This window comes from Diceros bicornis, chromosome 37 (genome assembly GCF_020826845.1).
Source record: "Diceros bicornis minor isolate mBicDic1 chromosome 37, mDicBic1.mat.cur, whole genome shotgun sequence".
Classification (NCBI taxonomy): Eukaryota; Metazoa; Chordata; class Mammalia; order Perissodactyla; family Rhinocerotidae; genus Diceros; species Diceros bicornis.
Genome location: NC_080776.1, coordinates 25,092,887 through 25,381,244, shown reverse-complemented (window position 1 = coordinate 25,381,244; position 288,358 = coordinate 25,092,887). Strand labels below are relative to the sequence as shown.

At 45.6% G+C, this 288,358-nt stretch overlaps 3 protein-coding genes across 9 annotated transcripts; all 3 read right to left on the bottom strand.

The window, feature by feature from the left end:
- Positions 1-11,653: 11,653 nt before the first annotated feature.
- On the bottom strand, positions 11,654-42,956 carry RAMP1 (receptor activity modifying protein 1). The gene is made up of 2 exons (XM_058533492.1): positions 42,814-42,956; positions 11,654-11,909 (listed from the first exon to the last, which is right to left on the bottom strand). Exons 1-2 carry the CDS (start codon positions 42,936-42,938, stop codon positions 11,654-11,656), a joined length of 381 nt encoding a protein of 126 aa, XP_058389475.1. The 5' UTR covers positions 42,939-42,956.
- A 26,754-nt stretch (positions 42,957-69,710) lies between these two features.
- On the bottom strand, positions 69,711-107,061 carry RBM44 (RNA binding motif protein 44). 2 transcript variants are annotated; one of them, XM_058533489.1, is made up of 16 exons: positions 107,008-107,061; positions 92,369-92,459; positions 88,214-89,817; positions 87,868-87,926; positions 86,498-86,674; positions 85,566-85,749; positions 85,448-85,470; positions 85,229-85,313; positions 83,190-83,304; positions 82,269-82,397; positions 81,435-81,514; positions 81,254-81,327; positions 79,261-79,549; positions 73,999-74,144; positions 73,721-73,865; positions 69,711-69,871 (listed from the first exon to the last, which is right to left on the bottom strand). In XM_058533489.1, the coding sequence occupies exons 2-15, from the start codon at positions 92,439-92,441 to the stop codon at positions 73,742-73,744; spliced, it is 3,162 nt and encodes a 1,053-aa protein (XP_058389472.1). In that variant the 5' UTR covers positions 92,442-92,459; positions 107,008-107,061; the 3' UTR covers positions 69,711-69,871; positions 73,721-73,741. The 2 variants fall into 2 exon arrangements, with proteins under 2 accessions (XP_058389472.1, XP_058389474.1); XM_058533491.1 differs by lacking the exon at positions 82,269-82,397.
- Positions 107,062-117,460: 10,399 nt separating this feature from the next.
- Positions 117,461-263,823, bottom strand: LRRFIP1 (LRR binding FLII interacting protein 1). Of its 6 annotated transcripts, XM_058533288.1 has the most exons (22): positions 263,728-263,823; positions 188,127-188,213; positions 175,512-175,556; positions 174,847-174,897; positions 172,080-172,118; positions 167,880-167,939; positions 161,333-161,374; positions 160,106-160,174; positions 155,926-156,003; positions 146,751-146,786; positions 146,179-146,304; positions 144,553-144,624; positions 142,635-142,805; positions 139,422-139,514; positions 138,390-138,482; positions 137,126-137,218; positions 135,660-135,801; positions 124,321-124,370; positions 122,645-122,762; positions 121,901-121,980; positions 119,950-120,054; positions 117,461-118,342 (listed from the first exon to the last, which is right to left on the bottom strand). In XM_058533288.1, the coding sequence occupies exons 1-22, from the start codon at positions 263,821-263,823 to the stop codon at positions 118,232-118,234; spliced, it is 1,857 nt and encodes a 618-aa protein (XP_058389271.1). In that variant the 3' UTR covers positions 117,461-118,231. The 6 variants fall into 6 exon arrangements, with proteins under 6 accessions (XP_058389271.1, XP_058389270.1, XP_058389266.1 ...); XM_058533287.1 differs by lacking the exons at positions 137,126-137,218; positions 138,390-138,482; positions 144,553-144,624; ... (6 more) ...; positions 175,512-175,556; positions 263,728-263,823 and adding an exon at positions 203,304-203,574; XM_058533283.1 differs by lacking the exons at positions 117,461-118,342; positions 119,950-120,054; positions 121,901-121,980; ... (8 more) ...; positions 174,847-174,897; positions 175,512-175,556 and adding an exon at positions 129,434-132,487.
- Positions 263,824-288,358: the final 24,535 nt, after the last annotated feature.

The following is a 288,358-nucleotide window of genomic DNA, read 5'->3' as shown; positions in this document are numbered from 1 at the left end:
CTTTTGGGGCCAGCCACTGTGAATGTGAGAGCCTGCCAGGGTACAAACTCTGCAAGACTTCCCTGATCCTGGTGGTGTGGGACCCCACAACTCTTCCCCACAGGCCCTGCCAGTGGCAGTTCCAAAATCTCATAGTGGGACATGGCAGACAGACCCTAGTGTGACCCCAAGTTCATGCTTTGTAATATATAATCCCCTCTCTTTGAGTGTGGGTGGGACCTGTGACTTGCTTATAAGACACAGAATACATCAAAGGTGATGGGATGTGACTTCCCTTACTACATTATGATATGTAGTACGTATAAAGCTCCATATTACTAGCACACACTAGAGATTCTCCTTGCTGGCTTGAGGGAGTAAGGAGCCATGTTGTGGAAGTTCACCTAGCAAGGGACTGCTAGTTCACCTAGAAAGGAACCTAGCAAGGACCTGAGCGGGCCCTCCAGTTGACAGCCAGAAAAATACAGTGCTCAGTGACTCAGCTGAAAGAAGACGAATTCTGCCAACAACCCGAATGAGCTTGGAAGCAGGTCCTTCCCCAGTTGGGTCTCCAGGTGAGACTGCAGCCTGGCCGGCACCTGGATTGCAGCCTGTGAGGCCCTGCAGTCTTAGAGGACCCAGCAAGGCCATGCCTGGACTTCTGACCAGATACGAAATGTGTGTTGTTTTAAACTGCTGAGTTCGTGGTATTTGTTACACAGCAATAAATAACTAATACAGAGGGTCTTGGGAGCACAGTTCACTTGAAAGAGGAAAACAGGGGAAAGAAATAGGGAAGAGATTTGTCTTCAGGTGGTGAACGTGCTATTTTGTGTTCAGCTATGTGTTTATTTGGGGTGACTTGGGGGTGCTGATGGAATTATGATAGGTAAAGTCTCTATGGGCCACCCTGGGACTCAGTAACTGGACCCAGGAGCCTGGAGGAGGAGGAGGCAGGGCTGGAACCTGGCTCACGGAAGAGGATATTTGCTTGGAACATTCTAGTACAATGTGTTGTTGTTGTTAGTAACATCGAGTCGATCTGACTTCCAGGGACCCTGTGTACAGCAGAATGGAACCCTGTCCGGTCTTTCTGCACCATCCTCTCACCTTCTGGCGCTGTATTGGACAATGCTCCACTGCTATTCATAGGGTTTTCATGGCCAATTTTTTTGGAAGTGGGTGGCCAGTTCTTTCTTCCTAGTCTGTCCTAGTCTGGAAGCTCCGCTGAAACCTGTCCACCATGGGTGACCCTGCTGGTACTTGAAATACCGGTGGCACAGCTTTCAGCATCACAGCAACATGCAGCCGCTACAGTATGACAACCCACAGATGGGTGGTGTGGTTCCCTGATCCAGAAAGGAACCCGGGCTGAGGCGGGGAGAGCACGAATTTTAACCACTAGACCACCACGGCTGGCTGTCATCTATGTACCTAAGAATAAATTAAAGTTTGGAAGACTATATGCCAAAGTGTATGTTGAAAATTACCTGAATGGTAAGAATTAAGACTTTTTTTTTTTTTTGGTTGATTTTGTTTTGTTTACCTATATTTTCTACAATGAAAGAAGTTATTTTTAAACAGCATTTGGCATGACAATAAGAAATAAGGGGAAACTGCTAACACATTAAATGCCTAACAATAGAGGATTGGCTGATCAAGCTGTAGTTCACTGAGTTATGGATTACAATGAATTAATTCAGTGAACACTTTTTGAGTACCTACCATGTGCTGGGCACTGTTTTAAGCGCGAGGAAGTTCTTTGGCCATTCTGCGCTGCGCATGTGAAGATGCCTTTAGAGAAAAAGAGAGTGGGGTGAGAGAGAAGTAAGGACGGGCCCTGGGCTGGGCAGGTGGCAGGGCTGTAACGCGAGCAGATGGGGTCGCCTCCTGCCTTGGGTCCCTCCGCAGCCTCTGACTCACGTGCGCCCCTAGCGGACAGCCGAGCGCCTGGCGCAGGGTTTCTTCGATGCCCGCCAGCCGGGGAACTGTGCGCGGCACTGGCCGAGCTGCACTCCAGTCGTCTTTCCAGAGACCCCTGCCCTCCAGCCAGCCAAGTCGGGACCCAGCCGGTGGCAGCCGGTGTCCTCCAGGGCAACGAGGGGGCAGGAAGGGCGCCCCAGGCACAAGGAGCAGCCTGGGTGGGTAGCTGTCCAGCCTGTTTCCTGACCCATAAAATCATTTCCAGCTGTGCGGACCTTCTGTGGGGCCAGGACTTGAAAAGCAGAAAGCACTTATTTTTTTAAAATCACAAGGAAGGAAACTATGAACTAAGAAAGTCCCCTTTCCAAACGTATCAACAGGAATTCACTGTTCTATTGGTACTAGTTTTGGAAAATTTTTTTTTTTATTGAAAATTGGGGGATTGGGAAGAAAGAAAGGCGATGAAAAGGACGGTTCTTCCAGTTTCTTCTCCCAGCAAGACATAGAGCCGTCCTTGAAGCTGATCCGCCGTGGAGAGCCAGAGCACCTCCTGGGGCTGCAGGGGCCTGGGTGGAGGAGACCTGAGTTGGTCTCTATCCTGTGGTTTCCCGAAGAGATCTGTCATGAGGCTGCTGTGTTGGGGCACCACCAGGGGGCGGAGGTGGCCCTTGAGGGCTTGGGCTGGAAAGGGCACAAGTCCCGTAGAGGGAAGCCCACTTGGACTTGTGACACCTGGAGGTGCAAACACCCAGTTGTGACCCTGAATGCACACAGCTGGAGGCGACCGCCTCTCCCTGTCCTCACCCTCCTGGAACCCCCAGTTCCTGTCTGTTCTCCACTCTCCTGCACTATGGGAGGCAGTGCAGGTGAGTGAGAGAACTGGGGCTCAGGGAGTTCTTCAAACCCTGGCTCCAGCACCCATACTCAGGGACGCCTGGGCATGTATTGTTGCCTTTCTGTGCCTCAGTCTCCTTATCTGCAAAATGGACATAACCTGCTAGGCTGGTGACAGCTAGGAGAAGAGACATAAGTAAAGTGAGCATCCCTTCGTAGCAGCTTGATACACTTGGTTCTTTCATTGCTTCCTCCCAAGCCTGGCCTGCTGCAGGTGGCTGGCTGGCATCTCTTGCCCTCAGGAAGTGGGTCCAGGCTGCCCTCCCTCACCCTCCTTTCCCACTGCACCTAGCAGGCTGATTCTGCAGGCATCTGTCGTTAACATTCTCTAACATTCTTCCTCTTTTTTTTCTTTGTGAGGAAGATCAGCCCTGAGCTAACATCCATGCCAATCCTCCTCTTTTTGCTGAGGAAGACTGGCCCTGAGGTAACATCTATTGCCAATCCTCCTTTTTTTTCCCTTTTTCTCCCCAAAGCCCCAGTAGATAGCTGTATGTCATAGTTGCACATCCTTCTGGTTGCTGTATGTGGGACGCCACCACAGCATGGCTGGACAAGCGGTGCATCGGTGCGCACCCGGGATCCGAACCCAGGCCGCCAGTAGCAGTGCGTGTGCACCTAACCGCTAAGCCACGGGGCCAGCCCCAACATTCTTCCTCTTTTTGCTGCTCTCCTGATGGATGACCCGGTTAACTCAAGAAAAATGTGTTTCTCTTCTTCTTCCTCTTTCCTTAGCCCTTCATTTCTTTGTTCCATTTCTGGACCAAAAAAAAGGAGAGAAAAAGAAAAATCATTGTGCAGGGAACTCCGGCACCAGGGAACAGAACTGTCCATTTTTCAAAAAAACAGACAAATGGAAAGTCTATGCTGCCAGCTGCCGATGCCCTTGAATGCACCGGCACTGGGACCCTCTTAGGAACTGCCACTGAGATCTCCCACCAGGAATATGCCATGCATCTTAAAGCAGGTTTTTATTTAATCTTGTGATGTTTCTGTAGCAACAGCCTTGCTACGATGCTGTTTTCTACTAATTTTTATGGTGAATTACAACCCTTTAGTTCCAGTACAGCTGAGATGGGCTGCTGTGAGCCAGGTGGAAAAGCCGACTGCCACCTGAGTGGCAGTTCGAGGGTTGGGGGAGGTGGGCTCTTAGGGCTGAGTTGTGTGTCCCCCCATTCGTATGTTGAAGTCCTAACCCCCAGTTCCTCAGAACGTGACTGTATTAGGAAATGGGGTCTTTAAAGAGGTGATTAAGGTGAAATGAAGTCATTGGGGTGGGCCTTAATCCCACGTGACTGGTGTCTTTATAAGAAGAGGAGATTAGGACACAGACATGCACAGAGGGATGACCACGTGAGGCCACATGGTTCTTGTCTCTTCGACTCACCTCCTGCCCTCCGTGCAATGGAGCTGGGGACCACACAGAGAAATAGATACCCAAGCATGTGCATTCATGCATACCCGCAGCCATCAGGGTCCCAGATCCTTTGTGAAGATGCACCACCATGGCCAAATTAAAGAGCATTTATGGTGTGTCGGGCATAGTACCAAGGGCTTTCTTCATGACTCCCTGAAGTACCTACGGCTATCCCTTTACAGGTGGGGAGTTGAGTAGCTTGCCTCACCATTTTTAATGGGTGGAGCTAGGATTCAATTCTGTCCCAGGCAGTGTGGTGCTGTAGCCTCTATGCTAAAACTTCTTTTTCTTTTTTAACGTGGAACCGTTTCTTGTAAGGAGAGGGTGCCAGGGTGAGAGTCTGAGTGACCTCCTTGTGTGACCTCAGGCAGTCTGGGCAGCGCTGGGATGTAGATGCCATCATGATGGCTGCATGAGGATGAAAAGCAGTTGCCGCTTGTTATCACCACTGACCTCCAGGCACCCGCCAGCCTCCCGCCCCGGAAAACAGTCACGAGCAAAGTGTCCCTGCCTGTTGGGAGCATGTCTGTTGGGAAGGGGACTCAGTTGAGGGAGAGGGCGCCTGGAGGGCTGTTCCCAGCCCAGGAATTGTGGCTGAGGTGGGATTAGCAAAGAGGAATGTCTCCAAGGGCCATACAGCAAACTGTCTTTCAAGTGCCCTCAATCTGGTGTTCTTTCTCCCCATGGCACATTTATGTAACCCGTGTAAAGACGGGCAATCTCATGGCCCATCTCAGCACTGTCCCATGAAGAAGAAACCGAAGTCAGATCCAAGTTCACCTCCAAAAATAGCCTTGAAAAGTACTGTAGGTCTTTCCTAAATTTGTTTTACGAGGAACCAAAGGGCAGGTATGTTCACAAAAGAGAAAAGTGTCTTAAAACCTCTTCCTTATTACTCTCTCAAAGCCCCCAGACTACTGCATGATCTCCTCCCAGATCCCATCTCCACCCCAAACCCTCAAACATATGGATCTTCTGGCAAGTAGCCTGCTCTTTGGAGCTTAAACACCATCCTTGGCATGGGGCAGATGACCAACACGAGGCCATCCTTTCCAAGCACATACAATTATCAGAGAGACAAAGAAGCTGCTTAAAGTCACACAGCTGGAAAAGGGTCCAGTCAGATCCCAGCAAGCGTGAGTCTAGCACTGGGACTCCTCAGCAGGGTACTGAACGGCCTCCCTTTACTGGGAAGTGATATGCCAGCAATACGACAGCTAGATCCAAACTGTGGTGTGTTGTTACTATTTCTATGAGTCATATCATATGATCTTCCCTACATGGCCTGGGGAATGTGTTTACACACACACTTACACACACACACACACACACATACACACACTCACCCCTTCCCCCAATTAAGATCATTTCACTTTCCTACTTTGTAATCTGCCTTTTCCAATTAACTCTATACTGTGAGAAAAATTTCCCATGTACTTAATTTTAAGAAACTTTTCCCCACATCATCTGGATTTCATCTGATCTAATCTAATTTGCTTCCTCTAATGTGGGCACTAGGGATGTTTCCACTCGTTCACTCGGATAAATAACTCTGAGTGAAGATCATTCCTTTTGTGCATCTCTAATTATGTCCTTGGGATAAATTCCTAGGAGGGAAATGGCTGGGAATAAACATTTTAAGACTTTGGGTACATATTTCTAGTTTGTCCTCTGTGAAGACTATACTGATTTTCGTTTTTGATGAACAGAGGAAATTCATCTCCAGGGGACTCGGGGTTTTCTCCAGCAGGAATGCCACATGCCCCATCTCAGGCTCACTCGCCGCTCTGCTGGATCCCAGCTCTCTCACCTCCAGGCCGCTGTGCCCTCGCGGCTGCGTCTCCACCAGGCGTGTCCTTTCCGTGAAGCTGTCGCGATTCGGAGCTGCTGCTCCGCTTGCGGGAAGCCCCGTCTCCAGAGCAGTTTTGCGCCGGGGGGCTCATTAATATGAGCTGCTTTGGGAACAGTCCATACTTGGCCAACTCTGCTCCCCAGTCCTTTTCCTTTGTATTTTTGGTTCTTTGACTTCCAACCAATTTGTTTTTCTGTAGATTTCCATGACAAAGCTCCGGAGAAGGAGTCATTTCTCCAGCTCAGGACGCAAACAAAGCTAGTCGGGCGTATTTTCAAATTAAAACTGTCGTCAGCTTCCCCAGCCGGCTTAGCGGAAATCCCAGACTCTGCCTGCGGGCCTCCCAGTCCCTGCACGGTCCGAGAGGCCGAAGCATGGCTGCTTCCCTCCAGCCCCCAGGCTGCCCCCTGCTGGGCTGGGCTCTCTCAGGGGGAAAATAGGGGGGGCGCTCGTTTGTGGCGGGCGTGCAATCCACCATTGCCCTCTTTTACTTTCCAGGTAGCCCCAGGGAAAGACTCATGAGAAAAGGGCCTGCAGCCCCCGCCCTCTCCCCCACTGCACCCCATGGTGGAGACAGGGCAGGCCTGAGGAGCTCCACAGCCCCTTGCCGACCGTGGCCTGCGCTGTCTGAGGCGGCCCCCGGGCCTCTGGCATCGTTCCGTGTGACCCTGGCAGGTGCGCATTCTGCGACAGCACCTGATCAGACACCTCATGCCTCTCGTGCTCCCTGCCTGCACCTCTTCAGAGGACGGGCTTCTCAGAGGAGAAGTTCCGGGAACAGTTCTCAAGGCATCTTAGAAACTCATTTTCCTTTCAAAGTCCACTGTCTCCTCAATAACCCTCAGTGAGATAAGCGGGGAGAGGCCCACTCAGCCCGGGGCTGCAGGATGGACGTGGCCGAGAGCAGCTGCTGCCCAGGCTGAGGACCAGGGCCTTCCTGGCCTCAGAGGACAAGGGCTGGGGTCTGGGACAGGGACGCCAGAGGCCCCCACTTACCACTCACACGCACGTGCACACACACGCAGACACACACACACACACATGCAGACCCCATCCTTGGCTTTAAAAGGTGAACCAGAAACTGCTGTAAGAGGCGGTCTGCTTGTGGGAACGATGGCCCACACCCTACCATTGGGGACAAGGCACTTTTCTCAGGAGCCCCTGGGACACCTGGCTTTGTTCTGTCACCTGATTGGTTGGGCTTTGGGAACAGCTTTTGTGGCAGGTTGTTAGCAGATCCCGAAGTTGTCCCCTCTCACAGCCCATGCAAAGTGGAGAACTGAGATGCCCAGCTCTTGAGTTTGCTGAGTGTCCTGGATTGAACAGTGTCCCCCCAAATTCACGTTCACTGGGAATCTCAGAATGTGCCCTAAATGGAAATAGGGTCTTTGTAGATGTAATTAGTTCAGTTAAAGTGAGGTCACCCTGGATTAGGGTGGCCCAATCCAATATGACTGTATCCTTATAAGAAGAGAAGCTACAAAGACAGGGAGAAGGTGGCCGAGACTGGCCTGACGCAGCTATGAGCCCAGGAATGCCGACAAAGACCGAGGCTGGAAGAGGCAGGCAGGAGAGAGCATGGCCCTGCCAGTACCTTGATCTCAGGACTTCTAGCCTCCAGGAAACTGGGAGAGAATAAGTTCTGTTGTTTTAAGCCATCTGGTTTGTGGTAATATGTTAAAGGCAGCCCTAGGAAACCAATATGAAAGTCATTTATTTTTATAAATGTTTGTTTATAATAAAGTCTCACTCATATTAAGAATACCAAAATTCTGCTTTGATTTCTTCATTTTCATTAAGCACCTTATTTTCTGGCCTTCAGTTCTTTGCCCTCAGCCTTGTGACTTGCAAATACTTGACCACCAACCCAGACTGGACAGAAAAGCACCCGGGTCGGGGCTGAGCTTTGCCTCCACTGTCCCAGCTGAGACTGGCTTCCTCTCCTGGCCTCAGCCGCTGCCCAGAGCGAGGAAGAGGGAAACCTGAATGCTCCCTGGCTCCTCCTAAACCTCCACAGCAGAACTATTTCACTTGAAGGAAACTTCCAGACCAGGTGCACAAATACTCAAATATACTTACAAGCACATATCCCAAAGTCAAATCTAAATGTTTAAAAATTACCCGCAATAGCCAAGATGTGCAAACAACCTAAATGTCCATGACAGATGAAGAGATAAGCAAAGTGTGGTGTATCCATACAGGGGAATAGTATTCAGCCTTAAAAAAGAAGGAAATCTTGCAATATGTGACAACATGGATGAACCTTGAAGACATTATGCTCAACAAAAAAAAATACTTCAAAATGATCAATCACTCTCACCTTGGATAATTTTAAAGTCATAACATTATTCAGTGTTTGCACTGTCTATAAAGCATTTTAATAATCACAACTACTTTTGAGCGCACAGTGTGCGTCAGGCTCCATGCTCTGTTGGGATGGTTCCATGAGGCTGCGCCTCACGGAACTTCAACCACGGGGAGCAGAGCTGCTCCAGGGCCCCAGCTGCTGGCTCTGAAAGCCATCGTGGCTTTATCACAGGGGCTGCTCCCCCCAGGTCCCGGTCAGCTGGCTTTGGCACAGGGGACCCCCCACGGCTTTGCCGAACCTTCTGAGAGTACCCGGGGGCCTAGGACCTTCCCCACCAGGCTTCCCTCCCACGGGCCTCAGCTCACAGGCGGTTCCTTTAACAACCATCGTTACCTAGAATCCCATCTTGGCGTCTTGGAAAACCTGGACTAAGATGTTTTACTTAATTAACCCAATACTCTTCAGGCAGACACCATTATCGCCCCCACCTTCTGGATGAGGAGATGGAGGCGCAGAGTGGTGGGGCTGGTGGGAGCACAGTGGGGCAGGCTGGTTTCACTTCCTGAGGCCGAGCTTGGTCTTTTCCATCAGGTTTTATCATGGTTATTTCTTCACAGGCTATGATGACAGGAAACACTTTTAAAGGTTTTAAAACAGGCACACATTCATTTTTCTAGAACACCTAACATTCTGAACTTTGTGAAATTTGGTGAGATCTTTCAGATTAGATCTTTCAGATTAGCGTTCTCTGAAAACATTCTTCCACATAAAACTATCCTCTGGCTTGTAGTGACCGATTCCCCTTGGTCTGCTTCCTTTTAATGTGACCATGGTGGTAAGGGGCTACATGCTGAGATGTGAAGAACAAGTGGCCTGCTGTCCTGCAAAAGGCTATTTTCCTTGATCAAAACTGGAGAATCTTATTAACCTGTGGTCAGTGGCACAGCAGAAGTGAGCAGCCACTTAGAAAAGATGTGAGGAGGCAGGAGGCGCATTCCCGGCAAGTGCGACTCATCCCACGCCGACCACAGCCACGCTGAAACACGGTTAACCCACAAAACCGCGTCGGACTATCCGATCAGGTGACGTAAAACTGGAGGGACGATTCCTATTTGAATGTTGCTGGGTTTGTGTGCGCGCGCGCGCACACACACAGCATCCACCCACCACACACACACACCCCCACCTCACACCACCCATACCTCACACACACCACAGACACACATGCACACCCCCCACGTACCTCAGGCTGGCAAAGCACGTAGGAAGACGAGGGGCTTGTCCTTGAAGATGCCGCAGCCCTACAACTGATTCTCAAAGGATTCCTTGCTCAGCCCTGCGTGGGGCTCTGGGGTCCTGCAGACCCACGTGGGCCCTGACCACCTGTGGGGCTGGGGGCGATGGGGCTGCCCTGGGAGTCGGGGGCCTGGATTCCTGCCACTAGAGGGGTGACCCTGGGCAGGAGGGTCATTGAAAATTCCCCCGGAGCAGCACTGAAGGGAGCAGGACCCACAGGTTCACGAAGCAGGTGCCTTCAGCAAAGGCATGTGTGCTGAATTCCAGGAGTAATTACCAACGAGGTCAGGCTGGGGGCTGTCCTCTTACCTGTGGATCCCTGTCACCTGTGCTGTCAGATAACGTCCTCTAGCCCACAGCACTTGCTCCCTGCCACCTCCTGCTCCTGAAATCTCACTCGTCCCCGAGACCCATGGACACCTGGGGCCTCTGTCAGAAGCTCTCCCTCCACCTGGTTCCTTTCCTAGAGCCTGAATCCTAACCCCCATATTATGGGCTTCCTCGGGGAGAAGGAGATGTGAACGGAGACAATCGCCCCTTTCCTCCCAGCTCTCACGGCCGGGTTTACGCGTGAAGGCAGAGGAAGCTGGGACCCAGCACAGCAGCTGGCCAGCCCCTCCCCGAGGTCTGAGCTGTGGACACGGGAATCCCCGTCATTCCCTGAGGCAATCACCCCTCCCTTAGCACACCCTGGTTCTTTCCGTAAAGCACGGCCACACCATAGCAAGGAGGCCCACGGTTCAGTGTGCAGGGCGCACCCTTGCAGGGACGGCGGGTGCCCAGGAGGAGGCTGCGGGAGCCCTGTCCCCGTCTCACCCGGCGCAGGCCGCCTGGGGTCTGGCCTGCTTAGCTGAGCGGGGCAGGGGGTGACCCCATGTGGCTGTGGTCTGCTAATGCTGACTAGTCCAGAAGGTAATGGCGTTGGGCCCCTGTCCTACAGGGCAGAGGAAGAGGCCGACGCCGAGGGTGATGGGCAGTAACACCCCATCACTCATCCTGAGAAGGGGCAGGTCCTGGGCCGGGAGGCCCTGGAGGGTTGAGCAGGCTGGGGGCTGCAGGGACCTCAGAGAAGAGGTCTGAGATCAGAGAACATCTGGGAGGGACAGTGCAAGAGCTCCCTTTGGGGATCCAGAACCTCCTGGAAGTCCAGCTATAAGTGAGGGCTTGGGAAGAATCGTGAATGGGGGAGTAGCAACAGCCTGCAGGGGTGCACTGATGTGCAGAGGAAATAGCCAGTGAAACCCAGGGAGACAGAATGGAGGTGGGTGCCTGGACCTGAGGGCTGGCGAGGCATCTTCGGGGAGGGGCCTCAGTAAAACCCATGCAAACCTGGTCTTGTCACGTCTGTGAATCACAGTCCTCTGAGCCAGTGGTTCTAGACACTGTGGAGGGGTGGAGGTGTGGGGATAGGAATCCCACAGGAGCACCTTCTATGCACACACAGGGCCTCACTGCCTCGTGGGGCCTCCCCACCATCGTCCCCCATCATAGGTCCCTGCGATGGCACCTCCTGTCAGAGAAAGATGGATCTGAAGGGGCTGGTGTTTCACCCACCCTTTTACTCCCAATGATCCAGACCCAGAAATAACGACAGTTCCCAACTCCAAAGACATTCTTTTAATCACAGACTACTTATCCACGGTCTGGCCAGAGGTGGGAACAAAGCCGCTGGTGGTTTATGAACACACTGGGAGACAGAGCTCGGAACACTCCCTAGAAATGATGACAGTCACGTCCCTGCTCCCCCCTAGCTCCTGGGCCCCCCTTCCCATGGCCGCTTCCAGCTCCAGCCAGGGGGCTTCCAGGTTAACGCCTGCGCCACGACCACTCCAAAATCCTGTTAGCTCCTCTCGGTAGAAGAAGAGGGGTTTGGGGCCTGCTCTGTGTTAGGGACCAGGATGCTGTCGCCAGGCTAGGCCTGTGGCTCCCCACTCCCCACCCTCCCCGCCTGCCCCGCAGCCTCAGTGCAGGGGCAGCCCCCGGCCTACACGATGCCCTCGGGGCGCTTGCTCCTGCAGACCACCAGCACCGTCACGAGCAGGGTCACCAGGATGGGCACCACGATGAAGGGGCAGAGGACACTGCCGGGCGGGTCCTGCACAGCCCTGCCAGAGATGGAGCAGTTTCTGAAGTAGCGCTGGTGGACGGCGACGAAGAGCTTGTCCACCACCGCGCTGGGCCAGAAGCAGTGCACTTTTCCTGCCACGTCGCTAGTGCACTCCGTGAGCTCTTGGTAGCTCCTGTAGACGGAAAAGCAGGTCATCAGTCCCTGGGTGGGCAGAGGACCAAGGCGGGACAGAGCCAGGGGCTCTCCACTGCATTCCCCACTGTGGTGAGCATGCCCCAGAAGCCCAGGCCCCGTGGCAGTGACCCTGGCTCTAGGAGATGAAGTTCCTGGACGGCTCCCCAGATGTCCTGCATGTGCCCAGACCCCAGAAGGCAAGCTGGGGCTAAGGAACATCCCTCCCTGCATCTGAGATTCCAGGGGCTGGGATGCCACACCAAGGGCAGACTAGAAGGTGCATCAGCCAAGTGTCTTCAGAGGGCAGCCTGGGGCAACAAGCCCTCGGGGGTGGGCAAACCAGCAGCCTCTCGAGCCCCTTGCTGACTCATCACCCCACGCACGCCCCCTCAGCCTGGAAGCTCCCCCAGGTGTCCACAGGCCTCTCTGTGAGGCCCCCACCCCCACCCCCATCTTCCCACCCTCCTGGAGTTTCCTGGTAGCACCATTGGCCGTCATTGTTCCGGGTTACGTCTTGATTTTGTTTATCGAGGGTGAGCAACACGAGGACAGGGTTTTGTCTGTTTCGTTCACCTTTGTAATCCCAGTGCCTAGAAGAATACTAGGCACATGGCAAGCACCAGTAAAGTGTGTTTTTTATTGTGGTCAAATAGAAATAACATAAAATTTACTATTTTGACCATTTTTAAGTGTACAGTTCAGTGGCATTAAGTCCATTCACATTGTTGTGCAACCATCACCACTATCCATCTCCAGAACTTTCTCATCTTCCCAAACTAAAACTCTGTCCTCGTTAAACAGTAACCCCCCCATTCTCCCCTTCTCTTAGCCCCTGGCAGCCACAATCCTACTTTCTGTGTCTATGAATCTGACCACTCTAGAAGTGGGATCACAGAGTATTTGTCCTTTTGTGTCTGGCTTATTTCACTCAGCATACTGTCTTTTAGGTTCATCCATGTTGTAGCATGTGTCAGAATTTCCTTCTTTTTTAAGGCTGAATAATATCCCCTTGTTTGTACATACTTCATTTTGTTTCTCCATTCGTTGATGGACACTTGGGTTGCTTCCATGTTTTAGCTGTTGTGACCAATGCTGCCGCTATGAACATGGGTGTGCAAATATCTGTTTGAGTCTCTGCTTTCAATTCTTTGGGGTATACACCCAGCAGTGGAATTGCTGGATTATATAGTAATTCTATGTTTAAACTGAGTAAATTATTTTTTAATAAATGGAGATTCAACATTGGGCAAAATTAAAATATAGTTTCAAGAAGGTGAGTCACTTCTGCTTCTGCTGAGGATGGAGAAAGCTGCATAGTGTTGCTCCCACATGAACAACAAAAAAAGCTGAAGAAACTACAAAATCATACATTTTCTTGAGTCCATCAGAGAGCCGAGACTGCAAGGCAACAAAGTGACTTGAGTTTCAAGGAGGAGCAACACAGGGACTGTCTCACCTGGGGCAGAGCATGGGAACAGGACGCAGCCGCCATACCAGAGGTGAGAAGAAATCAGCTAAATAATAAACTGCCAAAGGCCAAGTGTGGGCTAGAGGGTCAGTGTGGAACTGCTGGGGCCCCAGATGTACGGCAGCTCCGTGACTCGCCGCTCCTTCCCATGAGGCTCCAGTGGGTGCTCGTGGGAGAGACCATGGGAGGCAGGGGATCAGCCAGGAAACACCACACATTTCCCAAGTCCTTCTCAAGTGAGAAGTGACAGCCTTGGGCCCCTGGAGGATGAGCAGTGGCTGCAGCTGAACAGGCCGAAGTCCTTCCCACTTCCCCAGACCCTCTCTCCTGGGAAGCAAAGTCTTAAGCTGCTGAGGGTGGGACAGTACAGCCTGTCAGCCCCAGGCCACAAGAAAGACCCACTATGGCTGGGAGAAGGATGGTAAAAAGACTTTTCCTTAGGGAGAGCAGCAGGAAACCATCCTGGGCCTAGGATTCTGCACAAGACCAAACAGAGGTCTCCTGCCACTGGGGGGCAGGGGGGCAGGAATCTCCCACTCAAGACCCCATACATACAGGGCAGAGTTTGGCTGCCACAGGGAGGAGGAACAGGAATGCTGAGGCTGACAGCACGGGCCTAAGCTGAGGCTGGACCAGGGCACGGGGAACCCTTCCCTCTGCCCCCAATATGAACGTGGCATAGAATAACAAGCAACAGCAGTCTCCTGCTGGGAGAGGTGGAGAGAGATCCAATCCTTGCACAGGTGTTCATGGTGGCTCACCACACTGAGGAAAATCCTCTAGCTCCCACCCTGAGCACAAGGCAACAGCAGCCCATTGCTGGAGATATCTGAGGCCTGTGGTGCTCTGAAGGCAACCATAGCAACAACAAATCCCCAACCCAGCTCAGCTCCTGACAAGATTGACTCAAATTCCACACTAACAGCCTGAGAGAAGAGGCTTGCCCACTTCTGGATGGAAATACTATTTACCTCAGTCTCTTCTACTCTACACATGCATGTTCAGCATTTAATAAAAAAATTATGAATTTTTCATTCAAATGCAACAACAACGACAACAACAACAAAAACAAACTTCCAAGATTGTCAAGAGATAAAGCAATCAACAGAATCAGACTCAGAGATGACCCAGATACTGTAACTATCATACAGGGACTTTAAAAAGATTAATATGAGAAAAGGACTAGTTGAGAAGGCAGACAATATGCATGAACAGACAGAGAATTTCAACAGAGAGATGGAAAGTGTAAGAAAGTCAAAGAGAAATGCTAGAAAAAAACCCACCACGGTATTAGAGAGAATTCCTTTGATGGGCTCATCGGCAGACTTGACATCTGAGGAAAGAATTAGTGAACTTGAAGACAGGTCAGGAGAAATTACTGAAACTGAAACATAAAGAGAAAAAACACAGAACATCCAAGAGCTGTGGTAAATTAACAACACTATCAAAGATACAAACTCCAACTTGTAATTTGAGTTCCAGAAGAAGGAGAGGGAATGGAGCAGAAGAAATATTTGAAGAGATAACTGCTGAGAATTTTCCAAAAATAATGAGACATCAAATCACAAATCTAAGAAGGTCAGAGAACCCCAAAGAGGATGAAAAACAAAGAAACAGCGACAACAAACAACCACAAAGACACATCAAAATTGAACTGCTGAAAACCAAAGATAAAGAAAAAGAATCCAAGAAACCAATCTTGGAGTCATTCACAGAAAAAAGACACCTACAGAGGAACGAGGTACAGCAGACTTCTTACCGGAGACCATGCAAGCCAGAAGACAATGGAGTGACAAAGTCTTGGTGGTGGTGGTGGAGGAACACCTGTCTGCCCAGAATTCTATGCCCAGCAAAAATATCTTTCAAATATGAGGTTAAAATAAAGACCTTTTCAGAAAAGAAAGAAGCCGAGAGTATGCAGTGCCAGCAGACCTGTGCCACAAGAAATGTTCAAGTTCTTCAGTCAAAAGAACATAACAGAAAGAATTTGGGACCCACACAAAGAAATTAAGAGCTCTATAAACAGGAAAAATGAAGATATTTAACAGATACTTTTCCTTATTTTTAATCTAGAAAGTGAGGAAATGGAGCAGAGGCTATAAATCAACATCAAGGAGACACCAGAGGAGGCTTTAAAAGGCTGTATGGGAAAGGTTAGGGCCTCTCCAGCACCCAAGAGCCCCTCCACTGCAGCCCCATCATATGCTCTCAAAATCCCAGGTCACTGTTCTTTCTGCCCTAGCTGCCCTCTGGGTCATTATCCAGGTCGCAGGGGGCCTCCCTCAGTCCATGTGAGTGGGCCAAGTGGATAAGGCCCAAGGAGGGAGGGAGTGGGCAGAGGCAGCAGAGGGCATGTGGGACCTGCCCACCAAGGTGCCCGGTTTTCCCGAGTGAACGAGGACTCATGTGTCAAGTAGAAAACAGAAGTGGAAAAGGCCACAGGAAGCATGACAGGCTGGGTGTCATTGTGAGAAAAAGTGAATCCTGCATATCACGTGCTTGGCACGCAGTAAGTGCTAAATGCATCTGGTATTGTTAAAAACCAGACTTTTGAGCTGGTTGTTGAGCAACTACAGGGCACATGTTGCAAACACTGGTTTGAATGATTGTCTTCTCCCCCGTCTTAGACCCACCAAATCCACGGTAGTTTCTGGCATTCTGCAGACCCAGTGGACAGTTGCTCCTAAGTGCTGTCCCCAGCCTCCGTGCCTGAGTTGTGGAGCTGGGATATCCTTAGAAGGAGGTGTTGGGGAGAAGGGGAGTGACTGCTTAATGGGTGCAGGGTTTCTTTCTGGGGTGATGAAAATGTTCTAGAACTGCAGAGTGGTGCACTACACTGTGAATGTACCTCATGTCACCCATGGTAAATTTTATGTTATGCGTATTCTATCGCAATAAAAAACTATATAAAAGAAAAAAAAAAAAGAAGGAGGTGTTGCCATCTCTGGGCTGGCCAACCATGGGATGGTGGATGGGAAGGAGCCCCGGACCCAGAAACTGTGACGCTGCAGGCCCCACACTGAGGCTACGCCAAGGCTGAGCCCATACCAGGCTATTCTGGGATCAGGCATGCTCTCCTTGAAATGTTATCCTTCCCGTCTGCAAAGCCACCCCCGTCTAAAAATATCTCGAATGTGCAGTCGGCTGCCCACTTCATCCTGTTTATTTATACAGAAGTGACAGCTGAAATTTTCAATAAATATTGTGAGCTCTGTCGGCAAGGATGTGATAACAGAATTCCCCTCAGAGAACAGACATTCTTCTGTTCAAAAGAACGCAGGACTGACTGAAGAGCCCAAAATAATCACGAAAAAATATTCTTGCTTTAACCCTCTATTTTCAGTTCTCATGTAACTGAATAATTATCCTTTTTAGGCTAGGACGTTCTACTCTGGGTGAACTTTGCTTGGAATGTTCCTGAACACCATAGTGGGAGTTTCCAATATATCTGAGTCCCAAGTCAAGGCTCCTGGCATATGATTAATGGTCGTTTTCTTGTTGACAGGAAGGTGCCCACTGATGCCCACAGGTGAGTCATCTGCTCTGGGGACACCTGTGGCTGCTGTTGTCCCTAAACGAGCCCTGATTGGCCCTTATGTGGAGTATCTGAGCCTGGGCCCTGGCACCCTACAGACCTGGGTTCAAACTCCAGCTCCACCTCTAATGATCCTGGGGGCCTCACCTAACCTATCCGAGCCTTGGTCTCACATTCAAATGAAGAGACAGGTGCCCACCTGACACAGTTACCGGGAGATCAAGTTAAAGGAGGTCAAGGGCCCAGCATATAGCAGGTGCCCAATAAATGACACCTCCTCCCCCACAACTGGTGTGTGGCTCACAACGTATACATTTCTTGTCCTATAAACTCGCGCAAAAGTTGACCAGGAGATGTGTGTCCAAGCCCTCTAAAGCCTGAGGAGGAACCACTTTTGGATTTCTGTTTGCTTTCTCTGCACCAGTATTTGCCTCCATCTACCTGGGACAATTCACAACCTGGTGGCTTCCAGTAGCTTTCAATGCCTGCTGGGAGAGGAGAGATCCTGGGAGATCCAGGCACCACCTGGGATCCTGGCAGTCAGAGCAGGAGAAGGTGGAGGTGACCCATCTGAGGGTGGTTTGAGGAGCATGCCAAAGAGCCACACTGACAGGGGTGGGGCAGCTCAGATACATGGGGAGGTGTGCGGTGTGTGCAAAACACAGAGTGGGCTACCCATGATGCTTTTGGCTAAATAGTTCTTCTGGAAACACAGATAACTAATAAGCATCTGAAAAAATGTTTACCCTTACTATTAAGGAAAAAAATCCCAAACATCCAAATAGAACCCATTTTAAAAATGAGAATACTCAGGGGCCGGCCCGGTGGCGCAAGCGGTTAAGTGTGCGCGCTCCGCTGCAGCGGCCCCGGGTTCACCGGTTGGGATCCCGGGCGCGCACTGACGCACTGCTTGTTAGGCCATGCTGTGGCGGCATCCCATATAAAGTAGAGGAAGATGGGCACAGACGTTAGCCCAGGGCCAGTCTTCCTCAGCAGAAAAAAAAAAAAGAGAGAGACTACTCAGAGCTGCTGAAGGTATAGTTAAATGAGGCAGGCACTCATATGACTACTAATAGAAGATAAACTGGTAAAATTTTCTGAAAAGCAGTTTGGCAATATGTATCAATAACCTCAAAATCATGGGTACACTGTGACCCAGTAATTCTATTTCTTGGAATTATCTTAAGTTAATAATATGAAATGTAGACAGAAGTAATGTAAGAAGATGTTCATTGCAAATTTATAATTATGAAAAACAGCAAACAATAGGACAGTAATGAAAGAAATTGGTTATAAGAACCCCTGTTAGGGAGCTATTAAAATGATACTTAGGAAGAAATTCTTAAGATGTAGGAAAATATTTATGTTACGACGTTGAACAAAAGAAGCAGCAGATGAGACCAAATGATATCAACAGTGCAGTTTCAGCATAAAAGGGTCCATGCAGGAGGGGAATGCACCAGAATGTGAAGAGGGCTTATCACCACCAGAGGGCAGTGATAAGAAGGACTTTTATTCTCTTCTCTCTACTTTTTTGGGGATTTTCCAAGTTTTCTACAGTGAGCATACACTATTTTTATAATTATATTTTTAAAAAGTTTGTTTGGGAAAAAACCCTGCAGAAAACTGGACGTTTATGTCACCGCATTTGCAGCCACTGGCGCTCATTTCTTCGTTTCAGTGACGGCAGGAGGCCTTCTGTCCAGGGGACTCTGCTGTGCTATTCTGAACCATCCCAAGCAGGTGGGAGGCCTGTTGGGGGCGAGCAGTCCCTGCAGCCTGGCAGGCCATACCTTGCCGGGGGCCGTGGCCCCTCCGTCTGGCCCACCCCCAGGGCTCAGAGGGCTGCGCTGGCCCCAGCCCTGCCTCCCGTACCCGGGCCCAGTCCCTGCAGACCCTGCCCCTCTCGGAGCGTGCAGCCAGCAGGCCGCATTTCTTCCTTCTGCTCGACTTACCTCTGTCCTGAGCTGGGCGGGGTAAATCCTGTCCCAGTGGCAGGGCAGTGTCCCCCACCACGGGGACACCCCCCTCCCACCCCCTGCTTCCAAGCATAGCATGTTCTCCCCTGGCCATGCTAGGCGTAGGAAGGAACTCTGGGATCCCCCTCCCAGGAACTGGGGGCACTTGGCTGGCAGCCCTGCTCCAGGTGGCAATGCTGGGGACTGGGACCCTCCAACCGATGTCAGGAGTGCAGTAGCACACCTCGCAACCCAGTGTCCGCACGCCTGGAAGGTGGGCAGGGACCAGGAGGTCTAGGCCACCCACCCTGGTCCTGCTTCCTAGACGCCCCCAGGGCCTGCGCGGGCCGGCAGCTTCCCTCCACCACTCACGGCTGGAGCTGCGGAGGGGGCGGCCTCTCCTGTCTCCATTGCCTCCCGCGTAGGATGGGCATTACCGTGGTCCCTGCACGGATGCTGCGAGGATTAGATGCCCAGTTCCCGAGAGGCGCTGAGACCAGGCGGGGGGGGGGGGGGGGGGGCTAAGGGTGGGTGGGGGGCAGGGGTGGGCTCCGAGGGCAGGACCACCTCTGCCGCCAGTTCCAGCCAGTCCCCCGGCTCCCACTCGCGGCCCGTGGCCTCCTTGCAGGAATGGTGAGGCCACAGATGGCGCCCCCTCCCCGGGGACCTCCTCTCGTTGGTCTCCTCTCCTAGGCCCCTTCTCCTCCGCACCCAGCTCGTCCCTCGCAGTCAGCCCCCCAGGACCTCCCTCGGGGTTCCCGAGACTTCTCCCTCCCTCCATCAGCAGCCATGCGCGACCTCACCCACCGAGGCTCCCGGACCCTCCCCGCCCCCGCCGCAGGAGGGGCCTCCGCACTCTGCAGTGCTCCTTCCCTCCCCCGCCAGCGACTGCGACTTGACATCTGTGACATCCCCACTCGCATCTGAAGCTTGGCCCTGTCCACATCCGGCTGTCAGCACACCTGACTCCCAAGCTGCCCCATCCCCCACGCCTGGGAAGCCTCGCCCAACCTGTGAATTGTCATGGACTCCCCCCAATTCCGGGAAGGTTCCCCTCCCCTCCCCTCCTGCGGCCCTGTCACTGTGACCAGGAGTAGGCAGAAGTGACTGGGCTTGGTGGGTTATTACAACCCACATTTCTAATACCAGATTCTGCCTTTCTGCACTGAATACGGGCCAGGGGCCTTGGCATCTCTGCACCCCTTCTCCTTTCCCCATCCAGCTTAGTCAGGGGCCACCATCCAACCCCTCCCCAGCTTTCCTGTCCTCTGCACCCAGGGCCCAGCCCACCGTTGGCTCTCCCAGCCACAGCCCTCCCCCACCCCCAGCCCACTGTCCACATCTTTGCACCCTTGCTTCATACCTTCAATGCTACCCTGTGCTGGATTCAAAAGCCCTCATGAGGCCCCAACTCTCTACTCTATCCCCTCCCTCTGACAGGCCACACTCTAGCCACACTCGCCAATGTTTCTGCCTCGGGATCTTTGCACATGCTGCTCTTTCTACTCGGAAGGCTCTTAACCCCATCTTCACAAGGCCAATATATGCTCATCCTTCAAAGTTTACTTCCTCAAAAAGGCCTTTTTTGACGCTTCAGCCTCATTTGGCTCCCTGGTAAAGTGGGGTTTTCCTTCATAGATGTGTCTTACTGTGTACCTGCACTGTAATTCACGGGATTATGCCCTCATTGCTGGTCTCAACAACTAGACTGCAAACACCATGAGGGCAGGGACACTGTAAGGAGAAAACAAAATCCCACTTCCCCTGTTCACAGAGGTCACCTCGAAGGCCAAGTGAGACAAAAGGAGGGACGCACACAGGAGAACAGGGGTGGCCATCTTAGCAGACACCGCACAGTCCAGTGCAACAGACAGTCAGTGGGACAAAGAGGGACATCTCACCCTGAGAAGGTGTAAGGAGAGCTCCATGGTACATAGAGTGCCTACAGCTGTGAGCAACACCATCTTCACGTGGAGACCTGAACACACCTCTCAAGGTTAAGTAGGTAAAAATATAGCAAAAAATATAGCATAAAAAAAATAGCATAAAAATGAAAAATAAAATTAATAAGCCTGATTCAGTGACTATATGACCAAGTTTCTATTCCACAGAGAATCAACGATCTTCTCAAAAGTGGATCCTATTTAGGCAGCAAAGAAAAACTTGACAAATTTTAAGTCAATATTCTCTGACTACGATATTAAAAACTAGAAATTAGTAAGAAAAGGATAAATTTTTAAAAAATCGAATCCCTGAAAGATCACTTATATAATTTGGGGCTCAAACAAGAATTTAAAAATTTAATTACAGGCTATTAAGAAATCGATAATGGCAATACTACATGTAAAAATTAACAGAATAGAGCCAAAACAGAATTCTGAGAAAAATCCACTGTTGTAAATTATCTTATGACTAAACGAAAATAAATGAAATAAGTAACCCAATCAAAACACTTTTAGGGGCTGGCCGGGTGGTGCAAGTGGTTAAGTGCGCGTGCTCCGCTGCGGCGGCCCGGGGTTCGCAGGTTCAGATCCCGGTCACGCACTGACGCACTGCTTGTCAAGCCATGCTGTGCCGACGTCCCATATAAAGTAGAGGAAGATGGGCATGGATGTTAGCTCAGAGCCAATCTTCCTCAAGAAAAAAGGGGAGGATTGGCGTCGGATGTTAGCTCAGGGCTAGTCCTCCTCACAAAAAACAAAACAAAACATTTTTTAAAAGAACAACAAAATAAATCTCTTCAAAGGGTAAATAATTTAAATGCGTTAATACTTATTAAAAACTAACATTTATTGATATTTTTAAAAACAGGAAAATGAGTAAGTAAATTCAATAGCTGATTCTTTAGAAAAATAGCTACAATGAAATAGACACATTTCCCTACAGTCTAACCTAGCAAAAAGAGCAGAGAAAACACCAATATACAAAACCACAGATAGGAGAAGATTATAAAAAGTATGAGATTAACATGCAAAAAAGTCTGTTAAAAATTGGAAAATCCTTGATGAATTGGGGTGCTTTTTGGGAAACTATAAACTATCAAATATTGACTTAAAAAGTAGAAAATCTGAGAAGAAAACCAGAAAATGTTATTAAAGAATTACTTTCACAAAAGATGCCAGACCCAGGCAGTTCTTTCAAATTCTTAAAATCATAGAAAAAGATGTCCAACTTTCCAGTTCTTTTTAAAAAGCTAACAAAACCTTGATCCCAAACCTCTTAAGATGGTATGCCCACGAGCCTTGGAGCATTCATGCACACGGCACCAGATGTCTCTGACTTTCACTTATAAATAGACACAAAGTCCTTTGCAAAACACTAGCAAATGTAACCTAGCTGTGCAGAACACTTCAAAGTGGGTTTCTTTCAGGAATGCTTTCAACCTGTTATTATAAGATCACACTTCAATATGTCAAAGGAAAATAACATAAGATCATTTCAATACATGTTGAGAAGGCATTTGATAAAATTCAACACTCACTTCTGATTAAAAAAAAAAAAACCCAACCTTGTAAACCACTAAGAGGTTCTTTTCTTAACGCGATAAAAATCTCTCTCTCAAATCAATAGCAAACATCACATTTATTATTGGAACCCTAGAGGCATTTTCATTACAGTCAGGAATCCGTCTATTTAATTTTTAGGTGGTCAGATCCGTCTTCTCCCTTGTGGTTTCTGTCTTTGCTGTCAGGGCTCCCACCCAGGACTTCCTAAGTAGTCACAGCGGAACCTTTCCAAAACAGGGAGGGGTTGGCCACTCACCGGACTACTTCCTCTGTGGTGACAGAAAGCTGCGCGGTCCTGGCCCAGCCTGCGTCAGGCTCGGAGTGAGCGTGCCAGGCCAGCTCATTTCTACGAAGGGCCTCCGACCCACAGGAGGGGCCGAGCGGCCCTCACTGCGGATAACTAAGCGCATGGGGTTTACTCTTCCCCCAGACCACAGACCCACGCCCACGTGAGCTAGGACGGCCGCCCTCCTGCCCGGAGGCAGCGCAGGACAGGGCAGCTTTTGTTTTCCTTGACCCTGCGGGGAACGTATAAGGAAGTCTCGTTCATCGTTTGATTAAAAACATTTCAGCTCATTACACTACCATTGGCCTGTGAATGTGTGCTGGGTGGAGGGACCCGAGCCAGCTCTGTACCTGGAACTCACTCGCGCGGCAGCTTCGCATCCCCGGACTTGCAGCGGGAGTGGCAGGAAGATGGACATTGTACAATCAAACCCTCTCTAAATCAGGCAGGTCACAGAGATACAATCAAACCGGGGCAGTCTGCTGAGAAAGAGCAGTGGAAGTTGTTATGCATCTCTGCTGGCTCAGGGCTGACCCACTGGAGTGTTTAGACAGGGTAATGTGAGCATTACATGCAAAAGCATACTTTAATGCAAATGCAAATACAAAAGGATGAATTTTTCCAAGGTTACCACTACAGTTTACCTCCTTAAGCTGTAGAACAGGGACTTCTGACATCTCGGCACACCCGTTTTCCCAGGGAGCACTGGGAACTGCCAGCTCCATCCCTGTCCAAGGAATTAGAGCATACGTGTGCACGCGCTATGAGGTTTCCACTAATGAATAACCCGAACAACACGACAGGCTTCATATAAACCCGGCTGAATGGCAGAGGCAAATTCCATCTCAGGTCTTCGTTACCAGCTCCCCGGCTAAGCTGTACCTGCCCGGCCACTGGACACTTACTGAGTGAGGTGGATGAACAGCATTCTCTTAGAAAATGAAGAACATGAATAAGGTAGAGATAAAAGAACCTGGGAGAGTTAAGTAAGAAGAGGAAGACCAATCGAAATGGGCGGATCTTTTTCACTGCTGGACAGGAGGCAATGCTTAATCAGGTAACACCTGCAGCCCATCGGGGAGACGCATCAGCTGATAACAGAAACGAGGGGTCAGGGAAGACCCAGGAACCCGCCACTCGTGGACTACGGGAGACAGACACGGGACACATCCTCTGCAGCCCCATTCCCGCCATGCCTCCCCCTCCCCAACCCGCTGGGCCTTTGGCTTCAACCCCCACCCCTCGTGTCTCTCTTGTCCTGGCCCAAAGCCAGCCCGGCTCTCCCATCCCTTGAGACATTCCACAAAGGAAAATAGTAAGATAGGGTTCTGGGGTCAATGGAGCTTGGGAGACGCTGCACAGAGAGGCATTCCCCACTCAGACAGCATAGACAAGGCCCTGAGGGGGCCTCAGAAACCCAGTGCTCCCAAGGGCCCTTCACTGGAGTCCTCGCTTCCCCCAGAATCCATCCGCCCCCTGCCCCATAGTGTCCTCCAGACATGGGGGAGACTCGGCCTTGGGAGTCTTATTCTGTCTCCTCTCACACTTTCTTGTTTCCATCTGCCTCTCAAGACCCACCTAGGAAGGACCTGCTCTGTGGCCTCTCGGGCCAGGAATGGATTTCGGGGTTCCTCTTCTGGAGAGAAGCAGCTTCTATAGTGGGGTGGTGGAGAGGCCCCTGGCTCTCTTCTTGAAATCCTCCTAGTCTGCTGCCCACAACCCCCCGCCTGTGGGCACCTGCTTCCTCCAACTCAGTACTCAGGCCTGGCACTTTTGGGATACATCCCCTGGCTGCGTCCTCTGGGCCTCGTGGTGCCCCCACCCTGTACCCACCCCACCCCATCCCTCTTTACTCTATTGCAGCTGCCCATTTTCTCTCTGTCTTCTTCCCTGGACTGTGACCTTGGGGAGGGCAGGGCACACCCGCTTGGTTCCTTGCTGTACCCTGGGTCCCTGTACAGATGCACAGTAGGACTCAGGGCACAATGATGAAGGAATGATGAGGCCAATGTGTCTGTGACTCCAGGGCCCACCAGAGAGTGCCACTCGGAGCCTTTGTTCCCCAAGCCTGGGGTGGGAACAGGTGCGGTGGTGGAGGTCACTGCCCCTTCCAGCCCGGGCTGCCTTGGAGTCCCTGTGAACAGAGAAGCCCTGGGGTTCCTGTCTGGATACAGGGTCTGCAGGGGGGAGTCCCAAGGCCCCCAGTGCACACACCCTCAGAAACACAGGTCCGCAGTCTACACATTCGGAGCTGTAAGTGTCCCTGTGCCAGGCCCCACGACCCGCCCCCTGGATCCCGTAACGTGGAGGCGCACTTTCTGGGAGCAGTGGGGGACACCGTGAGCAGATTCTTCAGCTCTGCACCCAGACTGGTCAGGACCACCTGGAAGCCATGTGAGGACCACGTGGAACATGTGGAGGCCACGTGGGGTCCGGGCTGTGCAGGGGGCCATGCGGGGCCCTGTGGAATGGGGAAGGGCACCCCTTCCTCCAGGCAAGGAATGTGGCTTGGCCAGCAGAGCACTAGCTAGATTTCAGCCTCCACCTTGGCCAGCTGCCCTGCGAGGACTCAACCTGCCAAGCTGCTGTGTGTCCTTGGGCAAGAGACTCAGCATCTCTGAGCTGTGGTATCTCCATCTGGGAAGACCACCCCAAGGCTCAGATGGAGACCAGGGAGCCAACGCACATGAGGGGATGGTCGCTACTCCACCACCCCCATAGGGAGAAGCACCCAACTAAGGCGACTGCTATCAATTGAGGGGACACTAGTGTTTTCCTGTGTTTCTAGAAGATTTAAACAGAATTTTTTGGACCACACAGAGCTCTGCCAGCACACAGGCCAGCTCCTCGCCAGCCCCTAGGCTTCCTTGGCTGGGCCCAGCTTGCAGACAAACACTCACGGCAGAGGAGCAGGAAGGCCCAGGTGGGGGCCAGGGGGCTAGGGGTGCCGCATGGGGAGATCATACTCCAGGGACCCAAGGCTGCAGAGGTGCGGAGGGAGGCGGGCGCCGCGATGGGGCAGGCAGAGCTCACAGTGGGAGCTGGCTGCCGCTGAGGCCAGTCAGTCTGTCCACAAGAGGTTCTGGGCTCCTGCCGGGAGCATGCGATGCTGCACCCTGGGGGCAGGCCAGGCCCAGTCTCGGCCCCCCTGGGCGAGGGACACCCGGTCACTAAGAGGGCCACCCAGGGGCCATTCAGGGAGCTGTGGGCATGCAGAACGGGGACCCGCTTAGGCTGGGGTAGACGCCCACGTGCCCCCTGCAGCCGGCTGTGTCCTCCGAGGGCAACACCCCACACCCGCACGACAGTTAAAGGCCTGGCCATCTGCCATTCAAAGGACAGGACACACTAAGACCTTTGTACACGATACGGTTACTCCTCACAACAGCTCAAGAGTTGGTGTTCCTATCACTTCCTTACAGACGAGGGAGCTGGAGAGGCGACCAGTGACCTGTGCCAGTGACTCGAGATGGCAGGGAGGTGGGTGGCCCAGGGGTCCGACTCAGGGTCTGCTTGGCTCCTCCATGTAGGTCACTGCTTCCTCTGCTCCCCTCCGGAAGCCCCTCTTGGGCAGGGGGTGTCCAGGCCGCCTCGTCCTCCTCCTGGGGCCGGGCTCCTTTGCCTCCTTCCACTGCTCCTGTTCTTTTGGCTACGCTCTGGGCGGGAGGGAATCTGGGCACCTCTGCCCAAGGAGGAAGTGAGGTTTCTAAACCCATTCCTGGCTCCATGTGCAGCCCTGGCACCAGACAGACCCGGCAGCTGCCAAGCCAGGCTCTCCATGGAGAGGGCCTACCGGGCAGGTGGCAACATAATGCCTCCTCCGAGAACCGGCCCGGGCAGAAACCAGGCTCCTGGGGTCCGCAGCTCACAGCGATGAAGTCGTAGTTTTAAAATTCAGTGGGTGTCTTCCGAGGGCCCAGAAAGTTAGGGGTATCTGCACCTGAAGTGATCTCAGCTCCCGGGGGCTGAGAACTCAGGGACACGTGGCTGATCCCCGACCTGTGTCCACTGTGGCCTCGCTGAAACACCCAGGAGTATCTCTTGGGAACCTCTGGCCAACACCCAGGTCTGGGGAAGCGAAGTCGCCCGCCGGCCACACCGAGGCCTGTCTGGGCCCCGGGGCTCCCACCCTCACTGGGACACAGGCGTGCACACATCTGAGTCCCAGGATTAGACAGGACAGCCAGGGTCTATATTTGGAACTAACACCCTGGGGACGTCATCCCTGTGAAGCAACGCTGGTGGTTGTAAGGAAGGGCTTCTCCCCCCAGTCCACCCTTGGTCCCACTTTCAGGCCTGCCCAGAGCACTGCCAGAGAAACCCTTTGCCTCCCTGATGCCACTGGATTTCGAAGGGACCCCCAAGGGCCTTGAAGGATCCATCCCTGCCCTCCCCCCACAAGGGCCCCCTGCACCGGGCTCACCTCACCCACATGTCCCACCAACTCCTGCTTCCGTCCAGGCAGCCCCCTTCCATCCGTGACCCTCCCGCCCTAGTCCTACCCGGTGTGGAACTCAGGGCAACACTGGATGTGGGAGGAAGGGCGGGGCCATGGAACATTCTACGCCATGGAACACTGACTAGCGGTGGGACTTTGAGCACTGAGCTTCTGTGCTTTCACCTTTAAAATGGGTATAGTGGTCTCTGGCTCACAGCAAGGGGGTATGAGTCCTCCCACAGAGGAGGCAGTCACAGCAAGGCTGAGAAACCCCCCACGAGGTGCCCACTACCTCCCTCACACGGGCACCTCATTGCTGACCTCGCAGCCGTGGGGGAGCCTCCACCCTGGCCTGAGAGCCCCACCAGGGCAGCACCATTTCTCAGTCTCCCCGGAACCCAGCCAGGAGTAGGTGTGGCTGAGGGAAAGAACAAACGTTCAGCCTCCCGTCTCCCTCCCAACTCGATGGAGCCACTGAGACCTGCCAGGAGGTGAGACACTGACATGCAGAACTCAGCACGGGCCTGGCCCAGAGCGGGCTGTCAGGATATGCTGGAAACGGCCCCAGGTATATCCTGAGACGTGCAGCCTCGCTGGCTGGTGGGAGAGGAACACAAAGAATGAACCCAGCCCAGGAGCTGAGCACCCCCACCACCCCAAGGTGGGGACGTGGAGGAGGAGCCGCCAAGGGACCTGAAGTGACAACCAGGAAACTGAGGCAGACACCCCGCTGGTGTCCACTGTCCCCGCAGGAGCCCTGCCCTCGGGCCTGGGTGACAGGACCATTCCCAGAGAGGCCCCTCTCTCCCTGGGAAAGGCAGGAGTGACTCAAGGTTATAGCCCAGGTCTCCTCTCCAGCGGGCAGAGAGGCCTGCCTCCAGCTCTGGCTCAACTCTCTGCGCTGTGCACGATGGTCTCGGCAGGGTCAAAGTGTGGGCTCTAGAGCTGCCGGCTGGCCTGGGTTCAGGCCCCTCCTCTGCCCTCCTCGTCAGTTTCCTGGCCCGTGAGGACACTCTCTAGGTGCCTTGGGGTGAATGGTGGTATCAGAGTGGGCCAGGTTCCCAGGGGGCGGCCCTGACACCCGGTGGAGGGTTGGAGCTGGGGGTCAATCCCCACCTACTGTTGGGGCTCCCCCCTAGGGAGTGTGAGGGGGTCCCCAGCAGCCACACCATTGGCCCAGTACCTCCTAAGTCCTCAGCAAACAGCTGCTGAGCTGACTAAATATCTGGTTCTGAACCTCTTCATGGTACCAAGGTGCCCTCATCTAACTTTTTAAAGGAGAAGAAACATTCTTAAGATAGAGGCAGGAACAGGCCACCCCCGGCCCCAGGCCTGGTAACTGTTTGTCTCTCTTTCCTGTGAACACGTGCCCAATCAGGAGGAGAATCCGCCACCACCCCCAGCAAGGGAAAAGCTTCCTGCCATCTGCAGGGGCTTCTCCATGATTCAAAACCATCCTGGGACACAAGCCTGGACCATGGAGCAGCCCCAGTGCACCAGGAGGATGAGGACACAGAGAAGTAAGTTTCAGGGGTCCCGCAGAGCCTCAGACCCACCTGGCTTCTGATAGGGGTCTTGTACCCTTTCCCCTACCTGCCCCCAGGCCAACTGGAAAAGAGTCACACACTGGTGCTACCATCGCCCACGTCCCCAGTGGCTCCAGCTGCCAAAGAACTGAGGATGTGTGTCTTGAGAGCTGCCCAAAGGGTCCCCCCACAGGCAGCTCCCATGCAGTCACAGGGGCTTCGGGCTACGTCCTGCCTGCCCCGAGCCTTCACCATCCCCTCCTGGTCCCCTGGTTCTAGCAACCTGCAAGCAACCACACAGGAAAGAGGGAGTTTACACTTAAAAAATAGATCAAAACCACTTCTGCCTTCTCTGATGACAATACAAACCCAGAGACAATGGAACAACAGCTACGGGAACTTCAGAAAACATGGTTGCTTGGTGTAGACTCATCACCCTGCCACGCTGTCACTCAGGTACAAAGGCAGCCACAGGCTCCTTAGAAATTTCTGAATTCTGAGAACGCGTGAATCACACGGCTTATTTCCAGGATCTTCTTCGAATAGTCGCCTGGATTGAAAAGATCCATGTAAAAGGGAATGATGATGTTAAAAATAATAAGACACACTTGAGTGAACAGCCTATTTGCAAAGATAGGTAACCGAGAGCCCTTTCAGACCAAGGGTTACTGATACAAGTCAGAACAGCGCAGTGGAAAAAATAAAACCCAACAGAGGACAGAAAGGAAGAAGTAGATTTTAGAGCACTAATTAAAATCAATGAGGAAATGGAGGGAAAGGAGGGAAGGAAGAAAGGATGGAGAAAGGGAGGGAAGGAGGGGGCAGGAGAGAGAGAGAGACAGAGACTCCTGTTCTTTCATTGAGGGGAGGCGGAAGTCCGTGGTTTGACAAGGTAAGAAAAGCAATACAGGAATAAGAACATCTGTGTTTCACATTTCATGGCTGGTTGAGTGAAAAATAGCTCCCCAATATTTTGACCTCATTTAAAAGATAATACTGTGTTTCAACAATGGAGAGAAAAGAAAAAAAATCAGTGTAGCAAGATGAAAATCAAGACAAAAAATGGAGTGCCTGAAAATAGAGCAAAAGGACAAATATATAATTTCCTTGGTTATGAGGCTTGTCCCTCTCCAGATGAAAAGATAAAATCCAGCAGTAAGCTCTTGGGAAGAGGGAGAATTAAGACAGCACTATATCGGAAGACTAAAGAGTTATGAGTAGGCTTCAAGTTATTGAAATACTTCATGTGAGGCAAAGAATAATTTAAAGCAAAAACTATTAAATGGGTTAAGAAGCGAAACAATGATATTTGGTGGTTGATAATGGCAGCATAATAACATGGAATCTAAATGCTAGAAAAACAGAGCAAATATATATAGGTAAAAACCTGCTAGAAAAATAAGATAGGAACAGTAACAATATAATCAGAATTGAAGAATCTAGTACTCCATTATCAAGTACACAAAAAATTCAGAAACACAGAAAGGAGCTGAATAACACAACAATGCAGAATTAATGGTTATTTTGGTGGGAATTAAGTAGAATAAACAGAACAAGCTTCATTTTCAAGTATTCATGGTATGTTAACAGAAGGTCATCCAACACTAGATCTCAAAGAAAACCTCAACAAAAATACTACCAAAGCAGACATTATTCACTCTATGTTCTCTCACTATGACAAGAGAAGAAGAGACTAAGAATCAAAGAGAAATAAAACATAGGAGAATTAACATATTCTTGTTTAATGAAAAAACTGTCTGAAGAAGAAAGTCATGAAGACAGTACCTGTCTATTAAGATAAAATGAAAAAACAGACATATCAAAATCTACAGAAAGTGATGAAGAAGGTCCTTACGGAGAAACATCAGAGCTTTAAATGCCTTTATTATGTTAAAAAAAAAAAGATGAGAAAAAATGATGAACTAAGTCTCTAAATTATATCTTAGGAAAGAAGTAAATATTTTTTAAAAAAGGGAAAAGTGAATGATAAAAGTTAAAGCCAAAATTTTGAAAAAGACATTGCAGTGTAAAACCCAGCGTATTCTCTAAAGACTATAAAAATGGGCACAATTATTGAAAAAGTGGCCTCCTCATTTCCCTTTGATGAATGAGGTGGCATCTAAAAGAAAAAAAGGAAGAGAAAAACATACAGAGAAAACAAAACTTGAATAGATAGGATATTAAACACGTAAGGGAGTACAATGCAGCATTATGTTTTAGTGAGAAATCTGAAGGATATAGACCAAATAAACATGGCTGAAATACACACATTAAACAAGAAATAGAAAGCCAAAATGAATCAATAGCAGAGGAAAAAACTGGAGAAAGAAATCTCCCAAACCACCAGGTTTTGGTGATGAATTCATTTAAACCTGCAAAGAACAAATATTTCTCACGTCACATAAATTATTTCCCACCCTTGACTCCAACGGTCATTGAGCGCATATATTCCACTAGGCAAATGTGATCCTAATCCTAAAACCTGATAAAGGAAACTCATACAGAGGAAAATCAGGAACTGTCAATGAAGCAAATCCTATTAAATTCATCTTCCTGGGGAGGAAACAGAGGCACACAGAGTTTACGTAGTGACGGAATCAGCAGGATTCGAGCCCAGGCGGGTCCCACTCGGAGCCCCATGCATGGTTCACTCGGTCCATGACGGATTTTGTCCTAATTGTTACAAGACAGCACCCAAAAGCACTGCCCAAGTTTGACTGATTGATGATCGGTCATCTCAATTAGAATCTCGATATGACTTTATGGAATTCGGCAAAAATGGTTCTTAAGTTCTCTTGGAAAAATAGGCAGAAGATACATCAAAGTAAGCAAAACATAATGTGAATTATAATGAAAATAAACACACTAAGAAGGATGAGGTCTTCTATATTGTGGAAAATATTATGAAACCATGGTAATTTGCATGGTGTGGTGTGGCCCCCAAACATAAGTAAAAATTAATTGAAATAGACTCTAATGCATACAAGAATGTATTATGTGTTAAACTAAGCATAGCCAAACAATGGAGGTAGGAAATATTATTATTATTATTATTATTATTTTTTGTGAAGAAGATCAGCCCTGAGCTAACATCCATGCTAATCCTCCTCTTTTTGCTGAGGAAGACCGGCTCTGAGGTAACATCTATTGCCAATCCTCCTCCTTTTTTTTTTTTCCCCCCAAAGCCCCAGTAGATAGTTGTATGTCATAGCTGTACATCCTTCTAGTTGCTGTATGTGGGACGCGGCCTCAGCATGGCAGGAGAAGCGGTGCGTCGGTGCACGCCCGGGATCCGAACCCGGGCCCCAAGTAGCGGAGCGTGCGCACTTAACCGCTAAGCCACGGGGCCAGCCCAGGAAATATTATTTAACAAATTATATTAAGATAATCGAGGTAGGAAGGACATAAATTTTAATTTGTGTCTCAGTGTAACTACCCACTGTGTTAAGAAGATAAATGTTATTTCAAAACAGAACAACTAAATAGAAACAGAACACAGTATTGTGGCCATATGACTCTCTTGAGATTTCAACAATTGAATTTATGGAACAGATAAGAGCATGCCAAAGTCACAGACCCCTGAGGAGTGAGTTGGGGCATGTGTGTTAACTGAATAAACTAATTAACTAAAACATAGAAAACAAACATCACTTAAATAAACACAAACGAGATATGAAGAGAAAATATTTAGAACCAAATGACAGATAGCTAATCTCTACCATGTTCAAGAGTTTGTAAAAGAAGATTAAAAATCCCTGCCATGACTCAAAAGATAAGTAGCAAAGCATGTGGTCAGATAATATGCACTTGAGAAAAAACAAGTTGCAAACAACTATAGAACAGCTTCCTAATAGCCAAAGAGGGCAAGTGGAAAAAAAAAGAGGAAATCTCATTGAAATCTGCAAAAAAAAAAATCTCTACAAACTCAATACTCACGAACCTATGAGGAAATAAATATTTTCGTATGTTGTTGGTAATATAAATAAATTAATGAAATTCTTTAAAAGGGCGACTGGGCAAAACCTATCAAGAACCACAGAATGTTCGTAGTACATGAGGTCATAAGCCTATTTGCAAGAATTCTTAACAAAGAAATCAGCCAAAAAAAGAAGTAAGGCTATATGTACAAAAGTGCTTATTGCAGCACCATTTATAATAGCGAAAACCTGGACGTGGCTCAACATAAGCAGGATTGAGAAAATCAGGACATGTTAATTTGGCCTTCCTGCCATTGAGCTCGCCTGCCTCCACCTGGCCCTGGCCCTGAGGGTAAACTCACCCTTCCTTGCTTTTCAAAAGGAGTGTATTTTTAAGCAAGTGGGTTCTCTGTTTTTCGATTGAGAGGAGAAGCTGGAAGAAGAAGGAATGAAGACCTAAAACCCACCTGTCCCCGAGTGTGTCCCACAGGGCACCCTGTGCATGTGTCCAGGGCTTCAGTCCTGTAAGACACTTGAGGAGAAAGGTGTCCTCATAAAACGCCCAATGCTGTGCTCTGCCGAAGCTCCCTGAGGCCCTCCCACAGTGGACCCAGTGTCCCTGGCCTCGAGCATGCTTGGGAGATGTCCACCAGTTGAATCCTGGATGGACGGATGGATCCTGGGAGATCCCGTAAGGGGGCTTTTGGGGGCTGTGGGGGCAGGATGAGTGCTGGGGTGAAGGTCGGCATCAGGAAGGAACATCTGCTATGCTCCCCCACCTGGGAGCCCCCCGTGCACACCAACCACAACACACCAGGGCACATCTTCATCATCATCGTCACGTCTCCTACCACGTGCTGCCTGCCTCCTTCAGTGTCGACGGCCCCAGGAGGCCGCCTGCGACGGCTCAGTGAAGCCCCGTGTGAGCAAGACTGGCCCGTCTCCCCAGACAGCAAACTCCCATCTGCACAGCTTGGATGGTTCCAGGGCTTTCTGGGCCATGGGGGAGGGGGGTCTCAGCAGTGTGTCCAAGGGGGAGGTGGGGGCGGGAGGTGCGTTGCAGTGAGCCTCCATCATCAGGATGAGTTCCACCTGCCTGCCCTTCTGCTCAGCCGGGATCTGCTCAGTGTCACTGCACTTCTAACCTTTACATTCTGACACACAGGCCTGATTTCATCCCCAAAACTGAGGACATTGCAAAACAGGACAGTTTATCACTTGATGGAAAAAGACAGCACAGCAGGCCCGGCACCGTGGCCCAGTGCTTGGTTACTGCCCTGTCTAGGGGAGCATCTCTGCCGGGGCCAGAAAGACAAGGAGCACTGGAGATAACCGGAAGCTGAGGACGATGCAGCGGCCCCTGAGCATGGGGAGTGAGGGCCAGGGGTCCTTCTCCCTGCTTCCTGGTCCCCCCACCACAAGGGATTCCTCAGCTAGGGGCCTCTGCAGACACATTTCTCTGGAAGCTTTCCGAGACAGGAAATGGGGTTCCTCCTCCCCATCCCCCAAGCTCCCCCAGCCCAAGAGGCGGGCATCAACAGACCCTCTGGGGATCAGCGTCAGAACCCTGCATGGAGCAGGCATGCCAAGTCCATGCCGCCCTCGACTGAAGTGCTGCTGCTGCCCGTCAGGGCCTCCTACAAATGAAGACAGCTCCTCTGGCTGGTGGGACACAGCAAGAAGGGTGCCTTCTGGTGGGGTGACGATGTAGCTGGGATGGGGTGGGGCTGTGAGTCACCAGGTGAGGATCTCAGAGTGTCCCTATGCCTCCTCTTCTCCCACATCTGTCCGCTGCAGGGCTGGCTCTGGGCACATGGTGGAGGAAAGTGGATTTCCAGACCCTTCCCTCTCATCCCCCTGTCTCCTGTGAGCACAGATCTGGGTGCACAGAGCCCCAAACGGCACCTTCCTTCCTTCACCAGCATGCCCTGCCCCACGTCATGGTCCCATTGCCCCAGCCCTCCATCTGCTCCCCCAGGTCAGCTGTGGCTGAGCTCCTGAGCCAGGGCAGAGGGGCCTGGAAGGCCTTTGCCTCGCTGCCCTCGTAGAGACCCCCACTCACAGATGGCCCCTGTTGTTGGTGCCACAGGGTCGTGGTGGTGCATGCAGTAGACTTCTCCACCGGCTCTGTGAGATGCCAGCTAGATGGGGACATCAGGAAGTGGTCTTTGAGAGGGTGGGGGAAAAGGGTACCCCTTTCCTCTGCCCACTCAGCGAACTCTGGGTCCCATGATGCCACCCTGTCACAGCCTAGCCTAACAAATTCCAGGGGAGGCTGCTGAGAGCTCCTGGCTCAGCTCAGGTTTTCCTTCCCCTGCTGACAACCAGCAACAGAACAACCTCGGGCCCTCCACAGTCCCACACACCCAGAAGACTTGAGTGGAGAGTGACATGAGGCAGTGGAGAGGCAGGCTCTGGAAAGGAGCAGGCCAGATGTCCTCACCCACCCACACCCACCCTCGCCACTGCTACTGAAAGGCTGTGTCTACACCTTCCCTGCAGGGCCGGAGCACCTCAGCTGAGGCCTGGGCCGGGGAGCAGGAGTGGTGTCCTCAGCGGAACCAGCCTGGCTTCACAGGTGAGCTGGACAGTTTTCCTGGCATGGCCCCTCCTGGAAGGCCCTGAGAGGTCAAGGGTTGGCCACCAGATTTCTGTGCACTTGGGCCTGAGGGTGTGAGGGTGGGCTCTGAGACATCTGAAGGAGTCCCCCAACCTGGGCGGGCAGAGGGGTGAGGGAGTGGGCGTCTATGCCAGGTCCTCCAGACAAGAATGCAGCCCAAGCACTCGTGGGCAGGGGGCAAGTCCCAGGGCAGACCCGATGAGCAGGTCTCGATGAGCAAACCCATGTGGGTATGGGAGCCAGCTCTGAGAGCACAGGTGGGCGGGCCTCCCGTGCCAGGTATCCCGGCCAGGCAGGGGGCCACCCCGGGCATGGCCCATCCTGAGACCTAGGTGAAGTGGGCTGAGCACAGCAGGAACCCCAGGGAGGATGTGGCCCGCTGCCCCAGAGAGAACTCCATGAGTTAAGAAGGAGGCCTCCTCTCAGTTCCTGTTGGAATTCAAAACAAAAGCAGCTGTTGCAACGTGATGCTGAGTTCTGAAGAATTGCCTGACTTGACTCTTCTAACGGGAACACACAAGGGCGGCTCTTTGTTGCTCCAGCAGAGCGGGAATTGCAGTGGCCCTGGAAAGACCCTGCAGGGGCTCAACGTGCCCCGCCTAAGTCGGCAGTCATGGGGACTGGAGCACTGGGCCTGGCGCTCGGGACTGAAGTCACCCACCACAGCAGGCACTGAACATTCCTTTTGTGTCCTTCACTTAACACGCTGGGCCACAGCCCCTCCCTGGGCTGGAGACCCCTCCTCATATTCGGGCTGTGTAACCGAAGGTGCTGTGAGCTGAGGCGGACACAGCCAGCATCTACAGATCTGCAAGCTTTGGGGCAAAGAGGAGGGCGCCTTGTCTGATAGGAAGGTGAGGTTGGGTTCTCTGGGGGCCGCTGGACTCTGATGCCTGGGCCACCTCGGACATCTCTCCCTCTGCCCAAAGTGATGCCTCGGACCCTGCAGTGAGGGGAGGAGCAGAGGTGCCCCCTGATCTCCTAAATCCACCTAACATTTCCTGTCTTGGAGAGAAAATCCAATATTTGGTCACTTTAAAACCAACCGTTTTCTGAGGCTGGCCCCATGGCTTAGTGGTTAAGAGTGCGCACTCCGCTGCTGGCAGCCCGGGTTCAGATCCAGGTGCGCACTGACGCACCGCTTGTCCCGCCATGCTGAGGCTGCGTCCCACATACAGCAACTAGCAGGATGCAGCTATGACACACAACTATCTACTGGGGCTTTAGTGAGAAAAAGGGGGAAAAAAAAAAACGAGGAGGATTGGCAATAGATGTTAGCTCAGGGCCGGTCTTCCTCAGCAAAAAGAGGAGGAATGACATGGATGTTAGCTCAGGGCTGATCTTCCTCACAAAAAAAAAAAGAAACCCAACTGTTTTCTAGTTGAGTTCTGCATGTTCCAGATTCTTCTTTTCTTTTCTGTTCTGCTCTTTCTCTCCCTCCCCAAGACACACAAAGTTCTCTGGAAATGAGAGTTTCTAATGACACATTTTCCCATGTCCTCTATAGCTCCCCAAATTAGATTATATTCCCAGTTAAACTAAATTACGGTAAATTTCCATTAGCCAACCAAGGCTGCTGTTTAATGAGCTAACCCCTGGGACGTGTTGGACTCGGTCTGGTGCACAGAGGAGAACCTGCCCTGCAGGGGCCTGGTGCAGGGACGGGTCAGACCCCTGAGGAATCTGAGGCACCCCAAGCATTCTCAAACGAGAAAGGACTCAGGAGTAACCCCCGAGCCATTCTCCCGAGGGAGGAGCAGGGGTTACCGTCCAGGACTGTTAAACGCAGAACCACGCTGGGCAGCTACGGTCCCGGGGTAAGCTCTAACTATTACAAGCCTTGAAACGCAAAACCAAAGCAGGCCCACAGTCCCACAGCAGGTCACTCAAGAATGGCCACTGTCCTCTTGTTGGAACGTGGCCTGAATGCTCTTGTCAGCCCTTTGCTTTCACTTGAGAAATTTCTATCTCTGAGCAACCATGCACAGTGCGCTGAAAAATATTTGGAAATAACCCAATATTTCCGTTCAATGTCCTAAGTGAAGCACGGCTGACACAGGCCCTCCTCTCTGTCTGGTTTGACGTAGGAGGTAGAACTGGCAGCCCGGGAACCAGAGAGTTGGAGGCACGAGCAGACCCCTACGCACCCCGTGTTGGATTTTCTCCCCATCTATTTCTGAGTATGCATCCGACAGAAGCCTGGCTGGCTCATGTTTGTCCGTGTCACTTAGTGGGAAGGTGAGTCTCCTCTGATGTGCAACTGCTTTAAACTGGAGTCTTCTCTGATTTCAGAGGAGAGTCCAGAAGCTTCCCTGTTCCATATGTCCCAGCCCCTGGGATAGCCATGACCCCAGGCAGCAGGCACTGGGCAGCTCTGGCCACAGGTGCTCTGGCCTTTGGAGCTCCCTGCCCTCAGCCTCAGCTTGGTCCTGGACCCCAGACCCCAACAACTGCCCAGGTCTGCTCGCTGGGCTGCTCTCTTCGCCCCACCGACAAGCCTTAGCTGTACTTGGCTTGGGGAGGGTCTTTCCCAGTGCCTGAGCCCTTTGTCAGACACCTGCCTGGCTCACAGTCCTCCAGTCCCAGCCAGAAGAATTCCCTGAGCCAGCCAGCTGTCTGGCTTTCTGTCCATCTTCCACATCAGGGGCCTGCTCCCCGTGGGACACTGTGCTCCGTCATGGTGACAGCCCTTCTACCCACACATGCCTGGCTCCTCTAAGCCTCAATGTGCCTTCTGGGTCCTTCTTCTCTTCTCCTTCCTAGTCATTTGGCCCAGCCTGTTCACTCCAAGACCCCCCAGACCTTCATTGCTGCAGGAGACTCTGGACAGTCTGCCCTTGGCTTGAGTACCAAGCTTGGTATCTCAATGCAGATGGTGTGGAAGTGCAGATGGCCACTGGAAGCCATCAGAGGAGACTCACCTTCCCACTAAGTGACACGGACACCAGGCCCGTTGGACACTGGCAGGGGCTGAGATGGCCACTGGAAGCCAGCATCCCCCTCCCAGAGAACCACACTTATCTCAAGACAGGACGCCCCCACACCTCCCCTGTGAATCAGGAGGGAGCCATCGCGTGCCTTCAGGGAGTGCCAAGAGCTGGGATTTTGGACTCAAACAGGCCTTATTAGCTGTGAGCCTGCACAGATAGAGTGGGGGTTACAATAGTTCTCCCTCCTCCTGACATTGCTGCTTACTTAAATGAGATGATGTATGTTTCGTGCTTAGCACAATGCCCAGCACACAGTAAGTGCTCAATAAATGCAGCTATAATAATAAACTCTTCTTGGAATGATGTCAGTGATAATTAGGTAAACATTCAGTAGGTGGTGAGGACCCACTGATGGTTCTGGAGGAGAAGTTAATGTTGTAGATGCAGGTAATATGAAGAAGGTTTGAAAAAGGGACGATTTTATAAAGGCATGGGCAAAGTGCACAGGGAAACTTAGGATAGGATGAAGGGGTCATCTCAAATCACTGAGGGCAAAGATGACTCATTAATAGACGGGACAACTGGACAGCTCCTCTGGAAAAAGGTGAAGTTTGCTCCTAGCTTACACCACACAGCAGAATACACTCCAGATGGATGGGGATTTCGATGTGGCCACAGAAACCAGACCAGCTCAAGAAGAAGACATGGGGGGCTCCTCTCGAACCTCTGTGCAGAGCAAGGCTTTCCAACTATGACTCAGGTCCAGAGGTGATAACAGATGGATGCACGTGGCTACATAAAAAAAAAAATTATGTGGCAGCAAAAACATGAAAACAAAGTCCAAGACAACTGAGAAGCTGGGAGAAAGTCCCTAACATACATCACAGGCAAAGGCCTCATGTCTCCTCTACCACAGAAGGAACTCGAAAAAGGACCCGAAACCTGAGAGAAAATGGGAAAAGACACCAATAAACAGTTCTCCAAAAAGACATAAGAATGGTCCTTAAACATACAAAAGACGTTCAGCTTCACTCTTAACTAGAGAAATGCATGTGAACACACCACTGGGACACCGTTTCTCATTTTTCAGACGGGGAAAATTCCAGCCTCTAACAACATGGTCTGTGGGCGAGGCTGTGGGGACAGGGGCTCCCCCACACCCTGCTGGTGGGGATGCAAACAGGTGCCCTTCTGGGGGAAAGTGGCAGTGCTTCACAAAATGACCTCTACTCTTACCTTGATCCAGCAATCCCACTTCTATCTACCCTGAAGATACAGCTCCAACAATATGAAAATGCTTATGCACAAGGTCATTCACCTAACACTATCTGAAATTGGAAAATACTGGAAAAACCTAAATGCCTCTTCATAGGAAAGAGGTCAAAAAACTATGCACAGAGGAGTATTACCCAGCTGTGAAGCCGAATGAGAAGGCTGTCGATGCACTGGTAGGGACTGATTTCCAGGATATAGTGCTACCTGGAAAAAAAAACCCCAAAGTACAAAAAGAATATCTACAGTATCCTGCCCTTAGTGTAAGAAAGAAGAAGATACAAAAAAGAAAATGCACACACTTGCTCATTTGTGCAAAAGAAATACAAGAGGGAAAAACCAGAAACCAATGAGATCGGTTACCCACCGGGGGTGGGTGGGATGGGGTGAAAAGAATGGGGGGAATGGGATGGGGTGGCGGGGATGAGGGAAAGGACGCCTCTCCGGGAGTGTAGCGCTGACTCTCAGGACCACAGCGTCACGGTCAGTTTTCCGCGTCCACCTGCCAGGCTAGAGTCCCCAGTTATTCACCCAAACACTAACTCGGGTGTCGCTGTGGGGTATTTTGGAGACCTGGTTCCCACCTACGCTCCCTTGGTTTTCAGTAGAGGAGATGATCCTTGATAATGTGGGTGGGGCCTCATCCAGTCAGTAGAAAGGCCTTAACGGTAAGTTCAGAAATCCTGCCTCAAGGCTGCAGCATCAGCTCCGCCCTGGAGTTTCCAGCCTGCTGGCCTGCCCTACAGACTTTGGACTTGCCAGACCCCACCATCATGTGAGCCAATTCCTTAAAATAAGTATCATTAGACATAGCCCTTCCCGACGCCAAAGCTAAAGAGGAATTCACCCACATTTTCTTCTGCGCTTGCATGGCCTCATTGGTTATGTCTAAATCCCTGGTATAAATACATGTGTGTGTACACACAGTCATGTGCAGCATAATGATGTTTCTGTCCACCACGGACCGCATGTACGATGGTGGTGCCATAAGATCAGTACCACGTAGCCCAGGTCACACCATCTGGGTTTGTGTAAGTGCACTCTATGATGTTCACACAACGACAAAATCACCTACCGATGCATTTCTCAGAACGTGTTCCCGTCCTTAAGCAATGCATGACTGTACACATATCCTGGCTTCTAAATACCATTCTTCAATAAAAGGAACCAGGGCTCCTTGGTGAAATGGCTGATTCCAGGGCTGGGGCCAAAAATGTACAAGATGAGCCCGGAACATCTCCTGGTACCAGAAAGTAAGGAAGTGCTCAAAGAAGGATGGGGGCAGGTCAAAAGGACACAAAAGCCAGCTGGAAGGTGTTCTAATGGCCAAAGCGGGGACAATTTAAGGCCCCTTGTGATTATGTTGGACTCACTCTGATAATCCGGGATAATGTCCTCATCTCAAGGTCACCTGAGCAACTTTAGTTCCACCTGCAATTTACTTCCCCTTTGCCATGCCACGTAACATATTCCCAGGATCCAGGATCAGGATGTGGCCGTATCTAGGAGCCGTGATTCTGCTGACCACAGACCCCGGGGCTGGCAGGCCCAGCTGACCTGCTGAGATGCTGTTATGATGAGGACTTTTGCTTCTTCCTCCCTCAATTATCTCGATTTTCTTTCTTTTTTTTTTTTTTATGAGGAAGATCGGCCCTGAGCTAACATCTGCCAATCCTCCTCTTTTTGCTGAGGAAGACTGGCCCGGGGCTAACATCTGTGCCCATCTTCCTCTACTTTATATGGGACGCTGCCACAGCATGGCTTGACAAGCGGTGCGTTGGTGTGTGCCGGGGATCTGAACCGGTGAGCCCCGGGCTGCCGCAGCGGAGTGCGAGCACTTAACCACTGTCGCCACCGGGCTGGCCCCTCGATTTTCTTTTTAAATAAAAGAAATTTCCTAGCAACCTCACCCCCCGCCCCCTGCTTCTATTTCCAGCTGTGTCACCAGGCGGCCCTGACAACGGTAAACTGTGGCAAACCCTCAGTGGCAGGAGTGGTAGTTACTTCCGTGTGCACTCTAGGCACTGTCGGAAACCGGCTGCAGTGGCTTCCATTCCTAGTAACGTGTTACCACTGCTTCTTTCAGAACATCACATGGCATTACCCTGCCATCTTCTGCGAGGCCACCAGTTTGGAATCCACCTACACAAGTCCATGATGGCTTACACAGAGCATGGGAGAGAGTGCTTTTCTCCAGGGACCCCCACTGTGTCTTCCCTGGATTGTAATAACATGAAATCTTTCATTTAAGCACAAATCACTCAGCTGAGTGATTTGAGCCCAGAGAACAGGCTGTTCTGATTTTTAACAACCTGTCCCCACTCGATTTCTTACTCATGATTAATTTCTCAGCCTAGAAAATGAGACCCTGATGGCTTGGAAGCGGCAGAGAACGGATGAGGATCAGGAGACCTGCCTCTCCTCTTTCCCGCCCTGCCTTTCCTCTTTCCTGCCCCAGGCCCTGGAGGAAAGTGCCCTCTCTGGGTGGACGCCAGGAGAGGGAAGCAAGCAGCACCACCGTGCCCCGCTCCTGTGTGTGGTAAACCGAGGCGCAGGTCTTTGCAGGAAGGATATCATAGCGCCCGTGGTAACCGCGCACGCTGAGGATCCCGTGTGCATGGCAGGGTCAGCCGCCAGCCTGTGATCTCAGCGTTTTGGGGTATTTCTTGTTTCCTTTACTTGCCCACTGGAGCTCCCGGATGCCCCCATGCCCTGCACACTGAAGCAGAAACACAGACTAGAACATCGATGGCAAACATGCCAAGTTCTGATCCCTGCTCCAGAAGCCCGGGGTGCCTGGGGCCTGAGAGGCTGAGGGAGGCAGCTGGTGAACCCCGGGGGGTGGGAAGAAGGGCATTTTGGCAGAAGGACTGAGTCACAAAGGCGAAGGGGCTCAGCACCAGCTGTTGTCCATGGGGAGCCTCGGGCCACCCCTCCGGTGACAGCCTGCCCCATGGTTCCAGGAAGCTCTGAGCCCGGAACAGGGTGGGAAGGATAGCCTTGGCCTGACCACAGGGACCGAGGGAACAAGCAGGACATCGTTGCAAGCTGGGGCTCCTGTTACAGAGACTTGGCCGCTCAGCCGCCCCTGGGCACCAGACTCTGCCCTCCCTTGTCCCCCAGACACCTGCCCATGGGCCACAGGCATCTCAGACTGGACACGGCCCAGATGGGACCCTCTCTCTCCTGCCCCCTCATGGATCCCTGAGTCCACCTTGGCCCCAGGCCATCATGGACATGGCCTCCTCCCACCCCCTCACTGTCCACACCCAACTGTCACCGGCACCTCCCTTTGTCCTCAGTCTGTCCCCTGTCATGGCTACATCCCGTCACCCCGGACTGCAGTGAAGAACCCCTCACCGTGGCCTCCAATGGAATCCTCTCACCAGGCCCTGTGGCCCCAAGGCTCCCCCACAGCCACGTCCCTCCCATCAGGGGACACTCACTTGATGGTCTTGCCCCAGTCACACCACAGCGTCTTCCCGATGGCCTCCATGTCCACCTTGAACCGGGCGAGGCAGAACTCCTGGAGGAGGGTGCCGTAGTCTGCGTGCTGGCAGGCCATGGCCATGAAGAGCTGATGCACTGCAATGACAGCGCCCAGGGACTGTCACCCTCCGCCCTTGCTGGGGCCCCCGCCCAACCCTCCCCTGCCTTCCCTGTGGGCTGGGGGCTCCCATCCCAGGGCCCTTGTGAAGGCCCATATCCACTGTGTCTGAATATTTACCAGTTATCAACTCAGGTGACAAACCGTGACATGGAATGTGTTCCACCCTCCCACCTTCATAAATATATGAGGTAAAAATTATTGGTCAAGCAATGCATTGCACACTCAAAATTCACTCATTTCCCCCAAGCCCACGACTGGCTCTAGTGGAGGCTGGGCAGGCAGGGAAGCTTCTCCCATGGTCCCCTACCCACTAGGCCGCCTCTTCTTCAGGCTGAACATCCACTTTCTTCACCTCTCTATGGGTAGGGTGCAGGGGGTGTGGTCCTTTGCATTCTCTGTTCAGAGTCTGGCTGCTGGCCCACCTACTGCCCCCCAGGCTATGCTGGGTCCTCTGCCCAGCCCCACCCCTACCAGCAGGGCCCTTCCAAATTCCTGGAAGGAGCCTGGAGCTGGGAAGCCAGGGCTGTGCTGGGAATTCTTGGACTCCTCGTTGGGCGTCATGGACACGTGGGGACACCCAGTGCCCCTTACAGCCCTCAGGCCAGGGGAGACCACAGGGCAGTGGGTGAAATGGACACCCAGGGATAGGCCAGCCGCCCTCAGGGCAGGAAGATAGGGAGGGGGGTTCTGGGGTCTTTGTCTCTGAAACATAGCCTAGAGAGGGGTGTGCACTCATGTGGGCACACCCTTGGCGCCAAGAACTCTTGCCCCCTCTGCCTCTGTCTCCTGTAAAATGCAGAGGAATTGGTATTCCAGTCCCTGTGATGTACGGGCACTGCCCGAGGCTCTTCACCACACATGGCTACCTTGGAGGTGGGTCCTACCTATTATGATCATCAACTTATAGATAGGGAAACTGAGGCTTTGAGGCTCAGAAATGGGCCTGAGGTCCCAGCACCAGAAGAGATGTAGGCTAGACTGAAGCTGCCTCACCTCCCTTGGCCCTGAACCCAGCCAGCTCCCGGTCCTGTGAGGCTCAGGACCAGGTGGGAAGCTGGGAAGTGCAGCAGAGGGCACACCTGAGCAAGGGGGCATGTCAGGAAGGGCTAGGGGAGGGGTGAGGTGTCACAGAGTAGGGTGATGACAAGGAGCCGTGAAGCACCATTCCAGAGTGCAACTCCAGGGGGCTCAATGACTAATTACTGGATATGTGGGTGGGTGGATGGGTGGGTGGGTAGATGGATCAATGGATGGGTGGGTGTATGGAAGCATGGGTGAGTGAGTGAGTGGATGGATGGATGGATGGGTGGGTGGGTAGATGGATGGATGGGTAGGTAGATGGATGGATGCATGGGTGGGTAGATGGATGGATGAATGGGTGGGTAGGTGAGTGGATGGTTAGGGTGGTGGATGGGTGGGTGTATGGAAGCATGGGTGAGTGAGTGAGTGGATGGATGGATGGATGGGTGGGTGGGTAGATGGATGGATGGGTAGGTAGATGGATGGATGCATGGGTGGGTAGATGGATGGATGAATGGGTGGGTAGGTGAGTGGATGGTTAGGGTGGTGGATGGGTGGGTGGATGGATGAATTCCACACACTGCACACCAGGGCTCTGACCTGGCTCTGCCAGAACAGAGTACTGATGGGAAGCTGAAGCCCCGGACAGCGCAGAGGTGACGACTGGCTCACAGAGTGAGGTATGTCGCATTGGGAGGGGAACAGGTAAAGAGTGGCCTTGGTTACAGGTAACCAAGCCGACTGGCTGCCTTAAACAAAAGTGAAAGACAGATAGACACTGGGGACCTGCAGGCATCCATGGAGGGCCAGGAGTGTGGGTCGGGCACAAAGGCCACCTGCAGCAAGCCAGGAACATGGGCAGTGTGGCCCTGAAGTCGCCCCCAGGTACACTCTCCCTGTGCCCCTCCATGGTTCCCAGGAGAGGGAGCTGGTGTGAGACTGCCCACCTCTGCCAGGGCCTGTGTTTCCGAGACCCGTGGGTTCCACTAGAATGTGAGATGGGCGCGGGTGGGCTAACAAGTTCATTTGACTGATTTAAGTGACAGGCTCCAGGCTGCACACATCTTGACAAGATTGGCCAAAGCAAGGAAAGCGACATTCATAGCAATGGAACACACCTCTGTGTTCAATTAAAAACAAAAACACAAACAAGACACACAATGAACAGAGGTGAGGCCTGGCAGCAGAAGTTTGAAGAAAGCCTCGGACTGTGACCTGACTGCAGGTGAGCTGCAGCCATCCTGTGCCCACTGCCCTGCATGGTGCCCTGCAGGCAAGGCTGTCCACTAGGGCAGGGCACCTTACTGCCGGGTGAGGCAGCAAGGACTCCTGGGGTTTTTAGCCCAAGAGGCTGGGGAGTAATGGTGGGTGGGGGACAGGCAGAGATGAAAGGGTCCTCTTCCTGAGGAGAGGAGCAGGCAAGACTGTCCCTGCCCAGACGCCCTGGGAAGGAGCCCCCCTACTGGAGTATGGGGCCATGGGGGGGCCGCTGGTCCCTTATCTCTGGGCTACACCTGCCCCTGGGAGAGCTCGGAGGGCAGAGCACATCCCTCTGGCCCTCAGGGGGGTGCTCAGGAGGCTGGGGAGTGAGATCTGGTCCCTGCCCCCAGGAGCCTCCGCACCCACCTTGGTTCATGCCACTTCCCAACAGCCCAGGTGTGTCCCCTGCAGGGTCCACACAGGCACAGTGAGTGCACCCGTAGGACCAGCTGTGGGAGACTCTCTACCCTGGAGGCTTCTTCTGCCCACTGTCAGGCAGGCCCAGGGAATGGGCTACTCCTGACACCTGCCCCATCAGGACGCCCCTAAGAAAGCCCACCTGCCAGACAGGTGAAGCGCCAGGGGCTCACGGGTAGTTCAGGAAGGCTCAGATACCGGCTCCCGCAAGGGATTCCAAGCTGCCCGTCCAGCCTCATTTCGAGGGTCGTCCCTCCGTTTGTCCCCACTCCCTCACTGCTCCAGCACCCGTCCTGCCTCCCCATTGGGAATGCCTTCCCCCAGCAAACCCCACGCCCAAATGCGCCTGTCCTCCTCCATTGTCGCCTCCTCCTCCTCTGAGGCCCCAGCTGCCCCCCGCCCACCTCCTCAGCGCCTTGGGTAGGGCAGGTAGGAGGTTTCTTTCTTTTCTGGGAACAGTCTTGGTTGCCCTCTCATCTCCCACTCCTTTCTGACTCATGTGCACATCCTCCCCGGCACCCAGCCCTCTGTGCATCAGTATTTGTCAAATGAATGAACGAACGAACGAGACGGCGCCCCCCAGCCTTATCAGTGGACATACTGTGTGGGAACGAAGCTAGAATGCCTTGGACTGTCCCAGAGAGGGTCAGGAAGCACGGTGGGGCCCCTCCTCTTCTGGAAGGGTTGGTTTTAGGGCAAACGAAGACGCATGTGCACCTCAGCGAGGGCTCTTGGCTGCCCGCAACAGAAACCCACCCGGGCTGACCTAAGCACTGCAGGAACCTGTTACAAGGACGCTGGGTGGCTCCCAAGTCCGCTGAGGGCCAGGGAAGTGGGGGCTGCATAACTGTCCAGCAGAGCCAGATGTTGCCTCCTCTGGTGGGGTCCCCAAGAGGGGAAGTGCTGGTGCGGGGGGCCAGAAGGAGTGCCACCAGGCCCTCCATCTGGTTGGAATGAGCTCTGAGGGGGAAGGCCCCAGACCATAATTCCTCCTATTAAGGTGTCCCTCCCTGGTGTATTCAGGTCAACCTCCTGCTGTCCTCTGGGCTATGGAAGACAGCCGCCTGCCCCCACCCTGCTGCCTTGGGCCCTCAGTGGCCACCATGTCCTGTAGCCTCAGAGATCACGCTGGAACAAGGCTGGCTCTAGCTCCCACTGTCTGTGCAACTCCTGCCCTGGGCTGGCTGCAGGGCCTACCCCCTGGCCTTGACCCTGGCCTGGCTCTGGGCTGCATCTCTCACCTCTCTCTGAACCACCCTCTGCCTCCCAAGGGTGAGACCTGTGGTGGCCAGTCCCACCGACCCCCTGTCCATTCTTTCCTGCCCTGGGAGAGCCCAGAGCCACGGCCGTTCTCTCTGCCAGTTCCTACAACTGGGACGAGGCCCGGCAAGCTGTTCGGGTGGATCTGGAAACCAGCTTCCTTTTTCAGGTACAGGAGAACAACACTGACATTTTCCTTAAACGAGCCTGATGTGGTTTCTTTCACTGGAAACAGAGGCAACATTACAGTTTCAAAAACTGAATGAAATTGCCCCAAATTTTAACACCAGCTGTTTGGGGCCACATGGGTTCCATTTCCGCGTGACTGCAAATGTAATCATTCACAGCTTGTGTCTTTCAAAGGCTGCATGCGGAGGCTGCGAGCAGACGGCACTCCTTCCTCGGCGTGCTGGGACAGGAACCGTCCCTGGCGCGGTGCATCACTTAGGAATTCCATGTTCCTTTGGGGGGAACCGGCTCCCCTCTCTCCACAGCAGGAAGACACCCCCGACATGAGCATACATGGTGGCCACACAAAGGCAGAAAGGAGCCCTCAGGCAAAGAGACCCGGACCAGACAGGGCAGCAGGGCTCCCCACGGGTCCCCTGTGCTCTGCCACTAGGGCCGCAGGGCAGCTGCCTTGAGGCCCTTGGTATTTGGGTTTTCTAACGAGATGAGGGTCTGGAGAGATGAGGGCCCAGAGTGTGAACCTCAGGGTCTCCTTTTATGCCGCCCTTGCTCTGTGCCTGCATGTCTGGCATGAAGAGCCCAGCCTGCTGCGGCTGCTTTCTTGTTTGAGAGAGAGAAGCGCAGACCCCACATGGTCCTCCCGGAGCTGCAGTGGGGGCGGCTGGGGTGGTGGGTGTGAGGGGAGCCAGAGGAGGGGCAGCCCTGGGAAGGACAGGGCTGGGGGTTAAAAATAGAGCCCCCCTGCGGTGCCATGAACTGGAGGAGGAGCAGCCCGTGAACCTCCAGGGACCCCACAACAGAGGAGGCCTCGTGGGTCTTAGGCGGGCCTCTTCACCTCTAGGCCACAGTTTATTTATCTGAGAAATGGGAACCTCCCTCGCCAAGTGGGCTAAGAGGACTGGTTTCCAGAGGATGTGTTCACAGAAGCGATCCCACCTCAAAACAAGCAGCACGTCTAGCAGGGCTTCCAATGTGAGTCGCCCTTAGTAACTCACGGCACACTCAGGGCCTCACCCTGGGGGCCAGCAGGGGTGATGGGGAGGGCTGTGGGGAGGGGGCAGGAGGGGGCGACAGAGGGCTCAGGACACTTCTGGAGGTGATGGGTACATATGCCCACTGTCTTGAGTCCACATGGCTGTATATGTGTGTCCGAACCTTTCAAACTGCACACTTGAAACATATTCAGTTGTTCTATGTCAATTATACCTCAATAAAGCTGTTCAAAAATAATAAATGGGGTGAGCCAGCCCTGATGGCCTAGCAGTTAAAGTTCGGGGTGCTCCGCTTCGGGGGCCCGGGTTTGGTTCCTGGGTGTGGAACCACACCACTCGTCTATCAGTAGCCACGCTGTGGTGGCGGCTCACATAGAAGAACTAGAAGGACTTACAACTAGAATACACAACTATATACTGAGACTTTGAGGAGGAAAGAAAAAAAAAAGAGGAAGATTGGCAACAGATGTTAGCTCAGGGGGACTCTTTCCCAGCAAAAAAAAAAAAAAAAAAAGTGGGAAGGAAATGTCCAGAGAGGGCTGTCTCTGTGTGGAGAGATTTGGATGATCTTTATTTTCTGCCTTCTGCTCTTCTATAGTTTCTACAGTTTAGAAAAAAGCCCACATCACTTACAAACTATCATCTCTGTATTCCGTCCAGATCTTCTCCTAAGAGCCATTGGAAAAATCCTTGCTCTGCAGGTTCTTGCTGCAGCCGTGAATCACGTCCTGCTCACCCAGCCGGGGCCAGCAGGGTGAAAACCACCCACCTCCAGGACTCCCCTGGTTACAGCCACTTGGGAGCCAAATCCCCAGGAAGCTACATGCCTGGCCCATCACAGAGTGCCCCAGAGAATGACGTAAACACAACTTGGTTTGAACATGTTGCCCTCAGCCTTCCTCAGCCTATTCTGAAAAAAGAAAACAAAACCCAGAACAACAACAAATAGAAAAAACAAACACTATGTGTGTCTAGTCAAAACTCCTGCTCAACCCTCAAAGCCCAGTAAACCATCACCTCCTCCACCCAGCACAGCACATAGCTCTCTCTGACCATGTGTGTTGTGCCATGTTGTGACTACCAGGAGGAACCCTGCACGTAGCAGACCTCGGGATCTCCAAGTCCGCGCCATGTCCATGCACAGCACCTGCCCTCAGCACTCGCTCCTGCCACCCTCAAGTCTGGTTCTCTGGAACCAGGCCCTTCCGTCACCACTCCATCCTCAGTGGGCTGGAGGGCCCCTGTGCCAGTCTCTGCTTGGGCTGCTGTGGTCTGTTCCGGCATCCCCCACGTGGCTCCCGGGGCATCTCCCACTGCTATGCTTCCCTCTGGGTCACACTGAGTCATCTGGAGTGAAAGCCCCTTGGCTTCCCCTGAGCTCTTCCCTTTCCCTGTCTCTGTTCTGTCTAAAGCCCCCTCTCCTCAGGAGGCCAGCTGGTCCTGCCTGCCCCCCAGAAGCTCTCCATACATGGCAAGAGGAACTCCCACCCACCGCCACGCTCCGGGCAGCCAGTCAAGGCTGGGAGAGAAGAGGAAAGTCCTCGTGGGCCTGTGAGTCCTTTTGTGTCCCACTCAAACAGCAGCTTGCTCCAACAAAAGCTTCACCAAGCAGATTCTGACTGTCACCTGAATCTGATCCTTCTGGTCAGCCTGCAGTTCCAGCCCACTCTCCCCTCGCTCTGGCCTAGAGATGATGCTCCTTCCCTCCCCTCCTTGAAGTGCACGCTCTGTGCTGGATGTGGCGGGGCCTGTCAATGTGTCCCCTGAATTCACAAGAAAATGGGATGCTAAATCAGGTAGAAAATTAAGTGACACAGAATAACATCCAAAAGTGGAAAGTGGAGTCAGGCACATGTAAGACTGAAAAATGATAAACCACAATATTATCCCTGATGAAGCTAACTGCTGTCTGAAAAATGAAGAATGGTGCTTCACACCCACCAGGATGGCTACCACCAAAACACCCAGAAAATAACAAGTGTTGGCAAGGATGTGGGAAAACTGGAACCCTTCTTGTGCACTGTTGGTGGGAACGTAAGATGGAGCAGCTGCTGTGGAAAACAGTATGGCGGGTCCTCAAAACGTTAAACAGAATTATCATATGTTCCAGCAATTCCACTGCTGGGGGCATACCCAAAAAAACTGAAAGCAGGGTCTCAAAGAGATATTTGCACACTCACCTTCATAGCAGCATCATTCACAGTACCCAAAAGGTGGAAACAACCCACAGGTCCATCGACAGATGAATGGTTAAACAGAATGTGGTCTATCCATACAAAGGAATATTATTCAACTTTAAAAAAGAAAGAAATCCTGTCACATGCCACAACATGGATGAACCTTGAAGACTAAGCTAAGTGAAATAAGCCAGTCACAAAAAGACAAATACTGTATAATTTCACTCATATGAGGTACTTAGAGTAGTCAAAATCATAGAGACAGAAAGCAGAATGGTGGATGCCAGGGGCTGGGGGAGGTGAAATGGGGAGTTAGTGTTTAATGGGTAGAGTTTCAGTTTGGGAAGATGAGAAAGTTCTGGACTTGGATGGTGGCGATGGTTGCACAACAATGAGAATGTACTTAGCGCCACAGAACTGTATATTTAAAAATAGTTAAGATGGTTTTATGTTATGTGTATTTTGCCACAATAAAAATAAAATAAAAAAGCAATGAATGTGACAAAGAAGGTTGGGCTACAAGAACTCACCGTGTGAATGTGACGGGCACGGATTATGTGTGTGAATTCCCTGTTGTTGCTCCCGGCACAGAGACGACAAGAACTCCACCACAGAAAAGTGACAGATTCACAGAAGCAGAGCAGGGTTTTAACACAGGGCTCACAGCCCCCGACAGAGCTGGAGGCTAAAGTAAATGAGGATATAGAGGACCTGGCAGCATAGTTTGATATGATGACTAGAATCGACACACAAAAACTTCACTCTTCCCATGGGTTTAAGGGCCATTTACAAAAGGCAAATTTGGCAAGCCCAAGAAGGAAGCCTTAACACACACTCAGTCACGGTGGTGGTCCCTGACCTGTTCCCTGACCACGGTGCAAAAAACCAGCAGCGAGTGTTGGGGGAGAAACCAAGAAGGCTGAGCCTTTGGGATTTTTTCAAACTTGCTTCCAAATAATTCAGGTGTTAAAGAGGAAATAAGAACCACAAACATAGAAAATCCAGAAAATATCACATGTGGTCACGAGGCAGAAAAAACTCAGGAGACGCAGTCAAGATGCCAAGCAGAGGATTGACTGAGCAAGTTTCATTCCTAAACAAGAAAGAACAGAAACAAATGGATTAGGCATTCAAGGAGAAAGAACTGGTTCTTTGACTGGAGGGGAGAAGACTAACCACATAGATAAACCACTGTCTAGTTCTGATCAGGAAATAACATGAAAATACCACTTCACCAGAGAAAGGGCAGACGACCAGAGACACAGAGGGGCTTAGAAAAACAAGATAATTCTGTTATATGTTGGGTAAAATGGACACGTTCATAGGAAGATATGAAACATCATCATTGCTATAAGAAATAGAAAACCCGAGAGGACTGACAGCCATGACAGACACTGAAAAGGTCCTCAGTTCTCTTCACTGCCTGAGGGGCCCCACCCAGATGGTTTTGCAGAAAAGGAAGATCCTTCAGCTCTTGGAGGAACTGATTCTTCACACCATCTCAACTGCCCTGGAACAGACGGAAAGAAAGTTCACACACCTCTTTTGGGAAGAAAAGTGCCCAAGGCTGCTTATAAAACCCACCGAAGAAAGTGCAGAACAATCTCACTTAGGAATAAAGAAGTGAAACTCAAAATAAACAGCAGTCAGCAGCCTCCTGAGTCTCCTTGGGGACCTAAGGAGCACTCCATTCATCGAGGACATGCAGAGAGATTCACAAACCTCCTCTCGACTGCGTCACCATCTCACCAGTGCCAGCAGCTGCCAGCCACAGAGGGAATTCACAACTATATGGGACACTAGATGATTCTTCCTTAACATCATAAAAACATATTTCACATACGGAAAGAAGACTCCTCTCTCCCTCTCCCACCCCCAGCAAAAATAAAATAAAACAGCATCTTGCCCCAAGGAGAGAGCCTGAAGGTTTAAGGCGATGTTGCCCTCAGCCGGAAGCAAAAGGAGGCGGCTGCTGCCCCTCCCCTGCTCAGCAGCGAGTCCCCTCCAGCTGGCTGGAGCAGGGAACAAAAGGAGGAGTCCAAACGGGGTGGGGGTGGGGGGTGGGAAGATCACCCTTCCTTACAGACGGTCTAACGATCTACCTGAAAAAGCCACGCGGGAGGAGAAGGAAGACAAAGCAAGCAGCAAACAGTGCTGGAAACAGTACAGGAGACAGCCCATCACCCACATGCACGAACAAGGAGCTCCCTTCTATTCCAGCAACGATCAGGTAGAAACTGGGGGAAGCATCCTATTCAGAGTAGCAGCCAAAACCTCCCAAGATTCCTAGAAATTGAACAAAATATCTGCAGGGGGAACAGAACCCCTGTCAGAGGGGTGGAGCGTCACACTGCTGTTTCTTGAACAGGTGGTCTTGATATTCATCCTCCTCCATCAAGCAATAAATCAGAGCAATTACCATTCAAATCCCAACAGATATTTAGCGAGAAAATCAGGATACATCCAGATGAATCAAAGACCTACCTGCCTATTTAAAAGCATGGCACACCTGAGAAAGCCCCGGGGGCACGCTCTCTGGTGGACCCCTCTGCATCCCTTCTCAGGGAGCACCAGCTCACGTTCTCCGGGGCGCATTTGCTGCCGCCTCCTCCACACGTGACCCCACCATCTGCCTTCCCTCCCCACCAGCCCACGGACGCTGCCACCATCAGAGTGCCCAGTGGCGCCCAGCGGCCATGTCTCCATCTCGGTGTCTCTGGGGCCTTGGCCTCCTCTCCTGGCCTCTGTTGAGAGCCTGCGCCCTGGCTCCACCCACAGCCAGCCCCTCCTTCCAAGGCGCCCACACTGTTGGACACCGATACCACCCCAAACAACACTGATGCCACCCCAGACGTCTCTCCTGGCCATAATTCTCCTCTGTGCCCTGGACTTAGATGGACACCTGCCTACCTGCCATCATCCCTGAGTGTCCAAGGGGACATCTAACCCAATGTGGCTGCTGTGGATGGGCCTGCCAGATTTAGCAAATAAAAGTACAGAACACCTAGTTAAATTAGAGTGTCAGATAAACATTTTTTTTTTTTTTTTTTTTAGTATAAGCATGTCCCAAATATTGCATGGGACATATGCTAAAACAATTTGTTGTTTATCTGAAATTTGAAGTGTTTTTACCTGGAAGCCCTAGCTGTGGAGCGCCGGCTCCCGGGACATGGCTCTGCAGGGCCCTGGCTGTGCCAGTCTCCTCCCTGCTCCCTCACTTCCCACTCCCAAGCCCCCGTGTCCTCCATTTTCACCTCTGGAACTCTCTGGAGTCTCTGCACTCCCCCCATCTCACTCCTCTGCCCTCACCCACGCCCCCATCCCTCGCCTGCTCTCCTGTCTCCCCCTCTGCGCCTCCAGCCCGAGCTCTGCGCAGGAGCCCAGGGCTCTTTTAGAATGAAATCTGAACTGCTTACCTCGGCCCAGAGGATCCGGTCCTCCTCCAGCACCAGCCTTGGCTCGAAACCCTCTTTCCCCTCATGCTTCAGTCACAAAAGCTTCCAGAAAGTTCCAAGAATCAGGGTCTTTGCATAGCTGTCCTCGTGCTCTGGAGTGCTCTTGCCATATTCCTTGGGGCTCAGGACCAGGGCCCCCACCTCCAGCTCTGCTCCCATGGCTTATTTCCTTCCACATAAATAGCACCATTTCTATATGTTGTTTACACGGAGCAGGGCTTCTCAGCCTCAGCACCACGGGTGTTTTGTGCTGGACCGTTCTTCACGTGTGGGGCTTTCCCCGCAAAACCCAGCAGCGGGCTGCTCAGCAGCACACTCGACCTCTACCCACTAGACCCCCCTCCAGTCACGCTGCTATATGACCCACCTGTGTCATGTGGCAGGTAGAAGTTACCAGGAGAGACAGTTTAGTGCTTTCCCCAACACTCCCTCATCTGTCCAGCTACCCAGCTGGTAGCCAGCTTTCCTCTCACAAATGGACCTGTGGAATCTTCTAGCGGCAATAAAGGCACATGGTTGTTAGTGTCACCAGGTTTCTGTTTGAGTGACTATGCTTTCTAGACCTCTTCCCCGTGACGTGGGGTTTTGCTGTGTGATACAGAGACTGCTTTTATCCCAGTGGATAACCGGCCAGAGTATGTGACAGTATTGGCAGGCAGTATGATCCAGTTATTTGCTCAGGTGCCCTCCCAGGTGATGTCTGGCTTAGGAGAATCCTTCTTGGTAAGCCTTTTGGGTGTGGGGTGCAAAGCCCTGGGGAGCATGGGTGGGTGTTGCCCAGGTTGGCTGCACCCCAGTCCATGGGCCGGCTCACTCTGTTTCCCCGCCCCCTTGGTTTCCAGCAAACTCACATAACTCAGGAGCTGCTGACAGGAGGGACCCAGAGGCGGGCTGACCTGGGGGTCCAAGCACGACACACGTTGCGGGGCAATGCCAATGTGGTGTCACGAGAGCTCTGACGGGGATGTGCAGGGGGCACAGCAGAGCGTCACCCACTCCAGTGGTGGTGGGGGGGAGGTGACCAGGCAAGGCTTCCCAGAGGCCGGGCAGTCATCTGGGGGAGGGGTGAGGTGCTGGCCCGGCGGGACCTGTGGGACTGGAGGGCAGGGAGCAGAAGGCAGAGTGGACACGGGCCAGGTAGAGACAAGGACAGGTGGGTTTCTGGGCCCACAGAATCCACTGTGGGAACCGCACATGGAAGGGAGGGAGCGACCACGGAGGAAAATAAAGGAGACACTGTGAGGCCTCACGAGGAATAAAGAAAGGCTCGGCTGTGATGCTCAGGCCCACAGGTCCCCAGCTCCCCCGCCAAGTCTGGGCTGTTGTGTCTCTGTGGACCCTGCTCCCACAAAGCTGCTTAGAATTCGTGTTTTTTTTTTTTTAATATATTTTATTATTATTTTTTTTATTTTTGTGAGGAAGATCAGCCCTGAGCTAACATCCATGCCAATCCTCCTCTTTTTGCTGAGGAAGACTGGCCCTGGGCTAACATCCATGCCCATCTTTCTCTACTTTATATGGGACACCGCCACAGCATGGCCTGACAAGCGGTGCATCGGTGCGCGCCCGGGATCCGAACCCAGGCCACCAGCAGCGGAGCGCGCACTTAACCGCTACGCCATGGGGCCGGCCCCTAGAATCCGTGTTTTAAACGATGATTGAAGTGATGTCTTTCGACGTCAAAGAAAATAAAATAGAACAATCTTAGGGAAAAAAATCTTTTCCACGGACAACAATAACTTCATTATGTTAACATGAATAAGGTCTTGTTGAGGATGGGAGCCCTCCTATGGCTGCTGTGTTGACATAACCCTCCTCACTAAGAACAATCGAGTTCTCTAGAAACTTACTTAGCCCCAAGGTCATCCCGTCCTGGAGGGAGGGAGGGCTGGTGACAAAGACATCCCTCTAGGGGCTCCTTTTGTGTGTGTGTGTGTGTGTGTGTGTGTGTGTGTGTGTGTATGGGCGGGGTTGGAAGCCCAAGGATGCCACTGGTGTAGTGGGCTGGGGACAGGGCAGAGCTGATGCATCTTCATTTGCCAGGAAGAACCTGCGGTGCAGAGGCAGGCAGGCCGAGGGCCCAGGGGAGGTGCTCAAGATGCAGCCCCAGCCCCCTTCTTCCCCTTCCCAGAGCCTGCTCGCTCTTCTCAGCTGCAGCATCTCCTCCTTCAGGAGGCCTTCCCTGAGCCCCTAGTGGAACAAGAGGTTCTTGGGCAGGGTTCCCATAGCGCCCTAGGTATGCTCTCCTAGAGCCCACTGAGTGTCGGCCACCCACCAGGCACAGTCCTGCAAGGGACACACCCAGCTTAAATGTGACAAGTTCACAGGGTTGAAAAGTCCACCCTACTAGCTCGATCTAGGGGCTTGAAAGGTGTCAGGAGAGCTCTGTCTGTCTGTCTGTGTTGTCATGGACAGATGCCCCCCACCTGCTGTGGCTCACAGGATGGGATCTTGCAGCCCAACGCCCAGATCCAGCCAAAGGAAAGAGACAGTTTCCCCTCACAGCTCCAGCAGAAAATGGATTGTTCAGCCTGTGTCTCATGCCCTCCCTGGGACAATCCTGGTGGGCAGGCCTGGCTCAGGGCCTCTGAGGGGAGAGCCCACCATGCCAGGTGGACCTCGGGAAAGACAGGCTTGCGCCCAAAGGAGGGGACACAGGGAACCAAACCCACGTGGCTCCACTCTCGGGGACTCAGCATTTTCACTGGAATTTACACCACATGTGGCACCCACATCACACACACTGCCAGATGCCAGTTTTAACTGAGTAGAAGCTGTGGAATTGGCTCATTCTGGGGGGAAAAAAGTCAGGAGGAACAGACTTTCCCAACTAGCTATTTGTCTTAGGCAAGTATTCCGCCTAAAACATTTCCTTGACACGTCCACCACTTCCAATGTGGACATAAACGTTTCTCAACAGCCCTGGCCTGGGACTGACGATACGTACACTGACTGGCACATGCTGATGAAAGGGAGACAAAAATCCAGAAATTTTTCCCTGCAGCTAAATACACAAGGAGAGTAAACAAACACACTGAGTTGATTAGCAAATAAGACTCCTTCGGATTTGGACTTCAGGATTAGAACAGCCTTCAGATTTAAAACAGCAAGACAGTCTGAAGTGGTCAGGTATATTGCATTTCCTGTGATGCCTCAGTTGGTTCCAAACAGTTACATTTACATTTATATAAAGTCATATATTTCAATAAATATAGGAGCCTTGCAAGAAAACCCTCAAACACCAGGGAAGGCACGTGTTTCCCAGGACCGATGACAGATGAGTTCATACAAGTCAGCATTAGCCAGCACTCCTGAGTGAAGGTGGGTTCATAAAAATAGGAGCTTACAACGCAGTCATCATAGAACAACCCTGGGTCCCCTGGTGCCCCCTTCTTTTCTGATTGATGAAAAACCTTTCAGTGGCTATAGACAAAACTTTTAAAAGGCACGTGGTCCTATCAGCGTCTTCTGTGAACAGAAGACTATACGTGAAGCCTGGAGCAAAAAGAAATCACATGAATAGTGAGATTTTAATAACTGCGCACAGAAAGCAAGCAGATTGAACAAGAAAAATAGTTTGATTGTAAAACTACTACAGATGACTTCTTGAACCTACGGACTAGCATACATAAAAAAAAAAAAAAAAAGAAATTCCACATTGCCATTTTGGCTAGCAAAATCTTCACCACCAAGCAGATGTGGCTAATGCTACAACTTGGGAAGAAAACGCTGTTTGCTCTGTATTCTACTAATTACTGCTGGGCTCCAGTGACATTAGTTTACTGATAACTTCATAAAATTGTGTTCATTTTTCCAATATATAACATTAGCTAGACCACTCAGAATAATGTTAAGATTACAGGACTTTGGACTTCCAGTAGAATATGTATCACTTTCTTGGTAAACAAGGAAGGTCTTTACATGGGATCATGACATAGTGTTTTATTTACACAAGCTTTAGAGGGTGCAGCTTCTGGATACCAGTAAAAGAGCCTTTATTCGTTTATTTGTGTTAAAAACAATGACACAACCCAGCTCTTTCTCTCTGTCTTGCTAACAGAGAAAAGCTCATTTCTTAGAAAACTAAAACAGTAAGTTCCATGTCAAGCCAAATGGATCCAAACACAAAAGAAGAGAATAATATTATAAGATTTGGCTTTTCACATAACTTCAGCCAAAACACTTAAGCAGCAAGATCAGTTTTCAGATTATACTATACTGAAGCAGATGCTAAGTGTTTTATGCAGATCTGACACTCCTTGGAGAGGTTTAGGAACAGGGAGATCTGGAATTGCACGGCTCCTGTGCAGTCCTCGGCCTCCCTCCTCCCAGGGTCTGGGCGATCTCCAGGACAAGCCTCAATGCCCCAAGCTGCTTCCCCAGCAACAAAAACAGTGCAGTGGTCACTCCTTCACCAGGAAGAGGACCGAGGCAGGCCTGGACAGCAGGTGCCTCTGACCAACATCACTTGTTCTGGGGAAAGGCCACAAGTACCAGTAATAACTGTGGGGTCGTTCCAGAGCCACTGGATTCTTCCACTCAAGCACCCTATTTAGTTTTTATTAAAAGGTTACTAATCCACGAAGTGAATCCAATAGCTAAAACAGTTTAGAGAGGTTTCCTAGCATTTTATTGTGGACAGGGAAGTGAAGACAATTTTTTTTGCTAAATTTTTCTAAGTCTTGTTTACGTTCCTGTCACCTCTGGGTTTAAATTTATAATGTTTCTCAAAACAGAAAGCCGAGCACGTTCCGCCACCTCACCACCAGTCCCTCTTTGAATTTCTATCAGCCAGAAGTGCCAAGTTAACAAACAAACAAAAAAGGCTGTGGGAATGTCCCCGCGGCTGGGCTCATTTTTGCAAAGGACATCCTAGGGAGATTTATTTGCAAATAAGCAACTGCTGTGACAAAGAGTCAGATTTCCACTTTTAATTAATTTCTAGATAAGGTGGGCTGTGGTTCTGATTCCCAAATACTAAATCTGCAAGGTGCCCGCTCCCACACTTGGCTAACACACGAGAGCCTAAAGAAGCCTGCGTGGGCGGCAACCGCAGCTCCCAGCCCGAGAGCACAGATGTGCGGGGAAGGGGGAAGCCGACGCGTCCTATTTTTCCTCCTGAAAACGAGTGAGTTCCCGGGTGTGCGGGGGAAAGTTGCTCCGTGCCTTTCAGAACTACCTGGCCTCCGCGATGTCCCCAAAGCTGCCCCTTTCCCCCAGAGAGGGGCGCAGCCCTGCGCGGACCCCTGCCCGCGCCCCGGTCCTCCCTGCGCCCCGGGGCCTCCAGGCCAGCGAGGGCTGAGGCGCCCGGGCGCTCCGACTGCCCCACCGGCCGACCGAGGGGACGCCGCGCTGGACAGGCGCCCGCTCGCGTTCAAGGGCAGCGGCCCGGTGCCCTCGCGGCGCCCGCCTCCCCCGAGGACGCCAGGCCGGCGGGTGGCCGCGGCGGGGAGTCGGGGTGGCTGGAACCCCGGCCCTACTCACCCAGGAGCAGCCAGAGGCCGCGCCGCGGGAGGCCCCGCAGGCCCGGGGCCATGTCGCGCGCGCTACCGAGCCGAGTCCGCCCGCGGCGCGCCCCGCCGAGGGCTCAGCCCGCCGCGGCGCCGGGGGCGGGAGCGGGCGGGAGGCGGCGGCCCCGCGGCCCGGCCCACCGCAGCCCAAGAGGGGGTGCGGGGGGGGGGGACGCGGGGGCGCCGGGACCGGGCAGCGAGGGTGGGCAGCAGGGAGCTGGGCGGGCCAGCACCTGCAGGCCGGGGCGCCGGGGGGCGGCTGAACCAGCCGAGGGCGACCCGACCCTCCCGCAAGTAGCCCGGACAGCGGGGAGCGAGCGCGAAGCCGGGACCGGGAAGGGCTGCGCCCGAGGGAGAGCGGCGCGCGGCGTCGGCACGGGCGCTCCTGAAATGTTAGCAGAACAAACGGACGGTTTAAAACTAGGCATGTTCTCCTTGACGACGCACCTCGGTCTCAAACCGAGTACCATCCCCCCTCCTCTCCCTAGATTCTGGCCACTCCTGCCTGGGGTGGGGTGGGGGTGTCTGTTTTGCAACAGGCAAAAAGCACCTTCCGCACCTACCGTTCCCTCAAGGTGCGCGCACTGGGGCTCCCGCGGGGACAAAACCAGCCCTGGCGCTTGGGGAGACTCATAGTAACCCAAAAAGGGCACACAGGTACGGTGAGGAACTGGAGTCAATGCCGAGTCCTACAGGATGCGGAATGGCTTGGGCGCGGGCGAGGAGGGAATCGGGAGGCACGCACAAAGGTCCTGCGCGCTGGAGGGAACAGGGCTCTTTGGGGTACTGAAAGGTGGCCCCGATGGACTTGCTGCCAGGGATGGGTGGTGAGAGGCAGGGAGGCTGGCAGGAGGCTGCGAGGGCCTCAGATAGAATTCTGACCTGAACGTACGCAGAGAGATGACAGCGTTAGACCTGCCTTGGGAGGTGGTCACTCCAGAGTCTGCCTGGAGAACTGATGGGGGGAGGAGACAATAAGCTTGGGTATATTCGTTTGTAAAGTGATCAGAGAAAGGCTCCGGTGGGTGACACGAGCGCCCTGGGGAAGGACCAGACTTCCCTATGCATAGGTCTGACGGGGAGAAAAGGTGGGAGGCCCAGAGCAGCTGAGCTGTCCTGAGCTCTCAAAGCTCTACTGGCTGCTGGATTTCACCTTGCAGTGGTTCCTTCTTGTAACATCCCATACCAAGGAGAACTCTGAGCAATTGAGTGATTTATGCTCCTGCTAATGAACCAACCACTGCCGTTGAGAGGAAGAACCACTACCCTGAGTGCAATGGTCACATCTCCTTTGTGGCTGAAAAGGTTGTGCCTAGCGCACAACCTGTGGTCAATCCATCTGGACTGAATGAACATTTCTCTGTACTAGAGGAAAGGCAACAGAGCCACCTGCTGTCAGTTTAGAGAACAGGAGGCAGCTGACAGCCAGGTTATCACCCATCCATTCTTCTGAACACAGGCTGGGAGGGATGGCACAGCTCTCGATCAGCCCCTTTTCCAGAACCTTAGGAATATACACCCCATTGGGTGGCCTGGCCTCTTACTTTATTGATTTAACAGTCATTTGAGTGCCTACTATGTGCAAGACTGTGCTAGGTAAACAGTGCAGGTCCTGCCCTTCAGTTGGTGAAACTAGTGGGGCAAACTCCAAAGATCTCAATGATAACACAAATGCCAGAAAAAAGGAACCATACATATGGGGCGTGGTATACCTGCCTCAGCTGTAGTATAAGCAGTCTTGAGGCCTGGGTGGGAGAGGAGTGCTCAAGGGAACTGCAGGCCAGAGCAAAGGGCCAGTGGCCAGGGACCATGCCACGTGGGAATGGCACGGTTAGGGAAGATGAGTGGGGCCCCAGCCCAGCCCTGGGGCAGGTCCACTGCAAATCCTGTACTAGGTGACAGCCAGTCACCAGTGAGGAAGAGCATGCATCTCTGCTGCTCTCAGATTCGCCCTCCACTCACAGACTGAGCCACTCTTTTCACTCTTGGCTTGTGGACCTCTCTGCATCTTCTTATAGTTGGGCCCTTTCTTCATCACCCAAAGCACCTGGGACTCCTGTACTTTCAGTATCCAGCTTAGCAGGAGCCATTCTTTGCAACCTTTTCTCTTTGAAGCTCAACTGCGGCAGAAGGCAAGGCTGGGGTAGGGGAAGCCCTTTGCCATTTCTCCTTCCCATTTTCTCACACACAGTCCCCTAAGACACATGTATCTAATAAGACAAAGTGTAGTTCTCAAGTTCATGTGCTTTGGAAGTCCATAATTTGGGGGCGGGGGGCAAAGTGGGGGGTAGACACATTGGTGTTTTCTCTCCTAATGGTTTTCATATCTGCACCTTGAGTCTGGGTAAGAGATGCCCTAGTAATCTTCTGCAAAGATAGGAAAGTGGGGCAAATCTTTAACACTTGCCCCTACAGCTACGACACATATCACAAGAGTTGACAACTTAGCTGTTGCTAGATTCTGTCCGCTGTGTCTGTATTTCTAACTGGTATTAGGTAGCAGGGAAAATCATTCCTCTCCCCAGGCCCCTCCATCTAAACATTAGGTTAAGCGATGGATGAGGTGAGAAAATGGCAGATGCTTTACTGCACGCACAGCAGGGTTAAAGACACAATCTAGATAGGTCAACGCTACTAAAAATTCAGAATTAACAGAAAATGACTTCTGCTTCCAGCCATGATCAAGTTACAGGGACTGTATTTACCCTCCCCCCTTAAACTAAAAAACTGGACAAAACAGATGAAACAACAGTTTCACACTGGCCCACAGGCAGTGCAGGACAGGGACCCCTGAGAGCAGGGAAACAAGTGAGGTGAGCCCTCTGCCTGCTCTCTGCCTGCAGTTTCCAGACCACAGGGTAGGTAGGGGAACCCAGAGGGCCAGGATCTCCTGGAGTTGAGGAGAAAGAGCTGGGAGTCCAGGGAAGGCAAGGCAGCTCGAGTTGGCAGGGCTCCAGAGAACTGGAGAGGAAAGAGCTGCACAGAGAAGATCTGCAGAGTTCCCCTGAGTCTCAGCCTGATACTGATCAGCACACCCACACAAGGACACCAGCCAAGGCAGGGAAACGAGCCACCAGAAAGGAGCAGGTTGGAACAATCCCTAAGAGCTCACACAGGGCCAGGTACAGCTCCAGTTTCCACCACCCGTACTGGAAAAACTTTGAGATAAGCAGAACATCAGAGAGAGTAATTAGAAGGGTACTACATTTGTAGCTGGGAAAAGTTATAAAGGCTGCCCTGAGGCTGCCGAACAAAGCTGCAAAGCAAGAACTGACAAGATCAAATGATTTCCAAGTAACTACTACATCCCAGAACAAAGACTTAAAACAATAAAGGAACAAAGTATCAGAGAGCTATCAGACAACTTCAAGTGGCCTAATCGATGTGTAATTGGAGTCCTGTCAGACAGAAATATGTGAACTACGATGTAAAAATTGTTCTATAAACCTATAAACTCCAGAATATCAATAAACCCCAAGCACAGGAATCATAAAGGAAAAAAAGACCAAGGCACATCAAAATCAAATTGCTTAAAACCAGAACAGAAAGAGAAAATCTTAAAAGCAGCCAGAGAAAAAACACGTTATGTACAGAGGAACAAAGATAAAGGTGACAGAACCCTTCTCAGACAACGATGGAGCAACATCTTTAAGGACTGAAAGAAAAAAACATCACATGTTCTACAGACAGTTTTTCAATAATTTGCTGATACAAAGGGGAAGATTTGCTGGTGTCCTCACCACCAGGCTGGCAATTTAGAGGTTAAACTAGTCATTATTGATGATGAATTAGTGGTTCCAAAGATAACATGTTTATAAGCAGTAACAACTCAGTTGTGTGATTTGTTTGCATAGTACAATTGTTAGATAAACATTTAACAAAAATGACAGTATCTCAGGAGCACTCAGCTTCAGGAAGCTTCAGTCTGTCAAATCCCCCAAGGGAGTCCTGCTATTCAAACCAAAACACTCAGTACTTGGCAGTGGCTAAGGAGAACATTGGTTGCATATCTTCCTATTTCCCAAAATGCCCTCTCCAAAATCAAATAAACAAACAAAAAACAAGAAGTGAAAAGTAAATTCTAGGGCCGGCCCCGTGGCTTAGTGGTTAAGTGCATGCGCTCCGCTGCTGGCGGCCCGGGTTCAGATCCTGGGTGCGTACCAACGCACCGCTTCTCCGGCCATGCTGAGGCCGCGTCCCACATACAGCAACTAGAAGGATGTGCAGCTATGACATACAACTATCTACTGGGGCTTTGGGGGAAAATAAATAAATAAATAAGATTATAAAAAAAAAAAAGTAAATTCTTACACAAAACTATGCCGTCAGCATCACTTGGAGAATTTTGACTGCAAAATAACTGAGTAAAAGAAAAAAATCACCAAATGCCAGCACATGATCACTCACACTCTGCCGCACCTGCAGCCAGCCCACCTTAGTGGTGAGCAAAGGCAGACTGGGAAAAACTGTGGGACCGATGACGGAGGCTGGTGAAGGGGCCGAAGGGTGATGTGGAACAATCACCAGAAAGATTAAATCTTAACATCCTAGGTATGAAAATAATTTTTAAACTATCCCAATACCATAACAATTAATAAGAGAAAAGTCTAACCAGAGCTACTGCAGAACAGCAGGAGATGAGATATCACATGTGTGAACTGAAGAACCTTCCATCCTCCGAGAGACTCTGTTATAAATGCATAACATAACCACACTGGAGGGTCAAGGATAAAAGACACCCTAAGTAAGTTTAGAAACTAATATTCTGACTGCATACTGTAAGGCTAAAGACAAAAGGAACTGTCTACGAATGCTGTCCTCCAGTTAGTAAATCTGTCTCTCACTGGGGGATGGGTTAGCAATGCTGTAATGACCCTATGTGTATACCAAGATGGAACAAATAAACAAATGTATGTGTATCTGAATGCATGGATTAATTGAAATATTTCCTAGCTCTGCCTGCTAGATGGCCTATGACCAACTCCAACAGCAATGAGCACATCTACCGACCAGATCTTGGTTTCTAAATAGTATTCTCCAACAAGAGGAAACAGAGCTTGGTGAAGAAGTGGTTGATTCCAGGGCTGGGGCAGGGAATGTGCAAGATGAGGCTAAAAAATCCTGCTTATTATCAAGAAAATAAGTAACTTGAAAAAGGATGAAGTTTTCAAAAAGACACAGAATCCAACCTGAAGAAGTTCCTAATGGCTAAAGCTGGAATAATCTGCGAAATGAAATAAGCAACGATAGTCTTGTATTATAACTCACAGAACAAAATAAACATCGATGAGTCTATACTGATATAAATAATTGAATAAAAAAAGAAGGGACAGCTTTTCCTTACAGGAAAATTCTAAGTAATAAATGTAGAAGGGAATGAAGAGACATACAAAATCATCATTAGAAAAACACCACGAGAATACTTGTTTCAGGCAAGATTTGCTGCTGGATGCTAAAACCAGTGAGCAAAAGTTTTAGGAGAAACAGATATTTGCATACTATGAAAGATCTCCCTCAGTTACAAAGGAAAACAGAAACTTTACAGTGGAGAAACCCGGCAGAGGCCACCTTAACCAAGTGATGAAGGAGAACATCACCCGTGAGGCATATATCACACACTCCAGATACAATGTGCTGAGGACACATCACTTCTGTGATACTCTTATCAAAAAATGTGTATCCTCAATATAATCAGGAGAAAACAGCTGATACACTGAAATCAAGATGAATTCTACAAAACAGCATAAAAAATGTCAAGGTCATGAAAGACAAGAAAATACTTAGGAACTGTCACAGACTGGAGGGGATGAAGAAAACACAGTAACTAATGCAACATGGGCACTGGATTGGATCCTGGAGAAAGAACATTGGGGGGGAAACTGGTGAAACTTGAATAAGATCTGTGATTAGTAGTATTGCACCAATGTTAATTTTCTGGTTTTAATAATTTTACTATGGTTATGTTAATTGTTAACACTAGAGGAAGCTGAATGTAGGGCACACATGAACTCTCTATACTATTTTTGCAACTTTTCTGTAAATCTAAAATTATTGCTAAATAAAAAACGGCTGTATACTAATCTTTTCTTTTTTTTTGAGGAAGATTGACCCTGAGCCAAGATCTCTTGCCAATCTTCCTCTTTTTCTTTTTTCTCCCCAAAGCCCCAGTACATAGTTGTATATCACAGTTGTAGAGTTGTGGCTCTTCTATAATGGGACGCCGCCTCAGCATGGCTTGGTGAACCGTGAGTAGGTCCATGCCCGGGATCCGAACTGGTGAACCCCGGGTTGCCGATGCAAAATGCGCGAACTTAACCGTTATGCCACCGGGCTGGCCCCCCAAACACTTAATCTGAACATTGCCTGTGTGCCTAATTCCCAGAAGTTTGTAGTGAACACTGTAACCACTCTTAATTATTCAGGATAGTGTGTGTGTGTGTATGAGAGAGAGAGAAGAAAGCAGAAGCCTCTTGATCCAGCTATACTTGAATTCACTTCTGGAGTTGTCAATTATGTAAGTTAATTTTCGCTTTTTTTGCTTCGGCTAATTTGAGTTGTGTTTCTATCATCTGTAATCAAGTGTCCCCTAACATACTAATTCACAGCTTGCTTCATTCTAAGAAATATTGAAGCAGGTTACAGACTTTCATAGAAGAGAAAAACAAATAAATCAAAAAAGTAGAATGAAAGTAAGACCGCAGGCTACTCCAACAGAGTCAGGGTGAAGTTACCACACAGAAAGATGCATCCCTGCACACCGCTTGATGACAGCACTGGCAGCAGCTGCAAACTTTGACTGGACGTTCTTAGATTCTAACAAGTACTGAGGGAAATGCTTTATATTTTACTCCCTGCTTATGAGGGCAGATACTTCTCATCTCCATTTTGCACAGCAGACAACTGAGGCACAAGGAAATTACATAACTTGTCCACAGCTAAACAAGCTAACAAAGTTGGAGCAGGAATTTGAACCCAGAAAATCTGGCTTCAGAGCATGCCTTCTTAAACAGTACACTATTAGAAATGAACCACAAGTTTGGCTCTCAGCTTGCTGGCAGTAAAAGCAAAGTCATTTATAGCAATCAATGTCCATAATATAAATAATAATGACATTCCCTGATCTGTCAGGAGAATATTACTATCAGCCTTAACTATCATGATGTTATTAAGATATAAGTTCTATGTAAATACTAGTAGCTGGGGGTTTCTATAACACTTATAGCTCATACATAACTGTTTTTTTCCCCAAAAGTCAAAATTCAGGCGAAGATACACAAAACCTGTAAACAATCTTATATTGTTCCTGACACTTTTCTAGAGATAACAATTATAGCTGTATTAGTTTTCTATTGCTGATGTAACACATTACCACAAACTTGGTGGCTTAAACAAATTTATTATCTTACACTTCTGAAAGTCAGAAGTCTGACACAGGTTTCACTAAACTAAAATCAAGATGTCGGTGGTGCTGCATTCATTCTGGTAGCTCTAGGGGACAATCTGTTTCCTTGCCTTTTCCAGATTCTAGAGGCCACCCACAGTCCTCGGCTCCTTGCCCCTTCCTCCATCTTCAAAGCCAGCAACAGCGGTTGGAGTCCTCCCCGAAATGTGATTTCTCTGTTCTCTCTTCTGACCACCCAGATAATGCAAGCTCATTTTACCATCTCAAGGTCAGCTGATTTAGCAACCTTGCTTCTGCAACCGTAATTCCCTTTGCCAGGTGACACATTCACAGGTTCAGGGGATGAGGACAAGACAGTTTGGAGGGCCATTATTCTGGCAACCACAAGAGCTAAAACTTATTAAACATTTTACTATGTGCCAGGTAGATATTTCATAATAAGTAACAATTATCAATAGTGAAAAAGCAGCAAAGTCAATATATACGAACACTGGCTGGAGAACTATTTCCTTTTTTTTTTTTTCGCTGAGGAAGACTCGCCCTGAGCTAATATCTGTTGCCAATCTTCCTCTTTTTTTGTTTGAGGAAGATTAGCCCTGAGCTAACATCTGTGCCAGTCTTCCTCTATTTTGTATGTGGGTCACCGCCACAGCATGGCTGATGAGTGGTATAGGTCCACACCCGGGGTTCTGAACCTGCAAACCTGGGCCTCCGAAGAGGAGCGTGCAGTACTTGAACCACTCAGCCATGGGGCCAGCCCCCTGGAGAACTATTTCTTTAAAAAGAAACTAACCTGTTATATTGAGCTTCTCAGTTATATATGTTATCTCCTTTGACCAGAATTAACATTGGCATCGGCAGACCCAATTGGGAATTTTTAGTCCCACTTTTTTTGTGATAGTCTTAGGGTATTTACAACATTCCAGGTCTCTGGTTATTGCCAAATATAATTATCTGTATATTCTAGGTGATATAGCTAAAGTGCTCTTTGGTGTCCCAATAATACTGTATGACAGAAAAACAATTTTGAGCAATAATGTGAGTACATTAAAATTATTTGAAACTTTGCTAGTTGAAGATATTTGGAAACTTGGAATAATTTTATTAGTCTTTTAAAGTTCTATGAGAATTTTATATAATTAACTAATGTCAAATTAGAGATTTTAGAGTAGGATAAATATTGATTTTTTACCTGCAGTTCCAAAAGATTCACAAATTACTCCAGCTTCCATATTTACCTTGGGAAGCTTAATAACAGTGATCAATTTTACTGGTCATGGCTGAAAGCCTTTTGATCTAGAAAAGTTGCTTGATCTTTACCTTTAGTTTTTGAAGAGGACACCTTTATTTCAAAAAACCTGAAAGTTATAATTTCAAATGACCTTTTCTATATTTCCCCCAAATTGAATGCAGTAATTTTTGGTCTCTATGTATTCTACAAGGGAATTCCATTTCATCAAATCCTTTTAGAAACAAATGACTAGAGATATGGTTCTTATTGCTGCTAGTATGTTGAAAATAACGTCTAGTCCATGTTTCAACTTTATTCAATGCTAACTCTGACTGTAGCCTTTAATATAAATAACCACATGATTTAGCATGTAGGAAGAAATCTCCATAATTCTAGGATTCTACTAATTTGATATATGGCCAAAACCAATGATTCTCAAGTTTCATTTAATAGAGTTCTTTTAAATTATTTTTTTACATTCTGGAACCCAATTCCTGGTAGATACTTGGGATGGATCTGGTAATAAGTGGAGACAAATTAATATATAAAATAAAAACAAAAATCCTATAAAAGGAAAATTTTGAAATCCAGTAGTTTGATGTACAGCCTTACCATCCATGTGTATTCCACATAAACACTGGTAGGTTAATTAACACTTGGAAAATGCCATCAAACCTGCAGAAAGTATTAAATTTACAGTGGTACTATAGATTCTGCCTTTATTAAATATAAATACATCAAATATAAATGTTAAACGGGAAACTTTTAATCAAGTGATACCAACTAAATATTGAATGCTCTAAACATTTTAAACACTTGAAGAAGAAAACACATATTTAATTTTTTTTTTTTTTTGTGAGGAAGATCAGCTCTGAGCTAATATCCATGCTAATCCTCCTCTTTTTGCTGAGGAAGACCAGCTCTGAGCTAACATCCACTGCCAATCCTCCTCCTTTTATTTTCCCCCAAAGCCCCAGTAGATAGTTGCATGTCATAGTTGCGTATCCTTCTAGTTGCTGTATGTGGGACGTGGCCTCAGCATGGCCGGAGAAGCGGTGCATCGGTGCGTGCCCGGGATCCGAACCCGGGCCTCCAGTAGCAGAGAGCGTGCACTTAACCGCTAAGCTACGGGGCGGCCCAGAAAACGCATATTTAAATGTTCATCTTACTATTAGTAAAATTGCAACTTTAAACAGTATGTTACTTTTAAAAAGTAAGCAATTAAAGAAATTTATATGTTATCAGATAAGGCATAAAATTGGGCTGTGAAAATTAATCCAATTTACACTCTAATGCAATATAACAGAACTTATTACAAAACAAACATAAGCAATATGGTGACCACTTAAATTTAAGTACTTTACCAAAGCATGCATGGGTTCACTCTTCCTAGGGAAAATACATCTAAATGTTTTATAATGAAGTCATAAAAATGCATTCAATATATCACAGCAGTAATTTAATTATCTTGGAAGCTTAAAAATATACATGCCCCAAAATATTGCGTATCTATAGATTCAGTTTGTGTGTTATCCTATGTTTCCTATGGAACTGGAACTAAGACAAGAACTTCAGGTAAATTACATTTTTCATGTATGGAAATCATTTAATGAACTCTGAAACAATAATAAACCTTTTTTGGTCAGTATTTTAAAAAACTGATTTAACAAAGCTTTTTTAAATGGACATGACCATTTATTCTGATCCAAAATATGTAGCTTGAAGTCTCTAAGTAACAAGTTTGAAATACAAAGTTTATAAACATTAAAATTATCTTTTAATTTTATATAGAGAAGATTGTAATATTATAGAAACAACAGTTGCTAGATTTTAAAGGAGGACTGTAAAGTAGAATATTATAAACAGCTAAATCCATTTATTGAGCCTATTTAATTACAATCATCTTGCTATTACCACAACTTTTTCGTACGTGCTGCAGAACATTCTCTATAGGAGGGAACTCAAGTTTTCCAAGGAAATTCTATAGGTCAAGAAAAGAAGGGAGAAATCAACAATAAAATGTGTTGATTATGCTAAATCCAATATTCCAGAAAAGTATATAGTTATCAGTATACTCTACTACTAAACCAATTGTTATCCTTAAACTCATTTATCACATATATGAGTATCACATATTCTCATTTAACATTAAATTCTGTGCCTTGACTAAGCATATCACTCAATTCTATGACTAGATCAATAATAGAAATAGGCCCCCAGGTATTATACATACCGAAAACTATTCAGATTCTGTTTTAACAGAGAAAACTGGATTGTCATCATGGTAAAAATGTGGCAGTGTCTTGAACAGAAAATCACTTAAGTGAGATGTTAGAGTGACTTCATTCACTATAAGGCACCTAAGCTAGGATCATAAAGATGAATTCACAAATACTGGTTTACTAATGAATATCTATTATATGAAAATTATTATTATTATTTTTTTTGCTGAGAAAGATTCCCCCTGAGCTAACATCTGTTGCCAATCTTCCTCTCTCTCTCTTTTTTTGTTTCCTCCCCAAAGCCCCAGTACATAGTTGTATATTCTAGTTGTAAGTCCTTCTAGTTCTTCTATGTGAGCCGCCACCACAGCATGGCTACTGACAGATGAGTGGTGTGGTTCTGCGCCCAGGAACCGAACTTGGGCCATGAAAGCAGAGTGTGCTGAACTTTAACTACTAGGTCATCAGGGCTGGCTTGAAAATTATTATTTTTAAGACAAATATGACCATGGGAAATAAATCTGAAAAGGAAATTCTAATAAGCATCCTTGAGGAAGTTTTATATTCATGTAAAATCCTCCTGACAAAAGCTGCCTCAGTTTAAGTACAGCTAGCTCCTCTCCCAGTTTTCTACTAGCCCATTGCTCTGCTTTATTTTCATTGCTGAATTTGTCACTATTTGAAATTACCTTGTCGATTTATTTCCTTCTCCTCTTTAGAATGTAAGTACCTTGAGGGCAGGAATTTTATCTTTTCATTGCTGAATTCTGAGCACCTAAAGGTTACCTCTGTGGTTAGGGGAATGTACGGGTGTGTGAGAAGGGACACAAATAAAGTTTCTGAGGTACTGGAAACCTTATGTTCTTTGACCTGGTATATAGCTCTAGGCATAGATATGTAAAAATTCACTGGGCTGTACAGTTTGGTTTAGGAGGATAAATAATGAGGAAATCACTTAGCTGATTATTTGGGAACTAACTTGGAAATTATCAAGATTAGGCTGAATAGAGTACTGGGGGTAGAAACAAGATGACAGGAAAATGGTTGTTAAGAAAGTAAACATAATGCAGTATATTTCAATGTGTGGCTGCAAAGAGAAATAAAAGAAGAAAGTAGGAAATGGTATTTTGAGATGACAATCTGGATGCTAGCCACACTCAATGTCATTGGATTGTCACTGTTTCTAAGTATTTTCAGTGGGTAGAGCTAAAAATATGTTTTGTTTTTTTTTTTTTTGAGGAAGATCAGCCCTGAGCTAACATCCATGCCAGTCCTCCTCATTTTGCTGAGGAAGGCTGGCCCTGAGCTATCATCTGTGCCGATCTTCTTCCACTTTGTGTGGGACACCGCCACAGCATGGCCTGACAAGCGGTGCATCGATGCGCGCCCAGGAACCGAACCCGGGGTGCCAGCAGCGGAGCGCGCGCCCTTAACCTCTATGCCACCAGGCCGGCCCCTAAAAATATGTATTTTTGAAGAACAGAATCATGAATTTATATTATTTCCAATTAAAATGTAATATACAGGACTTTTAAATTCAACCATTTATTTTAAACCTGTATCTTTTTTCTTATACACCAAAGATCTTGGTTCCTAACATTACCATAATTATCCTCTCTATAAACAAATATCAATATAATAATATTTATATTACTGTTAGACAATTAATAATTATACAGTTTATGATATCTTTGCAGCTCTAGTTGTTCTCAGAATATATGATACTAAGATGTATACTGAAAATGCTGTATTAATGTAGTTGAAATAATTCTTTACTCTTAGGTAGTTACATGACCAATTTAAAATATAATTAGTTTCATTAATTTTACTTTGTTTTCATTTTTTGACTTATTTCTCTTTACTTTTTGATTTAATTTTATATTTACATATGCAAAGCATTTATGTTTCCAAAGCCAAAACTAAGTCAATTATATTCAGAGAACTTTCCCTTCCATCCCTATCCCCACCCTCTCCACATAATCATTTTATCAGCTTTTCCTTCCAGATTTTCTTCTCACAGATATAAGCAAACACATGTGTATATTAATATTTTTTCCTTTCTTACACAAAGATAGCAGATTATATATATTATCTCCTTTCTTTTAGTCACTTAACAATATCTACTAAAGATTGCTCTATCAGGGTAGAGATTTTTCTTATTGTTTTACGACTGCATAATAGCCAATATGTAGATATTTCCAATCTTTTGCAATTACACACAATCCCACAAAAATAAACTTGTGCCTAAGTCATTTTATATTTTCCAGTGTATCTCTGACATAGACTGGTGAAGCGAGATTTCTGGGTCAAAGAGTGAATGCATATACAATTTTTATAGACATTGATGAATTTCATTTGCATTGGTTGTACCAACAGCAATGTATCAGAATGCCTGGCAATGTGATAGTGAGAATTTCTTTTCATGTGAATATATAATTAACCCAGCATCATTTACAGAAAAGACTGTTCTATTCTCTACTGCTTTGCAATGACACTTTTGTTCTAATGACGTGAATACTTATTCCTAAGACTGTTTCTGCATTCTCTTTTTGATTCTGTTGATCTATTTGTCTATCCTTGTGCCAATACCATACTATCTTACTGTCACTTTATACATATCTTAATATGTGATAAAGTCATTCTACCTTATTTTTCTTCAAAATGGACTTGGCTATTGTTGACCTTTTGTATTTCCATATAACTTTGAGAATCTGCTTGCCAAGTTCCACAAAAATATCCTTTTGGGATTTTATTAAGATGGCACTGAATGCACTGGATAGGATGGGGAGAAAAGACATCTTTACACTATTGAGTCTTTTAATCTATACAGAGGCTATCTTCCTCAAATTTCGAATTAGAATCCCTCATTATTTAGAATTTCTTTAATTTCTCTCAATGTTTTATAGTTTTCAGATAGAATTCTTAAATATCTTTTGTTAGACATATTCCTAAGATTTGATTTTTTTTTTTTGTGAGGATGATTAGCCCTGAGCTAACATGTGTTGCCAATCCTCTTTTTTGCAGAGGAAGATTGGCCCTGAGCTAACATCTGTGCCCATCTTCCTCTACTTTATATGGGACACCACCACAGCATGGCTTGACAAGTGGTGCATCGGTCCGAACCTGGGATCCAAACCTGCGAACCCCAGGCCGCTGAAGCAGAGAGTCCGAACCTAATTGCTACGACACCAGGCTGGCCCAAGTGTTTGATATTTTTTTAATGCTACTACAAATATCTTCTTAAAAAATTCATTTTTCTAACATTATGGATAGCATGTAGAAGAGCAATTGATTTTTGTGTACTGTCTTTGTATAAGCAACCCTTTTTAATTCTAATAGTTTATATATAGAATCTTCAGAATTTTTTATGTATAAAATTAGATTACCTAGAGATAGAGTTGTATTTCTTATTTATTTCATTTCTTTTATTTTATATTTATTTATTTCATTATTAATGAGATAAATACAGAATTTTTGTTTTTTAATTTATATTATTTTTATTATTTAAAAATTAATATTATTCTTTTTATTTATTTATAAAATAAAATGAAATCTATAGCTTAAAAATTTTAAGCAATGTTTAAATACAAAAGATAAGACTGACTTACCTCTTATTGCTTCTTTTATTCCTAACTGGATGCAGACTTTTTCAAAACAGATGAAGTCATTTCCACAATAGTGTTAATAGATAAGCCATTCAGAAAACCTTTATGATTTATTCTTACTTCCTGAAGAGCATCTATAATATGGTCTCTATGCAAAAGAAAAACATACGTGAGCATTTGTCCTTTCCAAAGTAATGCATTTCAAATATGGCTAAGTTATTGAATTGAATATTTTTACATAAAAATTTTACAACCAGTTAAAATATAATTGTAGTCATTACCTGCTAACTTCTGGATGTAGTTCAGCCAGTCTCTTCATGATCTTGGTAAAGCTACTCAGGTTCAATGTATTTGGAGGTATGAACTGACTAGGCATATCAGGTAATAATTTAGTAGATTCAATCTGTTTACAATTCTTCTTGACACCCTAAACAAGCATTTTAAATGTATTCTTAAAATCAGTAACCATTACATAGAGACAATCCAGCTTATTAAAATAAAATTTAAAATTACAAATAGTAAAATAAAAATTCCTAAGAAATTAACTTTTATTTGGGATTATTTATATCAAGTGGATTTACTTGAGCTGTGTTCAGGGCCATGTATTAAAAAAATGACAAACACGTTTTCTTATAGTAGTGATAAAGTATATGAGGCTATGTCTAAATCAGCCTCTCTCAACTGGGATTCTTCATCCGAACCACAGAACACAGAAAATGATGTTAACTATTTTCTCAATTTCCCCAAAGACAGGACATAACTAGTTTCATTCTAGATGCACAGGAGAGAGGTTAATTCATTACACACAATAAATCTCTCTGGCTTAGGGCAAGAAGGCTTATTTCTCTTACCCAACCTGACAAAGAAAGGCCTGGTCTACACAGTAATTATAAATATTCTACTTCTTATTTACTAAATATGTAATGAACACAAACTATATGCCCAGAACTGTACCACATGCTGTGGGGGGAAAACTAGTGATATAAAATAGAACTCCCTCCACTTATGAACATTATAATCCAACTGACGAGACAAATTAAAAGGATCAATTAACCAGGAACATTACTATTAACCAGGAAAGTAGGCTATAAATTGTATGAAACCACTGTAAATCCCACAGAAGTTCAACAAAGGAAGAGCTGAGACTTTAGAGCCTAGATGAAAAATCAAGACATTAAATTTAAAATATTAGATGTCACATCAGAATATTATGTATTTTCTTCATTTGCCTATTGCCTTTTCTCCTTCACTAGATTTAAACTCTACAAGAACACAGATTTTTGTCTTGTTTTGTTCATTGCTGCTTTCCCAGTGTCTAGAATATAGTGTGTGCAGTTGGTAGGTAATAACTGTTTGTTGAATAAATGAAAGTTTGGGGGGCCGGTCCAGCGGTGTAGTGGTTAAGTTTGTGTGCTCTGCTTCAGTGGCCCAGGTTTGTGAGTTCAGATGCTGGGCACGGACCTACACCACTCATCAAGCCATGCTGTGGTAGTGTCCTCCATACAAAATAGAGGAAGATTGGCACAGATGGTAGCTCAGGGCCAATCTTCCTCAAGCAGAAAGAGGAAGACTGGCAACAGATGTTAGCTCAGGGCAAATCTTCCTCACCAAAAAAAAAAAGTTTGGGATACAATAGTTTAAGTGATAGTTGAAACCACAGAGAGGATGAGATTTCAAGAAAGAGCCAAATTACTGTTAAACAACAACAATAATAGCTACTATTTATTGAGTACATTTGCTGTACCAGGCACTGTCCTAAGAATTTTTCTGTAGTAAATACATTTAAACCTTAAATTTGTGAGGTTGGAACTCTTATTCTCATTTTAAGATAAGGAAGCTCAGACACAGAGGTTAGGTAACTTGCCCCAGCACATGATGAGTAGGTGGCAGAGCCAGGTTATGAATGTGTTGTTCTTAATCATCACTAATCTGCCTCTCATTGTAGACTATAAATATTTTCTAAATGAATGAATATAATGAATAAATGTTGAGAATCTGAGAAAAAGAAACATGACAGGAAATTGCTGGAAAGGTAAGAGAACTTGAGAGTATAGTTTAGCAAAGATGGTAAAAGGAGCCTCCCTAACCACACACACTAAGATAACAAACTCCTACCTAGCCCACAGTGCCTGTTTATACCATACAACCTTCCCTCTGCCAACTCCACGGCCCACTGCCCCAGCTGACTGGACCAAGAGTGCTGTCACCTGAACTAATGAACACCAAAATCATAGGCTGGATCAGTCAGATTCTATGTCTAAAGAAAAGGAATTGGAACATGGAGAAAATGAGTTAGTCAAATGATGAGAGGAACATGAACTGAAAAACACTGTAGGGTTAGAATTAAGCAAAATAAAGCCAAATAGAGGAAGAGACAAGCCATGAGCAGACAAAGTCAGTGTGCAAAGAGAAGCAGAATAGAGCATACAGGGTTGCAGAGGCAAGAAACCATATGTACCACATGAAAGGGGAGGGGAGCAGCCACAGTCACTAAGTCTCCAGTTCAGGCCTCCATGTAGCCCAACTGTACTTTGTTTACTTCCTTCCTACTCTGAGAGGCTATGTACCAAAAAAACCACCCTAAACACGAAGTGTCACTGAGATGAAAGGAAAAGAGTTTCAAGAAAGGGATGACCATGGGCCAGCCCCGGTGGCCTAGTGGTCTAGTTCGGCATGCTCTGCATCTGCAGCCTCGGTTTGGTTCCCCAGCGCGGACCTACACCACTTGTCTGTCAGTGGCCCATGCTGTGGTGGCAGCTCACGTTAAAAAAAAAGAGGAAGATTGGCAACAGATATTAGCTTAGGGTGAATCTTCCTCTGCAAAAAAAAAAAAAAAAAAGGGATGACCAGCTTCAAATAGGCTAAGTGGTCAAAAAGAAGGTAGATGGGAAAGACCAATAAAAACGTCACTAGTGACAACAGAAAGAGCAGTTCAAGTAAAATTTTAGAGACTGAAGTCATATTATTAGGATGAAGGGAAAACAATCAAAGAAATCAGGAGACTGGATATAAACTACTTGTTTGGGAAGTTTGGCAGTAAAAACACAGAACAAATAAGGATGGTAACTTCAAAAGAATGAAAAGTCAAGCGAAAATCTTGTCAGAATTAGGAAAAGTTGTGCATGACTGTGAGTAGAGAGAAAGGTCTGTGAGTGGAAATGCAGTCACTAATGGTACTCAAGAGGAATGGGATAACTCCAGGAATTAGGAAAGGATGGGATAAAAGACACAGTTAGAAGAGACACCTTTATCTTATTCAACAAATATTTATTCTTTCATCCATTTATTAAAAAGGGATTTGCTCTTATCTGTAGACTCAAAAAAATCCCAGTAAAAATCCAAGTAGGATTTTTTTGTAGATACTGACAAGTTGAATTATAAAATTTACATAGAAAGGCAAAGAGACTAGAATAGCCAAAACAATTTTGAAGAGTAAAGTTGGAGGACTCATTCTACCTGATTTCGAGACTTACTATAAAGCCACAATAATTAAGATAGTGTAGTATTGGTGGAAAGACAAACAGATCAATGGAAGAGAATAGACCCACACAAATATGGTCGATTGATTTTTTTGTGTGTAGTGAGGAAGATTAGCCCTGAGCTACTATCTGTTGCCAATCCTCCTCTTTTTGCTGAGAAAGATTGGCCCTGGGCTAACATCTATGCCCATCTTCCTCTATTTTATATGTGGGATGCCTGCCACACCATGGCTTGATGAGCCGTGGTGCATAGGTCTGCGCCCAGGATCCAAGCCTGCGAACCCCGGGCCGCCAAAGCAGAGCCTGTGAACTTAACCACTATGCCACTGGGCCAGCCCCACAAATATGGTCGATTGATTTTTCATAAAGGTGCAAAGATAACTCAATGGAGATAGGATAGTCTTTTCAATGATGCTGGAACAATTCCATATGCAAAATAAAAAGAAACAAAACCATTTCAATTCATACCTCACACATTATATAAAAATTAACTCAAAATTTTTGTGACCATGAGTTATGCAAAGATTTCTTAGATACAACACTAAAAGCACAAGATAAAAAAAAACTGATAAATTGTACTTGATCAAAATAAAAAATTCCTGCTTTGAGAAACACACTATTAAAAGAATGAAAAGAAAAAGTACAGGCTAGAAAAAAGTATTTGCAAATCACATATCTATCTGATAAAAGGATTTCTATTCAGAATACAGTTATCTGTCACATAACAAGGTTTTGCTCAATGACGGACCACATATATGATGGTGCTCCCATAAGATTAGTACCATATAGCCTATGTATGTAGTAGGCTATACCATATAGCTTTGTGTTAGCACACTCTCTGATGTTCGCACAACGATGAAATCACTTAACACGTTTCTCAGAACACATCCATATCATTAAGTGACGCATGACAGTATTAAAAACTCAAATAATAATTATAATTATTAATATAATAAGAAAATAACCCAATAAAAATGGTCAAAATATGAACAGGAATGAACTGCTGATATATACAGTAACATGGATCAATCTCAAATGCATTAAGGTAAGTGAAAGAAACCAGACTAATAAGGCTGCATACTATTCCATTTATATGACATTCTGCAAAAGGTAAAATTATAAGAATAGGAAACAGAGCAGAGCACAAGAGAATGTTTTAAAAGGAATGATGGAATTGTTTCGTATCGATTGTGGTGGTGGTTACATGACTATATGCATTTTTCTAAACTCAAAGACAGCAAAAAGAGGGGCCGGCCTGGTGGCGCAAGCGGTTAAGTGCGCGCGCTCCGCTGCGGCGGCCCGGGGTTCGCTGGTTCGGATCCCGGGCGCGCACCGAAGTACTGCTTGGTAAGCCATGCTGTGGCGGCGTCCCATATAAAGTGGAGGAAGATGGGCACCGATGTTAGCCCAGGGCCGTCTTCCTCAGCAAAAAAAGAGGAGGATTGGCGGATGTTAGCTCAGGGCTGATCTCCTCACAAAAAAAAAAAAAAAAAAAAAAAAAGACAGCAAAAAGAGTGAATTTTACTATACATAAATTTTTAAAAATCTGTGGAACACCTATAGGATGTCATGCATTTTGCTGAGCAGTGGAGAGATAAGAGTGAACAAGCCAACTTCATCACTTTCCACATGGTGTTTAAGACACCAATGAGGTAAAGATCATGGCATATATAATAAAATGACTACATTTTATAGTTTTAATAATTATGAGATAAAGTTAGCTGTGAAAAAATAGAATGATGAAAGTGTAATTAGCTACTTATAGAGTAGTACTATCCAAAAATAAAGAGACAAAAAGACTCCAAAGCTTTGGCAAAGAGGCTTGTTAAAGACAAATGAGTTTCTCTGTAGCTAGGTCTACAAAGATCTACATTGTCCCCCAGGAGCAACTAGAGTTGTACAAAAGCAGGTTAGGGTGGATCCAAAGTTAAAAACAATTCTGATCAACATTCTTATTCCCACTTCAGGATTGCTGATTCTAGAGTTATTTGTTCCACAAACAAATAACTTATTGCAATATGGCATATACAAAGACTATTTAAGGGATCAATCAAGAAAACTAACCTTTTGGTCAAAAGGGAAAAACTCACTGTCTTGCTCAGATCCCAGCTGCCTTGGCCTAGTTCTGGGCAATCTAGAAATAGAGGAGGCTGAGGTGATTTCTTTGCTAGTGCTTTTCTCCAAATTATTCAAACTAACTCTATTTCCATTTTTGGAGGACAGTGGTGATGTATATTCTCCAGGAGTTTTAACAAGCCGCACATTGACTGATTTTCCATTTATTTCTATCCCATTCATTTCTTTCACAGCCATCTTTGCATCACTGTTTTTTTTTAAAGCAAGAGATGCATATCTAAAATATAAAAACAGAAAACCAAAAGGTTCTTTGTTAATGACTTTAAATTGCCTCCAACTTCATTTTGTAACTACTGGCTGAAATATATCTTTCACAAGAATAACTGCTCTTAAAAATAAAAAGTTATTATACTTACCTTGGGATTAGGAGGAATATTTATTTAAGATAACTAAATAAAAAACAAATCAAAGATGGGAAATAAAAGATAATAAGCATTTCTTATTAATTATGTCCTATTAATTTTATATTAAAACAATGTAAAACATTTGCAAAGCTGATATATGACAGAGTTGCACACATTAGTGGTCTTGGGACAAATAGTTATGCATACTAAAAAAATTAAAATTAATCCCTATACACAATTATAACCTCCAGATGGATCAAAGGCTTAAATGTGAGAGGCAAAATTTAAAAACATTTAGCAGCATATATAAGAGAATGTCCTTATGACCTTGTAGTGGAAAAATATGTAGACCAAAAAAAGTGTTTGAAAATCTGACCAGAATTTTAACCATATAACTGAGAAAGTTGGGCAAAAGCTGGCCTCTGAAAGCACCAGCCCTATCCTAAAAAGGATATATGTATACCAAATCTGAAGAGCAGCTGTTTTCAAAAGATGGGACAACAGATAAACTTTTATAACCTCCTTGTATTTTTGTATTTAATAGAATGTATAAGACTTCAAGTAATAAAAAAACACAAAGTTTTTTTTTTTAAAGGATTCAACAAGATACTAAAAGAGTCTTTCACATCAAGAAATACTGTTATGATTACAACACTACTTCAATATAATGAAATTTATTAACAACATATCAATAGGTCAAATATTTTTTAAAAAGCATATGATCTTAAGTGACTCCACTTAAGGCAAAATTAAACACTTACTTTTAATAAGTTTCAACCCCAATTACAAATAAGATCCTTTCTTAATTGATAAAGATTTTCAAATCTGAAATAAACAGCTATCATTTTTAGTGATAAGACAGTAAAGGCATTTCCATAAGCTATCACCATTATTATTTGATACTTTTGAAAGTTCTGACAATGTCACAAAACAGAAAGTAGTTACATATTGGAAATGACTATATGTAGATGATGTAGCTATCTATCTAAAAAATACGAAATCATCAACTAAAGAGTAATTAAAATAAAAAATAACAAAATTAAATACAATTTTCTGAGCCCTACTACGTGCCAGGCTTTATTCCTTTTGCTTTACTTATTTAACTAATAATAGTTCCATAGCAATGCTATGAAGAGTACTACTATTATTATCCTCACTTCATGATGAAGAGCCTGAGGTACAGAAAGGTTAAGTAACTTGTCCAAATTTATTCATCAGGTTACTGAGAGAGCTGGGAATCAAACCCACGCCATAGCTATAGAACCCATCCTCTTAACTAATGTACTCTACTGCTTCTATGAAATGGTATGAAACGAGATAAAGCGCACAAAAATCAGTAACTCTCCTATATACCATTAATAACAAGTTAAAAAGTATAATGAAGGAAAGATCTGATTAAGAACAGCACGGATGAATGATTGCAGCTATTTGTCGACGTGTGTCCCTCTCCGAGGCTGGAAAACCCCTGTGGGTATGGCCCCTGACTCTATCACCACTGTGGCTGATGTCTAGTACAGAACCTCTGGCACACAGCAGACACCCACTAAATACACATTTATTGAATTTTGGAAACATACCTGTAATTAGTAGAAGAATCATAAATTGATATTTCAGAAACTTGGTATTTCTGGAAATGAGACCTTAAATCAGCCTAAAAGGAGAAATAAAAGTTTGTGAAAGATAGAAAAAACAACAAAGAATCAAAATATGAAATTTAATAGATTTGAAAATGAAGCTCAAAAATAAATCCTGGCATACCTCAGACACTGAAGGACAGAGACCACCAACATGTATCAAATAACCTTTATCTCTTCGTAAGGGTTCAACATTCTTCATTTCTGCTTGTGGAGAAATGTAATATACAACAGAAGATGGCCATTTTTTTATAGATATTTTTAAGATAAAATGTTAAAATTGTTAAATATTTCATTCTTTTATTATCACAAAGCTTTTTATAACATTATTAGCAAATATCAGCATGAGACTGAAGATCAAGATTTCTGGGCCTTCATCATATATCTTAAAAATAAAGAGGTTGGATTGGTTGTTATTAGGTCTCTTGTAGCTCAAAAACCGATGAACAACATCTAAACAGAGTAATCAATTACATCATAACTAAGAAAAGTGTCTTCCATTTATCTCTGGTTCAGAGAAGTGCTATCTAAGATGCTGGATGCACACAGGATCCTAACCCCTGCCTGTTAATGCTGGCTAGGGGTCTCTCTACATCCTTTCCTTCTCTGGGGAAACATGACACCGAGAAAACCTTTACATCAGACAAATATCAATAGCAGGTATATAGTTTGTGGTAATAGTAATGGCACATAAGAAAAAAAGTAGGGGACAAATATCTTGATTTAGACAGTACTATTTTGGAAACCATATTAAGATTATAGATATATTTTTTCTTTATTTACTCTTTAAAAAATTGACCTCCAAATGGCTCATTTTCTCATTTTTTATATTTATGAAGAAAAGCCACAAACAGGAATAAAATATTAACTCAGTTCTCCAAAATAGTGCAGAAGATGGTAAGCAATATTTTACAAATGAGCTAGGTTAGGATTTCTTAGTAAACTGTTAAGAACCAACCTAGCATTAACTTTGAATCTCCTCTTTCTTGTTCTATTTGATTTTCTTGTATGCCTGAGAAGTCAACTCCCGTCAGGTTCTCTTTAGCATCAAACCAGTCTTCACTTATTTCTCGATAATTTTTGCAGTCTGAGAAATTGAACACAAGTTGCTATGAATTATGTATAATGTTAACCCTCTGAGAAATTATCTAAAAAGCTTCTCAGAATGAATCAGCATGATGATGATTACTAGTTTATACATAAATATAAAAATAAATATTAGCAAAATCAGAGAACTAAGCATAAAGATTCTCTGAGAAGGGATTTTCAGCAGTCCCTGAAAAGAATTCCTTTTCAGTTGGAGTGTGGTCTGCTTCCCAGTTTTCCTTTAATTAACACTGCCTCCTGGCTTATTAAAAGCCATACTTTTCTGATTTTTAAATTATACTCTATTGAAGGAGAGACATATTACTTTTATACACAGACTAACAGTAAATATCTTTAAAAAGGGATTAAGCAGTGCTGCAGCTCTTTATTTCATTAAAAATTGAATTAATGATTCAGAATCAGGAGACATACATTCTCCCCATCACCAAATGGGTAGATTATATGGATTTGGAATGATTATAGTCTCTTTTCACAGAGGACAAAACAAAACAAAATTACACACAATTTATAGAGATACAAACTGGACAGAAGAAAGAATTTCCAGATTGGAAAACATGAACCACAAGAATAAAAGTCTGCATTATTTGGCATTATCAGATATATTAGTAGGTATGTCAGTAGGTATAATAAAAACATACTTAACATTCATAATCAGAATGATGCCGGTCAATTAAAAATATTTATTTTTATTTAATGAATGGGAACGAGGAATATTTAAACCGTATTATTTGTTTTCTAGCAATGACACAAGACAATACATTTTTATGCTGACCTTTATCATCAAGTTTCAATTGACTAAAGTCTACATCTATATCGCCATTTTTTAAACCATCTTCTCTGGGTGATGTATCTTGTTTAGGATGACTACTGTCAGATAATAAAGACATCTGAGGATTCAAATAATAAAAACAACAACAATCAGGACTAACAGATAATGCACTCTGATTATGTGATGGGCTCTCTTTACTGGCATTATTTAGACCTCACAACAATGAAGGCTATTAGAGCAAAATCATTACCAACTCGAATTTACAGGTGAGCAAACAATCTAAGTAACTTGTTGCTTTATGTCTGTCACACAGTTAACAAGAATTAGGACATGAAGCCAGCCTATGTATATTTGACTATATGCTAACACTACCATTATTTAGCGAAGTGTGGCATACACACACTAGAAGTACTTGAGATGATTTCTGGAGGTATACATATAAATATTTAATTTAACAGGTGCTTATGTATACCTTTTATTTATGGGAAGTAATATTTCTTTCCCACATATAATAGTAAGTTACTCTTTACATGCAAATTTATTTAAAAAGGAGAATCATTTAAAGAAAAATACAAAGCAAATAACACAGGTAATATATGGCTATGGAAAACTGTGAAGATGGTACATAAGTAGCTGAAATTTAGATACACTACACTATACTGGCTTTCACGCATAACCTGCTAATTTAATAAGCTAGGTATTAAAATGTAACCCCAACTTAAAATAGACAGTGTTTTAGAGCCAAAACTAAGATTATAAAAATTATTTTATATCTGCATCTTGTACTTTAAAAAATAATCTATTGTTCTTCCCAAATAAGCAGGTTTGGGGCCGGCCCGGTGGTATAGTGGTTGTTTGTGTGCTCCACTTCGGTGGCCCAGGGTTCACAGGTTCAGATCCCAGGCATGGACCTATGCACTGCTTATCAAGCAATGCTGTGGCAGGCATCCCAGATAGAATAGAGGAAGATGGGCACAGATGTTAGCTCAGGGCCAATCTTCCCCAGCAAAAAGAGGAGGATTGGCAACAGATGTTAGCTCAGGACTAATCTTCCTCACCAGAAAAAAAAAAAAAAAGGAAAAGAAAAGCAGGTAATACCTTGCTACAATTATAATGATGGAAAAAAAAAACTCTCCAGAACATTATATATCATTAAATGGACAAGTTGTTTAAGCAAACTATGTAAGAAATTTGAGGATATAAAAATCTAGTTTTAGATCTGTTAATTTTTTGTGGATAATTGAGTTTTTTTTAAGGAGTAGAACAATGGAATAAATAAATTGCTAAAGTAATTTACTTTTAATCATTTACGTTAATAGAAAGGAATATAAATCAATCAAGTATTTCACTTTTGGCTTTGGAAGGCATCTTATTATTTAACACTACCCAAATAACATAACCTCAGGGTTAAGAACAAAGTCAGAAAGTAGAAATAAACTTCGCCTTTCCTACTCCATTGCCTCACTTGATAATGGAATGTAATTTATGTTTCTATATCAGTTCACAATCTGCAGAGTGCTCTTACACAGACTGTCATCTGACAAGCATTTCCTTGAGGGAACAAGAGATCAAGAAAACCTATAAAACGCATTTAAAAACTATTTTCATCAGTTCAATAAAGGAGGAATTAAAACTTTGTGCTGTCTAAAACGAATGGGATTACTACTTTACTCTACCTTATGAGATGAAGATAGTTTTAACCACACTGGGTCAACATGATGGTGGCCATAAGTCATGGTTTGCCTGAGACATTTGGGTTTATACCTACTGTCATGGTGAATTATTAACATCACTACCTTTCATTCTCCTGGTTTGATGGTAAATTATATGGTTACCCTACTCAACATACTGACATCTGTCTGATCAGGAAATTATGTTCCTTCTAATCAGTTATATCCCTCAAATAGCAGTACACAAAATAAGCCAGTTGAGTGAAAAGAAGGATGTGAGACCTTCTGAAAATTATAGTTTACTTCGCTTAAGCCATAAAATCAAAGATTTACAAAGATTTACACTGATGAACTACTTTTAAAAAATCTCACTTGAGAGAGTGTCTTTTTTAGGCTCGAAGAAATGTCAACATCATGTGTACTTTGATTATCCAGTTCAGAATCTGCTCCTGAAAGACTAAACAGATAAACATTTCACTAAAGAATTTATCAATGTTCTGAATAAGAACCAAAACAGAAAACTTAAAGTTAACTGAATTAAGCAATTTTTAATATCTAATGAATTCTAAATTAGATAAAACCATAACTTACACATGTGGTTCTTCTTTCATTAGCTGGAAAGAGAGAGAAGCAAAGAAAAATCTTTTAGTTTAAAATGTTTTCTGTCTAAATGAAGTAAAAATTTTATTCATAAAACATAAATACGTACCCTGAAAGTAAAAGTAGAGAAGGTAGATAATAATTTTGATTCTAATGACAGTGGGGGTAGCTCTTCCAGTGGTACACCCTTGTTTAGTTGTTCTTTCAAACTCATGTATCTAACTTTTAAGTCTCCCCAAACAGACAGTAGTGCTGATCCTAATTCCTTCTTAGTAGAATTACTTGATAAATTCCTGTTCCAAAGTGAAGTTCACAAAACTAAATTATTTAGGCCCAAGTCATCCATTTAACATTAACACTATATTATATTCTTAGTTCTAACTCTACCAGATCTTTAAAGTTTTTCTTTCAAATGTTTAGTAAAAGAAAATGAACCACAGAAGATGTGTTCTTCTAGGGGCAATACAAGCAACCCTCAATATATAAGCCAGAGAGAAATACAAAACCCTCCAACTGACTTCATCCGTACTTGGACTTTATAAGAAACATCAAATCCATCTTTTACCTGGATTCATCATCCCAACATGCACTACTGCCTCTCCATGAAATTCAAACACACTACTTTTTAAAGTCCATTACCCCTAGGGCAGCTAACAAACCCAGTTACAATCTACCCCTCATTTTGCCCTTGAAAAATGAAAATTAAAGAAATTTTCTAGAATACATTTAAAGCTAGTGATAAATTTCTTTTTTTTTTTTGAGGAAGATTAGCCCTGAGCTAACATCTGTTGCCAATCCTCCACTTTTTGCTGAGGAACATTGGCCCTGGGCTAACATCTGTGCCCATCTTCCTCTACTTTATATGGGACACTGCCACAGCATGGCTTGACAAGCAGTGCATAGGTCTGTGCCCAGGATCCGAACCTGCAAACTCAAGGCTGCCAAAGCGGAGCGTGCGAACTTAATCACTACGCCACCAGGCCAGCCCCTAAAGCTAGTGATAAATATCTAAGAAGATACAGATTTAAAATTAACAATCACCTATTTAATCCTTCCCTGTTTTCCATTACAAGTTTGTAAATATCACTGCAATGACGATGACACATCTGATAGTGAACATTTAAAAGGTGTAACTCTGCTTTGATGGCTCTTTGCATTATTCTCTGACAGCACTTTGATGGCAAATTCTTCTCCATTTCTTTAGAAAGTTGAAGTTCCCTTTAAAATAAAAATCTGCATTAGGTAAGATTCCAAATATTTTTCTGTGTCAATGACATGCCTCTAGAAACTGATTTTAAATTTCTTACATTTCTCTGTCAAGTTTAAGTCAATTTCTACTAAAGATGGAAAGGCTGTAGGAACACATTACAGCTGGAGAAAATAAGGATGTCAAGATCAAAGCTAAATATATTCTTTCTAGAAGTCAAGGAAGTAAACAATTCTCAAATTCACTCTTTCTTTTACCAAAAAAGGATTCCAAAGTAAAGTACTGACTTTATTTATCCAGAATCAATAGATTTTCAACCTAAATCAAGCTTTAGGCAATATTTTTTCAAGCTATAAGCATTCTGGATGGAAACTGTTCTTAAATGTGTTATCTTTTAACTAAACAAGAGACATACTTTACATTTTTCTTAGTAATTAAGGGTCATTATTATAAGCAACTATTTTGATGTGTTATTATATCAAAAAGCCCCAAATCACTATGTTTTGTGAATGTTAATAGTTCTTGGTTAATAGTTAGTTCTTCCCTTGCTACTAGCTGCCACTTCCAGTTGTTTTCAACACTTCTGTCTCTGGAAACCAACCTTCTACTTAATTTTATAGGATTGGGTACCGTATTAAACTCATTAGAAGAATGAAGAATGAATGAAGGAAAAAGTAAATGACCTCAGAGCATGAAAACTAATTTTCATGCTTCTCAGAGACTTCCTCTTTTCTCTCCCTTCCCCCACTTCCTGGTTCTCCATTGGGTTCTGAATTATAAAGGTATCTAACAAATGCAAAGTAAATTATACAACTAATTAAAATCAAGATTAAAATACCCCAGTGAAAGTAGGTATTTACTTCCTCAAATATATGACGTTTTCCAAAGGTGCTATTTTGTTTTAGTCTACAGGGGATCAAATGAAAGAAACTGGAGTAATTAAATCAGTGTGGATTTGGGTTGGATAAATAAAGATAAGATGCCATGAGTTTCTGAAGGAATTATTGAGACTGAAATCTCAATAAGTGGAAAGCTTTAATATTCTATATTATCCTAATATTTATTTGTCTGAAGGCAAACGGCTGAGGCAGACGATTTCTTAAAAGTACCTTTTAGCTATTATTCCATTTGCTCCTACAAAAAAGCAAATTACTATTTTGATGTTTTCCCCCTGTGTATCTGCAAACTTATACATCTGACTTACCTCTCAGGATGTTTCTTTAAGTCCATGGTATCAAATGTTTTTCTTAATTCCAGAGAATCCTGAAAACATGATTTAAAATCAGATTAGAAATACATGATAGACAACACATTGTATCTGCAGTTCCAAACTAGCAAAATGTAAAACCCAATTTCTAATTGACTTTGTGGCAACAGCTGGAGGATAGAGCTGATAGTAATCTATTCACCTGTTCCCTTTCATCTAGCATTTCCTCACAAAAGCCTCAAGAACCCCTGCTATAAGTCAATGAAGCAAAACATTTACATTAGTGTACACTGCCTCTTTCTAAATTCAAATAAAATTTTATTCTTAATCATATTGGTTTTACCTTATTTATGAAATTTCCATTAGGTTTTAAACTGTCAACTGAGAGAGATTTTCCCAATGGTCCTTTTGTCATTGCCATCTGTGTATCTTCATGATCTTGACTGTACGACCAATCTGTATTACAAGCCACACTTCTTTGTTTCTCACTTTGCCATTCACCAGGCCGTTTCTTATTCATCATTGTTATCTCTGTGTTGCTTGATGTAGATACTACAGAAGATCTTGCACTTGTCGCCCTGCTGGTTGTGAAACAAGCCCTAAAATCAGTGCTAACATCCACTGTCTGATTAACTGTGACTGCACAACTTGCTGCAACTGACTCAGGACATGGTCCTTCCGTATTGTGAAAGCATGTTTTATTTGTGGTACTGTCATTAGCAACTTTTAAGGGGCTAGCTGCTTCTGTTGCCTGATTATCTTTGACTGCAATGCTTGGTAGAGTAACAGAACAATCTAAAGCTGGGTTAGGAGTGTTTTGTAGGCTTTTATAATGTGAACATCCACAGGCAGAAATTACTGAATCATCAAAAACAGAGGTCCAGGAAGTCTGACAGTTTTTACAGGGTTGGAGTAATGTCTCAAAAGCTTTGTCCTGTGGTAATGTGCTAGGATTTTCAAGATGTTGTAACATTTTGTTCTCAGCAATTGCATTTACACAAAAATCTTTACTTTCAGTTATTTGAGATTTCATTTTGCCAGTATAAATTTTAGTTTTTAATGCTTTTTGAGGATTCAAGAAACCACTCTTGGATTCAGATTCCTGGTTTTCAAGAGGACTACTCCTTAGTGCAGTTTCATCAAATACTGAGTGGTACATTAAACTAGTCTCTTGTTCCTTCCACTTTTCATGCTTTGGTTTATGATATTCTCTTAACATAACAGAATTTTGAAATTTGGAGACATGAGGTGAATCTTCTTGTCCATAAACATCAGCTGAATCTAAAGAGATGCTAGAACTACTTTCTAACTTAACATGATTATCTTTTAGATTGCTAGCACTTTTAACTTCATAACCTGAATTTCTTAATCCAACAACTTCAAGATTAGATATGTTTAATGTTTTTGTTCGGCCAAAAGATAAATTGTTACTTATATATTCTTGTTCTTCTGCACTGTGATACTCCTGCTGTGAGTCTTCATCTATATCATACTTTTGCACATCTTCAGAGGTTTCTTTAAAATCATCATCTGAAATCTTGTAGATTCTTTCCAAGCCAATAATCTTATTACCTTGGTATTCCAAAATATCAAAAAACACCTCCTCTCCTTTTTGCATTTCAGAATCTAATTCTGAATTTAAATGAATAAGATATTCATTCTTTAGTTTTGACTCTGAATAATGTATAGAGTATGTTTCATTCAAGAAAGCATAGTCAGTACTGTCTTCAAACTCACTTGACTGAGAGTGAATACTCTCTACGTTAGTATCTGGACTCACAGTAAAAGATGGCTCCAATAAATCTATTTTGTCAATATAGTTGATTTCTTTGTCATTAGCTCTTTGTTCTAGTGCCAAGGAATCCCAGTTATCAAGAAAAGTCAATTTGGCTTCATTACCATTGGAAGATAGTAACAAATTTTCTTTTTTAGGATTAGAAGGCTCATCTGATAAAAAAAATAAGGATAAAATGTTAACAGCAGCAACATCACAGAATTTAAATACTAGAAAAGACCTTAGATGTGATCTGGTCCAAGTTCTTCCCAGTGTAGGAATACTTTGTACATTATCCATGACAAATATCCCTATGGTTGCTGCTATGGACTGAATTGTGTCCCCTCCTCAAAACTTGTAAGTTGAAGCCCTAACCCCCAATGTGATGGTAATTAGAGGTGGGGCCTTTGGGAGGTAATCAGGGATAGATGAGGTCATGAGGGTGAGGCCCTTAAGATGGGAGAAGTGCCAAAGAGCTTGCTCTCTCTTTCTCTCCACTATGTGAGGATAGTGTAAGAAGACGGCCATTTATAAGCCAGGAAGAGAGCCCTTAACAGAACCCAACCATGCTGGTACCCTAATTTGGACTTCTAGCCTCCAGAACTGTGAAAGAATAAATATCTGTTCTTTAAGCTATGGTATTTCGTTATAGTAGCCCCAGCAGACTAAGACAGTAGCCAAGATGCTTTTTGAACTCTTTCAATGGCAAGGAGTTTACTATTTATAAGGCAGCCACTCCATTTGTAGTCTTTGGGTACCTCCTATGCCAGCCTTAGGCACTGTAGAAACAAAGGAAAGACGACATGGGTGCCGCACCCAAATACTTATGGCTTTCATAAGGGTCACAGATTGGAAAAGCACACATAAATATGATATAGTTAAAGCGTGCTGACAGAGTTGTGTTGATGAGTAGGCAAATGCTACAAAGTGTTACAAAGATAACATACAGTTATCTTAGGCAAATCAAACAGCATGTACAAAGTTAGCTGTGTGAAAGATGATGGCACTTTCAGGAAATTATAAACCAGCTTGTAGAATGAAATAGCTCTATGTGGATGACAAGAGCTGTGAACAGAAAAGAGGTCTTTTATGATGTGCTAAGGCTCTTACTCTAAGGCAACAGAGGACTATGGAAAGCTTCTTAAAAGGGTAGTCATGTGAATGAAATTGAGTTTAGACACCTCTGGCAACAGTAAGAATGAAGCAAGAATGCAGACAGACCAAGATAGACCAAGAGTGCAGAAGTGGGATTGGAGAAGAGATTAGTGTAAAAGTTCCACAACCGACAAAACCTGGCGGTCAATTAGGAATGGTACATGAGGGAGAGAGAGATTAGTGGCTTTCAAATATTTTTTTGACTAAGAACACGTTTTATATCAAGATCTAGTACACACATACATATATAAGTGTGTGTATAAGTGAAACAAAAATTTTACAAAACAGTAACTACTCCAACTATGTTCAGTGTATTCTAGTGTTTTCTAGTCTATTTTATTTTATTAAAAAACAAAGCTGATCACAATCAGCTAAACTGATTTCATGACTCACCAATTGGCCACCATCTTCTTAAACATCACTAAGATAATGCTAAGGTTTACAACTTGGTATTACAATTGAATGGGAATATTTGGAGCTAGAGAGATAGGGACTTTATGAAGAGAGTTGATTTAGAAGATGAAGAGAGAGTTTGAGCTTAGTGATAAAACATCCAGATTCGAATGTCTAATAAGCTGTTATAAAGATGGGACTGCAGCTAAGGAGAGCAGTATTAGTTTCAATTAGAAACTCATTTTTCTGACTGTGTTTTTCTTAGAGATTTGTATAAGAGCTCATTATATATTCTAGATACTAATTCTTTGTTTTTCATATTTATAATATAAGTGACTTTTTCCTAATTTGTTGCTTATCTTTTAACTTTTTATAATATCTTGTCATACCACGCTTATTAAGATTTAGTTAAATGGATCAGTCTTTTCTTCTCTGACTTCCGAGTTTTGTCTCTCTGGCCTTCCCTACCACATGATTATAAAAGTATTCTTCTATAATGTATTCTAATTCTATGAATGTGTGTAATACTTAGCCTTTTTACACTATGTAGAATTAATTTTTCTCTCTAGCATGAGGTAGGAATCTAATTTTTTTTTCCAAAATGGATGGTCAATTGTCCTAATACCATTTGCTGAATAATCCACTGTTTCCCTTCTGACTTGAAATAGCATTTTTTATCATATTCTAAAGTCTTCTTAATAGTTAAAACCACATATATTCATAAGCACATAAAGTTTAGTCAACTTGCTTTATATGCTCTTGTTATTTCTTATTTTTTCTTCTATAATTACCACAGAAAAATAAATCTCAGATTTGTGTTAAGACGAAACATATACAATTTGGTTAGCAGAGGTCAACCTGTCCACTTTCCACTTATTACCCTGAAGGCAACTGTACCCGTCAGCAGTTCCTGAAAGCCTGGCTGGACAGAAACCCTCTCTTCCGGTTCACCTTCTCATCCCTAAATCTTTCCTTTGCCTGAGAGGTCCTGTGTAGGCTAACCATATTCACCAAAAATCACCGGAGTGAGTCTGCCAAGTTAAAAACATGCTGAATCTTTCAACCTTACTGGGAGGAAGGCTTAAAAAGTAGCAACACTGGAGGGGAACTATCTAGCCCAATTACATTTAGTATCTCTGTTCGCCCAGAATAAAAGCAACTGGTCTGGCTCCTCACCTTTCTGGATGTTTCCTCCATTATTGTGGTAGCGTTTACCAGAAGCTGTCTCCACCACTGCAGTGGTCTGCATCTCTCAAAGATATGTATTCTAGAAGAGGTGTAAATATTGAACTATTATTATACTCAGCATTATATTTAAAAAACTAGCAGAAAACAAGAATTTGACAAAGTGGCAATTATAGTCAAAGATTCTAATATAAGAGGGCTAATAAACAGAACTGATAGAACATTTAAATAACTTTTTTAAAAGCATGAATTGACAGCTACATAGAAGACAGTACTATTTAAACAGGCAAGACATATTCTTCTAAAATTTCCAAGAAACATTAAAAAAAATAAAACACCAATGTATTAGGACTCCAAAAAAGTCTTAATCCAAAAAAAATAGAGTACTAAAGGCTACAATGTGACTCTATTTATGTCAAACCTGAATCAAAAATATTTCCAAAACAAACTGCAGACTTATTAAAAACCAAGGACAGGATATATCCATACAATGGAATATCTTTCAGCAACAGAAAGGAACAAACTACTGACACGTAACCTTGTGGATTAATCTCAAAAACATCATGCTGAATGAAAGAAGCCAGATAAGAGATCACATATTGTATGATTCCATTTAAATGAAATATACAGAAAAAGCAAATTTATAGAGACAGATAGTAGATAAGTGGCTGCCTGGGGTGGGGGATGGGAAGAGGGGTTAACTGTAAATGGGCATAAGGGATCTTACTGGAGAGATTAAAATGTTCTAAAACTGTTTTGTGGTGATATGGTTGCACCACTTGATAAAGTTACTAAAATTACTGAATTGTACATTTGAAATGAGCAAAATATACCTCAATAAAGCTGTTTAAAAAAACTTAATGACAATGGCTCTTTCCACCCAGCTGTCACACGAGAAAGCCCAAGCTAGTCACTTGTAGGAAAACCAAGGTACCTCAATGGACACATGAGTGACCCCAGAGGAAACCAGCAGAAGAAATGTCCAGCCAACCCACAAAATCATTTTGAACCTTATGGCCCCTAGTTATCTTCACTGTCTACACCCCTAAAAACCTAGGTATCTTCAATGGAATTCTGGTGACCAGGTATTACAAACGTTCCTGATGAGTTTCGGAAAAAAGAACTGATTTTGTTACAATTCCTAATGAACTATTCCAATCAATGATCCTGAACAAATCATCTAAGTTCACTCTCCCTGTTCTACAATGAGAAAACGTTATAAAGCAGAAATAAGAGCTCACTCCATGGAGACAGCCTGTCTAGCTTTTGAATCCTGACTTAGACACTTAATAAACAGTGTGAACTTCGACAATTGAAAAAAAATTAATGACAGTGAGAACGCAGACTTTCAAAATATATGGGACCTGGGCAAATTTATAACCAAAAGAAGTCATAGCTTTAGATGCTTATTATTAAGTAAAACTAAAATAAATGAATTAATAAGCAGTCAACTGAAGAATCTAGAAAAGAACTAAAGTCTTTAAACCAAAAAAGTTAAGGACTGGGGCTGGCCCGGCGGCACAAGCGGTTAAATGCGCGCGCTCTGCTACGGCAGCCTGGGGTTCACCGGTTCGGATCCCGGGCGCACACCGATGCACCGCTTGTCAAGCCATGCTGTGGCGGCGTCCCATATAAAGTAGAGGAAGATGGGCATGGATCTTCCTCAGCAAAAAAAGAGGAGGACTGGCAGATGTTAGCTCAGGGCAGATTTTCCTCACCAAAAAAAAAAAAAAAAAAGTTGGGGATAGAATTAGTTAAGACAAAAGCAGAAGTGACCAATTTATTTTATTTATTTTTTGTGTGTGTGAGGAAGATCAGCCTTGAGCTAACACCCATGCTAATCCTCTTCTTTTTGCTGAGGAAGACCGGCTTTGAGCTAACATCTATTGCCAATCCTCCTCCTTTTTTTTTTCCCCAAAGCCCCAGTAGATAGTTGTATGTCATAGTTGCACATGCTTCTAGTTGCTGTATGTGGGATGCGGCCTCAGCATGGCCAGAGATGCGGTGTGTCAGTGTGCGCCCGGGATCCGAGCCTGGGCCGCCAGTAGCGGAGCGCGTGCACTTAACCACTAAGCCACGGGGCCAGCCCAGAAGTGACAAATTTAAAAACAGTAAAAATGATAACTAAAACCAAGATCTAGCCTCTGAAAAAATTAAAGTAGATAAATACCAGACAAATCTCACTAAGAAAGAGGACTGAAACAAAAGTTAGTAATGATAAAAGGAGCATTTTAACAAGAGATAAAAAGGTACTTAAAAAATTTAGATTGCTATATACACCTCTGATGGATAATTTGAAAATTTAACCAAAATAGGCAATTTTCAAGGAAAATAGTTTTTAAAAAAGACTTATAGAAAAAGCTGAACAGAAAACCAAACATAGAAAAAACTGAAAAGGCCATCAAAGATCTATCCTATATGAGTTTCTATTAAGCCTACTAAATTCTTATTTGATCTATAAAAGCAGAAAAGTTATAGGTCAAGTGAACAAAACTCTACGCTGAATCATAAAAAGAGTCATGGCCCCTTAATCAACTCCCAGATTTGCGTTGTACCAGTTTACAGACCCAGACCCCTTGAATGAAGGGGAGGCTGGGTCCTCTTGAGGAAGGACTTCAAATATACTAATAAAAATTTATGTTACTCTTTCTCCTAGCCTTCCCCAAAGGGACTTACAGCCTTTTACCAAGGTAACTGTACACTGGGGAAAAGGAAATAATCAGAACTATCAGAGACTACTGTACACTGACTCTGAACTAACACTGATTTTAGGAGACCTAAAACATGACTGTGGCCCTCCAGTCAGAATAGGGGCTTATGGAGGTCAGGTGATAAATGGAATTTTAGCTCAGATCCATCTCACAGTGGGTCCAGTGGGTCCCTAAACCCATCTTGTGGTTATCTCCCTAGTTCCAGAATGCGTAACTGGAAAAGACATACTTAGCAGGTGGCAGAATCCCCACACTGGTTCCCCGACCTGTTGAGTAAGGGCTATTATGGTGGGAAAGGCCAAGTGGGAGCCATTAGAATTGCCTCTACCTAGAAAAATAGTAAATGAAAAGCAATATCATATCCCTGGCGGGACTGCAGAGATTGGTGCCACCATCAAGGACTTGAAAGGTGCAGGGGTGGTGATTCCCACCACATCCCCATTCAACTCTCCTATTAGGCCTGTGCAGAAGACAGATGGATCTTGGAGAATGACAATGGATTATCATAAGCTTAACTAGGTGGTGACTCCAATTGCAGCTGCTGTACCAGATGTGGTTTTACTGCTTGAGCAAATTAACACATCCCCTGGTAGCTGGTATGCAGCTTTTGATCTGGCAAATGCCCTTTTCTCCATACCTGTCCATAAGGCCCACCAGAAGCAGAGTGCTTTCAGCTGGCAAGGCCAGCAATACACCTTCACTGTCGTACCTCAGGGATATATCAACTCTCCAGTCCTATGTCATAATTTAGTTTGCAGGGATCTTGATTACCTTTTCCTTCCATAAGATATCACACTGGTCCATTACATTGATGACATTATGCTGATTGGACCTAGTGAGTGAGAAGCAGCAACTACTCTAGACTTATTGGTAAGACATTTGTGTGTCAGAGGGTAGGAAATAAATCTGACTAAAATTCGGGTGCCTTCTATCTCAGTGAAATTTCTAGGAGTCCAGTGGCGTGGAGCAGGTTGAGATATCCTTTCTAAGGTAAAAAATAAGTTGTTGAATCTGGCCCCTCCCACAACCAAGAAACAGGCCACAATGCCTAGTGGGCCTCTTTGGATTTTAGAGGCAACATACTCTTCATTTGGTTGTGTTACTCTGGTCCATTTACTGAGTAACCCAAAAAGCTGCTAGTTTAGAATGGGGCCCAGAACAAGAGAAGGCTCTGCAACATGTCTGGGCTGCTATGTAAGCTGCTCTGCCACTTGGTCCATATGATCCAGCATATCCAATAGTGTTTGAAGGGTCCGTGGCAGATGGGGATGCTGTCTGGAGTCTTTGGCAGGCCCTGATAGGTGAATGGCAGTGCAGGCCTTTAGGACTGTGGCACAAAGCCCTGCCATCATCTGAAGATAACTACTCTCCTTTTGAGAAACAGCTCTTGGCCTGCTAGTGGGCCTTAGTAGAGACTGAACGCTTGACCATGGGCCAGCAAGTTATTATGCAACCGGAGCTGCCCATTATGGTGTGTGCCCATAACTGGGTGTTATCTGACTCATAAAGCCATAAAATTGGGCATGCACAGCAACATTCCATCATCAAATGGATCTGGTATGTATGTGATCGGGCCCAACCAGGCCCTGAAGGAACAAATAAGTTACATGAAGAAGTGGCCCAAGTGCCCACGGTCCCCATTTCTGCTACACTGCGTTCTTTCTCCCAGGCTGCATCTCTGGACTCATGGGGAGTTCCTTATGATCAGTTGACAGAGGAGGAAAAGTCTCCGGCCTGGTTTACAGATGGTTCTGCATGATACGCAGACACTACCCACAAGTGGGCAGCTGCAGCACTACCTGCCCCTCTCTGGGACATCCCTAAAGGACAGTGGTGAAGGGAAATCCTCCACTGGGCAGAACTTTGGGCAGTGCACCTGGTTGTTCACTTTGCTTGGAAGAAGAAATGGTCAGATGTGTGATTATATACCGATACATGGGCTGTGGCCAGTGGTTTGGCCGGATGGTTAGGAACTTGGAAGGAACATGATTGGAAAATTGGTAACAAAGAAATCTGGGAAAGAAATATGTGGGTAGACCTCTCTGAATGGGCATAAGATGTGAAAATATCTGTGTCTTATGTGAATGTTCACCAAAGGGTATCAGCAGAGAAGGATTTTAATAATCAAGTGGATAGGATGATCCATTCTATTGATACCAGTCAGCCTCTTTCCCCAGCCACCCTGTCATCACCCAATGGGCTCATGAACAAAGGGGCTATGGTGGCAGGCATGGAGGTTATGCATATACTCAGCAGCATGGACTTCCAAGCACCAAGGCCAGTTTGGAAAATTGCCAGCAGCAGAGACCAACACTGAGCCCCTGATATGACACCATTCCCCAGGGTAATCAGACAGTTACCTGGCAGGTTGATTACACTGTACTGCTTCTATCATGGAAGGGACAGTGTTTTGTCCTCACTGGAATAGATGCTTACTCTGGATACACATTTGCCTTCATTGCACGCAATGCTTCTGCCCAAACCACTATCTGTGGACTTATAGAATGCTTTATCCACTGTCATAGTATTCAACACAGTGTTATTTCTGATGAAGGAACTCGCTTCACAGCAAAAAAAAGTGGGGCAATGGGCCCATGCTCAACGAATTCATTGTCTTACCATGTTCCCCACCATCCTGAAGCAGTTGGCTTGATAGAACAGTAGATGCCCTTTTGAAGACTCAGTTACAATGCCAGCAAAGTGACAATACCTTGCAGGGCTGGGGCAAGGTTCTCCAAAAGGCTGCATATGCTCTAAATCAGCATCCAATATATAGCGCTGTTCCTCTGATAGCCAAACTTCATGGGTCCAGGAATTAAAGGGTATAAATGGGAGTGTCACCACTCAATATTACCCCTAGTAATCTACTAGCAAAATTTTTGCTCCCTGTTCCCACAACATTGTGCTCTGCTGGCCTCAAGGTCTTAGTTCCTGAGGGAGAAATGCTTCCACCAGGAGAAATGACTTTGTTGAACTAGAAGTTCAGACTGCCACCTGGTCACTTTGGGCTCCTCATGTCTCTGAATCAACAGGCAAGGAAGGGGGTTACAGTGTTGGCTGGGGTTATTTCCCCTTGGGACTACCAAGGGGAAATTGGACTACTACTCCACAAAGGGGGTAAGCAAAAGTATCTTTGGAATACAGGCGATTCCTTAGGGAGTCTGTTAGTATTACCATGCCCTGTGATTTAGGAAAATGAGAAACTACCAAAACCCAATCCAGTCAGCACTACACTAATGGCCCAGACCCTTCAGGAATAAAGGTTTGGGTCACTCCACCAGGTAAAGAGCCATTACCAGCTGAAGTGCTTACTGAAGACCAAGGGAATATACAATAGGTAGTAGAAGAAGGTAGTTATAAATATCAGCTAAATGTAATGAAATGTAATGTAATAAATGTAACAAAAGATGTATAAGACTTTTATATAGAAAACTGCAAAACACTGCTAAGAGAAATTAAAGAGAAACTAAATAAAAGGAGAGATATACTACATTCATGTATTGAGAGGCTTAATACTGTTAAGATCTGTTCTCTACAAATTGAGCTATAGATTCAACACAATTTCAATCAAAACTTCAGAAGAATTTTTTGGTAGAAGTTGACAAGCTGATTATAACATATAGAAATGCAATGAACCTAGAATAGCCAAAATAATCTAGAAGAAGAAAGTTGGATGATATATACTTCAAGACTTATTATAAAGCTACAGTATTGGCAGTTTAGTACGTTAGACTAATACATTAAGGAACAGATTCTGAGTGTCCAGAAAGAGAGTCATTTGATTTTAGACAAAGGCACTAATTCCATTCAATATGGAAAGGAAGGTCTAAGGCATATTCAATAAATGGTGCTAGCACCACTAGATTTTTACAACGGGGAAAAAAGCCTGGAGCCCTACCTCACATCATATACAATAACAAAAGTGAGATGGTTCATATTTCTGAATGTGAAAACCAAACTTGTAAGTTTCTCAAAGAAAACAAAGGAGAATATATTCACGACATTGGTGTAGGCAAAGATTTCTTAAATAGAATACAAAAGGTGTTAATAAAAACGTTGTTAATTTGAACTTCAGCAAAATGTTAGAACTTCTGCTCATCAAAAGACTACTAAAAAAGTGAAAAGACAAGCTACTGAATAACCATTGGATAAATGAATAAATCAAAGGAGAAATTAAAAAATACCTGGAGACAAACGAAAATGAAAATACAACATACCAACCCGTATGGGATACAGCAAAAGCAGTCACAAGAGGGAAATTGATAGCAATACAGGCCCACCTCAACAAATAAGAAAAATCTCAAATAAGTAACCTTAAACTGCACCTAACAGAATTATAAAAAGAAGAACAAACAAAGCCCAAAGGCAGCCAAGGAGGGAAATAATAAAAATCAGAGCAGAAATAAATGAAATAGAGGCTAAAAAAACAGTAGAAAGGATTAATGAAACCAAGAGCTGGTTATTTGAGAAGATAAACAAAATTGACAAACCCTTGGCCAGACTCACCAAGAAAAAAAGAGAGAAGGCTCAAATAAACAAAATTAGAAATGAAAGAGGAAAAATTACAACAGATTCTGCAGAAATACAAAGGATTATAAAAGAATACTATGAAAAACTATATGCCAACAAATTAGATAATCTAGAAGAAACAGATAAATTCTTAGACTCATACAACCTCCCAAAACTGAATCAAGAAGAAATAGGGAATCTGAATAGACCAATCACAAGTAAAGAGATTGAAACAGTAATCAAAAACCTCCCAAACAAGTGTCCAGGACCAAAAAGCAAGTGTCCAGGACCAGATGGCTTCTCTGGAGAATTTTACCAAACATTCAAAGAAGATTTAATACCTATTCTTCTCAAACTATTCCAAAAAATCAAAGAAGACGGAACGCTTCCTAACTCATTCTTTGAGGCCAACATTACCCTGATTCCCAAAGCAGACAAGGACAACACAAAGAAGGAAAATTACAGGCCAATATTGCTAATGAACAGAGATACAAAAATTCTCAACAAAATACTGGCAAACCAAATATAGCAATTCATTAAAAGGATCATACACCATGATCAAGTGGGATTTACTCCAGGGGTGCAGGGATGGTTCAACATCTGCAAATCAATCAATGTGACACCACATTAACAAAATGAAGAATAAGAACCACATGATCATCTCAATAGATGCAGAGAAAGCATTTGACAAGATCCAACATCCATTTATGATAAAAACTCTCAACAAAATGGGTATAGAAGGAAAGTACCTCACCATAATAAAGGCCCTATATGACAAACTCACAGCCAACATCATTCATATGGTGAAAAACTGAAAGCCATCCCTCTGAGAACAGGAACAAGAAAAGGGTGCCCACTCTCACCACTCCTATTCAACACAGTACTGGAGGATGTGGCCAGAGCAATTAGGCAAGAAAAAGAAATAAAAGGAATCCAAATTAGAAAGGAAGAAGTGAAACTCTCACTGTTTGCAGATGACATGATCCTAGATGTAGAAAACCCTAAAGAATCATCAGAAAACTATTAGAAATAATCAACAACTACAGGAAAGTTGCAGCGTACAAAATCAACTTACAAAAATCAGTTGCATTTCTATACACTAATAATAAACTAACAGAAAGAGAACTCAAGAGTACAATCCCATTTACAATCCCAACAAACAGAATAAAGTATTTAGGAATAAACATAAGCAAAGAGGTGAAAGACCTATACACTGAACTATAAGACATTACTGAAAGAAACTGAAGAATACACAAAGAAATGGAAAAATATTCCATGCTCACGGGTTGGAAGAATCAACATAGTAAAAATGTCCATACTACCTAAAGCATCTACAGATTCAAGGCAATCCAAATCAGAATCCCAATGATATTTTCATGGAAATTGAACAAAGAATTCTAAAATTTATATAGAACAACAAAAGACCCCGAATAGCCAAAGCAATCCTGAGAAAAAAGAACAAAGCTGGAGGCATCACCATCCTTGACTTCAAAATATACTACAAAGCTATAGTAATCAAAACAGCATGGTACTGGCACAAAAACAGACACAGAAATCAACGGAACAGAATTGAAAGCCCAGAAATAAAATCACAAATCTATGGACAGTTAATCTTTGACAAACGAGCCAAGAACATACAATGGAGCCAAGAACATACAATGGAGAAAGGAAAGTCTCTTCAATAAATGGTGCTAGGAAAACTAGACAGCCACATGCAAAAGAATGACAGTAGACTATTATCTTACACCATACACAAAAATTAACTCAAAATGGATTAAAGACTTGAATGTAAGACCTGCAACTATAAAACTCCTAGAAGAAAATATAGGCAGTACATTATTTGACATTGATCTTAGCAGCATCTTTTCAAGTAACATGTCTGACTGGGCAAGGGAAACAAAAGAAAAAGTTAACAAATGGGACTACATCAGACTAAAAAGCTTCTGCAAAGCAAAGGAAACCATGAACAAAACAAAAAGACAACCCACCGACTGGGAGAAAATATTTGCAAATCACCTATCTGACAAGGGGTTGATCTCCAAAATATATAAAGAACTCATTCAACTCAACAACAAAAAAACAAACAACCCAATCAAAAAATGGGAAGAGGATATTAACAGACATTTTTCTAAAGAAGCTATACAGACGGCCAATCGGCACACGAAAAGATGTTCAACATCACTAATTATTAGGGAAATGCAAATCAAAACAACAATGAGATATCACCTTACACCAGTCAGAATGGCTATAATTAACAAGACAAAAAACAACAAATGTTGGAGAGGATATGGAGAAAAGGGAACCCTCATGCACTGCTGGTGGGAATGTGAACTGGTGCAGCCACTATGGAAAACAGCATGGAGATTTATCAAAAAATTAAAAATAGAAATACCATATGATCCAGCTATCCCACTACTGGGCATTTATCCAAAGAACTTGAAATCAATGATCCAAAGAGATCTATGCACCCCTATGTTCACTGCAGCATTATTCACAATAGTCAAGACATGGAAGTAACCCGTGCCCATCAACTGACGACTGGATAAAGATGTGGTATATATATACAATGGAATAGTACTCAGCATTAAAAAAAGACGACATTGTCCCATTTGCAACAATATGGATGAAACTTGAGAGTACGATGTTAGGTGAAATAAACCAGACAGAGAAAGACAAATACTGCATGATTTCACTCATATGTGGAATATAACAAATACACAGATAAAGAGAACAGATTAGTGGTTACCAGAGGGGAAGGGGGGTGGGGGGTGGGTGAAAGGGGTAAAGGGACACATATGTGTGGTGATGGACAATAATTAGACTACTCGGGATGACCACGATGAAGTCTACTCAGAAAATGAAAAACAATAATGTACACCCAAATTTTCACAATGTTAAAAAAACCAAACATTCTTTCTTATTGTGGGGGGAAAAAAAGTGAAAAGACAAGCCAGACACTAGGGGAAAATATTCACAATTTGTATATCTAACAGAGGACTGTTATCTAGATTATGTAAAGAACGCATACATATAGAATTTTTTTAAAGATAACCTAAAAAAAGGAAAAAAATACTTGGACATTTACTTCACATACACATAACACAAGGCATATGAATTGATGAATTGCTCTTAAGTGTATGAGAAAGTGTTCAACATCATTAGTCATCAGGGAAATGCAAATTTAAACCACCAAGACATCACTTCACACTCACTAGAATGCCCTCCCTGCCCAAGACTGATAATACCAAATATTGGCGAGGATATGGTCAAACTGGAAGCCATATGTTGCCAGAGAGAACATAAATTGTTAAAACCATTTTGGGAAATTGGCAGTTTCTTATGATGTTAAACATATACCTACTCTATTACCAAGAAATTACATTCCACTTTCAGGAAAGAATACCTTACTCTAGAAAAACATTCTTTAGTACATTATTCAATAATGACTGAACCTCTATTTGCTAAGTCATATGCTAAGTGTTCGGGACACAGAGCTGAACAAAGACACACAACAAATAAGCAATTTCCAAAAGTGGGGTGGGAGGATGATGAGGGAACACATAAATCTTATTATGGAGTACTTTTTCTCAAACTTGCCTGATGTGAGTCACTTGGGACACTTCTTAAAAATACAGATTCCACAGCCTAATTTGGGGCCCAGAAACAACACCCTGGGAAATTTCCATAATTTAGAGATTTGGGGAAATACAAGGTGCTATGGGAAATATGAAAAGACCTGACCTAATCTACGGGTTAGGGAAGGCCTTCCTGAAGAAGTGTCATTTAACCTGAGATCTGAAAGATGAGCAAGTAGGAGTTAGCTACACTATTATTAAATCAATTTAGCATTGATTTTGACATAAAGGATATAATGTCACACATACAAAATGCATTTGGAGTTTTTAAAACTGAGAGTTGTATTTAAAAAGCAATTAAAAACTAAAATTCTGAGTAAGAAAAACGTAACCTACCTCTACTTTGAATTTCACAGACAATTAAGTAGACAACAACATAGCACAGTTGCACTGACAAAGGTCAGGGAAAGCTTAAAAAAGTGACACCTAGGGGCTGGCCCAGTGGCGTGGTGGTTAAGTTCCTGTGCTCTGCTTCCCCGGCCCAGGGTTCGCAGGTTCGGATCCCGGGTTCAGACTTAATGCATGGCTCATCAAGCCATGCTTGGCGGCGTCCCATATATAAAGTGGAGGAAGATGGGTACAGTTGTTAGCTCAGGGTCAATCTTCCTCAGCAAAAAGAGGAAGATCGGCAACAGGTGTTAGCTCATGGCAAATCTCCCTCACCAAAAAAAAAAAAAAAAAAAAACATAGCTAAATCATAAGGTCACATAGGGGCTAACCAGACTAATGAGCAGGGAAGGGAACAGAGCATCTCAAGTTAAGAGGACAAATATGGGATGGCCACCAAGTAAGAGAATGGTAAGGAGAGGAGACAGAATAACTAGACTTACTATGTATAAAAGCAAACTCATGGGGCCGGCCCAGTGGTGCAAGCGGTTAAGTGCACGCGCTCTGCTGCGGCGGCCCGGGGTTCACCAGTTCGGATCCTGGGCATGCACAGACGCACCGCTTGGCAAGCCATGCTGTGGCGGCGTCCCATGTAAGAAAAATGGAGGAAGATGGGCACGGATGTTAGCCCAGGGCCAGTCTTCCTCAGCAAAAAAAACAGGAGGGTTGGCAGATGTTAGCATAGGGCTGATCTTCCTCACACACACACACACACACACACAAAAGTGAACTCATTATCACTGATGGTACGCTCACTGAACTAGGAATCTAGGAGGAGGAATACTCTTCTGTGTTTTATATTATTTTGCTTTTGCGTGGGGAGCAATGGAGATGATGAGTTCATTTTTATACATAAGTTCTAAGTGCCTAGAACACATAGAAATTGAAATAGATATATAGATGTGGAGCTTAGAAATTTTCTAGACTGGAAGTATTCAACCTCCAATTTCACGTTTCACAAATTCTTTCTAACTAATAACAGAAAAAAATTGGCCAAATACCAAGAGCTTGATAGCCTTTTAATATTTTTACTGCCATAAGATTGGCTAGTAGTTGTTAACCTTTGGGGTTATGGACTTGCTGAAGATTTGATAAAAGTCATACACTCACTTCCCTGAGAAAATGCACATAAACACACATATAATTTAAAGGATTTATGGACTTCTTTACCACATTAAAAACTGTAACGTAGTAACACCTGGCTTAAGGGATTTTATTTAAGTCAGTAAAGATCCTACTCTAGGAATAACAGGTAAATATTTAAAATAAAGAGTAAAATGAAAAGAAAGCTAGTTTATCAAAATAATTGACATTAGAATAGATGAGTGGTTTTCTTTCTTTCTTTTTTGGTGAGGAAGACTGGCCCTGAGCTAACATCTGTTGCAAATCCTGTTTTTGCTTGAGGAAGACTGTTACTGAGCTAATATCTGTGCCAATCTTCCTCTATTTTGTATGTGGGTTGCCGCCACAGCATGGCTGATGAGTGGTATGTAGGTCCTCACCCAGGATCCAAACCCGCAAACCCCAGGCCATGGAAGTAGAGCATGCTGAAGTTAACTACACTATGCCACCAGGCTGGCCCCAGATCAGTGGTTTTCTTACTTTTTGGACTCAGGAACTCTTCACATTCTTAAAAAATATTGAGAACCACAAGGTGTATTTATGTGGGTGCCATCTATTAAGACCTATCATATTAAAAATTAAAACAGAAAATCTTAAAATATTTATTAATTTATTCATAAACAATAATAAACCCATTACTTAACATAATATTTTAAATTAAAAAAATGTATATTTTCAAAAAAATTAGTAAGAAGAACATTTGTATTCTGCAAATCTCTTTAATATCTGGCTTAACAAGCTGGATTCTCATTCACATGTGATTCTGCATTCAAATCTGCATTCAGTGTGTTGCAAGCTTCATTCTTAAATATGAACAGACTCCCAAAGTCAAAGACTTAGACAAAAGGAAAAATTTTAGTATAACAAAAATACTTGCAAATCATATACCTGACAAAGGTCTATTATCCAGACTATATAAAGAACTCTTACAACTCAACCATAAAAGACAAACAACCCAATTTTAAAAATGAGCAAAGGACTTGAATAAACATTTCTCCAAAGATACACAAATGCCCAATAAACACATGAAAATATTCTTAATGCAGCATTATTCAGTAGGGAAATGCGATCAATACCACAAGTAGATACCACTTTACACCCAGTAGGATGGCTATAAAAAAACCAACACGGAAAATAAGCGTTGGCAAGGATACGGAGAGATTGGAACCCTCATACATTGCTGATGGGAACGGTACAGCCTGGCAGTTCCTCAAAAAGTTAAACAAAGAATGACCATGTGATCCAGCAATTCCACTCCTAGGTATATACCCATTGTTATTCTGTTCTCCCAGTTCTCATTTACCAAACTATTCCCTCCCGGATTTTCAATCCCGGAACCAAGCTGGAAACCACAGGACTCTCCCATGACTCTCCCTCATCCCCATGGTCCAGGTCTTCTCCATTTTAACCCCTGACACATCTTAGTCCAGAGTCCGCTGACTCCCACACACATTACAGCAATAACGTCCTATCTGGCCACAGTAATCTTTCCGAAATGCAAATCTGATCAGTTCACCTATTGCTTTAAACTCATTATTCTCTGGATAAAGATTAAAACCTCAGTACGGCCTGTAAGACCCTCCACGGGCCCGGGCTCTGCGTTAGCCTTGGCACTGTGTGTGTTCCAGATCAAACGAGTGGGGCCACATGCGTTCTCCCCGCCCCACCCCCAACCACCTTTAATTCCTGCCTGACCCGCAAGTCTCACCCCAAATATCCGTTTTTCAGGGAAACCTCCCTGGCCCTTCACACTAGATCAGGAACCTCTGTCAGTCCGGAAACCATCCCACACTTCTGCCACCGTCACACGTTTGGGTCACCGACTAATGTCCACTGTCCGTTTCGTGCTCCAGTGTCCCGGTGGCCACTGGATCCCGCGCCCGCCCGCTGTAGTGGCCCCACAAACACTCGTACAACAACAAACACACGAGTGAATGAATGTCCACTTAGCTCCAGACGACCTTTTGGGGTGTAAGTCCACCTCACCGCCCGCGAACCGAACGTCAAGGTACCAAATCGGGGGGTTCTGGAAGGCCAAGGCCACCTGACGAGCGCGCAAGCCCGGGGCTGCGGCGGCCCTACCGACCCCCAGACCCCGCTCGCCTCCTCCCCGAGGCCGGCCCGAGGAGCCCTCGACAGCCTCCTCCACCCGCGGCCCTCCGGGACGGGCCTCGCCGCCGGGACCCGCCATAACTGGGCTTCGTTGCCGCATCCCGCCTCAACCCCCGGCCTCCGCCCTGCCGGCCCGCGTCCACGCCCATCGCACCTCGGAGTCGCACCGTCGCCGCCACCACGCGTGAGGCGTCTAGTCGTGACCGCCGCCTCAGAGCCAGTGGTGCTCCGCGTGCAGCCGCGGGGCCTGTCGGGTAACGGCTGCCGGGGGCCCGCCCAGGGCTCGCCGGGGCGCTCCCATTGGTTGGCGCCAACAGGGGCGACGCCGTGATTGGCCCAGCATTCGGGCGCGAAAGCGGGAACGAGGTCATCCGCGGCGATTTGCACAGGCCGGGGGCGGGAGAAGAGTTCCGGGCGGGGGCCTGGTGGGCAGCGCCGCCCCGGAAAGCTTCTCCCGACGGCGGGGCGGAGCCGCCCCTGCGGGCAGAGACCAAACTGCTCGCTGGTCTGGGCGCAGCGGCCGGAAAGCTGCTCCTAGCTCTTGTCCTGGGCAATCAGTTTCCACCGACAGTGTCCCTTCTTCGTGTCTGCCACGACGTGTCCTCCCTCGGACAGTCCTTTAACATATCGTTAGCAGCGCTGGGGCCTGGGTGAGAGAGTGAGGCATTTATTTGCCTCGGGTGCAAAATTTAAGGGAGCACCAAAAACTCAGTCATCAAGAGAAATCATATTTTCATGCAGTCGTTTGAGAACATCAAAGGTAACGAAAAATCCAAAATGAACAAAATACCCAAATCAGTACTCCTTATTTTTCCTTTTGCTTCAGGCTCTCAAATGGCTCCATGAGGCACTGTTATCCTGTCTTTAAAATGTGCGTGTTCTTTTCACTATGATTTTTTTTTTGCATTAATTTTGATGTTTTAAGTCATTTTGTTTAAAAAATTTCTGTTTAAGATTGCATTAAAATCTTAGTTTTTTGACACCGTCTCCAGACCTGGGGCAGTGGGATCCTTGCTTCTCCTGGTCGAGGTTCACTGTGTGTATCCTTTCTCTGCCTGGCAGCTCTACCATGTCTGGACTTCATTGATTTGGGGCTTAGGCTGTTTTGATGTGAAGTTTTACATTTTTATGAAATCTGTCAATCTCTTTGTGATTTATTGCCTTGATTTTACCCCATTCCCGAGTTCAGAATAGCGGTATTTACACAATAGTTTTTACTTGCCTTTTATGATTTGATTCCTTTACATTTAATTTGTTGCTTCGGACTTTTAAATATTTTAACATTATTAAAGTTACATGTGTTTGATGTAAAAAGTTCAGAAAAATGCAAAGAATAGAAATCCTCTATAATCCTGCTTCTTCTCCAAGAACTTACAGTTTAGCTGATATTTGGGTAATTAATTAACATCCTCATTAGGGGCTGAAATGTGTGGAACAGACTGAGGTTGGGGGGAGGGGGCACATTTGTAGAGCAGCGTGGATGGCATGGAAGCCACACCCTACGGGATCCTCAGAAAGCAGTGGGAAGATATGGCAGAGCAAAGGGGCAGGCGTCCTCGTGAGGGAGGCGGCCCATCCCCTCACAGGGACCTGTCTGTCCCTGTGTGTCCAGTGTTTTTGCCATAAGCATCTTTGCTGCAAGCGTTTTTGCTGCATACTTGGCTGAAAGGCAGTTTTTCTGTAAAAGATAAAAAGATAACTGGTTGACTATTTTGGTTTTATTTCTCCATTGATAACGATCTCGCAGTTACTCCCATTTTTTTAAAAAGCAGTTTCTAAGTTTTCTTCTTCTTCTTCTTTTTTTTTTTTTGCTGGGAAAGATTCACCCTGAGCTAACATCTGTTGCCAAACTTCCTCTCTCTCTTTTTTCCCTCCCCATAGCCGCAATACATAGTTGTGTATTCTAGTTGTAAGTCCTTCTAGTTCTTCTGTGTGAGCTGCCACCACAGCATGGCTACTGATAGATGAGTGATGTGGTTCTGTGCCTGGGAACCAAACCCCAGCTGCCGAAGCAGAGCACGCCAAACTTTAACCGCTAGACTATAAGGCTGGCTCTACTCTCGTTTTTATATACTATAAGTCTTAGCTAGCCCTCATAATGGTCTACACAGTGAGGAGTGGTGGTGGTCTTAAAATAGAGTATTTCTTCCGGTTAGCAACATTTCATTGATGGCTCTATCAAGCTGACAGATGCCCATGATTTGCCCCAAGAGTTGGTTTCTTATTTTGAAACACACTACATTGGAAGAGAAAAAGAAGGCCCAGGGCCTCTTGTTTGAGGGTGCAGAGTTGAACCCACATTTACCATAGAAGGAAGACAAGTGCTTAGTTAAGTACACTTCACCCAAAAAAAATAAAATCAGTAATGTGTGCAGTATTGCCATGAATCTACATACACACATTTTAAATATGTTCAAATATTTTGTATTTCACAACAGTCTTTTTAAATTTGTGATTCACTTTTTCATGTTTCACTATGCCCTTTTAAATTAATGCCGCTCTTTTATTTTTTGTGATTTTATCTTTTATGGCAAAATTGCCTTATGGCCAATTAGTTGTGCAGCAAAAATGTTTATAGTGAAGATCTCTACAGTAAACACACTTGCTGAGAAGGTACCTAGAACCCTGTCCTTGTACCTTTGTAATATTCGTAACGCCTGGCAGAGGCTACCCACTGCCCCACACCGTCTTTTATCAAAATTATCTAGGCTAGTTGTAATTTTTTTTTAACTTCTAGATGACTATTAGAATAATTTTGTGAGATTACCCCCCAAAAAACTCAAAGTGACTTTCATAAGAAATGTTTTAAATATATAAATTTGGGAGAAAGTTACATCTTTATGATATGTATTCTTACTATACATCTGTATAGTTTTCATGTCTTATATCTCTTGGCAGAATGTAGAGATTCCCTAATACAGGTTTTTATATTTCTTAGGGTTATTATTATTGTTTTGTTTTGGGGGGAGATTTTTCACTATTCTGAATGAGATTCCCCCATGATGTTATCTAGGTCTAACTGTTCAGTGTTGATATATAGGAAAGTTATCGATTTCTGTACATTGATAACATATCCTAATATTTTAAGGAACTCATACTCTCATTAAATTCTATAGTTTTGCAATTGAGTACAAATAATACTTATTTTGCCTCTTTTCCAATATTTATGACTCGTTACTATTCCATGTTTTATTGTCTAAACAGTGCTAACTAGGCATCTTTGTTTTCTTCCTGATTTAAGTGAAAATGCTTATTTTTGCTATTTTAGGATAAAATGTGATCTTAACTGTTTGAGATAGTATGTTTAATGATGTTGAGGAATTATCCTTCTACTCCTCAGTCTAAGAGTTTTATCTTTAGGAAATCTTCTCAGGAGCTAATGAAATGATCAAATGGCTTTTCTTAATTGATCTATTAATAGCTTTTCTAATACTAAGCTGTTTACAAGCCCTACATTATTGTGTTGAATTAGTCTTTGACTATGGTGTAGAATCTGACTTTTTAATTTTATTTGTAATTTTCCAACTGTATTGATAAATAAGATTGAGCTTCAGCAGATAGTAGACCATGAAAACTGTCTATATTCTCCACTCTGCCCCTGCTCTCATAAACACTTTAATGAGTTTGGTCAAAAACATCCTGAAGGCTGTGATCAAAGTCAGTAACATAACAGGTATATTATTTTCATTTATGAAAGATTGAGGATCAGTCCTGTTACTCTCCTTTTGAAAATAGGGAAAATTATCTATCATCATAAGTTTGGATAACCAGCCACTGAGAGGGTAGAATATAGGGCTCCGAAAGAAAGGAAAATGGTGGAACAGGGAAATTTTGTTGAAGAAGAGGGTGAGGAGAGAGCAGTTCAATGAATTAAGCTGTGGTTTTGCTAATGGGCTTGTAATGTGGTGACCACACCTGAAGAACACCTGAAGACCCTCCTGGGTCTGTCCTCTCAAGCAGAGTTGAGCCTTGAACACCCAAATCTGCAACTTCCAGAGCCTTCTATAGTGGGAGAAGAATGGAATTTCTCTCTCTAGACTGTGAGGGTCAAGATATTGTAAAGCATTGTGGGGAAGGATGCTGGGGTGCATCTGGTGGCAGGTTTGGGAGCAGGAGACTCAGGCTAGGAACCCACATGCTGTGCCTGGCATGGTGGCTAGAACAGTATTTCCTAAATTGTGCTCTGCAGAGCCCTAATGCCAGAAGGCTCTGTGAAAAAACAGACTTCATGATCAAACAGTTTGGGAAATGGTACCTAGTCCTTTTCCCTCTTAAGAAATCCCAATGACCTTCACATGTAAATGCTCCTCAACAAGCAAACCCACTGACGGTTTAGCTGAGTGTTACCAAAGAATATACGTTTATAGAATGAATTCTTTTTACTCAGAGTCCTCACTAACATTCCTAGGAATTAGTGGTTCATGAAAACACACTTTAGGACTCGTAGTAATAGCAGTAATCACAATAACAAAGAAGCATCATGAGCTACCATTTCTTGAGTGCCATACAGCAGACACTGTTCGAAGCTTCGGGCACCTGGTGCTGAACCAGGCAGATCTGCCCCCTGACCTCACAGCAGAGCAGAGTGGTTATGAGTAGAGCTGGAATCATGTTGCTCTGTTTCTAGTAGAGGGCCCTCCATTCCATAGTTGTGTCCCTTCAGGCAAGTTGCCTAATTTTTCTGTGCCTGTTTCCTTACTTATTAAACGGAGGTAGTAAGACAACCTACCTCAATGAAGGTGGGATTATTGCAAAGATTAAATATGATTATGGATGTGGAGGAGGTAGCAATTTAAAAAATCAGATTTAAAAAAAAGTTTAATCTAATAGATTAGAGGAGTGAAGAAGACTGGAACAGAGGAGACCAGGGAAGGGTAGGTTGCCAGTGATGACGGGCTGGTCCACAGTAATAGTGATGGTGGTGGGGAAAAGGATGAACTTGTGAGATCTTTCATAAGTAGAATTGATAGAGCTGTGTGCCTGACATGTGTTGTGGAGGAGGGTGAGGGAGAGGAAGGGGTCAAAAATAATACCTGGGCTTCTGACTAGGGTGGTGGCATGGATGACAGTGCATTTGCAGGGGTGAGGATCTGAGGAAGAGGAGCAGGCAGGTGGGAGGATGACAAGGAGTTCAGTTTACATAAGAAACCTTGGCTTTGTAAGCTGAACTGGATTTTATATTTTTATACTCTATTTATTGCCTTTTGTCATCTCTCAGTAAGTAACCCTTTGCTGATCCTCCTCAGTGCCCTTTGCTGGCCCCTCATCCTCTAGCCAACCCTGTTGGGCTGTTCTTGGCTCTTCCTCTGCCCTCTAATTATTTACACTCTCCCTCTAGGCAAGTCTAGTCCCAGGATTTGAAAATCTCATCTTTGCTGACGATTCCTAAATCTACATCTCCAACCTGGATTTCTTCCAAGTAAATTTTATGAAATTTAAACATAGATCAAGTACTTACAATGAAAACTTATCGTCAGAACTGAAATGTGCTGTAAATATAAAACATATAGTGGATTTGAAGATTTACTATGAAAAAAGAATGTAAAATACCTCATTAATAATTTCAAAATATCTATACGTGGTGAAATAATATTTGGATATATTGGGTTAAATAAAATATTACAATAAATTTCAGTTGTTTATTTTTTAAATGTAGCCACTAGAAAATTTTAAATTATATGTGTCTCACATTATGTTTCAGTTGGACAGTGCTTCTCTAGATATTCAAATGGTCAGGACTTTTTCATCTTTCAGGTTTCAGTTTAAATGTCACCGACTCCATGAAGTCTTCCGTGACCACCCAGTTCAAGCTGCAACCTCCCCACCCCTACACACTCCTAACCACATCCACACTCACTCACTCTCTGTCCCATAACTTGGTTCCATCTTTTTCACAGCACGTTTCATTATCTGAAATGTGATTTACTTATTCTTTACAGATTTATTGTCTGCACTCCCCACTGGAATACAATTGTTGCTTCTCTAGTGCTTGAATAAGTACCTGATCAATATTTACTGAATTATAATAAACACCAGAGAGGTCATCTTCCAGAAAATTTGGAAAGTTATTCTTGGTAAAAATCATGGAAATAGCACACACACACAGAGATAGGGTTTAGGGTAAAAACAAAAATATTAAATATATTTTTAAAATCACAAGACAAGCCATCTGCTTCTCACACAGAAGAGATTCCTAGGTATTCAAAACGTGTTCTGGCAATTATGTCTTGCCCTGAGTCAGCTTTGTGAGTTGTTAATGCTGCGGCAGCTACCTTTTCTGAGATGAGAGTTAGCAGATTTAGCAAATCTAAATCAGATTTTCCCACATATTTCGTTTTCACACTTGCCCTTACTGCTGTAATATTAATGTCTTTACACTTTGTTTTCCTGTGTTTTACTTTGCTAAATCTCAAATATACAAAATCTTGGTACTTATGGCAATTTTTTCTGAGTCTGATCTTTATTTTATATTGGGTATAAAAGCCAGACATCTTCTCTTTTAACATGACATTTACTCTTTTTACATGATTCCCTAGACTCCTAAATGGTCCATGGGAGGAGGAAGCAATAACTGTTTCGTTCTTTTGTGGCACCAGAATCAAATTAGACCTAGATCTTTAAGATAGTGAATTAAAAATTTTTGATATGGAAATATTAAACCACATTATCTTAAAACCAAATTTAGTAAAATAGTAAAGAACTATTGCTCTTGGTAGCTACAAAATTCCAGCCTGGCTGAGGCAGGCTAAGAAAATCCGAGGAGGAAGACCCAAGCAGGCCAGAGCGGTGAAGCAAGGGCGGCCTTGAGGCTGTCCCAGTGGCATAGTGGTTAAGTTTGCGCACTCTGCTTCGGAGGCCCGGGGTTCGCAGGTTTGGATCCTGGGCACGGACCTACGCACCGCTTGTTAAGCCACGCTATGGCGGCCACACGCCCGTAGTTGGTGGTGACCACATGAAAGAAGCTCAAGGTGTGGAAAGTCTCAGTGCATCTGAGTTGGGGGTGGGGCTACGATTCATGCAAAGCCGCCAAGAGCCAGACATGGGTGCTGTCTGCAGAAGGCAGAGCCCAGTGGGCCTCCACGAGTGCCCGTGGTGGCGGAGGTGGGCCCAGAGGCTAGTGGAGAGGGATAAACACAAACACAAAGAACCTTCCTCCTTTATTATCCTCTCTGCCCACATCCCAACACGGGAGAGGAACCACTGGGGATTTAGGGAGTGTTAATATAAAACTTCAACTGTTTCTAGTTCAGGACTCTTTCCCCATGTCTGTGGTGGTCTTGTTACTATGCCACCCAAGGGGAGGGGCAATTGCATAGGGAGACAAACCCAGCCATGGTCAGTGCCACTCCACTCAGGATGAGTGGAACCTGCTTAGCATTCAGCATGCTTGGGGACCGGGTAGGAGCCATCTGGCAAGTGGTGATAGGAGCTATATATTCTGGCAGAGAGGGGAAAGGAGCAAGCAAGGGGAGGAGGGGACTGGCCATGCACAGAGATATACACCAGCCTTTGGACAGAAGTGGCATCTAGGGGTGTGGTGGCAAGTGTGGGGCTGGAGCTTGGGACAACTGTCTAGTTCCTGAGAGACTGGGAGCTGGGTGGGAATTGAGTCCTGGAGGCTCTTGGGCACAGGGCAGAGCCCCCGACCACTGAGCTGCGGTCCTCTAGATCCCCAAGTATCCTCCACGCCACGGGGAATCAGGTGTTCCCTACCTGTGGCTGCAGGTGCAGGAAGCCGGGCAGGTCAGTAGACAGCAGCTCTGTCACCTTCAAACATCCAGATAGACAAGTGCACACATGTGCCACCTCCCGTCTAGGCTACTTGGAGAAACATCCCCAATGCTTGTGCCCCAGTTTGTAAATTTGAGACTAGCCAGCTCCACCCAGCGCTTCTCCACCCTCTGTTCTGTGCTGCCTTCTTCTGTGGCTTGAGTGTGTGGTCTTTCTCTTCCTTAGGACCACAGCCTCCTTAAGGCAGGCATTCATTTGATATTCCCCAAGAGCTCAGTGCTGCACAAAGCAGAAATCCACACTTACTAAATAATAACATAAATTTAAAAACACATGAACAGTAACTTTCAATCCTTTAGTTTACATTTTGGACTATTAAAATAGGAATTCAAAACACAATGGAAAATAATATCTCCTTACAATTCCAAACTGCATTTGATTTGTTATCTATTTATATTATCCACTTATGATGTCTTTTGAGTGGGTTGCTCTGTGTCCTAAATGCTATTTCATTTCTAAAAATGAAAACAATTTGTGGGGAACGTACACTAGCCATCCTGGTCCAGGTTCTCAACCACCTCTTTTCTTCTCCCAATCTTCTGATTCAGGTTAGAGCAGTGGTTCTCAGCGGGGATGGGGTATGGTGGGCACTTTTGCACTCCCCCAACCCACCCCCATGGACACTTGGCTATGTCTGGAGGCATTTTTGGTTGTCACGACTCGGTGTGGGGTCTACTGGCATCTAGTGGGTAGAGGCCAGGGATGCTGCTCAATGATGCACAGGACAGCCACCTAGCAACCAAGAATGATTGGCCCAGGACGTCCGTAGTTTGAGGTTGAGCAATGTTGGGATACAGGGATGAAAAAAGCCTGCAACAAATTCCAACAGCTAGATCTGCAGGAAAAGTTTTATTCCATGAAACAAATTAAAAAATCGTGTTCGATCTTCCTCTGGATTAGTATGTGTGTGTAACATGGATTTGCTGTGTCTGTAAGGATTGGTGTGAGAGGCAGAGACCAAAGGTTTGACTTCCTCCGAGCCACGGATTTGGGAAACGCCATCTTCCCAGGGCTGGTGAGACAAGTGTTAGTTGTTACGTGGCAGCCTCTGCTCAGCAGCTGCGAGACTCATGGCCAGTTATCTTCCCTGGGCTCTGGTTTCCTCATCTATAACCTCATAGGATTTTTGAGAAAATCAAATGAGTGAAATATGTAAAAGCATCTAACTACCAGGCATGTCTAGGTGTCATATAAATGTTTATTATTAGTAGTATGATTTGGGAGCTATATGGATGTTTCACTGGTTAAACATGTTTGTATTAAGACGCCGTGGAAGGACCGGCACGGTGGCACAAGCGGTTAAGTGCGCGCGCTCTGCTGCAGCAGCCCGGGGTTCGCTGGTTCGGATCCCGGGCATGCACCGATGCACTGCTTGGCAAGCCATGCTGTGGCAGCGTCCCATATAAAGTGGAGGAAGATGGGCACGGATGTTAGCCCAGGGCCAGTCTTCCTCAGCAAAAAAAAGAGGAGGATTGGCAGATGTTAGCACTGGGCTGATCTCCTCACACACACACACAAAACAGACGTCGTGGAAGAAACCTGAAGGATAAGACAATGAAGTTAACATCTCTCCTTTGCCGGCTGGCCCAATATGGTCAGAAGAGGGTGCTGGTTCCCTTGGCTACGCTTCCTTCCTCCTGGTTCACACAGTGCATTGCGGGTCACCCATTGGTGCCCACCCTCCAGCAAAGTTTGCTCCAGGTCCCAGCCCATGTTTCCTGCCTGCTGGTGTCAGTCCCTGTACCCCGTAACTTGTCTGCCCCACAGTGGGCGGTGGCCCCAAGCCCTCCAGTGAGGTCCCTTCCTTGGGTACTCTCTCCAGCTCTAGGACATTCTTTAGAGTTTTCTTTCATTCTTTCTTAGTAGTTAATCCCCTGCTACAGGTTACTCATTCTGTCTGAAATTTTCTCTGTGCAAACTACTGGGTGGTTTCTGTTTTTGGACCGGACCCTGACTGATACATTGCATTCTTAAAAGAACTTGGAATGCTTAACGCTCATTAAGTAGAATCTTTTGAAACCAATCATCCTACAAATCTTAGGTAACTATAAAAACCACACTGCTGCGGAGAGTTGGAGCTTTCATGGGCTCAGTGCAGAGTAGGTTTCTGTATAAAAACATTGGTCTTGAATATGCAGCAGCTATTGCAGGTCTGTGGGCACTGACATGTGAATTGGTGATGGATGATTTTATCTGTGGAGCACTCAAGCAGATCTGAACTACAAACTGTCCTCGGCACAAGGAGACATGAGCTGCTCTCCTACCTAATGAAACATAGCCTTGTGTATCCCAGATCCCAACAGTGCTGGGGGATGGACCCTCGTGACCTCTGCACTATGTTGGGAGTGCTTCTTAATTCTATACATCCAACTCACGTTCCTTACACCACCATTCCCCAAGTGTCAGCAGTAGGTATAGTTTTGGATGATACTGTCTCAGTTTGCACTTGCTAATATTCTGAAAAGCTGGCCTGCTTAACCAGCCTTAATAGAGATACAACATATACAAAGAGTAACTAAAAATCAGCAAGTAGCTAAACTTTCTCTACTTTTGTCCTTGAAGATCTCATAGTTTTCTCTGCTCTGGTCTATAACTTCTTCAGTTTACTTTTTATTCTACGAGGCTGATTCTTGTAAGTGCACTATTCTTATCCACTGTGAATGACCCTTTTTTTTTTTAAAACAGGGAAAGAAAAATGAATTTATTTGATGTGCTTAAAAAATAAAAAGATGACCCAAAATATACAGAGCAATTAATATGAAATCAGGTAAATAAAGACCTTCTTTCTCAGTGGGAAAAAATAAAAACCACATTGCTTAAGTCTTAACATTTCATTTTTTTAATTTTTCTAATAGTACAGTCTTTAAAAGAAGTTAACAACTTCAATTCCAAATATAATGATTAAATAATGCAAATGAAAAGCTGTCATTTTCAGTAAAGCTATTGCCTAATTATCCTGGAAAAAGGTATTCTTATGATTGAACGGATGCAAAAATCCCTTAGAAAAGCTTCATTTGTTGCCTGTAAAGAGTCTTCTTAAGGTCACTTTTACTTCTAGACCACCCCCTTGTTTCTACTGAAAGAGTTTTGCTTGGTAATGGCTTGTGGTTCCACAGTGTTGTGTGTATGAAAAGCGTAGACTAAGAGATACTACTGAAGTCGCTCAAAATGTAGATTCTGCCAGGAAAGGAAGTCCCAACACTAACATTTCCCCTTAATTTTCAGCAAGACACATGAAAAGAAAACTCAAGTCCCACTTTAATCTTTACTTGGATAACCATTTTAAATGGTATTGAGAGGCTGCTGTGCCATCGGAAACAGAGCTCCCACGGGCCCAGTGTGCTTATCAAATGACCTGCAGGTTTAGAGTGGTGGCCCCAGCCCGGGGTCGGGGTCTGCAGACAGAGGCATCTGGTGGCTGCTGGGGCTCCCGCAGATGCGCCAGCTCGGGAGCACGCAGGAGCCTAGGGCTCCCCGGGTTGTTCTTGCAGAAGCAGGGGAAGCAGCAGCTCCCAGAACAGTAACAGAGAAAAGCCTATGAAACAATGCTCCCCATTCACCGGTCAGGTTCTGCTCAGAGCTGGTGTTTACTGCTGGGACATGAGCGCACTCCTGTTTGCTTTCATCTTTTCCAGGCGCTTCACTAAGTGGCCGTTGCTCACCTCAAGCTCTTCTGTTTTGTCCAGTGCAGAGCGAAGCTGGAAACAAAGAGGAAAGGCAGCTTTGAGGAAGTTGTTTCCTCCGAATGTAACAGAATTGCCAAGATTCCAGTGCTACCGAAAATTGCGATTATAACCTGGATCCACTGAGATCCTAAGAGTATATACATATATTACTTAATTTAAAAAGTAACACAAGGCACAAGATTCCAGCCTCATGAATAACAAGGGAACCTTCCTCCTCTGAAACAACTAGACCTCGGACACGGCGCAGTCTTGGGGATCCTGATGGTCTCACAAAAGGTACGTGAGACAAACAAACAAACAAATAAGAGCTGAGCCCAGACCAGCCGCAGGAGGTGGTTCCCACAGCCCTGGGCAGCTGGGAGCAAGGTTTCTGCAGCCAGAAACCAAAGCAGGAATGCCTGAGGCCAAGATGGTCACACAAGGGCCACAGAGCCTGTGAGTCAGGGCAGAAGCCACATCAGCAGGGAGCTGCCTGGACCAGTAGGCAGCAAGGCAGAGTGTAGGTGCCCTGAGGGTGGGTACAACAGCCACGTGGTTGCAGAGACATGCTTCATTAGAAGAGAGTCTGCGGCTCTGCTTCTGATCCAAAACCCTCAAGGAGGGTGGTTGGGGTCCTGGGACTGGTTAACCCCCCCAGCCCAGCCCCTCACCAGCAGAGGCAGAAGCAAAAGAAAACCCTCTTTGCAGGAACTCTCCCCAAGTCAGGCCTGGAGTATTCCTACAAATTAAAATCAGGTATAACCTCACAAAACACCAAACACATGTAGGGACAAACCATTTGAGTCAAGGGAAGCAACAAACAACAGAATTAGACCCCCAAAGACTGAACATGTTTCAGTTGTCAGATGTGGAAAACAGAACAGCAGTGTATGCAATCTTTAAAGAAATAAGGATACAATTAACAAAGAAGCATACAGGACCACACAACAAAAAACTATCAGGAAGGAACATACTTTAAAAAAACAAAAGGTGGTAAACTGGAAGATCTATGCAAAAACTATACATTATGCAACAAAGAGAGTTAAGGAGATGGGAAACAGAAAAGACAGATGGTTAGGAATGTGGACGCTGCAAGGAGAAAGTCTGACATCCTCTGATTAGAGTCCCACAGGGAAAGTGGAGACACTTGGAAGAGGAATTACCTAAGGAGATCATGGTTGAAAATTTTCCAAAACTGATTTAGAAAAAAGACCTCCCAGATCCAAGAAACACAACACATCCCAAGCAGAATAAACAGCAATAAAGCCACATATAACACATTGGAGTGAAACCAGGCAAAATCAAAGACAAAAAGAACTTGAGAGAAGCTGGAGAGGAAAAAAAAGATCACCACAAAGGGCCCACGGTTAGAGTGACAGACTTCTCGGCAGAAGCCAGAAAATGGTGGCATAATCGCTACAATCACCGAGAGAAATGACCAACAGTGATTGCAGTCCTAAGCTCTTAATTAGTGAAACTATGATGTCCTCTGTGATGTGAGCATATCCCTTCAGAGTGGTTTGAGACCATCTCACAATGAATAATCCAGGGCAGATTTCCCCACGGTAAATCCTCCCTTTACTATCCCAACTAGAATATCATTACCCATTCTTCTCCTAGAAATAGCCTAGAATATTTACCTCTCTTTGGAGTTTCCGTTTTTCAGCCTTAAGTTCATCTTCTATTTTTTCGGCATTTTCAGCAGCCGATTTATAACGGGATACTTGACTCTCTAACCTTATTACCTAAAAGGAAGGGAAAACCATATGTGTAAACGGATAGGCCTGTTTTCTTTCTCCAATTCCTTTATCATATTTGAGATCAAAGGGTATGATTTAGTAAAATGGAAGAATACACCATGCAAACAATTATGACCTAGCATTTTTGACTATTATATCGGGGCTAGCCAAGCAAGCTATTTGTTCAATATCTTTGAGCAACCCAGTACTGACACCTAGTGGGGACTTATTTCCTCTCGGACTCCAAAAGAGTGGTTCCCACGGGGCTGACATCCCTGACGCCATCTTTCCCCTTTGGGGGACTATTCTGCTAGAAAGGGGGTAGGTCGAAGCAGAACGATGCTGGTAAGGCAAAGTTTCCACCAGGACCTCAGCTCCAGTCTAATCTCTCCCCGGGGGTGGTGGGGTGGGGAGAGGGAGCAGGAGAGAGGGGGAAAGGCAAGGAACTCATAGAGAGGAGTGCAGGAAGGAGGCTTTGGGACGCATCCACAGCCAGGGCCTGTGGTGAAGGACAGGAGCAGCCAAGGCCTGCCTGAGACTGGCACTCTGCTGTGATCAATACTCGTCACTTTCTAGGCGTGTGGTTCTCATTTCTGTTTCTATAAAAACGCCAAAAAGTTCCAGCCACATATACCCACAACTGAAGGGGAAAGAGTACCTGTTTTTCTCTCTCCCTTTGGTTAGGACACAATTTGCCCCAAATTTGCCCAGCTTGCTAGAGGCATGAGCACCCCAAATCTAGGAAGCAGAGAGAACTGGCCTGGCTGGAAGAGAAAGGGGGAAAATCCAGGCGAGAGGGACGTCCCCGCACGAAGCTTTTTTTTTTTGAGGAAAATTGGCCCTGAGCTAACATCCATTGCCTATCTTCCTCTTTTTTCTTGAGGAAGATTGGCCCTGAGCTAACATCTGTGCCAACTTTCCTCTATTTTGTAGTGGGCACTGCCACAGCATGGCTTGATGAGCGGTGTGTAGGTCCACACCCGGGATCCAAACCTGCGAACCCCAGGCCTCCAATGTGGAGCGTACAAACTTAACCACTACATCACCAGGCCGGCCCCTGATGCATTTTTTTTTTTGTGAGGAGATCAGCCCTGTACTAACATCTGCCAATCTTCCTCTTTTTGCTGAGGAAGACTGGCCCTGGGCTAACATCCATGCCCATCTTCCTCCACTTTATATGGGACGCGGCCACAGCACGGCTCGACAAGCAGTTCATTGGTGCACGCCCGGGATCCGAACCTGTGAACCCCAGGCCGGCGCAGTGGAGCGCGTGCACTTAACCGCTTGCACTACTGGGCCGGCCCCTGAAGCGTTTTTTAATTAACTAAATTATTATTTTTAAAATTATTATTATTTTTATAATTTTATTTATTTATTTATTTTTTCCCCAAAGCCCCAGTAGATAGTTGTATGTCATAGTTGCACATCCTTCTAGTTGCTGTATGTGGGACGCGGCCTCAGCATGGCCAGAGAAACGGTGTGTCGGTGCGCGCCCGGGATCCAAACCCGGGCCGCCAGCAGCGGAGTGTGCGCACTTAACCACTAACCCATGGGGCCAGCCCTAAAATTATTTTTAAGAAACAAAATTTTTAAAGACTGCCTACTTTTTAGCTACTTCCTATAATGAATCTGTTTATAAAGGATTAGTATCGATGATAACAGCCCTCAAATCCTAATAATGACCTTTCCTTCCTTATTTTCTCTCTTTGTAGGACACACATTGAGGACCTTTTTTGGTTCTAAAAATCTCTGCTGTTTTTGTCCTTGGCCTTTCAGGGGCGAGTTCTAGCAAATAAAACTTCAGTTAATCATCAGTTCAGCTGCCCATTGTTACTTAAAAGAGTGCACGTACATTTTGTTCTAATGCAGTTATCTCTTGCTCAGATTTTGCAAGTTTAAATTTGAGGTCGCTGATCTGTCTGTTGGCATCCCCTGAAGGTTGAAAGAGAAGGAAAATTTGTTAAGCTCTTGGGCTTTTAAAATGTTAAAACAATAGTTCCTGGGAACCAAGCCCTTACTTTGTAATCGTTTTGCAAATCTGTAGGTCCTGGCCTGTGGCCCCACAACTCGCCTGGGCTGAGATAGGAGAAGGCGCTCTCTCTGCACGTATCCAGGCTGGGAAAGCGCCCAGGCGAGAGAGCGCCTATGAGCAGAGAAGACAAAGAAGTGGTGGGGGTAGGCGGAAGGGGGGAGAGAGACTGGGCATAGTTTTATCTCCCTAAACCTCTTTCTAGTGTACTGGTATAGAAAAATACCTTCCAATTTTTCCATGCAATCAGCAGATCAAAAGATGGCTATATCCCGCATAAGAGATGTGGTTTCTCACAGGGTGTCTGTCACGTGGTGGTATCTTGGTGCACATTTTTGGGCACCTGTTCTGTTTCTTAGGCTCAAGAAACATCCTTCCTCTGCCCACCTGCCCATCCTTGTTCTATCCCACAAAGAAACATCTTTGCGCTTTTGTACTCAAGGGCTTTTGGGGGGATGTGGGGAAAACCGGGCATTTTTTGCCATGATCGTTTTTCTCCTCCCGCACAAGTACAATAAAAACAGCACATGTCAAGGAGTTTACTCATGCACAAAGATTGACATTTACTCTGTAGATCCATCACATGTGTGTCCGTTCCATTTTCTAAGACACCAACTTCGGGGCGTGGATGGTCCAGCTTGTCATTCTTCTGCCTCTCTTCCAGCTGCCTTTTGAGTTTCTTAATCTGAAAACACCCACGGATAAAGTGTGTTAATTTCTCTGTTCTAAACGAGGTTGAAAAGCTGAGTTTAGAGCCTATCAGAAAGGGAGCAGCATGTAAAGGAAAAAACAACACCCTGTAATTACAATGGGACGTTGCTTGCAATTATTTCATGTGTCTCTAGGGTGCAAGAGACACGGGTTATATAATTAAGCATGAGAGAAATGTAGTAAAAGGTTACAATCCACCCTGTAATCCACCAGGAAGATGGGGGAGTCTCCCTTTTAATAAAGAAACCCACCCAAATAAATAAATGAAAAACCTTCTGCCAGTGAGTACTCTTCTCTGAAAGTAACAATATACTGGATGAAAATGGAATTGTATTTACCATATCAGGCATGAATTATTTTGTAACTCTGGGTGAAAAGTTATTTCTAAAGTTGAATTCAGGAGGAGATCCTACATAAAATAGTTTGAATGTTTATCTAAGAGTTAGCAAGCCAGTGTGTGATTAGCCTTGCTTTATTCACTAAGGAGCCAGAAAGGCCACCTGGAGCCTTCCAGGCACAAAAGTACTGTAATGGAGTCCCCAGCAGAGCCATGTGCTTCCTCACAGAACCCGATTGAGTCACAGGTTTGCCACCTGCAGCGAGCTGGCCTCTACACAGCTTTCCTTGCTCTATGAGAGGCACACGTGTAGTTGGAACTGCAGTTAACAGCCATGACTGTAGAATTTTCTGGTGTGTAATGGGGAGTCTCCCAGCCCTTTCCCTGTTACCCTCCAATCTCTGCGGACTTGCTGGAGTCCCGACACACTGACACAAGCAGAGCAGACCCCCAAGCACATGCAAACCATCGGTGCACGCTGCTTTAAGAAAATAAGTACAGAATTACCATGGATATATGTTTTTAAAAGGTCACAGGAACTTCAAAAGAATCCTCCCACCCTATTTGGTGCTTTCCCCCATTTTGCGAGAAATCTTCAACGGAATTGTAAAAAGTAAGGCAAATACCTTTGATTAGGATTGTGAAGGAAAATGAGAATTGAGTTTCCTTAGAAAGTGACTATGGAATGATTAAATAACTATCCTGTGTACAAGAAAGACCAAATAGGACAATTGTTTAGTATTTCTTGAGGTAGAAAAGAGTGATGAACGTAATCCACAGTTAAAACAAAAAAATATCTACCAGAAAGGGGTGCTGATCACTGAGAGATTACAAAACTGACTTTTACCGGCCAATAGAAGTAAGGGAAGTGATGTCTGGAATGACGCAGTAATGCCCTTGCCTCCCAACGGTTAATCTAGGCCTTCTACATAAATATTTATTTTAAGCAGCAATTCATGTAGAGTGCAGCAAATTCAGTTCCACGGCCTTGAGTCTCTGAGACATCCTTTCTAAACCTCATGTAACTTCTGATGCTCCACTTGGATAAAAATATTAAAAGCACCAGTTGGCTTGATAATTATTTACAGGTATGATGTCTTAGGGGTGTCTTGATGAAGCAGGAAGTAAGGATGGGAAAGTTCAGGATTTCAGGTGCCCCGTTCAAGAACTTACAAAGTAATAAAAAGATTGTTACCTGTTCCAATAAGCATTCCCGTTCATCAACAAGCTTTTTCAACCTAATATCTAAAGAAATCAGAGAGATACAGGTTGAGGTGAATCCATGGACCGCACCTCTCAGCAAATTGCTTAACTGAAGAATGAGCATTCAGGTTAGTGAAACTAAAGATGGAGTATTATACACGTACCACAGCGAATGAGGCCACATACAGGACTGGGGAGGAGTTCAGCCAAGGGAGGTTGAGTTGGGTCAACCTCCACAACATGCTTGTCTCGTCAGGGGCAGCATCCGGCTGCATGCAAACAGGCTAATCTTCTACTTTGGGTTAGCATGCAAGAGTTCTAGGGCCAAACCACACTGCAACACAAGATCTCACAGGCTTCATGGTTTAACATCATTAGCAAGGTACAGACACACTGAGAATGGTGATTAAATATCACCAGCATTTGCTTTAGCCTTGACTTCCCAAGTTCACATCCCAGAAGTATTTATCTTTCTCGTTTCTCTCCTAGACTCGCCAATGTCAGAGTTTTGAATATATGTTTACAAATCATAAGTCTGCTAACAACACATTGCTAACTCGTTATTCTTTTGAGGAAGAATGAGGTTTCTGTCATTCCTTCCATCCCAGATATATAAGTTTGCACCCCTTCTCTCTGAAAGGGTGTTGAGTAATATAATCTTCAGAGTACAGAGAGGGTCTAGGGGTTTGGGCAAAACCCTACACCAGTTTCAAGCAAAATCCAGATGACGTGATGATGACAGAGATGCTAATGTGTACTGCACCCTCACTCTGTGCCAGGCACTGTTCTAGCAGCTTACACGAAGCCCCTAGCTTCTAGCCCCCTTCTAGCACCCCTCTTCTACAGATGCGGACCCGAGGCCCAACACAATTAAGGAACTTTCCTAAGGCCTCACAGCCCGGCCTCAGGGCTGCACCCCTAGCCACTGCACCCACTGCCTTTCCAGATCTAAACTCAGACCTCTGAGTCGGACCCGGACTCCTGGCCCGAGGCTCTTATTCCTGAGGGGACAATGCTCTCATAGTGCCCAGCTTTTGATTAGCCATGGGAACTAGAAATAATTCATATAAAATGCACCTTTGTTTTCATTTAAAAAATCATCTCTCCACATTCTAATCCAAGTTACGTGGTTTCTCTAATTGTTTTTCCAAACACCCTAAGTTGTTATTTTGAAAAGCACAATAACAAAATAAATGAAACCAGAAAATGTTAAGCTTAATAAAAGATAAATTTATGATACTTTTGAGTTCCTTTTTTTTTTTGTGAGGAAGATGAGCCCTGGGCTAATATCTGTGCCCATCTTCCTCTACTTTATATGGGACGCCGCCACAGCATGGCTTGACAAGCAGTGCGTTGGTCCGTGCCCAGGGTTCCAAACCTGCGAACCCTGGGCCACCGAAGCGGAGCATGCGAACCTAACCGCTACACCACTGGGCTGGCCCCACTTTTGAGTTCCATTTTAATTTACATACAAATTGCTTTGAAGATGCTTTATTCTTTCTCTTCCATAAACCCAGCCAACACTGAAACAAAAATCTTTTGCAGTTATAAACCCAGCTCTTTTACTCAATATCACTTTTCATTTTATCTTATGTATTTTCTATTCCTATGTACAAAAACCACAGACATCATGAGAAATACTGAATTTATCAGAAAGTGATCTTGAAGCTCATATATCTGTTTCATAATTTTATTATATTTTTTCTATTAGAAGACTTCAAATAGTCTAGATAGTAAGTAAAAATTAAATGTTAAAGTGTAACAATAGGGCTAACAAAAAATAAGGGTAACTTGACCTTTAGGATTAGGTGAGAACATGAAAAATAGAGAGAGAGAAGTAGAACTTTTAAGGAAGAGAAATTTTAAAGCAGAATTGGCAAAGAAGATTAAAACTAACTAGTTTTAAGAAAATGGAAAAAAGAAAGAAGCAAATTTATTTGATATGAAGAAAATGAGTATTGCTTTTTCAAAGCTTTAAAAATCAACAAGTCTCGGGGCCGGCCCAGTGGTATAGTGGTTAAGTTTGCCTGCTCTGCTTCAACAGCCTGGGGTTTTTGGGCTTGGATCCTGGGCTTGGACCTATGCACTGCTCATCAAGCCATGCTGTGGTGGCGTCCCATATACAAAGTGGAGGAAGATGGGCACAGATATTAGCTCAGCGCCAATCTTCCTCAGCAATAAAGAGGAAGATTGGCAACGGATGTTAGCTCAGGGCCAATCTTCCTCGCCAAAAAAAAAAAAAAAAATCAAGTGAATAGTGATGAAGTGATTAAGTGTTAAGTGAATAGTGATACATCATTGATATACTTATTAAAATACTTAAGAGTATTGTAAAGCTATGTTTACTAAGTAGCATTGCTCCTGATTGGTCTATAACACCCAATTTATAAATAGACACAAACTATTCATTTAAAGACCATGATTGCAGTTTTTAGAAACAAGGCATCAAAGAAAACGAAGCCGCAATGTCTCAAATTTAGAGTTTTCTTTCATACTAGAAAGTTAAAATGAGTCGGCGATTAAAGTTATTTTAGTAATATTGTTAAAGAATTACATTTTTAAAAATCTAGTTTTTCTAAATTAAATTCCAACAAATTTTCTGGTATGCATTTTAGAGACCTGTGAAACGAGAAGAAAGAGGTAAGGCCGTACAGACAGTCCCTGGAGCAGCAGTGGAAAAGGTAACGGAACTCTCTGAGCCCCTGTCCTACTGGTCTGCACATTGTCACCTCGTCTGCCCAGGGTGCAGTGACATCAGCCACCACCAACCACCACAGTCACTAAGCACTTATTCTTTTTAGTGCTTTACCTGGATCTGATCCTCACCACAACTCTAAAAGGCAGGTTCTAACCCCATTTTCAGCGAGCAAAATGAGGCACACAATAATAAACTATCAAGAGTATAATGTTCATTCTGTGGGTTAATTTCAGCCATCGTGGGCCTCCGGTCTACTCTCCCCATCGCAGGGGAAAGTCATCTTCCCTCCGTATTCGCAAAAATAAGGAAGGGGAGACTGCAGTCTCTTACTAAGTACAATTCTTTCTCCACTGCCTCCTCGAACTGACTAAGTCTGATTATAATTCATGTGGACAGTTCCCAGCCTCCCTGGGACCAGCCTCCCAAGCCAGGATAGCACCTCCGTCCTGCAAAAGGCAGAATAGGGACAGGTTGCTAAAGATGATTCTTTTTTCTCCTGTTTACAGGGCCAAGAGGTCTGTACAGATGGGAACTATTTCCCTATGTAAGTTGCCGCTGGCTTCAGTTCAGCTGAACCCCTGAAGCCATTCACATCTCGAAAAATATGTGAGTCTCTGATGTAAGAGGGGCAGTGGATAGGGTGTAAGTGAAAGAGTGAAAGGGGTTTTCTCCTGAAAGACAAAGTTTTCTCTATATGATCATCACACCAAATAAGCACATATTCTGAACATAACACACACACAAACACCCCTTCCTCTCCTCTTGGAGCCTGGACATTTGGAACAAATCTTACTGTTGTTTTGATGGCCATGGTGGCATGCTGTACAACGTGGTCTCCTGGGAAAGGAGTCTATTAATAGAAAACAGCAAACCCAAACTGTGTAAACCCACAGAAGGAGCATTCCAGTCTCCTAGTGACAGTGGAAATTTAAATATTCAGGTCATTAGGTTTTCCATTAACTGGAAATACTAAACATAGAAAGTAGTCAATGCAATGCGTCTCATTCTTAAAAACTCTTTATAAAACTTAACTGCCTCCCAACCTTTGTATGTTTATAAAATAACAACCTATCGTTCAAAATTCTAACTTTCCCTATTTTCTACATACACTCATAATTATACTTCATTATACTTTTGAAGGAAGATTTAAGTTTTACATCCAGTAGGCCATATTCTGGTTTGGGGCTGAAAACATCCCAGCTTTCTGATTTAAGGTGTCAGTGATCAATGTTTCTCTCTGTTCTATATTACGGTAAAACCTCAGTGGTTCAGGTTCCCCTGGGGATGTGGTTGACAGGTAACCTTTCGGTTCTGAGTCTGAATCTTTTGACATTGAACTTTCCAAAGTTCTACTTCCATGCCTTCTTCAACTGAATATGCCTAAGGCAACCATTTCTTGATACTTTAAGGGCCTTCATGTGAACAGCAATTACTGTGCTGAGCCATGTCATTTCGCCCTTGAAGCAGAGTAACTGATGTTCCCAATGAAGGCTCTTAGATTATCAACAAATGGTTTGGCACTTCAGAATCCTTATTTTCTTCTTTTTTACTCACTTCCTGATTCTCAGCTGTCCACTCCAACTAGAAGCTGGCTCCTACCTGCCTGTTCACTGGTACAGTGCCTTCCATATACAAAGTGATCAAAAATGTTTATTAATTACACGAGTGAGTGAATAATTGAGACTGCTGGATGGCTGACTTTAGGGATGTGAAGTAGATCATAATGTCCTTAAATGTGCTGTTGAATAACATGGGAAAGAAAGGAAAGAACTTAAAATGGTTCGATGATCTCACCAGTTAATGAGTTTGGTTGTTGAATCACTTCCCCAGAGGCCTTTAAAAGTAGGAAAGAGGGCTCCTTCCATATGTGCATTCCTGTGTGAATGCAGCTTTGCTCAAGTTAGAGACGTCAACTAAAACCTTTGGAAGTTCTCTGCAGCCCTTGAACTTGAACCTCTAGCAAGCCTCGTATTTTTCTATTTACATGGCACAAATGGAGAGGATTCGTCAGTCCCATTATCCTCTATTTCAGGACACTTATGCAGAAATAGTCAATGTTTATTTGCCATTTTCATGATATTTTCCAAAACATTGTAAGTATGGCACAAGCAGAGCAACAGTGTGGAGATCTTTCTCAATGGGGGCTCCTCATTAGAACCACAGATCACAGGAGATGCTATGAGGGAAGATCTTCTCAATTCTCTCAAGGGTGGTCCAACACTAGCCCCAGTCTAGACGCCAGGAGAGAAGTTCATTCATTACTGACAAAGGGCATTAGGCAAGAGTCTTTCACAGAACCCCAACGGGGAATGAGCAACCCAGAAAAAGATATTACTTTAAAGATGATATTAGGTATAACAGTAGCCACAGTCAGAATTCAAGTAGCCCAAAGAGTGGAATCACAGGCTTGTAAAATTATAAAATGTTTTTATTTCAATTACATAATAACACTTATGTTTGCCTCAAGTTTTACCGAGGTTTTGGTCTTTTTTGCATTCAATTATATCTTGTAACAGTAATATGAATTCACCTAATCTCATAAAGTGTCAACAGTATTCATACATTCTTTTGTGATTTTAATATTTTACAATTTTTTTATTTAACTTTACAATTTTTTTTAAATGCTTCTTTATATAGAAAATATATATTTCCTTCAGGAAGATCAAAACAAGAACTTTCCAATAAGAACATACAGAGAAACAACCAACAAAAATATTTATACCAAAATACCAAAAGTGATTCAACTATTTAAAATATCCTGTTATAGTCTAATTATCAGTTTGCACAAGAACATGACCTTTTTGAATTGCTCTTTTGAATAATGATTAGACAAATAAAGAAGTAATTTTAAGGTTAAAAAAATGAATTTTAGAAATGATTCTTCCTGCCCAAATATTGCAGTAGGAAATGCAATTTCAACGTACGTCTCTTCCAGAAAAAAAAAAAAAAAATCTTTGTATAAAATGACTTTGGTACATAATCAGCATGAAGTGAAGCCAAAGTCTCCCACAAAAACATTCAGGAATCATCAACAATGAGATTCAAAGTATTGGTTTGAGATAAAATACTTGTATGAGGTAAAGGCACGTAAGAGCTCCCCAGTGATTTAAGATGTCAGTAATCCCTAACAAGATTAATTATTGTCCTGAGGTGCAAACCTTCTCTCTCAGTGACCTATGTGCTATTTGGCCCTTTATCTCATTTTAAAATAAAATCCCATACAGGTTATAAAGTACATATCAAAATCAAATAGGAAAATACATATATTTGAATGAGACAAATTAAATTATACTCATCATGTGGAAATCTCAGAATGCTATTTGGTCATTTCAATTAGATGCTGATGTATTTGGTCAATAGCCACATTCATATCAGCTTAAGGCAAATGCTAAATATTTTTATTTGATTTTAAGCAGAAATCTAAACAGTGTACCTTATTGTTTGATACTACTGGAATGCTCTCAATTAGAACTTACATTGATAACAAATGTGTTTTTCTAATCTGGGTGATAACCTTACTGATGAAATATAAATCTACAAGTAACAGTTTATAACTTAAAGTAGTAGATAACTTGGTGGTTGATTGTCGTATGGTGCATCTATATCAATCTAGAACATTTTCTGAATCTCATCAGTGGAGATAACAGACAAGAGTCTTTACAGTTGGACTTACTGTGCAGTCTTTGGCCCTTCTCTAAAACTGTACCTTACAAGCGAGCCTCGATTTACGACAACGAGCAGTCTTCTTTGCTTCTGCCCTTCTCATTTCTGCCTGTCTCTTCTCTGCTTTCTGAACTGAAGTCTCCCAACTCTCCCGCTGGTGCCAAGTCATCGTTTTCTAGACTACTGCTATCTAAACCCTTCCCGACTGTCTGACTTGGATATTCTGACATCACAAGCCCCTCTGTACTTTCTGTTTGAGAGGCATCATTAACGTCCTTTGAGGGACTTTCATTCTCGAGCAGGGCGCTGCTAGATGCCTCTTCATTCTCTGGTTCTGGAGGATGGCTTTGAGTGGCGCCATCTTCTTTAGCATTTTCTTTTATAACACCTTCATCTAATTCTTTATCACTAGTGTCTGACGATTGAACTGTATTATCTTCAAAGTTTAATGTGTCTCCATCAGCTATTACTTTCCCTGCCTTAGTGTTTACATCATAATCTTCTTGGTTAAAGTTTCCATCCAAATCAATTTTAGGATTTTCTGGACAATCCACATTTTCACTGCTTCCTGCTACAATTTTCTGTTCTGGATTTTTAGTGACCTCATTCTGTGCTTCTACAACTGGTTTTTCATCAGTAAATTTTACCTGCTCTTCTTCCTTAGCTTCACTTAAATCTGGGTTCTGAAATGTTAACTCTTTCTTAATATCTTTAAGGGTTTCTACAGGGGCTGGTGATTTTTTCTTCTTATTTTTCTTTTTCTTGCTCTTTGTCTTCTTCTGTGATGAATCCAATGCCTCTCCCTGTTGGCCATTCTTTTCTTCATCGGGTTCTTTCATATCTAGGGGTTCTCTTTCAGCGTCTACCATACTTGGACCTGTTGCTTCCTGAGCACTGCTTTCGGCTGCTGGAGAACAAGGAATGGTTTGGACTTCCATCTGGATTGGTTTGTCACCCCTTAATTCCCTTCCTTCATCTTCTTCTTCATTGTTCTCCCCACCTACCTCTGCGCTCTGAATTGGGACCTCCTCCAGCTCAGCTACTTCCTGGTTGGTGAGTTCTTTCTCTAAATCATGCCCTGCACTTGGGTCCAACTCTTTGGGGGCATCTACCACACATTTTTCATCATGACTCTCAGTGTCATCACTGTACCTTGGAGGACTTGAGGCTACTGTGCCCACTTGCTCCTCAAATCCAGTTAGCCCTGCATCACCCTTTGTGGGGCTCCCACTCTGCTCCCCAGTGTCTGTACTGCTCACTCTTTCAACTTCAGAGATTTGCAGAGGAGCAGATTCCTGACATGGTTTTGTGCTAACCTCTCCCAAGTTGGTTTGAAAATCTTGTTTTTCTTCTTCCTCTTTTTCTGCAGATTCTTTACTTTGATTTTCAATATCCAAGGCATTACAACCGTCCTGCCCAATCACAGGATCTGCGATTTCACTATCTAATTCACTCAAACATTTGGACTGCTCAAGGGTCGCTCCTGTCCTATCCTCTGGCATGTTTAGGACCTCATTCGACTCAACCTGCTCTGTATTTTCAAGGAAGGAAGCATTCTCTAGAATTTGGCTTTGAACCTGTTCCTCATTTGTAGCATTTGCTAATGTTCCTAGGGAGGGGGCACTGTCTTCAGAGGGTTTCTGGTCCTCGGCATTTTCACCAGGATGTAACACCTCTGTGTCCACACAATCCTTTATTGGGTCCTCTTTGTGCTGTTCTCGCTCAGTATTCTGCAACATTTCTCTTTTCCCCACATTCTCCACCATTTCATTTTTCACCTCCACTTCATTGGCTCTTCCTAAAAGACCATTGAAAAAATTGAAGGGACCCCATGATGTAGTGACCACTTAACATATATTACAATGCAAACACATGTTCTCATTCCCACCTGACCCCATTCCTAAAGAGAGAGACTCACCAAAGAGTCACAGGAAACAGAAGCCGTTTTCAGTTCTGTGCGGCAAAGCAGCCACTGCATTAGCAAGTGTTTGACCAGCAGAGGCCACCGCCACCGTCGCAAAGGCAAGAGCGGCTGCTGGTGCCATCTTGTGTGAACTGAGTTTCAAAGGTGAAGTTAAGTTTTAACAAATAGAAAGAGCTCTAGAACAGGCAGCCAAACAATCTAAAATGATGGGTTTAAGAAGGGCTCAAGGTTCATGTTCCCCATTCTCACTTCCCAATGCACATCTGGACGACTCATACTTTTTCAGCTGTCAAACCGCACTGCATATCACACAGCCCCAAAAGTGGCATTCAGATAATTTTTAAAAGGAACATCCAGTTCATCTTAAGAAACTCAGCCTCAAGGTCATTTCTCAAGGACGATACTTTTGAAATATAAGAAAAAAAGAAATCTGCCCTCGACCAACTAATCATTGTCTTTGTGAGAAAACAGCCTGTGCCCTAAATACTTTCACTCCATTCCCTAAGGGAATGTGAGGAGTTCCAGCAGGAGGCACATGCTTAAGATCAAGATGATCATTTAATAATAAATTCTTCATCAATTAAAGAATTATGAATTAAAGAACATGTTACTGCTTTGGAATGAAGTTATATTTTAGATTCTCCAAACAAACAAAACCCCAATATATTAGATACCATGTTACCAAAAGTCAAAGCTTGATAATTTTATAACCCAGTGGTCTCCACAGTGGGGTGCACCTACCCCAGGGAAAATGGGGAAACTAGTAGGACTTGTATTTAGTTTTGCTTCACCCTTTAAAAATTTCTATTAGTGTATATGTTTTATAATGTACATTTTATATTAATGAAATAGTCTATGTATATAAGTTTAAAAGAAACATATATATTGGGAAGTTCCCACAATTCTTTAGTGATAGGGATATGTGATCCCAAAATATTAGGAGACCACTTACAAAACTGATTATTTCTGGTTCTTTAAGCATTCATTTCACAACGGTTATTGAAGATTTATAAAATGTATATTTGAACAAGAGCAGCACAATCAAATTCTTAGCTGCTCAGGTAACTAATATAAAGGTATGGTGGAAATTGATCAATTTATCTTCTTTCAGCAACTTTTACAAAATTAAAAGACCTGTGTTCCGTTAATAGTCATAAAGATAATGAGGTACCTCCCTAGGAAGCAAGTCCTGAGAAGCTGGGGCCGACAGGTTTCTGCATTTCCATAAATAAAAAGAAATAAGATGAAAGCTTCCAAAGGGAAATTAAAGTCGTGGGCCCTGACCGTATCCCAGCCTCACTGCAAAAAGCTGGAACACAACTGGTAACCAGTGGCAAGTGAGGCCTTATTTGGGGGCTGCAACTTCAGGCTGCACACCAGATTCTGAAGGTTTATCCCAAAGCCAAATATTAACAGTGAATCTTTTCAGAAATTTGCAAATTGTATAAAATATTCCTACAATCTATTGGATTCCCCAATTTATATTCTTTCACAAGCAAAAATGTGACACACAAAGGAACGTCACCTCTGACAAAGGGGCAGGCATACTCAGACTCTCCTTGGTAAGGCACACCCTCCACACTGACTACATTCACCACCCAGGGCTACCTGCCCACCTCGCTCTCCACCCAGGGCTACCTGCCCACCTCGCTCTCCACCCACGGCTACCTGCCCACCTCGCTCTCCACCCACGGCTACCTGCCCACCTCGCTCTCCACCCACGGCTACCTGCCCACCTCGCTCTCCACCCACGGCTACCTGCCCACCTCGCTCTCCACCCAGGGCTACCTGCCCACCTCGCTCTCCACCCACGGCTACCTGCCCACCTCGCTCTCCACCCACGGCTACCTGCCCACCTCGCTCTCCACCCACGGCTACCTGCCCACCTCGCTCTCCACCCACGGCTACCTGCCCACCTCGCTCTCCACCCACGGCTACCTGCCCACCTCGCCCACCACCCAGGGCTACCTGCCCATCTCGCCCTCCACCCAGGGCTACCTGTCCACCCCGCTCTCCACCCAGGGCTACCTGCCCACCTCGCCCACCACCCAGGGCTACCTGCCCATCTCGCCCACCACCCAGGGCTACCTGTCCATCTCACTCTCCACCCAGGGCTACCTGCCCTCCACTCACGGCTACCTGCCCATCTCGCTCTCCACCCACGGCTACCTGTCCATCTCAGTCTCCACCCAGGGCTACCTGCCCACCTCGCTCTCCACCCGGGGCTACCTGTCCATCTTGCTCTCCACGCAGGGCTACCTGCCCTCCACCCACGGCTACCTGCCCATCTCGCTCTCCACCCAGGGCTACCTGCCCATCTCGCTCTCCACCCAGGGCTACCTGTCCATCTCACCCTCCACTCATGGCTACCTGCCCATCTCACTCTCCACCTGGGGCTACCTGCCCACCTTGCTCTCCACCCGGGGCTACCTGTCCATCTCAGTCTCCACCCAGGGCTACCTGCCCACCTCGCTCTCCACCCGGGGCTACCTGTCCATCTCAAGTGGTAGCTTGAGAACGGCAACCAAGATGTACTCTGTTACAAGCCCCAATCTGCTATCCACAGGCACCTCATACCCTCAAAACACTTAACGGTGTGTGGGATGTGCAATGTTGGCTTGTAAATATGGTCAACTAACCTACTTTACAGCCTCTGCCATTCTGATCTTTTGATAGTTCTGTAACAGAATAAGTTAAAAAGCCATACATGGCACATATCTGAGGAAAACCACATAGTGCTGTCAAAACTGTCACTCAATTTGAGACTATTTTCCTTGCATTCATGGTCTCACTTGGTAGCTTTGAGAAGCAAAAGAAACGTGTTCTTAAGCTATCGGTGGTGAGTACTGAACAGAGATGCAGGCCAGACAACACATGTGGGTGATCACATCGTTTGGCAAGGAAATGCCCATGAAGTGACAGAACAAATGGCATGCTGTGTGACTGTTAATTGATCAGTGATGATTACTTCAATTCTAATGATGCATGGAAGGTGACTCAGTGCTGACTGGAAGATGACACAATCCAGAGGAAAACGAGGACTTACCTAGTGTCCCATCCCCTGTCGCCTTGAGGGCATTCAACTCTTCTTTTGTCATCTTGGTAGGACCTTGGTATCCAACATTATTGAGAGTGTCTGAAGTCTCTCCATTGGTAGCTATTTCTGAATTTAGGATTATTCCATGTTTCTGGGAACAAAAATAGACTCATCGTAATACTTATTGAGTGATATCACGTTAGACTCTATTTTATTATTATTATTAATAATAATAATAAAAGAAACTATTTTTCCTGAAGTAGAGAAAAATTCTACAGTCAAAGAAGTGCTAGGCACCACACTGGTCAATATTCTATCAACACACACAAAGCTGGGATGTCTTCCTCCAAAGGCTACTTCTTTCTTACATGTACCAATCCATGTCTTAATGGGCTGCTGACAAACTACTTTCTAACTGGAGGTAATGGCCTGCGGGCTGCCCCAAAGTGGCGCATCAAGCGAATCATTGTAAAGTGACCTTTACTTTTAAAACCCTGGCTGTATTCTTTAAAAAGGGAGACAGAGATAAAGAAAGAAGTATTTATGTGTTCTGAAAGGAATGAAGGAAACTTATGTTACTGAAGGAATTAAGCGATGGCTATAATGTCTGGTATATTCAGAAGAAATATAATTCATGCTCACTATATAGCGAAACATTTTAAAAACAGCTACTCTCCACAAGTACATGATCCCTACTTTACCCTCGATCACTTACTCACTCCCCCCGGTCGCCCACAGGTCTTTCTCTTGTGCTTGGAGGAATTCCTCAATGCTGTACTCACAGCTTTGGTTAGGAACAGCTTTTTAAACCTGAGCTCTGAGCCTGTTCCCTCTGGTTTACTGTGCTGGCCTTGACCTCTGAATAGAAGCAACCGACACTGACATGTTTCCATTGATTATGTCCATGGCCATACCCTCTCTCAACACTGCCTCCTACAGTGCTGTTAGCCCACCCAGAGCTCTGACCCCCACCACTGTTCATTGTTTTTTTTTTACTCAGTGTCCAGCCAGCAGCCAAAGATCCCTTGACCTGACCCAGACAGGACATGGAACTTTCCTACAATCCAGTGGATCTCAAAGTCTAATTAATGTGAGCCTCATCCACACTGTTCAGCTAGAGAAGTCCTTAAATTTGAGCCTTTAATACAAAGAAACAAATGCAGTCTCTAACTTTGAGTAATGTCCTCGAAAATTTATTAATGAATATGAGAAAAAATTTAAACAGTATATCAAAAAATTCTTGGAAATCAGAGTTACTTTCAAGGTCAGATACGCTTGTAAACATCTCAAGGCAATGGGCATATACCCCAGAGAATCTACCTTTACTTCACATGTCCCTTTGGTGTCAGTTAACCTAAGATCTGAATTTACTGACAGAACTAAAATTAGTGACATATACAAACACATTCATTCTTGAGAATCCCCGAGTTTGCTGTTGTCAACTGGATTTTTTTAACTGCACTTTGGCTTCATACCTTGAATTCCTCTTTCAGCGTGACTACTTCTTCTCTAAGATCATCTCGTTCACTCCTTATGGAATCAAAGAACTCTTTCTGCCTCTCTAAGGCCTGAGTGTATAGCAGAGCAAAGAGAGAGAGATTCACATGGGTAAGCAGGTGGCTTAAGAAGCAGAAATGAGGAGGCGGCTTCTACTAGGTAAAACATGGACAACGTTAAGGCATTAGAGAGAATCTGCTTACAGATACAGACAAAATGCAAGTAACAAGCTTTTCCTTTAGTTTATGCCAGCCAAGAAATGTGACCGTTCATGCTCCCTGAAAGATGTTAACACCTTGAACGTGCCGGAGGCCATTCATTTTGCATCATTTTCTAGCACAGTCGGCGGTTTCACAGCACTGTGTTAGAGAATTAACAGAAGCGATGCACTCGTTGAAATGTGGGATAAATAAAGAAGAACTGCTTAAGAACCCCCAAGTGACAACTATTTTAGTAATTTAGACTGCTTTTCTACATTGATTCTTGCGTTTGTTGTCACAGATAAACATAAAGTGGTCCTAAAGCAAACACACGCACACGTGCACAAAATCCTAAACAAGTGTGGATGGAGCATGTCAACGTGAAAACAAGGTGTAGCTTCGCCAAGTAAATGCACAACGATGTGCATGAACATCTGGAGGTCTTTATCAGGCCAGGCAGTATGAGTACGATGTTTTGAAAGCCACTGGTCATTGTGGAGCACAGCAGTTCCTTTAAGTGGGTTCCTTTTTTCCTCCTCACCCCTAAATGCAGGTGGGCTGCCTCTTCTTTTCTTGTGGAGGGAGAGGGTCTGAGGCTTCCCCTGGGAGATTTCAAGGTGGGGATACGTGGGACACAGAACCTGCCACCTTGCAGTTTCCTCAGACCCCTTTGAGAAGAAGCTCAGGTAACATGGGGCAGGAATCCCAAGAGGTTTGGGCCTCCACACACCACACCGGCCCCAGAGTGCCTCTCCTCCTCACTCCTCGTATCTCAGTGTGCCGCCTGCCCATTCACAGGGGGCAGAGAGCCCGCTGATGCTGACAAGACGAAGACGAGAATCTCCACACTGAAAGTCAACTTCCAATTCAGAGTTAATATCAATTTGGGAAAGGGAGTGTATTCACAGTATAATTAGTTCTGTGTCACATGGGGGTTGCATGCATGCTCACACTGTTTCTGCAAACCCGAGATTCTGAAAGCGCTAAATTCGCTAAGCAGACTGCCCATTTGAACAGATTTTCAAAGACTTGGAAGTCCTACCCCTATCTTTTTGTCTTTCCACTCTATTGTTTCCTGAAGATCAGAAATCTCCCTGATATAACTCGCCTGTTTCTGCTGTAGCTGTCGGATTTCCTGAAGAATAGGAACAGATAGAAAGAAAGCAGATAAAGGGTTAAACAGGAAGAAAAACTCCAGTGCTAGATAGTCTGAGAGTGCTGACAATCAGTGAGCCAATAAACACATGTGCAGGGACCAGCACCATTTATCTCCTTGATCCTGAGTCCATTCTTGGCATCCTAGGACTTTTTCCTTGTCCTTCTCCCCAGCTTCAAGAAATGTAGGAAGAAAACCTGCTTGGGTGAAATTCTTACTTATAGGCACTAAAGTTCTGATCAAGTTAAAAAGTTGAAAATCAAGCCTGTATTAGTTTCCTGTTGCCACTGTAACAAATGACTCAAATTCAGTGGCCTAAAACCACACAAATTTATTCTCTTACAGTTCTGGAGCTCAGGAGTCCAGAGTCTTATGGCTAAAATCAAGGTGTGGGCGGGCCTGGGTTCTCTTCTGGAAGCTCTGGGGGAGAATGTATTTCCTCCCTTTTTAAGCTTCTAGAGCCTGCCCACACTCCTTGGCTCATGGCCCCTTCCTCTCACGCTCTTACCTCTGCTTCCATGGTCACATCTACTTCTGCCTTTGACTTTCCTGCCTTCCTTTTATAACGACCTTTGTGATCACAGTGGGCCCACCTCGATAATCTAGGATGATCTCCCATCACAAGGTCCTTAATCACACCTGCTAAGTCTGTTTTGCTGTGTAAGGTACCATATTCACAGGTTCCAGGGATTAGGGCGTGGCTATCTCAGGTGGCTATTACTTTGTTACGACACCTCCCCAAACACAAAACCATCAAAGAATGAGGATCTTCACTAATGGAAGGAACTGTTTTCTTAAGTGAGGCATGGAGAATTAGCCTAAACTCTCAATTTTCAAGCAAATTGGAGACTTTAGTAATGAACCACCAAATGCTCCTAAATCACAAAAGAAAAAGAAAAAGAAGAAAAAGCTACCGACCTCAAGCATTTCTTCTCTTTGCTTCAGGGCCTCTTTCACTTCAGCAAACTGAAATTGCAGTATACTGTGGGCGTGTTTTTCCCTTTCAAATTCCTATAAAAGAGGAAAAGGGTGCTAAAGTGGAATCACATTTTTCTGTCATTCTAGCACATGTTCCCATGATTTACATTTGCTTTGGAACAAATTACCTGTTACCATGTCATCACAATTTTCAAGGCCTTTTTTTTTTTTTTGTGAGGAAGATCAGCCCTGAGCTAACATCCATGCCAGTCCTCCTCTTTTTTTTTTTCCTGAGGAAGACCAGCTCTGAGCTAACATCTATTGCCAATCCTCCTCCTTTTTTTTCTTCCCTTTTTCTCCCCAAAGCCCCAGTAGATAGTTGTATGTCATAGCTGCACATTCTTCTAGTTGCTGTATGTGGGACGCCCCCTCAGCATGGCCGGAGAAGCGGTGCATCAGGGCACGCCCGGGATCCGAACCCAGGCCACCAGTAGCACAGTGCGAGCACTTAACCACTAAGCCACAGGGCCAGACCCCTTCAAGGCCTTTTTAACAGCACAAACCCATTTCTCCGGACTTCCTAGAAGATGCCCCTATGATTTACTATAAATTTAACCTGAGGAGTTGATGCAACTGACATGTGTTTCCTAATTTCTCTCTAGGTAAGCAATGCCCTAGGAAGGGTCCCTCTTCAGGGTGCCTGGGGTAGTCCACAGGGCTGTCTGTGCAGAGGGCCTGGAGGAGGCAGCTTTGCAAAGGATTTATAATAAAATTATCCCTAATTTTGAAATTTGACAAGGAAAACCCTTTGGGATGAAAGGGGGGATAAATATAGTCTACTTTGGCAAGCTTATCTCATGAACAGTGGATGGGCAACACTGTACTCCAGGGACAACACAGAAAAGGTGGGGGAAGCAAAAGCACTTGCCAACACAAAGCTGCTCCCCCAGTCCACCCCTCCCCTCTATGAGACTCACCCCAGCCACCCGGCAACACGGAGACTAGAAGGTCTCCCACTCAGCTCAGTCCCAGTAGCACAGTCCCTAATGATGGTTTGGTACCCAACTTTAACTGCCAGCAGCACAGGGGACAGCAAGGTACACCTTCCCTAGACCTGTTAGCTGGGTTATTTTAGAAGAGATTTGACCTTAGCTTTTCACCCTGGCATCATCTGTTCACCCACCTTCTGAATTCTGGGGGTGACTAGTACCCACCTAGCTGTGACAAGGACCTGCTAGTTGGACTTTGCTCGGCCCATGGCCCCCAGCTTGGGACAACATTCCAGGATCACTCAACGTCTCTGGAATTAGATTTGGGGGTTCTTGGTCTACTTACTGATGCATAAATGAGGACATTCTAGGAGTATTTAGAATGCATTACAGTACCCTTCCACCCAAGAGGGGTTCACAATATGCTCTCTGCTCCTATATTCCAACATGACATCGGGTCTCATGAAAAGTTTCTCCTTTGTTGCAGAGTTCAGCTATCAGGAACTTCATGGATAAAATTCTTCCTTAACTTCTAACTCAATTTGATAGCAGTCAAAGAAGAAAGCCTTTGATTGTTAATGTTACCTTCATTTTAACCCTTGGGATTTAGAGAATATAACCAGTTATCTTTTTTTTTTTAAAGATAATGACACTCACATATTAAATTTTCTATCTCAGCAACTCTGAAAAATTGGACAATATTCTAGGGTTTGATAAACCAACTTATTTTTTTTAATTTTTTTTTTTATTTTTCCCCTAAAGCCCCAGTAGATAGTTGTATGTCATGGTTGCACATCCTTCTAGTTGCTGTATGTGGGACACGGCCTCCGCATGGCCAGAGAAGCGGTTCCTCGGTCCGTGCCCGCGATCCGAACCCGGGCCGCCAGCAGCGGAGCACGTGCACTTAACCGCTAAGCCACGGGGCCGGCCCCCAACTAATTCTTAAAAATATGAAAATCGAGTATTCCTTGCTCTACATCTCACAAAGAACACCTAAGCCCAGCCTTCCCCAGATCAGTCTACTGTCATTCATTTCAACACATGTGCATGCTTTTTGCTGATTTCATAAATTAACACATTAATTCCAGTGCTTCTTAATGAAAGCCCAAATAGGACTCTCTCCCTCTCTGAGCTTAATGAACGTGTTTAATTCTTAAATGGAGTAACTGTGTCTTTTCCGAATCAGCAGAAAATAAATGAATATAACTTTCTTAAAATCTTTGATAGTTGCAACTGACTATTTCTCTATGGTGTTAAGAGACAAAACAAAAATCAGGAAATGCAGACTAACAGGAAAATCTTGGAGCATTCAATTGTGCCTTATCCAAGCGTGCTGGTTCTTTTACAGGCATGTTTTTTCAGGGTTATGATTTTACCTTACATGCAAAACACAAATGTTCTCCTAGTAAAATTGTTTCTGGTTTACATATTGAAATTGTGCATATCAATATTTCAAGTCACGGGCCGGCCCCGTGGCTTAGTGGTTAAGTGCGTGCGCTCCGATGCTGGTGGCCTGGGTTCGGATCTCGTGCTCGCACTGACGCACCACTTCTCCGGCCATGCTGAGGCCGCATCCCACATACAGCAACTAGAAGGATGTGCAACTATGACATACAACTATCTACTGGGGCTTTGGGGGAAAAAATAAATTAAAAAAAAAAAAATATTTCAAGTCCCTCAGCAAAGAGCATGGTATTCTTATTTTCAGATGTTTCGGCTTCCTGGACAAGTGGAGAACCATTGTTTAAAAAAAATCATTTTTTATATGTATATATACACACACATACATATACATGTATATACCCACATATACCATATATATCATATATGTATACATCATACCAAATATATATATTTATATATAGTCATGCACTGCATAATGATGTTTTGCTCAACAATGGACTGCATATACAACGGTGGTCCCATAAGATTAGTACCATATAGCCCAGGTGTGTAGTAGGCTATATATCAAGGTGTGTGTAAATACACTCTATGATGTTCGCACAGTGATGAAATTGCCTAATGACATGTTTCTCAGAACGTCCCCGTTGTTATGTGGCACACGACTGTATATATTCTACATTCTATATATATATTTCTTATATATCCCATTTATATATATATTCTACTGTTCTTATATATCCCATTTATATATATATTCTACCATTCCTATATATACCATTTATATATATATTCTACCATTCTTTCTCATACTAAAGCTTACTTTGTTTTTCTCTTCATATTGTCGCCTAGATTCAGCCAGCTGTTCTTCGAGCTCCAGCATCATATCTTTTAGGGTATCGACCTGGTACATGAAGTTTGTCTTCTCATTGTCTAGCTGAGCATTGGAAACCATAGCCTTCTTATATTTTTCTTCAACCTCTGCTAGTGAGTCCTGCAGAAACCAGGTCATACTTTTGAAATTGTAGTATGAAAATAAAAACAAAGATTAGCTCAATATTCTTAAACAAATAAAACTCAGCCCTAAATTTAGACTTTATTTCCTAGAGCAAATGAATCAGAACAGGAAATACAAGGCAATTTCAAAGGCACAGAAATTCCCCCTTTTCAATTTGATCAAATTCTCCTCACTCAGAAAACTAGTTATTAACTGTGTTGGAGGATGAAAACAATTCACAGAGTCACCAGGACAAGGGAGACACACAGATGGAGAGGGTTCTGTCCCAGAGGCAGTGGAGCCCTAGCTGCATGGTTCAGTGGCCGGCTGTAGTGGGTTGGGCTGTTCGGAAGGTTTCTGAAGTAACCACTCAAGATATGTGACCAGACCTGGGGAAGAGCCAGCGCATGATGGCTCAAAGAACAGAAACACCTGCCAAAAGCTGCCGATTAACCCTGTCTGGGCTTATGAACGAGGAAAGGATGAAGTGGAATTTCAGATTTCCGACTCATAGGAAAACTCAACAAGATACACAGGCCTCATTGGGTAGGTCCTGGAAAGACAAAGGTCATTCCTTTGAAAGGGCAGCCTGGGGAAAGAGGCCTGTGAAGTAAATACAGCCCTCCTGGGGCACACACCCTTGCAGGTCAGGCAACAGAGGACAGCAGCATCTAGATCCCCAAACACAGATCAGTGACAGGCGACTCCAGAACAGAGAGCCGAATCCCGGGTGCAAACCACCCCCAGCTAAAGAGAGGCGGGCACTGCTTGGTCAGGTGTGTCAGTGCCACGAGGAGGCTTCGTGGAGACCAGTGCCAGTCCCACCTGCACCAGGACAATGACTTTAGGTGGGACCAGTGATTTCTGGGCTGGTTCAGTGGCTCCCTTTTCACATGAGTTGAAAGCCACAGTCGAAATTTTCCCCCTTCTTAAAGAGCAGTGACTAATACAAAAGTGATTAATTAGTCGTGTTGGAACAAACATGTCCCCTGTTTGGTGCCCCTGTGATACTGAGCTCAGACTATTTTTTGAGTACTTTCTGGGAAGCTGAAAAGGAAGTACCAGGCTTACCACCTACTGCCAGATCCATGATCTGCCATAAGCTGCCTAATGAAGACAGAGAACACAGTCTCTGACTATTCACCTTACCTTCAAGGAATATGACAACTAAATTTCCTGGTGGGCACAACGCAGTAATTCCACATTCTAAAAGTAGTGTGTAGTTACAAATAAATCCGAGATGATGCATATTCAGACATTAGTTCAATTAGTAAAATTTTACAAGATGCAAATAAGTTGGATGTTTCAAAGGCATAGCAATGAGGACTGCCTTACTGGTAGATGTCAGATCTTTTGAGAAGCAAATTAAGCAAAGCATTGTTTGTATGTAACTACTGCGCAAAGTGAAGAAAACCAAAAACCCTTCTTCAAGTGGATGGTGCACTACTGTGGGAAATCAGAAACTGGTTTTCAGCCACGGGGAGGGAGGGCGAGTACAAAACATGCACCAGGAAATATGTTAGTAACTTTTTCTACTGAGGAGTTATAATTTTCAAGTCTTGGTTCAAAACCTGTGTTTGGGAAAATGATGAGCACACACACCCATGCTAGCGTTCCTGCCACTGTGAGTTCTTCTACAGTCTGGAGCCTTTTTGAGTAAGCATGCAGTTTTAAGTACTTCTTTAGGGTTTTTTAAAGTTAAGTTGGGTTAATATCATGAGGCCACACTTCTGCAAACTGGTACCTTCATCTCTTTCAATCCCTGCATGTATTTGCCTTCTACATCCTGAATCTGGTCCTTTAACTCACTGAGTTCCTAGGGGAAATGGCAAAAAAGGCAAATGACATCAAGGGAAAAAAAATGACTGAGACCACGAAGAAAGAGAAGTGATTCTCCAAATCTTTTCTACTTCTGGGTAGCTTCCTTTATTTAGGTAGTCTGAGCAGCAATGTTCTTTTTATTTTTTTAAGTGTTAAAGGAAATTAAAATAAATTTCAATATTACCAAGATGAAAATTTAGGCGTATCGCATGATCTTATCACACAATATTATAAAATTTAGGTATATCTCATATGATATCTTTACACAATTTTATAAAACAGGCAAAAGAGCTTCTTTTTTGGAAAATGGAACAAGTTATTTGACTCATATTTAATAGCTCATCCAAGCTCTATGAGTTCCTACTCTGTGAGATACAGTAAGATACTGAAGATAAAAATCAGATGAGCGCTGTCCCTGCATTTACAGGGCTCCAGGTCTCTGCTTTGCCTGTCTTGCTCACCACCACATTGCTGGTGCCTGGAGTCTGGCATGAGCCAGACTCTCAATAAATGCTCGTTGAACAAATGAATGGCGCTCACAACCTAAGAGCAGAGAATTATGACTGCAGCAAACTCTACTTCGATGTAGTAAAGGAATAAACAAAGAGCAGCCAAAAAAAGGTTCTTATATAGCACAGGAGTTGGAAGCCATCTTCAAGGGAACCTAGTGCAACCCCCGGCTGACGCTTACATGCCTTCTCTGACCTCCCTGCCAAATGGTCATCCAGCTGTTCAGACACCACTGGCAGCCGGTTCCCTTTCTAACCAGTTTTAATTACTAGAAAGCTCTTCCAAAAATGAAGCCAAATCTGATCTTTATGTTCCTCCCTCTGGCCTTGGCTCTGCTCCCCAGAGGACACAAGTTCTAGTAACTGAACCTCCCTTTGCATCATCTCCTTTTCATATGCAATGTCCCCGGTGACTTTAACAAATAGTATTGCATTTCTCTGTCACACACTGAGAGTGCTCCCATGTGCCCGGCCCCACGCTGAGTGTTAAGGATGTAACAGAGAATAATATGTACATTCCAGTAGAAGAACTAAAATACAATGATGGTTTATCTACTAAAGGCACATTATGCATACTACCAATAAAGAGGAAAAGTTCATTCTAGGCAGAGGGCGGGAAGCTCCAAGAGTAAGGTGGTAGGAAAGTACTCAGTGTCGTTGGGAGCACTGAGTAATCCGGGGCCCAACACATTCCAAAAACTGTAGACTGAATGTCTATGCATGCTGAGTATGCAGAGGTGGCGAGCACCTCATGCAGCGTGGCGGGGGCTCTCACTGAGGTGTGCCCGCAGAGCTGCGGGGGGCAGAGGGTGCACATGTGCACAGGTCTGCCTGCTGGGGTTGGGCGGTCAGGGATGGCTTCCTGCAGGACACCATAACTGAGCTGGGGCTTGGTGTTGCTCGGACACCATGTTTGTGGGAGGTAGGGGAGACTGGACCAAGAAGAAAGATCTGGAATTTTACAAATTTAATCTTTTTTTACTTGAAGACTGATTTTCATGAAAGACTCCTCTAGGTTGTAAGTAAGTAGAGAGCCTTACCTTGATTTCCCGAATGGATGCCTCAGTGTCAATGGAGATGGAGGTGTCCCCGCTCCCTCTCCGGGAGGAAGTCCCACCCAGGGAGGCCAGCGTGGCTGCAGACAGGCCGGGCAGGCTACGAGACCCCTGGAATGTTGGAAGGATCAAATGAGATTTCAGACAAAACCAAAAGTACTTTTAAGTCTATTATTATGGTACCTTTACTTAAATTCAGTTTCCAAATTAGAAAATCATCAGTGGGCTTATGGAAAGCAATAAAGGGAGGCTCACTTTGAGGGGCCTCATGGCTGCCTGGGAACTCGTCTGGATTAACCTTATTAAGCTCCATACTGAGCCCATCATAAATTCCTTCACTGTTCTGCAGGATTTAACACACACACTGGGAGTGACTCCTGGGGATCTCCCCAAAGGATGTGATACCTGCTGGTGGGCCACGTACTACTGCTGTTCACTCACAGGTGAACATCTTTACCAAAGATCAAGCAACATCTTTTCTTGTCAGTTTCATCTGTAAATTTTGGGCCCTCATGGTTTATAAATGACACAATAGAAAGCCTTAAGAAATTCCTTACCTTCTCAGTGAAATCTTTGTCTACTCTATCTTCAACCTGGAGAGGAAAATGGACAAATATTAAATACTTAAAAGCATTAAATGGATAATCTGGATTTAGGGGGTAAAATAAAACTTTAGTTTCCTCTGTAATTTAAGAACCACTTTGCCAAGGAGACTCTGATACGTTTCTGCCAGGTGGTGCAGACACAGCGATGGCTGCAGGCAGCTCAGCACGCCAGGCTGAACTTTATTGTGTGGTTTTCCAACTTTTACAATTTCCACAGAAACATGATTATGTCTAAACGAAATACACACTGATCACAGAAAGATCCATAATGAGGGATCTGTTAATGGACCGAACTTGAACAGGTTTACTTTAGAGATTTCTACAGTTCTGTGCATAGGTCTCAGTGTAAGAGCGGATGACAACTTGTTTCCTCACTGCAATTACTATGATTAGAGAGCCAGACTATGACCGGGCTTCTGGGGGCTGGAAGATGCAACCACAGAGAGTTTTAATTTCGACTATCACTAAACTTGGTCTCCAGAGCAAGAGAAAGCAGCAGAGCCAATCACAACTTTTTCCACTTCTCCTGAGTAACTGAGTCAATGTGAAAATGCTGGTCTAAACATCTTGGGAGAGACGCCCAGACATCCTGGGAACTGGTTGGTGGGTGAAGGTACAGGAGAATTTGCCAGTGAAAAGCGGGACCCCCAGAATTTGGCTTTTCATGTGTTTCCTGTGTACCTGTCTCTGAGGCCTCCACCTCTTCCCCTCCTCAGGTAGGAGTCTCAATGGGACCCACAATGGAGCCCTGAGAGGGTGCATGAGCGTCGACTCCAAGGCAGACCCCTGCACTGTGAGGGTGTCTCAAGGTCAAGAGGCCGAGGCTGGCACTGGTTCAACTTCTTTCTTTGCTCAGCATCCAACAAATGCCAACTTTCTTTTTCTTTTCTTTTTCCTTTTTTGGCACATTGAGGGCTCTTCCCCATAAGCCCACTGGGAAGGTCACAGAGGATGAGTAAACCCTGTGCTCAGCTGTGTCTCCAAACTCTCCGAGGAAAGCTGACAACTCCATCATGTCTCCAGTCCTACTTCCTGCAGCTCAGAAGTTCTTAAATTGATTGCCAGGGAGCCCACCGCAGAAGCATCTGACAAGTACAGATCACATATTTGATTCAGTAGACATAATCGGGGACCTGGGACCCTACAGGTCCCTTCCATACTTACGCCACAGACGGTCCACACTGCAGGTTGGGAAATCCTGATGGAGCTGGGTCCGAGGCCACGGCAGAGTGGCTCAGGAACACGTTAACTACCCACAGGGAGGTTGGTGCACAGGACAGCACCAGGGTGCCAAGCATGGAGTCAGGACGCCATAAAGGCGGTGATCTCCTGCAAAGACAACCACTTCCTGTCTTGGGCCCACCCTCGGCCCACGCTGTGCTGCACGGCCATGCCCTCATCATCCTGTCTCGCACCAAGAAGGCCGCCCTCCCTCCTCCAAACTCCTCGCACCTTCAATTTTCCCTCTAAGGGCAGGATGCCTGAAGCGCCACTGAAATAACACAGCAAAGTGTGACAGCTGATCAGCTAACCAAGGGGGTCAGTGCAATCGTACAAAACACTCGATTCATCCAAAAGAAGGCAATTTCCGAAACCAGCTCTCAGCTTAAGACGGCCAAGCCCCAGGGTCTCCTGCTCAACAGCTCAAAGTTTAGCCCCAGGGTCTGGCTCCCAGAGCCACTACATCTGGTCTCCCCAGTCTGGCCCATACTTGGGTCTTCAGCAAGAACTTTCTGCTCTCATCTAACCAGTCTCCTTAGAGTCCTAAGAGTAGGAAAGGAAATGAGAGTGAAGAGGCCACATCCCCAGGCCAGTGAGATGGACCCAAAGGCAGGCTGGCCAGACTCTCATTTGTTAAACAAGCTCTTGGATGGGCGGGGCTTCCGATGCTGGTGCCCCCTCTGCCCAGAGCACTTGCCTTTCCACTTGGCCAGAGCCAGCTGTCCTCCAAGGGCCCGTGCAGGCCTGTGTGGCTCATGGGAGCTTTCCAGACAGCCTCTGCTTACATGCGTCCTTTCTCACTCCTTGATCTGGCTGTTACATCCCGTTAAAGACAGCTCCCTCCAACTGTGCACCATGCCACCTGCCTTTTGTTGGCATGTGTGTTTGGTATGTGTAAAAACATATAACTAGAATTATTATTATTTTTTTAGATGGGCATGCCACATCGCCCTAAGTAGATATTCTGGGGCGCCGAGGCAGCCTCTGATCAAGATGGTTCTATCTCTCCATCCCTGGAAGAGCCCCAGAGAGCCCTGGACTGATGTTCTGAGTTGCGATGATTTTAGCATTTCAAGGGTGGTTCGTCTCTCCACTTGGGAATAAAAATATTCCTGAAAATTTCAAATAAGGAAAAGCTAACTGTCTAACACCTGGTCTGCTGGGGAATCAATTCATTAAATCTCCTGGGCCCAAGGCCTTCATTCCCTAGAATAAGCTAGTTTGCAGAACAAATATTAATGAGATGAAAATAACTACTGGCAGAATAAGAAGATCCAGTTTAATAGACTATCAAGCTACCGCTGAAAAGTCTGCTGCTTTTTTGCTCTGCAGTTTAAATAGTATCTTTTCTGACTGTTCATCAGCAAGAGATAAATATTGTACAGATAAATGAAGCTCCGGAAATCCTATATTCACCTACAAAGATATCTGTACGCATAAAACAGCCCCACATTTTTTTAGTATTTCTTGCGAGAAAGATGAGAAAAAATACACACCAGACCAAAAAACACTGGTTTTGTGGGGGCCTTTAACACATCTCTGTTCTGCATTGTTTCACTTGATACCATAAACAGAAATATTGCTTTAGTAATTTGAAAAGCATCAAAAAAGGAAGCAAAAACCTAAAACTATAGCTTGCTCTTTAGTTTATAAAAAAAGTTTAAAACAGTTTAAAAAAAGCCTTTGCTCTGGGGGCCGGCCCGGTGGTGTAGCGGTTAAGTTCATGTGCTCCACTTTGGTGGCCCGGGGTTCGCAGGTTCGGATCCTGGGCGTGCACCAACGCACCACTTGTCAAACCATGCTGTGGCAGTGGCCCATATAAAGCAGAGGAAGATGGGCACGGATGTTAGCTCAGGGCTAATCTTCCTCTCTCTCTCTTCCTCTCACACACACACACACACACACACACACACACACACACAAAAGCCTTTGCTCTGAAATACATAATGGACTCAGAATGTGAAAATTTAGGATATGTTTTTAAGTAGAGAACATGCAGGGAAAAATTAAACTCTCAATGAAAGTTATAGCCAATCGATGCTATTGTTCCAAATCTCTATTTTCCATATCAGAGTAAATGCTGGTTTGTCAGTTTTCTGATGCACAAGGGACACCTGTATTTGCTAGCCTTCCTGAAACAGGAGTACCTGGAGCCCCATGGAAGCAACGCAGCAGCACAAAGCTGTTGTAGTTCCCCTGGCTCCCACTAGATGGCAGCTGCGTCGAGCTGAGTGGGGCAGGCCCAGGGAACCACTGCCAGGCAGTGCACCCACTTTTAATAAAGCACCCCTCACCATCCCCTAAACAAAGGAACAGATAAGTAAACCAGACAGTTTAATTTGGATATAAAGCACAGCACTTTATCTCCGAAAATAAGATACAAAGAAACTGAGTAGATGAAAGGATTTTTAAACACTGTTGTGGCTGCTGCATGATGTGGAGTGGGGAGCCATGGGATGCTCCAAGACACTATAGCCGACACCAGCATGGGACCTGGGACAAGCCATGGGACCTCTGTGAACACCGGTCTCCTTATCCATGAAAGGGCGACAGCGCCACATATCTTGTGGCCTATTAGCTTTTTTTTTTTTGTGAGGAAGATCAGCCTTGAGCTAACATCCATGCTAATCCTCCTCTTTTTGCTGAGGAAGACCAGCTCTGAGCTAACATCTATTGCCAATCCTCCTCCTTTTTTTTCCCCAAAGCCCCAGTAGATAGTTGTATGTCATAGATGCACATCCTTCTAGTCGCTGTATGTGGGACGCAACCTCAGCATGGCCCGAGAAGCGGTGTGTCGGTGCGCGCCCGGGATCCGAACCTGGGCCGCCAGTAGCGGAGTGCGCGCACTTAACCGCTAAGCCACGGGGCCGGCCCCTATTAGCTTTATTATTCTTAGTTTCTGAGCAACACTAAACATTTTAGGTCAGTGTGAAAACTGCATGCTAACGAACAGGTTTATGAAATATGTATACCAGTACTCCACAGTCACAATGGAGTGTATACAAAGACATCTCTTTAAATCGACTGGAAATAGTTACATCTAAAAAGTTTCTGTGAAATTTTAAATTATGGCAACTCTTCCTCTCAAAAACAGAGGCTTCAAGTAGTACATTAAATATTTTACTAATTCCAACATTCTAACACCGTGGCTGAATGAGTTTGCTGTGTAGGCCCACTTAGACATCTGGTGAAGTTTAAAATTCCAGGTTTTCCATATCACCACCTGGCTTCTCCACCTTCCTAGGGACAGAATACAGCATGTGGGCACCGAGAGACCACAGCAGAGGGACCAGGTACAACGGAACATTTTCCTCACGGTGTCCCCAACCCGCAGCCAGGCAACCCCAGACCCCAGATGGGAAAAGGGACCCCAGGGGCAATGTCATTGCACGGTCCCTCCCAAGAAACAAACTGACAACAGCAAACATTGCTCAGAAAACACCCATTTAAGGGTAATTTTCCTCTGAATATAATCAGCAGTGGAGTCTACCATTAGAGTGGAAAGTTTTGGTTTTAAATCCAGTAATACTGATGTTATCCTGAGTGACTTGTCCTTGAACTCTTGTATTCATAATTCAAGACCCGTTTTTCACCTGGGCCCTCTTCATACCCCATAAAGCACAAGTCATTCTAGTCTTTTGTTTTTCTAGCTCAAATGGGCCAGAAATTCCAGTTCATTGCTCATGTTTCTCTGAATACACACAGGGAACGTGAACCTGGGCTCCACTCAGGACATTCCTGATGGATGTTTCAGAACGAGGGAGCTTTACGCACATTCCCAGCTGGGTTCTGAGGTGGGGCCCTCTGCTTGGGTGTGCTTCAGGCCTGGATTATCAAACCTCCAGATTCCAACTCTCTCGAAGCTTCCTGCATCTCCCCCTTGGAGCCCATGCTGCTGAGTTTTATTTTGCGTATGTGCTCGTTTGCTGAGTGTCTGTGTCCCCCAGTCTGTGCGTCTATGAGAGCAGGAACTGATCTGTTCGCTCACCACTATAGCCTTGTGCCTAGAACATTCTAGGCGCTTAGTAAACACTGGCTGAATGAACCAGCCATAACTTCCTTAAGGGGAAGATCTTGGACATGTTGGAGAAGAAAATACGGCTCATCTATAGAATGGGAAAAGTGAGAATGAGGTGGAACGGCACTTGTCCTTCTGAGATGGGGCAGCATCCTCTCCCCTTTCCCACGATGCTGGGAGGACCGGGGCGGGGGGCACACTTTACATCTTGGGACACTGAGGGACCTTTATTTTCTTAAAGTGGGACAAGCTATCATTTCCTTTATTCTGGTTACTTTTGCTCTTTAATAGTCTCCTCTCCTCCCCACACTCCCTGGGGCACCAGCCTTCCTTCCACATCCAGAGCCTTCCATGGCTGCCCCTGCCCCGACCTCCTGTTTTCTTCCCAGAAAGGCCCCTGCCCCAGCCTCACTCATACTGCTCCTGGATCCATATTCCTGATGAAGCACCAGGCCAGGGGGCCCGTCCCATGAGCCACCGTGGACTGCAGCAACACCTCACATCCCTGGAAAACTTGGCCTTGGCGAGGAGACACAAGTTAATAATGCCTGACCTTTTTGTTGATTTTGGTTTTTAAGGGTGTCATTACTCCATCTTTCCAGTGGAGCTCAAGAAGTCTACATGCCTGGCCAGATGTCCCCAGCCAGCAATGAGAGCTGTGACATTTTAACCCGCGTCTTCTAACTCCCTACTCCCTTCCTGCTGCGTGTCCCTTGGAGAGGCCAGGCTGGGAAGGTCACTTGCCCCACTGCCCCGGCCTACTGCTCCCTCCCTCCCTCTATTTTCTGCTCCTCAGAAAACGGAAATGGTGCAGACTCCGTGTAGGAGACCATGAGTTTTGGAAATTACAGAACAGAGGGCCAGCTCGGTCCTGTCTTCCAGACTCTGCAGATACCAGAGATGCTGCTGGTGCTCTGCCCTTGAGAGGATCAAGAGCTGCTGTGACCGCGACCCTGGGGAACTGCGCCGCACTTTCTGGAGATGTCTCTGAGGTTCTAAGGGCCGCACACGGAGGAGTCCTCAGCTTGGAGGTCCCCAACTCGGTGAGGTGACCGGAAGGGGCGGGGGGACAGCCCGTTCCACAGTCCTCCGGGATGCTGACCTTCGCTCACTAAATATGCCAACAGCACGACAGTCAGACAATCAATCGACCTTTGTAATTGAGCAGTTGACTCAGGGAAGAAAAGAGATCAAACTGATTATCTGTTTGCAATGAACTGAAAAACCGGCTCAATCAAGTACCTGACAGCCTTGTATCCTCAGAGCTCTTATGCCCACCTTCCATTCGGAACTCAGTGTGAAATAATACGTAACGTATAAGTCTCCTCAGCTATAAACTCAGAGAATTAAAGAGAGAGAAAGCTTTATTTAGCATTGCAAGGGCCCTGGAGCTCCGCCACCCATTGCTTCTTTCCCATGATGGCACCTGGAGGAAAAGCGACGGCCCCCGCCCCAGCTCCCGGAGACAAAGGGCCCAGACCTCGCCGGGCCTCTCAGTTACAAACAGACCTTCCGCCTCTCGTCATCAGTCCCCAGGGACACCGGGCACGGTTAATGCTCACCTGTTTACGATCATCTACTAAACTCGTTTTATGTGGATTAATTTTTCACACATTCAGCAAGCATATGACAAGGAAATCTGTATCTGATCTCAATCTCTTCAGTCTAAGTGACTAGACTGAGCTCTGTTGTTTTGTAATTTCATCATGATGCTTGAATAAACCACAGATGTCAAACAATCACGGGATTTAAATTCCATGCTTCACTTGGCATGGGACATGGGGCCGCACCAGGCAGAGTTACTCCAGGGGCTTAGGATTCTCAGAAAGTAAAGCCGGAGCCTTCTTCTGTCAATTGTGAACACTTTTATTTTTTCCAAAAAGTGAGCGTGAGAGAGTATTACGCATAAGGAAGAGTGACCCTACATTAAATTTATCCTGGAAAGTTTTTATTCCTAGTAGTTGTAAGGTTTCACGTAGATTGGTTTACATATACCATGCTACCACAGAGTATGAAATCCTCACAAAGGGATCGAACTTAATGGAAGCACGCCCATGTGGGCCGTCCAGGTTTGCTGAGCTCAGTGAGCAGCAATTCCTTAGTTCACAAACAATGCCCTTCGGTCATTTATGTAACATCCATAAGAAGCAACTTGACAGATTTTAAAAACTAAAGTTATGTGATATTGAACAGTGGAGTATCTTACTGTTCCTGCTTGACTGGTCCTGGGTGGAGCGATAGGCAACTGGGGTTTTCGGGGTGTCCTCCTCCATACGTTTCCTGCGCACACTGGAGCCTGTGCAGGACCTGGCTTCTCCTACTCTCCTCACTGCTGGTCTCCGGGATTAGGGACAGGGGCTCAAATGGCTGTGAGGGCGGGTGGGCGCACCAAACGTGTAGGAGGCGGTGTCTGTGCCTTACACAGAGGAGGGCAGTCTTCATTTCCACCCAGAAACAGGTTCTCCTGTTCTAATACCCGCCCTTTTGATCTATCTTTTGTTTTCTCACTCTCGATAAGAAATGGTGGAGAAATGAAGACATGGTGGAGAGGAACATTTCTCTACCATCAGGAAAACACCAGTGCAAGCCCAGTGGTGAATGGCTCTGGCCTTGGCCTTGGCCTCAGAGTCAAGGAGAGCAGGGTGTGGGAGGACGGAGGTCGCCCGCCCCAGCCATATGGCTCATTTCCAGGAATCCCTCTCTTCCCCGGAAGAAGCCCATATCTGCATTTGGTATGAAACCTTACGGCTTTAAAAGACTGTATCTAATTTACAAAACAAACAATCACCAGCACCCAACTAGGTGCACCTGTGCAGGCAGAGATCTCAGCTCCACAGGCTCTTCTCTGATTACCAGGAACACTTCCTAAATTTTAGGCATCAACATGTCCAGCTGTGGTGATGTGTAACTAGGAACCACATTCAAGCTTCTCTATCACTGCGGAGCGGAGAAAAGAGATCGGCTTTGCCCCTCTTTGCTTTCTTCGACCCAGGCTTTATGGAGGAGGGCGCCGCTGGCCTTGGGTGTGGCAGTCCTCCATTGTCCAGGGCTGGCGTGCATACCGCACAGCACGCAGCACCGGCTCCTGCCCACTGAACGCCCCCTTCCCTGGTCATTGCGCCAGCCCTCCCATTTCCAAATGTCCCCCAGGCAGAACTGCCCTGCCAAACCCTTGTTAAAAGAATGTATAGTAGCCTCATATAAAATATCAGATGAGGTGAAACTGTCTACAATTCCAAAGACCCTGGGAAAAATACCTAATAGTGATACTTGAAGGATGGGGACTGGTACCAGGGCCCCTTATTTTCTGAAGCAAAACTTGAGTCATTTCATGCTGAGTGAGAAACAGGAGTGCAGTTCTGTAGTTTCACATACACTGAACAATTTGAGAACCAATGGGATAGTGTGGAAGGAGCAGAACTGGGAATGCCATGGCACATAAATGCCCTCACTTTATTTTTAAAAATGTCTGGATCCAACAACAGGTAATACTACAAACAAAATGTTAAAAGTCAATCCTTCACATTTTTAAATCATAAAAAAATACATCAATGCACATGGCTACATTTTCCCCCCACTACAAAGTTTTCCTCCTCCAGGAAGACCCCCATCTCCAAGCACTGTGAACAATTTCTTACACGGTCCTTTAAATATTTAGCAATGCAATTCTGATATCACTGAATAGTAATATGCTAAATTTGGAAGCATTTTTCCCAATTCTAGTTTTATTCAGACGTGAAATAAATCATGGAAAAGCCTTCCTACTTCCTCCTGTGCTGAGGCTTTTGGAGGTGGAGGGTTCCTTTTATAGGACAGAGACGTAAAGCGTCTAAGAGGAGGAGGAGGAAGCAATGAAGTGGAATGAGCAAGAGCAGGAGACACACTCACCACTGGGCTGGCCCGAGCCGAGCTGGCTCTGGAGGAGGCGCGGGAGCTGGAGTTGAGGTGGCCACTGTGCTCCGAGGGCTGCCCACACAGCCCGCCGCCAGGACACGCAGGCAGAAACAAAGGAACAGGGTCAGCAGAGAGGCAAGGAGAACGGAGGCCACCCAGCAAGTAACCCAGTTAGTGGTGGAGGTTAGCCACACGCGATGTAGGAAGAAACAGAGGTTAGCATGGAGAGCAGACTTCCCTCGGAAAGAAAGGCTGTGTCTTTCACAGCTTCAAATAAATGACCACTAAGAATAAAAAAATTAATCATAATATCAAAGGAACACAGCATTCTTGGTTAGTAAGAAGAAAGTAACACAAAGCATCCGTTCAACTGGGGTGTGAAGTCACGCCTAGTTCATGCACAGAAAACCACGCATCAACGTGCAAATGACTGTTTCTGAGAACGTGAGCTGCCTTCCAGCACAGAAACTGAAGATGGGACAGGGTGCTCAGCTTTTGGGCAATGAACAAGTTTGCTTCTCTACTCTCTCTCCAAGTGAAAACCACATAAGATTTAGAGTCCATACAAAATCAGGCATGGCTTCCTTCAAGTACCACGTTACCTTCTACCTGGTTGCCTGTATGTATGTATCTGTCTATCCATCTTCTAAACTTTCTCTCTTTTGATAAAGGAAAACACCAGCAACTAATCTATCTGGTAGCTACGCCCTCTTCACTATGATTTGTAGTCACATTTGTTCTAGCCTTAGATACCTTTTCACGTTTTGTTAAAAAAATTCTTACTTTCCTCTTGAGCAAGGCAAGATGGGGAGGCAGGTTGTGAACACTGTTTAGGATCACAGGCATCGAGCATTTTGCACCATGGCCTGAGGAGCATCCTCTGAGCAGCCCTACAGTAAGCCCCTCCCAACGCCCCACACCATGCCAGGCTCTGTTCTGTCTGCTGCTCTCACAGCCCCACTGGGAGACCTGCAGGCATCATCCCCACTGCAAATTATAGGAGGCACAGAACTTCAGGGATGTTTGGGATTCTCATCTTAAATACCACCTCTTAGTTTGCCTGTTTTTTCAGCAGATTGTAATTCCCCTGGGGGCAGGGTCTGTGTCTATTTCGTCCCCTGCTGAAACCCCCAGTGATCAGACGGGGCCTGGCACACAGTGTGCACTCAAGAAATACTTGTTGAATGACCAACTGCAACTTTAGACTATCAATAGCCTTGGTCAAGATGGGTTAATTCCCCAGACACATCCTACCTATACTCATTCCTCTATTCAATAAATATTGTATACTTACACTTAGGTGCAAGACATTTCAGATGCACAGATAACATGGCTGTACATACACCATATGTAAGACGCTGCCACATACGACATATACAAGACATCTACCAGTACCACTAGCTTCACCTTTTAGCTTTGTTGTTCAAAATAAAGGAAAACACTTAATGTCAGCACTTTAAGACAAAAGAATTTCTCGCTTGGGTTTACTGATGCAAGACAGGAAAACTTCATCTTGTAAACAAATCCGACTGTATTGTGTTTCTTTCACATCCTGGTTTATGGTGCAGAGACGTGGTGGATGGTTGTTAATAGAGCTTATTGCTGACCCAAGTTTCCCCAGCTCCCTAGTCAGAAACTGCTCTCAAATCATCTGACCTCACTTGGTCACACAGAAAAGAAGGTTTCAAGTCTGGATCATAATGGTCCACATGCCACCTCTGGAGCTGCTTGTGTTTGGGAGTCTGTGTGGCTGTGCGGCGCTGACGTAAGGTAGAATGATCTGAGGTGGAGTCTGGGCTTCATCTCTTCTTGGCCACAAGACCCTGGAAAAGCTACTTAGCCTGCCATCTGTGACATGGAAGGAAGGACACTGACCACACAGAGGAGCTCAGGGTTATGCAAGAGAACACATGTTGGGCTTTCCCCCTCGCTTTCACTTTCTGCTAGAAACAACTTTCATGGCTCCTGGATCAGATAGCATTGGTGGTGATGACCACTTCCTGGAGTGTCAAAACAACTGAGAAGGTCACTTCACACACAGCCATGAGTCCTTCCTACAACAGGCACACAGCTTAATAATGGTAAGGAAGGTATAAAATGGAAAGGTTTTCAAGCAAAACAGTTATACTTAAAAAACTAGTCACTTAATCTCATTTAATTGTAATTAAGTCATTTAATTGTAAACACACATTGTGTCTGAGGCTAACTTCTTGGGAAAATGGAGATGGAGACAAGTCTTCCCAAGTGGGATCAGGACTGTCCCGTGCAGGCTGAGGGTCAGCCTGGACTCTGAGGCTGCAGCAGTCCAGGCAGAGGGCAGGATGGGTCCCTGAGCTGCAGCCTCCTCATAACAGCTGTGTGTTTGTCACGACTACTGGCTGAACGGAGAGCCCAGGGCAGCTCTCCCCAAGCCGCTTTCCTGAGTGTGGGGAACTCGGTATCTACCTGGAGAGCAACTGTGAGGCTGTGGGGGCCGCTAGCAGGGAGACAAGGAGAGGAGGGAACTCAGTGAACCTTCCCGCCCACTCAGCCTGCCGACTGGCTGTCACAGCAGGGCTGCCACCCAGATATCTCTACCCCAGTGATGTTACCCCAGGGTTCAATTTGTCCAATTTAATTCAACAAACGCACACTGAGCTCCTTCTTCGTGGGAGTGCACTGTTAGGTGCAGAAAAAGTTTCTTTTTCTTCTCTTTTATTTCTTCCACATGGCTTGATACCAGGGACATGAGGCCCTATTTTAGGCATTTGTGCTCACAGGACAAGAAGACCTTCCATGTTCTTAACTCCGCTAAAGCCATCCTCCCAGGTGATTCCTACAGGAGGCTGAAAGCACAGGAACGACTGCTACACAAAGAAGTAATCGGCAATGCCAGTAACTGCATTCAGGAGGCCAAGAATCAGCCTCTCCAGAAAAGTCCATGTATGGTGTTTAAAGAGAATCTAGGAGACATACCTCGTGCCAGACATTACAAGTTCTACTTTGGTCACCAGAAAACTACCTAGCACTTGGGAAAAGTCTCATTCTCTCTAGCAATTAGTATGCCGTCTCTTTTCTGATAAAAGAAAATCATTTAGTTGCATTTCATCTGTCATACATAGACCAGAGCTATTTCATCCATTAGGCATGGTTTATGAGTTTTTTAATGGCCTACAAAAATGTTTAAGAACAGAGAAAAATACTTAATATAGGGGTCATTATGCAAAATAAAATGAATAAATGTTTGATTAGATGTCAACAAAAACTAATGCTATGTCAGTTAATTATTAGATTTCATATTCATAAAAATTACATTCTAAAGACAACTGTACACTGGCTACCTCTGTAAGAATTCCTGAATATTCATGATGATTGGAGAAATGTCATAAAATTGGTTATTATTTACCCAATTAAGTAGTAAATTATTTTCAAAAGTAAAATTATAAAAGCACTTCCAAGTATTTCTTGGTAAACCACCATATTTCACCTGGGGCTTGGATGCATCGTTACAGGATGGTGGAGGAGACTCAGGACACAGAAGCGTCTACACTGGTGAGTGCTGATTAGGTTGACGTGCAGTTTCAACTGGTCCTCAGGACAGGCAATTAGCTTCCCCACTTCCATGGACTGGTCCATTTTTCTATTTTGTTTACCTTTATCATTCATTCACTCATTTTTTCATTCAACAAGTATTTCTTGTACAACTATTATACCTTTATTGTGACAGAACAGTCTACCATTTCAAATCCTTTGAAGAGGTGGAAAGACAACAAAATAAAAAAAGGAAATGACGTGTGATATTCTGAGTCTTTAAATTTGTTCATCTTCCTCGATTATTCAGAGGTGAAAATAATTTGTGGCCTGTCGAATTCCCTTCTTCCTCTCTTTATTATTTTAACACCACCTTACTACTTGTTAGTATTGTCAGCGTATAGCAGGGAAAGAGCTGATGAAAGTCGATGAAGGTTAGTCACTCCCTTTGACCTCTGTGTAAACTGATGAGTGAGGACACTAAACTAACAACCCAGGCTTCACGATTCACATGATCTGTGACCCTTATTACAATGGAAAATTGAGATGAGACAATGTTTCCTCCCTACAACTCGGGTCAGTTATCTCCCAGGGCTGGAACTGTGCCCCGCGAGCATCCCCAGGGTCACGCAGCAGACGGGAGGAAACTCAGCAAGCGCCTTACAGCACAGGAGCTGCAGGCACTGCCCCGCCCAGCCCCGCCGAGGCTGCTCTCATCCAGTACTGACGCCCGTGACAGAAACAGACGGTCAGGACAGGGCGCCCCTCCTCTCTCCACCAGCACCCGGCAGACACTAAAACGTAAGCTAAGGAAGGCTGACACATGCCAGGAACAAGTCCTGAGAAACACTCGGATGGAAGACATGCAGGGAAGGCTCCAACCCCTCCACAGGCCAAGTGCTGTGGAGCGGAACAGGGGCGTGCAAAAATCTGAGCGAGAGAAGTTTCGGTTGCTGTCACTCGGCATGCAATGTAATCTCCAACAGATCCTTTAAGTCTGTGACTCTGAAAAAGATTCCCTGCCAAGTAAAAACTTGTCAACCCAGACTTAAAACAAACAGATACTTCAAATATCCTGAATTTTGTCATAGCATCCTCATACTTGATGTATAGAAAGTTACTCTAATGTGAAGTGACTTTGGAACATAGTATGTTAATGATAGTTCAATATTTTATAATTCTTTAAAAATTGCTAACTAGAAAATAGAATATTTGATTAACTTGAAAACTCTACGTAATTAATCACTGACGGTCAACAAGAGTTTACAACACTGCGAATGGCGATCAGACTTTGCCCAGCTTTAAGGAACTTTAATTTTCCCTGTTTCCCCTGGAGGACGCAGCTGGTTTGCTCAGCCAGGTGCACATGTGTTTCATAAGTGCGCCATCGATGGAAGTTCAGAAACGCATTTGACGATGCAGCACAGCTGCTTTGAATATCTGAGCTTCCAGGACAGCACAAGTGCCTTGTATTTCAAACCGGAAATTTCCAAAGTAATACAGTACACTGGATTAATACCTGTGAAGGTTACCAAAGCAATAAAAAGCTATCTTTCTTTCTGGATAGATTAAGTATATGTTGCCTTGGCTCCATTCCTGCCTAACGATCCTATACAAATACGTGTCTTGCTCAGCTCTTGTCAGCTGTCAGGATAAATAAAATCCAGATCTGGCCAAAGGGTGACACACATCATGGCGCGTGTAAGCTCCACGTGAAGAGGTAAGGGCTGCAAATAGGCACGTCCACGCTCCCAGAGCAGGTGCGCAGTGGGAGGTGTGCGCATGCGTGGTGGAGGGGGCACACGGGCGGGGCGGGGCTGGTGAGGGAGTGGGTAGAAGAGGAACAGGAGACAGGAGAGGGCATGGGGCGGGGGGCACACGCACCCACCCGGTAACTCCCTGCTGGCCGGGAAGCGCTGTACAGATAGGAGGGCTGGAGGACAAAGCAAATGGCAGGTTTTAAAAGCCTTGAAAAAACAGCAACAGATAACAGTAACAAGGTAATCCTGATTTTAGTTATCAGGACAGCCAAATTATCATACAACAGTTAGAAGAAAAAAAATCAAGGTAGGCACTGTTTCTAGTAAATCTGATAGATGCAAATCCAGATTTACAAGAAAGATTAATATGAGATGATTTTTAACTTTAAAATAGTAAACTGCCCCAGCATCTTTGCAACATGATTATTTTCTAGTCATTTGTTTTCAGGCATTCCTGGAAGAAAGGGTCGAGGAGTGAGACGGAATGGTGACAAGGTAAACACCATCAACAAGAGCAACCAAACCCAGCACTCAGCACCCCAGGTTAATACAGCACTTGGGGGTGTTAATACATTTCCACACACGAGGAGTGCAGCTCAAATAGCGTGTTTATTTCTATCAAAGGATCCCGTGACAGTCTTCAGGATACAAACGAAGCCATAAGACTGCTTCAGCTGGCCAAGGCAGGAATCCACATCCAAAATCAGCCTGAGACAGTGCCTGTGCGGGGATGTGCTGGAACATAAAGGCCGCTCTCTGGTGTGGCCAGAGACTGAGCTCCAGAACAGTGTCATGACTCATTCACAGGAGAGGCCATGGGAAGCCCACAGCAGAGGGCCAGTCGGGGAATGTGCATGACCAGGGATGAATCACTCAGCAACGCAAGCAAGGAGATGACAATTCAACCTCCACAATATGATCTGGACTTGGAGCTCTGACACCGGTTTCCTCGTATGAGAATAAGACTCGTAAACCGACAGCTAAAACGCAGAGCGCCTCAGGCCAACCTTGTAAAAACAGGATACAGAGGGGAGAGCGAGCCAAAGAAACAACACCGCTCTCCCCGCTTCTCAAAGACGGAGCAGTCAGATTATGCACAAAAACCTTCCAAATTGCTTCCTGGACACAGTTAGAAGAGAAAAATGTTTTTTTAAAAAAACAAATGAAACCCCAAATGGGGAACAATTGCTGGAAAAGGAGGAGAGACCCAAGAGACCAATTTTTTGGACTTGAGCTTTTGAAAATATACATTTAATAGAGCCCCCCCTTTTCATAAATTCCTTTTTACTATATAAGGGCGTAAATTATTGTTGATGGTGTTTTGAAAGGGTGAGAGAAGTCTCAGCAAGCCACTCAAGCCGATGGAAACACCTGCTGAGCTTTGCTGCCTGGATTTCATACAGAAGAGGGGGAAGCCACACACATTTCATCAGCAATTAAGGTGACACACAGAAGGGAAGAGCAGGAGGGAAGTGATGTGAAGAGGACAGACCCGGTTTCCATTCTGGGCAGACAGGGGTTTGGGAGCAAGGCCACTACTGGGAAGCCAGAGGCTGGAGCAGGAGAGTCCCTGTAATCAGAGAAAACGGGCGGGAGGGGAGGGAGAGAGTCTCACAGCTTCATTTCATCTCATCTCAATTCATCGTAAATTCACACAAAATACCTTTTACAGTAGAACCGGTTAAGGGCATGCACTTGTGGGGGAGGGAGAATGAGGAATGATCAGAAGGGAATAAAGACGGTCTAGTTAACTGACAAAACTTTCGCTTGGAACCAAATTAGGACTTTTGAGTCTACACACGGGCAAAAATAAATCTTCTTAATTTTAATCGATAGCAAGACCATAGGAGGTTTGAAGGTCTTTGTAATTCGAGTTCTAATTTTTAAAGCCTGGTGGGAAAAACTCAAAACCAAGAATTTGCAGAGATATCCACCTCTATTTTATGTAATAAAATATTCCAGTGGAAGTGAACTCTGACTTGGCCTCCTCGGTTTGGTATTTACATGATGCATATGTGTTTAGGATTCACGTCATAGCAGACATGATAAATTCAGCGGTATAATTCTGAGACCAAGAGTCTATACAACATTTCTGGGGAATACTACTATATAAATTAATAGTTTCCCTGAATAAAATGTTTTACCCAAATTACGGGATTCTTCAAGATGAAGCTAGTTGCTTCAGATTTCTATGTTGGAAGTATCCTATTCATCAGGCAAGAACAGGACAGTCCTTGGAGATGGAGTTCCATTCAAGTAACTTGATGGCACCTTAAGATAGTCCAACATCCCTTCAAGGTCCCAACCTGTGCGGATCATTCCTATGCCTTGAACAAGCTCCGAGAAAATGACCTGAGGGGCATGCAAGTGGAATTTTGGGGTGGACAGGGAGAAACTTTCTAATATTTAACACAAATATTGAAACTTGTTCCAGGGGTTGAAAGAACGCCCTGTGTAGAAGCCGCTTTATCAACCCCATCTGGGACACAGAAAGCACAAAGGCCTAGGCAGCCATGTGGGAGGAAGCGCCCAGGGCCACTGCTGACACTGTGCCATCAAGTCCAGGGTTTGCTTCTGACAAATCTGAGAGACTGGAGAAGTTATTTAGAAGAGTCTTCAATGCTACATACTGCATTGACACCTTTCCATTATTAGATTTAAATAAAATGAAACAAGCTGATGCGTTTTGCAGGCATAGACATGATACCTACAGAGCACAGTAATTAGGGAGATTCTCAGTGGTTCTGCAGGAAAAGACATGATAACTACAGAGCACAGAATCAGGGAGATTCTGAGTGGACATCAGGCAGCCTAACGGGGGGACACACGGCCTCAGGAAAGTTCTGATGTTTTATGTTTTGAATGGGTCAGCTCTGATTTTGACTTTAACATTTTATGTGGGTTATTTGTCCTAAATGAATTTAAGTGAGTCAGACATATGCTGAACTTTGGTGAATAATTCACATCCACGCAGTAGATAGTGATCACCAGCTTCTATTTTAGAGCAAGGATCTCAGCTTATAAAGTGAGGAGGAAGTAAAGTTTTCTGAATGACAACGTGCTCTTTGCAATAGCAAAATCTTTCCTTGAATTAAGAAAATACACACAATGCACAAAAATACAAGGTGTTGAAATCCACTAATACTTTGGTGCTTATGGCTGATCTTATATTCAGTCAAAACTCACCTGCTAGGGGAAGGAAGGGATGGAGTATTTATTACTACTGGGGGCTGGGAGGCAGCAGAGGGTTTGGAAAGTGGGCAAGCAAGCCGGAGACGGTGACGGAGCTGCCGGCAATGGAGCCCTCCCGGGGCAGGAGCAGAGAGTGGGAGGGGGACGAGGCGTGACAGGTGAGGAAGAAGACAAACTAGAAGTTGGACTACTGTGGCTTTGCCAGGTTAGTTTCTATTTATTTTAGATTTTTTTCCTATTTATTCTTTAAGGTTCAGTGCACATACTATGTTGTGACACGTCCTGGCAAGGTTAGTCCTATTTACCACTGCACTAATGTATTGGGTAGGTGGGTCTGTCTTTTGTTCTAGAAGTGAATGCTTCCAGAGCACCTGTCTCACCTGCTTTATCTCTGTGATCTGCCTACCTAAGTGAGTTCCCTAATGTTTGCTGTGTGAATATGAACCTTACCCAGGACAAATAAACCTCACCTATCAGGGCTCTTAAATCATTTAGAAATAGTTGCCAATCAAGATTGATGCATGTTCTTAGAGTATGGGAAGGAACACTGTTGTGTAGACTTTTGGATTTGGATTTGATCTGATTTTCATTCCAAGTCTAGTCCATCCCTGAGAAATTGCCACAAAGTTTGCATGTACCCTACAAAGTACTTCTATTTTCAGGAGCTCTCAGGGAAAGAATTTCAAGGCTTTCTTATTTTTTTTTCCTTTTGATTAATTCTAACTACAAAATATCCACATAAATACTTCCTTTCATTGTACCCAACTGAACAGCACAATTCACATTCAAACATTTGAATATAAATTCAAATGCAAGACAGTGGGTTAAGTCTGAATTAAATATATCATGTTAATTACTGCTCAGAAATGGACTTTCACATCTATCCAAATGAAAATTCATAAAATAGACATTAAAAGAGAAAAGAGAGCCGAATTCACACATACAAGATTGCATGCTACAAAACCTGCAGTTTCTGAAGAGAGGGTGTGAAAGATTTAAATGGAAACCAACCAGCTTCTCCTCTCTGGATGATGACAAAGTAGAGAATCTGCCGTCACCGCTGTAGCTGGAATTCTGAGCACCAAAGAAGACATTGTGAGTGATGGGCACTTCCTTACTATCCCCAAAACACCACCTGTCCCCGTCAAAAGGCAAGTATAAAATTATACAACCAAAGCACCATTAGTACGCAGGAATGCCGATGGAGCTAAAGAATCGAGACACTCTGCCACAGCAGCAATTCTTAACAACTAGAGGCCCTAAGCTATATTTTATGTTTCAGTGTTTGTCTCCGTGATGTTGTGTGGTTTAACTGTTACTGTTTCTCAGTTTCGCATCTCTAGTATTATTTGTAACTACTTACTAAATCTCATGATGGACCATCTACAACCTCCTACTCCAGACTTTCAGTATTACATAACTTCTTAGCTAACTGAAATTCCATTTATGGCAAAATTGTCAGTCTTCAGGTCAGCACACCTGAGGGCTCCAGCTCAGCCCAGAAGCTCCCGGGAGGTGACGCGAGCCTGAGGGAGCCACTCCCCCTTCCAGCTGAGAACCATTATCCACAGAACGCAAATGTCCTGTAGCCGTCTTTATGGTGTCTTTATAAAGATCACATCCAACCAAGAATCTGGATGGGGAGAGGATGTGTGTGAACATTACACATGAAGACATAAAATGATGATCACACAGCCCTCCTCCTATGGAGACTCTGAGTTCCCTCATAGAGGAAACAGATATTTGCAAACCCTTATCATCAGTCTGGTCATTTTATTCCTTCCCATAGTCTGGTATTTCCGACATCTATGAAACTTCTCATTCCCATCCAGTCTTTTCTCCAAGCCCATCCTCACACTGTTCTGGAGTTTTCAGCTCTGGGATCTTCCTATATAAGATGCTGCATTAGATGTAGGTTACTGGGTTCTTCAATCATTATGTGTCCTGATTATTTATTAAATCGATTGTATATCCAATTTCACTTTGTGGCGAACAGTTTTATCATCAAGTTCTTTCATATTTAACTTCTAGAGGCATTACTTAAATCTTAACTAAAGCACAAAGCACACTTTTACTGCTTTAACCTAAAAATCAAAGATTAAAATACATGGATATATGTACAACATAGAGCTTGATGTCACCTTGCACTGTCACAAACATGTTGGCAACTCTGTGTTCGGGATATTCTGGAGAAGAACCTAATATTGGGGAGAAGGTGGACTAAAGAACTTCTGAAGTAACTTCCAACTTTAAACTATGATTCTTTGTGATCAATTACGGTGAAACAATGCATTTAGGGTAAAAAGTTGCAAACTAGTCAATAACACCCCCCCCCACAAGCAGTCTGGGGCCATCAGAGACTATTGCAGCTCTTGTCTTATAGTGTCAGCACTAAGGAGTCTTCGAGAATGCTGAGCACAGGAAGCAGAACTGTCAACATCCCCCCAAGACAGAATGGCACGCTGCTTGCTTGTGTCTCAGGGTGCTGTATTACTTTAAGGAAAAACATAACAGAATTGGAGAAAGTCCAAAGGATGTCAATGCGAAAAGCAACATAAATAGGAAGACATAGCCTTTATGTGGGAGGATTTTTTAGTCTAGAATGAGAAAAGCTTATATGAAATAGCATAGAAGTGTATGCAATCCTTAATAGGGACGAGAGGGTAAAAACCGGATCAGCCAGTTTCAGAAAGCTAAGATGGGGCTGGGGTACCCCCTCTGAAGCCTTAGAATATAATTTAAGTGTATATATGATATATCTTAATGTAATTAAGATAAGTTAAAAGAAATACTGTTTTACACACCCAGTAAAATTTATTACTATAAGGGAAAAAATGAAATAACTGGAAGAACAGGAAAATTTTGAGTAATTGAATGTATAACAGATCTGCGGAAGGTCATGAAACTTAATTAAAATGTATCCAGTTGAACCTTCTGAAATCCCCAAAGACCTCCTGGATAAACCCAAGGCTTCTCCCACCTCTGCCTCTCCTGCAGTGGGTTCCTTCTTCTCCTCTCTCGCACTAGAGAGATTACTCTGCTCCTCACCTGCCTCCTACCCCCGAACTGGGAGCATTCCAAGCATCAGTGTTCAGGAAAACACAGGCTCTAGTACACGTGTCTTTAGAATTACAAATGAGAAATATGGAAGACTGTGAAAATGTCGAATTGAAGTCTATTTGAAAGCTGACTATACTTAATATACACATACACACACACCTAGGGCAGTACAATAATGAAAGAGCTAGTCTCAGAGATTCTTATACTGATCTCTTACACCGACACTTAGAATGTTAGGAAACTAACATTCTAAGAATGTTTACTAGTTGAAAACCATTGTCTTTCATTCTACTATGCACTAGGGGAAAAAGGGAGACCCACTATAACACAGAAACAAAGCAAAGCAGCTGCTAAATTTCGCAATGTTTGAAAAAGATCTGCAGCAACCTGTGTGAATTCTGCGCCATGCACATTTTCTATACTAACCCTGCTAGATCTGCTATTCAGGGACTGTGATCCATGTAATTCTCCATCATAACCATTTGTCTGTTTCAGTGAAGAAAAGAAGAAAAACTGACATCAGTATACAAATGAAGACACAGGTACAGATCAGCAAGGAAGAACTGGCCGGGTATAAACCGAGCTTCCTTAGTGGAGCAGGTGAACGATAAGCCAGGATAGCACAAATCCTAGCGTGCCCAAATGCCTCCAGGCTCCTGATCTGCTCCACTACAGCTCAGGAGAGATCAGCACAGGCGGGGGAATCAGATCGGTCCTCCTGGTGTTACTTGTAAGCACGCAGCACTCTAGGACTTAAGGCAATGCCAAGTCCCCAGCGGAGTGAAGCCCGTGGGCCTGGGAGCAGTTGTTTCCTCGGAGGCTTTCTCGTTTCCGGTTTTACAGTAGTACTGCGAAATCCTAGCTTTCGAGAAGCCTGAATGCCAAGCAATGGGGAATGACTCGGCCTGAGTCAATTCCTTTTCAGTTCTTGGTTCAGGGTGAGTCCCTGACAATGATGGCCCATTATGCAGCTGTATTCAGAAGAATCAGGAAGAGCTTCTATGCAATCTATAATTATATGCAAAAGTTCATCACAGAGAAAACATTTATCATGGGGGTGTATCCTCTATATTAGTTTTTCATTCATCTGGTCTTCCTACTTTATTTTTCAAAATGAAATCTGAGGACATGATTTCATAATCTGTCTCTAGAAAAGAGAATAATTAAGTTTGGTGTATGCCTGTCTCTCTTCTCTTCTCTACTCCCAGCCCAAGTTTCCTTCAGCCAAAGCTCGGGCTTTCTAGAACTGCTCTCTCTCATTTGTAAGGAGATTTGTACTGATGCAAGATAAGAGCTGTCAAGTGACAGAGACACAGCCTGCTCTTGTGATAGAAAAAGGAGGAACGGTCCACGACCGGTGAAAATGGAAAGAGACGCCAGGTGGTCATGGACATGAGTCTAGATTCCCAACAGAAGCTTTGTCATGTCACCTTCAGCAAGTTATTGAATCCACCGGAACCTCCACTTCCTCAGCTGTGAAAATGTGCACAGTAGTATATACTTTACAAGGCCACTGTGAGGATTAAATCTGATTAAAAAGGGGAGGGGCAACTCTTTAGCACATATTTGGCAGCTATGACATTAATGTAGAATAAATAAATGAATTTCCAGACAGATTATAAATCTAGATTCATGAAATCGTGACTCTGAAAGTATATATTTACTTTTGCTATAACTCAAAAAACAAACCAATCAACTTGAAGTTTCTACATTAAACAAGAGAGTATGGAGATATCCCTCAACATTAAATTCAAAAATTCTATGAGTAATGGTAAAACATTTCTGAAATAAAGTTAACAGTAAAAAAACCTTTGGAGATTTGCAGGAATTTTACTCAGCCTAATTTCTTCTCTCGACCGACAAGATTGTCTGATAACGGAAATGCATGTCAAGGACTTGTATATTTCAGACCTCAATCTGCATATCTTCATAAAAATTAGTTTCTGAAAAAAATTAATATAATAATGAAGGCTGACATCAATCAATTTTAGATGACTTTTACTTTACTAATAAATGAGGAAGAAAAATGTATTACATATATAAACCCTCTGGCTTTCCATTGTTGCTTATAAATACATACTGCTTTAGAGGAATTCTTCCTCATATCTTCTCATTCTCTAACTTAGCCTGCAGCACAGAGCAGGAGGAGGGGGAAGGTTGGGACAGGGAATGAATGCACTCTCTCATTTATCATTATTGCTCTTCTGGCCTTCCAGGAAAACACACCAAAAACTCTCACTTCAAAGGCTCTCTGGAATATCCACCTTCTTCTGTTGTAATGGAATTCTGCCACAGGGAATATATTCCTAGAATGTGTTCCCAAATCTATAGGCTCTTGTTGACAACATCTCTATAGTGAAAAGAACTTTGGCCTTCTTAAAGAACACCACCAACTTTCTCCTCTTGGGTAGTTTTTATGCATTAATTTTGATAGATTGAGCTGTTTTTATGTGGTATAACAGGATAAGGAGAGTTGAAAATTAACCATAACAACATTAGAATAAAAAGTCCACAGACAGCACATCCACTTCATCTTAACTCAGGTCTCTGAGGTTCAACTAGCTTTGCTCTACAGAATTTTTCTTCAACATTCCTTACTGCGCCAACCACCTGCATCATGGTCACCTGGTGTCCTTAGGACCGTGGGCCCCTGACCTAGGAAATCAGAATACCTAGAGACCCAAGAATATGCATTTTAACATGCTCCCTAGGGGCCAAGAAATATGCATTTTAATAAGTTCCCCAGGTGAATCTTACATACAGTAACATTGAGAAGCACTGCTGTAAGAGAACAAAACGAAAAAGACATTCACAAATTCACATTTTTCAAGAGGATAAATGAGAGACAAGGATAAATGCTCTATCAAGACCAATTATTCTAATATTCTAATGTAACTCGTGGTTAGTCAGAATGCCAACAACTCCCATGCAGTGTTATCAGAGCACTAACGAACTGCACATGTGACCATGCAAAAATCAATTGTTAACACTTCATTAATAATGTTAGATTATTTTTCTACTGAGTCAAAAGACAGATCACCTTCAAGGGCATTACAGATGGGAAACCAAGTAAGACAGGCAAAATCATAACTCTTAAATGCCCTCAATTTAGTTTTAAAACAGAATGAAAACTGAAAATAAAAATGAAATCCAAAAAGTGTTCCTGACTATTGCTAACACATACATTCATTCATTCCACCAGGCACTGGCCCTTAAATATAATTTACTTTGAGCTTAAAATAAAAAGGCTAAAAATCTAGAAACATGCAATTACTCAAAGAATGGAAGAGCTGCTGGAATTACAGTGTCACAGAAATGCTCTCATCCCCCAGGGGCAGTGATGAAGCGCTCTGGGAGATTCTGTGAGGAGCACTTTCTGAAGCTAATTACATGTCTGCACTTCCTGCTGTCCACAGCAGGTCCCCCCCTCGCCAGTGGCTTAGCCCGAGACTGGGCTGGAATGCCTGTAGCCTTCACTCCATCCTTGGTTCTCCTCTCTGTTAAGTGCAGAACAGCAGCCCCACTAGGAGGCTCAGGGTCAAGTGTGCTATGCAGATGTACGGCACTATTATCATCTTAAAGGTAAAACTACATTTTTTTTTTTTGCTGGGGAAGATTCGCCCTGAGCTAACATCTGTTGCCAATCTTCCTCTTTTTTTGCTTGAGGAAGATTAGCCCTGAGCTAACATCTGTGCCAGTCTTCCTTTATTTTGTACGTGGGATGCCACTACAGCATGGCTGACAAGTGGTGTGGGTCCACGCCTAGGATCCGCACTCGCAAACCCAGGCTGCCGAAGCGGAGCGCGCCAAACCCCAAAACTACATTTTTAAAATGGGAATTTGCTAAATAATTTTGAGATGCGATGGAATCTTGATGCTTTTAAAGAAAGATGCTTTGAAAGAAAGTCCTGAAAGTGAAGACGTGTATAACGTGCTATAAGAAATTCAGTCCTGAATCACTCTTGATGCTGAGTGTACTTTCTGGTGAGACGACATTTTTTCTTCTTAGAACTGAAGTTTACGTTTACAGGCTTTCAGAAAGCATAAGGCACAGAACAGAGGTACGAAGGGAAATTCCAGAATTTAATTCTAAAGGCTTTGTTTTTGTTACTGGAACTGGAACTCAAAAAGCACTTTCTGGCAAAAGAGCCAGATGGGACACTGAATTTAAATGGATATATAGTAAAAAATAATTAATTTTTCACTTTTAGATAAAATGACTTTAAATTCAATTTTTTAAAGGAAATGTAGGGGCATTGGGAATTCTTGATCTGATCTTGAAAGTAGGACGCTTTCTTTTTCCATCCTGGTGTCCACAGCTGCTGGCACAGCACGTGGCACACAGCTGGTGCTCATGGACCCCCAGTGAGTGAGGGAGTTCGGGGTTCCAGAGCCCATCCACGAGGATCAGAGCTGCGCCAGGAGGCTCTGGGAAGAGCTCTCACTCTGGTGGGTGGACCTGCCCTCCGGCCCTCGGCCCCCAGGTAAAGACTGATGATGGCATACATGTCTTTTTGGACACAGATGGACTTGGACAAACGTCCATGATTAGTGAAAACACCATAGGTTATTATCTGTCACACAACACTGTTAGGATCACACAGCAAGTCCATCCGACCGTCTCACCCAGGTGTAGGGAGCCCCATACTCCAAGTCAGGCTGCAACTGTCAGAGTCAGAATGGAAGAGGAAGATCTCAGAAAAGAGAGTTGCCAAAAATCAATTAAAAAGCTAAGTAAAACATAACAAAACATAAAACCAAAAACAAGCAATCCTGAAAATCTTAACAAAATTGCATTTTTTTTCATGACTAGGATCTCGTGTATTTACAAAAGGAATTCCATTGGAGTGACAGCTACCGTAAAATCCAATAACATTAAATAAAACTTTCACAGCAAAGGTAGCTATAATTCATGAAATCTTAAGCGGTTTGAGCAATCTCATTTCCTCCTCTACAAAACCCATTCTATTTATGTTAGGCAAAACGCGAACAGATACATCACTCTCAATTTTTAAACAAGGAAAATTAAAAACTTATGATATCCAAAATCTAGATTTTCTGAGAAGAATATCCATATAAACACTAGAACAGTAAAATTGCACCCTTTTTAAAGGGTTTACCATAACTGTGAGTTGAACGAAGAAGGCCTGTGTTTTGGAAAAGTCAAGAAATAAAAGATATGATCTTAAATCAGAACTTCGCAAACTAAAGATTTCAGGATATTAAAATACATCAAAACAGCACAAATCAACCCTACATAGCAATGGAGTCAGATGGAGTGAGATAAGAGCCTCTCATCAGGGCAGGTGGTACCCATGCTGGTCCCCTTGCCTGGCCCACCAACTAAAAGGGGCCAGAGCTTCCAGGCCCCTGAGGGTTGGGGGTGGGGGACTGGCGCTGTCAAAAAGACTGTGGCCCTGAGCAGGCCTCTTAACTGCTCTGGGCTTGTTCTGTGCCTATAAAAATTACGAGGTTTGACTCTTATCTCCAGGATCCAAGTTCTCCAGATCTGTGGTTTTTGAAGAGAGTTATTTCTTCAGATCAAGTACGTCATGGAAAAGTGCAGTGTAGCCAACCATGTGGCTAAAAATGAAAATCCCACCCACTGTTGGTTTTCCACTTTCTCCCTCTCTTTTACTTAGCATCCTACTTGTGAACTTCCTCTATAAAATTTTATACCTTAAAGCAAATATGCTTGATATCTTGGCAAAGAATGGTGTCCAACCAATAAATTTAACTCATTTCTGTGTAAAATCACTGAAAACGAAATGAATGCTATAAACACCCTAACACTCACTCATACTGCAATAGTTTTAAACTCTTTGCGATCAGGAAACCCTCCGAGAATCTTCAGAAAGTGATAAATTCTTTGCCCCCCAAAATGTAAGTATACATAAAATTCTGCATACAATTTCAGGAGGATTATAGATCTGAAAGTGATATTTTGATAGAGATATTTGGATTCTGCTGCAATTTCTCTCTTGTTCTCTCATGTGCCCATATCAATCAGAGTTTGCTCTCACCATGTCCATCAAAAGTTCCCTTGTCAAGGTCACCAATGTCCTCCGTGATGCTAAGGCCAATGGGCAGTCCTCAGTCCTACACTCACTGATTACACCCCTCCTCCTGGAAAGCATCTTCTTCACTTGGTTTCAAGGGCTCAACCTTTTCCTGGGCCTGCTCGACAGCTGTAATTTCTGTGCCTTGTTTACGGATTCTGCACACCGAGTTTTGTATTTATAACATTTTGGTTACATAAATCTTACTCCCTCTAACTATGTCAGAGGGTCTATGAGGAAGTTACAACTGTATGGCTAAGGAGAAAGTTTCAAATAGCAAGGAAGCTCTTTAACTGACTTCACATTTGAACCATAACTTTCTGGCACAACCACTGTGGATCTGCTCTTGGCATGGCAAGGACAATGACAATGACTGCTTAACAGCACAACAACAACGTGTCACCATCATAGTTTATTGTTATAGACAGCCAAACTAAATGCACATTTAGTGCATCTATAAGAAGTCTAGGAGTGATATTACGATTTAATTGTCATGCTGATTAAAAACAAGCCTTCCGCTCAAGATAGTCCTTAAGTAAAATGGAGTGGCTGCATTGAGACCTGATTATTACCAGCAATGAGATGCAATTTTAACCTTGTGGTAAACTAAACTGACAGGCTCAGACTAATTTACTAACTTAAAGCACTAAGCAAAACCTAGTTTCTCTACTTCACTTCCTAAAGCATGCAATTTTTTCAAGTATAATTATGAAGATTTTTGGAATGTTTAAGGAAGAATGTGTATTTCCTGGTTTATCAGGAAATGGTTTATCAACCATCAAGCTGTCAGCGATGAAGAGATTTCATTATAGCTGATGAAAGGAAAGGCTCCTGAAGGTGAACAGACTGGGTCTTACGGATCCAATCTGCTCCAATTTTCCACCAGGCAGCCTCCAGCAGCTTTCAAGGAGCTATGTAAAAACATTGCTGAATAATAATTATCTGAAATTGAAATGTGATTGGGGAGCATGTATGCAAATAGGCACGAGGACTTAAGGACAGAATGTGCCTTCACATTGCCTTCATCACACCACCAATGCTGAGACAACCTAGCAAGGGGTGGCAGTTTTGTGATGTGGAAAAACAGAAAAAAATTATGACTTCCACTCCTGGGAGGAAGTCACAACAAAAATGCCTATGCTCATTAATAATCTCTCTACAACAACAAAGAGACATCCCACTATCGATTAGATTTTAAACAAGCATCTTGTCAGTTAGATATTGACTATAAGACTACAGGGATAATGAACAAGATATTTGAATGCAGAGATGAAAAAGCAAAGAACTTCGACCACAAAACGGACCATGCAAACTCAATCATTCTGGTTACTGACCCTCAGACTTCCACGACTACCCACTGACATGTGCTCATCTTCATCAGAAGCCTAGTGAAAGAAAGGATGAAAACAACCATGAAGTGATAACATAAGACACATGAGGAAACCAATGCCCAGCTCTCAGAGGGACGCGGCTGATCCGACACCATAGTAGTGGGGCGGACTGATCCGCCAGCATCTCAGAGGGTCTCAGTGGACCTGCGCCTAGGTCTTCCCCAAATGCGTTTTGTTTGTGCACCTCTGTTTACAGAGGACTGTTTCTTGATAATAAGGCTTTAAATTAATTGCATTAAAGTAGTGTTATCTACTTTGCCGGTAACCTACAAATACATAGCGCCTCAGTGCATATTACTCTGCAAATTATTCATGAGTATTCAAAAGCAAAAAAAAAAAGCAGAAAAACCATCATGAATATTTTAATAGTCAGAAATTTCGCAAACACTCTCCCCTCACCAAATTAGGTCAAAAAATGCTAAAAGCTGAATTCACAGGCTTTGTTTAGGTAATAATATCAGTATTAGTTAATTTCTTTCATAAACATCATTAAGATATACATAGATATCATTAAGACATATCTATATAATTTATGTATTTTAGCCACCAAAGCTACAAATTAGACTTCAATCAAAATGCCCCCTGTAATGAGTGAACGCAGTACTAACCGACGTGTTTCTCCTGGATCTGCGCGAGTAGCGCTCGCTGTCTTCCTACGAAAGCAAGAGGGGAAGAGTGTAAGAAGGTTAGAAACAGACAGAGAGGCCTCACATAGTCCAGGTGTGACGCAATACAGTATTTCTGGTATAAATGTCAAATAAATATTTTCTTTGCTTTCATTAAAAGGCTTCAATTAAACTGCTGGGGGAAACATTTTCTTCTGGGTGGAGGGGTACTTAAGCACACAAATAACTGGCATATTCCACTTTGGCTGTAAAGCATGTGATGGGAAAGAAGCTGGGTCTTAATTTTTTCCTAATTTCTGTAAATGGTCCATTTATTTATTTATTTATTTTGTGAGGAAGATCGGCCCTGAGCTAACACCTGCCAATCCTCCTCTTTTTTGCTGAGGAAGACTGGCCCTGGGCTAACATCCATGCCCATCTTCCTCCACTTTATATGGGACGCCGCCACAGCATGGCTTCACAAGCGGTGCGTCCATGCATGCCCGGGATCCGAACCGGTGAACCCCGGGCCGCCGCAGCAGAGCGCCCGCACTTAACCGCTTGCACCACCAGGCCGGCCCCCTGGAACATGGTCCATTTAAATCAATCTCCTTTTTTTTTTTTTTTTTTTTTTTACAATCAGAACCTTACTCTCTTCTCTTCAGGAATCAGAAGATAAATCATTTCCATAAAAGATCCAACAAGAATGTCACCCTATCTACTATATTTTGTGTGTTCTAAGACACAGTTTTTCACATTTGGATATCTATGAAGTCGGGGTGTATCTTATAATCAAAGTTGCTCACATTATAATTAGCAGCATTTTTGTTTTTCTCAGTGGTATATAAAACAATGACACATCTTTTAACTGTGTCTTAAGATTTGATAAAAATACATCTGCCTGTGCCATATAAGCCTAAAATGATGGTTTACACATAGTAAAGGTTGAAGTTCATCGTTTTTTTTCAACAGAGGAAATGTGTGCTCTTTATATTTCAAGAACTATTCTTTTATATTATACACAGGTATCTAAGATGTTAGGAGGTAATTTTACATGTTCTTAGATTATTTTATGTGTAAGGGACACTGAATAGGACATTTCCATACTGGCCTGGTCCTCAAATGCTAAAAGTATGTGATGATGTCCATGAGGCCAGTCAATAAGGTGTCAAGGACGGGAAGAGATGGGACGAACTCAAGTGGATGAATTAATGAGAAGGGACCAGCAGACAGCAAGTGGAATGCTCCCCCTTCTGCAGCCTCTCGCCCTGGGGCACCATCTCCTCCCGAGAGGGTTGTAAGGACAGGGGTATCATGAGGGGCGAACCAGCTCTCACTTGACTTAGGAGGACAGAGAAGTTGTCCTAGGAAACAAGTCCAGAAGGTAAAGGAATTTTCTCACCAAAGAACAGTGGTTTCAGTGGGCAGAGCAGACAAGGTGAGGCGGGGATCCACAGCAAAGGCGGACAGAGCCAGCGGCTGCTGAACAGACCAGACAGAAACGCCTGGCCAGGCCCGTTTCTAACCAGGCTTCGTATGGGATGTAAACAATCAGGCCAGATGCAGAAGTCCCCGGAAGAAAATCACTTAGTATTAAATTAGGGCGCAATAGTAATCAATCAAGGCAATTAAACTGTATAAGAATCAAATTATAAACTGTTTAAGTTTCTTAAAATGGTATTCCAGGCCTACCATCCACTGCTCGATGTCACCCCATTTTGTATCCAGCCCGTAATATTTCTATAGATAGAAGGGGAAGAAAATTAAACAAGAAGTGAAACAGTAGGTAACCGCATAAGGAACTGTTCCAACATGCATTTCCGAATTGCTGCCCAAGCCACACGGGAAAGTAACATGCCAAGGCAAAGCAGTAAATAACACGCTCCAGGCTCTGCAGAAGCTGTCTGTGTAGTTGAGAGCCCGTGAAGACAGACTCTCCAGCCCGCTCCCTCCCAGTCAAGCACAGAGAGCCCAGGAGAGAGCATTCCTGGGGCAAGGGGACGGCCTCAGTAGAGACCAGGAGTTGGAACTTAGCCCAGCAGCACTGCAAGCCCTTCAGCGAAGCTGTGCATGCCTTCAGAGCAAATGTACAGAGGCAATAAGACACTGCTTAAGAGACGCAAAAGCTGAGAGCCATTCCCATGTTGCTACAACAGGAATGAGAAAACCTAGAGGCCAGGGGGAGAAACTGTGTGACAAGCCCTAGGTTTCTGATACACCTGCTCCAGCTATCTGATATCTATGCTAAATTTAGGTCCATGAGAATCTACGGACTTTGCATGTCTTTGTAGCATGCCACTGAGGGAAAGACGACTGAGTAGCCTGCAGAAGAAGTCCTTGGACAGGGAAAAAAAATTATGTTCCCCAGTCATGTCTAGCCTTTTCTTTAGCTAACGCCTGTACGCTTTTGCCTTGCTTGTCGAAACCACAATGGGCCAAGTTGGAATTGGAAAAGCAGACTCAGAATGGCTATTACTGTTACTAAATCCAGTAATTCCAAAGTTGGGTGGGAACCCAAGCATAGTCTCAAATAATGGGGTTTTGCTTTTTCCCTCACTTTTCTCTCAATTTCCAATAAGAAAATCAAGCAACAACCAACCAAATCTCCATATCATATAACCCAGACGTGATTCTCCTCTTTACACATTAAAATCTTATAATCAGAAGAAAAAAATTGGATGCGAGAAGTACAAGACAATTTGTGAAATTGTTTTACAGTTGCCAAAACATGCGGCTGCTATGTCTGGTTTAGTTTCAGTTTATTCTGAAGGGTGGACAGATTTGAAATATCTGGCTCTCCGATGGTCTTGCCCCTTTCTCTTAGAGACGGCAGTAAGTAGAAAATTAGAAGAGGAAAAATTAGGAGAATTTAACAACATTTAAAAAATTTAGCCGATACAGAACTGAAATATCATACGTACACGAGCCAGATCTTTTCCTGTTAAGTTACTTTCCTCAGAATACAAATTGAGAAAGGAAATAAAAGCTGCACTTCCCAAAGTCATGTTTTAACTTTCATTTATGTGAAATGCAACAGCTTAAAGCTACTTTGCATTCAATTAATGTTATTCCCCCCTCTGTCAAATTCCAGATTTTTCACACGTAAAATGTGATGCCATCAACTCTCTTTTATCTCATGGCTTAATTACAAAGACAGAAAGAAAATATATTTTAAAAAAGGAGGGGAACCTAAATAAATTCGCAAAAAAAATTTAGTGTTTTTTTTTGCTGTTGTTCAGGAAGATCAGCCCTGAGCTAACGTCTGTGCCAACCTTCCTATATTTTATATGTGGGACGCCACCACAGCAGGGCTTGATGAGCGGTGTGTAGGTCCGTGCCCGAGATCCAAACCTGTGAACCCTGGGCCTTTGAAGTGGAACGCACTTCTATTTTTTTGGTTTTTCTATTTTTCTATTTTCCTTTTTGCCAATTCTATATCTGTGTCAAGCACAGCACACTATTGTTCTTTTCATGATACCAGTTTTCAAAATCTTTCATCTAGTTCACGGGTGGCCTTATTAACAGCTGCCGTAACTCTAGCTACATTTCCATGTCATTCCACGGAGGGAGAGCACCCCTAGAAACAGTAAGTGCAATTCACTGGTAGTTCTGATGTGAGCTAGCAGGGCCAGCACAGCACACTCCAGAAAGCATACAATAGCTCAAATGTAAACGACTATGATTAGCAAGTGAGTCATGCAGAGGGAAGTGAGAGCCAGACTAATGCAAAGGTGCTCGACTTTCAGAAATAGCTTCGATTCAACAGAAGAGAAACCATTATGCGACACAGCCCAATGGGCTGGGAGAGAACGTTTACTGCTTCTTTTTCCTTTTCACAAATCTTAGTGACAAGGAAAGCCTTCCCTTACTTGGACACATCTTTATTATAAAACGTGTATCTGCTTTTCCACTGGGGGCTTCCTGAGCTCCCTCTAGTTTTATTTTGTATACAAAACAACATCTGACAAAGTTCTAACAATGTATCCCCAGTGAGCTAGTAAAAAGAAAATACTAGTGATCTAGAACTAGAAAGGAATGAATCAATGTGGTAATTACCAGAGAGTCCCTTGTCTGGGTTTTGGACAATTACGTCCTCCTCCTCCGTCAGTTACAGCGAGGGGTCCCAGCCCCATAAGCCTTGCCTTCTACCTGTGAAATTCTGACCAAGCCTCTGTAAGCATGGTTTGATCTAGCTTCAATATACATTCCAATACTTGGACTCTCCAAAAACTAACAAAGTACAAATAGATTCTGGCACCTACTTCACTGATTTCTTTACACTGTTCAGGACAGTAGTTACTCAGAGTGAGGGGGGGCAGGAAGGAAAAGCAATTGAGAATTGTAGTTAGTAAAAAAATCCAAAGACAGAATTTTAATTTACTGACAGTGTGTTTAAAGGGCCTGCATGTTTTAACCTCTGAAATGGTCACCTTATTTTGACTTGCTGAGCTGCTCTAAAAGAAAAATCTAGTTTTTCTTTATCCATAAACTAAATAGATTTATAAAAAGCAACTATTACAGATGTCATAAGTAACAAACTGAATTCATTTATGGGAAAGACTCACTGTATACACATTCTATGAATTCTCAGGGAATCTGCTCACTCCTTCCTACATTATTGCTGAATCAGGAGACGTTGACTTGGTTGTTTTTCTCTTTATTTGTTGTGTCTGGCCTGCTTAGTGTATTTATTTCTAAACCTCAGCTACTTCTCACAATAACTAGTGTGGGAGATCAAAATTTGGCCACCCTGAAATATATCTCTTTACCTTGATTGTTGTCTCTGAAGGACATTTGACCTCCCCCACTAACTGCCTAAAGAATTTGACATGGTGGCTCCTTCCTGGAACAGATCTTCCATCTGATGGCTGTAATATAACGTAAAATAGATGTTACAATAGGAAAGGCACCAACAAGCCCATCTTATCGGAAGTTCTGTCTCTCTGGCCACATTCTCTGGATGGCCCTGCAAGGAGTTGCCAGACAGACATTTACATTTATAAGGGAAATCTCCATTTGTAAAGATATCTCCCTCTCTGTCTTGGGAAGAGGGGGGATGACCTCATTTCTAGAAACTTATCAATGTGGAAGGTGAGGCCTTAAATCTGCATAATAACCTTACCCTTGTTTACAGTGCTTTAGTGGTAATCTCCTGTAACTGACACCCCCCACCCCCAACATCCTCCTTTGTCTTTAGAAGAAGATGGTATTTAAGATGAGAATTTCTGCTATTGTGTTGAGAAACGCAGTGTCCCTGCTTTCTCCCATGTATACATGTTATTAAACTTGGTATTATTTTCTCCTGCTAACCTGTCTTGTTGATTATTTGGCCAGCCAGAAGAACCCTAAGGGAAAGGGCAGAGGGAGATTCTCCCTCTTCCCCCGACACTAGGAAACAGAGATGCACATTAGGACTCTGAATATCAGGGAGAGAGGACAGGTTTATTTTAAGCTATTGGATTTCATTGTTCTATCGTCATTTTCTTTTCTACTCAGATTTTTAAATAGTATGTAATAATCTCTTAATGTGTGGTAATTTGCATTGATATTTTAAAAATATTCTAATAAAATTACATGGAAGGATAATCTTTCTCTATAAATATCTGATTTCAAAAGGTTTCCTAAATTCTGAAATGTGATTTTATTTTGTCTCAGAGTTCATTTTTTTCTCAAAGAAACAATTTTCTAATTTCTTGAGAAAATGGAGATGGGAAAAGCATTCAGTATACAGATATGTTTCTGATGGACAGTTGATTTTCGTGAGAGTATAAGTGGGGACCTAAGCTTTCTTGTTCAAACCAATTCATAACAAAGCAGTAAAAGAAGCAGTAAGAACTTCTACGTATTTTCAACATGAGGCATTATTTCTGAAAGGTGACCAGGCCCTCAGCAAGGGAAAACTAGTACATGCAAATTAGAAAATAAAGAAGGAAGAGCCTACCTTTTGAACCTGATAGATCTAGAGAGAAGGGCAAAAGAAACAGGGAAAGAAATATAAAATCCAATTATAGAAGTAGAAACGTCAGAAAGAAAGGTTCTGTAAGTACCCTGAAATATGAATAAAAGCCATATTGGGAAAAAAAACAGTGAATAGTGGTAAAATATGAATTAAAAAATATTTTGAAGTCTCATTGAAATAATCAGTAATTTCATAACTTATTTTACAAATATTGGTGAAACCTGGGCATACCCACATGAATCTCTATAAACATCCTGTTACTTTCTAATGCAGAAATTTGTATACCCTATTACCATTAATGGGAAAAGTACTCATCTTCAATTTAAAATTTCAACTTTTCACAGTGATAAAATTTGAACAAAAAAGTACTGAAATTTAATTGGAAAGTCAACTGGTCAAATTCACAAATAGTGAAGAAAGATGCTTTCACGTTCTGATTCATGCAGACATGAAAAGAATACCAGGAAAATTCCACTAAACAGAGTGATCACTAAAATATAACTGAAATTTTTTTTAAAAAGGCTTATTCTCACACACTGACATATCAGTTTGCTTCACAGGTTCTCCTAATTTTGTAGTAATCACTAGGAAATACTGAGATATCTACTTCATTTATTCATTCACTAATTCATTCATTCAACAAAACACTGACCATGTCAGGCATTGTTCAAAGTGCTGCCAAAACTCTAAGATTAGAAACTTGGTGTTTCTAGCCTTATATGGGTGAACCTAGGTAAACATATTCAACATTATGACTATATTAAACATAGTACCTCCAACAAAAATGTTTATCATCAGTAGTTACAAAAGAGATGCACCCTGATCACCACATCACCTAGTTATCACATCACCCGGTCACCACATGTCCCAGTCACCACATCTCCCGGTCATCACATCTCTCACCACATCACCTGGTCACCACACCACCATTTTGAAGTAAAAGGTCCACTTGGATTTCCTGAAGAATATCTACATATTTTTCTTCCCTAATAAATCCATCAAAAAGGAGCTCATAATCTTTTTAAATAGCCCCCAAAGCATAGCTCACATCGTGGGTCCTCATCATCTGCACTGTTGAAGAGAACCGTCATGGACAGTGCAATGGGCTGCCAGAGATGGCTGGGGGTGGCCTGGGCAGTGCGGATAGATCCGCAGCCAGTTCATGGGCCCCATGTCCTCAGGGTCTGCTGGGGCTTGATGACAGGTCTCTATTCTTCAAACACTGGTGTCTCCACTCACTTCTCCTCTCTGCGCACTCTCCATGCCGGCCTTGGAGGATCCCAGGCACTAGTGTGGCTTCAACCACAACCCATCTCTGAAACGCCCCAAATGACGTCACCAGCTTCCTGCTCTCTCGAGCCCCCAGGGACAGTCACTGCCCTCCAGGCTTTCACAGGCTCTGTCCACCTTCAGCTGATCCGACCTCCTTCTCAAGGAAACCCTTGGCCCCGCTCAGAAACCCCTGTATAGAGGTAGGATGGCTCGCCACCAGATGAAATCAGGGATCACGTTTCTCAATTTTTACACCAAAATATCAACCCTACTAGTTAAACACTGCTCTTCCAAAGCAGATTCATTTCCACTTAATCAACAACTTAAAATGCCAGTGCCCCAGGCTATCAGATTGTATAACCTCAAATTGTGTTACTAGTTCTAATAATAGTCAGGCCCAGAGATGTGATACGCAAAGAAGAGGCGGAGAGAGGTGTTGTCTGTACACCTTCCTGGATCCTTAAAGCACGTCCCAAACCTCAAGCTAACCTCATGTTAGCTTGTCTCACTCTTGTCCCTAGATGCATACACAAATGCTCATGCATACACACGTGCACACACGTGTACGTGCCCCCATCCTTGGACTGGGGTCAAATCAAGGAACAGCCAGATGAATAGCTACTGCTTCCATGCTCTCTGTAAAGCTCCTGCTAACAAAATCGCCTATTTTGTGTTTATTATACTGTGCCTCGAATTCAGCACCAACGAAAAAACCTGTTTTTCAAGGTATGCTTCCATTTGTAAAATGACTAGGATTATGTGGGCCATCCTGTTTCCCCCTTTCCTGCGAGTGTCAGCATGCTCACAGCCAACTTTAATCCCTGGTTAACACACTGACTCTATCCTTTCTTTTTGTTTGTTTTTGTTGTTGATTACGTATTTGATTTTGAGGCACAGGCTGTATGAGGAAGACCACAAGCTTCGCAGAGGTTTTAGATCTAGATTTGAACCTTGGCTCAGTCATTTTCTCAGCTTCAGGGAAAACTGTCTGATCTCTCTAGGGTTGTTTTCCTCACCTGAAATAAAACTCGGAAGGACCCCTCACAGACTATAAGTGACAGTACCCAGCCCAGCGCTGCCACCACTAGGGGCTCCAGGATGTCCCTGCCATTCCCCTCTGCCCCACCCCAGTCCTCTCTGATAAGTAATAAAACATACACCTATTTTACTTAAAACCTTTCAAATCTCTTTTTCGAAGAAGCAGACATAAATTTTAAATAGATATCAATGCTCTCATATTTCAAAGATCCTAAATTTATGATAGCAAGACTGTCATTTGTACAAGTCAGTGCTGCTGGCCTAACCAGATCAATAGAAAGACCAGGGCACTTCCCTCCACACTTCATCCCTCCTCCGTCTGGCTGTCATCTCCCAAGGATGGCTTCCTGCCCGTCCTGGCTTTTCTCTCCTGCGGCTCCTTCCTTCAGTGGCCCCACTTGCTGTAAAGTCCAGAGTTAGTCTCTCTGCTTCCTCTCTAACACATCACGGGTTCTCATTCCACACTGTGATAAGTCACCGCGTGGGCGCTGGTCACCAGGGACACGACCTGACCCCAAGAAAGAGTCTGCGTTCAGCAGAGAAGGCGCCTTCACTGTGTCACTGCCTGTCCGAGGAGTGTAAGCACAGACGGACGAATGACCCACACAGGACAAATTAAAAAGGTGATGTGTCCCTAAGGTGCTTTCTCACAGGTGAAACCAAGCGCTCCTGGTCGTCTCTCAACTCATACCCACCCATGGTGGAGACTCTGCTCCCTCGTTGGAGAGCACCTCTGCCGGGCAACTGACCTCTGAGAAGGCCCAAATTACCAACCTGTCTCCAGGTGAGACGCTCCATGGGACCCGGATCATGATGGAACATTTGATCCCCGTGAACCACTTAAATGTCTTCACAGTCAAAGTGGAACATACTGTTACAATGACGAATTTCAAAATTCTAATGCCACCTACTAACCAAACAACATGTGTGTGTATGACTGAGGAAGGCAACTGTGGCGTTTTCAATCAGATTTCCCAGATTTTAATTGGATTTTCCCTGCAAAGTCGGAGCTCCTCAGCAGGCACCAAACACCGCGTGTTGCACAGGAACTGGGCTCTGCCAGTCCACAGGCCCGGGTTCAAATCTTGGCTCCATCGCCCAGCTGCCTTGCGACCAGGATGGGTTATTTAACTCCTTGGGGCTCCCCTGTCCTGTGTGCGCAGTGGGGGCTTCATGAGCCTCAAAGGGCTGCTGTGAGGGGTGGTGAAAGCTGCCAAGGCCCCTGGTATTGTGCCTGGCGGTAGGGACCCTCCACATGTCTCACTCCCTCTCCTGATGTCCAACTCCATTTAACAATACCCAAACTAAATGGCCAAGACTTAAAGGTTCCCATCTTTGGGTAGCAACTGCATTTTTGCTGCTTGAAATATTGCAACCGAAACGCAGGAGTTCAGCAACAGATAACTCTTACATTGCAGAACTAAAATGGAACAGAAGAGGACTTCCTTTGACTCAAAGGGAGAAACGGGTGCTTTGCTTTTAAAGGAGGCCATTTGAATAGATGTTTTCTTGGCTTAATTCCTCTTACTTTTATTTTCTAAATCAAGAACTTTTGCCAAAGAACTTTGTGAGTAATAAGCTGCTTCTGTTATCATGTATATATTTTAAATCAATTCCACCCATACTTAAGGATAGAATATATTTTATCTAGATGTATAATTTGGAAGATAGATATGTACGTACATACTATATAATTCATTTTCACCTTGATTTTGTAGAAATTTTACATTTGTATTCGCGGTGAAAATAACTTTCTCTCAGACTTGAGAAAAATGATAAGATGATTACTTATACCACTATGAAAACCAAAGGTAGGGCCCCTTACAGATTCACTGTCACCTTTTTCCTGAGCCCGTTGGTTGGTTCAGCTGCAACAGCAGAGCTGAGAGGACAGCCACAGGCCCAGAAATTCTCACTAACAGGGGAGGAGGGGGCACGGTGCTGACATTCAATCAATTGTGGCAAAACCTGGCAGAGCAGCAAAATATTAGGGGATATTCTTCTTTTATGAAGGTCGTACTCTTTTACAACCTTAATATAAAAAAGACTGGGGGACTGTTGGGAAACCAGGGAAGCGGATTAGAACCGATGAGCCGCTGAGAGAGTGGGCAGCTCCTGGTGCTGCAGAATGCAGCAACTGCACGCCACAAACTGTGATGCATCCCGAGAAACCGTGGCCCACCGCTGCTGCATGAGCACCTGAACGTCCCACTGCCATGTTGCTTTCTAAGGCAGAGGGAGGCGCTGGCGGTGTCCCGCACACAGTGGGCTTGCAAGTATCTACTGAAAGAATAGAATGTTCTAAAGAGACATCGACACCAGGCAGTTTGAAAAAGCAATCTGTCATTTAAAATATCTATTGTTAAAAACCAGTTCAGGCTAAAAGAACTACTCCATTAGGTGGCCTCCAACAATTACTATTTATACCAGAGTCTGAGTGTGCAGAGGCTGCTTGGTGTCAGGATGGCTTCTAAAGCACAGGTGACACTGTCTCAGACAGGTATGTGACAAAGGTCTACAAAGCAAGATCTATTCCTTTTCTCTACCTCCCCATCCAAATACTTCTCTCTGGAGACTTTCCTGAATATGCATCTTGGAACCATCTTCAATAATCAATTCTGGTCAGGCATATACGTGGAGTTTATGGCCAGTTTTAATCAGGTTCCTATCCCCAATAGAGCCGAATCTCACCGGTAACAGATAATGGGGAGGCAGGTACTTATGTTAATCCTCGGGTCTTACCCCAAGTTCTAGTTCATTTGTCAAGTCCAAACAATTAAAATGAAAATTCAGGAGTCTATTTCCAGTTTTAAAACAATGAATGCAATTCTACGGGGGAAAGGCACTGAGAAAACGCTAAACCTGTGCTTCTTTGAGTAAATTAAGAGGGAAAAAAGCACAGAAAATTACTAAATTAAAAGTACTAAATTACTTCTAGAGGCAAAATACCATAAAAACTAAATTTACTTACAACTGTATTTGTATTTCCAACAATGAGGGAGAACGTGGTGATGGACTTTCAAATATTTGTTGAGTCTTGTTATTCACATGTAAACACAGGACACGTGATGCTCATCTGCTCGGGGCACTTCCCAACAACTGCTGAAGTATGGTATGGCCTTTCTCTCAGGAAACATGTCCCCTCCTGTCCCCATCACCGTCATGGGGACTGTGGTACGACTCTCCTAACTAACCTCCTGGATTTGAGTTTCTAGTAATCTTCAACCCATTTTTCACTCCACGCTGAAGAGTTTCCTCCCCAAGCTCAAGTCTGGCCACGGCCCTCCCCCTCTTACACATTTCCACACTGAGTGGCAAACTCCGCAGGCAGGGAAAGACAATAAGTGTCTCAGGCTGGTGGCCGGGGGCCTCCCCCTACAGGGAATGTGGTGGAATCCGCAACGGTTTTAAAAGAAATTGGAAATCCAGAGTTTTATCCGAAATCTCATAAGTTTTAAAACATTGGCTTGACTTTTGAAATTTGGCCGTGTGACCCAATCAAGACCCTGTGTATGAAAATCAGCCCTGGGGAAGGCAGCTGGCTGTCTCTCTCCAACCCAATAAACTCAAATCTTCTGAAGGAGAAAAGCCCTTCAGTGGCGCCTGGTGTGGATGCTCCCATGGGGCATGGCCCACAGGAGAACATGGAATCAAGACTCGCTTTATTCACCAGGTAACGTAGACTTTAAGGTCATGGAAAAGCTCGAGGCTCTGAAAGAAGTTAAAGAGCCCTCACGCTGTCCACGTGACTTCTGGCTCCGGCTCAAGATCATGAAAATGAGTAGCAAACAGCATGAACAGGTGTGTAAACACATCACTACCCATTTTCCCAGGGGGGCAATTTCTTCCCTGGCTATTTCTCCCGTGGTGTTTACTCTGTACTCTGTATCACATACAGACTTCAGACATCATGAAACCTATTAAAAACCGTAAAAACCGCAGGGGAAATATTTTTAAACAAGACAATTTGGTTAGTTTCAGAACATAATAATCTGTTCTTCTATCACATTTTAATTCAAAGAATCAGCATTTTAGCTCAACAGTTAGACCTCGAAGTTCAGAGCCAGCACCTCTTGGCTCCCTTCAGCCAGAAAGCTGGCTGGGAAGATTGGGCAGCAAGTGGCTGTGTGTGGGAGGCCCCCTCGGGACCCCACAGGTCGAGTGTCTGGGACAGGCACGCCTGGTATCCGTGCTATGTGCACTCCCCAGGCTGACCCTGAACAAAAGTCATGGGCACAAGTGTGATCCGGTCACGAGCAATGTCAAACAGACAGGTGCTCTGCGTCTGCACACTCCACCCAAAATAAAAACGTCTGTGAGAAGACTAGACAGAGAAGCCCAAGTGTTACCTCCTTCTGCTGCCGCTCCAGCTCCTTCATCCGGATCTCTCGGGCCTCGGCGCGGGCCGCACGCTTCGCCGCCAGCCTGGCCTCCGCCTGAAACAGAACCGGAGAGTTTATTAGGAGACAGACCAGGAGCTCCTTTCAAGTACACGGTTAACAGTGACGCTGTCGCAAGAAAATCCTGTTCAGTTTAAATATACAGGAAGGCATCACAGACTCGTAAGAGCTAAAAAGGTCGTCAGGAGTGACAGTGGTAGTAGAGGAGTAAGGACGGCTATTGTCTATCGATTCCTTATAAATGCCAAGTAGACACTATTCTAAAGAATATACACATATATATACATATATATATACACACACACACACACACGCACACACAATGCCCTGTACTCCTCGCAACAGTCCTATTAGGTGAATACTGTTAGCATCCCCAGTTTATAGATGAGGGAACTAAGGCACAGAGAGGGTAAATGATTTGCCCAAGGTCACACAGCCCGTGAGTGGCAGGGCTGGCAGTTTGCCTTCCTCTGGAGCTACGCCAGACTAACGCAGGGAGCAAAGCATGAGAGCTGGACATGACTGCAGGTCACCAGTTCAACCCCTCCCTTTACAGAGCAGGAAGTAGAGGCCCAGAGAGGCTTCCAGACCCGACCAAGGGCATGAGGCTGGGACTCTGACTCCACTTTCCAGAACTCCTGTCCAGTCACGTCTCACTACACCCTGCTGCCCTCAGCTTTCCCTTCAACACCTGCAGCGCGGGGAAGCCCATCTTTTCGCAAGACAAGTAAGATCAGGGGGGCACGGTTCCAACTGTTAGATGCGTTACGCTAAAAAAAAATCTGGCTTCACTTAACTATCTGATAACTTGGAGCTGTTCAGCCATATTCTACTTGAGAGCATTTAAAAAGCTTGACCAGGCCGCCCAACGCTGCCCAACCAGGCACCTGAACGCTGACTCACGTTGTACAAACCTCGTGCTTTTTCACGATTTCAGGTGATACGACAGGCCAGTGAGGTAAACGGAGCGAGTGGACCAGGATTCAGGTTTTCTGGTCTCCAACAAATCCCACCTTCTTTCCACCTAATTTTTTGGGGGAATACACTTGTAATTCTTCCACAAACAGTTCTGTAGACACAGTTTTCGGAAGTCTCACTGCTCCCCAGATAATCTTAAAACGCGGCCATCAGAGATGGTCAGCCTGCTTCTGGAGTAGTCGGGGGGCCAGCAAGCAGTGAGGCGGCCAGAGTGTCTCGTCGTCTGGTTTCTCCCCAAGGGCGGGCACCCTGCCCTGCAGCCTCATGTCAGGACGGCGGGTCCTGGAGTCAAGGATGGCCATCTCCCCCCAACCCCACCCCATAACTGTATTGTATTGAATTACAAATCCATCTTCTTTCTAAATACTAATCCAAGTTGAAAACTGACCATAGCTGACCTGTCAGAGGTTGGCCGACTTGTGTTCTCATGAGGAATTTATTCTATAACTAGGTTCGTTCATTCCTCTATCAACCCAAGCCCAGGTCCCTCAAATTAAGAGTGCCAAAAATCACAACTGCATCAGGACTCTGATACCTCGTTGCCATTTTCAATGTTCTCATCCATGTTACAGTGTGTGAAGGGCCCCTCAGGGTCTATAAAAAGATCAGGCAAAGCTGGAGGGGAGGGGCGGAAGGGGAGAAAAGGTTCTTAGACTGACACCCACCCACACCGAGTTCCTACAACCCCGATGGGCCAGCAAGAGGACTGCATTCCCACTGAGTGCAGCCCGACTCCCGGCCCTTCCTGGAGCGGAATGGGCTCCATGCCTGTTGGCTCTGTGTCCAAGCCAGTATAGACCAGGCAGCTGCAGCCCATCAGCTCAGGTCGGGGGGCACAGGGAGACGGGTTGGGAAAAGAGATGGGAGAGTACAGAGGAGGAAGAAGGGGAGGAGAGGAGGAGAATGTAAGGAGGAGGAAAGGGGCTGGAAGAAGGAAGGGGCTGCCAGAGGGGGCAGAGGGGGGAGGAGTGTGGCAGGCAGAATTCTACAGTGGTCCCCAAGGTCCCACCCCTGTTGAATAGGCTTCCCATAACCCCCTCCCCTCATGTGTAGGCAGAATTGTGAGTGTCATGGATGTCACTTCCATGCCTGGGTTACATTATATGGCAAAGAGAAATGCACAAATAATTAAGGTCCCTCATCAGCTGACTTAGAATTAATCAAAAAATAGATTATTCTGGGTGGGCCTGACCTAATCAGGTGAGCCCTGTCAAAGAGAATCTTGAAGTCAGAGAGACTCCAGCTGGCCTTGAAAAAGCAAGCAGCCATGTGTGAGAGGGCCTGTGATGGGCCACGTGACAAGGAATGTGGGTGGCCTCTAAGCTCAGAGTGGACTTAGCTGACAGCTAGCAGGAAAACGGGACCTCAGTCCTACAACAGCAAGGAGCTGAATTCTGCCCACAACCATGTGAGCTTGGAAGAGGACCCTGAGCTCCAGAAAGGATGAAGCCTGGATGACACTTGACTGCAGCCTGAGCAGAGGACCAGTTTAAGCTGTGCCCAGACTCCTGACCCACAGAAGCTGAGATGACAGACGTGTGTTGTGTTAAGCTGCTAAGTGTGTGGCTATTTGTTAGGTGGCAACAGATAACTAAGACAAGGAGGTGCGGTCTGAGAGCCTCCTGCTCTTACAGTGCGAGTGCCTCTGCGACGTCGGGGGAGTCTGAGCACCTGCACACCAACCCCTTTCCCAGCCTGCCCCTCCAGCCCCCACCCTGCTGCAGTCTAGCTCTGCTTGGGACTGGGGCAAAGATCCTGGAAGAGACCACCGATGTGAGCACATAGTCCTTGCCACCTGGGGTGGCCTCCCCGCCACATAGGCAGGCCTCCGAAATAACGTCCCATTAGACCCCCCTACTCTTGTGGGCCTCCCTCCCCCCAGGAAAGGGCTCCCATCATGGCCCACCCTCCCCTCTGGCCCTCACGTCCAGACAAGCATGTCTGTCCTGTCCATGAGGATAATGGCACCAACAGACTAAAAACCAACAACCCCTGATTTGAGGGACCTGGGCTTAGGTTGGCAAACAAATCACACAAATTAACCAAGTTACAGAATAAATTCCTTATGAGGACACAAGCCAGCCAACCTTGAAGACAGATCGACTGTGGTCAATCTCCACCTTAGATCAGAATTTAGGGAGGAGGTAAACATGTAATTCAATACAATTCCAAATCTGGGCAATGGCTACCTCTAACACACCTGCACGGCTTAGGATTCTCGTGTGACTCATACGAGGAAAGCAGAGTGCTCGTGACACAGGAAGTGATAACCATCAGGCTCACTTCTGGGAATCTGGCTAACTGAACAACGAATGTCTGGGCAACACTGAAGCTGGTACAGAACCTACGCATAGCCAACTTCGTGGGCACAAAACTACTCTTGGCAGAATGACCCTGATGCTCACCTGAGATGCCTGACCACACAATTCATCCTCAAACCCTGACACGTGCAAAGAACACGCAACAGCCAACATACAGCATAACAGGTGCCAATCACTCAAATGACCATGGTGAAGTCACTGGAGAAAGCATCCAAGACATTCAGTGAACAAAAAACCCAAAAGAGCAACGGTCACCGTGGTGACACACAAACACAAATTCATTTCCCTGCAATATTCTCTGGGAGGCCCAGCCCCGCCCTCCAGTTCCTAACTGTCCAGGTGGCAGCTCCGGGGCTCGGGGGCCTCAGGCCAGCTTTCCGTGGAGCAGGACAAATTCATCACGACCGACACTTTTGTAAAACAGAAACTCACACGTTTGGGGTCAGAGCCGTGCCAGAGTGTTCGAGTTTCCAAACACTGACTTTCCCTCTCTGAACTTAGTTGCAGGGGGCTGCAGCTTACCAGCCATCACTCCACCACCTGGGGCCACACTAGACAGCTGCAGATGGACTTTCAAGACGTGGTTTGGGTCCCCTGTCCCAGGGGCTGCAGACAGAGCAATTGGTGACTATGGACCAGTGACAAATGTTCCAGTGGGCTGAAAACGTGCTGGGGGCTGCTCGGAGGAGAACTTAACCCAATGCCAGTGTCACAGGGGCTTCCTGGAGGACACGCACCCTAAGCCAAACCCTGAAGAGTGAAGAGGAGAGAGCAGGGGCAGGGTGTGTGGCAGCGAGGGGCATGTGACACGGCGGCGAGGTCCCGAGGCTGGGGGTGCAGGCTCTAGCTCTCAGCCCTGTATCTGGAACCTTATCTCGAAGGAATGCGGAACCACTGAAGGGTGTTAAGAAGGAACACAGCGGGGGCTGCCTTTGCTTTAGAAATATCACCTGGCTGAAATGCAGGAGCAGGTACAGGAGTGGGAGGGTGGTATGAGCCCAGGAAGTGAGCAGGGGCTGCGGCTGAGCGAACGAGCCTGTGAACGTGAACGGGCAAGGCTGGCAGAACCGCATGCAAAGGATGAAGCAGAGCAGCGAGGCCAGAGGACTGGAGGGAACTCAGAAGCCCAGGTTCCAGGGAGGCCCGGGGGGTCCCAAAAGCCAGAGAAGAAGCCTTGTCACTTGGCCACCACCCAGATGTTCGTGGTACTCGGGATGCTTACCCAAAATGGAACACACCCATGCGTTCTGCTCTTCGACGCCTGCCTACCTCCAAGGCCCAGGTGGGTTTCAGAGTCGGGGTATGTCTCCATGCTAATCAATCCCCTCAAGCTCCTAACCTCAAGGTCGAATGGAAGACATGGAGAAAAGTAAACGGATTTATGGAATTTAGGATACAAAGTATACACTGCACAGGGCTTTAAAAAAAGGTTCAGAAAACAAGACTTCACACACCTCTGGCAGTTAATCACTCTTAGATCCCGTATGAGGTCGTTGGATCCTCCACTGATTGACTTAACACTAAGCTTGTCCTCTGGGAAGGCATCGTGGCAGTTCCCATCCCAAGAGCTTGTTGGCACGGCCTCACCAGGTCCCGGGCTGCTCCCTCCCCTTCCTACAGGAGCCAGCAGGGAAAGGCGCCCGGCCAGCCCTCGGCTCAAGGGGCTCTGGCAAAGGTGAGCTCTGGACCCAAATCCTCCCTCCTCTGCCCAGTACCATCTTTGTTGAAATACATACTAATATAATTAAGGATGAAATGATATGATCTCGCTCAGATTCGCCTTAAAATAACCTAGGTGGGGGAGCAGGTAGGGTCTAAGAATCTGTAAGCTGACGGTTGTTGGGGCCAGTGGTGGGATGTGGGGCTCTCATGGTGCCCCCCCAGCATCAGCTTCACTGGGGACTTGTTAGAGATGCAGAATCTGAGGCCCCGCCCAGACCCGCTGAGTCAGAACCTCTGGGGTGGACCCCGCCGTTTGGGCTTCAACACGCCCCCCACGGGTGCCGGCGCTCAGTCAAGTGAGGGGACCTCTGCTTTCTGTTATCCCATCTATGTCTGGGTTGTTTGACATTTTTCATAATAAATAGCAAAATTTTTTAAAGGAAGGAAGGAAGGGGTGGGGGTGGGGAGGCAGAGCCAGAGAGGAAGGAAGGACATGAAGGAGCCCCAAAATCAAACCCATGCCCACTGCTGCCAGAACACGGCCGTGGTTCTATTGCTAAAACCCGCTGCAGCGCTGCCCTCTGCCCCATCCAGGCCCCCTCCCTGTTCCCGCCGCCGCCTCCAGGGTTAGGGTGGAGGGGAAGGAGGAGCTGACCCAGCCAGGCCTCCTCTGACGAGATCCAGGCTCCCTGGCTTTCTCAGGAACGCCCAGAATGTTGGTGGGGAATGCCAGAGCTCCATCTCCCCTGACAGGGGACACAGCCTCGCCCTTCCCCCAAGGACCCTACTGTCCTGGCCCCAAATCCCATCACAGGGCTTTACCGACACTGGGTCTTAAAAGCAAGGCACCCTTCGATGGTGGAGATGGCTGGGAAGAGAAGACACCATTTATCTCTAAGTAGCCGATAATAATTCTACAAAGCTGAACTCCTGGCTCCAAGGTTCCACTTTTACATTTTATTTTACCATAGATAAATACGAACAGCACTCTGGTACTGAGGTGATATGTATGGTGATGAGAGATACTACAAATATACTAAGAAGCACAAGTCTGACCCCCAGGGCCTCTGAAACAAATGATCAAAAACAGTCCGGGTCTCCCAGTCAGGGTCTCAGGTGCCAGCCCTAGAGTGTCACAAAGGCCAGGTGACAGAGACACAGAGGCCCACAGCCAGAGGCCCGGCCACAGGGCACACAGGCTGGCTGGGGCGACAGAGGGCCAAAGTGACGCTTCTCCCACTGAAAGGTCCTCTCCGACGGCACAGACCTGGCCAGGCTGGAGAGCCGTGTGCAGAAGTCATGGGCAACAGCAGGAGTGACCTCCGTGATGGGTCTCTGCCTACGCCAAGAGCTTGATGGGCTCTGGGTCCAGACAGGACCACAGAGCAGAGGCCATTCCACCAGAGCAGGAAAGAAAGGCAGCAGATAAACCATCAGACGCAGGCCGCTTCTACCACTGACCCGGACAGGCCTCCTGCTCGGAGCACCAGAAATTCCAAGCTGTAATAAGACAGTCATCCTAAGATAAGGGCTGGAACTCAGGGACAGCCAACTTGGGCTGAGGTTGAGGCCAAGGAGAACTAGAAAGAGAAGTTATTCACCAGGACATAAGGAGAAAGCCCTTGGTGGAGGCCCAAGGAGCGGAGAGCCTGCCCAGCACGCCCTGCCCCCTGGCCACCCTGCACCGGTTTACATCCTTACCTGTCCTCCCACCTGCGGTGGGGATTTTGTAAGCAGTAGGAGACACTTTGAGAAGGAGGGGCAGCCACACACCATCCCCGACACCATGCACCCCACTTCCAGTGACGTCTGGGGGCTCTCAGAGCAATAATGGTATCTGTATCCTTCTTGTGGCTCCTACTTGTTTAACTACCTGAGGTCCCCACACGACGCTCTTCAAAGAAGAGAAATGTGATAAACACTGGTGGAACAGAAGTCCTGCCTGCTTGGAGGGGACAGAAGGTGCCCCAAGAGGCAGACTGATTGCTTTCTGAGAAGACCCGCACGACTTCAGGGAATCCTGGCTCTGTTCATCTTCTGAGCTTCGAAGCTTTGCTGCAGAGAGGTACAGAATAAGAACAATTCTTATTCTGCTTTCAAACTCTGCAGTTTCACCCAGGAGTTCCAGAAACCTACGTGGAAGCCAGAAGGGGTTATGAGCCACAGCTCTAGGGCAACTCTTGAGAAATGGGACTGAGATGCGCTTTCGTCATGTCCTCCACCTTGGCTGAGAAAGCCCTGGGGTCTGGAGACGCAGCAGGATGATAGCTCGGGTGGGTGCTGACATTCTAGAAGAGCTGTGGGAGGAGACCGTCACCACACATTAAGAACACCACCTGGTTCAATGGAGAGAGGCCTGGGCCATGGACACTCGTGAGGGACCCCAGTGACTGCCACCTCCCGGGTCTGTGTCCTCAGATGTAAAGGGGAAATGATGCCACAGGGGCTGTTCAGAGAGACAAGCAATTTGTCGGCTGTACAGCATTCCACAAATAGGAGGAAGTTTAATATTAATTATACGCTTTCATTTTGGCCTCCAGGTTTTAGAATCGAGCAGAATTGAAAAACTGGTAGCTTTTTTTTAAGGCCACATGATATGCTGTAACTATAGTTTATAATCTTTGGGGCAAAGTTTAGGGACGTATTTAAAGCTCATTCGTGCATGTAATAGGAATATTATGCAGCTGAAGCCTGAAGAGGTGACAAAGAACCAGTTTTGTTTAGAAACAAGTAGGGGCCTCTGTCCTGTCTGATTCTTCCCAGAATGACGAAGGAATGCAGCTCCTGTGGGGCAGGCCTGAAATCTCGGATTTGCTGGAGGACACACACACAGGCCAGTGTGAAAGGGCCTTATGATGCGCTGCACGTTTCCAGTCTGCAGTGGACTATGATTGTGCAGAGTAACTACGAGGCTGACCCAGAATCCCTTTCCCAAGTTGCCTTTGCTACAGGAAGTGACAACAGCCACCAACTTTTGTTTTCTACATAAACCCCAACCCCTCAAATTCGGTAGATTCTAAAAATAGTTTGCTATTCAAAGCAACCAAGAGGAACGAGTGATGCGTTCTCCCGCAGCGGCATGAACAGGAAAGGGGGCGCACCAGGCCGGAGCTCAGAAACGCTGGCCGCCTCCACACCATGCTTCTACCACCCCCATGTCCCTCGGCTGCCACGGGCCTTCTACTCCAGGCTCAAAACAAACACTTATCCTTCCACAACCCTCGCTTGGGCAATTACAGTAAGTTCCCCCAAAGAGGGGGCCTACTCTTTATGGCCATGCCTGTGATTATGAACACCATGGAGGGGAAGACGTTTCGAGATGACAGTTGTCCATGGGAGGAGTGCCAATTCTTTAGAAGGCATTTTGAAAATGGTGGGGGGTGTTGGGATGTCCCAGTGATTGGAGGGGACACTAATGGCATGCAGGGGGCTGTGCGTGGCATTCGGACAGCCTCGCATAATGAAGAACTTGCCCGTTGACTATTCAGGCAGATAGAAAAACCACTTGATAACTTTCAGATCTACAAACTTACGTATAAACTCAAAGTATGTTCTGTGCAGTTTTAACGCACATTGAATATTCCAGGAAGGCAAACGGCATGGAAATTGAGGGAAGATTATACTTGGCTTTGTTCAAAACTTTCCCAAGAGTTAGTGACCATTTTGAATGTCACATCACTGACAGCAGCATAATAAGTGACTTCTGGGTCCCAGGATGACACATCTGTATCAGTCTGCGTCTGCAGCCATGACGTGGGCCCGGGTCTGTGCACGCATCTGACTGCATCTGTCTTCTGGGACGCCCAGGCTTGAGCATTTTTGTATTGAAATTCATATTCTGTACTGCACCTTACCTTCATTTCCTTTCTTTCTTTTTCTTTTTTTTGTGAGGAAGACTGGCTCTGAGCTATCCATTGCCAATTCTCCCCTTTTTGCTGAGGAATATTAGCTCTGAGCTAACATCCGTGCCCATCTTCCTCTATTTTGTATACAGGATGCCGCCACAGCATGGTTTGATAAACAGTGCGTAGGTCTGTAGCCGGGATTCGAACCTGTGAACCCCGCGCCACCAAAGCGGAGCATGCAAACTTAACCACTACACCACCGGGCTGGCCCCCATTTTATTTCTTTATCATGTTACAGTTAAAACATTCTATTGACTTGAAATTATGTGAGCCGGTAGATTTTACCACCCATGAATTTCATTCTAGGTTGGATCCATTTAACGAGGATGTTAAACACTTGTAATAAAAAAGGGCGTTGGGTCTGAAGGGCTGCGAGCCATAGCTTTAAAACTTCACAGTGAAACAGGTAGGCTGAGCCTCTCCATGACACGGCCACACTTGTTGAAACAGCCCAGCCACAAGTTCAGGGCACAGGTCTGGGGGCCAGTGCTTAAGCCACAAAATAAACAAGACATGCTTTATCAATTTTACTTGAAGATGTGGAGGACACAAAATTAAAGACTAAAATCTTAACCGGTTATTTAAAACACCAAGTTTCTATCAAAATCAATTCCAATGAGTTAAGGAGTAGACTGTAAAATTATCATGGAATTTTACGATAAAACAGCAGCCTTCAAAGAAGCCTTTACCTTGCAAGGCTGCTTGTGGCTTGGCCCATGGGCCCCGAGGAGCTGCCGCTCCATCCTCAGCTCTTGGGGGACCTAGCAGAAAAGCCCAAGTAGCAATGGGTGCCAACCCTCTCTAGACTGTCCACAGAGCTCTCTTTCCCCATTTTGCTACTGGAAATCTCCTGACTTTGCTTTTCAGAATAATAAACTGCCTAAAAGTGCCCCACATGCTAAAATAACAAACATCTTAAGCAGGAACAAAATTATTCATGTTACTTTATCGAGAGCAATGACTAATAACATCTACCTATTCAAACTGCACACCACAATCTTTGGCTTAGCAACTACCCCCATTGATGCTGATGAATAAACATGTTGCACAGCATCCTCCCAGGAAATAAATTTCTCCTCTTGCTATTAACACATTTCTAATTTTTTTCTGAGATGAGTGAATGTTCACATTTCCTTCAATAGCTTCAACACAGTAGAACTACAAACAAGAGCATGACAGCCACAAATAAGCATGTGTGTGCCTGATAGGTGACAGCAGCCTAGCCTCACCTGAGCTGCTCGCCAGGTGATAGGTCCTTCCAGCCAATGCATCTGGGCTCCACTCCCTTTCCCTTCCCTGCTCCACTCAGGGCCTTCCCTGAAAACACACTTTTAAGGTGTCACAAGACATTGAAATTGTTTCTTCTCAGAATAAGGCTGGACACTCCAGCAGCACCACGGCGACCCTATGTTAGGCAGCACACGACTAGTGATATCTTTTCCTATATTCAATCCATCCTTCTGGAACCAGCTAGGAAGGAAACAGAAGCCAGTACTTCTGTCCTCAGCGAGCTTGTCTGTTTGGACGGGAGCAGCTACACAACACACAGGAAAAAGGCTCACATCCCAGCAGTTCCCGGTGCATGCTGACACACGTAACAGATAAAAAGTTAGCACAGTACGAAAAACAGAAAAACAGAAATGTCTGCAGCTCTTTCATTTCTACTATTCTTCTCCTTATTTAGAAAAATAAAGTCCACTGAATGTTCTTTGGTCTGAAAACTACCAGAAATAGAAAGGAAATGTTTGATAAAATGAAGACTTCTCAATAGGTATTCCGGGAACAAGGACCTGTGTGCTGAGAGGCTGCCAGAGTAACAAGAAATCCTTTAGCCCTGATACTGGGGTTGTGAGGCCTGGAGCTGTCAAGAGAAGCTGACAGCAGCTGACTGCCTGCCAGACCCTGCCCGAAGCACTGTACACACTGGTGACACTTATCAGCAACAGATCAGAGTCAGCGGGCCTGGGTGGGAACTGCCCCAGTGCCTGCTTGCTGTGTGGACTTGGGAAAGTCCCCCAGCTTTTCTGAGCCTTAGTTTCCTCTTTATCTGTAAAATGGAGATAACCACACTACCTCTTCAGGTTATGACAAGGGTTAGGGAAGACTTCTACAGAAAACACTTAATAGGGCTGACACAGCAGGGGTCGGAAATGTTACCTACTGTGACTACCAACACAGCATCTTCTCTAAAAGCTACGGACCCAGCAGTGTTTTAAAAGCACCTGGGGAAGGCAAGCACGCTGAGGCACCCACCAGGAGAAAGCGCACTGGGGCAATTTCAGAGAGAGGTGGAGATTCCCAGCCCACATCCAAAGCACACTCCTTATTTCTCTTCCCCCTAGGAAAATCACACACCCACTTGCCACAGATTATAAAAGAGATGTGAGGATCAAACAATGTTGCTTTGATAAGCTCCATTAGACAAACATATAAATGAAACATTTTGGTTAAAATTTAAAGTAAATCCTCACTATAGTCATTTAAGATAAGTTACTTCTCTACAAAGTAGTTGCACTTTAGATTCAAGGCAAAACTACTTACTTAGATGGTTTTAAAGTTGTCAAGTTACAGCTAAGGAGAAAACCACTTGGAACTCTGGCCCTCCCCCAAATGCATGAATGAGTTTCAGAATACACATTTGTGTTGCTGGATTTTGTGTGTGTATGTGCGTGTGTGTATGTGGTTTATTTGTTTTGGAGTCTGGCTGGGGTAAGGGGATTTTCCTAGTGGTCTGCAATCAAACATGGCAATTCTGAATTATCAACTCTTGGAAATACTCTTGGAAATAGTCAACATAATGCTTTGTTTAACTCAGGAGAAAGCAGTTAAGTTACTTAATTTTATTTAGATAGTCTGAATATTGAAAGTTTTAGTAAACCCATTCCATGAAAATAAGCTTCTTTATTTAAAAAAACAAACTAAAATTTGGGTGGCCCAGAGTTAAAAACAGGAAGGTAATAAAAATTCCTCTTCTCCCTCCCCCCTGTCTAACATATAGTGAAATGTAACAGGCTTATTTCAATAGCAGGTTAGTAATTTGAACCTTATGGCCTCTGGGGCTCCAAGATTAAGACTTTTAAATTCAAACAGATATTTTGGAAACATTGGCATATGAGTAACTAGTCATAAACAATTCCTTTGCTGAGTCACACAGCCTGATTTTTCAGGAATAAGAAATGCCTCTTGAACATTGCCTTTTGAGGAGCAAACACATTATACCAACATTTCGCCTCACAATTCTGTAGAAACTAGATAAGAACCTCACATGAATCAGGTAATACTCCAATCAACTTCCCCTGAAAACAGTTTTACAACTATAAATAACTTGATTTCCTGTGCTCAGTGTAATGGCAGTTAGACTGCAGGGTTTTTAAAAAAAATTTGCTAAGAAGGCTTCCGCTATGTGATATTTACTCAGGCTAAACAGAAACTAACTCTTAAAGAAAAAGGGAAATTTGGTCTCCATCTTTGCCCTAGTGGGATGCTCTTAACACTATGAGAAAAGACCTAACTTACTATTTTTACATCTTAACTGCTTGGGGAAATGATCCATCTAAAACAAACCATATAATTCCAGTGCTCAGCATCTCAGACTGAGCTCCGGCAGGGCCAGACCCTAGACGGACTGCACCCACCACGGCTGTCAACGCTCCCGCTCGCCAAGACCTGGGGACCTCAGCACCGGTCCCAACAACGAGGTGGGACCTGGGAGACTGTGTCCACCTTCTACCCTGACAGCTTCTCTCAGGACAGGACTGGTCATTTGTAAGTGCTAATCAGTATGTGGAAACGGGCCAGAGGTGACACAACCCATCACAAACATGGGGAAGTTACAAAAGTTAAAGAAATGTGTGGTTTCTGTACTGTTCTCTCATATGGCTCCGGGGCGGGTGCTGACGGTTGTGTAAGGAGCCAGGACTCCTGCTCAGATCCTGCTTTTTCCTTTTCGAGGCGAGATGGAGCTTGCCAAATTGGCCTCCTCTTGCCCACTCAGCTCTCGCCTCACACCCACATGCCCCCCAGCCCTCCATCTCCACTGGAGACCCCTGTTCCCAGGACCCAGGGTCATTAATGCAGAACACAAGCCAGTTTGAAATGCCGACCAGTCTCCAGCTGGAACATTGTATCACCTGGGGTGGCTGTTGGGTGACTCCTTTCTCAAGCACCCCCACCTCTGCCCCCCCACTGGCCACTCAGTGTGTTTCCTTTTCAATGAACCGTTAACCTCATAAAACAGGGACCATGTTTTACTTCTGTTCCTCATGTCCCACTCTAAAGTTTTTGCTATTATTTACTAAAAAGAACTCCTACAGGTTCCCAGTTTCTTACCAGAAACCCCTGGGACCAAACGTGTTTCAGAATTCAACATTTTCGGATTTTAGAAGGGTAATAAGATGCATACACCATACACTCTGTGACAAGCCAGAGTAATAGCCCTTAATAAAGTACATTAACAGAGAAATTAACAGAGTACATTGCTGAGAAACGTTATGAATATTCACACTAAGAGGGATAAAGACCGAAAACAGCCTCGCACCAGCCAGGGCAGGTCTCACTGCCAAATGAATTCAGCAACAAACTTATAAAATAACTTTTGTTTTCACAGCTTACTGGATCCTGGAATTGGTGGTCAAGGGATGGTGAGCCTGTGCGTATTGAGCACCTTCACCAATCAGAACTCCTTCCAGACTCTCCTCTCACCTATTTCTGGCATCTCAATCAGATCCAATCCACTGGTTAAGTCAAGGGTTAAGGAGACACTGCGGCCAGCGCCTTAGCGCTCCAGGTGTTATTTCTACTCATTCTTCTCATGGTCTGTCCCTCCCTCCCTGACATCCTTGTTCTCGATGTTCACTCTTTTCTTCTTCAAAGACTCCCAGCCCAGCAATTCCCTCCTCTGAGCTCGAATCCTGTCCAGGATCCACATCACCCTGTCCTTGCCATCTATGGTTTGCCTAGGCGGCTCCTCTGGGAACACCAGCATCTCTCAGCAGCATTCCCAGCCTCCCTTCTTCCCAGGGCCCTTCCCTGATGCTGATTCAAAGATCTCTCTGTAGGTTCCCGGGCCCCTAGAAACCAATTAGGTTAAGGGATAGGAACCAGCTCCAGAGGTCTGGCCCACGGCTGGAACTTTACGTGAGGTCATCAAAGAAGCAAACTAAAATGGACATTAAAAAAAATCACCTGACGGTCCTCAGCAAGGAATGTAACTTTCAAGAGTGTGTTCATCAGAATCTATTTCTATACCTGTCTCTGGTTTACCAGTAAGCTCCCCCAGGTCAGGGCAACTTTACTCATCTTGAATCTTCCACAAACATCCAGTAGATGATTAATTCCTAGCTGGCAAAGGAGTGACTGTTTTGGGTTTACACGTTTATCAGGGTTCCCACAGAGACCAGATAAAGTGGAAATCTAGGGTCTCCTCTCTCTGCAGTACTAACTTCCTAACGTGCTTCTTTTCTGAAGTGCATCCTTTTACCTCTAAATATTCCCATTCACATCAACCACAAGCTGCACAAACCTCCACCTTACCCCTGCCCAATCTTAATGCCAAACTACCCCCACATCCATGGTCCCAATCCTGGTGACTGAGCTGAACAACTGCGAGATTCCATGGATGGAGGATCCTGTCCAGACTCCGAGACCCCAGGAGACCAGCTGAAGTGGATTTGAGGACTGGGGTCCTTGAGGAAACTGGAGAAATTGGGTTCCGCCCCGTTGGTCCTAAGGTCCAGAGCAGGATAAGTGCTCCAAACCCCCCAGCCACTGGTGGTGCCAGTCTCAGGGTGAGGGCAGGGGCTCTGGGCACCAGTTCCCGGGTACTGTATTTTGTAAAATACCAAACTAGCAGGTACCAGTGAGACGAGACCAGGCGCAGGTCTCAGACATCGGCTGGATCTACGGCTGAGTCACTGGCTGGGCAGAGACAGTCAAAAGGCTGTCACTACAGGCAGTGGAGCGACCATGCTCCTTTTCGTCCTGGTGAGGGGCGTCGTCCGGTGAAAAGCGCCTTCCAGCGCGCTAGGGGGGAGAGCGCACACGAGCCGCGAACTGAACGGAGAGCAGGGCCCGCTCCCACTCGCACATCCTCGCGTGGGGACATTCATTTAGGGGGTCCCCGGCCAGGCAGAGCCCATCCCACACCTCACCACGCACAGACGACCGCGGCGGTACATGCCGACTGCCCTTGGCCTTAAAACATCAACAAAGACCAAACGTTCGGCAGAACCGAAAGTTTCGAAAATGTGTTTTCCACTTACCAGTCTTTGAGCTTCTGGGCTCAGGCAGTCTATTTCCTTGTTCTGCGTGGCCGCAGGGTTGGTCATCGTGCCGGCTACAAGACCACCTTCTCACACACCAGGAAAGATACCGGTCAACGCCGGCTCCTCGGATCGGCGGGTGGACGGGCGCTCAGAGCAGCCGCATCCCGAGAGCGGCGGCGTTACTGTCCGCGGAGACAGACCCGTGCGGCTGAACGGGAACTCGCCCTTCCCGAGGCAGGGCGCGCCTCCGCGGTTCCTGGGCTCGGGCGCGGCCGCAGGGGCGGGGCGCAGGTGGCCGGGGCCGGGTGGGCCGGGTTGGGGCACCCGGGAGAGAGGAGCCGAGGCCGCCCCGCGCGCTCCGCCCCCAAGGGTCCCGCCCCGCCGCACGCCCGCGCTCCGCCCGCACTCCACCCCCGGGGTCCCGCCTCGCTCCCCGCGCGCGCTCATCCCTGCCCGCCCCGTCCCTTGCGCGCCCCCCACCGCCCTACTCTCCGCGCGCGCCCCTCCCCGCGCCCCAGCTGCGCGGTTATCGATCACCACCCAACCCCCTCCGGCCCCCACCGGAAGGGCGGTGAGGTAAAAAGATCCCAGCCGTCCCCTCCCGTAGCCCCGCCCCGGCCGCCCTGCCGCCCGTCCACGGTGCTGGGGGAGGACGAGTTGTTGAGAGGCCGTGGGAAGAGGGAGCTCTGGGCAGAGAAGCCCGAGCAGGGCGGGGGTCTGCTGGGGGAGGGGCCCGTGTGGGGGAGGGGCCGCGGAAGCATAGTCCGCCGGGGGAGGGGCCTGTGCGGGGCTGCGCGGGGGGCGGGGTCCTCTGGGGCGGGGCCTGCGCGGGGCGGGGCGGACTGCCTCGCCAGGCCCTGCCCCCTTCCCGCCTTGCCGCCCCCGCCCTGCTCCGGAGGGCTCCGGTCCCGCGCGGACCTCCAGATTCGGGCCATACTGAGCTTTGCGGCCGCGAGAGCCTCCGCCGGCGCACGGCAGCACCTGGCGGCCGGGAGCTCACGTTATCGCATCACCCCGAGAAGGGGCCGGCTTGCAGGACGACAAAAGCTGCGCGGCCCGCGAGGGGGAGAACAAGCACCGAGGGCTGGGTGCCTCTCTCGCCCACTTCCCCCTTTGCAAGCTGGGCGCAGCAAAGAACGGGAGTGCCGGCGGTTCGGCGCGGATCCGGGGTCTCAGAGCCGGGGGCTACACCGTCCAGGGTCTGGCCGGGAGGACGTTCGAGGCAGGGGTCGAACGGAGGCCCCCGCCGGGCGCCACGCGGGGAGGGAGGGGGCGGAGAGGAGTCGTCCCGGCGCCGGGACAGGGACCCGACTCCCCAGCACGCGCCTCCTCCAGTCGTTCTTCCAAAGTCCCACTGGCAAAGCAACGAAACGTCTCCTGACCTCGCCAGGCTGGGACAAGCGACGGGAAGGAAGCGACGCGGGTTTTCATCAGAACCTCAAGCTGTCTTGGCCAGGCCCGGTGCCTGCGGCGCCTAGAACCTTCCTGCGCCCTCTCTTCCTACCCTGCGTCGAGGCTGCCCGGGCCCCCTCCTGCCCATGGCCTGGGGACACGTTTTCGCAGGCCCTTCTCAGAAAGACCATCTCCCCGCCTCAAAACGGGAAAACGGGAACCTCCAACAGAATCACTTGCCCTCTTTCCCTGCAAAGGGCTCCAGAAAGAGTCTTGGGAGACCACAAATTCACATTTTAATGTTAACAATCCCCAGTTTCTCACTCTCTGCCACCGTATCCTAATTCTCCGTAACATGTTAGCGCGGGACCTGTGTGCGCTCACCTTCCACTGTGGACAGGGCGCCCCTGCGCCCTGGGCTTCTGAGGAGGGGGCACGGGAAGGAATGGGTTGTCCACAGGGCAGGTGGGCAGAGAAGAGGTTCTGGGGGACAGGAGGACGTAACCTAGGAGCGGACAGGGGCGACGGAAGAGAGAGGCTGAGTAAAGGCATGGAGTGGCCGCTGTGGGAGGAATTCAGCCGGTTTCAATGTTGATTACCGTGAGCACAGATCCAAGCTTTAATGGACAGCTTCCTTAGGTTCGCAGAAATAACTTTCAAAGAGATTGAAGTGCCTACCTTGTAATACCTTGTTTTTTCGTTATAATACTTTTTAAATGTTAGTCTATTACAATTCTTGATTCTATAAAGTTAAACGAATTGGAGAAAATAATTTTAAACTGTTCTACATAAACCAGTATGGGACTTAAGGAATTTATCATGGAAAGCAATTATAACATTAGTAGTAGTAATAACTTCACAGATGAGAGGGATAGCCAATTAATAAAATAGCCTTTTTCTTTCAGACATCAGTTTGAATATTCTGATCTACATAGGCAAATTCTAGAACTACCTGCCCCACCCCCCACCCCCCAAACCCCATGACCATATCTCCCAGAGCGGGGCATAGAGAACAGGCTTCATTTGTGTGTTTGCCTGTTATAGGGCAGTGCCTGAAGACATCTGCATTGTCCCCAACCCTCAGGCCACCATCCAATCGCTAGTTATCAGCTTCCTGAAAACCACATAGGGAGGGCGTGGAGTAAGTGGGCTCTGGAATTAAACCATCTGGTTTAATTTTTGGCTCTGCCACTTACTATGGGATCGTGAGCAAGTTACTTAGACCCTGTGTCTGAGTCTCCTCTGAAACATGTGAGTGATAAGGATAGTGCCCATAGGGTAGATGACGACCAAAGGCACTAACATGCAGACCCTGCTGAGCACAGCCGGGTGAACTGCCCTGCTAGCTGGATGAAAACGCAAACCAACACCGCCTTGCTGCCTCTCAGCCAGCTCTCTTCCTTCTGTCGGTGGAGAGTCCCCACCCAAGGCGCCCAGGCCTTCCTGTCCTCCTCCACAGCAGGAAGGAAGCTGGGCAACAAGGGGTTAAAATGGCTGAGAGGGGATTACCCAGAGAGACAGTGGGCAGTCCCCCACCAAAGCTGTGGGAGGGGCAGGCTGCCGAAGCCGAGGGAGGCAGGGTGGTGTCATGGAGTGAGAAGCAACTAGCTGGCTAATTTTAGTCTCAGGAACAAACTAACGATACCAGCAATAAAATAATAATAGTAAGTGCACCAGAGATCTCTTATCCCGGTAAGTAGATGTGTGTTAGAGAAAACCGCGATGCTAACATCCTAGACAGAGGCTGCCACATTCTGCTGCGGGCTTCAGCCCGGCCTGTTGAGCTAGGTGGCCGAGGCCCAGACTATTCCCAGCTGTGGGGCAGATGGCAAAGTCTGTATTGTAAGTGGAGTGCTGAATTTGCGCTTCTCGGTGTTATTATTTAGCTCCTGAGGCCTCAAGAATAAAGTGTAGAGGGTCTAGTTGCCTTCTGTTGATTAAATAGCTCTCTAAAGAAAAGGACCCCCTTCCACCGGGGAACCCCTTCCAAGACAGGCCTTTCTTTTTTTTTTTTAAACTCATAGCAAGGCCACTTGTGAGGACGATTAATGAATGACCCGGAACCTACAGACTTGGTGCTAGGAACGTCCACTAAGAAGTCAAAGAAAGGGGTGTGGCTGTGAAAAGTGACATTTTGTAGAATGGGAAACGTGGAGGTGCCCCAAATTTTCACGCCAGTACTCACAGCTCTAAAGGCGGCTTGGCAGAGTAATATAAACCCTTTGCCTGGAAGGAGACAACACTAACACCACTAAGAGTGTCAGGTGAGAAGAAATCAGGCAGGAAGCCCCAGGTTTCCATCCTCAGGAAGGTTAGCAGAAGAAACCCAGGGTGCCTTTGAATGGTCTGAGCCACAGGGAGGGGGAAGCAGGTGGCCGTCCATCTGGACTGCACCAGTGTGGGCCCAGGGTCTTCATATAGAGAGCTGTGAGGTCAGTGACACAGATTCAGTTTTCCCTTCTATTGGTCAGGATGCCACTTCTAACAGGTTGCCTCTGAATTTCTGGCCCTTTCCAAGCTGCCAGGCAGTTAATGACCTGCAAACACACAGTCACTATTTAAGCCCAGGAGCTCCGCACTGAGAGGGTACTTTGGGTTTTGTGAAAGCTCTGACTGTCTCTGGCATTCCTAAAAGCCTCCACACTTGTAATCCTCTGTGCCCTCTCAACAAAAATTAAATGTCTGAAATCTAAAAAGCAGTTCTCTGATGTACGATAAGATTATATGCAGGAACTTAATTTCTTAAGGGACTCTCGACAAAAAAAAAAAAGGTTTAATTTTGTTCTAGGAACATCAGAGTCATAGCTAACCAGCAAACACCAGAATGTTTAACCAATTTTGGGCCACACCTAAACTTAGTTTACTGGTCTCCATGGTGCTGGTCTGTTGCTAGGTTCATTGGCTTCGCCTCCTGCTGTGGTTTGGTTATAAGTGCAAGAGCTGCGGGGACAAACCCTTCCAGAGATGGCAGCACGAAGCAGAGGGCAGACAGGGGAGGGCAGAGTGGCTCTCGGATAACTGACAGGAGACCATTCTTCTAAATCACAGCGGGAACATCTGTTTTCCATGAACATGAATCACTAGCCATATTGATGACAGCAGAATAAACACCTCTAAATTACTTCTACAAACCATGAGCTTATATTTATGTCATTACTTTATATGGATCCTTTTGACTAATATCTAAAAACACTTCATATTATAAAGGTCGTTCATGAAGTGATTACCCAGATTTGCACAGCACTTCTCAGTTTACAAAGCACTTTATACATACCTTGAGGCCCACAAAAGTTGTATAACTTGTCCAGATACGCTTTGGAAGAGCCAGGCTTTAACTCAAGTCCCCACTACAAGTCTGAGCTCTTAGCATCTGGCTGCCTGACACAGAGGTGCTCCTTCCCAGCCACCCAGGGGTCCTCACTGACCAGACATTCCATAGACAGGCTCAGGGAGTGTCTTTAGCTGTCTCCCTGGGCTTAGCCTGGGCCAGCAACACCATCTCCCACTCCAGGGGTGCTGGCAAAGCAGTGCACACATCCAGGTCAGTGCTGTAGCTGGCTCTCCCAGTAAGACCTGGGACATTGGTAGGAGCATCACATGGGGGAGCCAGACCCTGCCTGCTGTCTGTAGAGAAAGCTGTACCCCACGGTCTGCTGGCCCAGCTCTGGCCCACAGTGAACTTGGCCCAGGGGCTAGGATCCTGACAGAAGTATCTGGAAGCAAGAGTGGCTGGAAAGCAACAGTGAGCTAGTTTGGAGCTCCTGTTGACTGAGCGCTCACCCGTGCTGAGGGGTTGTACTTCACTTCCATAGCTGCCTATGACCCGGTACTCACTTTCTCCTCCCCACCTCCCCCACGAAGAGTGGGCTCTTTCAGAATGGGAGTATGTTCTCACCTCGGAACACAGTGGGCACTGCATAAATGATGGATGAGTGGACGGATGATTCTCCTAATACAATGAGGACTTTGAGAGGTTATCATTAACTCTCCTTAGTCTTAAGTATTTTATATTTTGTAGCAATTGGGAATAGAAACTCTCTTTTAAAAGTGGCATGTCTTTAGGACCTTTTTTTTTTTTTTGCATAACTACTTAGCACCAGTAATTCATCACACTTCTTTTTCATCTAATAGAATTTCGTCAAGGAAGATTTGCCCTGAGCTAACATCTGTGCCAGTCTTCCTCTATTTTGTATGTGGGTTCCTGCCACAGCATGGCTGACGAGAGGTGTAGGTCTGCACCCGGGATCCAAGCCCATGAGCCCCGGCTGCTAAAGCAGAGCCTGCTGAACGTAACCACTATGCCACAGGGCCGGCCCCTCTAAGAGATTGTTTTAAAAAATCCCTTTGGATTTTCTACGGAAGGTGATGAGTGGAGTTTTGGTAGGACTGAGTTTGAAGTGGTGGCAGAAAGCCTTGGTGGAGGTGTCCAGCAGGCACGTTAGCACCAGAAGGATGAATTGGTTCAAGGTGATGATAATATTGGTAGCATGCGTCTAATGAAGGAAGGAATCTCGAGACTCCTGCATGCAATGAATAAGAGCTGGGTAAGGAACAAGCCAAGACAGACAATGGGTAGTGGGAGAAACAGAAAACAGAGGTGTCTCCTGGAAGCCACTGTTCATGAATGTTCCCAGAAGGCTGGTGTGAATATTGCTGTTAAACAAGGCAGATGGAGTGAAGAGAACAGAGTTGAGAAAGCTTTTAATTTGCAACTAGAAAAAACGTTGGCTATTGTATGCTATTGATAAAATTCTACAATTAAACATTTTTGATGATTTGTGCATGTAGAAGAAACTGTAGATTGCACCTGGGAGGAAGGCAGATCAAGGGAGGGTTTTGAGGGGTGGGGGAAGACTTGTTCATGTGTCCCTCTGTTTTTAAGGATGGGAGGGACTTGAGCCAGTTCAGAGGCTGAAAGGTAGGAGTCAAAGGAGAGTGAGGAGGGGCCGGCCTCATGGCATAATAGTTAAGTGTGCACACTCTGCTGCTGGTGGCCCGGGTTCAGATCCTGGGCGCGCACTGATGCACCGCTTTGTCAGGCCATGCTGTGGCGGCGTCCCATATAAAGTGGAGGAAGATGGGCACAGATGTTAACCCAGGGCCAGTCTTCCTCAGCAAAAAGAGGAGGATTGGCATGGATGTTAGCTCAGGGCTGATCTTTCTCACAAAAAAAAAAAAAAAAGAGTGAGGAAAAAATGGGGTGGGGTGCGGTGGGGAACAGAGAGAGACCAATGACTAAGGGACAGGACAGGCAGGGTGGCAGGTCAGGCTGGGGGGTGGGGGGGAGGGTCATATGGACTTCCAGGATTTGGCCTGATTCTGGGCTAAATAGAGGTGAGAAAACCAAAGTGGCAAAGGGAGGGCAGATAACAAGAAGCACAGTACTGGAGCAGGGACTGTGGACGACGGTGCTGAGGGAGGATGAAGAGCAGGAGGAACAGAAACTGAAGGACCTGCCATGGAGCTGCCTCTGGCCCAGCCAGGGGGCCGCTGTTTTCAGTCCCTGAGCGCAGAGCCCTTCCATAGAGCTCCAGAAAGCCCAATAACGCTGCCGCAGGGTAAAGCCTGATCCACATTTAAAATAATTTCTAATTTATTTTACTCTGGAATTAAGTTCATCTCCAAAAGTGTCCAGGAATAAGTCCATAGCAATCCTGAAAAAAAAAGTATCCGTTTTTCCAATCCATCCCCCAGAATTGGTGATCCTACGGCCAGACCAGAGACTCAGAGGTCACAGAATATCTCCCACACATCGTACCCAAGGAAATGGCCACAAACACCTCCAATGAAGCATCTCTTAGGAAAACCACTTCTGCTTTTCATGAACACAACGCACTGCAAACATCAACTGATTATTTTCTAAAAATATTGAGAACAAAACAACTAAAATCCATTGTGTATTTCTCAGCTGTAGAGGAACAAATTCTGAAAAATCCCCCTAAGTCAACTCTAATGCAGAGGAAAAAAAAAATCCCTATATGCTTTCAGAATAGTCTATTTAAAATGCTTTTGCTCAGAATAGATAATGACATGGGAAAATAAGCTTTACTCAATTGTATTCACTTGCTAGCAGAACACCCCGCTGATAAGAAATAAATAAAATATTTCAATATATACTTAGGAATAGAAAATGATGATTAAAAAAATGAAAGCAGTATTTCTTCCAGATACCCACCCATTTATTTGGCTTTGGCTTCAGTAATCCTGCCTATGAGTTTAATATCCTAGGAAAGATAGACTATTCCTAACAATCAGAGCCATGAAACAAATCTCTACCCTGCTGGCTGAAATCCAGAAATCAATCAGGCTACCAATGTAATTGACAAATGTCACTCACAGAAAGGAAGTGTGGGGGACACAGTACTTTATAATCTGAATTTAAACAGCACTCATATCAAACAGGGAAATTTAAGAGCACTTAAAATGAATCCAGAGTTTTAAAAAGTCAGGCACTTCTGCTAAGCAGCTTGACTTGAAGACAAGCTGACTCAAGGAAGGACAAAACATCAGGAGAAGTAAGTAGCCTTCCAACCCACAGTACAGAAATTCCTCAAACAGCGTCCCTAAAATAATCTTTCTAAAAAAAAGCAGTTTCCCTAAAGGAACATAAAGCCTATAACACCCTTCAGCATAGCACTAGGAACACCTGCCCACACCCTAACGTAAGGGTTTTCCCCTCTGCACTGTGGCCCTGAAACAGAGCTCAAAGAAAAGTCATCAACTCTTAGACTCCAGGGAAGTGCCAGATTACAGCAACTTCTTTATCACCAATTTGTATGAACTGGATATCTTTACAGAAGACTTTAACATAGACTAGAAAAGCCTCACCTGTGAAAAATGAAGATTTTAGATGAACTTCAAGGGCAGTGTAAGGAAGAGCCAAGAACAGCAGTCTGGAGAGACATGTTTGGCACGAGAGTGGAAATTCTGGAATAACTGGAGATCAAATAGCCACTCCTGACCACGTCATCTCCAAGTACCAGCAGAGAGGTCAATTAAAGGCACCTTAATACCCCACACCTCACTAGGCAGCTTCAACTCGTCTTTCATTAATGGGAGGGTGCGGCTCCCTAAGCCCACTGGAGGTTCTCCAAATGCTGCTTCTGACCAGGGGGCTTGATTTCAGCTACTCAGATTATACTGAAGCCCCCTCCTCTTATTCCCACGTCAGTGGATGCACCCGTATGAAATGTGGGATTAGATCTTATGGGGAAATCTAATATGAATACAGAGCAGGGTTTCTTAACCTCAGCATTGCCGACATTTTGGGTCAAATAATTCTTTGTGTGGGGGCTGTCCTGTGTATTAAAGGATAGTTAGCAGCATCTCTGGCCTCTACACACTTAGGTGCCGGTGGCACTCTCAACCCTAGTTGTGATAACCAAAAATGTCTCCAGACATTGCCAAATGTCCTCTGGGAGGCAAATTCGCTCCCAGTTGAGACCCCCTGATCTCCAGGGACTTGTCCTTCATCCAAGGCACCCACGTTGTAGAAGCACATTGACTTATCAGCTTATACAGAGAAGTCACGCCCCAACAGACCCATAGCTAAACATGCACAGAAGTAATGGTCAAGAGAGGAATATTTCAACACGACGTCTAATATCTGTGGCCCTCTTTTCTCATCAAGTAAGAACTCTAAAGCAGGGCTAGTTGTTGTTGTCAGGAAGAGCAGGAAAAGTCAGCACTGGACACTGAGAGATAGGACGTGGGGGCCACGGGTGGGAGTTCGAGGCTGAGATCTCAGAGGTGGGGCGGTCATGCCAAAACCAAAGGCATGATCTCGAAAGTGGGCTGGAAGAAAGAACACTGCAAGTGAGAAGGTCAAAGAACTGAGTTTTGCTTCTCAGCACCTCTGAGAAGGCCCCGTGAAAAAGGAGCGAGTGCTGGAGAGGAAAGGCTGACGGGATTGCAGGCAACCTGCATAGTCCACACAGAGAATGCAGGTGACTGTGCAGAAAGCCCTCAGACCTCCAGAGCAGAGGTTTGGGAGGAAAGCTGGTTGGAACCCCTGCTCCACCAGCTATTAGTTTGTAGTTTCCAATGACTCCGATGCCCTCTTCCAGCTTCCTGTGTAAAACGAAAGACTGGATGGCAGACAGTGGTGGGACCCCAGTCTCGCACGAAGAGGTCTCGTCACTGAGAACTGGCAGCAGCACAGTCTGTCTGTTATTCTAAAGTACACACACACAGATTACTTTTCCTGCAAGATAAGGGACTCTGGAATTACAATTCACGTACAGGTTTAGAGGAGCCACAGGTAGAGTCTTAACGTCACTTAATTGGCTTGGGCTGGGTTTAAAGGTTTAATCAGCATTTTGGGGCACTCAGGGAGCTTTGCTCTCTTTCTGGCAGCTGCTCCCCTTCAAGCCCAGAATTTTGGCATTGCCTCATTGTGATTCCCACAGCCAGGCTTTCGGTGTTCTCGGTCCTTGGACAAGCACATTGTGACTACGACTATGTAAAAATGTATGCATATGGACAAAGACTGGAAGGAAACACAATAAACAAAAGAGCTGCTCTATTTAAGTGATGGAATCATGGGAATTTTATTGCTTTTCTGACTACTTTTAGATATTGTTAGATTGCTGTTTTTTTTTTTAAACAATACTCAGGTTAAGGAACTTGAACTTTATTGAGGAAGCAGTAAAAGACTCACTGTAAGTATTTGAACAGGGAGGTAAGATTTTGTTTGAACAAAGAACTTGTCGGCTACCAAAAAAGTTGAAAATCACCTTCAATATTCTTTTCCAAAAACTTCTTGGCTGGTCTCACTATTTATTTTTCCAGATTAACTTTAGAGTCTGCTTGTTAAACTTTAAACCAACCTTGTCCCGTAAACTGGGATTTTATTTGAGTTATATTCTATTTGTAAATTATTTGGGGATGGATTAACACCTTTTCAACATTGAGTCTTCTCATTCAGAAACAAAGTATCTCTCTCTCCATTTTTAAATCTGGTGTGTCCTTCAGTATATTATTATAGTTTTCTTCATGCAGGTCCTGCATATTTATGTATTTGTAAATGCTATTTTGAATGGGATCTTATACTTTTTTCCATTATTAAAAAAATCATTATTGTGAGATATGGGAGTGCAATGGGTTTTTTATTTCTATTATTACAAACTATGTCATCGAACTCTCAGTTTTAGATTGATTTTTTCGATTAGACACACATATAATCTGTAAGTAGTTACAAATTTTATCTGCTCCTTTTCAGTAGTTATAGTGCTGATTTCTTTATCCTGTCTGAACATCAGAACTCTCATCATCATAACGTTACAGTAGCCCTGGTCTGCTGGGCTCTTTTTAAACTGGATACTCTGCAATTAGGGAAGCAATAAGGAGGGCAGCTTTGTGTGTCAGTGCTTGCACTGTAACGACACAGGACAGGACTCCAGGCTTCTTAGAATTTAAATAGCATTAAAATGGCCTACAAAGTAAACAAAGAATCTGTTGTCAGTCACCTGACAAAGCTACTGAAAGGAAACAAATTACAAGTCTCAGAACAAGACACTGTTGTCTAAAGGCTAAAATCTAATTTGGACCCATAAGAGATAAACAGGCAAAGCGACTTGGAGAAGGAAGAGTCCTGAGGTCGGTGAAAAGTTAATTACTATTGTCAGTGTTGGAATACAATTGTCTTCTGTGGGGAGAGGCACCGCGCAGGAAGGACGCTGAGCTCAGATCTCAGGGCCAAACCTGCTGGGCTGAAGCTTCGCCTCAGCCTAAAACTTGCTGTTGTCCTTGGGCAAGTTACGTAACCTCTGTCTGTGCCTCAGTTTCCTCATCTACAAAAGTGAAGTAATAATGGTGCCTAGTTCATGGGGTTTATAAAGATTAAATGAGTTATCATTTGTAATCAGTATTTGAATAATAAAATGCTAACTGTAAGTGCAGAGTTTGGTGCATATATAATGCACAGTTACAGAACAGTTCAAGGAGCAGTTAATTGAAATCTGATGCATCCAGTCACCATTTACAAAGGGATGTGGGAGGTAACTTTTGTTCCAGACCATGGGCCTCTCCCTAATCTGCCTTCCTGCCCCCACAGTGGGCTTCTATCTCAGCCTCTATCTCTGCCGCTCAGAACCCACAGCCTGCCCTGTATACCCTCGTGCAAGGGAATATATAAGTTTGTTAAACCCATAGAACCGAAATATTAACTGGCATTCTAAGTCATGAGGCTCTAGTAGGAATAATCATATTACTTTTCTATCACAAGAGGACTGAACTTTGTGACAGTTACTCTGTCTCAGGCACCCAGTCACTTCCTAGTTGAGAGTTATGATCTAGATGGCTGGACGTGAACTTCTTGAGCCAGATAAGGAGATATGACTGTGCCTCCAAAGAATGGCATTAGGCAATAGAAGCTCACGAACTTCTCTTTTGGGTGAAGAGACTCTTCTATGTTGTAGGTTTTTGAAAAAGAAGAAATTATCTGCCCACAGTGAAGCAGCTAAGAGTATTAAAAAGGCAAAACTATTCAAAGTTTTCAGCTCTAATATTCTATGATTATTTAAAATATATGTCCTACATTTAGAATAAAACATAATAGAACCATCTCCATCTTTTAGCATCTTTAACTCGGGAAGAAGGCAGAGGGGTGTAGGCAGTGAGGAATGTAGAATATAGGCTTGGGCGGGGTGGTCGAACTCTAACAGCTGCCTCCTGGTGGCCACAGGTGAGCATTTCCAAGGGGCCTGAGCTGGAGGTTTCATGTTGCCTTAATAACATCAGATAACATAATGATAAAAAGGAACTTTAGCACCTATTTTATCATTATGTTAATCCACATTAAAATTCCTAATAATTCATATTAAATACAAAAGCCAATTTACTTTTTTATAAGTGGAACAAACCCCAGTGTCCATTGGTAGATGAATGGGTAAACACAATGTGGTAGATCCACACAATGGAATATTATTGGACCTTTCTTTTAATTCTGACACATGTTACAACGTGGATGAAACCTTGAAAACATTATGCAAAGTAAAATAAGCCAGACACAAAAGGACAAATATTGTATGATTCCACTCACATGAGATACCTAGTATTGTCAAATTCATAGAGACAGAAAGTAGAAAGGTAGTTGCCAGGGGCTGGGGGAGAGGGAAATGGGGAGTTAGTGTTTAATGGGGACAGAGTTTCAGTTTGAGAAGATGAAAAGTGCTATGGAGATGGATGGTGGTGGTGGTGGATGCACAACATTGTGAATGTACTTAATACCACTGAATTATACACTTAAAAACCGTTAGGATGGCAAATTTTATGTTACATTATTTTAGCACACTTTAAAAAAAATAATAATTTTTTAAAAATCCAAATTTACTCTTTTGTTTATGTAATACCACAGAAGGAGGAAGAGGAAAGTCAAGGCGGAGTTTTCCCCAGAAAACAGAAGTCAGACAGTGAGTTCCAACAGTCTCCACATGAAATTGGCCACAGAAAAAATTAGGAAATCTGTGTGGAAAGGAATCGTCAGAAAATGCAACCAGGACACATCTCTGTTTTAAAACCAGCTCCCTACCATGAGCTCTCTACATTCGAAATTCATGGAAATGGAAAGATTTAAGTCATCATGTCCCTGTATGAATTTTCAGATATCATCAGAAAAACAAGAACGATTAGGACTGGCAACTGTTGACAGTTGAGAGGAAGGCAGGCAGGCATCAGGCAAATACTGTTTGCATTAAGTGTGTACCTTTAAGCCATACCATGACCTTGTATTGGAAAAACAGCAGACAATAGTAGAAATTTATGTTAATCAAATTCATAGAGACAGAAAGTAGAATGGTGGGTGCCAGGGGCTGGGGGGTGGGGGGCATGGGGAGTTATTGTTTAATGGGGACAGAGTTTCAGTTTGGGAAAATGGAAAAGTTCTGGAGATGGATGGTGGTGCTGGTTGCACAACAATGTGAGTGTACTTAATGCCACTCAACTGGACAACTGGAAATGATTAAACAGTAAATTTTATGTTATGCATGTTTTACCACAATAAAAAAATAAATGTATGGTTAAAGTTTTATATCATAAGAAAATGGCCAAGTCAACCTTGAGATATCTACTTGATGGCATCCTGTCCAGCTATAAAAATGGTGCTCATGCCAAGTTGTAATGAAATGCAAAATGTTTATGACAATGTTGAGTCCACACACACGTGGGTACTCACACACACCCCAATAATAATCTATGCAAAAATAAACAACAACAAAGACCCTAAGGAAATACATCAAAATAGAGCCACGTTTGTCTTTATGTTATAATGAGGATATAGATAACTTTTTATTTCCTTCTATTTCTCTGACATTGTCTCCATGGGCTGTACTATTTTTAAAGGGGGGAAAATAACACAAAGTTCATTTTCCTCCATAACTTTATCTAAAAGGAAAGGAAGGGAGAATGGAAAGAAAAACCTTTATGTTGTGTGTTCTTAGAGGCTTTTAACTCTAACCCAGGAAACTGCAGTTAATTAGGCTGGCTACCACTTTTTCCATACTGGACGCCCCAGGCAGGCTGGTGACGCCTGTGGCCATTCTTACAATAATATTTTTAAATGCTTAAAACGAAGTATATAGGGTTACAAAGGAAATGGATTCTTCTGAAACACATCAAAATATATTTTTCAATCGTGATATAATAGTGTATCAATCAGAGTCCAGTCGAGGAAAAAAGGAAGTCCACCAGTTATGTTAATGGAAGTAATTTAACACAGGGGACGCACTGAGCAGGTGTTGGGTGACTGAGAAGGCAAAGGGGGGTCAAGTAACACAGAGGTAATAATTTCAAGACCAGCGAGGGCTGAGGGAACAAAAGGTGCTTCAGAATCTCTGACAGGGCTCCACGACGGTGGTTGCTGAGAGCGTGAAAAGCACTGGACACGGCACCGCCTGCGGCTGGGCTGCCGGGTGAAGAGCCCTTGCTGGGCGATGCTCGCGGAAACAGGAAGCCGCCAGGGAGGAGCACGTTCTTTCTCCTTTCCCGGCCTCGCGGGCTCCCTCTAGTGCCCCGTCAGCTGAGCCGAGGTGAGATGAGGTGTGCCGCGCCTCCGCCCCGCATCCCAGGGCTGGCTAAGAAGGGAGGGTTTGGAGGCAACAGCTCACTAACCAGCACCTGTATGGGCTTCTCTAGGAACGCGTTACACGGCAAGAGCTCGTATCCACCATAAGATCGCCATAGCGATGTGCATTGTCCCCAGCTTTCCGCAACCCCTGTAAAGTGACCTGAAAATAGTTGGGATTTCTATTGGTGACAAAGTCACACACTTCTAACAGTATTGAAGTTTTTGGCCTACATTCATAATGGGAGGTAATACTATTTTTTCTTATCTAGTTTCAGGGATCTCTTGAAATCTAACCAAGGCCCTTGGGGGATTTGTGGACCCAAGGTTAAGAATCCTTCTGGGTCTTTCAGGATGTCAAATACGGTTCTTTGCATTCCTTAATTTTTGCTTTAAAAAGTCACATGATTGATCATTGATACCAGGGTTTTTTTTTTAATGCTTTGAAAGAGGAAATAATACTAATGCAGATTCATGCTTTTGTGCATCTCATTTAAAGGATACTATCCACCATTTTTGCAAATAATAGTAATTTTTGCATTTTATTGATTATATCATACCTACTTCAGAATGCCACAGAAAATAAAGAAAGAGAACACGAAACTGCACTTGCATCCTCGACTCACACTCATGGGGGCGTATTTTAGGATTCCTGGGTGGTCTCAGAGCTCTTTACTGTAAGGCCTCTTGCTCCGGGCCCCACCACTTTGACCATGACCTAGATGTCCCTGACACCAGATCTATATTTCTGATCCTGACTTCTCCAAGCTTCAGCCCACCTACCAGCTGGACATCTCTACCTGGATGTCCCAAAGGCATCTCAAACTTGATAAATCCAAAACAGAACCCCTGTTGCCCCCTAGAGGCTTTCTCCTGCATCTCCTCTCCCGTGGCCGCACTACCAACCAGCGCCTCCCAAGAAGGCTTTATTTAAGGCCTCTGTGCCTCAGTTCCCTCATTGGCAAAGGAGAGGCAATAATAGTAACAACTTTACAGGGTTGTCGGAGAGATTAAGACAACGCTTGCAGGGTGCGGAGCACGGAGCCTTGATATCAGTCAACGCCCGCACACGCCAGCTGTGGGCACTCATCTCAAAGACAGTGTTCTCCCCCACTTCCCACTTCAGTTCATCAAGTCATCTTCCTCTCTTAATGTCCTTCAATGCCTCCCGCCGCCACTGCCTTATATCAGGCCTCAGTGTGTCTCCTCAGAATCATCCCAAATAGTCTCCTCCCATTCTGCTGCCGGTGTAATCTCATTTATTCAATCAACAAATACGGATTGAGAGCCTAATCACATGTTAGCTACCAGGCCAACTGCGGACAGAACAATACACAAGGGGCAATCAGACCATCCAGAGTGAAGACTAACGTTAAATAATTGCACAAATAAATAATTAATTATAATTGTGATAAAGGCCATGACGTTAAATAGAAATATCCCCACACCATGCCAGGCTTGGGGAATGTAGACAGAAACCCAGCTCTGCGTCTTCTGAGGAAATGAGATGTGAGTACGAAGGAGTGGGGGGAAGGTAAGCCCGCTTTGTGAAAGCTTTGAAAGGCCTCCCTGTGAGAGTGGGGTAAAGTCCAAACTCGTCCTAGGGGTCTACAAACTCCTCCAGATGTGGCCCTGGCATCCTCTCCCGGGCACTCAGCTGCTGTTCCCTTTCATCTCACAGACCAGTGACCCACGAGTCTGTTACGCCTCCTGGTGGTGACTTCAAACCTTTGAGAGTGAATCCCCGCATTTCTTTTTTTCACTAAAACGATTTATAAAAATTTAACAGTGTTTGTAATAAAAGAGGGCCCAACCCTCAGCTGAAGAACTTAGTTAACAACCTAATCTATGTCAGAGTTTTATTTAAGATAGAAACAAGATCACTCCTGCATGTCTCCTACAGTGAATACACACGCATTAAATCTACTCTTGATCTAAAACATTGAACACTTCCACTGTGTTGTGAAGGAATTTCATCATGCTCTATGAAAAACTGAAAAACTGCACCCATTTATTAAAGATATGGGAAGTAAGTATTTTGTGGCTTATCTACAGCAATATTTGAAAATACAAGATGAATCTCATTGAATTTTGTTTGGAGCTTCAAGCCAAGGGAAATATATTAAAAGATATATTATCCATTTTTAGATATGTGTGAGATCTTATTTCAATACATGATAAAGTAGTTATTCTCTTAGAATAACCATAATAATAAACCAAATTTAAAACAAACTTAAACTTAGGTCAATATTTTGTTAAGGGCAAGATAATATCTGTGTTTCGTGCAGAAAATTCTCTGCTTTCCATTTTGAACAAGTGATATGATCATAAAGGATACCTAAGAATTTTTTAATCTTTATTTATACTCAATTTTTAATTTTTTCAAATATTAAATTCTCATTAAACACAAAAGTCTAACTCTCTTGTGTAAGAACCAGTTTCCATCTCTATTGTAAGAAGCTCTGTATTATTGGCTGTATTTAAAAAGTCACTAACAAAACAAGAAATCGAAGGCACTGACCCTTCCTCTGTAAAGAGGGTCCATCAGTGACTAGAGCTCCTGAGACTGAGACGGCTTCTTGTGTGCTTCTGTGAGATTCTAGAGACTGTGAGGACTTAATACAATATCATTCGTATCATTTAGCAACAGATGCAGAAGTCAAAATGAGGAAAAGAAACTCTCAACCTGGTGAACAGAGAAAAAGCATTAAGAAATATGTTGCCAGACCAGTCAGTTACATTACGTAAATGTAATTTACTTAGAGAGGTTGTCTAAGATATTTTAACAGGAAAACATGCACACACATGCACACACACATGTGCATGCACAGCTGTAAAGCCAGTACTGAATAGACTAAGGAGCTGTGGTGGGCCCCAGCCCTTGGCAAGCTTCTCCCGAGGGGGCTACGAACAAGCAGCCAGTGCCCGGCTCAGAGAAGCCCTGGAGCCTGAGCAGAGCCCTCCCTCCCTCTGCCCTGGCTCCTTCTCCTGCCTCACCCAACTCTTCCCACGGCATTTCTCTTTAGTCATTGCTAGAATACAAAAGACTCAACGCAAATTATGTCATTGTAGTGATTCATCTCTGATTGGAAAGTGTCCGACTTAAGTGTCCAAGAGCCTGTGATCCAGCGAGAGAGAATCTATCCTGTGCCCTCCTTGCTTTCTGAGGTGTGATAAACAAACGAGCTCTTGTGGGACTGTGGCCTGTGCCTGGATTTGTTTTCATAGGTTGAGATTCTGTGTTTCAGAGCCTTAACTGACTTCCAGAGCCTCTGGCTCTGAGATGTGTGCCTCCCTCGCAGGTGAGAACCACCCGCTACCGCCTGTAGGACACGTGTGCAGTGCAGGACCCTGTCACACGGGTCCACGGCCGACGAGCAAGCCGACGCAAGTTCATTGCTCATCACTTGAAAAGGGAAGTACTGGCGTTACAGCAACAACCACCACCTGACCGGAAGGGGTGCCCTTAGTTCAGGATCCTTAGCCCCTTTTTGGATGCCACAGACTGGCTGTCCCATATACTATCTGAAGATATGGTAGGTCCCTTCAGATATACAAGAGGGGTGGAATGGACCCTTCAAAGGTGAGGACTTGAGGGCCCTCCACAGCTGTGAGGAGCACCCGCACTGTGTGCTGTGCTCACCGTCTCTGCTGGAAACATTTCTACTCGAGGCTAACGACAAAGACACCAGCTAACACTGAGTGCCAGACGGCGTCTAAATGCCCGACATGGTTCACTTTGGTTATTTCTCACACCGGCCCCATCAAGAGAAAAGATCACACTCTCCAAGTGAGGATGAGGAAACCGAGGCACAGACAGGAGGAGCTGCTCGCCAAGGTCCTGCACGAGGGCAGCCGATCCCAGGCTGCAGGATCCGCATGGATGCTGTCACGGAGCCCTCCCCAGACATTCACTGATGCCGACTGTGTGAAGACTCGCTTGTGTGTTTTCTCTTGTTTAAGCCTCAACAGCCCTGCAAGGTGGGTATTATTATTCTCGTGGCACCACTGCGGAAACTGAGGCTCGGGTTGTGTAATGCACTCAAGTTGACACAGGGTCAAGATGGTGTGGCTGGACTGGGAGCTCAGCTGTGCTGGACTCTCCATCATCCTGACTCTGGCCTCCATCGGACAAATGTTTTTCCCTCTTTCTTAAAACCACAACTGGAAATGGCCTCCAAACATGATCTGGCCTGCTCGCTGCTCCCCGCAAGAGACGGCATTATTCAGTCTTGACAAGTGACCTGTCCAGGGCCATATGGCCAAGCAGACACCCCAAGGTGTGGGGCGAAGACTTCCCAGAACAGAGTGACCTCCCTCAACAACACCACTTTCCGCCCTGCCAGCTGTGTTAACACGACAGCAAATAGCTTTATTTGGGACATTTCAGACTTCTTCCTCTCTGTGAAAAACCCAACTGACAAATCATCCCTAGAGAATGCATTACTTTTTCTCTTTTAGAATTAGAACCATCTCCCGCCACTTGTCAGATGTCCAAGAACACAATAAAACCTACTCCTCCCAGCTAGTTTCGTTAAATGATTTGGTGTCTGATATTCAGATTTGTCCAGACTCTCCTCATCTCCCGCCAGAAGCTGACTCAAGCTGACTCTCCAGGCAGTGATGTGCGCTACTTTGTGTCCAATGCACACATCGCACAGATGGGTGGAATTTCAGGAGAGTTGGTCGGCTTTTGTTCGTCAGCAACTGTTTCCTAGGAAACAGTGGGATGGAACAGCGAGTCTGTGTTTAACAAGACCACGTTATTTTTAAAGAGAGGAGTGTGTTTACGCATTTACCCAAGGTGGAGTCATTATTTTGGTCCTAATTAACTCCAGCTTTCAGTTCTCATTCATCTACTCAACATACTGTGATGGCTTCCACATCTTATAAGGTAAAGCCGGGTGGAGCATCTATCATAGAGTTATTGAGCACCTGGTTAGGCTTATTTCCTTCAGGCAATGAGGAAGATGTTCAACTCTTAATCTCAACTGAGAAAAGATATTTGCAACAGCTATGAAACGGGTTAATAAGTAATCTACAAATCACCAAAAAAATAAACACTAATGCTCCAAGACGTGTTTTGACAATTTGAAAAAGAACTCCACAAAACTGAGAATCAAAGAGCTACCCGTTTTTAGCTATCAAATTTAGAAAGGTTAAGAATAATCCCAGTACTTAATCCTGTGGTGGGAAAGACACTTTCAGGCAACACAGACACAAGTGTAAACTGATACAACCTTTCAGGAAAGCAATTTGGCAACAAGTATCAGGGTACTTTTTTTTTTTTTTTTTGGTGAGGAGATCAGCCCTGTGCTAACATCTGCCAATCCTCTTGTTTTTTTTTTGCTGAGGAAGACTGGCCCTGGGCTAACATCCATGCCCATCTTCCTCCACTTTATATGGGACGCTGCACAACATGGCCTGCCAAGCAGTGCGTCAGTGCACGCCCGGGATCCGAACCGGCGAATCCCGGGCCGCTGCAGTGGAGCGCGTGCACTTAACCGCTTGCGCCACCGGGCAGGCCCAATGTTTATACTTTTTAAATTTATTCGTGCACGTCTAATATTCTAATTTACGGAAATAATCTGAAGCACAAGAAATTATTTACTCTTAAAGATGTTCACTGCAATGTTATTCACGACTGTAGACAAACAAACACAAAAACCTATAAACAACTATTCGTGTCCTACAATAGGACACCAGAGACGTGATGGGACATCCTCAATGCCACATTTTCTGGCCATTAAAACGTTCTTCAGAGTATTTGACACAAAGGTTGTGCTTCTTTCTTTCCTTAAAAAAAAAGAGAATAAAAAAATGCAGTATTTCCAAATATACAATTGGACTATGTTCCAAAACGTCCCTAGATTAAAGAATGGAGGGAATAAAACTAAATGCTAGCAAGTCTTACGCTTGGTCACAGTATGGGGCATAATTTTTATTCTCTGTTGTTGTCTAAATTTTCCTTATTATTTTCTACACTAAATATGCATTGCAGTTAATACAATAAACATTTCATCAACAATAATTACCTTTGTTGGCAATTTACTCATTTATTCAACAAAAAAACTTGTTGTAAGCCAAACTTCAGGATAAATGCTGCAAGAATAATATGCTCCTACTCAGCCTGGGGAAGTCAGGGAGGGCTTCCTGGAAGAAGGTGGAAGTGAGTCTGGAAAGATGGAAAGTGACGGTTGGAGTGCAAGATGCTGTGGGAGCAAGATAGAAGATGGGGCAGGGGTTAACGCCTAAGGGGCCTCTGGTGTAATCACAAAAGTTTTAAATTTATCCTGGAAGCTACAGGAAGTCATTAAGGATGATAAAGAGGGAATCGTGGCATAAGGTTTGTGTTTTCTAGGGATCATGGGGACACCAAGATGAAGACGGATTTGAGGTGGGGTGAATCTCGGAAGCAGACAGACTAGGAGGCTATGGAGGCAACTGTGTGAGGGGACCGGGCCTCGGCCAAGCTGTGTTCACAGTTCCACTGAGGGAGGAAGTGGGGGGTGGTTCTGGCTCAGGCAGCTCCGAGGAGTTGGGACGGGAGATGCACAGGGGCAGCGGGCTGGGTGGGAGATGAAGGTGCTCAGCATTGGGGGGTCGGGGCATGTCGAGGCGTCAGGTGGTGTTCGAAGGAGCGGTCAGAAGGACGTGAAGAAGTTGTGGGGAGTTAAAGCCATGCGTGTGGCTGCAAATGCACAGAGAATGCCCTGTAAATCCAACTGAGAGCAAAGAGCATCCTCTAAGGAGCAGATAGCAGGAACGCGGGCCGGGGAGACGGGGAACCGGGGAGACGGCGTCAGGAAGCCGGGTGGGGGCACCGGCCAGTCTGTGTCAGGAACACGGCTTCCACTCGGCCCCTAGTTAGGTCCTTTCATTTCAGTGTCCTAAGTGGATACCGTGGACCCCACACAACAGATCCTGTAGGATGAACGAATGAAAACCTGCTCTCATTTTGATGTCAAGAAGACATCTTCTCTTCCCTCTGTGTGGCCTCTGCAGCATGACCCAGGGCTTGCTTGTGCCTCTTGGCCCTGGGGCCAATCCACTCCTCACCTCTTTGCCCCACCCCTCAGGGTGCCCCAGAAGAGGGGCAAGAAAAATAAAATTCCAATCAGTGGGGGCTGCCTAATAACTTTAAAAGAAATCTAGAAATAGTAATAATGGCTATGCAACGCTCCCACTGCTTCACAGGATGTGTCGATGTTCCATTTACAGACAACCAACGTGCTCAATCCAGGAGAAAGGAGCCCAACTCCAGAGCCTGCCATGTACCCGGATTCTCTTATTTAATCCGTACAACAAACCCATGAGTTAGGGCTATTTTTCAAGTTAGGACATTGAGGCACAAACGGCAAAATAATTTCCCCAAGTAGTGTGGCTGGTTGGTGGTGTGGCCGGGACCCTGGGGCACCTCCACAGGGAAGGCTGCGGGCTCCTGGGTGTTTTGAACCAAAGACACGCGGGGTCACTGGAGCAGGATGGAAGTTGCCATGGAAACTCTCAGCATTTACCACCCAAAGACTGTCAGAGGCAGTGCTGTGAATCAAGTCTGTAAGGAAGAACCTGCCCCAAAGGACTCTCATGTTGTCTGCAGTTTGAGCTCCTTCCACACAATAAAGAACATCCGTCCGTGCTTTCTGCAGGGGCGTGCCTCATCCACTCAGGCTGCAGGGGCTTCTATCTGCTACCTGAGCCGACTCGGCCAGGCTGAAGGATGTTTAACAATCCCCCCCACAAACACACAATATCGCTTTTACATAGTGTCCAGTTTTAATACTAAAAAACTTATAAGAGAATACATTTATTTTATTTTTGTAGTACCTTTTGGAAGCTTCATGGCATGACATAGTTACTCAGAATAAAACCCCAATTTTATTTTATTTTTTTTTTAATAATTTTATTTATTTTCCCCCAAAGCCCCAGTAGATAGCTGTAGTCATAGTTGCACATCCTTCTAGTTGCTGTACGTGGGACACAGCCTCAGCATGGCTGGAGAAGCAGTGTGTCGGTGCGCGCCCGGGATCCGAACCCGGGCCACCAGTAGTGGAGCGCGCAGACTTAACCACTAAGCCACGGGGGCCAGCCCTAAAACCCCAATTTTAAATGTGCTGATGAGCCAGCCCTGATGGCCTAGTGGTTAAACTTCTGCACGCTCCACTTCGGCAGCCTGGGTTCACTTCCGGGTCAGGGAACCACACCATCTGTCAGTTGTCATGCTGTGGCAGCAGCTCACATAGAAGAACTAGAATGACTTACAATTAGGATATACAACCATGCACTGGGGCTTTGGGGAGAAAAAAATAAAAGAGGAAGATTGGCAACAGATGTTAGCTCAGGGTGAATCTTTCCCTGCAAAAAAAAAAAAAAACAAACCAAAACGAAAAGAAAGAAAAAACATATTGTGCTGATAATAAATAAGGAATCAAATTAAGATGTTTGGGCTTGTAGCTGCCTCTGGGAACCCACTCATTCTTATGTGAAAAGTGGATTCCAACCTTGGCTTTCTAATAAAAACCCATGAGAAAAGTCGGGATCCCTATGTTTTGTAGATTACAGATAACTTCATTTATATATGTTTTGTCCAAAACTGCAGGCTCTTAAATTAAAACTATGTTAAAATATAAAAACATCTGGAGAACAATTTACTTTAATAAATAAGAAAATTAGCATTTCTTTCTTTTTTTCCAAACCGAATTACTATTGTATTTTTACCTTAACATTTATATGAAACTCTTAGATTTTAGTTTCGTTAACTTCAAAAATCATAAGTAAATAGTTCATTCCATAATAAGAAATGCTGCATTATTTAAGTAAGAAGCTCATTTAAATGCTTCATGGATAATTAAAATTGTAAGCAATCTTTAAGGTGTGTGAGAAACTTGAAAATCTTTGTCAGCACAGTGCAATTGGCCAATGATAAGCCTGAAGTCATTTATTAACTTCCAGAGAAAGCTCTATACTCAATTTTATGAATGGAAATTCTTGGCTGTCATGAAATTCTGCACTGTAATGGAAAACTAAATTAAGGAGGCATGAAAATCAGTATGCTCCAAAAGTCTTCACAAATGTTCATATCCTAGCAAGTTCACTTCCAGCGACAATCAGAGATGCTTGGAAAGATGATTAAACATGGATGTTCCTCTCCATATTATTTTTAGCAGAGGATATATGAGCTTAAGTAAATAACTTGTGGTAAATATAGATAGAATACTATGTAGCCATTGGGTAGAAAAAGGACATTTAGAGTGATTATTTTAAAAATGATATTTGCTCAAAATTTTAAAATTCAAACAGAAAATTCAAAGAAGGCAGCAAAAACACACTTCCACAGACCAGTCCCTCACACCTTCCAAAGGAAGCCCATAAATTTTTGAGCAGCATTACTTTCTGGAAAGTTCCTTTTCATGTAGAATAAAACCCTGTCTCCTTGGAGATTTGCCCTTATGCAGAATATAACTTGTTTCTTCCAAAGGCAGCATTCACGCACTTGAAGACACTGCCTCATCTCTGGACCCCTGTCCTCGGGACGCCTGCTCCTACAGGAGTGTCCGCTAGTGGAGGGGCTCCCTGACCCTGGTGTCCAGCGTGCCTGGTGTGCCATGCCACCTCCACCACTTTCCAGCCAGTGACCTCTCAGTCTCTCTTTGCTTTTCCCCCTGACCACACCTACTTCATAGCACTGTTGGGAAGATGGAAGTAAAAGGCCTGGCATGTAACAAGGACTCAGTAAACTCCAGGCAGCATTTTTAACAAGGGTTTAGCTCCTGGAACAGCCTTCTTGCCTGGAAGTGATCCCGGCTGGGACAGTGGGTCTATGTATCCAACAGGAGGTGGAGGAGGCGCTGCCCGAAGCAGCAAACAGGTCTGTGGACCGAGGTGCTTTCAGAGCTTGGAGAAGACCAATTGTACCTGGACCTGGACCAGCAGTAGAACGAAGAACGGACACGCAGCAATCAGCATGAGCCTCGGCAGGCCCAGCAGCAGGCACGTGCGCGAATGGAACCATGCTAAAGGGACAGCCACAGGTCTCTCTGCCATGAGCCCAACTCCTATCTTGGGCCCCTCCATCTCCATCTGGCCCACTGCAGTTTCTGTCCACCGTGGTCCTTGCACCTCCACGACCTCCCTGAAGCTGCTCAGGATGAGGCCACTAGGGGCCTCCTGACCGCAAGGTTCCAGCGACATTCTTCTACTTGTATCCCTCTGGGTCTTTCCGCAGCACGACACACTGCTCATTTCCTCCGTGGTCTGGGTGACTCTCTTCGGACCCCGGCTCCTGGTGTGTGCCAGGTGAATCTTCTGCTCACCCTCTTTGTCTGTCCGGGGCCCCCAGCGCTCCATCCTCAGCACCCTGCTCTCCGGATCTCCTTAGGAGATCTCGTGGAGCCACGTGGCTTCAACCATCCCTGAACACAGATGACTGTGCTCTCTCCCTTATGGTCCAGGTCAACATGTCTGGATGCTTCCTAGACCTTTCCATCTGGGCAGTCCTCAGCTACCTCAAACACAACACTTCCAGAATGGAACTTAACTCTTCCGTGTTCCCCACTCTGACCTGCCAACCCACAGCTCCCCAGTCTCGATAAACAGTACCACCACATGGCACCATCCTCCCCCAAGCGTCATTATCGGAAGCCTGGAACTCATGCTGTACGCCCCTTTCCCTCCTTGTCCCACAGATCGGCCACAATCTTTATCAATCATTTTTTAAAGCCAAAAATTCTAGTCATTTTAGTTAAACCAGTTCCAGTTAACGTTAACCAATGCATTTGAATTCAAAGAAAATAGGTTTCACTATAAATAGCCAAACTGAGAATGAGAGCATCAAAGTGTCCTAGTTATAAGGTCTTATTAATGGATTTTGCTGCAGAACAAACAAGTATTTCAGGTCAGTTTATGACATATCATTATATATCTTCAAGTCCCAAGAGAAAGGAAAAAAAATACATTTAGTAGTTGGACCTGAAAAAGTGGCTTTCCTTATCTTGTCGAAGGGCACACGGTATACACCACACATTTCAACCCTGAAGAACAAAAGTATACATGTGACGCTTAAGAACACTACTGGGTTGACAGTTGTCCTCCAAAAACTCATGTCCACGGGAACCTGTGAATCTGACCTTATTTGGAAATGGGCTCTTTACAGATGCAATCAGGCTAAGATGAGGTCATACTGGATTAGGGTGGGCCCTCATCCAATGACTGGTGTCTTAATAAGAAGAGAGAAATTTGGACACAGAGACACAGAGACGCAGGGAGAACACTGTGCAAGGATGGTGGCAGAGATTGGAGGGATGTGTCTACAAGCCATGGAATGCCAAAGGTTTTGGACAACCACCAGAAGCTGGAGAGATGCAAGGAACAGATTCTTCCTCAGAGCCTTCAGAGGAACCAACCTTGATGACACCTTGATTTCAGACTTCTGGCCTCCAGAACTGTGAGAGAATAAATTTACGTTGTTTCAAGGCACCCAGTTTGTGGTAATTTGTTATGGCAGCCCCAGGACACTAATACATACACGCTGTCATATGTCACCCTAGGCACACACAGCCTTCAGCCAAATTTTAGATTTTGCCTGAAAGAATCTTGGCGACTTCTATACTGAAGACTTATAGGTACCTGGGTCAGAAGAGCCTTTGCCATATGCAGCTGGGCCACACAACTGCAGATGGTGGACACAGAAAGCAGAAAAACATGGCCATCTTTCTTTCTGGAGCTATCCCCAGGCAGACACACTGAATGTGTGCTCACCTCTGTGCGCTGCACCTGGGACACAACCTGCCTCCCGGAAGGGACTCATGAACTTGCACAGCTCCATAGTGACATTAGCTTCATTTTAAAATTCCATCACGGTGCCAAGGTATCTTCAGCACTCTTCTCTTCTGCCCGAGAGGATCAGCAGTGAGGACAAAGACAGTTCCACGGATGAGGGCAGAGAAGCCATAAAGCAACACGCCCAGGGCAGGGACAGCAGGTGGACCAGAAGCCGAGAGCAAGACAGAGGGGTAAGGAAGAGCGGGCGACAGCCAAGTCCCAGGTTTAACTCAGATCCGGAAGGATGGGGGGAATGCTGGGGAGGGCAGCCCAGCCAGCTGCAGGGCTGTGGGGAACAAATGCTTTTGCCACCCAGGAGTGTCAGGGGACCTGTACTCTCGAAGAGGAGAGGAACCAGAGGCGTCGAGACGTCTGGGCATGCTGGACACGAGGTCCAGTCTCCATGATGAGCCGGCCCTTTGTGTCCCCTAGAACTAGCAGCAGGTGGAGAAAGCTGACCCTCCATCAGATGGAAGAATCACGGGGTCCCGGGAACAGCCCGGCTGCTGCATAGGCTTCTGTCCAGGGCCTCCAAGTCCCTGACGGATGGCTCCATATATTTTGCTTTTAATTCACAGCCCCCATGAGGCCCCAACTGCAGCAAGGCCTCCCCGAAGCCCAGCCCAGGAAGCCGGGGAGAGAGGATGAAACAGGTTCTTGGGCCCAGGGACTGCCTGCCTTTGAAGCGAGGCTGGCTCAGCAGTCACATTTCCACAAGAGGCGGTTGCAGGGGTGAGGGTCCAGCTTCCGTGTTCCTTCCGAATGCTCTGAGTTGGGGGAGTTATGCAGGCCTCTCTCCTCTCCGTGGGAGAAGTTTGCACAATCGTGCCTAGGTTCCCCCCAGAGCGCCCGTACAAATGTCCTGACAGGTAGTCATCCAATGCCCTGTCACTCGTGGGAGAGGCACAAATCGACCAGGGCACCGTGCTACATGCTACTTGGGGACACTTGGAGCAAGCCCTTGGACCTCAGAATTGATAGAGGTTCCAGGGTTTCTGGAACCTGAACCTATCCCCCTGCCGTGGCTCCCCATCCCCCATCTCCACCCTCTGTTTCATCAGCAAGTGAAGCCCTCCACCTCCTCCACACCCACGACTTTCTTCCAGGATTTTGTGCTTCTCTGGATCATGTGGGTGCTCCAGCCAGGCTGTGCAAGCCGGAGCTGACCTGTCCAGGCTGAAGGACCCTTCCAAATGCAGATCCGGCCCACCCAGCTGCGTGCCCTCCCCATCACACAAGGTCTAGCACACTGTCTTACTCCTTGTTGATCTGGTCTGGAGGACGTACTGGACTGACCTGTAAATGACCTGAGCTTGCCTGGAGCACAGTGAACAAAATCAGAGGACCTCCTCCTCAGTGCTCATAGGGCAGCAATGCACGTGCCCTAACTCCAGGATGACACCGCCCTGGAGGCACTTCTGGGTCTGTTTTCCTAAAGGAGACCGACTCTCCTTTATACCAGGGCGCCAGGGCAGTGCCTGGGCTGGGGGTGCAGCGGGAAGGGTCTAACCCTATCGTCAGGAGCTGGCGTCTGGCTTCGAGGAAGATGGAGGAGGGGTTCTCTCTCTCGGGAGTGGCCTTGCTTTGTCTTGCCTGTTCTCTTGTATTGTTGGTCTTCTTAAAGACTGCTTAGAGTTCTTTTTATACCAGGAAAATTGGCCTTAGTGATACAAGCTGCAAATATTTTTTCTTTTGGCTGACTGTCTTTTGACCTTTTTAATGTTGGCTTTCACCATAATGGATATGTTTGTGTCTAAGTAAGACAAATTTAAACATCTTTTTCCGTAACTTATAGGTTTCATCTTATCTTACTTTGAAAGGTATATTATTATTTTTAAATAATATTATTTTTAAATCCTCTCATTATTTCTTCTTGTAATTTTAAGGTTTAACTTTTTTATATTTAAATTTTTGGTTTTCTTGTCATTTATTTTGATATAAGTTGTGAAGCATTAACTGACTTTATTTTATTCCATATGGTTTGCCATCTGTCTCCAAACTATTATTTGATAATTTATCTTTTCCTGCTCGTTTGAAATGCTCCTTTTGCCATATATAAAAGTTCATTATTTACTTGGATCTATTTCTGCCTTTCTATTCTGTACCACTGATCTGCCTGCTCATGAGATGTGCTAGTACCATACAGTTTTATTTATTATAGATTTATAATGTGTTTACTATCTTAAGGCTAATCCCCCGTATTCATTTTACTTTTTTGGAATTTCCTGGTTATTATTACTTGTTAATTTTTCCATATACATTTTGGAATCAGGTTGTCTAGAAATCCTATAATACAACAGCAAAAGAAATCCTATTGCTTTTTTTATTGGGAAGTGCACTATGTAGATTAACATAGTGGGGAGGCTGTGTTTTTATAATGTTAAATCATCCTATTCAAGAACACGGTATGTCTTTCCCACCGTTGAAATCTTTGGCGCCTCTAAGTGGTGTTTGAAAGATTTCTTCACATAAACCGCACTCACGTTAACATTTTCCCTTGGTATTTTACGTATTATTTTGTAGCTATTAAAAATGGGACCTTTTCTTCCATTATATCTTCTAACAGCTTACTGCAGGAATATATGGGGGCTACTGATTTCTGTGCAGCTGGGTACGCCCAGCCCACCCTACTGAGTTCTCGCATTGTCTGTGGTAGTTTCCAGGTGCTTCTCCTGGTTACAGCCCTTCCACATTTGTTTTACTCTCACTCCTACTGTTCAAGGGGTGCAGTGCTCATCGCCAGTCCTTTCGCGTTGTTTTTAACTTATCTCTTGGTTCAACACCAGAGCTCCTGATTTAAAATTAGTACGGGGGTGGCCTGGGCAGGATCTGCAAGTGATTCCATGGAGCAACATTAAATGGAAAACACTGTCTTCAATCGTTTATTCAAAAAGGGCTTATGGGAGTGATATTTCTGAATTCTTGCATTTTTAAAATGTAATTTTATTAACTTACATATCTTTTCAGAGAAATTCTATGCATATATAAACAAATATAACTTTTTTTCTCCTTTATGTTTGAACGACAGTTTGCGGGATGCAATTCTCCATCATACTTCCTTTCTTTGGCTTTGCAGGCATTGCTCCAACTGTCTCTTATTTTGAAAGGTGCCATGGAGAAGTCTGAGGTGAGCATGAATATCTTTTTTTTTTTTTGTGAGGAAGATCAGCCCTGAGCTAACATCCACGCCAATCCTCCTCTTTTTGCTGAGGAAGAACAGCCCTGAGCTAACATCTATTGCCAATCCTCCTCCTTTCTTTTCCCTTTTTCTCCCCAAAGCCCATGTAGATAGTTCTATGTCATAGTTGCACATGCCTCTAGTTGCTGTATGTGGGACGCCGCCTCAGCATGGCGCGACAAGCGGTGTGTCGGTGCGCGCCCGGGATCTGAACCCCGGGCTGCCGGTACCAGAGCGCATGCACTTAACCGCTAAGCCACGGGTCGGGCCCCCAGTGTGAATATCTTTAAGTGACTTGACCTTTTGCCTAACTTCCCAAGGAAATCTTTATTGCAGCTGTCTCAAAACTTTACATTAGACTATGTCTTGGTATTGACTGTAGGATGACTATGTTTTCTGGGACACAGTAGATTTAAATCTTCTCTTCTTTCTGGAATGCTTTATTAATTTATATTTTGAAATACAGTCCTCAGTAGCCACAGGGGATTGATTCCAGGAACCCCCGCAGATACCAAAATCTGCAGATGCTAAAGTCCCTTATACTTATAAAATGGCGTAGTATAATGAATGCAGTCGGCCCTCCATATTCAACCAACAGAGGATCTCAACTGTATTTATTGTGTTTTATTTATTTTGATTTTCTTCTTGGAGACTCCAATTTTGCATATGTTGAATCTCCTTTGCCTGTCTTATTAATCACAATAGCATATACAAATGCTTAAAAAGTTAAAGTATGGGGTGGGTGGGGGGCCGGCCTGGTGGCGTAGTGGTTAAGTTTGCCAGCTCCGCTTTGGCAGCCCAGGGTTCTCAACGTCGAATCCTGGGTGTGGGCCGACGCACCGCTCAGCAAGCCATGCTGTGGTGGCATCTGACATAGAAAATAGAGGAAGATGGGCACAGATGTTAGCTCAGAGCCAATCTTCCTCAGCAAAAAAGAGGAGGATTGGCAACAGATGTCAGCTCAGGGCTAATCTTCCTCAAAAAAATCAAAGAAAAAAAGTTAAAGTATGTACAGATACAAAGCATATTTATTTTTACTCTATGAGCCCACTTCTCCAAAGTGAAATGCACGCTCTTCTAATTATATATTTTCTCCTCCTTTTTTAGTCTCTATTTTTATTTGTACTGTACAATGAATTAATTTTTATATTATAGTGCATGTATAATGTATGAATAAGTAACCGTACATGTGTCAGATGGATCAGAAATCTGCTGCTCTGTCCTAGACAATGCTTAGTGTATATACACGAGTACTGTGCACCGTGGCCTTGAGAGGTCCAAGGCCCACAGCCAGGAACCACTGCTTTCAAAATCTAGCCAAAGTCTTGCATATATAGATGCTCAATAAAGATTAGTTAATTTATTGACCCCAGAAAGTATTTCAATAGATATAATAAACCATATATTTAAACTTGGCCAAAAAAGGGGCATAAATGTAACTTGAGTAAATCTATTCAAATATCTTAAAATCCAAGCCTCATCCCTGTGCAGTATAATAGCTATTACCTTTTCTTCAAATTTTCTTACTCTAATCCTTAATTGCATAAAAAAGAAGCCTAAAATTTCAAATAACCAAAAGGGAATTATATAGGTAGCATTGATTTGCTTGGGCAATTTTTGTTTTGATTTGATTTAGTTTTTTAATACATGATACAAATTGCCACCAAAAATCGGTCTTTTTTTTTCTTTTAAAAGGCTTCATATGTAATTCCTACCAGGTATGTCTCCCTTCCCCACCACTCTCCAAATCCCTACAGACAAATTGCAGGTCCAGCGAGTCAAGGTCAAAACCGAGATGAAATAAAACAGAAACAACCACAATAAAAAACCCGACAGTTTATTGCATTTATAAATCTCAGACTGGGAACCAATAACTTACCTTTCAGAAAATAAGAGACCAGAAGGAGATGTCTATCTTGTTTGTGGAATGACAGTCTTTTTCCACAATCTGATGAGAAAAAGTAGTCTTTCTCTTGTTTTGTCTTTTATTATTTCAATTGAGGGTTTAGAGATTTTTCAATATAAAAAGATATAAAAGGGCTGGCCCAGTGGCATAGTGGTTAAATTCACATGCTCCACTTTGGTGGCCTGGGGTTCTCGGGTTCAGATCCCAGGTGCAGACCTACACCACTCATCAAGCCATGCTGTGGCAGCGACCCACGTACAAAATAGAGGAAGATTGGCACAGATGTTAGCTCAGGGTGAATATTCCTCAAGCAAAAAGAGGAAGATTGGCAACAGATGTTAGCTCAGGCCAATCTTCCACAGCAAAAAAAAAAAAAGATATAAAAATACCTTTGGATATTTTTTCTTTTGTTCACGTGATTGGGTTTCAACCAACACTGACCTATTGTGTTTTCTCTACAGTGAATACACAGAGCTGTTTTTGGTTAAATCATATTACGGAGTTAAGAAGACGCACCATACATCACAATACAGGCAAGCAGATCGGCTTCCGGCAATGCGGTAGATTTAGCCCCACCCGCCCCACGTGCTTTCTCTTTCAAAGGTGGCAGATTTGTAGCTAAAGTAGGAATCAGCAGGAATGTCATTTAGCACTCAGCAGTGTAAAATTTTAGAGTCATCTTTGTTGCCACCATGAATCCAATTTCTTAGAAAAATTGTAAACATTCATCTTCTTTTCCAACATAAAACCCTTCTCCATTAAACTGTGAGTGATGCTGAGGTGGCCTTGAGAGTCTTCTCAAATGAAAACCAAACTAAAATCAATGTATCCTCTTGCTATGCAGTTGTGGTTTCAAAAAATCATTTTTGATTGCTATGCTCTAGAATAGCAGTTCCTAAATTGATCTGTGCACAAGAATACTTTTTTCAGTAATCGCGAGGCCCGAGCCCCATCCCAGGCTCGTCCACAGCTCGGAGACTCCCTCGCAGCGAGCAGCCCTCCGGGAGGGGTGGCACCTCAAAGCCACCACGTGCTGCTCTTCAATTTAGTGACTCACACTGCAAAATAATAACTAACATTTAAAAATGCTTTTTATGTGCCAGACATCCTTAGCATTTAAAAACGTAACCTGTAAACATTGAAACCAACTAAATACCTAGGAAACATTAAAATCATGTGGATAACAACTCTTTGCACTATTGGGGCTAATACAGTTTGATCTAAACTAACTTCATTCTAGATCAAGATCTTACTTCCATTGTGAGTCACTCATCGATTTCCTAAAATTGTCAGGTTGCTTTTATTACGAGTGTGTAAATGATCTGCTCGCTAAACAGACAGGCCTTGTTGAAGCTCAAGAACAACAGAATTGTAAGAACCTCCTCACTGAAGCATTGAAACAATAAGAAGGGGCAGTGGGGCCTGAGGTAATGAAATCAGCCCTGCCTGGGTGAGCTATCAGGAAATGTGGGAGCAAGACAGTGTCCCGACACTAAGTCGTTGTATAACCTTGGGCAAGTCACGGGTCCTCTGAATCTCATTTTTCAAATAAAGGAAATGGAATAGAGATAAAAATCTCTAAGACCCCTTCCAGCTCTAAGTTATTATGATGGTTCCATTGAATGCCATTAATCTAGGAGAGCACGTAGCAACTGTCCCTGTCTGATCTGAGCGGGAAGCTCAGTGATGCTCTTTAATAGTACCTTCTATAGAGTCAGACCCCTGGCGGGAACAGCTGCCCTCTGTCCAGCCACCATGTGGCCCGAATGCCTCCCTGCTAATAAACACCACCTGGTCGGCACACCCTCATCGCATCTACGGGCCGAGTGACAGAATGGAAAAAAGGATGAGGCGATGAATGGCTCTAAAACAAAAAGCCGGGCTCAGAGCTATTTGCAGACAGACAGTGTCTCAGGAAAGTTTGGGGCCTCTGGCCGGCAGGTCCGCGTTGCTGAGTTCCTATCTGCTGAGCAAGCTGCTGCTTCTCGGGCAGACGCTGTGTCCGGGTGGAAATGGGAGCAGTGAGCTGTGCGGAGTGACAGGCGGGGTTGGGGAAGCCGGGGCCCACCCTCCAAGTCTCCTCACGGGCTGCCCATTCCAACGGCCCACGGATGTGGCTGGCAGCGGAGCCAGCTATCATTGCTGGAGTCGTTTTGATGGTCCCCAGCTGCGGGGAAGTCTTAATCAAGGGTGCCCAGAAGGAGAGCCAAGGCTCTCGGGGCCACTTAGGGAGTCGCCTCTGATGAGGTCACCGCGTCTGGATGAGAACGCCTGCCAGTTCTAAACTGTGAGGGACCCACACAGAGGGCGCAGATACAGAGGCACAGCCCACTCCCCGTGACCACATTCCCTTCCTGGCAGGGCACCTCTGTATAAGGGACAAGCACGCATTACAGGAAAGCATGAACGTTTGTGTGTCTGTGTTTTAACAGCTTTATTGAGGTGTAATTTATACTCCATAAAACTCATCTGCTTCAAGTGTACAATTCAAGAATTTTCAGTAAATTTACAGAGCAGTACAACCATCAACCATCATCACCATCTAATTTTAGAAGATTTCTGTCACCCCAAAGACATCTGTTGTATATAATCTGTTTGGTATGGTCTGTTTTAGCCTGGCCTCAAAGTTATTCTGTATCAAGAGTTCACTGGAGGTTTTGCTGCCCCCAAGGTCACCACGGAGAAGTAGCCAAAAGCAATCGCTTCCTCTCCTTAACTTTATAACATTTTTTTATGTATTGCCCTTGACCTTCTATACAGCTAAACTCCTTCACAGAATGACTCTCCCATTTTCTCTTTTTTTATTTCTTTCTGGTCCTCACCTTCTCATCCCCACCTCCCATGTGGCACTTACTCTCCTGCTACCCATCTTGCCCCAATAGCCAACCCTGCCTCAACTTCCCACTCTCCCCCTTACCATTTTTTTTGTGGTAAAATATACATAACATAAAATTTATAATTTTAACTATTTTTAAGTGCACAGTTCAGTGGCATTAAGTATATTCATGTTGTTGTACAACCATCATCCACTATCCATCTCCAGAAATTTTTCATCTTTCAAAACTGAAACTCTGTCCCCATTAAACACTAACTCTTCATTCTTCCCCTCTCCTGGCAACCACCATTCTACGTTCTGTCTCTGATTTTGACTACTCGAGGGACCTCATAGGAGTGGAATCATACAGTATGTGTCTTCTTGTGACTGGCTTATTTCACTTAACATAATGTCTTCAAGAATCATTCATGTTGTGGCATGTGACAGGATTTCCTTCTTTTTTAAGGCTAAGTAATATTCCATTGTATGAATAGACTACATTTTGTTTATCCATTCATCTGTCCATGGACACTTGGGTTGTTTCCACCTTTTGGCTATTGTCAATAATACTGCTATGAATACGGATGTACAAATTTCTGTTCTAGATGCTGATTTCAATTCTTTTGGGTATATGCCCAGAAGTGGAATTGCTGGACCATATGGTAATTCTACGTTTAATTTTTTGAGGAATCTCCTTCTCTCTTGAACCTACTCCAATCAGGTGTCCACTCCCACTACTCCACTGAAGAAGCTCTCATCAAGGTGACCTTCAAATCCAATGGGCACCTCTCAGCTCTAACCATCCCGGACCCACAGGTGTTACCTGACACAGGTGATCCTTTCCTTCTTTAAATACCTTCCTCACTGGGCATCTGGGACAGTACTCAGCCCACCCTCCTGGTTCCTCACTCTAGTGACCTCTCAACACTGCCCTTGTTCTATTGGTGATCTCATCTAGTCTCATGCTGTCAACAGGTTGGCAACGCCCAAATCTATATCCCCAGCCCAGATATCACTCTTGAATTCTGGATTCATATTCAACTGCCTTGTTTACTTCTCCCCTTGCCTGTCCAATAGGAATTTCAGATGTTATGTGTGCGAAACTCAACTCCTGACTCCCTGATTTTCCCAGTCTTCCCCATCTCAGAATGTGGGAGCTCCACTGCTTTTTCGATGGACAAGTTTATAAAGGAAGGATCCATTGTCACCAGTTACATCCACTGATCACCAAAAGTGGGACCACCACTGAGGACCTCTGATGTGACACAATAGGAAGCACACAGCAGCACCTACGAGGGAAAGATGCACCAGAATCTGGCGAAGCCACCTGAGTTGGGCTGCCCAGTGCACACCAGACACACGTGGCTCCTGAGCAGGTGAGCTACCAAAGAGACGTGCTGCCAGTGCACAGTACACCCTGGACTTCACAGCTTAGTGGGATAAAAAGAATGCAAAATATCTCACTAATAATTTTTTTATTGATTACATGTTGAAATGACACTATTTTAGATATATTGGGTTACATCAAATATATTATTAAAATTAATTTCCCCTATTTCTTTTTACTTTTTTTTTCATGTGGCTAATAGAAAATTACACGTGTGACTCACATTACGTTTCTATTGGACAGCACTGTTCTAGAGCTAACTCTGATTTACAGGAAATACAGAGGAGAGAGGAGTAAGTCAAATGACTCCAGAAGGAGGCAACAGCTAAATCTAGACTGTAGGATGGGCGAGTGTTCTCGTGACCTAGTTTCTGAAATAACAGGGCTGGCAGTGGGGGGCTCCATGGATCAAAAGAGACTTAGGAGGCAGAATACCCAGCCATGATGTGTGAACTTTGTGTAGATCCTATTCCAAAGAAAGCAATGGTAAAATGTTATTTTTGAGATTATTAGGAAAATTTTATTATGTTTAGGTATTAGAGGGTACCAATGAATTAATGTCAATTTTGCCAAGCATGAGAGCATGTGGTTATATCAGAAGACATTCCTTTTGAAAGTCATGCACACTGAAGTGTGTAAGAGTGAAGTGACACAGTGTCTGGAATTTGCTTACTGTGAGCAAAGAAAAAAAGAGCTCGATGAAGCAAACATGCAAATCTTGTTGACTCTAGGTGATGGATGTGTGGGTGTTCACTGTACCAGTCTCCCTAATTTGGGGTATGTTTGAAATTTTTTATATTAAAATTCATTTTTAAAAACCTCCAACTTAAAGACTGTGATATACATTGTAGAAATTAACTTTAATGTCCACCTTAGGGACTATGAATTAGCCTCTCAGTTCCCTTAATCAGAAGTCCACACCTCGGGGTGACCCATGAGCATTTCAGAGGAGCAGGTGGGGGACACAGAGTTGCCTCTCTTAGGTTTTCCCCCTAAAACCTTCATTTACTCAGCTCCCAGACTAGCTTGTGTCAAACTCAACATCCACTCCTCTGGTCCCTCAAGGCAAAACTTCTGGGGTCATCTTTGGTGTCTCTTTCTCCCCTACCCCACATCCAATCTGGCAGCAAACCCTGTGGGCTGTACTCACAGAAGGCATGTGGAATCTGACGTCTTCTCACCAGCCCCAGCTCTCCACTCTGGTCCAGCGACCATCACCTTTCCCTCCAGGTCGCTGACCTGCACCCAGCCTGGTCCCCTGCTTCTGCCCTCACCCCCTCCAGTCTGCTCCTCATGCAGAGCCAGCCTCGCTCAGGCAGTTGACGGCCGTTCATACAGGAGTCAGCTTGAAGGGTGCTCTGGGGTTCTGCAGTGCACAACCTGCATAGCCATCCATGGCAGTCCTGCACATGGCAGGACCATGAAGACTCCTCTTAAAACATAGGGCAGTGCAGGCCAGTCCTCCATTAGAGTTATCCAACAGCCTGCCCATCTCACTAGGAAGAAAAGCTCAGGTCTTACAGTGGCCTTACGGCCTCAAAGGAGCTAGCCCCCAGCTGTCTCTCTCCCTGGTTCACTCCGCTCAGCCACACAGCCTCCCTGTTCAGGCCTGTTCACATCCTGCAGCCTTTGCACCTGCTGTTCCCTCTACCTGGAACATCACGCCATTAGGGATCCCTCCCTGGACTTTCCGTCCTTACACCTCTCCCTCTGCGTTTCTGCCCAGCACTTTTCAACACCTGACATGTTACAGAGCTGCCAGTTCACAAGTTTATCTTTAGGGTTACAGGGGGCGGGGACTTTGTCTCGTGCAGGGCTGTGTCCTGGCACAGAGGACATGATTAGTAAAAGTCTGCCCCGTGGACGGATGGATATTTGAAAGGCAGGTTGTTGAGATAAGGACCGCCCCTTATCTTTCTACGGCCCCAGCACTCTGCTACCTGTAGGGGCTAGTCAGAAATTTATTTGTTGACTCAGAGAAGGAATGAATAAATGAATGAAAAGGTAAGTGAACAAAAAGAGAACCCAGGGCTCGTGAGGCCAGAGCGGTGCTGGACCCTGTGGCTCTTCTGAACCACGGGAGGGAGGGGGAGGCAATGAGCAGAGGAATAAAATGAAAAATAAAACATGTTATTCGCAGTTCACATTGACAGCAGCCTGAGAAACATCACCTTCTTTTTAGAAAATAAAATCTAAAAATACACTGAGAATGCCCTCAGGTTGACCTATAATTGCATCTAACATCACCATGTTCCTAGCTGAGGAGAGCTAATTAAATAGTGCTCATTCCATGGGGGAGAGGGACCTGCTCCGGGGCCAGGCTGCAGGCGGCCAGCTCTGAGCTAAGCGGGGGGTGCTCCCAGACTGTGGCCCCAGCTCTCCCTCCCGCTCCTGCAGAAGCCCCCGGGGCCCCGCAGCCACGATGCTGACCATGGCAGCGAGGCAAGGAACGGAGGCCACCTCTCAGTTGTCAGTTGCAGTCACTTTGAGAATTGCTTTGGGGCAGCCAGGACAGCGGAACTGACGCGTCTCATTGCAATAGCATGGCCAGAAGGGAGAAAGAGAAAAATCCTAAAAAGATACAAGTCTTTCAGGAATTTCAGAAAATGAAGTAAGAGGGAATAAACCTCTTGATTTCAGTGTTTCATCCTTCCTTCCCCTGGAACCCCACCATCACTTCCTGCTCTGAGGGGCCCTCTGCAGATAATCATGCACCCTCCAGTTCCTCCAGGTCTACACTGCATGGGCTGGGGTGGAGATGGGGGCGCAGGTGGTTCCTAGGAAAATGGTTTCAGTTGCTCATCGCCAGAAGGCAAGAGACGCAAAGAAAAGTCGAGGTTACGTGACTTGCCCAAATTCACAAAACAAATATCCTAAGAGGTGAAACGAAGCTTCAGGTCTTCTGAACTGAAGGTCTCTTACACCAGACTGCAAAGAACACTCTGGACACTTAGAAACAACACAGATTGGATGTGTTGCCGCATGATTTCAGAAGAGAACAATCCCTAAAATGGGGACAGAGGAGCATGATGGTGTCCGGAGGAGCCCGCAGTTGCCGGGAAGACGTGGTGGGCAGCTGTAGCTATTTCTAGTCTCCTGCATTCTTAAAACCCAAGTGCTGTGTGGGACATCCAGGGAGAGGGCCGGGGTTCAAGGCTGGCCTCCGTCCACAGCTGGTGGAGAAGCACTAAGTCACTCAAATATAACTTTAACACGGGAACAAAATGAGGGTAATATTGGAACACAAATAAAGAAAGAAGAACAGAGCAAAAAAGACCAGTGTGCTTACATACTGTCTCAATTGTCGGTTTTGATGGTCTTCCTCCCTTTTCTGCTTTGCACGAAGAGGAGTCGGCCCAGCACCCACCCCACCATCGGTGCCCAAAATGGTGTGCCACTTCAGGGACAGAAGTGTTAAGAGCCAGTGAGCAAGTCACTGCGGTCTCTGCCCACTGCTGCGATGACCGTGGAAGCCATGAGAAGGAAGTCACTACAGGCAGTGTCCCTGTGAGGCTACAGTGAGCCGAGGCCCCTCAGAGCTGTGATGGGTGTCTACTGTGGGTGAGAGCGAAACTTTTGATGTTTTAGGCCTTTGTTTGGGGCATTTGTTACCACATCATAACCTAGCCTATCCTGATGACACAAAGTTTCAAATATTAACACAAAAGAAAAGAGAATTCAAAGTGAAAAAAGTCAAACATGGGAACGGAGTCATAACCGGGTAGATTTATGATAAAGCTATAATTGCCAGGAACCTTGATGAACTGGACATTTCACTAAATCTATACAGCAAAACCATCAGAAGTGAAGGAAAAACCAACAGATCAAGAAGGCAAGTCATTGCTCCTTTCGATGACTGTTTCTTCACTGTTGATATGGGAATAACAGTATCTATCTGTCTTTGCTCAGCTGCTATAACAAAATGCCACAGACTGGGCATAAACAACTTTTACAACAGTTTAAATAACAGTTTTGAGGGTTAGAAGTCCAAGATCCAGGTGCCAGCAAGTGTGATTTACGGTGAGGGCTCTCCTCCTGGCTTTCAACGGCCGCCATCTGGCTGTGGCCTCTTTCTTTTTAAATAATTTTATTTATTTATTTATTTTTCCCCCAAAGCCCCAGTGGATAGTTGTATGTCATAGCTGCACATCCTTCTAGTTGCTGTATGTGGGACGCGGCCTCAGCATGGCCGGAGAAGTGGTACGTCGGTGTGCACCCGGGATCCGAACCCGGGCTGCCAGTAGCGGAGCGCGCGCACTTAACCGCTAAGCCACGGGGCCGGCCCTCACATGGCCTCTTTGTGTGTGCTCGGGGAGAGAGGGCGCTCTGGTGTCTCTTCTTATAAGGACACCAATCCCACTGGATCAGGGTCTCACCTTTATGACCTCGTTTAACCTTCATTACTTCCTTAGAGACCCCATCTCCAAATACAGCCACACTAGGCGTTAGGGCTTCAACATGTGAATTTTGGGGGGACACAGATATTCAGTCCGTGCACTACCTTATAGCATCACTGTGAAGATTTAATGAGTTAATCAAAGGGAATTAACCACTCAGTAAATGTTAACTGCTGCCACCATTCCCTCTGTTGTTATTCTGATCTCATCATCAAGGGGGCCCACAATGCAAAATCAACCCAAGGAAAAGAAAAAACAGTCACAGAATCTTAGGGGTGAAGAACTGCAACTCTGAATGCTCCCCAGAATCCAGCAAAGGCTGCCTCGTGTGGATTTAGCGTTGACGTCTTCTTGGGAAAAGTTTATAATTCTCTGCAATTCAAGACAGTTCGTTTTTAATAGTCTGCTCTGCATTTTCTTTGATCTTTCTCACATTTTATTGCTCACTGTTATTTAAGATAATTTCTAAAAGACATATACTGTATTTTCCCTTCTTTCCTTTAGACTTTTCCCCTCAAGTCTTTACTCTTTTTGTTGTTGTTGAGGAAGATTTGCCCTGAGCTAACATCTGTGCCCATCTTCCTCTACTTTACATGTGGGTAGCCACCACAGCATGGCTGACGAGTGGCATAGGTCCGCATCTGGGATCCCAACCCACCGAAGCAGAGTGTGCCAAACTTAACCACTACGCCATGGGACCAACCTTAAGTCTTTACTCATTTTAACAGTAGAAAGCAGGAAACAAAATTAGCAAAAAATATGTCTGCTGAAGAGCAGTTATTTAGGTCTACCTGGCAAACAAGCTTTGGCTAACTAAAGGTGATGGTTTTCTGCTGACAGATTTCTTTATCCATGTCACACACCAAAGAGCACTTCCAAGTGAAACTTCTGCTGTTACAAATTGAGATCTCATCTCAAACTGAGGCAATAAATGACTCGATTATGAAAAGAGACAATGAGTTAAGATGAAAGACATTATTATTCTTTCTGTTCATCATATAGGACCGTCATTCAAATAATGACCCACTAGCCTCTCTCCTGCCTCCTCGAAAAAAAAACAAGTTAACAGAATTATCTTCTCAAGCAATCTCCTTCCACTGGGAAGGGAGCAGGGCCTCTCCTGGCTGCACCACGGAGAAAGCCGGAGGATGGAGATGCTGCTTAGAGCATGTCTCTGCTGTGGCTCTGGTGGAAAGTGGGAAAAGGGGGACTGGATGTGGGGCAGGAAGGTATTGGAGCATCCACATGCCAAGCAGTGAGCAGAACACTCCAAGGTGTCAGGGGTACCCAGAGACACGGCCGGTGTCCCCGCAGTGAGAAGAAACAACTAAGGCCACAGGGCTCGGCCAAGAAGAGGCCGCGTCAGGCCACGCTGGGCCCCACAACATACATGAGTGCTTCCCAATCCCTGTTCTCAAGTTCACTGGTTACACCAAATAACTTGTTTTTGTTATTCACACTTAAAAATGAATTACTTACCCACTGATGAACTTTAGCGTGGCACAGGATATTTGCACAGCCTCAAAGTGATGGTTTTAACCTAGGACCACACATTCTTTGATACCCCACCCTCCAGGTCGTGGAGCAGAAGTTCCCTCCCTGAGATGGGTTGGCCTTCATGACTCACTTCCAGAGGACAGAGTAGAGAAAGGGAGAAATAGTAACTTTACAGTGGAGGAACCTGACAGATCCCCCCTCAGCCCAGAGGTCAAGGTTGACAGCATCAGTGATCAGTCGTGTTGACATCAGGTGCCCCTGATGTGATGCGAACAAAAGGGCACTTCACCTCTGTGAATTCTTCCCCCAAATCCGTAACCTCAGTCTAATCAGGCAAATCCACATGGAGGACCATTCTACAGAATACATAGCTGATACTCTTCAAAAGTGCCCAGGCCATGAAAGACAAGGAAAGACTGAGAAACCACCACAGATGGGAGGACACAAAGGCAACATCATGACAAAATGCAACGTGGGATCCCAGAATGGATCCTAGAACAGAGACAAGACTTTAGTTGAAAAACTAGAAAATCCATATAAAGTCTGTAGTTTAGTTGACAAAAAAAAATTTCTTACAACAGGTTATGTCTTCTCTTCATGATCAACCTAGCTAAGCTTATGGTTTCACAAGGCGCATCTCCAACATTTTATTGTTATTTCCATCTGCACACCCTCCGACCTGCCTCTACCATGTCAGCACCAGCACCATTCCCCTCCAAATGATTCCAGTTACTCCTGGTGTGCACAGGGCTTTTAAAACCATGGCATATACATGAGGTTAAGGTCAGGCAAAGACAGCTATTTATTGCACCTGGCAGGGTATATTAATACACCTAAATTCCTCCAGTCCAAACCCTGCTCCCCAATAGGAAGCCACACAGGAGAATGTTCTACCCAAGTTACTTCAGCCCCTGGTAGGGTGCCATCAACCTCAGCAGAGCTTTCCTGGACACAATGAAGGCCTTTTTAGGGAATGCGAGCTCATTGCACTGGCATTAAGCCGTGCAACCTGATCACGCAATGAAGTAAAAGTCCCATCACCAGGATCATTCAAATAGTTTTTCCAAGTGCATACATCACAAAAAAAGTCAATGGAGAAACACAAGGGAGAAAAAGTAAAAAAAAACAGGACTTGGAAAGAGGAAACAGTTGTCAGAGTGGCCGAGAAAAAATTGAGAGTTTCCTGTTCATTTCTCCTTCTACATCCTGTTACATGAAGCCGGGAAGGTCGCGAACCAAGCTGGCCTCGGTGAGGTGGAAGCAAAAGGTTACATTTCAGAGAATCACCACCTTGCCAAATTAGATCCTGTTGGCAACAGGTTTCTGGTAAATCTTCATTTACACTTAAAAGATCATTGAAAATCTTTTAAAATCTTGTTCTAGTTTCAAAAGAATCTGAACTTTCAAATGTTACCTTGAAGTAGGGCTAATTCCATTCATTCATTCATTCATCCATCCATCCATCCTTCCATTAATTTGTTCATTTGTTCACGTACTCCCTCCCTCCCTCCCTGAGTGCTGTGCTAGGAGGCTGACCCTTGGGGCTGGACGCCACGGCCAGGCTCTTATCAGGGACGGAGGGAAGCCTGCGAGAAGGGCCAGCTCCTCCACCACCAGTCTCACCAGCCTGGAGGTTATGATAACATTCTTATTTGTTACTGAACCCAGCCACTCACTCCTTGGGCATTTGAGCAGGAAAAAGCTATCCTATCCTAACCCGGGATATCAGTGTAAATGCCATTCCTCAGCTTTACAGTCAGATTCACCAATGGCATCGGTGGACCTAAGGCAGCGCTTCTCAAACTCTGGTGTGCATCAGACTCCCCTGGCAGGCTTTGCAGAGCACAGATGGCCGGGCCCCGCCCCCAGAGGTTCCCATTCAGTAGACGGGGTGGGGCCTGAGAAGCAGCATTGCTAACAAGTTCTGAGTGGTGGGGGTACTGTGTCTGGAGGCCACATCTGAGAACCACTGATCTGCGGTAAAATTCGCGCCCTCAATTCCAACCCAACGTGTTTGTTTTCTCAAAGCTGGTTTGAGCAACTGAATAGCTGCTGTTTCAGAGAAACTGTTGTGAACTTCCCCATCTGAGGGACTAGAACCATGTAGGTGACAGGCTGACCTGATTCCACGCCGTGAGGGACCAGTGGTCTTTCCTGTACAGTTAACATCTGCAAAATGTAAGAGAAGGCACAGAGCCAAAGAGACACCATTACTGCAAAGTCCAAATAAAGGTTGAGGAGTCCGGAGCCTTCCTTTGCCCTTGAGAAAAGGCTTGATTCAATGACACCCTTTTGTAAGCGACAGGACCCTCCATGTGCAAAGAATAGAAGCTGCTCTCATGTATGAGACGAGGTCTTACCACACTTATTGCTTTCCTGTGTTGTGCAGACCACACACAGGATCAGACTGTAGGCAATCTGAGACATAAGAAGATGTCAGTGAAGACTGGAGAAAACTGGGGGCCTTGCCGGCCCCCTGAGCCCCCTCCCCACCAAGCCTGGGCTGGTGGGGATCTGTGGTTGTAATGGTGATGGCGACTCTAGTCCATTTCTTCCCCGCCTCCATGTGGAACTGAAAGGATCAGGGGCCTCAAAGGCCAGAGAAGACACACGTGTGGGTAACATCTGGGCCATGGTTCTTGAACCGTCCCTCCACACCTCTACCTCCCACCTTTCCTAGGGACACACCAGCCTTGCACCTGCTTCCTCCTCCAATTTCAGAAGAAAGTAACCTCATCATCAAAAAAGACCCTGCGTAAAGAAAAACGCATGACTGCTGGGGCCAATGAGCACACCGACCCAAGTTCAGAAGCAGCTACAAACCAGCCTGGAACATCTAGGTGTTAAGAATTTATTTCAGGAGCCGGCCCGGTGGTACAAGCGGTTAAGTGCATGCACTCCGCTGCGGCAGCCCGGGGTTCGCCGGCCTGGACCCTGGGCGCGCACCGACGCACCGCTTGTAGAGCCATGCTGTGGCAGCGTCCCATATAAAGCAGAGGAAGATGGGCGCGGATGTTAGCCCAGGGTCAGTCTTCCTCAGCAAAAAAAGAGGAGGATTGGCACATGTTAGCTCAGGGCCGATCTTTCTCACAAAAAAAGAGAATTTATTTCAAACTTTTCTGACAATAATACCACCACCATCTTACATTTGCAAAGCCCTTTAGGGTTTGTGTGCATTATCTTAAATATTTTCTCATTTGGGCCTCACGTGAACTCTGTGAGGCAAGTGGGTAGGCATTATCCATCTTTATAGCTAAGGAGGCCAAAGCTGAGTGGGCCTTGTCCCTCAGCAAACTCTCCCCTCCCCCTCCCCACTTCCCCGTGAGGCAGCCTGGAGCCTGGAGTAGAGCCTGGAGCTGGAACCTGGAGCCAGAACCCGGAGCAGGAGCCTGGAGCCTGGAGCTGCAGCCACAACCTGGAGCTGGAGCCTGGGGCCTAGAGCCTGGAGCCTGGAGCCTGGAGCCTGGAGACTAGAGCCAGAACCTGGAGCCTGGAGCCTGGAGCCTGGAGCCTGGAGACTAGAGCCAGAACCTGGAGCCTGGAGCCTGGAGCCTGGGCTGGAACCTGGAGCTGGAGCCTGGAGTAGAGCCTGGAGCTGAGGGCAGGATGAAGGCCTCTGTCTCTTGGTCCAGATCTCTTTCAATGTGGGGACAGGCAGGTGGCCACTGCACACACATGGTCTGTGGCCAGAACAATCCTCCACTTGGTTTCAGAGGGTGTGTGTGAGGAGATCTGGATGCTCCGATGAATGGCAGGAGCTCCCGGTCCTGAGCATCCTGTTTGTACCCCCCATCTAGTCCTCACAGCCACGCACTATCACCTCCACTTTACAGTGGAGCACAGGCTCAGAGAGGCCATGTGGCTTGTCTGAGATGGCCAGTAAATGGTGACACTGGGCCTCAGACCCAGGTCTTCTGACTCAGACTCTCTGTGCTGCATTTTCTCCCTAGGTCTCCTAAAGCTTTTCTTAAGAGTATGCAAAATATCTCTAATCATGGGAATTAGGAGGAAATTTTATGTTCCTGGTCTCACCATTTCCCATAATGCTATCCACCATACTAAAAGCTTCATACAATGCCAAGAGAAACTCAAAGCAACTAACGCAGACTTGGCCCGGTGGCAGAGTTCGGTGTGACATCTGGGGACAACTGTGGTTTCTGGGTGGTGCTGGCCTCTTGCTGATCAATTCTGATGAAGTTATCAAGGGGGGAGGACAGAACAATTCTATTTTCTGATCTATTCTGATAACTGATGAGGTTGTCAGGATTTAGAAGGAGTTATCAATGAAACCCACTCCATATAAGTCACGCATGAATTTTGACAAAGGTAGTTTAAACCACTTGGAAGAAAAATGCCACATTCAAAGGTTTTCATATTCATACGAAGATATTAGTCACCACTAAACTGCAGAGGAATTCCCATTTATGCCTCAACCAGCATCCATTCACCAGGTGGTTCTTGAGTGACTCCTGCGTGCCAGGTACGGGGTCCCCTAGCAATATGGCCGGGCACAGCCCCCAGAGGACACACACGGTCCGATAGAGAGAAGAGAGCCAATGAAGAGAATAGCAACCCAGCCAATAAGTGTGAAGGGAGGAGCTGGGAACACTCATGAAGGATGCACATCTCAGACCTGGGGTGGGAGATGGGCAGGCAGTGAGCTTCCCCAAGGAAGTGACCTCCGGGAGGAGGGAGAGCTGGCAAGGTGAGGCTGGAGGGAACTGGGCACTCACCTGGGAGGCCCAGATCTCAGCAACTGACAGTCATCATCTCACGTGTCCTCCCAATTGCTATGTCTTCACGCTACAGATGAGGAATTGAAGCTTCAAGACAGCGAAGGGGCCTCACCCCAGATCCAGTTAGTGGCAGAGCTGGGCCCACTTACATCTCCACTGAAGAAATGAGTCATCTCTCAGTGAACATGCAAGGGCCTAAGAAAAGGAGCATGACCGCACCTGAAATGATGCCGATGATGTCTCTAAAGGGCCAGGTGTACCCTTATCCTACACGATTCAAAATTTTAAAAAGCCGCGTAAAAAACTGTATAAACAGAATTAATTGTAATTATACAATATAAATGTAGTCAGCCCTGGTGGTCTAGTGGTTAAGATTCGGCACTTTCACTACTGTGCCCTGGGTTCGTTTCTGGTCAGGGAACCACACCACCCATCTGTTGGTTGTCATACTGTGGCGGCTGCATGTTGCTGTGATGCTGAAAGCTGTGCCACTGGGATTTCAAATACCAGCAGGGTCACCCATGGAGGACAGGTTTTAGCAGAGCTTCCAGACTAAGATAAACCATGAGGAAGGACCTGGCTGCCCACTTTCCAAAACATTGGCCGTGAAAACCCTATGAATAGCAGCAGAGCATTGTCTGATACAGTGCCGGAAGGTGAGAGGATGGCACAAAAAGACTGGGCAGGGTCTGTCCACAGGGTCCCTAGGAGTTGGCATAGACTCAACAGCACCAACAACAAATACAATATATGGTGTATATTATATGTTACGCTTTTTACCTCTTACAACGTCTATATTAAATCATATTTAAAAAGCAAGCAATTGGATAGTACAGAATACAACCTACTAAACTGCAAGGCAATCCTCCCACTGTATCCCATATTCAGTATAATTTAACTGCCATGTTCTATTTAGGGAAAGTTGGAAAAGATGTTTAGGAAAGAAAATGTACAGTCTTGTGGTGCACAATGACGTTTCAGTCAATGATGGACCACACAGATGACAGTGGTCCCATGAGAACAGTGCCACGTAGCCTAGGTGTGTAGTGGGCTGTACCATCTAGGTTTGTGTAAGTACACTCTATGCTGTTCACACAACAATGAAATCACCCAATGACCCAGGTCTCAGAACGTGTCCCCGTCGTTAAGCAACTGTATATTAAAACTGACACGATTCACAAAAACAAAAATCGAAGTAAAAAGATTTATTAAACCAAAAGGAATCCTAAAGCTGAATTTTCAATTAAGGAGAGGGATATTCTGTGCGTGTTTTTCTTTTTTTGGTGAGGAGAATTAGCCCTGAGCTAACATCTGTTGCCAATTCTCCTCTTTTTGCTGAGGAAGATTGGCCCTGGGCTAACATTCATGCCCGTCTTCCTCTACTTTATATGGACGCCGCCATAGCATGGCTTGATGAGCGGTGAGTATCGCAGGATCTGAACCTGCGAACCCCGGGCCACTGAATTGGAGCGTGCGAACTTAACCACAACGCCGCCCCGCTGGCCCCTGTGTGTGCATTTTTCTTTGAAAATTATACGTAAAGGGCCAGCCCTGTGGCTTGGTGGTTAAGTGTGCGCGCTGCGATGCTGGTGGCCCGGGTTCGGGTCCCGGGTGCGCATCGAGGCACCACTTCTCCGTTCATCCTGAGGCCGAGTCCCACATACAGCAGCTAGAAGGATGTGCAGCTACGACATACAACTACCCACTGGGGCTTTGGGGGGAAAAAATAAAATAAATAAAATCTTAAAAAAAAAAAAAATTATACGTGAAAACGGAAGCCAGATGTCTAAACCATGGAGGAGAATATGACAGAACACAGAACATTAATGTGGTTAATAGTCCCTTCCCATCCCCTCCCTGCAGGCTGAGGGGTGACTCACACGCCTTCGGGGCCAGGGAATCAAGGAATCAGAGAGTCAAGGCCCAGGGCGGAGAAAGGGTGAGCTATCTGGCTGCCGCTGATTCTCACGTTCTCTCACTGGGAACTGGAGAATGGAGAGAAGGAGGCTGCACACCACTTTCTAAAGAACAGGCAAGCCGTAAGGAAAGGAAAGTGTCTTGCTGAGAGCAGCCAATACCCAGGCCTGCAGTAGGGCACGCTGCCCAGGACCACGGTCTGGTGATCTACTGGAAGAGTTCAGCCATGAATGACAAAAGCAACGCGCCTTCTAGGAGACATGGGGATGATTCTGCTGTAAAAGGGTCTTTTTGTTGTCCAACATCCAGCCCCCTTCTGATCTAGGGGGCTTCCCTGGGCTCTGGAGTATTAACAGGCCTCCAGCACCACCCCCACTAGTGAGGCTGAAGTGGGGGGTCTTCCCTGTCCGTCCTCCCGCAGCACACCTGAGTGAGCAGGTGATGCAGGCAGGTGCGCTCGCATCATGCCTGGCCACAGAGGCCTCCAGGCTCTTACCGATGCGGCAGCTTGGGCCCCCTGCCGTCTGGGGGCCTTCAAGTCGGACAGAGGCATCAGCCTGGACCTGACGACTTACTGGCCTGATGCTTCTCCCAGGCTGCTCCCTTTCTCCCAGGCGGTGGGCGCCCCTATGGAAATGCCTCCCTCAGGGTTACCAGAGGATGGCGAGGTGGCAGGTGGAAGCGCCTATCTCCATGCCCAGGCAGCGCCCGGCAGCATCTTCTCCCTCCTCAGTCTCTTGCCGACTCCCCAGCGTGAAGCCGGCAGGCACCAGGCACAGCCTGTGGGCAGCGTGTGGACTTGACTGGCTCGGAATGCCAACCTTGCTGCCACCTGACCCCTGGGCAGAGCCGGCTCTCAGTAGCTCTCACAGCAGCAGCTTCCTGAACACCACTGGTTGGCCCCGCTATTCCTGAAGCACACCTGAGCCATCCGGCCTGGGCCTCTTCCTGGAGACAAAGACAAGCCTCTGCTGCACCCAGCACAGACGGATTTCCTGCCTCACTGCTCTGTGGCCCAACTGAGTGAGGCCTGACACGGACCAGGCTTGCTTCGAGCACACCCAAGATCAGCGGAAAGAGGGCATCTCCCACGAGCAGAAAGGAGCCACTCGGCCCTGTAGGATGTCACTCAAAAGACCACCTCTCACCAGGCCCACCTTCGGGACCACCTATCTTCTACAGAGGCAGCAAGAAGTTACTGTTGTACCTGCAATTCAATGTTCATTCCGTCCCCCCCGTTATGTCTCCCACCTGCCATCAACTCGAGCACCTGCTGGAACACAGCAAAATGTAATCAAATTTGCAGCTGCTGTCCCAGCTTCCTGAGTCCACACGGCTATTCCTAACACTGCTCCACCACAGCTTTCCAGGGCATGCGGGCCCCTCCTAATTCCTAGGAGATTTGAACGGAGAAACTCCAAGGAGAACGTGAGCTGGTCAGCTCACACTTTTTGCCCTCCTGGAGCGCAGCCATGTGCACGGTTAAGAGCCGAGAGTAAAGGATCCAGGTTTCTGCAGCTGAGGCCAGCGGTTCAGAGCTCAAGGTACAGACCTGGCATAGGGGCTGTTCTGTCCCTTGGGGGCATTTGTCAACGTCTGGAGACATTTTTGGTTGTCACTCCTGGATTGAAGCCAGGGGTACTGTTAAATATCCTACAATGTACCAGACAGCCCCCACATCAGAGAATTATCCGGCCCAGTGTGAATGGTGCCGTGGCAGAGAAACCCCGGCATAAAAGTAAGAGGGAAAAGTTGAGAAACTGAAATGAAGAGCTGGCAGACCGTGTGGCCACCACCTCATTGCAACTTGTGTGGCCGTTTTGCTCTGGAGCTGGCTCCAGACACAGGTTAAAAATAGGCAGGTAATGTAGTCGCTTCTGAGAGGTCAGATAAGCCCAAAGATACACAGCGCGGGACGAGGCCTGGGTGAAGTGGCCTGTTATCTCTAGGAAGCTAACCAAAGGCACGACACCAAGGCTTGGCTGCCTGACAAGGAAGCAGCTCGAAAAATCTGACGGCATCTTATGGTTGATTCTTAAATTCAAGACCAAAAAGCAAAAATACTATTGAAAACAGACGGTCCTTTCCATCTCAGTGCTCAATTGCACACATGCTCTAAACTATAGGAGAGTCCAGAGGGTTCTGACACCAACGATACTCGTGTATTTAAAGCAGCAGCGGATTGTGCTGTCACGCTGAGTTCATTTGACCAGCCCCGATGGCCGTCTCTATCCCCCTCACGCACAGGAGATTGTCTTTCTTGTATTATTATTTTTTTTTGCTGAGGAAGATTCGCCCTGAGCTAACATCTGTTGCCAATCTTCCTCTTTTTGTATGTGAGTTGCTGCCACAGCATGGCCACAGACAGACGAGAGGTGTAGGTCCACCCTCAGGAACCAAACTTGGGCCACCGAAGTGGAGTGCACCGAACCTAACCACTAGGCCACCGGGGCTGGCCTGTCTTTCCTATATTTTTCTCACATCTTTCCTACAGGTCACTCTCCTTTCTCTCCCCTCACCGTGCCCCCCATCTCAACCCTCATCTTATGAGGATGCGTTTCACCCCAGCCACTGGGTCAATGATTCCTGGGCACATCCTGGCCAGTCGAGCAGCACTGCTGTCTCTTTCTAGACACAGCCACCAGAAGGCAGAAAACTGCCACCGTTCAGCACCCACCAGACACCAGGCAGCCTGCTCTGCATTTCCCAGGCACAACTCATTACTACAACCACCCCGGATAATATAATTCCTCTTCCACAGACAAAGGAAAGGAGACTCAGATATGTTAACTTGCCTACAGTCACACAACTTAAAAAGGCTGACTGCTCCTTCCACTACCCTGCACATTGTTCCCATGCTGGACTCGGTTCCCGCATGCGGTAGATCAGTCCTGTCTACCTGCATTGTCATTTCACTCCTCTTCTATGCCCGATCATGAGTGACATACAGCCCCATGGGACTCAATGACTATTCTGCCTTTAGCACATACCTCTATTACAGCATATTTCAACAAAGAATAAATCATTTCTCTAAAGCTATGCTGTCCAATATGGTAGCCATTAGTCATAGGTGGCTATTCAAATTTAAATGAATTAAAATTAAATAATATTTAAAATGCAGTTCCTCAGTTGCACTAGCCACATTTCAAGTGCTCAGGAGCTACACAGGGCTGATGGCTACCATAACACACAGCACAGAGACAGAGCATTTCCATCGTCGCAGAAAGTCCCACAAGCCAGCAGTGCTCTGGATGATTTAAAAATATATCCAGGGTAATTTAAAGCAATCTCTTAGGACATCCAGGGTGGAGTCATATTAGTTGTTCAATCAACATGGAAATGCCATCTCTCTGAGTGTCAACCTGGAGAAGTCCTCATTTTCTCATATGCCTAAGGGCTATCATAAAAGAAGGTAAAAAATAAAAGAAATCAAGGATAAGGGTGGAAAAAATTGATAAACTTATGTGACAAAGACTAAAAGCATAATGAACAATAACGACCTCCTGGGTTGTTTATGTTTAAATATTATCATGACCACTATGTGATTTTTCACTCACTCCCCCAAGCCAAGAAGTGGGTGGAAACACTGCAACACGATCCGCCAGCGGAGGCCCTGAACAGTTCTGGCTTTTACATACTTGCTGATCCGAGAGTTTCCGCATTGCCAAGACCGTATCACATTCTGCCTACCTAAAGTCTCCAGGTATATTATATTTGTTTTACGGAAAGTGTATCTCAGATCTTAGAGAATTTTCCAAACAAACGAATTATACTTGATGCCTGAAGCTATGAAAATCTTATTTTTTTATAACTCAGCTCTTTTGCTCACCTAATTTGACATTTATTCCACCCTCAGTAAAAGAAAATCATAATGACCAGTTCTCTTGTTTGGGCTGAATGGGCATTAGAGGTTAATTATTTTTCTCTAGTATAAGTCTCAAATTAATTTTCAGCTTTCTTCTCAATCCCTACCGCCCCCTTAATCAAAATAAAACTCCACTGATAGGTACCAAATTAGAGAAGTTTGGCTTGTTAGTATTAAGCAATGTTTCCCCCCAACACTGACACCATGGTCAAGGGCACTGACCTTGAAGACAGGGGGACTGGGGTTCAGGCCCAGACTGTGTGCCTGTGCCCCAAGGAACTACTTAATGTCTGAGGCCAACACTTCAGCCACCCCATTGCACACCAGGTGGTGTCCTGGTCACATCTTGTGGCATCTCCCCTTCTGGCCTTTGCTCAAATTGTTCTCACAGCTTTTAGTGCCTCATTCGCCCATCTGAATAAATGGCCAAGGATCACCACACATGTGGGAAAGGCTCCATGATGAAAGACGGAGGTCAAAACAGACAAAGCACAAAAAGAAACAGACCATCATGCAAGGAATAAAAGAAAAGTTCTGGAAAAAACCAAAAACTAAAAGGAACATCCTCAGAATGATAAGAAAAGATACTGCATTAGTGAATCAAGAAAGGATGCTATAAAAAAGGAACAAAGAAAAACAACCAAAAAACTCTCAGAAATTAAGTACAGAACAGATAAGTTTAGTAGATGGAGTGGAAGATGAAGGTGAGTAATCTCCCATTAAGTATCACCAAGAGACAAAAAACCAGAAAATGAGAGGGAAAAGGAAGTTATTCCCAACAACAGGAGTTCCTAGACAAGAATAGAGAAAGTGATGGGAGGGAAAAAATTCGAGACAACTTCTCAGAATTTTAGGATACAAATTTCCAGATTGAATGAACCCAGTGGATGCTCAATAAATGGAAAAAAAAAAAATCCAGAACACTGAGGATCAACAGAAGACTCTACAAGCTTCTAGAGAGTAAAAGCTGATATTAGACAAGATACTGAAAATATATGAGCCATCAAAATTCTCAAAGCAATCTGGAAAGCAAGAATAAAATGGAAAAAAAAAGCCTTAAAATTGTGGTAGACAATAGTTTTTAATTTTACTTTTTTGATATTTGTTAGTTTATTTTATTGAATAGGTAATACAATCAGATGGTTCAAACATCAAAAGAGTATGCAAAGTCATACTTGAGAAATCTGCTTCCCCTTACATCCCACACTCCTTTTACTGTGTGTTCTGCCAGTGGTACTTTATGCAAATACAGGCAAATTACAGCCTTGCTCACATAAGGGACAGTATGCTATTTTCACTTTCTGCGCATTGCTTTTTTCAGTTAACAATACATTGTGGAAATCATTTCAAAGAATGCATAGAAATTTTTGTCATTCTTTGGAAAATTATTTTTAACCTAGAACTCTATACTCAGCCAAAGTGTCAATGAAGTATGAGGATAGAATAAAGACATTTTCAGACACATAAACTTCAAGACAAGTTCCCAGAATTTTAGGATACAAATTTCCAGACTGAATGAAAAGGCATTCTCTCTCAGAAAGCTACTGATGAATGTGTTCCAGCAAAATGAGATAGTAGTCCAAGATAGAAGATGATATAGAATCCAGCAAATAGAGATCCAATGACAACAACAAAAGAAAAGTGACAGAAGGAATTCTCAGAATGGTGGCAAAGGAAATGACAGCTGCAGCAAATCCCGGGGCACCCAGAGCAGACTAGATCTAGGGGACAGAGGCCCCAGGGGGTAGATTTCCAGGAGGCAATAAAATGGAATCAAGAGATTATCTGATTTGTGTAATCATATAGAAAATAGTATTGTGAGGGGTTTGGTTGAAAAGTTTGTGAAGAATTAGATATGATAGATATGTGGAAAGATGAGCAATTGGGGGGAAAAAAAAAGAAACAATTAACTCCAGGAAAAGCAAAAAGTTGTGCAAGCAAAGAAGCCATAGAGGACACTCCTTGGCTCTGCAGTTAACACTCCCACGTTACATCACCACCACTAGCACTTACTCTATGTCAGTCATTGTTTTGAGGTCTTTTCATGAAATGTCTTGTTTACCCTCACAAGAGAACTGTACTCTGTGAGAACTACACTCTTAGAAATTTCCCATCTTACATATGGGGAAACTGAGGCACAAAGTGGCTATGGAACTTGCCCTAGGTCACGGAATAAGTAGCAGAATCAGGATTTGAATCCAGGAAATCTGACTCACACACACACTCTTTACCAGTCTGTTGTTTGACCAGTGACTATCTATTTAACCTAAAACTACAACATAACTATGGTGCAAAGATGAGGAGAGAGACAAGTGGGAGAGGGCCTGAGCTGGACCCACGAATACCAAGTCCTCGTCCTCCAAACCAGGGAGCCAACAGATAGTATCTAAAACTGAAACATCAATAAAAAGAGTGCATATGCATATTATTTATAAACGTGGAGATAATCTCCAGATCATTTAGGGTCTTGTAAGGCCTGAAAAATTTGGCTTTTACTGAGCCACATGAGAGGCCACCGGAGAGTTTTAATCAGCAAAGTGACATGATCTGACATAGTTTAAAAGGATCACCCAGCTGCTGTGTGGAGAATGGCCGGAGAATATGGGACAAGGGTAAAAACATATATTACTTTAATTAAATAAAAATTAATTTTTAAAAGATGAAAGAATGAAAAAAGGAGAAAAGAGACAAAGGAAGGCAGTGAATATGGGACTCTCCCATGAAATGTTATGCCTGATGGCTCAGAGGTCAGCTGGGGACAATAGTCCCAGAGATGGGAAGCAAGACGACTTGACAGCAGGACGCTGCCTGGAATAGGGCCTTGGATGGGGCCAAGACACTGATCCAGGAAATGGCCTGGACGATGAGCTGACACCTCTTAGTTACTAGATGACCTCAGGGGAGTCACCTAGCATCTCTGAGCCCATCTCTCTGTTCAACAGAGATATTCTAAACTCTTCTGATGGCAGTTAGTATAATTATGGGAGTGAAGCTTCTGGGAGGACCTGGCACCCGGTGGGCCTTAAAAGCAGCCTCAGCTCCCATCTCTCCCTTTTCCTTTCCTGCACTCTGACAAGGCTCATGGGAGACAGGCTCACCCAGAATCCAGGTCCCCTGAGTTCCATCCTAAAGTACAACTTCTTCATGTCGTCCACATACAGATCACAGCCCTAACCATGAAACCAATGAATCATTAAGGATTCACCCAGAAAAGGGAGAGGGAGACAGCTGGCTCTCTGACAGAAATAGCTGTGGGGTGGGGCCCACAAGCCATCAGAGACCAGCGGGACTGTCCACAGCTGAGTTTCTGTTTCCCCCTCCAACCAGAGCCATCTTGTCGGGAATCACAGAAATAGCCCAAGGTCACAGGCGCATTGCTTGCAACGCCTGTGACAGCTCAGACTTTGTGATAAAAATCTGCCAGGAATGGTTGTCTTGTCACATTCCTAATGCTCATTGATGAAACACCAAGATGTGTGTGTTGTTTAGGAAGACCCACTAGGGAAGGCCCAGAGTTACTCCGTGGTGGTTGTGTTAGAATTTGGGGCAGGACAGCTCTTCCTTCTGAACAGTCTGTGCACTGCCCGGCGTTTAACCCCCTCACCTCTTCCCACCCCCTGGAAGGAAGGGGCATGCCACTGCCCCTGGACACAAACCACTGGCACCACTGGGTGACACCATCAAGTCAGTGTCCAATTGGTTCTTATCCACTGGTCAGCCACAGAAAAGCAAAGTCATCTGGAAAACAGACCTGAAGGTGAGGTTCAAATGAAGTGAAATGGGCTGTAGCATCAAGTGCCACATCAAGATTGTGCTCAGGTAAATGCTGGCCCCAGCGTCACCTCACCTGAGGACAGGGGACTGCACGAAGAGACCAGGAGTGAGCATCATGCCAGCTGGGGTCACTCCTGGACTGCACAGTTCCAGAGGAGCCAGATCTGCTTGGAGCCAGAGGAAGCTGAAGAGAAGGTTCCAAACCGAGCCAGATTTCTGGGGCCCTTCTGAAAAAGAACTTGTGCACCCAACCCCCACCTTGGCCCTAGAATTGCCTTGAGGTCTGAGGAGAAAAGGAGACAAGGTCCCTCAAGATGGGCTGATCTGTGTGGGCTATTTGGGAAGGACAGGAGGGAAACAGCAAATGAAAAGGGGGTTTAGGATTGGAATGCCCTATATTTAGGCGACTACCCAGAATGAGGCATGGGGGTTGTCCTAAGTTGGGGTCCCCAGAAGCAGAGCCTGAGGCAAGGATTTGGATGCGAGTGATATATGGAGGGAGCACTGCCAGCAGAAGGGGATGAGGGAACAGCAAGGGCAGGGGAAGGAGGTGGCCTCAGCTGGAGCCCGCACTTGCTCAGCCCCATCCCAGAGGGAGCTCTGGAGCGGGCGCTGCACCACAGTGTTGGTCCCACCCTGAGGCAAGGCCAGTGTGTGTGTGTGTGTGTGTGGGGGGGGGGAGCTTTTTGTCTCCTCACAGCCCTCGGTCAAGAGCTTCGAGCTGCCCCAGGGGTGGGGGTGGGGGGTCACAAAGTGACTCCTACGTGGCCATGGGCACTTCTCTAGTAAAGGGGGCGGCCATGAGCCCAGAACAGCCAGCACTCACAGGCCAGGGAATCAAGTACTGCCAATGGGGGGATCTGGGTGGGCACCACCAGCACCCCCGCGGGGATCTTGTGCCCAGAGGAGGGGCATCCCAGCAGCACTGTCTTGGAGAAAAGGCCTCAAAACAGTCATGGGGGAGGGCACTGTGCTGTGAGTGAGGAAGGGAATCTGCCCAGTGCTCGCGGCCACAGAGGGGATGACAAGCTCACGGCCACTGGTAAAGGCCCCGCATGCTCATTTCCAACGCGGTGTGCACCTAGGACTTTGTTCGAGTCGGGAAAGGCATTCTCCATTGGAGAGGAATACTTGGAATTGCCACAGGCGTCGTGAGAGCCACATTTCACTCAGTGGCAGAAGGCTGGATGAGGGATTTGGGATGCTACCAAAAGCCATTAGCAGAATGTTAAACGCGGTAGGAGAGAAAAATACATCTGCTTTCAAAACACCTCTCCCTGGAACGTGAGAGACAGTGCTTGTGCCATCAGTGGGATGAGCTTCTCCAAGTGCTGACTGGACCTTCTTCCTGACAACATCTTGCCTGGCTTCCACCTCCGACAGGGGAGTGAGATTGTAACAAGCTACCGTGCTAATGCATCTACAGTGCTTTAAAGTTACCACTCCATTTACTGCAAACTTAAGTCATAATGTAACTGCAGGAATTTAAATGTATCACTTCCATTGTTTGACGTCACTGCTTCCCGCTCCCACCCAGGAACGTCCAAGCCCCTCTGCAGGGCCAGATCTCCACAGGGCTCCTGCACCCCCACTCTCCCCTCCTGCTCTGGGCTCCTTGCCCCATGACTCGGGCCTCATCATTCCACCTAGAATGCTCCACTTATCCTCTAGAGCGCACATTCCTGGATGCCTGACCTGAGGCCATCCCACCTCCTGCCCCTTTCTTGAGCACTCCCATTTTCATTCAGGCCTCCACACCTCCCCAAGCACTTCAGGGGCAGCCAACTCCTCCCCTTTCCAGGATGAGCCTGACTGGTCACAGGATGTGAGCCCCCCTGTTGCCACAGGGCTGGTGTGGGCTGCTGAGTCAACCACTCTGGTCACAGAGCTTGGCTCAGGAGCAGCCAGGGAGACACATGGAGGTTTGTCAGGCAAGACGCTTCAAGCTCTCAGGAGAGAGCCACCGGAAGAGACTGGGTGTGGGCTCACGAGGGGCACCCTGGGAATGCAACAGCCAGTCTGCCAGAAGCAAGTCAACCTGAGGCTGGGGCCACCTGCAGAGCCAGCTGCAGAGGTGCCGTGGAGAGAAGGGGCCAGCGTGCTGAGGAGGCTGGCTGAGAATCCCTACTCCAGCCAATGTATTTCCCCTTGTGGAGGCCAGTCCAGGTCAGGGTTTCTGTCCCTTCAAGAATAACTCAAAATGCCACTTCCTCCAGGAAGCCGCCTCTGATTGCCATCCCTAGTCCCATCAATAAGTTGTAACTCTCTCATTTCCAAACGTTCAGGGCACAATATTCATGACCTTTTAACATCAGATCTCTTCCTGTCCTCTATTATTGTTATTGATCTACAGATCAGACCCCTTTCTGACCCAACTCCTCAAGAGTGGATCCTCTTCAGGTCCACCCTTGAATCCCAGTCTCCCTAGCACGGGGGTTTGGAGAGCATGGCATGTATTTGTTGAATCAATGAGCAAAGAAGAAAGTCCTGAACTTAAGACAACTCTGTTATAATTTTTATAAGAACTCTCAAGAACTTGACACTGAATAGATATCTGCCATTGGAACAGTGATTTTAATTTTCACAGTTGGGAAATGAATTCAATTTGTAGTAAAACATAAAATGATGCACCTCTCCCTGCAACAGTATAGATACATGTCACTCAGCACCTGTAACAGCCAATTCTGTGGTCAGTTGCATTGGGAGGACATGCGTGGCAGTGGCTCTCACATTACCTAGTTACTCACTCTGTACGATACTCACTTTCTTTAATCCTGACAGCCAAGGGGGATTTCTTTCCCCAATTTTAGAGATGAGAAAACAGAAGCTGAGCGGGGATGAATGACTCACTTTCCTAGGATCACACAGCCAGTAAGGAGCTGTATGCAGTTTCAAAGTCCAGGTCTGACTCCCGAGTCTGAATTTGTCACTGCCACCTGAGTCTCCCCGGCTGGGAGGAAGGATGGTGGGTCCCCTGTTACTCAGGACCTCAAGGCTGTGAACCCAGGGAGCATCCCCTAGCTTTTTCTTTCAATCTATTTTTATAAAACCCAGCAGAGACGAGATAGACTGGGGAACTCTCCTTCTTCTCATTCCTTTGTCTGCAACCACTGATGGAAAGACAAGGCCCACGGGTCATCAGTCCCCTCTGGCCCCCCAGAGACACTTGTTTGGTCTTACGGTCAAATATATACATAAATGACTGTCTTCACGGGCGTGGGGACTATCTTCAAGCTCCTACATTTAGCAAACGTCTATACTTAGCCAAATGTACTTGGAGCGCCTTGTATTTCTTTTGTTTATTAATTAACGCAGCAGACACCCGGGAGCACCCACTATATGGCTGGCTCTGTGTTGACCTCTGGTGATACAAAAGTGAGTAAGACAGTGCCTGCCTGGGGGGCACCTTCTACAGGGCGACAGACAGGTGAACCAGCAATGCTGAGGCAACGTGACTACCACGCCAGGGGTAGGGAGCAAGAAGCAGAGGAGCCGACAGGAGCAGGGAGACTTCTGCCAGGGGTGGGGGGATGCTCCTACAGAGAACACAAATCCACTGTGGGCTTTAAGGGACGAATAGGAGTTTGCCTGGAAAGCCCTTTTCCTTCTCATACAAAGAAAAAGAAATCTTCATTCATTCAATATTCAACAAATACTGATTGACAGCCATGTGTCCATAAAAGCAAAATCAGGTATTTACAAGTAAAAACACCTGAGAAGTGGTTCTGGCGCAGACCTCAATAAACAGCTGGCTGATGCAACCAGACCCCACAGCCTAAATCACCTGGAAGTTTTTCCACATGAGAAGGATGGTCTGTGGACTAACTCCATCACACGCCACCACTTGGACGGAGCGTGGAGCAGGGTGGCACTGCGACTGCACATTCGTTCTTTACAGTTAGTGCACACGGTCCACAATTGAAAAGGTACAAAAGGGCATATCTGGAAAAATCAAGCTTCCTTTGTCCACCTAGGCCCAAGGAATCGGCTCCCCTTCCCAAGCCAGCTGCTGCTACCCACCTGCTGTGCCTCTTTCAGGAGTCACTGGTTTGTTCAATCTGAAGGTTGAACCCTTGTGGGAGAAAAATCCTTGTCTAGATACGCACACAGTGTTCCCTTAATTTGCTACACCTAAAGTTCACGCCAGCGGTTATAATAAACTCTGCCCAGGAAACTTTGATGAAAACCTCTCCATGTGCCTGGACCCGTTTCCAGGTTCGACCCAGCAACGAGATTCACAGTGACCCCGAGTTCATGCCCGAGTTGCACCTTGAGTGACAATCCACGACAAATGGTCACCGATGCGAGCCGGGCCATTTCGCCAGGGCCATGTGGCCTCCGGCGACGGTCCCCGGGCCTCCAGGGTCGGGCCTACACCACCCCCACGATGCGGCACAACAAAGGGGGGCGCTCACCCCCCACTCGGCCGGGCCCAGGGCCACCTGGCGCCCGGGGGCGGCGCCCCAGCTCCCTCCCCGAGGGGCAGCGGCCAAAGGGAGCCGGGCGTGGGGGAGGGTCAGTGTCGCTGGCCTGTCCCCGGGGCTGGAGCACGCGCGCCCGGCCCGCCGGCCCTCGCCCGCGCCCCGGCAGACGGACGGACTGACGGATGGACAGACCGACGCCTGCCAGCAGCCCCGCGCGCGCCCGCCCCCAGCATAACGGGCCGCCTCCGCTCACCTCGCGCGCGATCTGGTTCAGCGCGTCGTCCTCCGCCGTCAGCCGCTCCCGGGTGGGGAGCCGCTTGCGCCCCGAGCCCTGGGTGCCCATGGCCATCCGCCGGTCGCCCGCCGCCGCCGCTCGCGCCCCTCTCGGCCCGGCCCGGTCCGCTCCGCCCCTCCCTCCGCCGCGGCGTCATGGCGTCAGCGGGCGCGGGCCGGGGACGCGGGGGGGACAGGGCCGGGGACACGGGGGACACATGGGGACCGGGACGCCGGAGACCCGCGGGGACGCCAGGGGCCGGGGACGCGATAGGGGGGGACCGGGACGGGGGCGCGGGGACGCCGGGGACCCTGAGCATGGAGACCGCAGGTTTGGGATGGCTGGGGGTCTAGGGTGTGTGGACGCGAGGGTGACGGGGTCGGGGGCGCCGGTGAGGACAGGGGGCTGGGGTCGGCGGATGGTTCAGAGGCGCCAGGAGGCCCAGGGCCGGAGATGCCTGGGGCGCGGGAGGTCGGGATCAGCGGAGGCGAGGAGGGTGGGGGGTAAGGGCGGGGTGAGGGGGGGATTTGGGGTGGGGGGACTGGAGAGTGGACCTCCGCTGGTAACAGTGGGCAGCCCCGGGGCAGTGGGTACCGGCGGAGCCAGGACCTCCGTGGGGGCTGGGGGAAGGCCGCGGGACTGGTTTGTAGAGAGAGGTTTGCACGGAGGGGTGGATGCAGGGACCTGGTTCAGACCTGCACCCGCCACAAGCTGGGGTCGGGCCGGCACAGATGGGGGTGAGAGCTGGGCTCTGGGGTCAGGCCCAGGGGCATTCAGATGCGGCTCAACGCTACCAGACTGTGTGGACTTGGCCAGCCTCCTGAGCCTTAGAGCATGCTCAGCATCATTGTGTGGATGTATGCCTTTCCTTCTTCACGTGCATGTCCTCTGTGACTTGTCACTTCACTCTTGTGTCCCCAGCTTTTAGGAAAAGGCCTAACACATCAGCTGCTCTCAATAAATAGGAATGAATTTACCTGAGCTTTGCCTTCCGTCCTGTAAAGGTGGATTTAAAAATAAATTGGGGAATCAGATAAGATTTACAGAGCCATTGCCTTCTTGTCCAGGTAATGACTCCCAGTAACTGTTAGCTGTCAGTATTGAAGTTCGGAAGAGGAAAGGGCTGGCACAAGCTCCGGGTCCGGAAGTTCCCTGTGTGTTTGGGGCATGGGGAGGTCTTTAATGTGGCTGGGGAAGAATGGGAAGAAGGGGCCGTACTGAAGTCACCTGTGATTTTTTTTCTCCCAGAGACGAGGACAGTTAACATTTTGGTATATTTCTAACCAGGTGACGTGACCAGGCTGGTTTGGTTCTTAGGTAGTAACTTGGAAGCTGGATGGAGGAGCGAACAGCCAGGGGCCCCTGTAATGGCAGGGAAAAGTCGCTGGAGGTTTGTTGCAGGGAAAAGACGGTGAGAGGAGTGACACAGGAGGGAAGATGCAGGTGCCATTGCTCAGGACACCTGAGTGGACTTCAGTGGGGTAGGTGAACAGGGCAGATGGTGTGAGGGCTCTGAGCTTGTTCATTATCGTATTCTCAGAGCTCGAATATGCCTGACACGTTGTAGGCACTGAGGAACTATCTCTTGATTGAATCTCCTATGCCGTAGTACACCACTTAGGACCCCACACTCCTTAGGTGACATAATCCTGGCTGGAGGAAACCATCTCTTGCTCTGCCCTCAGCCTTGCTGGAGGTGGCTCACCACTCCCCTAGCCCATGATGCATTGTGATGACTCTGTCTTTGCTCAAGCTGGTTCCCATCACTTCACTCATTCATTCGCCTGCACCTGCTGCCTGGCAGGTGCTGTGCTGGGGGCTGGGCCATAACCGTAAAGGACACAGACTCAGCCGCTGCTGTCTCGGGGCTTACTTGAGACTCCTGGAACTCCTCATCCACAGCCACGCCCAAGCTCCAACGTCTCCTTTCTGGAGGAAGTCTTCCCAACTCCCCGGGGCTTCCCCTTTTGTTCTCACTGTTCTTCATCAGAATTTTGAGCCACTTTTTATTCCAGCACTTAATTCGTCTGTAATGATCTGTTGACGTGAGGAGGGCAGGAACTGACTGTGTCTTCTGGTCTTTCAGCCCTCACTGGGGGTTGAATGTGCCGCTGCTCCAATCAGAATGAGAGCGTATGACTGAACTTGGAGAACCGAGTCCAGCTCCTGACCCTCCTCCTCACTGTCCCAACTGCGTTTTGTCCAGAGACGGGGACTCACTACTTCAAGGATTGGCCGGAGGTGTTTCTGAATAGTTCCATTCCCCAGACAGTGTTCTCCAACACTGGGGTGAATTCCATCTCCCGTCTCTCCCCCATCATCCGCCCACTCCTGCGAAAGAGCCACCTTTTGGGAATCATCAGAACCAGCATCCTGGTCCTCAGATGGTCCCATGATGTCATGACCTCCCAGTGCTTCCTCCTCCTCTGGCGATGTGCTGTCAGACTGGCTGGTTCTCACTTTACAATCAGTTCTCGCCTTGAAATGAAATACTGTTACCTGCTTTGTTAGGGTGGGGGACGTCCACACAAAGAGATATTTCAGGGCTTGACACACAGACAATCAATAAATGGTCCCCCAGCTCCTGCCCCCAAAGGCCTGAGTCTAGAATGAATGGTGGGCAGCAGCTCCTGCTGGGGCATGGGGGGAGGTGGGCAGTGACATTAGGCAGAGTTGTGGGTTTCCTCTGTTCTTGGGGTGCTCCTTGGAGGGAGACAGAAACCTACAAGACCCCATCCATCAGGCTGAGCTTGGGCTGACCAAGAAGTTGTGGCTTTCTCTCTTCCTTGGACCCTTGGCTGCTCCTGGGTGGTAGTCTATGAGCCTGTTTCTCCCTAGAAGACTGCACTTCTCCGTGGTTACCACTAGCACTGCCTAACCCCCTCCCATGTAGCCCTTTTCCTGTTCCAGATGATTATACTACCCACGAGGGGTTCTTTCAGAGCAGGAGATAGAGAGGGTACATCACAGGTCTGATGTTCAGGGTGAGAGAATCGATATGTTCATCTCCAAGCCTGGTACCGAGGCCCTTCACAAAGATACAGATGCCACCCTCAGGAAGGGTCCAGGAGAAAGTGGAGGTAGCCAGGGCAGCCTTGGACAGGGGCACCACACAGTGGACCGCACATGGAATTTCCTTCCCCAGCACAGTGTTCCCTTGGTTCGGGACCTCATTAGGGAAGGCTGTGGGCTGGCTGGGGAAAGAAGTTAATGAGCATTTCTGGAGGAGTCATCCAGTCCTCAGGGTGACTCAGAGCTTCTCTGACAGGGCCCTCTGAAGGATGGTCACATGGGCTGTGAGGGTGACTCATTGAGAAAGCCTTCCATGTGGTTCTGCCCCAAATGTCTGTCACTCGTCTTCCAGCCTTGCTCTTCCAATGAATGGAGGATGGAAAACGCTCACTTAGATTATAGCTGGGGAAAGGCTGGGGTGAATTACAGCCCCTCACAGGGCTGGCTCGAAGGACAGTGGATAGAAGATGGAGCCAAAATCGTGCCCAGAAGAGGGACTGGCTGAGGTCAGGATCTATACCACACTGAGGAGATTAGTGGTTTGTCTCCAATTGCCTGCTGGACTTTTTCAGATTCCTCTTTCAGTAGCGCATACACAGCATATCTAAAGTAGAATGTTGGACTGATCCCCCACCCCAAGCTAATTTTGCCATTCTAAATACTTCTTCTCTCCTAGGATACCACTATTTCCAATTACTTTTTCATGTCTCTTAGAGTTAAAACTTTGGAATCATCTTAGACTCATCTTTCTCCTTTAAGCCTAAATTTATCTTTTCCTTCATTTCTAGCATTTCGATCACCCTCCTGCATATTTGCTGGCACCACGATGGTCTGTACTTGGTTCATCTTACGACACCTATGGATTACTTGTAGTAAATCGCCTCCTGGACTTGGGGTCTCCAGAATGGGGTGCATGAGAGAATCCATTGGGGTACAGGAAGAACATACTAGAACTTCCACGAATATGTATTTTAAACAAAAAATAAGAATGTTTTATGTCAAATATTAGCATTAGATATATAACCTCACTTTAAGTGGTCACCTGTCATGTCACAATGATACACAAGTTATCCCCAGGGGCCAGTAGTGGCGTTCTCTCTCATTAGAATATTTTCAGAATATTTTGATGTACTTGTGTGAACAAGATCTATAGATTTATAGAACAACAATCTATAAATCTATTTATAGATTACATAACCTAGTTTTAACTAAAACTCAAAGAGTAGACAAACGATTTCAAAGAATTTAAAAGATTCTTGAAAAGATAATTCCCCCAAATCACAAACAAACAAGAAAACGAGAGACGTGTTTCTTACCCCAACGAGGAGCTCCTCATTGGCCTCAATATAAGGTTATTAGATGTGATAAAAACAATTAGTAATCATCAAAACAATTTGAAACAGGAATTTACGTTTCCTATCATTAATGATTAACCTCATTTTAAGTCGATACTGTGCCTTGATGTATTACTGATGATGATAGATTATAAACATAATTTATACATAAATATATAAACATTTGGAGGTATTTAAAAATATTTAGTGATTGAGTCCGTGATAAAAAAAATCTGGGTTCTAGACCAGTGATTCTTAAATTTGGGGGGATTGTGAACTGCTTTGAGAATCTGATGAAACCTGGATTCCTCTTCCAGAAAAAAAAATCTATATATATATATATTATATTTTTATATATATATAAAAATATAATATATATATATATACAGGAAATTTGAGTTTTGAAGGGTTATGCTTTGAAATCCATCCACAGGCCATCTGAGCTCCCATTCTATACTTCCCCCATTCAAGCCTTTTTACCTACCAAAGCCGGAATAATCATCCAAAATACGCTTTTGTCGTGTTGCACACTCTAAACTTCAGGATAGCTCCACATTGGCTGTTGTAGCAGTTCTGGAGAGTCCCAATAGGTGTGAAATGAGTCATTGGTAATTTGTGACTAGTGAGAGTTAAAATGCTGAAGTTTGTGAAATTGTATGCTATAAGTGTTATTACCATAATAGTTTCATCCTCACTGAGTGCTACTGAGTGGCAGAAATTTTGCACAAACAAGGTGCCTTGTTAGGAGAATGTCACACTTGGGATAATTACATGCCATGTGTGTCTCCAGAGAGAAAAGCTGAGGGTGGCTGTCCTCCTGCACACAGTGCTAGCTCCTTAGCCAACTCCTTCGAGCAGCTCTCTCAGGATAGCACTCCTGATATCTGGGGCCAAGATTGCCTTTTCGTCCCCCAGAGAGCCTTGTTCAGGGTCCTGGACCCACGGTTGCTTAGAAAATGTGACTTTACTGAATAAAGAGCCCTTTCATAAGGTGCTATATAAAATACGATGTGGAGACTGATTTTCTTTTTACTTATAGAAGAGAAGTGCTACAAATACTTATTGACTAGCAATGGAATCAATTTTCTCCTAGCACGAGATTTATTAACTATTAAGTCAATTGGTTTTAAAAACAAGTGTCAGAGGACTTTTAGCTTCTAGCAATGGAGATGAAGCTTATATCAAACTAACCTTCCTGCCAATAACAATTATAAACCTCAAACAAAATATGAAAAATAGCCATTTGCAGGCACTGGAGAGTCATCAAAAGCAGACAGAGACTGGAGTGGATACAACCTTTGAAGTAAGGGAAGTAAAAGTGGTGACATCTACTTCCCCAGAGGACATTCTCCAGTCTTCAAGGTGCAGTGGGAATAGGGCTCAAGACTTATGGGACCAAGGAATTAGATGTTAGGGTCTGGAGCTACAAGTACAGCTGCAAATTTAGTGAGGAAATCCTAGAAAAGGGGGATGCATAGAGGGCTGAGCTTCAGGATCTGCGTACTAACTTATCCAGTATCCATGGCTGAGTCCTGAACAATGCATAGTGTGAGACTTCAAGAAACCAAGGGCTGGAAGCCTGAAATAATGGAGCAGAGATTTCACTAGCTGCATAGTGCTGGGAAGATAAAGTTAGGAATTCAAGTCCTACCAAGTTAGAGGGGCTTGGCAAATACTTCAAATCTTTTATTGAAAACCCAGAAGGACTAAACCTAAATAGTAAGATCACATTCAAAGACTAAGGGCAATGACAGAAGAATCAAAATAGACACACTCTCAAAGCCTAGAACCAGGTCTCAACAAGATCAAGGTGGTATGCAGGATCAAAGTAACTTAACTCCCTGCTAGAACCAAATTCAACACTCTTCAAAAGAAGAGAGCAGAATCCAGAGTCTCTGAAATGTATTGCCCACGATGTCCAGTATACAATAAAGAATTACTAGACATAAGAAGAATAAAAAAAATGAGACTCATAGTCAAAAAGAAAAATAACCAACTGGAAAAGATTCACAGGTGACCCAGATGTTGAAATTAGCAGATGAAAAGTGTAAAATAAGTATGAGAAAGAGGGATATAACAGATGAAGAAATAGAGAATTTCAGGAGAGACTTGGGAACTCTAAAAAATGAACTAAATGGAAATTGTAGAGCTGAAAAGTACAATATTTGCAATTAATAGTTCATTGATAGTATTAACAATAGATTGGATAATGTAGAAGAAAAGATCAGTGACATTGAGGAATGGTCAATAAAACTACCCAAATGAGGGGCAGAGAGAAGAAGCATTAAAAAACAAAACAAAACAAAACAAATCAAAGCAGATTCCAGGGATTCAGGCTACCACAGTGGTCAATTGATTTTTGACAAGGCACCAAGATAATTCAATGGAGAAAGGAAATTCATTTTTTAGTAGTAAATGGAGCTGGAACAACTGGATATCTATAGAGAAAATAATGTTTGCCCTTTACCTCACACCAAACACGATAATTAAATCATGATAGATTTTAGACTTAAAAGTGAAAACTGTAAAATTTCTAGAAGACAATGTAGGAGAATATCTTCAAGACCTTGGGGTAGGCGAGATGCTCAACATCCTTATCATTAGGGGTATACAAAATAAAACTAAAATAAGATACCACTTCACTCCCATTGGAATGTCTACAGTTGGAAAGACTGACAAGACCAAATGTGGGTGAGGATGCTGAGCAACTGGAACTCTCCTCCTGTTGGTGGGAGTGTAAAACTGCACATCCACTTTGGAATGCTCTTTCGGAGTTTCTTAGAAACATAACCTATCTTGTGATCCAGTCATTCAACTCCTCGGTATTTCCGAGACAGAAATGAAGACATGTCTACAAAAAGACATGTACAAGAATGTTCATAATAGCCAAAAGCTAAAAACGACCCAATGTCCATCAACAGGTGAATAAATAAGCAAATTGCAGTTCGAGATGTAATACTACACAGTAATAAAAACCAACAAACTCTTAAGACAGGCAACAACTTGGATGAATCTGCAAAACATTATGTTGAGTGAAAGAAGACAGGCACAAAAACATATATATTGAATGATTCCATTTATACGAAATTGTGGAACAGTCAACACTAAGCTATGGTGATAGAAATCAGAATAGTGGTCGCTTTTGGAGGGCGGGTGGGTTGATTACAAAGTAGCACAAGGAAAATTTTTTGAGTGATGGAAATGTTCTATATCTTCAGTGAGTAGGGCGACTAGCTGTCCAAGTTTACCTGGGGATAAGGGGCTTCTTAAGATGTGATACTTTCAGTTTTAAAACAGGGATAGTCCTGGGAAAACTGGGACCCGTCAGTCACCCTACCCTACGTTATGTGCATGTACGTATTTGTTAAAACTCAAAGAATTTTTGCATGCACATCTACATGTATGTATAAGTGCATGCACACTTAAAATTTGTGCATCTTAGCATATGTAAATTATACTTCAATAAAAAAAGAGTATTTAAAAAAATGGCGATGGGAAAACAACCAAACCAATGAAAACATAAGCAAGCAACAGAAGAGAGCATCTGCCCTTTAGGAGTCAAATTAAACTCAGTTTTGACGTAATGACTTTTGAAAGGACCATAACTTAAGAGACTGCCTAACACATCACTTACAACACATCACTTCTAGGATGTGGAGACGCTGGATAAGCATATGCCATGGAGGGATATTTGGTGTGCAGCATATTTGACACTGGTCTGCTGGGAGAGTTTAGGAGGTTGGAGTAGTTCCATCCATTTCCTCCCTGCGCTTTGTTGTGGCATCTCAGATACCCATGCGTGCTGTTTTCCTGCACAAGGACCACAGGTAACATCAGGAAGTGAAGATAAGGAGGAGATTCGCCCACAATCCCGGTTGGCTCATTGTGCCAGTTGTGAAAGGAATCATGAAGCTGACCTTTTTTCTCTCCCTGCCAGTTAATCACATTTCCTGTGGTCCTTTCTCCCTGAAAGCTTTTCTATATTCCTGGTCCTTGAGCATTTCTAACCTAGAAGGCGGAGCCAGGGTATTCTGGGCTGTGACTGGATTTGCCTTGTCCTCCATTCGGTTCCGTACGCACAGGTGATCTCAGTCTCAGGCTGGTTCCTGCCTAGTCTTGGGCAGTTCGCGCACATCCGTGCATTTGGTGAGGCACTTTGAGTAGGAAGTCATCGTGCTCCTCCACTAGTTACATGTACCAGTTAGCCAATGCAGCCTTCCCCTTGAGGAATCACTGTATTTATGAGCAAAACACCATCCTTATCAATTACTCAACCCCAATCCTCCAAAGCGGAAATCGAGCGAAGATATCTCAGATCTTTCTCATTATTATGGGAAGACGCTTGCCATATTTTTGGCAGTGGCTTTTAAAAGCACTCTGTGTCCTCGACTTGCCAATTTTTAAATAGCGCAAACATTTCACCAAGTTTTTGTTACGCTGAATAAGGCTCTGAAGACTTTCTCGTGAGAACACCACTGGGACTTTCTCTGCGTTAAGACAGCATCGAACAGTTGCAGGGGAGTGAGAACATTCTGCAGGGGGCTGAGCTCTGCCTACTTTAACTCTCAGCCGTAACAGCGCTCAAGGGATCCGGGCCAAGATGAAGCACTCGGTGCCAGAGTCCGATCTATTTTAGGAACACAATAGAAAAATAGTTTGCCACTTACTCATTTGCATCCTGTGCTCAAGTTGAATTCTTTATATCCACGTCCCCAGACAAAGAACAGTTTATAAAATTTGCTACAGGCAGTTTGTAAAATTCAGCTTGGCCTCAAGCAGAACAAAGGTTATATGGTTTTCTTCGTAGGAAACATTTTTCTAACTCAGAGTAAAGTGTAATCACAACGCAAGAGAGGCTCATTGGAACGATCAAATGCAATAACACCCCTGTAAAGTGCCTGGCAGAGTCCCGCACACTGCAAATGCACAAAAGACCGCCTGCTGCATGCAGTGTGCGGCAGAGGAGAGACGAGGAGGAGCAAGACCCAGTTTCTGTCTTCAGTGGGTCTGAAGGCGGCCAAAGGAGCGATGAGTCAGGTGCATAACCGCTCCGCTCCAGCGGAGCATCTTGCTGGGAAAGTCAGGAAGGAACACTTACTTTCTGGATGGAAATGATTTGTTCCCACAGGAAGAAGCTGTGGCAGAGGAAAGCCCGGGCAGGGCAGCCGTGCACTGCAGACTTGCCTTTCCATGGGCCTTGAGGGCCACAGTTCCACTGCTCTAAGGGCAAGGCGTTGAACCATGAAGGGATATGCCACCCCAAAATAGCCCTTTGGCATGAAGATTAATCTGAGAAACAGCAGACACAGGAAAAACTCAGAAAAGAGAGTAGAAGTTGCCTTTTGTAAGGGAAATTTACATGTATAAATGAAATCTCCATGTGTAAGGGTATCTCCTCTTTGTACCAGAAAGAGAAGATGCTTTTAAGTTCCTAAAGGAACTCGCACAATGGAGAAGGCACCGCTTAAATCTGCAGAGCAGCCTTACCCCTGTTTACCGTGCGTGTTTCCTGCAAACCTCCCATAACTGGCTCGCACACCGTTCTGTCCTTTGTCTTCAGCTAAAGAGGGTATTTAAGCAGTGGCTTAGGCCACCCGGGGAGTTACTCAGTTTTCCCTGGGTCTCCATGTGCACAGGAGATAGACCTGTTAATAAACTTCTGTTTGTTTTTCTCTTGTTACTCTGTCTCTTATTACAGGGGTCTCAGCCAAGAACTCAGAAGGGTGGAGGGAAAATTATTTTTTTCCCCTACAACCATCTGTGTCCTCTTCAGGGACTCCTGTCCTGTCACTCTGAGAAGGAGACTCAGGATCTTTGCTCAGCACCAGACCTTAGCTGTTGACCAAAGCTGCTGGCTGCCCTGACAGGACAGGGATGGGACGCCCCTGCCAAGAAGGAGGTCCTCTGGCCTTGGGGAGGAAGAGTAGGGGTGGGATGGGCAGGGACGGGGCTGAGGGATGGACCAGAGCTGATCCCAGGAAGGAGGAACGGGTGCTCCAGAACAAGCCCAGATAAGGGACAAAGATATGTTGGTGCCTGCCTGAGAAAGGAGAACAAAGAAGAGACCATCTGGCTGCACATCTGCGGGTATGATTGTGTATGTTCTTGTGTGTGCTTGCGTGCATGCTTGTGTGTGTGTGTGTGTGTGTGTGTGTGTGTGTGTGTGTGTGTAGGGCATATCATTGATTTTCTGCTTCTTAGTCTTGGGCAAGAACTTGCTTTTGTCTTGCTGGACGGCTGATGAATGGATTGTGGGGAAAACCATCAAAATACAGTATGCTCAAATTATCTGAGTTCCTAAAGGAAATGTGTCATTCATTCATTCATTCATTCATTCACACAGCCATTTAATTCTGTGCTAGGCCACACTTCAGGTGAGAAGCCTGACGTTTTTGTTTTTGTTTTTTTCATTTACCCACCATTCACTCGTCCACTCGCCAGTTCTATGAATATTTATGAATGTCCTCTGGGCACAGGGCAAGTGCGGTTCTCCTTTGGTGGAGTCTTTTCCGGCATATGTGAAAGACCCCTTCTCACTCTTGATTATAGCATTTCCTGTGGTTATTAGGGCTTCCACAGCTGCCATCCTGGCGTAAAGAATCTTTTGCTGTGGGGGCCGGCCTGGTGGCGCAGCTGTTAAGTGTGTGCGCTCTGCCGCGGTGGCCTGGGGTTTGCAGGTTCCAATTCCCGGTGCGCTTGTCAAGCCGTGCTGTGGCTGTGTCCCATATAAAGTAGAGGAAGATGGGCACGGATGATAGCCCAGGGCCAATCTTCCTCAGCAAAAAGAGGAGGATTGACATTGGATGTTAGCTCAGGGCTGATCTTCCTCACCAAAAAAAAAAAAGAATCTTATGCTGTGGAATCTTACTCCAGTGTCTGCGCCCAGTTCTGCATCCTAGAAAGTGCCTTCTTCCAGATCCTGTGTGTTCTTGGGAGGATAACCGACTACTCAGGCCACAGTAGCTGGGGAGAGGAATCCTTCACAGCAAACCTGAAGAGTAAGAGAGATAAATGGAAGCAGATCAGGTATCTGCCTTCACTCTCCTGACTTTGAAATCGGCATTTCTTCCAGTGCTCAACTGCATTTCTGGGTTGGGGGAGGGGGCACTGAGTGCTTCTGATGAGTCTAACTATCAGGGGCTTAGCCATGCTCTGTCATTGGGACATTTATTGTATTGCTGGTATGAATAATTTAATGTTTATATTATTATTTAACTTGTTTATATTATTATTTGACTTTGTGAAGTTTTCTTTGGCTTTCTCAATACACCATAAGCTTCCTGAGTGCATTTCTCTGTGGCCCCATAGATCTCTGGCACATTTCTGGGGACATGGGGAGGTTTTTGATAAATACTTAATGAAGGATAAGTAGGTTTTGAGGTCTATTTTGCGAGAGAAATGGTGTGCTTGCTCCATGCTGTGTTGGTCAGACTGTGCTTGGGAGTTTGGTCTAGGTCTGGGAGGAAATTTAAGTAGGACATGACAAAGTGTCCAGAAGGGCAGCTGGGGGGATTAAGTGATGTGAGGAAGCTGAGCGGAGTGGACCACTAGGATTATGAGGGCAGAGTAGCAGGTGTGGGTGCAGCTCCCCAAGGCAGCTGGAGGAAGGACTTTCTCAGCATCAGACCCTAAGGGAGGAGTGGGACGCCTTGGCAGGCACGGAGAGCCTCAGAAAGGGACAGCTGTCAGAGAGAGCCCAGATGAGGGGCTGGTATCAGATCGGGTGGTTTTCCCCTTATGTGCGTTTCCTGGTCACTGGTTCCCGGGCATGCTAACAGGCGATTCGTGAGAAATGCAGTTAGGCTCCAGGAAATCCGGGAAATGCTGGTTTAAACAAAGTAGAACAGGTTGCACCACTGTGGGACTTCTTCGAGTCTTCTACGTGCAAATGTGCATTGACTCTTCAAGAAGGGATTGCAGGGAATGGTCATTCCAAACCCATCTGGCCCTAGAACCCTGTCCTGGAAACACATCACACAGGTCTAGTATTCACAGAGCCCGGTTTTAGGGATAACAGAGTACGGGGTCTGCCTGACAAGACATTGGCCAAGGGCGTAAGTGTGTAAGAGTGACTCAGCCACTGAGCTGGGTGCCCGACTTGGAGCTTTCTGTGACTGTCTTAGTCTGTTCGGGCTGCTATAACAGAATACCACAGATTAAGTGGCTCATAAACCACAGACACTTATTTCTCCCAGTTCTGGAAGCTGGGAAGTCCAAGATCAAGGTGCTGGCAGATTTGGTGTGTCTGGTGGAGGCCCTCTTCCTGGTTTATAGACGGCCATCTTCTCGCCATGTCCTCACATGGGGGAACGGGTGGGAGATCTCTCTGGGGTCTCTTTTATAAGGGCACTAATCTCATTCATGAGGCTCCGCCCTCATGACTTAATCACTCCAAAGGCCCCACCTCCCAATACCATCACCTAGGGTATTTGGTTTCAACCTATGAATTTTGCAGGGACACAAACATTCAAGTCTATAGCAGTGGCTTTCTGAACAGCCACTGGCATCTTTCCTCTCTGGGATCAGAATGCATTTTAGGTACATTTCATCTGATAAGTTAAAACAATGTAAGACCGGACTGGGTCTTGTGTTTTAGAGTTTGTAGGCCTTGCATGGCAGTTTAACGATACTTATTAAAGTAACAGCCATCACCTTCAGGGTATCTGCCCTGCTCCTGAGGACTCCTTTTTGCCCAGAGCTTCTTCCTTCCCCCATCCCCAGCCACCTCCTCCAGCTTCCCCAACAGTTGATGGGCCGTGGTGACAGTAGTGAATTTGGGAGGGGGTGGAGTGGCTGACAGCCAGGCAGGGCTAGTCACTTGTCAATACCAGAACTGTGGGCTGCTGTGAGCACCGAGATGCAGAGCAGCAGACAAGAGACGCAGAAATGTAGAGAGGCCCCCCTGGGGGATGACAGCTCTTCACTCATCAGTTCCAGGCCCAGCTGCCCTGGGCTTCCACGAGCAACCTCAGTTGATGTCTAATAAAGTCCTTTTTACTCCAGTTAGCTTGAGTTGGTTTAACAACCTGCAGGCAAAAGAATGTTTTCAAAATACACTGTTCATTGTGGGCCATTCCAGGCTCTCTGCTGGGTCTCGTACACACCGGGTATTTTAGTACTTAAACCTCCTATGGCTTAGGTCCAGCTTTATTCATCTTTTACAGATGGAGGAACTGAGGCTCAGAGAGGTCAGTGACCTGCCCGGGTCACGCAATGAGCAAAGGGCAGAGTGGGCTCCAAACCCAAGGCTGTCAGACACCAAGGCCATGCTCTGAACCTCTCTGTGCTTGCCAACTGGTGCTTTCCTCTCTGCAGTCGGGGAGGGGAGGCAGGGGTCAGTTGGGTCCTAGACTGGGCTCCACAGGGGGCAGATGTTGGGGGTTCCAGCTGCCAGGGTGAGAGGTGAGAGCCCCATTGCTCCAAGGGTTCCCCCAGACCCTATCCTGTTGGCAGAGAGGGTGGAGTGAGCTGGGAGGCGATGAGGGGCCCTATACCCACTGGCGGTTGGGGAGATGATCTCCACATGCAGGCCCCTGCCTGGTGCCTGGTGCTTCCGTCACCTGTGGGGCTTTGCAGCCCCAGCTCAGCCCCCTCATTCTCCAGCTGCAGGTTCCCCAGTCCCTGCCCAGCCAGCAGGGGCGAGGCCAGCATATTGTCAGTTCTTCAGCTATAAGGATGACGGGGATTTCAGTGTTGGGGAATTCTGGCCACACAGTAGATCTCATGGGAGCTGGACTGAAGCGACTCAGGACTCATTGCAGTTCTAGGGACCAAATTATAATCTGCCACCTCTCTAGAGCGCCACTGTTGTCACAACTCCGCTGTCCTTTTGTTCCTTCTTTCTGTCTGCCTTCTTCGTTTCTACTCTTGTGGCCAAATGCTTAACCAGAGAATATCATTGTCCTGGTTAGTCACCTGGAACTAACAAGTGACACAGTGAGTGTGCATTTGTGTTATGACCACTATCTCTGTTGGGTAAACTTTGTGCACAGCACCCATCAGCTGGGGCCCAGGTGCGGGTCTAACGCAGGGCCAGTGTCATGGGCATGTGACCTGTGCTGTCACGTGGGGCTGTGCTCAGAGGACCCCAGGCTTGGTCTGATGTTCTGTGTTGGGCTGTTAACCTCCCACAGGGCGCAGATTTTGTTAAGTTCTGTACTTTGTTGAGTTCTTGGAGCTGATGTAACAAATGACCACAGACTAGGTGGCTTAAAACAACAGAAATGTATTATCTCGCAGTCGTGGAGGCCTAGAAATCAAGGTGTTGACAAGGTTGGTTCCTTCTGGAAGCTCTGGGGGAGAATCTGTTCCGTGCCTCTCTCCCAGCTTCTGGTGGTTACCGACAATCCTTGGCGTTCCTTGGGCATGAATTTTGGGGGACACTTTTCAACTTTGTACAAACATCTAGTCTAAAGGCCTCCTCTTGGTTCAGGAACCCCCAAAGAACCAGGCCTGGGGCAAATGCCCAATTTACTTTTCATGGAGACAGATCTACACAAAAGCATGTTGGCTGACTTTCTTGTGAATATTATCACCCAAGGCGTTATGGGTTGAATTGTGTCCCTTCCAGAATTCACATGCTGGAGTCCTAAGCCCCAGGACCTCAACAGGTGACCGTATTTGGAGATAGGGTCTTTACGGGGGTAACCAAGTTAAAGTGAGGTTGTTACAGTGGGTCCTAATGCGATATGACAGATGTCCTTATAAAAAGGCAAAGTTTGGACACAGATGCACACTCACAGGAGGAATGGCTCATCAGTCTGGAGGCAGAGATGGAGGTGATGCTTCTAGAAGCCAAAGAACTCCAAAGGTTGCAGCAAACCACCAGAAGCAGGGGAGAGGCCTGGAACCGATTCTCCCTCACAGTCTCAGAAGGAATCAACCCTGCCAACACCTTGATCTTGGACTTCCAGCTTCCAGAACTGTGAGACAATAAATTTCCCGTATTTAAGCTGCCTAGTCTGTGGTATTTTATTACAGCAGCCCTGGAAAACTAATACACAGTGGCTGGGCAGGGAAAGCTCTGTTTCTCCACTTTTTATGGGAGAGGGGTTTTCCATACACCTGGATCTTCCTTTGATCCTGCCTGGCTGCCTCTGAACAGTGAGCATCTTGGTTGAGTCTCCCTCACCTCTCCCACACACTTGCCCTCGGGGAGAATGCCACCACAGCAGCCTGTGGCCTCTGCTGTTGGTCACTCCACCGGAGGCTCGGAGGCTCTCGCAGGAGTGGAAGGTGGCCCCTCCAATGAGCCTCCAGGCTTGGGAGGGTCAGGAGTGGAGGCTGGAGTGGATCTATTCCAGAGCCTCTTTCTCAGGGAAGACAGTCAGGGAATTGCAATGGAAAGCTGAGGAACCACGAACAAGGAAAAGGAAAGGAAACCCAATAGCCTGGGGCTCAGATAATCCTCAGATGTAAGTATCTCAGGTCTCTGATGTTTATCTGACCCAAGCTGAATTCCGGCCCCTCTCCCTCGTCCTTCCTGTGAGTTCTCACACGGGTCCCTTGTGTGTTCCGTGGCCGACTGGGCACGAGGTGAGTCATTGTACTGTCAGTGTGAAGTGTAGCTAAAAGCGATGGATGAGCTAAAGGACTGAGTCATTTCCATGAATCTGCCCTCTGGGTTCTAGGTGCTTTCTGAGTGTGGGACCACTGCCAGTCAAAGGCTGTATTGTTCTCGAGCTCGCTGACACATAGTTGCAGCTTGCCCTTGAGCCCATTGATACACAGTCTCAGTTTGCCCTCCAGAAAACTGTGCTGCTGGACACTCTCAGTAGCAGTTTCTGGAAGTCTCTACTCTCTTGCTAAACTGTGGGTACGGTGAGTCTTTGCTGATCTGATCTCTGTGTTGCTGAATCAGCATCTGTACACGCCGGTGAAGTTGGACATTTTTGAGTGTGCATAGGGCACATTCATGATTCATTTTCAGTGAATTACCTGATTGCGAGCTTTCTTCATTTTTCCACTGATGGGTCAGCATTTTTATAGATGAAAGATTTTAAAGCAACGTATATAATGCAGTTATTTCCTCCAGGTTTTGTATGTATTTTGTCTCATGCATGTGGTTTTTCTTGATAGATAGATGGATTTAATTTGCAGGTAGGCATTATTTCCCTTTATGGTTTGGTTTCTGCATTTGAGTGTTTGGTGTAGTGGTTAAGAAAGGCGTGGATTTGAATCCTGGTTCAACAGCTGCATAACTTTGGGGGATGCACTTAGTCTCTCTGAGCCTCAATTTTCTCACCCATAAAATGGGGACATCCATATCTACCTCCTCCCAGTTGTTGTGAAGATCCATCATTATGACTTATATAAACTCTGAGCATGGTGCCAAGGAAGTGATTAATAAACAGTATCTTTCGTGTTCCCTTATTTTAAGTCAACAAATGTAATTGCAGTTCATTAGCTACTATTTGGGTACCTTGAGAAATAGAAGAAAATTTCAAGACACAGATCCTGTCCCTGAAGGAAAAGGGAATAGGAAAACTAACTTGTCAGGGAGCTTGCTCTGAAGTTAGGTGACCAGTGATGTTGGAAGGAAGCATTAGAGTGGGTTGTTGGAGGAATTAATCAGATGAAGGCCCCGAGAACCATGAATACGTTGCCCAAGTAAGTGGTGTAGCAGAGGTGGAGGCCCGGGTCTGTCTGACCCCAGATCCCACACGCCTCCAGTTACACCCCATGGCTGGTCATCCTGGAGGACAAGGCACACACTTTGGTATGTGACTGCTCTTTCATAGCGTGAATGTTGCAGTTCCCGAGGGCTTTTATGCCAGTAGGGGGCAGTGGTGTGTGCTGCATGTCAGCCAAGTGTGAACCAAGGAAGTGTGGGGATCAGAGCTCCCCAGATGGGGAGTGGCCTGGAGGAGGGACCCTGGCGGTGGTTGCCCAAGGCCAAGCTGGTCAAGATGGGTGGTCAAGGCCCGTGACACCAGCCAGGGCTCGGAGAACCAGGAGTGTACTACGCGTAAGGGAGGTTAATGTTGAATCCAGATGTGGAAATAGGCTCTGGGAACCAGGTTAGAGGACAGTGGTCAGGCCTCAGGTCGGGTCAGGAGTGTGAGCACCAGACCCAGGACTCCAGCAACAGTGAGCTTTGCAGAGACTGAAGTTCTTCTGAAACAATTACTCATTAGATGATGATGACAATGACGGCTGCAGTGGGAGGGAATACTGTTTATCACACGCTCTCCTCTCACAAGCCAGGCTCTTTTCCTTCATTGTCTTTAATCTTCACAACAACCTTAAAAACTAAGTAATACCATTTTCTCTTTGATGAAGGGGAAACTGTGGTTGAGAGATGAGATCACCTGACCAAGGTCACTGCCAGGAAGTGATGGACCTGGGTTTGAACCCAGACCTGTCTGCCTCCTGGCCCAGGCGCTTTACCCTGGACCTGGCCGCCTCTGTGCAGGGTCAGAGTAGAGGTAGGAGATAGTCTCCAAGGGATGAAATACAAGCCGATGGCCTGGCCTGATTGGGGAGGGAAAAGGGAGAGCAAAGCTCAATTCCTGAAAAACATGCTTTTACCATCTGAACTTTTCAACCCTTTCTGGGGACTTGGAATGCACTGAAGCCAGAGTAAGGGGAAGGGGGCCTTTGGCATGTGACTCCCTTCCAAACACTGGTCGTCAAGGAGATGGAGAGAAGTGGATGGCTTTGGGAAATCTTCCAGAGGTACAACTGGGAAGGACGTGGCAGTGGGCTGGATGCAGGGATTGGAGATGAGGGTGACTCCCAGTTTTCTGACCTGAATCCCCTGGTGATTCTTTTCCTGGAAGGAGGAAGCTTGGGGGATGAGCACATCTGTGCGAGAAGAGTCAGCATGTGGTTTGTTGCATGTTGAATATGAGGTCTCGATGGGACGACTTGTTGGAGATGTCAAGTGTCCTGGCTGATCTCCCAGGGTTTGTGTTATTGTTCCACTTGCTTGGAGTCCCCAGGCCTGTCCCTGCCTTTGATATGCTCTTCCTATCCCTACTCATGCTAGGATGCGACCATAGCCACCAGTCCTGCCATCTCTGTTACTTCTGCTGCTGCCTCTTCTAGGGTGAGCTCCAGCGGGGAGGTACCCTACTACTCTGTGCTCACTGTCCTTCCACAGAGGGACAAAGGTAAGCTCAGAGCAGAAAGGGACCAGCGTTGGACGCTGGGGAACCACCCCGGAGTAAGTGGTCAGCCCTGTTAACCATGGGAGCTCGAGGGTTCTAGCTGCCTGTCCATTAGAGTGAGGGATTTTTCCCAGAGCTGCAGCCATTGCTAGAGGCATGAGTCAGTTTGCAGCTCAGAGAGCAGTCATTGATTTCCAAAATGGGAGTGAACATAAATCCATCTCCTATTTCAGGAGATTTATTGATCAGAGTATAAAAAATACTGTGAAGGAGTCTGTGTATGGAGGCAATCCCCCAACTTGTAAATAGATGTTGAACCTATATAAATCCCAGGGCCCCACATGGCCCAGACACAGCTTGGCTTCACCTTAAAGAAACACAATCCAACAACTAAAGGTAATTTAAAAAGTGATTCCAGGGGAGTTCCAGTTATAATAATGGTGCAGGAGCTTGTACTGGACTAATCTTCCCACAAAGAACAATTATAAACTCTGGATAGAATATAAAACACTGTTTAAGGACACTGGAGAGTGACTTGAGAAGCAAAGACTGGAGGAGACTTGACCCTTGAAAGGAGGGAACTGCTCTGGATGAGACCCACATTAGCATGGCTTTCCTGAGGGCCTTCCCCAGTCTGCTCAGGGCAGGGCAGCTACAACTTACAGGTCTGAGAAGTCAGAGGATGGAGTTTGGGTTGCCAGAGAGGCTAGAACATGAGGGGTGAAATCTTAGTTTACTGAGAATTTTTGTCATGAATGAGTGTTGGATGTTGTAAATGCCTTTTCTGCGTCTACTGATATGATCATGTGATTTTTCTTTTTTAGCCTCTTGATTTGATGAATTACATTAACTGATTTTTGAATATTGAACCAGTCTTGCACACTTGCGATAAATCCCACTTGGTTGTGATGTATAATTCTTTTTATACGTTGTTGGATTTGATTTGATAATATTTTATTGTGGATTTTTGCATCTGTGTTCATAAGGGATATTGGTCTGTAGTTTTCTTTTCTTGTACTGTCTTCATCTGGTTTTGGTATTAGGGTAATGCTGGCCTCATAGAATGAGTTAGGAAGCATTCCCTCTGCTTCTGTCTTCTGAAAGAGATTGTAGAGAATTGGTATAATTTCTGCCTTAAATGTTTAGTAGAATTCACCAGTGAATTCACCAGATGGGTGAACCCATCTGGGCCTAGTGTTTGGTAGAATTCGCCAGTGAACCCATCTGGGCCTGGTGCTTCCTGTTTTGGAAGGTTATTAATTATTTTTTTTCTAAGATTTTATTTATTTATTTTTTTCCCCCTAAAGCCCCAGTAGATAGTTGTACGTCATAGCTGCACATCCTTCTAGTTGCTGTATGTGTGACGCGGCCTCGGCATGGCCAGAAAAGCGGTGCGTCGGTGCGCGCCCAGGATCCGAACCTGGGTTGCCAGCAGCGGAGCGCGCACACTTAACCGCTAAGCCACGGGGGCTGGCCCGGTTATTAATTATTGATTAAATTTCTTTAACAGCTATGGCCTATTCAGATTGTCTATTTCTTTTCATGTGAGCTTTGGCAAATTTTGTCTTTCAAGGAATTGGTTCATTTCATCTAGGTTATCAAATTTGTGGGCATAGAATTCTTCATAGTATTCCTTTATTATCCTTTTAATGCCCATGGGCTCTGTAGTGATAGCCCCTCTTTCATTTCCAGTATTAGTAATTTGTTTCCTCTCTGTTTTTTCTTAGCCTGGCTAGAGGCTTACCAATTTTATTGATCTTTTCAAAGAATGAGCTTTTGGTTTCTTTGATTTTTTCCTATTGATTTTTTATTTTCAATTTCATTAATCTCTGCTCTAATTCTTATATTTCTTTTGTTTACTTTGGACTTAATTTGCTCTTGTTTTTCTAGTTTCCTAAAGTGGAAACTTAGATTGTTGACGTTAGATCTTTCTTCTTTTCTAATATATGCATTCAATGCTATGATTTTCCCTCTAAGCACTGCTTTTGCTGCATTCCACAAATTTTGATAAGATGTGTTTTCATTTTCATTTAGTTAAAAATATTTTTAAATTTCTCTTGAGATTTCTTCTTTGACTCATGGGTTATTTAGAAGTGTACTGTTTAATCTCTATAAATTTTGGAATTTTTCCAGTTATCTTTCTATTCTTGATGTCTAGTTCAATTCCCTTGTAGTTTGAGAGCAGATATTGTATGATTTCGATTATTTTAAATTTATTAAGGTGTGTTTTATGGCTTAGAATGTGGTCTACCTTGGTGAATGTTCCGTGTGAGCTTGAGAAGAATGTATTCTGCTGTTGTTAGATGGAGGGGTGAAATCTTAAAAAGAAGAGAACCAAAGAGGAAAGAGCCCTAAAATATTGCATATTAGTTTTCCTCAAATCCTTAGCTGACCCTTTAAAAGTTCATACATAGGAGAGACCCCAAGAAACCCAGTGGAAAGCAATACCTGTAAGGTTTACACAGCTGAGCAGAGATTTCAGCTGCTGCCCACTCACGGCTGGGGAGACTGAGTTTGGGGTTTAAGTTCTGCCAAGTAGAGGGGCTTGGTAGACCCCTCAGACTTTCCACTGAAACCCCAAAAGGGCCTCAGCTTAGGAGCAAAGACTGTGTGCCAGGACTAAGATTCACCCTAGGACTAATGGCAAACAAAAATAGATCCCACCCCGAAGTTTCCACAAGTTCAAGATGATCCACCAGTGATTTAACTGGCTGCTAGACCAACTCAACACTCTTCAAAGGAAAAGAACCCAGAATCTCTGCAGCACGTCATTCACAATATACACATACATATAAACACAATACACACAGCACACACATGCACACTAACACAATACACACAATACACATATACACACCAGCAATTCCCAGATATATGAAGAAATAGGAAAATGTGACCCATGGTCAAGAAAAAACAAAGCAACCAATCAATATAAACAGACTCACAAACTAACCAGATGTTGGAATTAGTAGATAAGGTGTTTAAAGTACTATGATAAGTAGGATAAAGAATTGATAGGGAAAGAGGCATATAATGGGCAAAGAAGTGGCAAATTTCTGGGGAGATTTAGAAATTCTAAAAAAGAACCAAACGGAAATCATAGAACTGAAAAATGCAGTATAACATATGTAAGAAGCCAGTAAGGGAGAGATAATGGAATCCTAAAAATACTTGATTAAATCAAAAGGAGAAGGAAAGGCGGGACAAAGGGACAAAGAACAGAGGGAACAAATAGAGAATAAAGAGCGAGATGGTGGACTTTGTCAAAACCGTATCAATAATCACATTAAAGGTAAATGGACCAGACACTCTAGATCAGAAGGTAGACAGGATAAAAATGTCAATACTCAACTCGGTGTACAGTCATGCGTCACTTAACGATGGGGAGATGTTTTGAGAAATGTGTTGTTAGGTGATTTCATTGTTGTGTGCACATCATAGAATGTACTTAACACAAACCTAGATGGTATAGCCTACTACATACCTAGGCTATATGTACTAATCTTATGGGAATACCATGGTATATACGGTCCGTTGTAACCAAAATGTCATTATGCAGCACATAACTGCACTGTTTACAAGAGATGCACCTTAAACATAAAGACACAGGCTGAAAACCAAATATGGAAAAGATACACTGGTCCACTTTGCCCTGGGGGTCCTCACTCCTTTTCTTCCTCTTCAGTCCCATGACTCACCATCCACTCCCCTGGGCCAGCCCCATAAGGCCTGGAATCAGGTTGGCCTGGCGGGGACGCTCTGTGGATGGCAGGGAGAAGGGAGGAAGCAGAAAAGGCAAAGACAGGATTCTTTTAGAAGGCGTATGGCAGGAAAGGTGAGGAATGTGTTGACACTCATAAATTCTGTCCCCATGGTAGGCTGTGCTCAAAACATTTATTTAATAAGCGGTATACTTGAAAGTTAAAATGTGTTATTGCACTGAGACAAGAAATGAAGCCCAGGTTCTCAAGTTGGGCTCCAACAGGCTATGTTGTGCAGGTAGTTTGTTATCTGTTTCATCAAGCAAGTTAATGAAATGGTAACTCACATTGTGTTAAATTCAGTCCAGTTAGGGGCAGTGCCAACTGCATGATGTTTAATCTCTGATCTCGGAACATATTAAGTGCCTTCACTTATCAGATCTTCCTGTCTCTCCAACCACGCTGCCCACCAACAGCTTCCTCCTAGCCACGAGGGGCCCGGGTGCACATGAGAGTGGCGCGGTTTGCTCCGGGAGGGCAGACTTAGTGCAAAGCCCCATGCAGTTCCCGGAAGTGGGCTTGGGGCTCCTTGGGCAGGGAATTCTGAGATCTCAGGATCTGGGAGCATGATCTAGAAGTGGGGGGGCCATGAACTCCTCACCCTCGAGGGGGCCACAGCTGGAAGTGGCCAGCAGAGGGTCCCCTGGCTGTGGCTCACAGGGTGGGGCTACTGTGAGGATGAGATGAGATCAGACACCCCAAGTCATGCCTTAGCACACTGCCTGGTATGCAGTAGGTGCTCAATAAAAGGTAGTTACTTGGTTTTTGCTGTGTTTCTAGTCTTGGTGGAGTTGGACGAGGCCTCTCTGCCCTCACCCCTCTGGCCACCTGCCACAGACTCTGCCCTCGCTGACCGTGTCCCCAAGTGCCCCCACAATGCCCTGCTCCAGGCCCCCACACTGTACTCACACTGCTTCTGGGGTTCAGAAAGCCCTTCCTCGTCTTGGCCATTGGGTAAGTTTCTTGTCCGTCTGTCCATCCATGTGTCAACATTTCTTCCTGGGAGGAGCCTCCCTTGACCGCCCCCTTCCTTCTGGCCAGGCAAGCTGGCCTCTTCTGCCTGCGCCCTCTGCCCTGTTACGACCTGTAGGGACACGGGGCAGTCATCTCTCTCTGTGTGGGCCCCTGTGCCACCCTGCTGGCCCTGGGCAACTTGGCAGGACTTTGCTCCCCTCTGCTCTGCCCAGCCTGGCGGGCAGCCATGCACCAAACTGATTGCTGAGCTGAGGAATTTAACTTGGTGTTCAGAAATCCCTGCTGGAATTTTCCATTGAGATAAGCAAGGGTGAAGGTTTTGAGGGCTGGCGACCATTCTTGCTTATCTCAAAGGCCTTAGCAGATAAGAATATTCTGGAAGATCTGTACCTCAGATATCCATCATGCTATGAGTTTGATCCTTAACTACAGCTCTGCGAGGAAGCCCCAAGGAGGAAGGGTGGGCACCTCTTCCCTACAGATCCCCAGGGTGGGGTCACCGGCCACGTCTACCTGAAAGGAGATAGATTAACAATCTGAACCACACCAGGGGTCTCGGCACAAGGAGCGAGGGGCCATGAGTCTGGCTGGGCAGTTGTCAGTATCTGGTACAAGCCTGATAACTGCTTCAAAAATCTCGGAGCTGTTTATGCAGCGGTGGGTCAGGCATTCGCCAAGTGACCCCACGAGGCAGATGGGTGGAAAGTTACAAAAGGCAGGTCTGGACAGAAAGAAACCTGCACGCACGAGCTACCTCAGGGAGCAGAAAATGCCCCGTCACCGTAGATATTTGAGCAGGGACTGAAGACTCAGTTGGCAGGGGTGTTGCAGAGATTCTTCAGACACCGACTGGGTGCTCAGACCAGATAATCCCCAGGGGCCCCTCTGGCTCCCAAATTCTGTAACTTTGCATTTCTTTCCAAAGGGAAACATCTGCATGGCAGTGTGTGTGCCTATGTGCAGCCTGGTTAAGTGGCGCTGTGGAAATTCTCCCTGTTAATGCTAATACAGGAAAGTTGGTAAAATGCCAAGAGAAAAAGTTAAAAGTTGGTATAGCCATACAAAAATAATATTAATTTTGGTTACCTAAGTAAATTGCTTATGTACCGATTTTGCCAAATTTCCGCCACAGGCAATGATGATTCTGGTGTGCACCTTACTATGTCTCGGTGGGGTTACAGGTCAGAAGGTCTGTGTTCTACCCCTACCAGGGAGGTTATTTGTGCCTGAGTCTGACTCCGCACGTCTGCCTGGAACGCATCTTCTGATTTAAATCTGAGTGTTGTAGGTTTCTCCCTCACGGTAGGTGGCTCTCTGTGTGGTAAGATCATATCACAGAGGCCACAGATGAAGGGAGGTTTGGGACCATCTGGTTCAAGCGCCTCACCTTAGAGGTGAGGGAACAGGTGTCAGGAAG

Bases quoted from the DNA above. Each gene is read 5' to 3' on its own strand.
- RAMP1 (XM_058533492.1), bottom strand. From the start codon at position 42,938: ATGGCCATGGCCTGCCAGCACGCAGACTACGGCACCCTCCTCCAGGAG. The intron at 11,910-42,813 runs GTGAGTGTCCCC...TTCCGTCTACAG, and splicing joins GACTGGGGCAAGACCATCAA to GAGCTACCAAGAGCTCACGG.
- RBM44 (XM_058533489.1), bottom strand. From the start codon at position 92,441: ATGCAGACCACTGCAGTGGTGGAGACAGCTTCTGGTAAACGCTACCAC. The intron at 85,750-86,497 runs GTGATTGTTAAT...ACTTTGGAACAG, and splicing joins AACAGGGAAGGATTAAATAG to GAATTTATCAAGTAATTCTA. The intron at 81,515-82,268 runs GTTGGTTCTTAA...CTCCACAAGCAG, and splicing joins AGATTCAAAGTTAATGCTAG to AAATGAAGAATGTTGAACCC.
- LRRFIP1 (XM_058533283.1), bottom strand. From the start codon at position 263,823: ATGGCCATGGGCACCCAGGGCTCGGGGCGCAAGCGGCTCCCCACCCGG. The intron at 139,515-142,634 runs GTAAGCTTTAGT...CCTCTTTTATAG, and splicing joins AATATGAAGAGAAAAACAAA to GAATTTGAAAGGGAAAAACA. The intron at 135,802-137,125 runs GTATGAAGCCAA...TTTTGTTCCCAG, and splicing joins CGCTGAAAGAGGAATTCAAG to AAACATGGAATAATCCTAAA.